Source organism: Stenella coeruleoalba, assembly GCF_951394435.1.
Source record: "Stenella coeruleoalba genome assembly, chromosome: 3".
Classification (NCBI taxonomy): domain Eukaryota; kingdom Metazoa; phylum Chordata; class Mammalia; order Artiodactyla; family Delphinidae; genus Stenella; species Stenella coeruleoalba.
In genome coordinates this window covers 147365926-147589463 of record NC_137148.1, presented here as the reverse complement: position 1 = coordinate 147589463, position 223538 = coordinate 147365926, and the positions used below count along the sequence as shown (strand labels likewise).

The 223538-nt window shown below is 45.5% G+C and overlaps 3 protein-coding genes and 1 long non-coding RNA gene across 9 annotated transcripts; 2 read left to right on the top strand and 2 right to left on the bottom strand.

Moving 5' to 3' along the window:
- The first annotated feature begins 3282 nt into the window (after positions 1-3282).
- UBTD2 (ubiquitin domain containing 2) lies at positions 3283-32173 on the top strand. Of its 5 annotated transcripts, none has more exons than XR_013827403.1 (6): positions 3283-4179; positions 6679-6915; positions 22015-23790; positions 25262-25326; positions 25467-25500; positions 30891-32173. XR_013827403.1 is itself a non-coding variant. In XM_079915353.1 (3 exons), the coding sequence occupies exons 1-3, from the start codon at positions 3969-3971 to the stop codon at positions 22410-22412; spliced, it is 846 nt and encodes a 281-aa protein (XP_079771479.1). In that variant the 5' UTR covers positions 3283-3968; the 3' UTR covers positions 22413-25432. The 5 variants fall into 5 exon arrangements, 1 of the variants encoding a protein (XP_079771479.1); XR_013827404.1 differs by having other exon boundaries at positions 22015-25326; positions 30891-31058; positions 31638-32173; XR_013827405.1 differs by having other exon boundaries at positions 22015-25326.
- Positions 26822-33523, bottom strand: EFCAB9 (EF-hand calcium binding domain 9). Its single transcript, XM_079915354.1, has 4 exons — positions 32585-33523; positions 29637-29785; positions 28675-28851; positions 26822-27940 (listed from the first exon to the last, which is right to left on the bottom strand). The coding sequence occupies exons 1-4, from the start codon at positions 32718-32720 to the stop codon at positions 27746-27748; spliced, it is 657 nt and encodes a 218-aa protein (XP_079771480.1). The 5' UTR covers positions 32721-33523; the 3' UTR covers positions 26822-27745.
- A 7079-nt stretch (positions 33524-40602) lies between these two features.
- Positions 40603-161824, top strand: STK10 (serine/threonine kinase 10). 2 transcript variants are annotated; one of them, XM_079917028.1, is made up of 19 exons: positions 40603-41435; positions 65161-65325; positions 92051-92099; positions 97278-97427; positions 109929-110001; positions 110970-111164; positions 111749-111830; positions 119806-119940; positions 120800-121345; positions 123811-123941; positions 128499-128622; positions 129073-129252; positions 144529-144621; positions 147468-147597; positions 149518-149642; positions 151387-151575; positions 152179-152304; positions 154969-155082; positions 158342-161824. In XM_079917028.1, the coding sequence occupies exons 1-19, from the start codon at positions 41280-41282 to the stop codon at positions 158480-158482; spliced, it is 2904 nt and encodes a 967-aa protein (XP_079773154.1). In that variant the 5' UTR covers positions 40603-41279; the 3' UTR covers positions 158483-161824. The 2 variants fall into 2 exon arrangements, with proteins under 2 accessions (XP_079773154.1, XP_079773155.1); XM_079917029.1 differs by lacking the exons at positions 154969-155082; positions 158342-161824 and adding an exon at positions 152530-152900.
- LOC307183881 lies at positions 153798-182575 on the bottom strand. Its single transcript, XR_013827631.1, has 5 exons — positions 177736-182575; positions 158173-158356; positions 156019-156278; positions 154944-155147; positions 153798-154078 (listed from the first exon to the last, which is right to left on the bottom strand). It is a non-coding gene; the product is annotated as an uncharacterized lncRNA (long non-coding RNA).
- Between the last annotated feature and the right edge of the window lie 40963 nt (positions 182576-223538).

The window sequence follows — 223538 nt, the reverse complement described above, 5'->3', positions numbered from 1 at the left end:
CTTTCTTCTTATTTTTCCCTTTTATTTAATTTTTAAAATTTTTATTCATTTAATTTTATTTATTTTTGGCTGTATTGGGTCTTTGTTGCTGTGTGCAGGCTTTCTCTAGTTGTGGTGAGAGGGGGCTACTCTTCGTTGCGGTGCACAGGCTTCTCATTGCTGTGACTTCTCTTTGTTGTGGAGCATGGGCTCTAGGCGCATGGGCTTCAGTAGTTGTGGCACGTAGGCTCAGTAGTTGTGGCTCGCAGGCTCTAGAGCACAAGCTCAGTAGTTGTGGCACACAGGCTTAGTTGCTCCACGGCATGTGGGATCTTCCTGGACCAGTGATCACACACGTGTCCCTTGCATTGGCAGGCGGATTCTTAACCATTGCACCACCAGGGAAGTCCCCAGTATGTATTTTAGTATCAACTCATCTAGCATGAGAAAAAGTTTTGAAAAAATTATTTTCACTGGAATCATGTTAAATGTAGGTGTTAACTTTAGAAGGATTGACATTTTTATAATGTTGAAGTTCAAGTACAAGAGATGTCTTCATTTTGTTCAAGTCTACTTTTGCATCTTTCATGGGTTTTAAAAAAGTTTTCCTGAGTTGTTGCATTCCGAGTATTATATCTTTTATGTTTCTATTATAAACAGCACCTTTTCATCCATTGCATCTTCTAGCTGGGTATTTTATGTATATAAGAAGGCCTACATTTTATATCCTGTTACTATGTTAATTTCTTTTATCATTTCATTTTAGCACTGATTTTCTTGTATTTTCCAGTCATACCCATCATATCATTTGCAGTTAGAGATGGTTTTCTTCCTTTCTGGTTCTTATACTTCTAATTGTTTTGTTCTGTCTGCTTGTGCTGGCTAGTACTTTCAACACAGTGTTAGATAGTAGTGGAAATTGTGGGCATCCTTGACTTGTGTGTGCTTCCCTCCCCCAAACTGCCCGTAAATTGAGAGAAGAAAAGGTCCCTGCATTCCAAAGAATGTAATGCTGGATAAAGCCATTCCCCACCTCCCTACCCCTCAGTAGAATGAACCATCTGAAAGTTTAATGTATTACTTAAAAGGTACAGTGTGCTGGTGTTAGGTGACCATATTCTTAGTCCCAATTTTATGTAATGTTGCCCTTTTTAATAACGTTGTTTTGTGTGTGTGATTTAATTGTATGTTTTTCTAACATTTCTAATAAGACTCATCCATTACAAAAGTCTTTGAAACATTATGTTGCAGTTAGGCTCTCCTTTTGCCTGTTTGTATGCTCAGACCATTGGTAAGTAGACTTACACTCTGAGAAACAGGGCCAGGAAGTCGATATGAGGTCATTATGTTGATTTTTTTTCCCCCTCAATAAAGGTAGCTCAAACAACATTAGAAATTATTATATGCCTTTAAAATTATGCTCTAGTTGCTTAATTTTTATAAGCTTTAGGGTAGAAGTACAATCAAAGTTCTCATTTCTATTTAGTATTAAATTGTAGCATAAAAAAATGATGTATCTAAGTTACTTAAGTAAGTATGCATACATGTGATCTTTAGTGCCTAATGTGGTATAGATGCTGAGTACTTTGTAAGTTGAAGCTGACAGGCCAGAAAACTGCATTACCTCTTTCCTTATATGATTCTTCTTCGGTGAGTATATCTCCAAAGAAATGAATTAGGTGGTAAATTGGATGGAGTTGGGGAGCTGGTGCTGCTTGGTTAGCTTTTCCTTTGTCGTACCAGAGACATTCCATTGGTCATAATGAAGCCCGTGAAAGATGGATGAGTGATACTAGAAAAACAGCTCAACACATGCTTTATTTTGAGTGAACCTTCATAATTGATTTGGTTTGTAAAAGAAAACATACTTCTCAGCTCTGGTAAGACATGGAGTGCTATAATGCAAAGAGAGCTTTGGCCTTTGAATCTAGTCATCTGGGTTCTAGTCTTGGCTCTTTTTGACCTTGAGCAAGTCATTTATCCTCGTTAGGTCTTCTGTCAAATAGTAAGGTTGCTCAAACCATCTAAGGTCTCTTCCACCTCTAAATTCTCAGACAGTAGAGCAGATATGGGTTTGGTATTGACTGTTGGCATGTTGATGCTCATATTTTAGGCATTTTAAGCCCCATATCCCTATTTTTATTTTGGCAGTTAGTTGCCTTAGGGAATATATGTATGCGTATGTGTATATATAGTGTATTCTAAATTTACGTGAGAATAAAATATTTTACAACTATCCTTTTAAGCTAGCACAATCTGTTACAGAAGGGTTCTGTAGGATCTATTCTTAACTCTTGAAGTGACAGAAAAATTTCCCTTTCATTTTCACGAGTTTAAGACTCTATAATCAATCTAAAATAGGTGCGTTATCCGAGTTCTATTCCGTGTTGCTTTAAAGTCTTCAGAATTCTTCTGAACAACATTTTTCCCTTTGATTGTGATCTTTTTAAATATTCAGGTTTTTTTTACCTGAATGTTGTGTTAGGAAAACTCTTTGAGTTTTCAGTCTGTTAAAGCTATTATTTCTTGAGTCATATTGTGATATCTACAGTACCTGTGCATTAATGGCCTCTCCTTACTTCATTTGAAGAGTCCCGATATTAAATCAGTTTTCAAAAGAGGAACCAAAGGCAGGAAAACAATTACAAACATACTTCACTTCAGAGATCATTGTTTTTTACCAATAAAATGTCAAAATGAGTTGCAAAAAGCATTCAGTTGTGGAGTAAAAATATTTAAGATTGTGTTTCTTATCGATATTTAGCTCTGAGAAGCAAATCTTTCTTGGGGTTTTTACATGTTAGATCTATTTGTTTGTCACATCTTTGGGAAGAAATGTTGAAAGGTTACAAGGAAAGAGAAGATAAGGCGTAGATGAATGTTATCAAGAGGCTTCTGAGAAGGGTGAGTTTTTGGCAAAGTTTTGAAAGTAAATGTGTATTGATAGGGAAAAAAGGGTGTTTTCTGAAATAACTTAGTTTTTTTTAAAAAAAATTAATTTCTTTATTAATCTTTTGTTTCTTTTTTTCGGTAAGGAAAAATTAAGGAAGGTACTTTGTTTTATGGTCTCAGAATGTCAGGTTCTGTTCAGAAATCATGAAAAGAAAAAAGACTTAGCCTGTATATTTTTGCAAAAATGTTTGAAGATTTAAAAATTCATATATACTTCCAAAGTTATTTTTATTTAACAAGCACTTACTGTAGTTTTATTATATATCTATCATTATTGTAAGTGCTATACAGTGTTAATTTATTAAATCCTCATAACAACCCTAAATGTTTTCATGAAGATAAATATTTCAGGATGATAGTTTAAATGCTTTTGCTAAATTTTCATGTTTTTCCCCAGTTTATTTAACAAAAGTAATAACTTAGACGATAAACCACATTTAGTTTAACACGAAACTTTTCTTTTTTTTTTTTTGCGGCACGCGGGCCTCTCATTGTTGTGGCCTCTCCTGTTGCGGAGCACAGGCTCCGGACGCACGGGCTCAGCAGCCATGGCTCACGGGCCTAGCCGCTCCGCGGCATGTGGGATCTTCCCGGACCGGGGCACGAACCCGCGTCCCCTGCATTGGCAGGCGGACTCTCAACCACTGCGCCACCAGGGAAGCCCTAACATGAAGCTTTTAACCTCATATTTTGTAGTGAAAATTCTGTACTGCTTAGTGGTTTCATTAAAATATTTTATGTTGCAAAGATTTAAGTATTTTTTTTAATATTTATTTATTTGGTTGTGCTGGGTTTTAGCTGTGGCACGTGGGCTCCTTAGTTGCGGCATGCATGTGGGATCTAGTTCCCTGACCAGGGCTCGAACCTGGGCTCCCTGCACTGGAAGCACAGAGTCCTAACCAATGTGCCACCAGGGAAATCCCAAGACTTAAGTATTTTTATAGTGGACATTTGATAGGCAGATATTCTCCATTACAGATGTTTGTGATATAGGGAAAGCAGAGACCTAGGCGGAAGTAAAAGTAAGCTTTACTTACATGTCACAAGCATTCATTTTGTCTTATTTACTTTTACACAAAGTAATTACTTTGGAACTGTTGACAGCATACAGATTTGAAAATGCATTTAGAGTAATGATTATCCCTAAGCAGCATAATGTATCATTTATACTTTTTTTAAAAAAATTTATTTATTTAGTTTTGGCTGCGTTGGATCTTCGTTGCTGCACGCGGGCTTTCTCTAGTTGCGGTGAGTGGGGGCTGCTCTTCGTTGTGGTGCACGGGCTTCTCATTGCGGTGGCTTTTCTTGTTGCTGAGCATGGGCTCTAGGTGCACGGGTTTCAGTAGTTGTGGCACGTGGGCTCAGTAGTTGTGACTCGCGGGCTCTAGAGCGCCGGCTCAGCAGTTGTGGCGCATGGGCTTAGTTGTTCCGCGGCACTTGGAATCTTCCCGGACCAGGGCTCGGACCCGTGTCCCCTGCATTGGCAGGCGGATTCTTAAGCACTGTGCCACCAGGGAAGTCCCATTTATACTTTTTATTTGACTTTATTCTTATGCCTTCTACAGGTGAGGGGAGATAAAATAAAGCTGTCATATTTGTAAGGAAGGTGCTTTTACTTTTTCCAAAGTATCTTCTACCTTTACTGTGAGCTAGTTTTTCTGTTGGGTTCTTCTCTTTGAGGACCTTTCAGTTTCCTTTGCTTAAGTACCGAGATCGTGGAGGTTTTGTTGTTGTCTTTGCCTTTGCGTTGCGATTCTCCCACAATTACAGTTATATCAACTTTCTCTCTGGTACACTTAATACATATGACAGACAATTAGACAATAGACAATTGTCTAATAGACATTAGACAATTCTCTGGAACTCTTCAAGTAGACATGAAATTTTATTCAAATAGGTATTTATTTGAGTATTGAATTAGCTACCTATTCAAATAGGTATCTACTTGTGATGTCTTATCTTCCACTCCCTGCTCAGTAAACTAATAGTGAATGTTGTCTCTAAACTGTTTCTGACTCATCTAAAGGTTAATATAGCAGAAAATAAAATTTACCTTTAATTTTACCTTGGTGGTGGAATCAGTAGGGGGTGGAATGTGATTATCTGACATATTCTGAACAACTTTGGGTGTTCTGAAGGTGAGGGGATGAGGCCTGATGTGCTGCCTTGAAATGAGGTGGCCAGATTGGGTGAAGAGAGCATGGTTTACTCCAAGTGTCAGACCAGATACACTTTGCAGCATGAATTGGTCCCGTCATCTTGAAATATAGCCTGGTATAGGATGTAGAGATTGCCTAGGGGCTAGAGTTATTTTGTTTTATTTCTGTTATGAATAACTCAAATTTCATCTGACCCTGGGCCAGTGAGGGAATGGTTGATATCAGGGATTCTTTAGAACCATTTTGAGAGTAATTTCTTTTAAATTAGTATTCTTCCTGCAATTAAATATAGAACATTGAATTTTGATATACACCCTCTCCCTCCTACCCACTCTGTCATTTATTTCACACCCACTCTTACCCAACACTCCATGGAGCTTCAGTTTTCTTTTTACCTGTTCTTCTGTTTAACCATTTCTCATCTGTGGCTCTGTGTAAAATAAGAATGTCTCTGTATGTCAGTATGAGATCAGTGGTCATATGCCAGGTAAGTATCTGGGTGCAAAGAAGCTGCATCAGACTCGTTATAGCACTACTACTACATTCTCTAAGGAGCCACGCTGCCACTTAGAGCAAAAAAGGAGTGGACTCTTACCCTCTTTTTTCTTCTCCTCTTGGATTAAAACTAGAGTAGGGTGTTGTAGTTCTTCTCCTTGTGGTTGGGCACTTCTCCTTTGGCCTAGTATCAAGGATCGCCTGTTCCAATCCTGGTCCCTCTAAAGAGTAAAGCACTACCTCTCGCCCTCATCCCTTTCTAAATTAGCTTCTATATTTGAGTTTCAGGGAAAGATACTTACAGTTCCTTAGACTCATGTCCAGAACAGGGTGCTAGAGGAAGCTTTTCTATGATCAGGTTTCCTTGTGGATCTGGTGGTTTGGCTGTTCTTCCTTTGGATACCACAAAGTAGTCTTTTCCCTCTTTGAGATTTCTCAGTTCCTGCTTTCCGGCTTCATATGTTCAAGGGTCCTGAGATTCAAGGACCCTTGGACATATGCCATTTGGTTTCTCCTAGTATCTCACCTCTCTTTTATGCTATCCTTTGACTCTTTTTAAATTCTGCCACTGCTGTCTGATGGAACACTTACTACGATTTTTCTAGATAATTTAAAAAATTCTCAGGCTTCCCTGGTGGTGCAGTGGTTGAGAGTCCGCCTGCCGATGCAGGGGACACGGGTTCGTGCCCCGGTCCGGGAGGATCCCACATGCCGCGGAGCGGCTGGGCCCATGAGCCATGGCCGCTGAGCCTGCGCGCCTGGAGCCTGTGCTCCGCAACGGGAGAGGCCACAACAGTGAGAGACCCGTGTACCGCAAAAAACAAACAAAAATTCTCCTTTGGAGAAGGCACTGAATGGAAAAGAGCTACTAACTTGTCACTGGAAGATTTGAGTAGAGCTACCTAATATCTCCATTTGCTCTTGTGGATCTAAAATAAAATAGGTTAAGGGAATTCAGAATGCAAGAGTTAGCTAGTGGGCCAACTTTCCAGCTATAATTTTGATGAAAGAACCAAAGAAGATGGCCAGATAGCTATTAAAACATCTTTTATAAATTTTGGTTTTGATGTCAGCCTTTTATTTTTCTTCTCAGTCGCTTTAGGTCGTAACCAGCCTTTGAAAAAGGAGAAACCCAAATGGAAAAGTGATTATCCCATGACAGATGGACAACTACGCAGCAAGAGAGATGAATTTTGGGATACTGCACCAGCTTTTGAAGGCCGTAAAGAGATTTGGGATGCCTTGAAGGCTGCAGCACATGCTTTTGAAAACAATGATCATGAACTGGCACAGGCAATCATTGATGGTGCGAACATAACGTTACCACATGGTAGGTTTGGTTGTTGTCAAGGACAAAGTGGAACATCATCAGCTCCTTTCTAATGGCAAGAAACCAAATGGGAAGTGTTCATTTTCCTGCTATGCATTATTCTAAATTTTTTTTTTTTTAATGTAGCAAAGAGGAACATTCCTCTTTGCTTCTTGTATATCTTTTAGCTGGAGATGGGTTTACTCTGTGTGTGTGTGTATGTGTATTTTTTAATATCAAGAAAGAGAACACTTGATAAACCTGTATTTTCTAACTTCCGTCTAATCTAGTTCTCCATCAAGGCCTGCCCCCGGCCCCAATCTTCTAGAGCTTCTAGTTCACTGGTTTCCTGCTAGCACTAGAGAGGTAGTCTCAAGTTTAGATCTCAGAAGCCATGGAGACCCAGTGGACACACCTTTAGTCATTATCCTTTCTCATTAAGTCTGTTTTTAACATAATGAGCAAACCTAAACTTAGAAGTGAGTCTCACATATTCTTAAGGACAGTTTTCTATGACTGTATCCCTGAGCTTTATTAGAAACCTCTCTCCTTTGCTTAGGAATGTGACTCTAACGACCACCATAAGCTTTGAATGTTTCCAGGGACACATGTATGCTGGATGCATGCATATCCTCATGTTTAGTCTCCTTGATTAGAAACAAAAAAGTTTCATGCTATACTAAGATTTAGATGTTAATTTTACAGTATATTATATTCTTGTTCTGTTGATTACTATATTTATAAATTGACTTTTCAGTTTTTAAAGTTAATATTTTTCTAAGTTGTCTGTTTAGGTCCGATATAATCCTATATTTCGTTGAATAGTTTTCTATTTATTATTATACTCTCATTGTTTAGTTTGCAGTATCTTCCTTTTTTTTCTTTTCTTCTTTCCTTTCTTTTTCTCCCCCCATGGGAATTTTTAGTAAAAGGTGAAAGATTCATACGATCTGAAGAGAAACACAAGTATCGTTCAGTATCTTACTTTGTCTACATTTTCAGAGGAACAGTGCTTTTCACTGTTTAATCATCGGCTTTGACTCTTTGTCAAATAAAAGGTATTTAACTTAGTATCCTTTCCAGTGTTCCAAATCTCCATTAATTTTCCGAATTAATTGTGCTTCCAAGAAACTTTTAAAAATATATATTCCATAGCTGTTCTGTTCTTTAGTAGTAAAACCTTATTAGGATGGGCTTGGGTTAATAACATTGAGCACCCTATATATATAGATCACTATATATAGATCACTTTTTCTACGCAGGTGTAAAAATAATCCGTCCTACATTTGAAAAATTTATAATAGAATGCAGTTTTAGTATGACTCTTTAGTCCCTATTTTCATGGATAGTCTCTGAATTCTTTACTTCTTACATGACTGGAGTGGACATCACCTTGTTCCATTACCTTTCTTAGTTCTATAATTTGTCTTCAAATACTACCTTTATATAATATAAAGGGAAGGGCCTTCCTTTACAGTTAGTTTTATCATCCATCTCTTTTTACTGCTTACATCCTATATTTTAAAAGCAGAATATATTGGTATCTGTACAGGCCCGCGAGTGGGGTGGGGAAGGTGTTTATCTGTGATTTAGGAGCCCAAGGCCCAGAACCTTGGAACTTTGACTTCCTTACTTTGTACCTGTCATAGTTACCTATGGGAAAATCTAATTTTGTTCTGTTAATTATGGCCTTGTTTACAAGTTCATGGAGGCATAACAGCTCTGTTACATTTAAGGTAGGGACCTATGCATATCCTATTAGAAACGGGCTCAGATCTCTAAAAACTCAAGTCCCTCATTTCTGTTTATCTGTGTGAACCGCAAAGTAATGATCCTGGCAGCCCCACCAACCGACTGGGGAGAATTCTTAGATATTTGAGAATATTGGATGAGCCTCAACTCGTCCCCTCTATGTTTAAGGAATATTTTCTGCTTTAGCATGAAAGAATCAAATTGACTTTCCTCAAGCTTTCCTCTTTGAAAGCTGTGTAATAACTTTATGTGTATTAATATTATTGTCATTGGTACCCTTGATTGATTTCCCTTGTTCGTATCTGAAACTTACCAATAATGTTTCTTGGGTGGACTTTTGAATTATATTTCGTCAGGTACTCTAACTCACCATTAGTTTATAACTTAGCTATTTAGTTACATGTTTTTACCTACACCTCACTGGTATTGGTGAAATCCCTTCCATCTTTTAGGTGTAATTACGTAATTGAAATTTTACTTTGGATACATTTTGTTGTATTAAACCCTAACCATCCCAAAGTACTTCATATTTTGAGTTTAAAATATTGCATAGGCTTTAGCTCTTGTTTAGCTGGCTTTGGTATCAGACCTAGCCTTACTTCCTGCCTCTACTGTATTACTTATAGCTATGTGCCTTTGGGCAAATTGCTTCTTTTCTGTAAGCTTCATTTCTCTCATCTGTAAAATATGGATTGTAAGTACCTACATTGTAGGGTGGTCGTATTGATTAAATGTGATTATAAAACATGTAAATTGCTTATCATAGTCCAAAAAACACTTAATGAATAGTAGTGCTGATGATTGTATCTTTTTTTTTGAATTTTATTTATTTTTTTATACAGCAGGTTCTCATTAGTTATCCATTTTATACATATTAGTGTATACATGTCAATCCCAATCTCCCAGTTCATCCCACCACCACCGCCCACCCACCACTTTCCCCCCTTGGTGTCCATATGTCTGTTCTCTACATCTGTGCCTGAATTTCTGCCCTGCAAACCGGTTCATCTGTACCATTTTTCTAGGTTCCACATATATGCGTTAATATACGATATTTGTTTTTCTCTTTCTGACTTAACTTCACTCTGTATGACAGTCTCTAGATCCATCCATGTCTCTACAAATGACCCAGTTTCGTTCCTTTTTATGGCTGAGTAATATTCCATTGTATACATGTACCGCATCTTCTTTATCCATTCGTCTGTTGATGGGCATTTAGGTTGCTTCCATGTCCTGGCTATTGTAAATAGTGCTGCAGTGAACATTGGGGTGCATGTGTCTTTTTGAATTATGGTTTTCTCTGGGTATATGCCCAGTAGTGGGATTCCTGGGTCATATGGTAATTCTATTTTTAGTTTTTTAAGGACCCTCCATACTGTTTTCCATAGTGGCTGTATCAATTTACCTTCCTACCAACAGTGCAAGAGGATTCCCTTTTCTCCACACCCTCTCCAGCATTTGTTGTTTGTAGATTTTCTGATGATGCCCATTCTGACCGGTGTGAGGGGCGTTTCTTTCTCTCTTCTCCTTCTGGGACCCACATAATGCGAATGTTGTTATGTTTAATGTTGTCCCAGAGGTCTCTTAGGCTGTCTTCATTTCTTTTCATTCTTTTTTCTTTATTCTGTTCCGCAGCAGTGAATTCCACCATTCTGTCTTCCAGGTCATTTATCCGTTTTTCTGCCTCAGTTATTCTGCTATTGATTCCTTCTAGTATATTTTTCATTTCAGTTATTGTATTGTACATCTCTGTTTGTTTGTTCTTTAATTCTTCTAGGTCTTTGTTAAACATTCCTTGCATATTCTCGATCTTTGCCTCCATTCTTTTTCCGAGGTCCTGGATCATCTTCACTATCATTATTCTGAATTCTTTTTCTGGAAGGTTGCCTATCTCCACTTCATTTAGTTGTTTTTCTGGGGTTTTATCTTGTTCCTTCATCTGGTACATAGCCCTTTGTCTTTTCATCTCGTCTATCTTTCTGTGAATGTGGTTTTAGTTCCACAGGCTGCAGGATTGTAGTTCTTCTTGTCTCTGCTGTCTGCCCTCTCAAGGATTGTATTTCTTGAACTCTGACATTAACAAGTAAATTCCTTGCACCTAAATTATAGATTTCAGTCATTTTCTGGATGTACTGTCTACTGGTAACATCTTTCTTTGGCTTTTGGAATACCCTTCTTTTGGGCATATGCCTAATGGAATTTTGAGGTTATGTTCATTCAATAGCGACAATAGTGGCAGATTTATTTATTTATTTATTTAAAATTTTTATTTTATTTATTTAGTTTTGGCTGTGTTTGGTCTTTGTTGCCGTGTGCGGGCTTTCTCTAGTTGTGGTGAGCGGGCTTCTCATTGCGGTGGCTTCTCTTGTTGCAGAGCATGGGCTCTAGGCACCCAGGCTTCAGCAGTTGTGGCTTGTGGGCTCTACAGCGCAAGTTCAGTAGTTGTGGCGCATGGGCTTAGCTGCTCCGCGGCATGTGGGATCTTCCCAGACCAGGGCTCGAACCCGTGTCCCCTGCCTTGGCAGGCAGATCCTTAACCACTGTGCCACCAGGGAAGCGCAGTAGTAGATTTATTAATTAGACACCTAGCAGTGAGGACATTGTTAGTTTAGCATCATCTCACACCTGATCCATGCCCATCCCCTTCATCTCCGTCTGTCAGTATTACCCATAAGATTACTGAACTAATCATAGATTGACAGCCTGAAGAGATCCTAGGATATACACTGCTTTCTAAGTTTTCTTCCAAAGATCTCCTTTTTTGTTTTCATCTCATCCTCTCTTCTCTTCCCATAATCTTTTTGTTATCTCAACCTTATTCATATTATCTTCCTAGTATAAATATTATATATAAAGTTCTTTAAAGCTTGAAAACCATATGAAAATGTCTTTGTAAATGTTGTTTGTATCTGTGTTGTCTGTTATTTTAGATTGTATACTCAAAGTAAGCAAGGATTATGCCCTTTTTGATTTAAATTGTATTTAGTGTCTGTTTTATGCATAAAAATTATGTATTTGTCAATGGCCTTTTTTCTTGTGATGATAGTTACCTTTTCTGTTGTTTCAAGGAAACAACAAAAAACCCTTTTCCCCATATTTTCTCTTTCTTTTCTTTCTCTTATAGTGGTTCCCTTGATAATTAATGTGTTTTATCTTAATTCCAGTCAGCAGGTCATATTTATTGTATTCCTGCCTGTCCAAGCACAAAATAATTCTGTGCTCTTTAATTATCTTCCTCTATTAATATCTGTGAGAAGTCTTTAGTTTGTTATTCTCAAATGGCAGTAGGGATTTTTAAGAGGGAAGTTGGTGTCATAACTACCTGGGGATTTTACATATGAATGTATATTTTCACTTTGGAAATTATGACTCAGGTAGAGGATAATATGGACATGTGTAATAGTGTACTATTGTGGAAAAAGCTCCCTCCGTGATTCTAATGTCTGCTACTTCTTTTCCACAGCCTCCCCATCCTAGAAGAGCTTTAGTTTTCATTATTTACACAGCATTTTTTACTCATGGTCTTAAATTTCTTAAAGAGCTTATTTCCTTTTTCTAATTGAGTGCTATTTTGTCACTACCTAAAATTACTAAAAACATTCCTAAATACAGTGTTTTGCCTGTGAAACCAGCTTATAGATTAAATGGCATGCCCAAATTAGCATAAACATGGTGAAAAGAAGGTGGTTTTTATTTTCATATTTCACAGAGTCTGGTTCATAGTGGCTATTCAGATATTTTCGGTGAGAGCTCGTTCAGAAACAGTATCTGTTTATCTGGTAAAGAGGAGGATTTAATGCTTTTTTAAAATTATTATTCAGAAGATTTAAAAAGATTTTTAAAATTGCCTACTCCTTTCCCTACCTTCCAATTTTCTAGAAAGGTTGTTGTTTATTTCTTTAGCATCTACAATTAATGTGTTTTCCATCTCTTTGCAATTCACGTGTAAAAGCTCCCTTCTTAATCTTCCCTGTATAGGAGGAGTAGCTGCTCACTATTACCCATTCAGTTGGACTTTTTTTTTTTTTTTTTTGCGGTACGCGGGCCTCTCACTGCTGTGGCCTCTCCCGTTGTGGAGCACAGGCTCCGGACGCGCAGGCTCAGCGGCCATGGCTCACGGGCCCAGCCGCTCTGCGGCATGTGGGATCTTCCCGGAGCGCGGCACGAACCCGTGTCCCCTGCATCAGCAGGCGGACTCTGAACCACTGCGCCACCAGGGAAGCCCTCAGTTGGACTTTTGAAGGCCATTTTCTTTTGTCCTTTCTCATTCTTCAGGATATGCGAGGTAGAAAATAGTAATTCTTGAAAAACCTTTATTTTTTAGTCACCTTCAAAATACAGGTGGGAAAGGAGTTGCCCAGAATTTTTTTTTCTTTTTCCTGGTCTTTCTTATCTCAGAATATATCAAATGTGAATAAATTAAATTATGTATAATGCAGTTTAAGTTGTTTAAAACTAAGGCACTTATAAATAGCATAAATAGAGCATTTCTGTGTATAGGAAGCCAACATGATGATAAGAACTCCTGGTCTGAGAATCAGAAATAATAAAATACTATCAGTTCATGTTTTGAATTGATGTTATTTAATTCTCATGCCTGTGATAATCACCTACAACAGTCCCCATTTTAAACAGATGAGAAAACTGAAGCACAGGGAAGTTACATTATTTTTCCGAGGTAGAAGTCATGAAATTGGGTTTTGAACTCAAGTCCTAGATCTAACGGTAACTAAAGCAACTAAGTTACAGGGTCAAGACATTTCATCTGTGTTTTCTGTAAAGTTACTACATGAGTAATTTTCAATGTTAATTCCATGTGTACCAGTTTAGGTCTCTCCCACACTATATAGAATACTTTATTTTTTTATAAATTTATTTATTTTATTTGTTTATCTTTGGCTACATTGGATCTTCGCTGCTACTTGCAGGCTATCTCTAGTTGCAGTGAGCCGGTGCTACTCTTCGTTGCGGTGTGCGTGCTTCTCATTGCGGTGGCTTCTCTTGTTGCGGAGCCCAGGCTCTAGGCGCACAGGCTTCAGCAGTTGTGGCTTGCAGGCTCTAGAGCGCAGGCTCAGTAGTTGTGGTGCATGTGCTTAGTTGCTCCATGGCATGTGGGATCTTCCCGGACCAGGGCTTGAACCCGTGTCCCCTGCATTGGCAGGCGGATTCTTAACCACTGCGCCGCCAGGGAAGTCCCTAGAATACTTTAAAATGATATACTTCTATTAATACTAAAGAGAAACAAGTGAATTCTCTCAGACATGGACAGATAGGAAATGCATATGTGTAGGCCTTGTTTCTCTTTCCTTTAAGTGTGTTAGACGCCCATTCAGAAGCAAGCCATGGGGCTTCCCCGGTGGTGCAGTGGTTAAGAATCCGCCTGCCAATGCAGGGGACACGGCTTCGAGCCCTGGTCTGGGAAGATCCCACATGCTGCGGAGCAGCTAAGTCCGTGCGCCACAACTACTGAGCCTACGCTCTAGAGCCTGCGAGCCACAACTCCTGAAGCCCGGGCGCTTAGAGCCTGTGCTCTGCAACAAGAGAAGCCACCGCAAGAAGCCCGTACACCGAGACGAAGAGTAGCCCCCGCTCACCACAACTAGAGAAAGCCCGCACACAGCAACGAAGACCCAACGCAGCCAAAAATAAATAAATAAAATAAATTAATTAAAAAAAGAAAAAGCAAGCCATGAATTCTGATTCCTTTAAAGGTCCCTATAAGAATTTGTCATTTAATAAACTTAATTCATGAACATAAAGCTTAAGAACGAAAGCATGAAAATTGTACATACATGAGAGACAGAGGATTTTTACCAGACTTGTGTTTAGAAATGAAATGGGGCCTTAATAAAGGATCTGATGACTGACTAATCATAAATTAAATGTTATATCCTTTTCCTCTCTCTATCCTCAACGAAACAAAAATGATTTGGAGTTACACAGTGTAGCTTTATCCACTCCTCGGCTGCTGTCACCCTTTTTCTTCAGGTAGAGCAGCAAAGGGCCTAAAATAGCTGAGGTGGGAGTTTGTCCCTGAGTCAGTAGGCTTGTCTCTGAAGAAGACCTCCTTTCTTTGCCATTCTGGGTGGTGGGGGTGGACGGAAAGCAGGGTTTCTGATGTGGTCCCAGGAAGTGTACTGCACCGACTTCCACTTCTGTAAAGCCAGGTCAGCTAAATAAACCAGTGCCTGAGTGCTGCTGGTCTGTTCCTCTGTTCCTTTTAAAGAGTTGGAATTAAAGATCAGTGTCCCATTAGAAATGTGGCCAAATGTTACACAAGCTCTTAATCATGGTCTAACCATCGTAAGACTTTGGTAATACATCCAAACTAAGCCACTTTTCACCTGTGCTTGCTAGAAGAGATGATAGACTTGGTACTTCTGAATCCCAGTCTTAATAGCTAATTTGGTGGAATGAGACAACTGAACCTGCTTCTCCTAAAGCCTATCAGACATAAGCTTAATATAATTCCCAGCAAAGTGTTTGCATGAGAGAGCCTGTAATTTGTTAGTCCTGAAAGACGGCTCATAACACCTGGATGAAGGGTAATTTCGATGGCCCTTTTGACATTATTGTGAGGTTTGTAAAGGACCCCATGAAGCATAAAGCAGTGGGCTCAAACATTATGAAACTTTGATCCTTTGTGATATTGCTATTGGTGAGCTCTCCTCCGTAAGTCTGGTTCTGAGATTTAAAACTTGTATGAGAAGGGAACTGACATTATATGTACTAGTCAATTTTGCATGTGTTTTATTATTTAATCCTTACAACTACTTTGTGAGGTAGATAGTAGGGTCCTTGAGGAAACAGACTGAATATGTCCAAGATTAGGATTCAAATTAAAATTTGGGTGTGATGGCTCCAAAACCACTGTTCCTTCTATCACATTTACTGCTTCTCCAGTCTTCTATTCCTCTGTCAGGCTCAACAGTGGGCTGCCTGAATCATAGGTCTAACCCACTCTTTCTTTCCTTCCCATTCTTTCTGTTACTTCAGTGTTCTTTTCCTTTTTAGCTGTGTCCAACTCACTTATGTGTTTAGGTCTTCTGTTGTCTTAGGAAGTCATGTTTTATGAAGAGTTCATGCGTTCTGGATCAGTTAGAAAAGTGAAGTCGAGAATAAAGATGTCTTTTCTCATCCTTGGAAGAAACCCCCAATGTGACAAAAGCCTTGCAGTTCTAGGATATTGCTTTCCTAATTTCTTAATTAATTTTGGGAGGACCGTTTTCTACATCAGATTGCTAGTATGTTTTAAATATTAAATGTTTTCAACTCTTTTGAGGTATATTGAAGAACACTAAACAGCACATATTTAAAGTGTATAGTTTGGTTAGCTTTGACATGTAAACACCCATGAAACCATCACTACAATCAAGGTAACATTTTAATATCCTCAAAAGTTTCCTTACATAAAAATTTATTTTTAACTTTTGCAGATTCGTTCATGTAGCTCTGCAAGTCTCACGTGGTAAAAATTTTAAGACTGAGCTGCAGTCTTGCAGGAGTGAACATAGAGGGAAAACCAGTGAGGCCTTCGAATGCTTAAAAAGACGTCTTTCTTTTTAACCTGAAAGCTACTTGAGAAAGAGTAAAGTGTTAGACGTTCTGGCATTTAGTAAAGCTATTTTTATTATTTGGTATATAATTTAGTCTTTATAAGTTTCTTGTGAAGTATTTTGAAGCCTAATTAAAAACAGCCATAGAAAAGTGTTGACCAAGGAAAATGGAACATCTGAGCCAGTCATCTAGATAGAAGATAAATAAAAACAACTTCAAAAAATTATGTATGGGGCTTCCCTGGGGGCGCAGTGGTTGAGAGTCCGCCTGCCGATGCAGGAGCACGGGTTCGTGCCCCGGTCCGGGAAGATCCCACATGCCGCGGAGCGGCTGGGCCCGTGAGCCATGGCCACTGAGCCTGCACGTCCGGAGCCTGTGCTCCGCAACGGGAGAGGCCACAGCAGTGAGAGGCCCGCGTACCGCAAAAAAAAAAAAAAAAAAAAAAAAAAATTATGTATGAAATCAGAACAGAAGGTAGTCTTGGCAGCGTTCTTCCTACCCTGGGGAGCTTTCAGGGGTTCCTGGTCTGCGGAAGCAGTGGCCTGGCAGTCATTTATCCCGGTGGCCATCTGTCTCTGCTAGGACTTGAGTGAGGCCTATAATGGGTTTTTGAGGAGACGGGGGAAAAAAAAGTGTACTTAGGTGAGCAATCTAAGCAAGCCTGGCTAGAATGTCTTTAGAACTAGTGAAGAATTATTAGATGAACTGCACCGTCAGTGGCCAGTGGGTGATGATTAAAAGCCTTTTGTAAATTGCATAATTAAACATAGCTAGGAGTGATTTTTGGAAACGTAAAAAAATCCTTATGTTATCAACTTTTAGAGTGGTTCCTTCCCTTCTTTGTTTAAATACAGTGTTTCTTTAAGCAAAACTCTCTTCTAACCATGCCCTGTTTTTTACACATTGCTCTCAAATATCATAGATGAGACAGTGATAGTAATAGGTCCATTTTGTCACTACATGTGGTGGCTTCGCAGCACTGAAACTTCTTAGTCAACACTTTCTTTTGCCTCATCTTCCAGATGCTTCTTTGACCTGTCACTGACATCACTGGCAAACGTATTGTTGGGCTGCATTTGGAGTGTTGGTTTCTTGCTCCTTGTGATTCACATTTGGTTCTTCATCCCTCTGGTATTTATCCTCTGCCTTTTTCCAAGCACATTTCTTCCTCTCCTTAACCATATCATTAACCTGGGAGTCTCGTAGAGCTGTCACAAGCCCTATAGCCTTATCCCTGTGTTACACATTGACTTCTTCAGGAATCAGATTATTTTACTGTGTTACTTAACTATCTCTGACCCTGGGCAAGCTACCTCTCTCTTCTTCAATTTTCCCATTTGTAAAATGAGTATGATAGACTTACCTTAGAGGGCTGTTGTGAGGATTAAGTGTTAATGTATGTAAAGTGCTTAGACAGAGCTAGTAAGCCCTCTTAAGTGTTTGCTTTTATGTTTAAACTTACACATTCGAGATTATTACTCTACAAACTGCTTTTACCCTTTTCCCAATATGCTTCTTCAGTTACCTTCAGTAACTCAATTGAAGTATCTCCCTGAACCTGAAGCAGTTAAGAATCCAAGCAGAGGGCTTCCCTGGTGGCGCAGTGGTTGAGAATCTGCCTGCCAGTGCAGGGGACATGGGTTCGATCCCTGGTCCAGGAAGACCCCACATGCCGCAGACAGCTAAGCCCGTGTGTCACAACTACTGAGCCAGCGCTCTAGAGCCTGCAAGCCACAACTACTGAGACTGTGTGCCACAACTACTGAAGCCTGCACGCCTAGAGCCTGTGCTCCGCAACAAGAGAAGCCACCGCAATGAGAAGCCTGCGCACCGCAACGAAGAGTAGCCTCCGCTTGCCACAACTAGACAAAGCCCGCGCGCAGCAACGAAGACCCAACGCAGCCAAAAATAAATACATAAATAAATAAATTAAAAACAAAAAAAGAATCCAAGCAGAGAATCTTGTAACCCTAAATTCTCTGTCACTCTTATTTCCTGGTTAGGTGATTCCTTTCCTAACCTATCATTAGGTCTTGCCCCTTACCACCAGTTCTCTCAGATCCATTTCTTTGCATTGTCAGTCAGCCAGTCATTTTAGCAGGGCCCCCTGATTCCAGTCAGTCACTCTCCCTTCATGCAAATAATAAAATAATCTTTAGGCTTTGTCTTCTCCACTAGCATAACCCTAGCACCTGAAACATTGCTTGGCGTATAGTAGGCACTCAATATTTGTTGGATGAATGACTCATGGACCTATATTAGCCACATGTACCTATACTAGCCTCCTCTAGAAATTTCCTAGGGTATTAAGTCTAAACTCCTGAACCCTCCTATCAGGATTTCACTATTGCTCTCTGTTTAGTAATTTCACACCATTGATTGTGTATTCCACCTCAGCAGAGCCACTTGTTATCCCCTACTTATCTTGTACTAATTCTTCTTTTAAAAAAATATTTATTTATTTGGTTGCACTGGGTCTTAGTTGCAGCAAGCGGGTTCCTTAGTTGTGGCTCGAGGGCTCCTCAGTTGTGGCATGCAAACTCTTAGTTGCAGCATGTGGGATCTAGTTCCCTGGCCAGGGATTGAACCGGGCCCCCTGCATTGGGAGCGTGGAGTCTTAACCACTGCACCACCAGGGAAGTCCCTCTTGTACTAATTCTTGTTTCCATATCATTCGTATTTCTTGGGATGCCCTACATTTGTATTCTGTGTCATGCCCAGAACACACTATTTCTACAGAATTTTTCCTTCTTGGCTCTACCAACTCTAGTCACATTTCTATTGTGTGATATCTCAGCTCCTATGTTTGATTTTCAGTGTCAATTTGTATTTAAATCTTTGGTGGGTATGCTGTGTCTGCTCACCTTGATTATAAGCTCCTGGGGGTCAAGGACAGTCTTGGCTCTCTTGTAACCTTCTCTACTTAGTGCCAGTGACACATCCTACACACTTCTAGGTGTTTAGTAACTGTTCATGCAGCAACTCTGGAACGCGAGAATTGTTTTCTAGTGATCTTTACGAAGTCCTAAAGAGATTGTGTGATTAGAGACCCTATTAGCAGAGCAGTTTTTTCTTTAATAAAGAGATATGGGGCCATAGAGTGGTGGAAGATTTAGGAGTATATTATTCAAAAGAGTTTGAGCCTGCAGAGGAGTCATTTTGCTCTGAATAGGTAATTTTGGGGTAATATTCAGCTCTGGGCTATATTGATTATTTTTATTGATACTTTATGATCCCAGATATTTAATTTGGGGATAGGGTAACCCATAAAACTGCAGCCTAAAAATGTAATTAAATGATGTTTGACTTCATGGCCTGAGTTCTTCCCCTATTTAGTTTTTTGTTTAATCTAAAACTAGAGCATATTTATGACTCAGATTACAGTATAGTTTGACTGGTAGGAGTGAGGAAAGGAATAAACCAGGAAACTTCATGTTAAATAAATTGCAAGTTACCCTTCCCCAAAATATTGGAATATGGGAGCTTCTAAGCAATAGAGTCTGGATAGCTGATTTCCAGCCTCGTAGATGGGAGGCTGCCTGAGCTAGAATAAGAAGATATGCCATCTTCAGCTGTACCTCTTCAATGGAGTTTTTATTCTCACCCATTTGAGTCTGAAAACTGAACCCCTGACTTGCTGGGCTGAAGGGCAGAAGGGGCAAGACTCAGCTTTCTATTGTCATGAAAGAGTGAGTATTCAGCTCTAGGAAGAGCCAGAGTGCCTGTTAAGACTGTACATTTGTTTTAAGCTTGGCATGCACTACTGTTTCAGCACTGCGCTAGAGGCTGCCATGGCACCTCTCGTCCTGGTTTCTAGGGAGGCTAAAAATATAGGCTGTCTTTCGGTCAAGACATTGTTCTGCCTGTAGTTTGACAGCTTTAGTTTGCACTTTTATTTTCTATCTCTTGTGGTGCATGAAGATGAAGCAGCATGTGCAAACCTGGAAATCACGTTAGAGGTCATTTTTATCCTGCCTCATTTTGCTAATTGAGAGAAGTATTACAGGTTAAAGAACATTGCTCAAGGTTGTACACCTAGTTAATAACAAGGCTGGGAATATCATCTTGGTCTCCTGATTCCAAAGGTAATGATTTAGAATGGTGCCTCTCTTAGAGAATGTTTTTCTAGCAGAACAGTTATGTAAATATATATGTTCTTGTTTCTATCAGGCTGACATTACTGATGCCCCAGTATCAATGGGATATATATCTGAAGGTATTTTCCTGAGAGATGATGAGTCTGTAGTGAACTCTCCACCTTCTCTTTGCTAGTTTTCCTAATGGTCAGCCCACCTGAAAGGCACTGAGGTTTCTTTGCCTTAGGACAAGGCTATATCAAGTATATAAACAGTGAAGTTTGCACAACTGACTATTTATAAATAATATTTATACTGCAGTGTGATGGTTACTAGTGTAGGGAATTGCTGGTGATCACAACTGGGCTTGAAGCATATCTATTTCTACAGTCATAGCAGTGTTCAGATTAGTGAATAACAGAGGCTGAACATTATTTTTAAATACAGAGGAAGGGGGAGATTCGCGTGTATTAATGCTTGGTGCCTGAGTTCTCACCCCAGCCCATCTTATGTAACTTAGAAAGCAGGCCCAGTTCAACCCTTGGTGGATTGGTGACTGTTCCAGTCTCATTTGGGATGCTTTGGATTTTCAGCCTATTGATGGAGATCAGTTTATTAAGTCATTTGTTCATTGGTAACCGTTTCTCAGTGTCCACGCCTCATATTCATTAGCCTGTGTATGAGTGTTCTGAATATGGTAGATATTTTTGGTTTTTATCCAAATTGATAATCAGCTGACATTAATGTTCCAGTTTGAGCAAAAGACACATTATGAATAACCTTAAAATAAAACATTCATTAAGTATGCTTTCAAGTTCCCCAAGGGAAGCTCTGGTAATTACAATGGTTTATACTTTATAAAGAAATTAACCATGAATACCTTCTTTTAAACCATAAACACTTTTTTCCCCCTCCCCTGAGCTAGCCAGTTATAAACTTCATGCCTCTTTTGTTCTTCCTTTTTAACTCAAAGCTTCTCTGTAACAGATTGACTAATTTGGGTTAAATAAAACACCTCAGTCATTTCTGTGGTAGTTGTGCTAATGAGATCCATACATAAGCCATGAGACAATGGCAGCTGGTAAGCTTGTCATCTCTAGTTTGTGATCTCTTTGGACTGAGGACTTCCGGCCAAGTACTTCAATTTAGGAAGTCTAGGCACTAAGAGAACCACTCTGGAACACTGTGTTGTGGAGAATTGAGCTTAGGGATCTGGGGTTTTTGCCTTTTTTTTTTTCAAGGTTAGCTGATTCATTTCCTAAAAAGATATCCCAATGTAATTGGCATCTCCCATTAATTTGGTCTAAGCATTGATAATATTAGTAAATTGGAATTTTGTGTGCTTTCTTTTACTTTTTTTTTTTTTTTTTTTTCGGTACGTGGGCCTCTCACTGTTGTGGCCTCTCCCGTTGTGGAGCACAGGCTCCGGACACGCAGGCTCAGCGGCCATGGCTCACAGGCCCAGCCGCTCCGCGGCATGTGGGATCCTCCCGGACCGGGGCACGAACCCGTGTCCCCTGCATCGGCAGGCGGACTCTCAACCACTGCGCCACCAGGGAAGCCCTGGTCATGGGTCTTGATAATGATTATTGATGATCACTGACAGAGATTGGCCTTATTTTACATTTTTTTCTCTACAGTGGCACGCCAATGAGATGTTTGAGCATTTTGCAAGATGTAAAGAAAAATGCATTCATTTAGATTAAACTCTTTTTCATATCTTCTCTTTCTTAAGGTGCACTTACAGAGTGCTATGATGAACTGGGGAATAGGTATCAGCTTCCAGTCTACTGCTTGGCACCACCAATCAACATGATAGAGGAAAAGAGTGACATAGAGACTCTGGATATTCCTGAGCCACCGCCCAATTCGGGGTATGAATCTCAGCTCCGTTTGCGCCTTTCCACCGGCAAGGACCTCAAACTTGTGGTCCGCAGCACAGACACAGTGTACCACATGAAGAGGCGGCTACATGCAGCAGAAGGAGTGGAACCGGCTAGTCAGCGGTGGTTCTTTTCTGGCAGACCTCTCACCGACAAAATGAAGTTGGAAGAGCTGAAGATCCCAAAGGACTATGTTGTACAGGTTATAATGAGCCAACCTTTGCAAAACCCAACACCAGTTGAGAACTGAACTGGTCCTGCTGGCTGTCCCTAGATCCCTCCTGCTCCTTTTTATTGTTGTTGTTATCATTTCCTACTCTATGGCGTGAAATTTATTTTCACTGCTCTGAATTCCTTATGAATGGATTTAGTTCTGAGGAATTACCAGTGAAAACTTCCATCTGTGATGGAGACCAACGAAAATAATTAATAAAACACAAAGAGCCAGCCTTTGAGACTCATGTAATTACAGTTTCTAATTCAAGAGGCAGTTAAGAAATAGATAACCATTTATTTTAAAATACCCAACAACTATATAATGGCTGTATTTAAATGATTTGGACTGTAAATAGAACATTGCATCCATGCAGAACAGCACCAAGCACCTGTGAATATAGAATTCTTAAAAAATAAATCAAATACAATTTCCAGAAATCATCAATAACAGGTATAAAACTTGAGCTTTTTAAAATGGAAACTGAAAAGAGCAGTACTTGAGGTTCTCTTCTTTTCTGGTCTTAATTCCTTGCTCAATTGATATTTAGCCATAAAGGAGTAGAGACTGGCAAATTGTGTTTCAATATTGCTTTCCCCATCCCCATATGTTGAGCTCCTTGTTTACATTCACACTAAATTTTGGTGCCTTTCAGCACGTTGGTGGCAGGCACCTTTCTGGAACACTAGGCAATAATTTAGTCAGTGCATTCAGATCTCTGACTTTCAACTGATAACTTAGTTGAAAAGTCTATTGTCCTCTTGCTGCATAGGTATTTTGAAATGTCTATATAATGAAGCTGTTTCATATCCAGGCTTAGAAGGACACTACTATGTAAAACCTTCATTGATCTACCTACTCTGCTTAGAACTTTTCAGAGCTAACTGTGCCCCCAAATGCATGGATATGCATGGAATCAAGTACAGCTGGGAATGTACTTGAATCATTCCAGGGATTCAGGGGAATCCCAGGGAATGCATGGAATCAAGTACAGCTGTTCCTACTGTAGGATAATAAAGTAATTATCTCTTCTCCCCCAATTTGCAGGAAGGGTGTAAGGAAAACCCATTCTGTCTGTGCCTGGGAGAATTGTGCCTGTCTTCAATCTTTTAGAAAAAATTTCAACTCATAATTTGCTAGAGTGAAATATTTACTGACATCACCTAAACATCGACAGTGAGACCAAATGTTGATACGTTGCTTTATACTTTAGTGCTTTCCATAGTTCACTGTTACCTGTAGTTGTGGTGGATGAGAATTTTCCTCTCTCATCTTTCCTAGCAAAGAGGCAAATTAAGAAGCATCTGCAGATTATACTAGAGGACTGAAAATTTTGGTGAGATAACCTGACTCTTCTGTACTAGGACTGGAACAAAGCTGCCAAGGATTATATTTAATTTGGAGCCTTTTCAAGGTTGGTCCCATAAGTGAGAAGGGGGCTACCAAGTGATTTCTGAACCCCTGAGAATCCATGAGATGGAAAAGTAGAGGCAAGAAGGCACTTACCTTGTTCTCAAATGAGAAATAATCAAACCTTCACATGTTATTTTGGATGTGAAGCACCATTATTAATTTTAATGGCAAAATGAAACTAGTTTAAATGTAATGTTTAAAATACTATTAAATTTCCTATAGCCTGATTGCACATAATATCTATAATTGTAACATATCATGTTTCTGAGAGCTTTAACTGCTTCTCTTTTTCATGCAATCATTTTAAAGATTGTGGCTACATTTAATTTAGGTTTACTGATAATTGAATCTAAATTCAAGAGGCAACAGCAGCATTAATTCCAAAGGAGTATTTTTATATATGGAGGTGGAGATATGCGAGGGTATTTCAATATAATGCCCCTGTCATCAAAATGTTTCCTTATTAATTTGTGTGTCACATTGAACAGCAACATCTCTCAAAGTTTGTTAACTGGAGGACAAAAAAAGTGTTCAAATCTATTTTTCTTAAGTAAATTTGGTGATATAATAATCTATAGTTGGTAGATTTTTTTTGTTGAGGATTGGAGCTCTCCTAATAGTTTATTTTATTTTAAAGGAACGTGTACTTTGAATAACAATTTTCTGGGCATTTAACTAACCTAGGTGAGAAAACCATGGTGCTGTTTAATTGTAAATAGATTGATATAAGATTGGACCAATACTTGATGTGTACAATTTTAGTATGTAGGGTTTTTGTGCTTTTTTTAAAAAAAAAGTTCAATTTTTCTCTTTGTCTTTGCCTTTATTCTGGGTTTTTAATTATTATTACTCTCCACAATAAGGGTAATCTGCTTCATTCTGATTAAAAAAAAAACAAAAAAAAAAACCTCTAAAAAGGTTTTTCCCCTTTTTAAAACCTCCCAGCTCAGTAACTAACAAGTTCATTACTACCAAACTTAGGCTCTACTATGTCAAACCATACATGGTCATTTATAGATATACTTTATTTGCTGCATTGAAATCTTGGTCTCAAATAGGTTGTTGTTTTTTTCTTTTAAGAATCATGCTGTAAACCAAAACCCATAATTCAGTTTTTCAGAAGCACTGAGCTCATTTCTTTATCCATTTTGGATCAAAGTGGTAGGCTTTGATTGTTAATTTTTATTTAAAATAAGTGATACATACACATGGGAAAAAAAATCCAAACATACCGAAGTGAAGAGTCTCTCTGAAGATGCCTGTTCTTCATATCCCATTTCTTCTCCCCAGAGTAACAGCTGTTCCCAGTTTTCTGGATATCTTTAAAGATGCTCTACCACACTGGTTCTCAAACTTCAGCATGCATCAGAATTACCTGGAAGGCTTATTAAAACACAGATTGCTGTGCTCTTCCCCCAGAGGTTCAGAGCTAGTAGGTCTGAGTGGGGTCTAATGATTTGCATTTCTAAAAGTTCTCAGGTGATGCTGCTGCTACTAGTCCGGGGATCCCAATGTGAGAACCACTATTTTAGTGTATGTGAGTATATTTACCCGCCCTACCCTGTTTTTTCCATAAATAACATATGCTATTCTATACATTTGATTTTTCTCTAAAATGGTTAGTCTTAGAGATTGTTCCATATATGTTGAGCTAGATCTGCTTCATTCCTCTTACAGGTGCAGTAGTATTCCATTGTCTGGAGTACCACAGGTCAGTCTGGCTGTTTCTAGTCTTTTGGTACTATAAACCATGCTACTGTGAAATGTCCTTTTCTATAGCTACATCTTTACATCTATGTACATTGCTATATCAAACAGTATATACATTTAGGGAGTAGATGCTGAATTGCCCTCCAAATAGATTTTAACCAATTTAATACTATAGCAATATGACTGCTCTTACTTTCCTATATTCTGACCAACTTTTTTTTTTCCCATAAATTTATTTATTTATTTATTTTTGGCTGCATTGGCTCTTCGTGGCTGCGCACCGGCTTTCTCTAGTTGTGGTGAGCAGGGGCTACTCTTAGTGGCGGTGTGCAGGCTTCTCATTGCGGTGGCTTCTCTTGTTGTGGAGCACCAGCTCTAGGCCTGTAGGCCCAGCTGTTGTGGCACTCAGGCTCAGTAGTTGTGGCTCGCGGGCTCCAGAGCGCAGGCTCAGTAGTTCTGGCACGTGGGCTTAGTTGCTCTGCGGCATGTGGGATCCTCCTCGACCAGGGCTCAAACCCGTGCCCCCTGCATTGGCAGGCGGACTCTTAACCACTGCGTCACCAGGGAAGTCCCTGACCAACTTACTGATCTTTGACAGTCTAGGTGGAAACCTGTGTCATGTGGTTTTACTTTGTGTTATGGGATCTTAGTTCCCCGACCAGGGATTGAACCCATGGCCTCAGCAGCAAAAGCATGGAGTCCTAACTGCTGGACTGCCAGGGGATTCCCGCTAGCTCCATTTAGTTTTTGTAGTACCGTTGTGGGGAAGACAAAAGTTTTGGCTGCTAGGCATTACTCATAAGTGTGTTATCGAAATCTCATGACTATTAGAGTAAATATAGAGAATGTTCATAGTAATTAACATGATTTCAGTTATTACGTGTGACTTATGAATGACAGTCTTAGGCAGTATTCTTGTCTGTTGCACATTGACAAAGTGATTTTTGATTATTAAGTACTCTGGAACTCACTGAATGCCTTACGGTCAGTTATATTGCATATATTATTTCCTTAAGAAATTCTTGGTTTATAGTAAATGAGCTGTATTTCTTTAATCACCAAACATGTCCCTCAGAAATCTATGGTAGAAGGAGATGTGGTAATTAGCATTAGGTAGACGGGGTTTCTGAGCCAGTGAAATGCCAGCTTAAAACTTAAACAGAATCTGCTAAGACTGAAGTGAGTTACTCAGATCACTTGTTCTCAGTACAAGCGTCTGATTGACCTTGAATTTGAACTTTGGTCCTGCCACTAGTGAGTCATTAAGAACCTTGGGTAAGGTTCTTAATTTTTTTTTTTTTTTTTTTTGCGGTACACGGGCCTCTCACTGTTGTGGCCTTTCCCGTTGCAGAGCACAGGCTCCGGACACGCAGGCCCAGCGGCCATGGCTCACGGGCCCAGCCGCTCAGCAGCATGTGGGATCTTCCCGAACCGGGGCACGAACCCGTGTCCCCTGCATCGGCAGGCAGACTCTCAACCACTGTGCCACCAGGGAAGCCCGAGGTTCTTAATCTTGACATCTCAATTTCCTCATCTGTAAATTGAGGATAACACTTAATTCGCAGGGTTAGGGGATAAATTCATGCGTCTAAAGCCCCTGCGTGACCCATTGCAAGCACTTACTCAGTGGTCGTTATCATCATTAACATCACAGTAGTCAAGGAGGATTCACAAATCCCATGCTAAAGACACTTAAAAATTATTCAAAGCATTAATTATACAAAAAAATAGAATTATACAAGGGCATGTAATAATTATTTTACCCTAGTAGATTTGGTATAGTTGCTTAAGCACTTAACTCATCAAAGAGTAACTTAAATTCTAGGAAGAACACAGTCCCCATATCCTTAAAAGTCAGTTTCCCTTACGGTTGGAGGCACTTCGCCATTTGCCAATTTGAAGTTTGTTTTAGCCTAAGGAGTGGGAGAATTAGAATTCTGAAAGTATTGGACCACTAGTGACAAATGTTAGGAAAGCACCACCTTCCGACTGCTTGGCTCCAGTAAGAGTTGGTAATTATTTGGATACACAGGGCCCTAATGGACAGAGTTGATCTGAAAAGCAGCAGCAGAGTTGGGACATGTCAACAAAGAGAAAGTTTTTACTTCACTTACGTAACTGTGAGTCATTTGTGAGGTCTAAAGGTCATTGAAGTTAAGAATATGCTGATTGAGGAGTGCTTATCTGAACCCCGCATGTGTAAAAATCAATTTAAAGATATCTACTTTGATGTTCTAAATTTATTTTTAGAGATGTTCACAATTGTAATTACTTACACTTTCAAAATGATTTATTCCAAGAAGACTCTCTCTTTGACTCACATTAACTTGTGACACTTTCTTTTCGGGCAGAGCTTTCTCTTCTTCCACTGCTTTCTGACTCTCCTGGTATTTGTTCATGGAGAAGATAGTAAACAGCTTAAATTCCTTGTAATTAAGACGCTTGTGTTGGGGGGCAAAAAGAAAAGTTATTTCAGGAAGGCTTTGATACTTTGTTTCAGATGACGGCAGGATTGTAATCATTTCTCATTTAAAACCTTGGAAACTTTATTAAAGAGGCCCAGTAATTAGGACATAATTATAGTCTAATTGTAGTCTAGGAGCCAGAAACAGAGAGTCTATTGTAGACTCTAAAGGCACCAAGGGTCACTTTCTTACTTCTGCTACATCAAGTCCAGACTCTGTCAGGCTGCCATCTGATCCATCTTTTTAAACCGTAAACCTTAGCTCTCACTTGTTAGTCAACATGGACTTCCTCTTTAAATAGGCAGGATCCACTGTCTTCTCCACAGTTGTTTTCTCTTGGGATTTAGCTCATGTGTTCCCATCTAAGAATTTCTTCCTTTCTCCTTATTAAAATCTATAAACCCTTCCCCTAAGACCAACTTCTGCCATATTGATGTATTTCCTTCTTTCAACTGAACTTCTAAACAAAATTTCCTTCTCCAAACTTCTATAATTTTATATCCACATTCTGTGACATAGCACTTAGTTATTCAGTCCTCTCTCACAGGCCTATATATCTCTTTAGCTTTTTATGATCCCAGAGCCATGACACGCTCCAGTAGGTTTTTCCCACCCTCTTCCTCCCCTGTCTCCAGTGTAGGTAGCAGGACATGGTCCTCTACCTTTGTACAGAGGGGCTGCCGGGCCCCACTTTAGGGATCTGCACTTACACAGTCACCTGTGATGTCAAAGTCATGGTACAGGTCTCTGAGTTGCTGTTTTTTAATTTTGAAGAGAAAGTTGTACATGTGGAAGTTGGATGGGCCAATTTTCAGCTCCCCATCCAGGTCAAGCAGCTCAAAAACAGGCCGGGAATGGCGGAAGATAAATTGCTCTTCCAAATGGTTCTGCTTTGAGAGAAATACGGAAACATGTTGTTGGTGCTGCTTTCTAAACTTGCGACATCGAGACTCATATATTCACTAATCCATTTCCTAGAGAGCTAAAAGCAAAAGGCAGAATCATAGCAGCTCAGGGCTGAAAGGGTTCTATGGTCGATGTACCAGATCCTGCTTCATCATCTGCATTCGGGGGGGACTTATGCCACCTGTAGTGATTGGTTCTGCTACACAGAACTCTAGTCACTAGAATGTATTTCCTTATGTTCAGTGAAAATCTACTTATGAAAATTGTGGCACTGGCAGTAAAACGCTGACACAAGGTGCCTTTCCTCAAGGAGTGGGAAAGAGGTAAATACACACTAGGAGTGTGTACCAGGTAAGGTGGGAACCCAAAGAAGAGTGTGTCTTGTCTTTATCATTCATCCCCTTCAGAAAGTTCTCTGAGAAAAGGGATCACTGAGGAGGAGAGGCAGTTAGGATTACTGGTGATGATTTTAAGACCCACCAGCTAGAAGGGGCAAGGAAGGGCATGCCAAGGAGGGATGTGACAGGATGAGATTCGTTCTTTATAAAGGCAATGTGGAAGGGAGGCTGGATAACCTTTGGAAACTCCTAGGTTATAGATGGGCCATTTAGGAACCGAAAGTAGTTCTCCCACCATTTTTTTTCTTCCTGGTTCAAGTGAAAAGAAAAATTCTGATGCACTCTTAATTCGGTGCTACCTTTAGCAAAATGGTGGCAGCAGCCAAGCTGTGCCCCCTCTGCTCCACAGAGCCTGACTCGTTACTTGCCTCCTGTGCCAGCAGTATGCAAACCAGCATGTAGAACTGGTCAAAACCAATCTCGCCCACAGCATTCCAGTCCAGCATGTTAAACACAATTGTGATCTGGTTCCGTTTCAGGTCAGTCACGTGATGAAGGAAGTGGTAGAATAGCACATCTGTTGGTAAGGAGATGAGATGGATTATTCTGAAACGGTTCCAAAATGTTAAACATCTGGGAACCACATAAATGGTTGTCATGTTGGAAGCTTGTTGACCTGGCCATAGTAATGATAATATTTTGTTTCCGGCTTTGCCACTATACCTCCCACAATTTCTCAAACCTCAGTTGCCCTTGAGCTGTGTGGAAAAGCACTGTACCTGGACTTGTGGAGAAGGAGATAGTGGATAGGGCTTGATTCCTGAGCCCAGCTTACACGCTCGACGGAGCAGACAGATGTGTATACGTAACCAATAAAAGTCTCAAAGTGCTCCTGGTACATAGAAGGAAGAGTTTAATTCTCACTGGGGGCCTATGACACATTCTTGGAAAAGCTGACATTTCACCTGGGCCTTTCACTTGAGAGAATTAAAACGAGAAATTTTTAAAATCATTCCTCTTCTGTAAAAGTATCACTTTTCCTCATGCTTACATAAAGCAAATGCATTCGGTGATGGGGGAAAAGAGCTATCACTGAGCATCTTAGATGCTGGGCACTTTAAGTGCCACATGTCACTGAACCCTGACAACCCTACACAGCCTTTTACAATAAGTCTCAGGTAGTAACTAATCTCAGGGCTTCTTGAGATTATATAATAGGCATACCAATCACTTGAGGATCTTGTAAAAACACCAATTCTGATTAGGAACTCTGGCATGGGACTGAGTCTGCATTCTTAACAAGCTCCCAAGTGATGCGGCAGCTGCTGGTCAGTGGACCACACTTTGAGTGGCAGAGCTGGGATTCAGATGTGGTCCGTCTGACTCCACAGCCTTGCTCTTTCCACAGTGAAGCCATATCTTTTGCACATTAGTTAATGCATATACAGTCATATACAATCAGAGAAAAAAATACTGTAAAGGACAGGGAAAGTATTTGCCTGAAATTCCACTCACTAATCATCTGTCTCAGGGAGTGTCAGATGGAAGAAACAAACATGGTGATACGTTTACACAGTGATATGTGGCTGTACAGGTTGTATGTACAAATCACCCAGGGGATTTCAGGGATTTGCAAGTGTAACTTTGTCTACATGTGATTTCTCCTTGCCCATTGATTACAGAGACTACCTCCTGCACAAGACATGGCTCCACTAAATCCGTAAAGCACATCTGTGTGGTTTGGAGTCCTGGCTGAAGCTGGCTAAGTGCACAGTGAAACCAGTCGTCACAATGTCATGATCTGGGGGTTTCTGATGGCCTCTTGATGTTCCTTCCCCACGTCCCACCAGGTATGAGTCCAACCAGGTACGAGCACTTGGGAACAACACACCAAGTGTAAACACCATGATGTTTGCTCCTTGAGAAATGTTTTATTGTGAGACTTAGTAGTTACTAAACAAATACTGTTTTTCAATCAGCTGGCTCTGGCCCACTCAAGTCTCCAAGGCTTTAAGTCACTATCTTCCTGGAAGGCAAAACTCAAGGCTATGCCTTCTCCCTTTCAGGTCACCATCCAGTCCCTTGGTTGACCAGAAGACACAAGTATGACTTTATCTCTTGGGTATTGCATCACCAGGGAGTGATTTAGTTACCAGGGAGATCAGACTCTGCTCAGCAAACGCTGGTGAGACTAAGAGTGTGGGCTTTGGGTTTTGGTCCCAGATCTTCTGTTTACATCTAGGCGTCCTACAGTTGCTTTATCTAGGACTGGGTTATTGTGAAGATTTGGTGACATACTGTGTGTAAACTGGAGGCAAGAAAGTATGAGAAAATTAAAGTATCTTTTTATTATTTTATAAAGATTGAATGAACTCTTTAAAATATCTTTATGGAAGAAACTCCTTATTGATAAATGACATCTCTCTCAGGTCACAATGAGTCGGACACCTTATTTATATCCAGTCCTGAAAACAAAACAGACAAACGAAAAAAACCTAGGGGACTTCCCTGGTGGTCCAGTGGTTAAGAATCCGCCTTCCAGTGCAGGGGACGTGGGTTCGATCCCTGGTCTGGGAACTAAGATCCCACATGCTGTGGGGCAACTAAGCCTGTGCGCCACAACTACTGAGCCTGCACGCCACAACTAGAGAGAAGCCCACATGCGGCAATGAAGAGCCTGCGCACCGCAATGAAAGTGCCCGCCTGCCACAACTAAGACCCGATGCAGCCAAAAATATATATAAATAAATAAATATTTTTTAAAGAAAACCTAAAGTGTTTTAATTGGTCTTCTATTAGTTTGTGCACTCAAAGGCAGGGTCGAGATCATCAGCATTTTCTGGTCACTCACAATTACCAAGAATTAGAAGCGATCTTGCAGATCATCTGATTCAAACCTCCCATTTGATAGACGAGAAGTCTTGCTAAGGGAGTCTTGAGGGTTAATGCCTGAGTGGGGCTCAGTCCCCAGGAATAGTTGTAATAATAAGGAACATTTATTAAATCCTTACAGTGTGCCAGGCACCATGCTAAGCATTTTCCATGCATTATCTCATTTATCTTTTTTTTTCCAACTGTGAGATGGACTCCATTATTGGAAGCCTCACTTACAGATGAGGAAAATGAGACTTAAAAGAGGATGATGTTGTTCTCCAAATCACCAAGGAATAATGGGTGGAGGACCTAACCCCAGAGCCTGCAATTTTATCCTCCTCACAGAACAGCCTTCAAGTCTCAGTTGGCAATTTTTCTCTGTGCTTCATTTAGAAGATATAATATATACATTAATGAAATAGTTTCTGGTTCTATAAATTTTCCTGCACATTCGTTAAAAACCAGGTAATGACCCAGAGGAAGCATTTCTGAAAGTACTAACCATTCAAGGTTTTCTTGCGGTGCACATCAAGAAGGTGAAAATACTCCACCAAAGCCTTCACATTTCTCACGGATAATAAGCAATATAGTTTATCCAGATAGAGGTACCACAGAAACGATCCTTGCTTCAGTTTCATTATGGTGCCCTTTAAACCAAAGACTCTGGCAACCTGCAGTAGAAGAGAGAATTCTGCCTCAGAATTAGAATGTTGGATAGAGAGAAGCTCTGGTAATAAAGGTCTTCCTACGTCAAAGCCTCATAGGAAACGGTCAATAAAAAAATTAAAATTGTGGGAATTCCCTGGTGGTCCAGTGGTTAGGACTCAGTGCTTTCACTGCCGTGGCCCGGGTTCAAGCCCTGGTTGGGGAAATAAGATCCCACAAGCCACTCGGAGCAGCCAAAAAAAAAATGGTTGAGAATTTTCCAAAACCAATGAAAGACACCCACCCACAGACTGTGCTCATCATCATTATCAAGGTGAACAGTTACATAACTACATGTTACATAGTAACATGTTACACTGTTGTAAGTGTATTAATATATTAACTCATTTAGTCCAAAGATTAATCATACAATCCTATGAGGTAGAGATTATTATACCTATTTTACAGATTAAGAAACAGGCTCAAGTTACAATCTATTACGTATAAAATAGATAAACAACAAGGATATACTGTACAGCAAATATAGCCAATATATATGTTTTTTGGCCATACCCCATTGCACGAGGGATCTTAGTTCCTGGACCAGGAATTGAACCCGCACCGTTGGCAGTGAAAGCGCAAAGTCCTAACCATGGGACCGCCAGGGAATTCCCTAGCCAGTATTTTATAATGACTATAAATAGATTATAACCTTTAAAAATTGTGAACCACTATGTTGTACGCCTGTAACTTGTATAATATTGTACATGAATTGTATCAATAAAAAGTTTTTTAAAAAGGCTCAGAAAAGTTAAGTAATTTTCCTAAAGTCACTAAGCTAATTAATAGTGAAGTCAGCATGTGAACCTAGTCTGGCAATAATCACTGCTTTTTAATAGCTATGCTATATTCCTTCTCAAAAGACTGAAGTCCTAAGTAGTTGAGATAAGAAGAAATACATATATGTACACATCAGAGTGAAACTGCATTATACCAAAGACAAAGATTTTAAAGGCAATCAGAGAAGAAAGATTATCTTCAAAGGACTAATGATTAAACTTAACATCAACTTCTTCGCAACATGGAAACCAAAACATAATGTAGTACTATTTCAATGTGTAAAAACAATCATAGCCAAGCTAAAATTATACACTCAGTAAAATCATCTTTCAAGACTGAAGGGAAGTTAAACATGAGATTACCATATAACCTAGTATTTCCACTCCTAGATATATATCCAAAAGAAATGAAAACAAGTATTCAGATACTTGTACAAAATGTTTATAGCAGCACTATTCACAATAGGCAAAAGGTGGAAACAGCCCAAATGTCCATCAACTGATGAATGGACAAATGAAATGGTAGCACATCCATACAGTGAAATACTTAGCCATGAAAGAGAATGATACATGTTACAATGTAGATGAACCTTATAGTAAGTGAAAGAAGCCAGGCACAGAAAGTCACATATTGTATGAGTCCATTTATATTAAATATCCAGAAGAGGCAAAGCCATGGAGACTGAAAGCAGATCAGTCGTTGCCAGGGGCTGGGGGCCGGGGGAGTGGGTGATGGGAAGTGACTGCTTACTGGATCCAAAGATTCCCACTGGGGCGATGAAAATGTTTCAAACTGGACAGAGGTGATGGTTGAACAACACTGTCGATGTACTAAATGCCACTGAATTGTACACTTTAAAATAGGTAATTTTATATTATGCGAGTTCCACCTTCATTTAAAAGAATGAGGAGGAAAATCAAACCTGAATTTGATCAATTTATAGAAAATATAAATCGGGGAAACAGGACAGCAGAGGTCCATGTTAAATGACACTGCGGGGACACAATCAACAAAACCCAGACTGGACAGCTCTAAAAGAAAATGACTCCACTTCTTCAATAAACATTTACAAGAAAAGAAAAAGAGATGGAAGAGGGATCTATAAATTAATAGTTAAATTTCTTTCAAATCACATCAACCAATTACAGTGTATGGACTTATGAGGATCCTAATTCATAGAGATTATATATGTAAAAACCCACAAAAACAAACAACAAAAGCATGAGATGATGGAGAACTATGAACACTGATTGGATGTAATATTAGGAATGACAGTGGATGTGGTGGTGGTTTAAAAAGATAAAATGGTAAGATGCCTGGAATTTGCTTCAAAATAATCCAGGCCCGTGGGTGTTGGTATACATATAACAGGATTGTTCAAACATGAACTGACTGATGGGTGTACAGCAGTACTAGCTTATACTATTCTTTCTACTTTGAATATGTTGGAAATTTTCTATAGTGAAAAAAAAAATTAGGATGAGATAAAGCTGTATTCAGGCAAAAACAAACAACCAACCAAACTAAAAATGATCACCAACGGACCCTCCCAAAAGAAATTCTAAAGGATCAACTACGGTAGTCAGAGAATGATCACAGCGAGAAAATCCAAGATATCAGAAGGAATAGAGAGCAACAAAGTAGTAAAAATACGTGGGTCAGTGCAAGTAAACAACCATGGGGTAAAATAATAACAATGTCATAGGGAGTTTAAAATGATAAAATTTAAATGCAATACAATTATGACAGAAGGAGGGAGCTAACAAAATAAATCCCTGCACACAAAACCAGAAAATTAACAGCTATAAGTGAATTCTTCAGGCACAGAAAAATAATTCCGTATGGAAACACAGAAATTCAGGAAGGGATGAAGAGTATCAGAAATTGAAAATATGTGAGTAAATCTAAATGGATCTTGACTGTATAAAACACTAAAAATAATGTCACATGAAGAAGCCAGCTGTGGTGCCCTCAGAACTCACCAGGAGCTACGTAGGGAAAGATCTGTTGCTGCTAGGGGAAGGGAGAAAAAAATGGTGTAATATTTAACTGCATTTTCCCAGCGTATTAGGGTGAGTACTGCTACCTACTGTAACAAACAATTCCCAAAATGTCAGAACTCTCTTTTCCATTGCCATAGTAGCAGTAACATTCAAGATGATGGTGTTCTGAGGGTGCCACGGTGTACACAGAGTAGAAATACAGTGTTGTACACGTGAAACTTATTTAATGTTATAAACCAACGTCACACCAATAAAAAATAAATTTAAAAAATAGATGATGGTTCCCTATCAGTCTTGAGTTCCTCAGTGACTACACGAAAAGACAGAGGATCTTTCCATGTCCTGGGGGTGAGCACTGTGGATTTTATCTGGGCCTTGAGAGTGAGGGGTTCCTCTCTCCCAGCAGCAGAAGGCTGTTGCTTTGAAGAATTTTGCTTTTGCTACTTCTGAGGAAGTAGATGAGACCTTATACTCAGCCCCTGGCAGGCACCAACCACCTCCTTCACTCCTGCATCAGCAAGAACTGACAGTCTCCAGTCTGCTGCCCTGCCCCCAGTTTTTCTTACAGGCTCCCATTGGCGACCCATGGGAAGGAGTTTGCCAGTGTGTGTGATTGCCCCTTGTGTCTGGGAACTCCAGCTATTCCACACTGACGTGGTATCCCAAACTTTGCCTCTAATCATCTGCTCAAACTTTGGTTAAAGCTTTCTTCACCACTTGTACGGTGGCTGCCATTTTCAGCCATGTTCTGCCAAAGGTCCAATGGTTGGTGTGCCCTCTCTCTCCTTGCAGGGGCTTGTTCTTTGTGAGAATTCACTTTCCTTGGTTGCCTTGTGACCTCAGTTCTTTGATATGCTCAAGAAAAGTTATAGTTTTGTAGATCATCCATCTTTTTTTCTCACTAAGATAGATGCTACATTCTTTGTAGCTTTCTATACAGTAAGAAACCATCTTTGTTGTGTTAAGCTACCAAGACGTTGAGGGTTTTATTGCAGCATAACAGCCTGTTCAAATGGATACAGTGGTTTTTATCTGCATTTCCCCCGATGACTAATGAAGTTGAGCATGTTTACATGTGCATGTTTGCCATCTGTATTTTGTTTCAAGACAGAGGCACAGATGTTGATGTAAGGATAGACATTTCCTGTCTTACATCTAGAAAGACTTCTCCAAGGAGCCATAGTATCATTTTATGGAAAATTGTATTTGGAGACCACAATCTAGGCTCTGCTTAGCTCTTCTGGTCTGTGAGCCTATTGGCTTTCTGTTTGGTCTCGTGACCTCCTTCCCTAAGCTCTGCAGTTTAGGATTTGGCAGATGTCTTGAGGGCAAAAGCCTAGAGTAAGATACCACTAGTAGTCACTGGAATGGCTAGAGTTTTTAAAAACTGATGATATCAGTGTGATTGGAGCAACATCACTTGTGGGAACGTAAAGTGATAGAACCACTTTGTAAAATACTTGGACAGCCTCTTAAAAAGTTAACCATATACTTAGCGTATGATCCGGCAATTGCACTCCTAGGTGCATCTAGGAAAATGAAAATATATATCCATACAAAGCCTTGTAAACAAATGTTCATAGTAGCTTTATTCATGATAACAAGACTGGCAACTCAAATGTCCATCAGCAGCTAAATGGATAAACAAATTGTGGTATATCCATACACTACTCAGCAATTAGAAAGAACGAACCACAAATACATAAAACAACATGATGAATCTCAAAAATATGCTGAGTGAAAAGAAGCCAGGCTTAAAAGAGCACTACTGTATGATTCCATTTATATGGTTAACTAGGAAAGATATTTCCAATATACGGTGACAGAAAACAGATTAGTGGTTGCCTGGGGTGAGGCGTGTCAATGGGGACTGACTTATGAAGAAGCATACCTTGGAAACGTTACTTAGCCTCTCTAGAGGGAGATAAAATATTTGCTTTCCAGGAATGCAAGAATGTTTCAATAAATGAAATTTACCATGTCTATAGGCTAGATGAGAAAACTCATATGATTAATCATATGATAAATGCAGAAGAAACATTTGATAAAGTTCTACAGCTATGAGAAAAACTTATTAGCAAATTAGGTATAGCAGGGAACTTTGTGTGAAGGTCTTTTGCCACAATCTTTGGTAAACATCATACTTAAAGGAGAAACTTTAAACCCTTTTCCATCAAATATTGGACCAAGACAAGAATTCCTATTTTCACAGTTACTGTTTAACATAAAGCTAAAGATTCTAGCAAATGCTATAGGAAAGTAGAAGAAATAAGAAGTGTAAAGGGGCTTCCCTGGTAGCACAGTGGTTGAGAGTCCGCCTGCCGATGCAGGGGACATGGGTTCGTGCCCCGGTCCGGGATGATCCCACATGCCACGGAGCGGCTGGGCCCGTGAGCCATGGCCACTGAGCCTGCGCGTCCGGAGCCTATGCTCCACAATGGGAGAGGCCGAAACAGTGAGAGGCCCGCGTACCACAAAAAAAAAAAAAAAAAAAAGTGTAAGGATTGTTACAGCAGAAGCTGTACAAAGACCCGTGACATCTCTCAACTTAGCGGTGTCCTCTTGGCCCTCTAGCAGGGCAGGCTAGAAGTGCTGCCCTAGGGAGCAGCCCTTGGCCAAGGACAGATGAGGTTTAGAGGAAAATTCCCCAGGGTCCTTGACTGTCAGATAGGCTGAGTCTGAAGTGTGTTGCATCATCCTGATCCCCAGAATCCCCCAGTGGGATTAAGCCCCAGTTGGCCACAGCAGTAATCATCTACAAAGTACACCCTTTACTGGCTTCAAGTGTCTCCTGTCTTAGCTTCCCACTCCCTACTGGTGCCTCCTGGCATCACCTCCCAAATAAACTATTTGCATTCAGATTCTTATCTTTGGGGAAATCTAGCCTAAGAATACAGTCAAATGCTTTTTCTGTGACTATCAAGAGTATGCGATTTTCTTCTTTACTTTCTCAATCCAGTGTCTTACTTTAATGGTTTTTATTCCTAGATAGAACCATTCTTTTATTTCTGGATAAACCTTTCTTAGTCATGATGTTTTTATTAGCCTCTGGTTTCATCTTGCTCGTATTCCCCCCCCCCCACATCTATTTCCTAAGTGAAATTAGTCTACAATTTTCTTTTACTATTCCTACCTAATTGTAGTAAAGCTCATCTCATAAAAATGAGTATATTTCCTTTTTTTCTATCTTCTTAAAGTATTTATATGAAGAGAGAGATTATTTGTAAAACCACATAACTTGATGTCTTTCAGTGGAGGCAGACTAGATTTTTGATTCATTTCTTTATTGGTTATTAGCTTATTTAGGCTTTTTATTTCTTATTGAAATTATGTGTCTTTTATATATCATATCTCATATATTTATATATCATTTGTTCATATCATTTATATTTTCTTCTACATGATTACCCATTTCACATAAATTAAAACGTATTCACATAAAATTGTTTAAAATACTGATATCAAAATCTCTACTGTACCTAATATTCTGTCACTTTTTTCATTTTCATTGTCTTGGGGAGTATTTTTCTTTCTGCAACTCTTTTTATCTTCTTGACCAGCCTTGTCTGTTAGTTATCTCAGAGATATAGCTTTGGTTTTGTTGAACCTCTCTGATTTCTTACAACTGTACTTAAGTATAATTTACATATCATAAGATTCAGCCATTTCAAGTATACAATTTAGTGATTTTTAGTAAACTTGCCAAGTTATTATATCATCACCATAATCCAGTTTTAGAACATTTTCATCACTCCAATAAGACTCCTCATGTCCATTTCAGCCTAGTCCTTGGCAACCATTAATCTGCTTTCTGTCCCTATGAATTTGCCTTTTCTAGACATTGCATACAAATGGAATCATATAACGTGTGCTGTTGTGTGTCTGGCTTCTTACAACATTTTTGAGTGAAGCTCTCCATTTTTGTTTCTCATTTCATTTTTTCTGGAGCTATCGCAGAGCCAGTCTCACAGAGTCGTGTGTGGCTTGGCCCGGCTTGGGGATGAACTGGGACTGGGACTCCCAGTCCCAGCCCCTCTAGACTGACCTGTGGTCAGAGCCCCCACCTCCCAGTGGGAAAGCCTCCCCCATTGTCCCCTCACCCCCTTCACAATGTTGGTCAAATGGACTGAAACTAATGAAAGACTGGCCTTCCAGCTTGTTCTGGGAGGTTTAAACTTGGGCTTACTTGGTGAGAGCCCAGTCTTGTGCTGCATTTCCTCCTTTTAGCGATAAAGACCCTCTACGACTGCAACCACTCATTAGGTTGTGGGGACATTTCAAAGTGCTTGGCAACCTTTACTCAGGGCATCCTTTGTGCAGACCACCACCAGTACCCTAGGCTTCTGCATTTGGCTTTCCAAATTTAGAACTATACTTGGTGTTTGCATGCGACTCAGGAAGGGGTGAAAACACCTCAACATGGACCTTCTCCGCAGGGACGTGGTCTATTGGAGTGTGACATTCCCCGAGACTCAATTTGCTTATGTGGGAGAGTTACCATAATAAGCTTTACAGGTTGCCCACCTGCCCACCCCTCAGCACTCGCTGCTTGGAACCTACTTAGATTTAGATACGTGTTAACTGTCCTAGAGACAGTTAACAGTAGCAGGTGGAAAACGGACAGGATCGAGGATGATGGTGGTCAAAGAAAACTTCAATTCTATGTATAATGAGCTTATTTTAAAATTTGTAAAATTAAGAATAAGGAAGTTTTTTACCTAATATGCAGATATATCTGAAGATCCATCAGGAAGCATGTGATAAGTAAGTCCTCACGGAGCGCTCTCTCTTAGCCCTGTAACCCTGGCCGGTTGGTGGATCTCGGTGGGGCAGAGCCCCTGGGAAGCTGGAAGCGAGCCGGGGAGCCTGGGTTTTCAGGGACTGACCGCTGCCGCAAGGGCGCAGCATTTCCCGCGCTAGGAGGCAGCACCACGCCGAGCAATCCGCACCGGATCCGCCCGCAGGATGTGCAGCCCGGGGCTAGTGCCCTCGCCCGCCGGGCGCCCCCACCTGAAAAGTGGGCGCGAGCAGAGCAGCCGCGCGGGGCCGTTACGGGGCGGATTCAATGATTAATGCCGGTTCGCCTTTTTGGTCTTTGGACAGCAATCAGTGGGCGCTCCCGAATAACCAGTCTGCTTCCCCTTTCGCTCCCGCAGAAATTTTGGGAGCCACGAGACACGGTGGGCCTCCCAGACCCGGTATGGTCCCGCCGAAGGGTCCACTAAGCTCGCCAAAGCCTAGTCCGTGGCTCGCGGGCGTGCGGCGCGCGGGGGACTACAGTTTCCAGAGTGCCCTGCGGCGACGGGCGGAGCCGGGGAGCGCCCGCAGCCAATTAGGGGGTCTCCGGGCGCTGCCGGGGAGCGGCAGGTGGAGTCGGGCCGATGGGCGGGAGCGGGGCCGGGTCCCCGGAACGCGTCCCGGGGCTTGCGGGCTGGGCGGGGGCGCGGCGCGAATTGGGTCTACATCGGGAAGCGGCCCGGAGATTGGACCGAGCGGGGGCGGGGACCGCGGCCGCCTGCGCGGTTCCGGGTGCTCCCGCCGCGCGCAGCCCAGGGCGCACTTGACCGGGGTCTGGCTGCGGGGAAGGGCGGGTCTGGGGAGAACCCCAGAGCGCCGCGGCGTCCTCCAGCCCCTCCCTCGCGGCCGCCGGAGCTACAGCCCGAGCCGGAGCCGGCTCCACCTCGCCCGCCGGCTCGCGTGCCCTCAGCCATGGCTTTCGCCAATTTCCGCCGCATCCTGCGCCGGTCTACCTTCGAGAAGAGAAAGTCCCGCGAATATGAGCACGTTCGCCGGGACCTGGACCCCAACGAGGTGTGGGAGATCGTGGGCGAGCTGGGCGATGGTGCCTTCGGCAAGGTTTACAAGGTGAGGGCGCTGTGTTGGTGGTGCGTGGCTCGGGGCGCGTGGAGCGGCTCCGGAAGGAAGGGGCGCTGGCCCTGGTCAGTCTCGGCCACGGCTCGGGAGAACGCAGAGGGCTGCCCGGCCCTGAACTCGGAGTCCCGGGGTCCTGTCCTGGTGATCCTTGTTCTTCGTTGGGGTCGGGGGTGGGGTATCCTCACACAGCCCGGCTGAGTCCCTGCGTGCCGGACGCCCCCTCCGGGCACGGCTGCTGCCCCGAGCTAAGTTTCTGAGCACTTCCTGTGCGCCCTGCACGGCTCTCGGCGCCGCAGGGGGAGACAAAGGGGGCGCTTAAAGGACTTGAGCATCCGAGACGAGGCATCCGCGGTAAAACTGATACTAGGCATACTTTTTAAGGGAGGCCACTCAGGTTCCGTGAGAGTGCCGAGGCGCTGGGGGCAGAGAAACTCGGCTGCGTCTGGAAGGGTTGAGTCCGGTGAAGTTGGGGACACACCTGAAGACGAGCCAGAAACGGGAGAGACAGGAGGTGGAGGGGGGTGTTGTCTAGAGTGAGAGGTTAGGCATGGAAATGTGGGCTGGGGCTGGGCAGAGGGGAAAAGTCTAGGGCCTCGTGAATCCTGCGCTTCGGGTCAGATTTGAGTATGTGGATGAGTCACAGCTGGGGAGTCTTCCAGTCTGCAGTCACCTTTCCCTAGAAGAATGAAAGGCCAGAGAGCTTTTGTGGAGGGGTGGGTGGGGCAGAGCTGATTATTTGTAGACACGTTTGCAGCAGGTCATTGTCTGGTTTCTGGTCCTGAGAACACATTCTGAGTTGCTCAGTCGTATTGGGGACCCAAACACTTAGAGCTTGACTCCACGCTTTCCCTGATCTCCTTTCCCCCAGGAAACTCTTTACTGAGAGAAACCCACATGTTAAGCTGGTGGTTTCTACAGGAGGGCACCTCCTTCCTAAGCCACCATCACCTTCTTTGGGGCTCCTATAGCTTGTAGATCACTCTGACCCCAGGGTTTCCCTTTTAGGAGCCTGGACCACAGAGAGAGCTTCTCTAGGCCACCCCTGGTCAAGACTTGCTCTCTTTGCCTTGAAAGTGGTGGAGAGCCTAATCACCAAAGTGTAGTCCCTGGAGGAGTACCACCAGCATCACCTGGGAGCTCGTTAGAAATGCGGAATCTCAGGCCCCACCCTAGACCTAATAAATAATAAAGTAGGGTCTGCATTTCAACAGATGCCCAGATCCCCCTGATTAGAATCCCCCATGTTACGTGCGCTTTAAGTTTGAGAACATTGCTCTAGGGGCAATTTTGAAGTCACCCAGGCCCCTCAGGGTGCCTGTTTTCTTCCCTTACCACCTCCCCACGGAGCCAGCACTTCCTTTTACAGGGTGAAAGCCCCACTGGAGCAAAGGTTCTGTGGTTGGAAGGCTGGCCTCTGTGACACTCATACCTGTGGCTCTCAGCTGCTTTGATTTGCTGCCTTTCTCTGCCTGAGGGTTCTGCACGTATTCCAGGGCCCTCAGCACATACTTCACTCGCACATCTTTTCTTTCCCTTTCTCAGAGCTGCCTCTCCCTCCTAGCGGCACCAGGAAACTGTCCTCAGTCTTGCGGCCCCGCCAGACACCCCACCGGTGTACTTGCCTTCCCCTGATGGAGCCTGCTCTGCCAGGTGTGCTCTGAGCACCGTAAGAACAGCTGGACCCTTGGTCAGCTCACCACATCCCCCGCTTTCTCCAGAAGGTTAAGTTGGTGTTTTTAGTGCATGATGTTGTTCTGTTAGAGGCTGACTTTCCATTGCAGTCTTGTCCCTGTCCCCTAATGAATCCTGGCTTCATAAGGTTCATTTTCTTTCAAACCTAAATGCAGAACTTTGCTTCTAGGCTGTAAGATTTCCCCTTGTCAGTTTCGACTGTCATTTCCTCCTGCTTTAGCCCCACAAAACTCCCTTACAGCTCTGAAAGTTTCATACAAAGGAGCCCATCTGATTCACAGGTTATTTTGTCTCCTCCTGGTTCTCCAGAGCACGTGAACCCTGTTAAAAGTGAGTCTAGTGCTCAAAGCTGTGAGCCGGCTGCACCACAAGCCCCTCCCCCACCACCTCCGAACCCATGATTTTCTCATAATTAAGACAAGGGGAAGGTAGATCAGGAGAGCTGTGTGATGGCTGACACACCTGGACATTTATTAGCTTCCCTGCCTGGCCTTGGTGTGTGACCCTCTGATCTAACCCAACCCCATGTTACACGCAGGAATACGGGGGCTCAGGGAAAGGAAGGGACTAGAACCCAAGGCTCTGGGCTTAGTTACCAGCTAAGGGAGACCCGTCTTGGATCAGAGATCCCTGTGACCTCGTCTCCTACCCTGAAGAAGTGCTGCTTAGTCAGGCCCTTAGAGTTGAAGTTGAAGCAGGTGTTGCTTTACTAAAGATTCTAATCAGGGACCATAACTCCTTCCCACTTCTTTGTTCCCTGGCATGGCCATTTCAGCAGCACAGGCCAGAGGTTCCATCTAGGTTTTATGTCTGGGACCAGAACTTCCATTTTGACGTGGCACCTTGGTAACCCGTTGGCTGCGAGCTGGTGAAGTGCTGGCCAGCAGCACCTCCTCTCCCTGTCCTAGAACTAGCAGATTGTTCTCCTGGCAGCCTAGGTGGTGAAGGCCTTTCTGAGGATTTCGCTGGTGTAGGAAGCCATAGGAATCCCAGTTTGTCAAAGGCTTGTCAGAAGAGGACTCCAATTACAGATGTCCTGAGGAGTGTCTTGCAGAGGCTCAAAGCCTCATGTCTTGAGACATTAGTGTCTCACGATGTGGAGCCTCTTTTTCCGTCTTCTCCCTGATAAATCATCAGTTGATCTCGGGAGAAAAAGAGGCGCGTAGGATTGATTTTTTGCACAGTCAAGTTCATGCTCACCTACTCCTTGAGCGATTTCAAAAGAAAATCATTTCTCGTTCATTACTAGATACAAAGTAAAAGTCACAAGCTATATAGTTTCAAAATTCTTGCCCTTAATAATAATCTTTACTCTAAAGACAAGATGGAGGGTTGAATGGAAGAAACTGCTTTCAGCAGGGTGTGCCCGCTGTCCTAGCTGTGGGTGAAACAGGTACTTATGTGCTGAACAGAGACAGGGAGCATGGGGGCATGAAGAGTTGGGTTAACAGGCTGAGATGATTTTTCTGCTTCTTGAGAATTGCTTTAGTTGTTGTCTTATGTTGTCTTTAAGCTTTTAAAATGTTTATGATTTTGCAAAATTAGGTGTATAGTACAAATTTGTTTTTAATTAAAAAGAAAAACATTACCTTAAGTCCCATCAGTTGCTGTTGACATTTTGATATATTTCCTTCCAGACTTAATCGATTTTTATGGAGAAAAAAATTTTTTTAATGCAGGGTTGTAATAATACACACCCACAGTGTTTTATGTTATCTTTCATTCCTAAAGCCTCTTCCTGTGTTATTCTAAATGTTTCACACATACCTTCTGGGATGGCTCAGTGCCCCCATGATTTCAATCTTATTGGATATTTAATTCCTACCCCCCCATTTTCTTTTTACTATTAACAAGTTAAAAATTTTTTTAAAATAAATTTATTTATTTTTGGCTGCACTGCGTCTTCGTTGCTGCACGCAGGCTTTTCTCTAGTTGTGGCGAGTGGGGGCTACTCTTCGTTGTGGTGCGTGGGTTTATCGCTGTGGCTTCTCTTGTTGCAAAGCACGGGCTCTAGGCACACAGGCTTCAGTAGTTGTGGCATGCGGGCTCACTAGTTGTGGCTCACGGGCTCTAGAGCGCAGGCTCTGCAGTTGTGGCACACGGGCTTAGTTGCTCCGCAGCATGTGGGATCTTCCTAGGCCAGGGCTCGAACCAGTGTCCCCTGCATTGGCAGGCGGATTCTTAACCACTGCGCCACCAGGGAAGCCCAACAAGTTAAAATTGATTAAATGCTTATCATGTGCCAGGCGCTGTGCTAAGCCCTTTACACAATACAGTCAGGTCTGCTGTAGTGTAAACACGCCTTCCTAAAAATCCCTGAATTGTGCAAAACATGCAACAAAAATCAGAGGCCTTGTGAGAAAAATGGGGCTAAGGGCACAACACTCAAAAACTTCATCAGCACATTAGAAAAAAATAAAGATAGGAACCTAAAAAACAAGTAGCACCGTTTTACACAAGTTTTGCAGATAAGAAAGACAAAATTATCACAATAAATACAACACTGAACTGGGAAAGAGGTCTGCAAGGATGCTTGTGGCTGTGGGTGGGAAGCATTGCAGTATGTGGAGCTGTGGAAGGAGGGTTATCTGAAAAGAGGGTTATCTGAAATCAGGGGGCACGTTGGACCCCCAGATGGGGTGGGTGTGGCTTAAAGGTTGCTGGGAGATGTTTGAGGTGCCTGTGCCATTTGTGCATTCCTTTGCTGCTTGGCTCATCTGGGTGAAGTTTTCTGTGTTCACCTAGCGTTTCTGGCAGACAGAACAGAACATAAGCAAATGTGAATTTAGCGTTTTGATAAAATTGTTCCCTAATACATCAGTGGCGTTGAAACAAAACTGGCATTTTTTAAAGTAAACTTTATAGCAAAGTTGACTGTATATTTTTATTTATTTATTTTTGGCTGCACTGGGTCTTTGTTGCTGCGCGCAGGCTTTCTCTAGTTGCGGCGAGCGGGGGCTACTCTTCGTTGCGGTGCGTGGGCTTCCCATTGCGGTGGCTTCTCTTGTTGTGGAGCACAGGCTCTAGGCACCCAGGCTTCAGTAGTTGCGGCACGCGGGCTTCCGTAGTTGTGGTTCACGGGCTCTAGAGCACAGGCTCAGTCGTTGTGGTGCACGGGCTTAGTTGCTCCGCGGCATATGGGGTCTTCCCGGACCAGAGCTCGAACCCATGTCCCCTGCATTGGCAGGCGAATTCTTAACTACTGCACCACCAGGGAAGCCCTAGGCTGACTCTATATTGATGAACAGCTTTGCTTGTAAAGTTTTTATATTTTAAATCATTTTTTTATGCTAGACTCCTAGAAGGGAGTTACTCGGTTGAGGGAGTGATGCATGGCTCTTTGAGGGTGGTTTTTAAAAGAAAATGAGATAAGTTAATAGCGGCCCCCTCTGCCCCTTGCCTTCGCTTAAGAGCCAGTCCCCGAGTCCCCTGGGACCCTGCAGGAACCCGGGATCTTGGCAGCGTCTGCCCCATGGGTGGGGACCTCAGGTGCCCCCGGGCTCAGAGAGCCATTGTTAACCCCCATCCTTCGGGTGCCATATCCTGCCCTGCCACCCAGTTCAGACAAAGCTGAGGTTCTGGGCCCTCCCCGGCCAGGCCGGCTCCTTTCCCCTCATTTCTGCCCAAGAGTTTTAAAGCCTCGGTTTCCGCTTCCTCCTTCCTCCGGGGTCTGCCGAGGTCTCCCGTGCGCCTCCCCTCCTCCTCCGGAAAGAGCTCTGCCCCCAGGCAGTAACCTTATTTCCGCTCAGTCTAGTGTTTTTAAACACAAGTCCATGCTATTGTGAGTGGGTTCCTGGCTGGGTCCTAAAACCAAGGTGGCCGGAGCTTCCTGGGGATGTTGCCTGCGCAGGGGGTCTGCCTGGGTCTGGAGGGGCAGGTTTAGCACTGGCCGCCCTGAGACTTGTTCTGGCTGGGTCTAGAGCAGGCCAGGGTGAAGTGAGCTAAACAACTAACGGTGCCCCCAGCCTTCACCTCCATCCAGGGTTCCCTGGCCTCCCGAGGTTACCCGGACTAGGGGGAAATCCCCAGGGGCTGCCGCCCCACAGGCCCCGAGAAAACAGCCCGGGATGGTCACTCCCAGGCCCAGCTCCTGCTGAGGGCAGTGGAGCAGGGTGGTTAAGGGAAGCAACTGGGGCTCAGGAGGATCTGGGTTGTAACCCCAGACAAGTGATTTCCCCGCCTTCTGAGCCTCAGACCCTTGTCTGTAAAATGGAGGTGATAATTTGGAGGACGATGGAGGACGAGATGAGCTAGGGAGGGGCAATACATTCAGCACCTGATCTCCACCCAGGAAGTGGGCAGGAAAGGATGATAGTTCATTATGGTTGATGCTCTTGCTATCAAACGGAGAAGGTCCTGGCCAGCTACTGCAGCTAAACTGGGGACAAGCAGAAGGCCTTCAGTGTTTGTAGCTTGTCCATGATACCAGGCTCCCCACCTTACTGACATTTGGGGCAGCTCATTCTTTGCTGTGGGGGCTGCCTGTGTATTATAGGATGTTAGCGGCATCTCTGGCTTCTACCCACAAAAGTACCACCACTGCCGGCACCTCCTCCTCCACCCGCAGTTGCCAGAAATGTCTCTGGACAAGGCCACATGTCCCCTGGGGGACAAGATCACTCCCGTGGCACACTGCTGCCTCATACAAATGAATGTGCCTCGATTCAGTTCAGCAAACAGGCCGCGTTCACCTGTGTGTATCACATCCCTGGGGGTGTGTGATGAAAGACTCGGGCCTCACAGCCAGGCAGACCAGGCTTTCAACCCTGGCTGCCCCACTTCGCCGCTGTGTGACGTCAGGCGAGTGGCTTGTCTCTGAGCCTCAGTTTCCCCATGTGTCCAGTGGGGCCGAGACCAGTACTCACCCCACAGATCAGCTGTGAGAATCAGACCGGTAGCTCATAGGTGCTCAGGATGGGCCAGGCGCCTGCCACCCCTGCTGTTTTCAGGGCCACACGGGGGAGGAAAAGAAAGCTCTGCCAGGGTGAGCGAGCTGTAGCGGGACCAAGATGGGGCTAGAGTGAGAAGGGACGGCTTCCACCAGGCAGGGCGGGTGGGGCGGGATAGAAGGCTGGAGGGAAGGAAGTCTGGGCCAGGAGAGAGGCCAGACAGTGAGGCCTGAGGTTGTCCCCTGGTGGCCCTTGAGCCAGCAAGGGCCTGCAGGTGGGTTTGTGTGGCTCCCACGGTGGCTGAACCAAGTTTGAAGTGATTGCAGGCGTTTTGAGATCAGGAGAGTTCCCATAAGAACCCTGATCCCTGTCTTGTGTGGAAATATCAGATGTGCTGGTACCGCCCACATGTACTCCTGCGGGGCCACGTCTGCTGGAAGCGAGGGGCAGCCCCTGGGCCAGCGCTGTCCAAGGGGTATGTAACAGGAGATGCGTGTGCAACTTACAATGTTCTAGTAGCCTCATTCAAACAAGGAAAAACACCAGGAGAAATGAATTTCAATAGTATATTTTAATTATCCCAGTATTTCCAAAGTATGATCATTTCAGCATATAATCAATACAAAGAAAGAGTTATTTAAAGTTCTCGTTCCATACTAAGTCTTTGAAATTGGTGTGCGTTTGGCATTTACAGTGTGTCTCGGTGTGGACCAGCCACGGTTCAGGGGCTCGGTAGTGACCTTGGCTGCTATACTGGGCAGCGCAGATCTGGCCTCTCTGTCCGCCAGCACCTGGTGCCCTCCCCCTGGTCCACTGTACACATTTCAAATGCCTCCTCAAGCCCAGCGGTCAGTGGGTTTGGGAGCTGGGCTTGGCCTGGAGAGCTGGCCAGGGCGGGCCAGGTCTAGAACAGTGTGTGGGAGTCAAGTCAAGAGAGCCTTGAATGCCAAGTTGAGGGATTTGAATATGACGGTTACCGTCCTGCCTGCCCCAAGCCTCCGGGGTCTGACCAGGTCATGAGGTCAGCCTTGTGTGGTGTTAGAGAAGAGTGATCTTTGAATGGTCACCAGATGGGGAGTGGCTTGCCCACACAATTGGGGGATGCCAGAGCCAGGTATCCTGGCTGCCCAAGGTCAGGGTAGCCACTGATGAGTGAAGGCTGGGACAGAGTGGCCACGTCTTGGTGGCTGGAGCTGGTGGGGGTGGGAGGAGGACCAGAGCTGTGGTTGGAGCCCAAGTTAGAGTCCAGGGAGGGGAAGTGACTAATGGAAGGGGACTAGCCCGAGAGGGAGATGTTGTACGTGGGTGAGAGGCATGGAGGATTCTAGAGAACTAGGCCTGGTAGTCAGTAAGGAAAGAGAGCAGAGTCGGTGAGATGGGAAGGGAGGCTCACGTTTGCCAGGGACTAGAGATGGTCCGGGAACTTGGATGCGATCCTGGTTCCTGGAGTTAAAGCCTGGCCCTCCCTCTTGCAGGTTATGTGATCCTGAGAAAAGTACTTACCTGTGCCTCGGTTTCTTTAGTTGCAGAAAGGTACTACTTCATTGGGTTGTTGGAGTATGAAATAGCCCATGTAAACCCCTTAGTCCAGGACTCTGGAAAAGCTCACATGGGTGTTAGTCATTAGCATGATCAGCTGAACACCTCCTACGTGTCAGGCACCGTGGGTTCCCAGGTGAACAAGATAAAGGAGTGGGGAGTTGACTTTTGCTCCATTCATTTTTTTTTGGCCTCACCGTGCGGCATGCAGGATCCTAGTTCCCCAACCAGGGATTGAACCCATGCCTGCTGCAGTGGAAGCACGGAGTCTTAACCACTGGACCACCAGGGAACTCCCACTCCGTTCATATCTGTCCATCATTCCATCATGTATTCTTCTACCAGCCCCATGAAAAGCAGGAGTTAGTATCCCCACCTGATGATGCAGAAGCCCAGAGAGGTACAGTGACTTGCTCAGCATCACACAGCTCTTCCGTGGCAAAGTTGGGACTTAAACCCAGATATCTCTGGCCAGGAGCCTCTGCCTTTTCTGCTGTACAATACAGAGGGGAAGACAAATGGGCTTATTGGGAGGAGAGGGTCCAGGGTCCCTTCAGTGTGGTATCTCCTGTGGCCTTGACATTTGTGAGCCCAGGAATGTGCCTCTTCTTCGGGCCTGCCTCAGCCTCCACTGAATCTGAGCCCTGGGATGGCGATGGTGGCCTCTAATGCGGAGGAAGTGGTGATGGTCTTGGGCAGGGTTAGCAGAGGAAGTGGCAGGGGAAGGGGGCGGTGTCAGGGTGGGGAAGCTGGGTGCTCCTGAGGCCCTTGTGGGCCCTAAGGTGCTGTGCACTCCTGTAGGCTGCCGGCAGGGAGGGAGGGATAGGCAGGGAGGAAGGGACTTGCAAAAGAGCTTCCTCCTTCCACCCCCTCCTCCCGCTCTCCATGTGCTCACTCCTCTTTCTCTTCCCCTTTCTCTCTGCTTTCCCCTTTGCTACAATTTTTTTTCTTCCTTCTCCTATAGCTTATTTTTTTCCTCCTAAGAACAGGCTGTACCAGAACCAGAATTCAAGCCCTAAGGGTGGCAGGTGGAGGGTTAACCACTATGCTGGTGACTAAAGAGTTAACATTAGCCAGCCTCCAAGTCTAAGGAGGATGGGGGCCACTGAGAGCAGTTGAAGGAAGCACAGCCTTTTCTGCCTCAGGACCTTTGCACTTGCTGGTCCCTCTGCCTGCCACTCTCTTCCGATGACTGCACAGCTGGCTCCTTCTCATCCTCTGGGTCTCAACTCCCATGTTCCCTCCTGACCACAGTGACAGCTCCCTGCTGATTTCCTTCAAGCCTCCTGTCACAAACTGGGATTCTCTTGTGTGTCTCCTTGTTTATTTTCTTTCCTCTCTGGAGAATGTCAGGTCCTGGAGAGCAGGGAATTATCCATCTTTTGTGGATAACAGGTATGTGGTAGATACTGAGTTAATAACTGCTGAATGAATAAACGAATTGTAGTAAATGCCAGACCCAGGCTCCCCCCTCTCTTTAGGCAGGCCAGCACTGTGGTGATGAGTGCAGGCACTGAAATCAGTTCTGAGCTTTCTCCTAGCTTTGCTGCCTGCTTGCTGTGTGACCTTGGGAAAGTCACCTCACCTCTCTGAGGCTCAGTATCTTGAGCTGTAAAATGGGGATCAAAATAGTGCTTCCCTCAGGGAATTTGTGAAGATGGAGACGTGTGGCCAACCCTAACACCGTGCCCAGCATGGAGGAAGGAGAAGTGCATGGGGCTGTTGTCATTGTGATGATGATGTTCTCTGCGGGTTGACTAGATTGCCTGGCCTGGCTTTCTGACGATTGACAGGCAGATTCCCTTGAGGCTCGTGGTCCACCTTCCCTTGCTTGTTACACTGGAGGCTGCTCCTGGGTAGACGCTGGTGTGTCGCGTCCCGGGGATCAGCCTAAAGCTTACGGCTGTGTAATGAGGATGAACAAAGAAGGCTCCGTCCAGCCTTTGAGAAGTTCCCTGCCCGGGGAGGGCAGTCTCAGCTCCATGCCCGCCCTGTGACCAGTTGGTCCAGGATAGCCAAGGCCATCCTGGATGGCCAGAAGAGCAGCATTCATGGCCTGGAGGGAGAAGAGCTGATGCCGGTGCCTCACTTCCCTTCGCCCTCCTTCCTGGAAAGCTCCAGCCTGTCTTGTCTGGCAGCCCAGACCCAACTCTTGGCCCTCTCAGGTGGTTGTCACAAAGCTGGCTTTGTCGCCCTGAGGAATGACCCCATCAGAGCTGGCATGCCTCTCTGTTGGGCTTTGAGATTCTTTCTACCTTTTTTTTTTTTTTTTTTTTTTTTTTTGCGGTACGCGGGCCTTGCACTGCTGTGGCCTCTCCCGTTGCGGAGCACAGGCTCCGGACGCACAGGCTCAGCGGCCATGGCTCACGGGCCCAGCCGCTCCGCGGCATGTGGGATCTTCCCGGACCGGGGCACGAACCCATGTCCCCTGCATCGGCAGGCGGACTCTCAACCACTGTGCCACCAGGGAAGCCCTCTTTCTACCTTTGGTTTGCATCTTGGTGGGCTCTAGTGCCAGACTGGGTAGGCCTAGTTCTTTCTCAAGCCTCCTTTTCCTCCGAGTGCCTACAACACCCCCGCACCCACTTCGAGGTGACAGCTGGGGCTGAGGAGAGGTGACTGGTGTGCCTCCGTTCATGAGGAATCTGGAACCCCAAGCACCAGTGCCAGCCTCTGTCCCCCATCCCGAGCTTCTGATCTGTCTGCAGGACCGCCTGCGGGGACCAGCAGGGTGCACCTCAGAAGACCCCTGAATCACCCCACACCTCCCACAAGAGTCCTCCTCAGAGGCTCTGGACTGGGTGATGCCCTTCATCCCATGAGTCCCAGCAAGGCCATTGTCTTTGCTGAGTGACCTTGGGCAAGTGATGTCACCCCTCTGAGCCTCAGTTTCCTTTTCTGAAAAAGGGGGATAATACAGTCCCTTTCATAGGTGGGACCAAAGTGTCTTTACACCTGCAAACTTACAAGGCCAGTGCCTAAGGGCACACAGCAAAACTGACCCAGGCTTGGCCTCACATCTCAGTGCTATCTGGGGTACCCACCTGTGTGACCCGTGAGGCCTGGAGTGACCCTGCCACTTGGAGACCTGTCTGGCAACCTGTAAATCAAGTCTCAGGCTTTCGGACGCAGCGCCCTGTGACCAGGGTAGAGAGCCCAACGACAGGGGATTGGCTAGACCTACGGTGGGCCCACCATTCAGTCTGCAGTAGTTGGAGGGGATGCTGTGGAAGGTGTTTTGTGATCGGAAGGGCTGTTCGTGGCATATTGCTAAGTAAAAAGGAGAATGACAAATCAGTGTATACAGTTGAATCCCATTTTTATGAAGTATGCAAGGACACATTTGTGGAGAGAGAGAGACAAGCATGAGTGGACAGTTGTGGGGCGTGCACTACGGCCCAGCCCTGCTCTAAGCGTCTTTGACGTATTAACCCACTGAATGCTCACAACAGCCCATGAGGTGGGAACTGCTAACATCTTTATTGTACCAAGCAGGAAAGTGAGGGACAGAGAGGTCACGTAAGTCCCCTGGGGTCACACAGCTGGGAGGTGTTAGGGTGGGGTTCCAGACAAGTCCAGGTGCCTCTGTACTGTGGAATCTGGGAGGAGGTGCTCCAAGATGCTTAAGGCGGTTATCTCTGGGACGATGCCTGGTTTGATTTTCTTGTTTGTACCAGTATGCTTTGAAGATGCTCTTTAACGAGTGTGTAATGCTTTTGGAATAATAAAAAACAGCACAAAAAGTACTGTTGATTGAAAGCACAGGGCAACCTTAAGTTCTCTGAGATTTGGGACTGACTAGAAAACAGGGTTGATAAAAGTACATGACCCCCAGGTTGTGGTGAAGATTGAGTGAGGTGAGGCTTAAAGGTGCCTGCATGTGCAGGGAGCGGGTCCAGGGCGGCGGCCTGGATAAAGGTGCTTCCTTCCTCTGTGCCGTCGACCCCAGGCCACCCGCCCCCCCGTGACTCAGCACCCAGTCCTCTCCCAGTCCTCTGGGTAGAGGGAGCCTGGGAAAGGTGGGAGCAGGAGCCTCAAGGAGGCAGAGCCCACGTCACCTGTCCCACCTGCTTTACCAGTGATAACGCGGGGTTGGATTCCCCAGAACTTTTGAAGAGCTGAGATCTGAAACCTCTCCTATCCCCAGCCAAGTTGGACAGGTTGCCCGGGTTTTTAGCCAAGGCTATGACATGGTATCTTTGGGGCCAATCCTGTTCGGGTTTTACTTTTTTATTTGCTGGCCCAGAAGGATTTGGCGCCTCAGCGTTTCCCTGCTGTGCCAGGATTGCGCGCCAGCCTTCTCCTCCCCAAGGGAGAGAGTATTAAATGCCCGTCTTTGGAAGCCACGTTACTCCTCTGCTTTTGTGCTTCATAATCTTTGCCGTCCTTAAGTGTTACTTGTTCTGAAACTCAGCCGTTTCATTTGTCACTGAACTGAAACTTGGCCCGGCGATTATTGATCAGGAAGTGGTTTCCTCTCATTAACTGTGTATGTCCTGGCCCAGTCAAAGGCTTTGGCTTTCCCAAGGTAAAGACGGCCCATCTTCCCAAACCAGAGAACAGATTAGATTCAGGAATCTAACTGTGTTGAGGAGACAATGGACTTCATGCCACTTTCCTTTCTTTTATGTGGAGGCCTCATTTCTCTCTGTTTACAGGGAGATACACACACCAATTCATTCATCCATCCATCCATCCATCCATCCATCCACCCACCCACCCACCCATCCATCCATCCATCCATCTGTTATTTTAAAATACTTATTGGCCAGATAGAATAATAGATACCTTGGTGAACGAGATAAACATGGTTTTAGGCTTTTGAAAACCAAAAATACACAGTCCCAGTGAAGGTAGTAACAACCAGTAGTCAACTGACGAACCCGTGGTGGCTCATAAACTTTTTCATGTCACTGGAATTACCTCCATCTCCATCAGGAAACTAAAGTCTAGTTTCCTGTCTTCACCAAGGGCACGTAGCTGGTAAGTAGTAGAGTTGGAATTTGAACCTAGGTCCTGTGCTGTTTCCATTCCAGAAATCACTTGATAGGAATTTAGCCCATTTCTGGGACTTCCCTGGTTGTTCAGTGGTTAAGACTTGAGCCTCCAGTGCCGGGGGTGCAGGTTCAATCCCTGCTCAGGGAAGTAGGATCCTGTATGCCGTGTATTGAGGCCAAAAAAAAAAAAAAAAAAGAAATTTGCCCATTTTTCAGTTTACTAAGTTGGGGATATTGGATGGAGTAGCATCAGTACTTGTAAAAAGAACTTTGTTGGCTGTAGTATAGAGGGAAGAAGAGAGGCTGGTTGTTCACAGAAGCCAGCAACAAGGTAGGCTCTGGTACCTTTTGGGAAGAAAGGAAGACTTGATGATTGTCTGCTCCCTAGACATACCTTTCATTCCTTTTTATCCCTCTCCCCCGTCCATCTATTCATCCTCCTAGTCACTCACTCTCCTAACCATCTGCCAATCCATCCATCCATCCATCCATCTGCCCACTTACCCATCTTCCCATCCACCCACCCATCTATCCATTCATCCTCCCACACACCCATCCTTCCATATGCCTTCCCTCCCACCCATCCTCCCATTCATCTAGCCACTTACCCATCTGCCTGTCTGGCTAGCCATCCTCCCATCTTCCCACACACCCACCCTCCCATGCTCCCACCCATCCACTGGCTGTTCTGTTCTAGGCTCTCTGGGGCAGAACAAGATGAATCTGACACGGGCTTAGCCTTTCAGAGCTCACAGCCAGGTCAGAGAGAATTTGTGAACACAAATGACTATGGCTCCAGGCAGTCTGTGATGAAAGCCCTAATAAGGTGTGAAGAAGTTCTAGCAGGGGAGGGGGGCTGGGGTTCTGGGAACATTTCCTGGAGCAGGCTGTGGTTGAGTTAGACTTTGTGGGATGGTTAAACCACAGGTATGGCGGAGGCATTCCAGGTGGAGGAAAGAGCATAAAGAAAAGCATGGAAGTAGGAAGCAGTCAGGCACTGGCTGTGGCAGGAGGTGAACGCAGGGGAGCAGTGGGATCCTGGACAAGTGAAGGGGGCAGGTCACCAAGGCTCTGGGCCAGGGAACTTGGGCTTGATCGTGTCAGCAGCAGGGAGCCCTTGAGGGTTTGCCCTAAGAGGGTCTCTGGTTAAAGGCAACGGAGGGAGCCGTGGGAAAGGGGGATTGGCACACACAGCAGTTGGGTGGGGGCCCCTGGAGATTTCCCTCTGGAGGGCTTCTGAGGGGAAGGAGCACTGGGCAGAGAGCTGGACCTGAGTCGAACCCTGGCAGCCACTTCCTAGCTGTGTGACCTGGGACAAGTCACCTTCTCTACCTGGGCCTTCGTTTTCTACAGGAGGAGGTGGCAGTACTTTGCATCCCTCGTGGACCCGTGCTGGCTAAGGTGGGGCGCTCCTTATCCTGCCTCAAGAGACCATAGGAGGCCTCAGCAGGCCTTTTTCTTCTTGGCATGTGGTGCCTGTGGCTCCACTCTGCCCGCCCACTCATGCCCAACAGCCCGGGGGCGGTGGCAGCATCTGAGCCCAAGGCCATATCTGCCACCCATCCTGTCCGCAGCCCTCAGACCACCCTGTTTGAGTTGATGTTGGGCCCTTCTCCTGCACGTAGCCGGTTCTGCTGTGACCCTGTTTCTTCCGGGGCCCGATTTCCTCCTTCCTTAATAGAGTTGAAGCCTTTCCCGCCATTGGTAACCGTCGTCACCAGGCAAAGATTAAGTGTGTTCAGGCAGGGATACCACAGTTGTATATTGTGGGGCACACACCAAGCCTCTTCTCGGTTCCAGTGGCCTGAACCTCATTTGACACATGCCTGGCCCAGCGTCCAGAATCAATCAAGGGGATTGATTCGCCTTGACCGCACCATCCTTCAGCTTTGACCCACCCGCCTGGGCTGCTCCTCTGACAGGTCAGCTGAGAGCCTTTCCTCACGCCTGCTGCCCAGCCAGGTTGCTAGGCGACCTCACGAGCATATGATCACCACCCAATGTTCTTCTACCCACTTTCTGCGCTCAAGCCCTTTGTTTCTTCCTAGAGAAAGCAATGCATGTTTCTGAGGCTGGATCTGGGAGTGTTTTAGATGCTCCCTCACCTCTGTGAGAATGCCTTTTCTGCCAGGTGCAGCCTTGAGTGCAAAGCTGCCCACTTACCAGAACTTTCTGCAGTGATGAGACTGTTCTGTATCTGCTCTATTCAGTCTGGTAGCCACTAGCCACATGTGGTTATTAAGCACTTGAAGTGTGGTTAATGTAACCGGGGAACTCCATTTTAAATTTCATTTAATTTCAGGTCATTGAAATAGCCACATGGGGCTAGTAGCTACCATATTGGACAGCACAGCTCAAGTGGGTTTCCGAGAGGACAGAGTGCCCATCTCTGGAAACATTTAAGGCAAGATCTGGATGAACTGGTCAATTTCTGTGCCCCAACCCCAGTCTGTCCTCACCGGGCCCCCTGTGGGTAATTGCCGGATGTCATTGGGTGAAAATTACCTTTAGAAACCACTTGCGTCCCTCATGCTGTGTCTCAGCACCTCCCTGTCTGGAGGCACACACAGTTTTCCCGGAGTTATAGCTTGGCTACAACTTTATCATCCGGCTTTGTTTACTTGTTGTGGCTTAATTATTTTTTCTCATTACTATATTATTTTCCTAGTTGTCATTTTAAAGGGTTGCTTAATATCCCACTAAGTTAAAACATCATCCTATAGTTGAACGTTCAGGTTATTTCCATGTTTTTCGCCATAATTGTGGGCTAATGTGAATGTGATCCTAGTACATGTCTTCTGTTGTCTTTTTTGGAATTATTTCCTGGCCTTACATTCTCAGGAATGAGGGCTAATAGGCTTAAAAGTTATTTTCAAGGCTCTGGAAACCTATTGCCAGTTTTCATCTTTACGAGATTGAATCTGTTTATTTTCTTGTCAGTAATCAGTTTATGCATTTTACCACCCGTTTGGTTACCAGCAGTAGAGGTGGTCATTTTTCCTTGCCTTTTTTTTTTTTTTTTTTTTTTTGGCTATACCTTGTGGCATGTGGGATTTTAGTTCCCCGACCGAGGATCAAACCCGTGCCCCCTGCATTGGAAGCACAGAGTCTTAACCACTGGACCACCAGGGAAGTCCCTTGCTTTGTTAATTTAATAAGTGTAAAGTGATCTTCTCCGCTTTTTGGGAGGAAGAGTCTTTTGGCAGAAGAATCCCATGGTTTCTGTCTGCCTGTGGCCCGTTAGTAACCACGTTTCCCATCTGGGTCCCTGATCCTAGATTATCAGTCAGGTCCTCCGAGAGGCCTCAGTGAAGGTCACTTTGTAGGTCATGGTGCCCTTGGGAGTGAAGAGCACCTCGTTACCAGATGTTGCATGGTGAAGTATAGATGTCTGCTCTCTGCTGGAATAACCTCAGCGTTGGGGAGCTCATTTCCTTTTTGGTGCAAATGACAGTCATTCAAAAGGGAGTTTGTTGGTTCCCTGAGGAAAGTCTAAGGGCAGATCCTTCCTTCAAGATCAGCTGGTGCGTGGTGTTCGCAGACCCTCGGCATCTGCCCTCCTCCATTTGTGGCTGGTCTCGTCTTCCCTGGTCTTGGCCTCTCCCTCAAGCAGGCTCTTCAGAGGGGTGGCAAGGTGGGCTACGAGACCCTCCAGCCTTCTGTTCTGCCAGTTTAACAACCCCAGAGAAAGAAAAAACTTATTTGCTGATAATTTTACAAAAAAAAAAAAAACACCCAAAAGCAAACCAAAAGACCACTCAGGTACGACCCTGTTGGCCTGCCACTGGCTGTGACTGAGTGGGTCAGGACTGAGTGGCTGGGCTGGGCTGGGCTGTGTGCCAGGACCAGGTGGGCTCAGCAGCGCCTCATGAATCTCTCGCACTGAGACTGAAAGAGAGACGGCTCCCAAAGGGAACTGGAGTTGTGAATCCTCAAGGGGAAAACGGATGCCGGCCAGTTCCCCTGCTGCCCCGCTTTAGGATTCATTTCCAGGCAGCTCCACTGCCTCCCAGGCCTGAAGTGAGCCATGCCACAGCAACACGCCCTCCCAGGCCCTTCTGCTCTTGTGTTCTCATTTACTCTGTTTTGGTTCTGCAGATAAGGCAGCTGTCACAGATCAGACTCTGGGCACTGCATGACCTTCACAGACTCAGTTTCCCCATCTGCAGACTGGGAGTTGGGAGTTGGGGTTTAGGAGGGGCGGCTAACATTCCTCCTGGTCCCTGAGTTCTGTGACATCAGCCCTTTCCCTGGAGGAGGAGGGAGGGACAGAGTGATCAGCCTGCAGCCAGGAGGGAAGAGGAGGGCCTGGGGGCTGTGCCCAGCTGGCCGTCTCTGTGTGGTTGACTTTCAGGAAGCTCCCAGTCCCTGACTGGGCTGGCTGGGCACTTTGGGTGGGACAGGGCTTCTTCTGGGAGGGTTGTTCCCACCTCCTTCGGGCTGGGCCCCGCGCCGCACAAGGGGGAGGATTGTTCGCACAGAGGTGCCTGGGCAGAAAGCACAAGTGGCCACTGTGTGTGTGCTCTCAAGGGTGTGGGATGAGGCGTTAGTCATTGCCGGCCAGCAGTGGAGGGCTAGGTGGGCGCTCCCCCCATCTTTTGCTGGACCCCAGTCTTGCCTCGGCCGGTGGGAGAGACGGACGTCAGAGGCCACAGACAGCCACTTGTTCTTTATATGACTTCTTGCCTATCAACTCCCGTGGGTGCCCCGTCCACGTGGATGCCCTTAGCTTTCCAGTACCCACCCACTCCCCAAGATGCCCTCACATCAGACCCTGGAGAGAGCTTGGTTATCATTTCCCCTCTCTCCTACGGCACAGAGGGGGATGCAGAGACCCAGAAAGGACCTTGGCAGAATTTACAGGCACGTCTGGCAAAGCGGTCATGGACTTTGAAGTCACACAGGCCCCAATTCAACTCCCAGCCCTGCTGTTTTACCTGCTGTGTGACTTTGAGCAAGTGACTTCACCTCTCTGAGCATCAGTTCTCTTACATATATAAAATGAGGCTCTTAATAATAACACCACCCTATTGTAAAAATTAATTGAGGGGATCTAGCAGTGTCCCCTCGGGCCCTCTCTAGGCTCTGCTACTTCGGAGCTAGTTTCATTTTCAGTCTCCCCTTGGGAGCACGATGACCTAGAAGCTCCAGGACTGTGGTAGGCAGTGCTGGAGGCTAGCAGTAAAGGAGGGCTTGGGGCAGCAACTGTTCTGAGGTTGCATTTCATTAGCTGACTTGATTACGTGTCTATCCGTGAACCAATCACTGTGGTTAGAGGGAATGCAGTGTTCTGATTGGCCGGCATAAGTCACCCACCTGCTTTTCTAGATACGGTGGTGGAATCAGCCCGGTTACAGCTTAGGGACTGGGAATGAGAGTGGGTTGGCTCCTCTGAAGACAAATCAGGGAAGGGTGAATTATGCTATGGGAGGGCAGTGATTCCAACCTGCTGATTCTCCCTCTAGGCAGAAACTCTTCACTAGAAAAGTGCCTCACACATAAGATGGACTCAGTAAATAATGGTTGAATGAATGAATGAATAGAATTAAGCTGATTCCTGCCAGCCTAGTGTAGTAAAGGGAACACTGGACTGGGAGTCAGGAGACCACCACAGCTCACAATCCTGGGTGGGTCCTCATAGCTCTCTGAGCCTCAGTCTCCTCATCTGGGAAATGGACGTGATGGCTGGCACCTGCCTTAATGACTCGTGGGTAGATTAAATCCTGGCAGTTTCAGTCCTCCGCAGCTGCCAAGCGCTCTGACGCTGAGAGGTTGCTATTGGCTTTAGCAAAGGGAGATGGAGCAGGGAACGCTGGGCACTCGCCAAGAAGTGCGTGCCGGGAAGTGATTTGGAGCTCAGGCTCTTTGAGCCAGGCAGGCTTGAGTTTGTATTCAGCCTTCACCTTCCCACTTGCTGTGTGACCTGAGACACTCACCGTGCCTCTCTGAATCTCAGTTTCCTCATCTGTAAATCGGGAATGGTGATATTTGTCTCTAAGGGCTGCCTTGAGGATGAAATGAGAGATTCCACTCGGGGCCTGTCGCAGCACACAGTGACTGCTTAGACAGTATTAGCTGTTTTTATCATCAGCCATCATTACGTTCTCTGTGGCCTCAAGGTGATAGATTGCTGCTGTCACCTACAAATTGGCACTTGTCATCTACCTCTACAAGGATCAAATCATGAGCTGCTGCTGCGGCTGCTGACTTTCAACACTCCCTGAAAGGAATTCAGGGTGGAGAGCAGAGAGGAGGCGCTCTGTGCACTGGAAGAAACTGGCAGAACAGGTCTTCAGATCGTTAGATATTTTCAGGAGACAATTTTATGAGCCCAATTCTCGTATCTCCTCATATCTAGAAAAGCAGTAAGATCCTTCGTGGTGACGTCTGCTCCTTGTGACTAGCAGTAGCCTTCAGGAGACTAGCAGAAACCTGCAAAAAAAATGCACTTGATTGCATGTACTCCCCCTTCACCCAAATCACATGTATACTGACCTTCCTCCCTACCTCTTTGGAGCAGTTTCTCAGAGTTATCTGAAATGCTGTCTCCTGGGCTGTAGTCCTCGTTTTGCCCCAAATAAAACTTAGCCCACAACTCTCATGTGCTTTTTTTTTCCAGTTGATACTGCCTTAACCAGGCTTTTAGAGAACTTAATTTGGCCAAGTCACTTTATGTACCACGATTGCTACCAACCCCCTTCTGGCAGGCCCTGGCTCTCTGTGAAATCTGAGTGAGGTGCTGGGCAGCGGGTGATCCTCCGTCTTGATATTGGCACCCCGCCAGAGGCTGGGACCTCTGGTCAGTGCTGCCTTTCAGGATGGAGGGCAAAACAGGTTTTGTGCACTCCTGGAAAACGGTCCCCGCCTGGGCCTCGCCTACCTTCAGGAGAAAACAGACCTTTTAAGGAAACCCAGGAAAAGGTGGCTGCAGCCTCCTTCACCAGCTCTCAGGAGTGAAAGGTGAGCTCAGCTCTCCCTGTGCTGCTGTGGCTGGGGGCTGGGAGGGCATGTTCAGGGTGGGTGCCTTGGTCACCTGGCCCTAGCTCTGGCCACCCACTAAGCCCGCTCCTGGCTTCTCTGTAAAGGAGCAGAGTGGGCCCTTAACTTCTCTCTGGATTTGGAGAGGAGGAAGAGCATGAGTACTGTACAATGTGAAAGGATACTTGGATGGTCCCCTAGTGGGACAGGAGAAAATCAGCTTTACAACAAATGAAAAGGCAGGCACATCATCAGTTAAGTGTGTGTGTGTGTCTGAGCGTGTGAGCGTGTGAGCATGTGAGAGAGAGAGCCCAAATGCTAAATCAGTGAGGTTCTAAGGCATTCTGAACAAGCTTTCTAAACTGAGTTCACGGGGGAGGACCCCACCCAGGTAGGGCCGAGTGAGCAGCGTGAATTCTAGGACAGGGACTGATCTCGGGGGAATGGCCCCGCATGAAATTCCCTTCCCCAAACGGAGCTCCTGGGCCAGATGTGGAAGGTGCCATACACTCCAAGAGTGCAGACCCGGGAGCAGGGCTGCCAGCGTTGCAGATCAGCTCTGTCACCCAAGTCGCTGGGACCCTGCCTCAATCTCCTCATCTGTACATGAGATAATAATTGCACCTACATGGTGATAAATGAGGAGATAAATGAGTTAGCACAGGTTGAAGTGTGGACCAGGGTCCCTTGCAGAGTGGGTCCTTGACAAACGTGAAACCGTGATTGTCACTGCTTGGGACCTGGGGACTTTGCAGCTCAGTTAGCAGAAACATTTACCTAAACTGGGAGTAAATTTACAAATGAGCATATAAATTGCCTATTGGCATCACTCCCTTCCGGAAGGTTCCTAGCGGGGCTTGGCGCCCCCTCCCAGTTTCCACCCCCCACCCCCCATAAGCTCACCATCTTGCCACAGGCAGTAGAGGGGTGGGTCTCTCCAGCTGGCCCTTGAGCTCCTTGAGGCCAGGAGGAGGATCATTGTCTCAGCATTGCGAGTGCCCTGTGCAGGGCTGGCCTGGGGGTGCTCTTGCGTGTTGGCATCTGGTCTCAGAGGCTTCTGAGTTCTGGAGATGACAGGGGGACCTTGTGTGATAGTGGAAAGTGCTCAGAATCCTGGAAGTTAGAGGACCCAGATTCACATTTTCGTGCTGCCTCCCTAGTTCCAGTCTCGTCCCCTCTCTAAGTCTGTAGAATGGGGTGTCACGTGAGCTGATGGGAATGCCGGTTGTCATCCCCAGGGGTACTTGGGCATGCAGGAGCGACTCAGCCATTGGCATTTCCAGCGGATCAGGTGGCAGAGTTGTCCTGTTAGGCAAGTGGCGTGTGGTGCTGTCCACAGGAAGGCACCACGGTGGAGTCCAGGGTGGCTCATTTTTTCCGTGCTTTCCACAGCAGACTGCTGTTCAAAGGCTGCAGACGAGCAGCTGGCTTTTAGGCCCGTGTTGTAGGAAAGCGTGCTCTCTTTGAACACCGGGACATCTCCCACCACCAACAGCAGCATGGTGGGTGGGTGCTCCCAGCAGCGGCCCCCGAGGCTCACGGGACCACCTGGGAAACAGTGGGCCCTGCACCCTTTTCCTGGGCACCAGCTCATCGTGGGTGAAATTGCTTTTGCACTATTACACGGTTACTTCTTGCTCGCTCTCAGTTTTTAAAATTGTGGTGAAATATACGTAACATAAAATTGACTGTTTTAGCAAATTCTAACTGTACAATTCAGTGACATTATGAATGTTCACAGTGTTTGTGCAGCCTTCCCTACTATCCATTTCCAGAACTTTCTCATCATCCCAAACAGAAACTCTGTACCCATTAAACACTAACTCCCCATTCCTGCTGGTAGCCAGCCCCTGGTAGCCTCTATTCTACTTTCTGTCTCTATGAATTTGACTACTCTAGGGACCCTCATTTAAGTGGAATAATGCAATATTTGTCCTTTTGTGACTGGCTTATTTCACTTAGCATAATGTCCTCCAGATTCATCCATGTTGTAGCTTGTGTCAGAATTTCCTTCCTTTTTAAGACTGAATAATAGTCCATTGGATGTATATATAGTCCTCCCTCGGTATCCCACGAGGATTGATTCCAGGACCCCCCGCAGATACCAAAATTCATGGATACACAAGTCCCTTATATAAAATGGCATAGTATTTGCGTATAAGCTATGCATATCCTCCTGTATACTTTAAGTCCTCTGTAGATTACTTATGATACCTAAGTCTATGTCAGTGCTATATAAATAGTTGCCAGGTACGTGGCAAATTCAAGCTTTGCTTTTTGGAACTTTCTGTTTTTTTTTTTTTTTTCTGAATATTTTTGATCTGCAGTTGGTTGAATCTGAGGATGTGGAACCCAAGGATGCGGGAGGGCTGACTGTACCCCGTTTTGTTTATTCATTCATCTGCTGATGGACACTTGGGTTGTTTCCACCTTTTGGCTCTTGTGAATAGCGCTGCTGTGAACGTTAGTGTACAGATACTGCTCAAATCCCTGCTTTCAGTTCTTTTGCAAATATACCTGAGTGGAACTGCTGGGAATTCTTTTCCACAGTGGCTGCACCATGTTACATGCCCACTAGCAATGCACAAAGGTACCAATTCTTCCACATCCTCACCAACACTTATTTTCCGTTTTTAAAAATTTATAGCTATCCTCATACGTGTGAAATTCTCTCTTTTTCATCACATAAGAAACTGTTGTTACGACCAGGTGAAATGCATCTAGGAGCTACTTCCGCTGTAACTGGTGGGCACTAAAAACCCTTTTCATTTTACTTTATTTATTTATTTTTGGCTGCCTTGGGTCTTCGTTGCTGCAGCCACGAAGAGAAACTAGGCTTTCTCTAGTTGCGGCGAGCGGGGGCTACTCTTCGTTGCGGAGCACGGGCTCTAGGCGCGCGGGTTTCAGTAGTTGTGGTGCTTGGACTTAGTTGCTCCGCGGCATGTGGGATCTTCCCTGGCCAGGGCTCAAACTCATCCCCCTACATTGGCCGGCAGATTATTAACCACTGCGTCACCAGGGAAGTCCCTCATTTTACTTTTAATGTATGTGAAATGATGCAAATAAATGCACGAAACATTCTATTAAAGTTTTAAAACAGTACAGAGAGAGTGAACGTGTCCTTTGAATCTGTCCCCATTTCAGGCTCCTCCCCAGCCTGCTGTCAGGCAGTATCTCTCCAGAGTTTTCCATGCATTTATGTTCATGTGTGAGCATTTATAAAAGAGTAGTTTTCCATTTTTTATATAAAAAGCATCATACCACTTTTATTGTTCGGTGACTTGCATCTTTTACCGAACAATAAACAATCTTTCCATGTTGTTGTTTCTAGATCTATGCTGCTCTTGTATTTTTATTTATCCTATAGTATGGGTGTACTGTACTTAAAATAATTTATTATTAACCACAGAACATTGTTTCTGACGCATGCCCTCCTGAGCTGACATAATGAGCGAGCACTGGCCATTGTTGAGAATAGCGTACCTCCTACTTCAGCCTCTTATCCGCATCTGGACATCTGGCCTCTGTTTCCCACTCAACGTGGACCTCTCTGAGCTGGCCTCCAGGGGTCAGCTTCCTGCCAACCATGGCTGCTGACCTTCTGTGTCTTCAACTTCGCAGGCCAAGAACAAGGAGACAGGTGCCTTGGCTGCCGCCAAAGTAATTGAGACCAAGAGTGAGGAGGAGCTGGAGGACTACATCGTGGAGATTGAGATCCTCGCCACCTGTGACCACCCCTACATCGTGAAGCTCCTGGGAGCCTACTACTATGACTGGAAGCTGTGGGTAAGGTGCCACCGCCCGTCCCCCTTGGCTCCCATGGCCTGATGCCACCGGACCCTGCTTGGTTCTAAGGGCCTCAACACTTTCTCAGCTTCTGCTTTAAGGGCAAGGGCTGGGGCGAGGACAAGGTGAAGTTGGGGGGGCTCTGGGTCCCCTGCCCCCTCTTTCTGCAGAGCCTCCCCACTTTGGGGGGCCAGGGGTAGTGGTTTGGAGCGGGAAGGAACTCTGAAACTCTGCTGCCTGGCCTCGAATCGCAGCTCTGCTTGGATAACCCTAGGCAAGTTCTTAACCTCTCCTTGCCTCAGTTTCCCCATCTGTAAAATGGGGATGATAACAGTACCTAGCTCATTGAGTTGTTCCTGGGATTAAATGAGCTAATTTATGACGGGTGCTTGGAAGAGTAGCTGGCACATGTCAGAGTTCGCTGAGTGTGAGCTGTTGTATTATTTGTTGTGGTGGCATCGTTATTACTACTGCTGCGGCTACTCCAAGGGGATGCCTTTCAATGGCAGCACTAAAGGGAACCCTTTAATAGCCCCCACTCTCCGTCAGCAACCTCATATTTTGAGGTGCACAGTGCAGATACAGCTTCAATCCCCACCTTCCCCACTCAGCATCACCCTTGGAGGAATTCCAGGGTGCCCTGGTTTTCATAGAGCCTGCCCTGCAGAATGGCTCCCACATTGATGTTCTCCTAGTATTAATGCCTCTCAGTTTATAAAAGAAGGTACATGTTTCCAAACTTCCTTTTCAGCCAGTGTTGAGCCCGTAAAACACCATATTTACGTTCCTAAAACTCAGCATAACATTTGTAACGAGATGATGGGCAGGAAGTCTCGTGAATTCTAGATGTAATTGGAAGACTGTCTGACTCACATGTAGACGGTTTGCAAAGGGAGCGAGGGTCAGTGGGGGCTGGGCATCTCGGAATGTGCCGGATCCGGGAGAGCGGCCCAGGCTCATGCTACCGCAGTTACTGGTTGTTAATAATGACTTGGTGGTCAGGAGGGGTTTTTTTTTTTTTTTTGGCGTGGCATGCAGGATCTTACTTCCCCGACCAGGGATCAAACCTGGGCCCATGGCAGTGAAAGTGCCCAGTCTTAACCACTGGACCACCAGGGGATTCCCAAGAGGGTATGTTTTAAGCATTGGACCTCCTGTTACGATAGTTTGCCATGTACAGGGAGAGTGTTACTATGTGTTAGTTACGTTTTAGGAAATTAATGGGGAGTCTTGAGTGGACACGTCATGCTTTATAATTTTTCCCATTTGAAATAATGCGAAATGGACTCCAAGTTGATTCGTTTTGCACAGAATGCCTGATTTTGAGGAACAGAGCTACTGATGCTTAATGGAGAAATCTGTGTTTCATTTGAGAAAAGGATCCTGTTATTTAAGAAAACCAAAGGAGTGGTTTAGAAACCACTGTCAAAGTTCATCCCTCTCATTTCACAGAAATGAAGGAAGCCAGTGTCCGAGGGGGGTGAGAACTTGGCACCCCAGCTCCGCCCAGAACTCTGTCCACTAAAACTGGTTGCCCCGCAATGGAGGCCAGCTTTCTTTTGCTTCTCTGAGCATCTCCTTGGGGAGTCTTCTAGATGTCCCTGGGGGAATAAAACCACCATCACCTGACTGCCAGCTGTGGATATCAAAGCCTTTCCTCATCCACTGTCTCTGGGCACCTTGGAAGGTGAGCCGGGCAGGGGACTGGTCACCCTTTTCCAAAGGGGAGGGGACAGACGCACAGAGAGGGCAGGCTCCTTGCTCATGGTCACATAGCTGAGGCCCAGGAAGCTGACCCTATGCATTTCTTCTGTCTTGATTCATGGAGCTGCCTTTTAAAAAATTTTTCTTTTTTTAAGAAATTAAACAAATTTAAAAATATATGGCTATCAGAGGAAAATGAGAGTATACAGAAAAGCAAAAACAAAAATGATTAATACCATCCAAATCTTTACACCAAAGATAACCACTGATAACATTTGGAATATATTTTTCTGGACTTTTTCTATATATACACACACTCATAGTTATTAAAAAAAGATAAACTTACAGCAGACTAGTTACTTCACTTTTTACCCTTTGTATTTAAGATATATTGAGAACAACTTTTCACGTCTTAGGGAAACAGCTGCATCTTCACTTTTTCTTTTTCTGTAGAATTCCATCTTCTGACTATTGAGCATTTAGGCCGTTGCTTTTTTAAAAAATTTTAATTGCTGTTATAAGCAACTCTGTGATGGACATCTTTGAATTTTTGTGTTCTTGCCTGAGAATCTCTTTAGGAGAATTTTTAAGATTTTTAAGTGTCTATTGCCAAGCCGGTCTCACAGAGCCACTTTTTTTTTTTTTAATTAATTAATTTATTTTTGGCTGCATTGGGTCTTCGTTGCTGCGTGTGGGCTTTCTCTAGTTGTGGTGAGGGTGGCTACTACTCTTCATGGTGCGCGGGCTTCTCATTGCCATGGCTTCTCTTGTTGTGGAGCACGGGCTTCAGTAGTTGTGGCATGTGGGCTCAGTAGTTGTGGCTCGTGGGCTCTAGAGTGCACGTTGAGTTGTTGTGGCACAGGGGCTTAGTTGCTCCGCGGCATGTGGGATCTTCCCAGACCAGGGCTCCAACCCGTGTCCTTTGCATTGGCAGGTGGATTCTTTTTTTTAAAAATGAATTTATTTATTTATTTATTTTTGGCTGCATTGAGTCTTCATTGTTTGGTCTTAGTTGCTGCACGCAGGCTTTCTCTAGTTGCGGCAAGCGGGAGGTACTCTTCGTTGCGGTGCACAGGCTTCTCTGCGGTGGCTTCTCTTGTTGCAGGGCTTGGGCTCTAGGTGTGTGGGCTTCAGGAGTTGTGGCATGCGGGCTCCGTAGTTGTGGCTCGTGGGCTCTAGAGCGCAGGCTCCAATAGTTGTGGCGCACGGGCTTAGTTGCTCCGCGGCCTGTGGGATATTCCCGGACCAGAGATCGAACCTGTGTCCCATGCATTGGCAGGTGGATTCTCAACCACTGGGCCACCAGGGAAGTCCTGGCAGGCGAATTCTTAACCACTACGCCACCAGGGAAGTCCCCAGAGCCACTTTTGATATTATACAAATGAGTTTTTCCATCAAAGCACCTACCTACAACACACATGCACACCCACCCACCCATCCATCCATCCATCTATCCTGCTATCCATCAACACAATCTTCATTGAATTGCTGATTACGTACCCATTAAGAAAAACATGTTTTATGTGTCTGTTCCCATTATTGTTTGTGACTGGATACCAAGTTCATTACGTTCCCAAGTCCAAAGATAATAACAACAGCTAACATTTATTGAAGGCTTACTGTGTGCTGGGCCTTTTGCTGTGCATTTTACTTGCATTATGTCATTTAATCTTCATTCTTTGAGGTTGTTGCTTTATCCTCATCTTATAGATGAAAGTGAGAAACAAAGATACTGAGTAAGTTCCCCCCTGCCAGGCCACATAGCTAGAAAGTGGCAGAGCTGGAAAACCCGATGGAGAAAAAGGACAATTTGTAACTGGACAGTGACTGTGATGAGGTTGTTTAAACAGATACACCAGAATTTTCTGTCCCAAAGTTGTCGCTTTAGGCTGGTACTTTCTTATCCAGGGCTGCTGTTTTGGTCAAAATCATTTCTCACCCTCCTCTTTTGTACTTGCCCCTATAGCCTGTATTTGTTACTTTGTAGACCCTTAAAGGTGCCATCTCGTCATTTTTGAAGATTTGGGTTTTAGACATTGTGAAATCAAGGACGGTGGCCCTGGAACTGGGTGGATCAAGACAGACAGAATGTTTCAAGCAGGAGAATCAGCATGGGCCGTGGTGTGCAGGCGGGAAAGGTGTGGCATGTTGGGATCACGGTGGACTAGGTTTGGGGCAGCACGTGGTGAAAGATGAGGGCAGTCATAGGAGGCGATGTTGTGGAGAGCCTTGAATGCCCAGGTGAAGAGTTTGCACTTGATCTTTTAATAGATCAGTGGTTCTCAAAGTACAACCTCTCAGACCAGTAGTAGCAGCAGTAGCACTGGGGACCTTGTTTGAAGTGCAAGATATTAGGGCCCAACCCAGACCTGCTGAATCAGAATCTCTAGAATAGGGCCCAGCCATCTGTGTTTTTTTGTTGTTGTTGTTTTGTTTTGTTTTTTTTTAAGTTTTATTGGAGTATAGTTGATTTACAGTGCTGTGTAGCCATCTGTTCTAGGTGACTGATGCTTGTTGAAGTTTGAGAACTATTGCTTTAGGTAATAGGGACCCAGTGGCAGTCTCACAGGGAGAGACACAAATTTTGCGTTTTAGGAAGAAACCAGGTTTGAGGGGGCAAGAGTGAAAGCACCGAGACTGACCAGGAAGTGGTAAGAATAGACTAGGCCAGAAGTCCAAGGATGTGAGATGGGAACATCATTTGGTCAGGAAAGGGTTCAGAGAAAGGAACATTTGAACGGGATCTTGAAGGATGCATAGTTCTTCAAGGGATGAGAGAAGGAGAGGCAGTCTGAGGGACGGCATGTACAGAAGTGTGGAAGGGAGGAGTCTCATTCTGAGATATAATGTTGAAGGTGCACCAACTTTTTGGTTCTTTCCTTCTGTGTGATGATTCTTGGCCCCATCTTGTGGCCAGGCCAGGCCTTCTGTGCGGCTCCAGGAGCTAGTTTTTCTGCGTGGGTGTCTTTGACAAAATCAGCCCTGGCCTGGGGTCCACTCTCAGGGGCTGGGCTTTGGGATGAGAAATTAACTGTTGCCCAAGTGTCCTGGGCCTCTTCCCCAGCCATGGCAGCCAGGGATGGACTTTCCCCAGCTGGGGTGGAGGTCACTCACCAAACCACCCTACCTGCCATCTGACAAGATTAGCTCATTTTCTTCTAGAATTTGTAATCTTCACAAGATCCTTCTAGTGGTTTCTTATGACCACTTCTGCTTTTGAATATCAAGTGGTGCAAGTGGGGGAAAAACAACCCCAAATATTCTAAACCAGCACCATCCAATAGAAATATAATGATAGCCATATATGTAATTTAAAAAAGTTTTTTTTTTTTTTTTTTTTGGCCGCACTGCTCGGCTTGCGGAATCTTAGTTCCCCGACCAGGGATTGAACCCAGGCCCTTGGCAGTGAAAATGTGGAGTCCTAACCACCACTGGACCGCCAGGGAGTTCCCTAAAAATTTTCTAATTGCCACATTCAAGCAAAAAGAAACTGATGAAATTAATTTAAATAATATAATTTATGTAACCTAGTATATAAAACATATTATCATTCTGACATGTCATCAGTGTAAAAATTATTAATAAGCTACTTTACCTCTTTTTCCTTCTAAGCCTTCAAATCCAGTACGTGTCGCACACTTCTAGCACATCTCAATTCAGGAGCTAAATTTTCGTTAGAAATGCTTGATCTGTATTTAGATGTCATAAAATTTACAGGTGAACAAGTAGATTCACATCCCTAGGTTGTTCCGGCGTTCTGAAATGTATCCCAATAACAGCATCGAGTACCAGTTTTTAAACTTAAATTAATTAAAAGTGAATAAAATGATACATGCTGTTCTACAGTAGCCGCAAGTGTTCAATAGCCACATGTGTTTAGTGGCTCCCGCATTAGACCGTGTGGACAATGCAGCTCTGGATGTACACCAGGCCCCCCAAGTAAGTGAATGTGGGAAACCCTGGGCTGAGCTCATGAATCTCCTTGGGTTTATAACTGCCCCTCCCCCTAACAGTCCCATCCCCCCACCCCCACCCCTAGCCCTGAGCCAGATTTTGGCCTCTGGGAAAGTCTTTCAAGGGTTAGGTCTCTTTTCCTACACGTCTTATGGGAGTGAGACAGAGACAGAGTAACATGATGGTAAATGTTTAACAATAAACTCTCTGGGAACAACAGCCCTGGTTTATAGCATCTGCCAGTTTCTGTGGTGTATTCCCACCATGGTCAATTTCAAGCTAAAACAAAATGTCACTAACACAGAGTTGGCAAGAGATGCAGTAGCGCTCCGTGATGAAGTTATTCCTGCCATACAGATACGATAGATTGTAGATAACTTTAACAGTAGAGATAACACTAGAATGTGCTAAGATAATTAGGGAAGCGATGAGTTTTGAGTGTTTAATCCTCTTTGTTGTTTTTAATTCAATTTTTTAAATAATAAGGTTACATAATAATTGTAAACAATGGTTATGTTACCAGCTTACAAAAATTGCTGAAAATTTAACAATCAGTCCTCATAAGCCAGTGAAAGCTGGCTCTGGCACACCTCTGGAGCCACACCAGAGGCGTGTTGACTAAACTGCAGAATGCTACAGCTGGATGTCATGCAGCCAACATCTCATTTGAAAGATGAATCAACTGCAGACCAGAGAGGGTCTGGAATTTACCCAAAGTCACACAGTGAATTAGTCACAAGCCCAGACATACAGATGTCAGAGACTGTGGATGAGAGGCCCTACGCATGTCACGCTGCCCTATGAAAAGCTCTTCCACAGCTCTCCAGGATACATTCCAAACCCATTACCTGGTACACAGGCTAATTATAGTCCACCTGTCGGTATCTTCCCAGGCCTCTCTTCTCCAGCTGTTCTAAGCTACTTGCAGGTGGTACCTCCAGGCCTTTGTTCATCTAGTGCCTTCTTGCAGGCAGGCCCTTCGCATTGTCATCTGCAGAGTCAGCAGGAGCATCGCTTCTTCCATGAGACCTTTTAAATTCTTCCCTGGTACCTCTAGGTGGAATTTACCTTCTCTTCCTCCTCTCTCTGCTCCTTCGTTTTCTCTTCTCCTACCAGTCACATTTTAGTACCTCTATGTCTTGGTGTCTCCCTCCTCCGGTAGACAGGACCCTGACTTTGCTCCCCCAGGGCTGGTCCAGAGCAGGGGAAGGAGTGGAGGTCCAGGCAGACCCCCTCCCCGCCTTTTTGTTTTGTTTTGTTTTTTTTGCGGTACACGGGCCTCTCACTGTTGTGGCCTCTCCCGTTGCGGAGCACAGGCTCCAGACACGCAGGCTCAGCGGCCATGGCTCATGGGCCCAGCCGCTCCACAGCATGTGGGATCTTCCCGGACCGGGGCACCAACCCGTGTCCCCTGCATCGGCAGGCGGACTCTCAACCACTGCGCCACCAGGGAAGCCCCCCCTTCCCCTTTTGAGGCCAGCCCTGCCCTGGGGAGAATGAAGGTAGTGGGGTACCTGCAGCCCACAGGCTGACGTTGCCCTTGCGTTCTCTTTTTTTTTTAAAAACATCTTTATTGGAGTATAATTGCTTTACAGTGTTGTGTTAGTTTCTGCTGTATAAGAAAGTGAATCAGCTATATGTATACATATATCCCCATATCCCCTCCCTCTTGCACCTCCCTTCCACCCTCCCTATCTCACCCCTCTAGTTGGTCACAAAGCACAAAGCTGACCTCCCTGTGCTATGCGGCTAAAACACAGGCAGAACACTCTATGACATAAATCACAGCAAGATCCTTTCTGACCCACCTCCTACAGAAATGGAAATAAAAACAAAAATAAACAGATGGGACCTAATGAAACTTAAAACCTTTTGCACAACAAAGGAAACCATAAACAAGACAAAAAGACAACCCTCAGAATGGGAGAAAATATTTGCAAATGAAGCAACTGACAAAGGATTAATCTCCAAAATATACAAGCAGCTCAATATCAAAAAAACAAACAACCCAATCCAAAAATGGGCGGAAGACCTAAATAGACATTTCTCCAAAGAAGACATACAGATGGCCAAGAAGCACATGAAAGGATGCGCTTGCCTTTGACCGAAACAATTCTCCAGCTATTGGTAGCTTGCAGGGAGGAGAGGAGGAATCTTCCTGCCTCTGAAGCTCTTCCTTTCTGCTGAATCTGGCTGAGAAGTGAAGGTGGCTGTAGAGTCCTGCTTTGAAGGCTGTGAGGATTTTGAAAGCTCCTTCTGATTGGTTCCTGACCCCTCGTTGCCCTCAGCCTTTTTGACAGGACAGCAAACCCTATGTTTTGATCTGTTACCTATTCACCCTGGGACTCTGGCTGCTATCTCTAGAAGCTTGGGTCATCGTGGGGGAATTAAGCCTGCAGCCCTGTCAGACCACAGGGTTCTCCATTTATTCATGTAAACAAGTGTCTGTTGAATTCCTTCTTTGTGCCCAGCCCAGTTCCAGCCCTGAGGATACAGATCGGCCAGGTCCCTGGCCTCACTGGGCTCAGAGTCTTGTGGTAGAAGCAGGTGATACGGAAGCAAATGAAGAAGTAAATGAGAGGACTTCAGCAAGTGTTAAGTGTGTGAAAGAAAAGTAAACTGGGAAATGGGATAGAGGTTCCCAGGGTAGGGTCAGGAACAGGTGCTTTAAATAGGATGGATAGGGAAGGCCTTTCTCGTGAGGTGACCTTTTAGCTGAGGCCCCAAAGGAAGGATGCAGGGCAGACCTGCAGAAAATTCAGAGGTGGAAAGTTCTAGGTAAAGGGAATAGGAAGTGCAAAGGCCCTGAGGCAGGAGCCAGTGATGCCTCTAAAGGACCAGACAAAAGTTGTTGTGGCTGGAGGATGGCAAAGGAAGAGAGGCAGAGAACCATATGAAAGGAGACCAGATTGTCATGGCCTGCTGTGTGCTAGGCCCTGTTCTAGGGACTGGGGATTCAGTAGTGAACAAGAGTTACAATCCTCTTGCTCATGGAGCTTACAGTCTGGTGGGGAAGATGGCCAATAAGCACAGAAACACATAATTCGGGTAACGATAAGGACCATGATGGATATGAAATCAGAGGTGTGGCTAGGGACAGGGCAAGCCACCTTCTGTGCATGGTCAGCAGGAGGCCTCTCTGAGGAGGTGACGTTTGAGAAGGACCCAGTCAAGGGAGGATCAAGGGGACAGTAAGTGCAAGGGCCCTGAGGTGAGAGCATGCTTACTGCATTCAAAGGCAATGAGGGGCCGGTGTGCCTGGGATGGGGTGGGGGTGGTAGGAGATGGGGTCAGGGAGGTAGGGGTTGTGGTCTTAGTGTAGGTGTTGAGAAACCTCAAGGAGGTTTCAAGCAGTCCAGCGTCTGCCCTCTTCCTCGGCCATTAATCTGATTAATTTCTGAGTCCCTTTGATTCTTCTCCATGTCTGTCTCATGCATTGTCTTCCCTACCCTGCAGTGGAGGAACTGGGACAAGTCCTGGCTCGTAGCACCAGTTGAGATCTTAGCTAACCTCTGAGTCTCTAGCTCTTTATCCCTAAAATGGGGATGATGGTAGCAAAACCTATCCCATTGTAAGGATCAAGTGAGGTGGGGCATGGGCAGCAGTGTCTGGCACAAAGTGGGTGCTTAGTTAATGCCATTGCTTCTCTCTCCCCTCCTCTCACAGTCCTTTCATTCCATTCCCACTACACCCTCACCCCCTGGTTTGTGGCAGCCTCTTCTCTTCTGGCTTTTCTGCCTTTCATCTGATGAACCTACCCGAGGCTTTGCTGTGATCCGTGTCACCCCCAGACAGTAAGAAAGGTGATGTCAGGGTGGATGAAGGAATCAGCACAGGGTGAGGAAAGCCCTTTCATGTGCACACAGCCAGGCCTGGCCACCACCCCTGGAGCCCCGGCACAGGAGAAGTTCAGAAGTCCCTCTGCCCCAAGTTTTGTCTGGGCAGAAAGGTTTGCACAAGTTTATCTGCCCAGGAATCTCCTTGCTGACTACCAAACAAAGCATTGACTCCTTTGCTTGCATGGAAGGCCTCCACAGTTGGATAGCCTCCCTGGATTTCCCCCCCAGGTATGAACTTGTCATTCTCGAAGCTAAAGAGCTGTAATATTTATGTAACACTCTCCGTAGGGCTGCCTCTCCCAAACCTCATTCATTCTCCTACCTGTGGAATAGTTCATATTTTTTTAAGGTGACTCACTTTTTAGAAATTAACTACATTCACTGAAAAAGAAACTTCCGTCTCATTACCAGAAATGGAAAATTAGGACCCACTTGCCATAAATAGAAATAAAAGAAAATAAACCACTTCTCTTCCATTCTGGCCCAATCCCTTTGCCTGCCAAAGCCCTCAGCCCAGGCCCTGTGCTCCCTGTTAGGAGGAAGTTTGTCACCGTGGGTCTCTTTAGCGCTCGCAAGTGACGGGGCTTGGCTGGAAGGACAAGCACGGTGGAGGAACTCCTCTCCCCCAGTGCCGTGCAGTGCCCCAATCTCAGGACCTCCGCCTGGGGATGCGCCCAGGCCAGGGGTGTTTGGGTCTGGCCAAGCCTGGAAGGCCAGAGGTTGGGGACGGTCCTCTTAGGACTGAGGCGGGCAGGCTCAGCAGCTTGTCCAGGGACACTCGGGCCAGAGGCTGGGTTTGGACCCACCTCTCCTGACCCGAAGGCCAGTGGTCTTGCTCCCCCAGCTCACGTCTCAACCCTCATTGTCTACACCTCGGCTTTCCCAGCATTCTTAGCTGTGGATTCCTCCTCTGTTGAAATCTTCACGGAAGTCCTGTGGCCACAGAGAAAATAGCAGGCCTCCTGTCACCCTCAGCCCCCCACTCCCATGGTGGTCCCCAGAGTAGCTTCCAAGTCTTTTGGACTCTGTTTGGTCTGCCTCAGGGTTTGGATCGTTTTCTATGTGGCGGGGAGCTGTCCTGTACGTTGTAGGATGTTTAGCAATGTCTCTGCCTCTACCCACTAGATGCCAGCAGAACCCCCATCTCCCCACTCAGTGTGACAACCATAAACGTCTCCAGATGTTGCCGCTTGTCCCCTGGGGGACAAAACTGCCCTCGGTTGAGAACTACGTGTCTCTGCCACTCACAGCCTCTTGTTGTTGGGAGGAGGAGGGTGTCTGCTGGAACGGGCCTACGGACACATTTTGTTTGGCACGCGAGATGGTTTTAGAAATTTGCTGCTAGCATTTTGTCAGAAGATGGCACATAAAGTTCTGGCCTTTGGACTTTTCTTGAACAACCTGGAGATGTGGCGGCAGTTGCCTGGGGCTGAGCAGCAACAGCCCCTTAGGAGGAGATTTGCTCTCTAATTAGCCTCAGACCTCACTACTCCCTACTGTCCCCAATACTCAGCCTAAGGGCTGTATGTCATTGGTGTGTGCCACTGTTGTTCATTCGTTTTAAAAAATTTTTTTTGAAATATAGTTGATTTACAATGTTGTGTTAATTTCTGCTGTACAGCAAAATGATTTACGTTCTTTTTCATACTCTTTTCCTTTCTGGTTTATCACAGGATATTGAATATACTTCCCCGTGCTATACAGTAGGACCTTGTTGTTTATCCATACTATACATACTAGTTTGCATCTGCTAATCCCAATCTTCCAATTCTTCCTTCCCTCTTAGCAGCCACAAGTCTGTTCTCTACATCTGCCACTGTTTTACTTCAAGTAGAATTGAGAGGATATATTTCTCATTCCCATGTCTCTATTGAAACTGAGGAAAGTGCAGATAACCAAGAGGACTGTGTTCTTAGAAAAGTGTGCAAGATGACATTTTTTCATACAGGCAGAGCTGCTTTGCCCCATAAGTTAGCTCCTCAGACCTGGTGGCATTTAAGCCAGGACTCCTGGCCTAGGGAATGCAAAAATAGGTTTGTAAGGCGGCTGTGAATTTCCTGTACGTATATACCAAGTTTGTTTGTTTGTGTGTGAGTGTGTGTGTGTGTGTATGTGTGTGTGTGTGAGAGAGAGAGAGGAACTGAAGGAGTGACTGTAGGCTTTTCAGAGTGTGACTTCTTGTCAGAAAGTGAACATTCTACAAAGAGGAAGTGCAGGGCCCACGGTCACAGAGCAGGGCGTGGGTGGGAGGGGCCCGCTGTCCACACATGTTCATATGACTACATGTCACTGGCCAGGGTTTCTGTGGCTTGTCGCCTTGGGCTCAGAGGCTAGCTCTTGGTCACTGACAGAGGTTGCATATCTGGCCTTAAAAAATACTAGAACTGTAAAGAGAATGTGACATTAGAAAGTCACCAACTGCACTGTGTGCATTTAGAAAGTCACTTAGCGCGGCAGAAGGAGCGCTGGGCTGGATGGAGTCAGGGGACCTGAGATCTTCCCAGATCTGGGATCAACCCTCTGTGACCGTAGGAAGCACTGTCCCTTCCCTGCACCTCTGCTTCCTGGCCCGTAATGCCAGGGCCTTGGAAGGGATGATCTCAAGGAGGCCTTTTGGCCTGAGTCGGCTCAGTTTGTCCTAGCCCAGGTATCTCTGAAATCCTGAACTCTGGGTTCGTGGTCAGCTGTGTGGCCTGTGGTGGCCCTTCTCCGCAGTATTGTGGGCCAGGACCTCTCCCCATGGGCTCGGGGGTCCTGGGGTCCCTGGGCTTCCCTGGCATTCACTGACTCCTGCCGTCCTTCTGGATTAGGGGCGTCCACTCTGGGGACACACACGCAGATCCACAATAGCACTTTGTGAAGCACTTGAAATGCAGCCCTCTCAGTCCTCTGGGGTAAGCGTATTGTTACTTCTTACCACTTCTGTTGTACAGATAGAGTGCCTTGAGGCTCAGGGAGGGGAAGCAGGCACAGAAGCTTGTGACTTCTTGGCTCAGAGGGTAAATCAGGAGGCAGGGGGTGAAGGTGAGAGGGAAGAGTCAGCAAAAGAACACACATAGCTGGCCTTTGCTGGGAACTTTCTCTGTGCCGGGCGCTTTCGTGATTATCTTGCCGAATCCTCACAATTCTATGGGATTGAGATGTTGTCACCCCCATTTTATGGATGTGAAGACTGAGGGTCAGAGACAGAGAGTGACTGTCTCCGGGCTCACATCCAGGTTCCAACTCAGATCAGCCTGGCTCCCACCTCTGCAGGGCACCCCACGCCCCCCAGGTGCCAGCCCACACAGTCTGTGCCCCCCTCCTCCACCTGAGGAGCCCGTTGTCCTGCAGACCATTTTTTGGCAGCGTCTGGTGGGGAGGGGCCTGTGGCTCGAGGATCCATCCAGCTTCTACCTTGGGTGCGGTGGACTGTCAGCTACTAGCAGGTAGAATGGCAGTAGAATGGTGTAGCTGTGGACGGACAGGCCGGGGTAATGTGGGGTTTTGCCTGGAATCCTGCTGTTGGAATGGCCGGGCCGGTGTCTCTGTGTCACATTCACAGGAGCGAGGGTGACTCTGTGGTCCGGGGATTTGCCTGCCATGTTCCCAGGCATTTAGTTCACCACCTGAGCCCATCAGCCAGCTCTCATCCCCTCTGTGGCAAGCCTGTGTGCTCCTTCCATCCCCACTCACCGCCCCCCACCCCCTGCCCCAGCTTCACTCACACCCTCGTTCCTTCGGTCCATCAAGCAGCGGCTTTGGAGTCAGCTAGACCTGGGCTGGAATCTTGCTGCCTCTGTGCTGCTATGTGACCCCAGACACATCTCTGAGCCTCAGTTTCCCCATCTGGACATGAAGGGTGATGACACTGATCTCGCAGCTGTTGGCCCAGGATTAGAAACCCAGCTCGTCCCAGCTGGCAAGACAGTAGGAGCCTCGTACCAGGCACCCAGCTGAAAAGGTCATGTGTGTTGTTCAAAGTCTAGATTGGCAGATAAACGTGTAAACCCAGTCCACAGGCTGTACCTAAGGCAGACTTTTTCTAGTGTTTTGCAATAGTGTGACCCTTTGTAAGTTGGTGTTTTTCATATAGGAATCCAAGTGTTTGGCTTGGCCTGAAGCAGCTCTCGCCACAGGGGCCCATGTTCCCTTGCGGCATCTATGAGCTGGGCTGAGGGCTGCTACCCCATGGACGGCCACCTGCTCGCCCATCTGCCCTCACCCCCACCCTGGCCGCTTCCCTGCATTTATACCCTGTCTGGCCCTGATGGGAACAGATAATCCCAGTCCTGGGCGGGGGAAGTGGGGAAACAGAGGGATGAGCCGGGGGCTGAGGGACTGTCTTCTGTCTTCCTTGGAGAGTGAGGGCCCTTCTTCCTTCCTGGCTGTGTCCCTACCGGTCTCTGTCTCAGGAGCCCTCAGACTTGTGTCATCACTGATGCAACCTTCAGTACTTGCCACTGTGGCAGTCTCTGCATCCCCATCGTGATCACGCCTCCCCTGTGTCTGGTGTTCCACATCCGCGATCTCATGTGACTGGACACCCCTCCCCGGAGCACGTGGGGCAGCCATTATTCATTCATTCATGCGTTCACTCACTGACTCACTCATGCATTCATTCGTTCACCAACAAATGTTTCCAGAGCACCAACTGTGTGCCAGGCACTGTTTTAGTTGCTGAAGGCACAGACACAAAGCCCTGCCCTCTGGGAATTTACATTCTGTGGGGCAGCAGGGGTGGGGAGGCAGAGGATGGACATAATAAGACTGTAGGGTGTATGGGCAAATAGATGCTTAGACTTGCCCAAGGCGCCCAGTGTTTTCGCCCTGCTCTCTGCTGCTCTCAGATTGTTCCTTCAACCTTTCATGGGCAGCCACTGGCGCTGGGGGCTTGTCTCTGAGTGTGGGCTGGTCATTTCAGTTTCCCACGTGGATACAGCCTCTGGTGTTACTAACGGTTGGAGCACACTTGCCGAATGCCGGGTCCTGGGCCGTGGGCTTTCCCCAAGTCATCCCACTGCTCACTACCCAGGTGGCAGATCCTATAGTTCCCCACACCTTACACACGAGCAAACCGAGGCTCACATCTCTGCGCTTGTTCCGAGGTCTTCCCTTGTCCAAGGTTAGTCAGTGTCGGCTGGAGTTGGAACCCAGGTGTATCTGACTCCAGAGTCAAAACCCGGGGCTCACCTTATTTACTCAGGTGTTTTGGTTCCTTGGAGACGTTGTCTCTCGGGTAATAAGTCAAGGAAGACTGGGGGTTCCCCTTGGGGATGTAACAGGACACGAACACCCACCCTGCACCGTCTTCCCTGCTCTGTGAGCAGCTCAGCGCTGGCTCTGCCTGCCATGCCCACCTCTCCACATCGTCACCCCTCTCCCCTTGGTTTCAAATCCTACTTGTCCCTTGAGGACCATCTCACATGCCACAAACCTTTAACAATTTTAGTGGAAAATGCCGTTTCCTACCAGTCAGGCAGGCCTTCCAGCTGTGTGTCTGTATTTCCTGTGACCCTGATCACTCCTAGGCTTGTGGATTGGTGAGTCCTTCTAATGAGGGGCGTGGCCCTGGACCATTCCTCTCTATGGCAGCATGAACCTTGCCACCCCTGACTTTAGGTAATGGTGGCCGGACAGACAGATGGTCAAATAGATGAAAAATGTCTGTGCAGACAGAGAACTGCTTGTGTCTCCCCTAGGGGCTGAAAATCCAGTTTGCATCTGCCTGGAGTCTGGTTCCAGCCCTGATTTCCTGGTGTGATGAGGAGAGTGGCGATGGTGATAATCATCATAGTGATGACAGTGACTGTCGTCTGTCACCCTCCGGCGAGTTGCCAGGCACTGTGCTTGTTGTTTTCACATGTGCTATCTCATTTACTCCCCTCAGGACCCCGTCACGGTTAGAATGTGTTGTCCCCATTTTACAGATGAGCAAATAGAGGCTCAGAGAGGTGAAGCATGTTGCCTAAAGACACACAGTGACAGCATTTGGACTCAAGCTCAGAGGACTTGGACCCTGAAGCCCAGTGCTTCTGATCTCTGGGCCAGACAGTATCAGAAGGGTTTAGGCACCCCGAATTGCAGTCACCTCAGTCCCATCCCAGAGATGCCTCGGGACTTGGGCCTGCACACTTGGATGTGGCGCCATCTCGGTCTCCTCATCTAGTAATCCTCCCCGCAGGGGTTGTGGCAGAGGTGCCACAGAATGTGCCAGACAGGCTTAGAGGCTCCCTGTTGCCTTGGCAGGACCCCCTCCCCTCCCCTCAGGAACCCCAAGGTTATCCCTTGTGCCCTTCCTTCCTGCCAAGGGGCACTCAGTTCCCACAGTCTCGAGGGGAGGCCCAGATTCCTTCCTCAGACTCTTCGTGACGTGGTGGGTGGAGCTGGAGGCGGAGGAGAAGGCCCGGCGTTCCTGGGAGGCCTTGTGGGTGAGGGCTGCCCCGCTCAATGGCCGCACTGTTTGGCCTGGAACTCAGACGTTTGGAGGTTCCGGGACTCCACCTACAGGGACTGGCTGCTGAGAAGCTGGAGACATTTTTGTGTTCACTGTTATGTTTTTTGAGGGGGGTCTTCTTTCTACAGGTCTCTGTTGAGTGACCAGAAGCCTCTGTCTTCTGCTCGGATGGGGTGTCCCCGTGCCCAGGAGACATTGCCTCTCAGGGTAGGGAGACCTGGGAAGGAAGGGGTGACTGCAGCGCCTACCCGTCCCACCCCGGGAAGAAACAAGCCTAGACAGGGAAAGGAGCTTGCCTGTGGCTGCACATTTCAGCAATCTTTGCATCTTAGAGTCAGACAGACCTGGGTTTATACCCTCGTTCCCTCACCTAGGAACTGAGTGGCTTTGGGGAAGCCCTTTCCCCATCAAACCTGTTTCCCCATCTGTAAAATAGACGTAAGTATACCTGCTCACAGGAGTATGTAAAGGAACGCCTGTAGAATGCTTAGCACTCTGAGGCATGCGTTAGGCGCTCAGTAATGGCAGCCGTCATCTCTGTTCTCTCGGGTGGCAGAAGAGGGAGGGGACTGGCTTGCTTTAGTCCAGCTTTCTTTGCAGAAACAGCTGTGTTAGTCTGTGTTGGCTGTTTTGCCCTGATTTCTGGGCATCTCAAAGCCACTGAAATGTTTCATTCGTATTTCTTCATTCTTCATAAATTCATTCAGTGAACCCTTACTATTCACATACCAGGTCCAGGCTCTGATAATGGCTGATATGAATGGACTTTTATAAATATTAACTGCTTATTCAGTGATAAAGGGATGTCCTTCACCTTGTACCCTCAAATGTCCATGTTGAAAATGACCTTACAGATGTTAAAAGCTTCATTTTCCAGGTAGGAAAACTGAGGCTCAAAGCAGGAAAGTGGTTCTGATGGCACTGTCACAGAAGGACAGGGGCAGATCTGGGGCTATGTCCAGACCTATAGAAGAGGTTTAATTTTATTTAATTTTACTTCCAGGACTGTTGCCAGCATTTATTTATTGAGCCCCTTCTGTGAACCCAGTACTCCTGCCGGCCTCAGGAAGGGCCAGGGAAAGGACGGGACCCAGGCCCCGAGCACCGTGTGGTCTCCAGGGTATGGCTTGAGCATGCCTCAGTTGTCCCCTGTGGACGGTCGGGCTGTGGCAGTGCTGACCCATCCTGCTACTTGGCCCTGCTGCCTGTGGGCTGTACACGTTAATGTCTAAAACCCTGTGGGTGGTCCAGGCCCTCTCTTATCTGGGCTGTGACATCCTGGCTCCCTTATCTCTGGGTGAGCGAGCTCACTTGGTGTGTGTGAGCTGACCAGTGGGGCCCAGTGAGGGCTGGAGCAGGGAGACAGAGGGGCCTTTTCTTCCACCACCTGGGGGCTGTGTCTCGAGCTTGTGGCTTCCTTCTTGAGGCACAAGGAAGAGAGGATGGGGTCACTAGGTCTCTTCCATCGGGGAGACAAGCAGAGCTGACTTGGCACCCAAATACGTCCCAGTTCAGGTCCTGGCTCTGATACTTACTATTTCTGTGACCTTAATCTCTTTGAACCTCAGTTTCCTCGTATGTAAAATGGGAATAAAGTATCACCAAATTCTGATAATAATTGGTAACATTTATCAAGCATTTACTTACTGTGTTCCAGGTAATGTTCTAAGTGCCAGGCATCCATTGTCCTGTTTAATCCTCCCAAAAACCCCATGAGGTAGAGGCATTTTTTAGGATACCCGCTTCAGATGGTGAGTGTAAGATAGTCCATGCAAAGGGGCCTGGCACAGAATAAACTCTTGATTCCTGTTAAATGTCATGGGTGGGGAAACTGAGACCGACCTGGGTTAACTGACCGGGCAACTGCTTACGTCCTGAGGAGGTGGAGGGTGTAGAGTGAGACTATATGGGGGAAGCAGTGCATAGGTGGTGTTTTCCGTGTGTGTTACTCAGAAGGTGGAAATCAGCTTGGCATGGCACTGTGGGGTCAGGGTTTAGTCCTGAAGGGTCGATCAGGTAGAGGAGAGATTTTAAATTCTGACTCTCTCAGTCCTAAGGAGTACTGAGCTGATTCTTCATTTGCAACAGCTCCAAAGAAGTTTTTTTTTTTTTGCGATATGCGGGCCTCTCACTGTTGCGGCCTCTCCCGTTGCGGAGCACAGGCTCCAGACGCCCAGGCTCAGCGGCCATGGCTCACGGGCCCAGCCGCTCCGCGGCATGTGGGATCCTCCTGGACCGGGGCACGAACCCGTGTCCCCTGCATCAGCAGGCGGACTCTCAACCACTGCGCCACCACGGAAGCCCCAAAGAAGTTTTTTATTGTAACCAGTCCCAGCGCAACTCTGAGAGGACACTGGCCTGAGAGGGAAGAGAGTACTTCTTGATCTGAGCTGTGCAGGTGCAGTGCTAAATTCCCATGGCTAAAATAGTGCAGGAACAGGGTAGGTGCCTAATAAATGCACGAATGAATGAATGGATGAATGATAGGAGGGGTGATGTGGGCTGCCAGGATCATGTAGCAAGACCGTGACCCTTATGCTACACCATGACAGCTGCTTAATCTAAACTGATAGGGGATCGAGGTAAACACAGGTTTCCAGTTTCCTTTGGCCTCCAGCCAGAGTGGAAAGCCAGCAGGACTGCAGGCTGTCCCCTGTCGGGCACCCTCTGAACATGTTTATGGGCTGAGGTCTCCAGGGAAACAGAGAGCTCATGAGTACAAAGGCAAAAATATTTACTATCTGGTTCCTTACAGAAAAACTTTGGTGACCCTTGATCTAGAAAAGGGAGATGATTATTGTCTTCATCTTATAGAACTGTGTGAGGATTAAATGAGAGACTGTGAATAAAGGGCCTGGGACAGGGCTTGGCACATGGTGTCAGCAGTTTTCTGAGCTGAAAAGCACTTGGGTCATATTTTCAGAGCCCACGGTCTCTTGCCCTGGGAGCCCTCCCCCAGGTACTGGCAACCACTAATCTCCTTTCTGTCTCTATGGATTTGCTTATTCTGGGCATTTCATACAAATGGAATCACATGATATGTGGCCTTTTGTGTCTGACTTTTTTCACTTAGCATAATGTTTTCAAGGTTCATTCATATGTATCAGTGCTTCATTCCTTTTTTATGACTGAATAATATTCCATTGTATGGATATGCCATATTTTATTTTTCCATTCATCTCTTGATGTATACTCGGGTTGTTTCCATCTTTTAGCTATTGTGAGTAATGCTGCTCTGAACATTGGTATACAAACATCTGTTTGATACTCTGCTTTTAGTTCTTTTGGGTATATACCCAGAAGTGGAATGCCAGTTCATAAGGCAATTCCATGTTTAATTTTTTTAATTCTAGTTTTAATTTTTGGGGAACTGCCGTACTCGCTTCCCCAGTGGCCACACCATTTTACATACACAGGGTTCCCATTTCTGTACATCCTTGCCAACACTTGTTATTTTCTATTTTTTTTTTAAATAGCCAGCCTAATGGGTGTAAAGTGATATCTAACTGTGGTTTTGACTTGCATTTCCCTAATTAGTAATGCTGAGCATCTCTTCATGCATTTATTGCCTATTTGTATATCTGTAAATGTCTCTTCAAGTATTTTGCCCAATTTTTTTGTTTGTTATTGAGTTGTAAGAGTTCTTTATATATTCTTGATATTAGTCCCTTATCAGATATATGATTTGCAAGTAGTTTCTCCCATTCTGTGGGTTGCTTTTTCACTCTGTTGATAGTGTCCTTTGATGTCCAAAAGTTATCAAATTTGATGAAGTCCAGTTTATTTATTTTTTGTTGTTGTTGCCTGTGCTTTTGGTGTCATAACCAGGAAATCATGGCTAAATTCAATGTCATGAAGCTTTTCCCTATTTTTTTCTTCTAAGAGTTTTGTAGTTTTACCTCTTACATTTATGTCTTTGATCCAGTTTTAGTAAATTTTTGTATATGGTGTAGGGTAAGGGACCATCTTCATTCTCTTGCATATGGGTAGTTCAGTTTTCTCAACAAAATGGGTTGAAAAGACTGTCCTTTTCCCATTGAATGGTCTTGACACCTTTGTTGAAAATCATTTGACCGCATATGCAAGGGTTTATTTCTGGGATCTCTTTCCATTGTCTATATGTTTTTATGCTAGTACCTCACTGTTTTGATTATTGTAGTTTTGTAGTAAGTTTTGAAATCAAGAAATGTGAGACTTCCAACTTTCTTTGAACAGTTTCTTAACAACTGTTCTTTTTAAGATTGCTTTGGTTATTTGGGGTCCCTTGATATTCCATATGCCGCATCTTTTTTTATCCATTCATCCATTGATGGACACTTGGGTTGTTTCCATATCTTGGCAATTGTAAATAATGCTACAGTGAATGTAGGGCTGCATATATCTTTACGAACTAGTGTTTCATTTCCTTTGAATAAATACCCAGAAGTGGAATTGCTGGATCACATGGTAGTTCTATTTTTCATTTTTTGAGGAACCTCCATACTGTTTTCCACAGTGGCTGCACCAGTTTACATTCCCATCAACAGTGCATGAATGAGGGTTCCCTTTACTTCACATCCTCACCAACTTTGTTATTTCTTGTTCTTTTGATAATAGCCATTCTGAGAGGTGGGAAGTGATATCTCATTGTGGTTTTGATTTGCATTTCCCTGATGATTAGTGATGCTGCACATCTTTTCATGTGCTTGTTGGCCATCCATATGTCTTCTTTGGAAAAATGTTTATTCAGATCCTCTGCCCGTTTTTTAATCAGGTTGTTTGTTTTTTTTGTCATTGAGTTGTATGAATTCTTTATATATTTTGAATATTAACCCCTTATTGGATATATGGTTTGCAAATATCTTCTCCCATTCAGTAGATTGCCTTTTTATTTTGTTGATGGTTTCCTTTGCTGTGCAGATGCTTTTTAGTTTGATGTCGTCCCATTTGTTTATTTTTGCTTTTGTTACCATTACCTTTGGAGTCAGATCAAAAAAATATATTGCTAAGACCAGTGTCAAGACCGATGTCCACCTGTGTTTTCTCCTATGAGGTTTCTGGTTTCTGGTCTAACATTCAAGTCTTTAATCTATTTTGAGTTGATTTTTGTGTACGGTGTAAGATAGTGGGTTCAGTTTCATTCTTTTGCATGTAGCTATCTAGTTCTCCCAACACCATCTATTGAAGACACCATCCTTTCCCCATTGTATATTCTTGCCTCCTTTGTTGTAGATTAATTGGCCATAATATTCATGGGTTTATTTCTGGGCTCTCTATTCTGTTCCACTGATTTGTATGTCTGTTTTTATGCTGATACCAAACTGTTTTGATTACTATAGCTTTTGTAATATAGTTTGAAATCAGGAAGTATAATGCCTCCAGCTTTGTTCTTTTTCAAGATTGTTTTGGCTATTTGGAATCTTTTGTGGAATGGGTATGTTGTTAATTGTCTTGGATATATATCTAGGAGGGGAATTGTATGGATCATATTGTAATGCCATGTTTAACGTTTTAAACTGTTAACATTTAGACTGTTTTCCAAAGTGCCTGCATCATTTTACATTCCTACTGTCGGTGTATGAGGGTTCCTATTTGTCCATATTCTTGTCAACACTTATCACTGTCCATCTTTTTGATTCTAGGCATCCTAGCAGGCATGAAGTGGTATCTCATTGTGGCTTTGATTAACCTTTCCCTAATGGTCAGTGATAGCATCTTTTCATGTGCTTATTGGCCATTTCTATATCTTTTTTGGAGAAACATCTCTTCAAATCCTTTACCTATTTTTAAATAGTGTTATTTGTCCTTTTATTGTTTTACTTTAAGAATTCTTTATATATTCTGGATACTAGCCTGTTGTCAAATATATGACGTGCAGACATTTTTCCCGTTCTGTGGGTTGTCTTTTCACTCTTTTGATAGTGTCCATTGATGCACAAAAGCTTTTAATGTTGATGAAGTCCAGTGTATCTGTTTTTTCTTTTATTGCTTGTGCTTCTGGTGTCACTTCTACCCACCTGATCTTCATCATGCCCCTTGATACACACACACTCAAAGGCCCACAAATCTTTTTTTTAAAAGATGGGAGGGTATTTAAATAATTATATTTATACTTATTTTTAAAAAATACTCATTGAAATACTCTTCTGTTTCAATCTGACCATCTCTAATAAGGCAAATCCCTAAAGCCTCTTTGCCAATACCCAGGGCTTCTCAAACCATCATTTGGTAAAGGCTCACCAGGATGGTCTTACATCCTCCCCAAGCCCCTAGCTCCTTGGTTAGAGGCAAGAAGTAAAGGAAACACTGATGATGAAGTTCAGGTTAATTAAGGAACATAAACGAAACGGTAATTCCACCAGTTTGTCCCCAAGATTTCTGTACCACCATCTTACATTATGTTTTTGGTAGGCGGAGGAGAGATGTGACTCTAGGGTCCAGACCTCTCGCTCTTTTGCGAATTCCTATAGAGCAGTGGTTCTTAAAGTATAGTTGCGGGGCGGGGGGGAGAAGCAGCAGCATCCCTGGGGCATTTGTTCAAAATACAGATTCTTGGACCCTCCCCCAGACCTACTGAACCAGAAACTCTGGGGTGGGGCCCGATTATCTGTGTTTTATCAAGCTCCCCAGCTCCAGGCTGGGTTAACCACTGTGGCCACAGGTTCTGGGTAATTATAGCCACGATGTGCCTGCACCACTCACCTCTGTCTGCGTCTGCCTCTGCCTGTGGCCTTAGGGCAGAGACCTGTCTGAATCGTCCTGGGTCCCCAGGCTTGTCATAGACTAGGAGCTCAGGTAGTGTTTGTTGATCAAATACTTCTTTCGTGGCCCCCACTTTGCCTAGCGATGTGAGCCCTTGGGTAGACTCTCAGCTGTTGATGAGTTAAGCTGATCAAAGACCTCCCTTCACCAGATCCTGGGAAAACCCTCGGTCACAAGCTGCTTGCTGCCCTCTCGAGGAAGAGTGATAGATGAGCCTCTGATGGGTTCTAGGAGTCGGTCCTTGGTACTGGGAGCTGTTGGATTTGGGGCTTGGCGAGGGCTTAGAGGCCGTCAGCTTTGTGCCCAGGAACCCTGGATCCCGAGGAGCCTCCTTTCATCACAGGATGCTCTGGGCATGGTCCTGCCGGGGCCTTCATCGTGGATGGGCACAGCCCCATCCCCCTTCAGATGAATAGATGCGTCTGTAGCCATGGGTGATTTTAGGCCAGTACTTTCCATTAAAAAAAAGAGTACTCCTAATATAAAATCTTATTTTACATATTAGTTGAATAAAATATGGAAAATACATGAAAGTACAGAACACCGGTAATCCTTCTGTGGGTACTGATGTATGTTTCTGTTCTCTCTTCTAAGCAGGCATATTTAGTAATTTCCTAAGACATCAAGATGATTATTTTATTTATTGTTTTTATTGCCTTTATTGAGATTATTATTTTATTAATTAAACCTCATGCATTTCTGTAAAAGCCCTGAGAAGTTTATAATATAAGCCCCCTGTGACCCTACCACTGGCAAGCTGAAAGGTAAAGTGTTAAGATACATGTAATGGAACCTAGTGAGAGAACCATGTCATGAAAGGGACATTTTTTTTTTTTTTTGGCATCACATAAAAGGCACCAAGACATGAAGCTTTTTAAACCAAAAGGACAAAAAAAAAAAGCAACTTTAAAAAAAAAAGAAGAAAAATCAAACTTTATTTTGCCACAAGTGAGAGTACAGTTGGGCAGAATTACAAAAAGTTAATTAATGGAACATCACTCTGATTAACTCTGAACAAGGACTGCTGTTTCAAAAAAAAGCTTCGGGCTTCCCTGGTGGCGCAGTGGTTGAGAGTCCGCCTGCCGATGTAGGGGACGCGGGTTCGTGCCCCGGTCTGGGAGGATCCTACTTGCCGCGGAGCGGCTGGGCCCGTGAGCCATGGCCGCTGGGCCTGCGCGTCCGGAGGCTGTGCTCCGCAACGGGAGAGGCCGCAGCGGGGAGAAGCCCGCATACCACACACACAAAAAAAGCTTCAGAGTTTGAAGTGCGGGTTACAGCAGTGATCCCCAACCTTTTTGGCACCAGGGACCAGTTTCGTGGAAAACGATTTTTCCATGGACCGGGGTGGGGGGGTGGGTGGGAAGGTTTTGGGATAATTCAAGCGCATTACATTTTTTGTGCGTTTATTTCTATTATTATATCAGCTCTACCTCACATCATCAGGCATTAGATCCCAGGGGTTGGGGATGCCTGTGTTACAGGGCAGTAATCTCCTAAAGATACTTCCTCGGGGTCCATATGCAAATTGTGACGTATTATAGGTTTAATCCTGGCATAGAATGAAAAGTCAGTACATTTATTCATGGAAATAAAACCAAAGCTAAGCTCAGAGCTTCCCAGCAGCCAAGGCAAAATAATAATAAGTAAAAAAATACGGGAAGGGCAAGGGGGCATGGAGCTCTTGAATTGCAGAAGAGGAAACAAACCAGAATGGCACAGTGCTCAAGCTTTCCTAGTGCTGACCTGGGAGAGGAGGGGTCATGGGGGACCTTGAGTAAGGATGTTGTGTAAGGGACAGTTTAACTGAAAGATGCAGGAACTGCCTGGGTTTGACCACTTCTCATTACTGACTTTTGATACGGCAATGGGTGTGTTGATGAACTGTAGTTCTGGGAAGGCATATTTTTGTAGGAGGCCTAAATAACATGGTCTAAGTGTGACACATTCTAGTGATTTCCTTTGCTAGATTCGACAAGTGCCTATTAGTTGGTGTGGCTTTTGTGTTGGGCATGTCGTTGACTGTCTTGATGATGTTGGAGGAAGAGAAGCTTAGTACCATTTTACAGACGAAGAAATTGAGGCTCAGGGACACTAAGTGGCTTACCCAGGGTCACATAGCTAATTAAGAGGCACTACCACCTTTTCCTCTTCAGCTGCCCCCTGTTAGAGAAGGGAATGTCTGAGCCTGTCCTGTGTCTGCTATGTGTGAGGCTCAGGCTTGTTGCTTTATAAATACCACCTCATCCAACCATTACAGTAGTTCTGGGGGCATCCACAGTATTATCCCATTTTGCAGAGAGGTAGGTCATTGCCAAGGCCGCAAAGATAGTAGCGGGTGAAGAGCAGGGGTTCCCAGCCTGGGTTTGGTGGTGGGACTTAAGGGCGTGCAAGAAGTCAGTGGAATTGCACACAAACATTTGTTTGCATTTTTCTGTGTGAGAGGAGAGAGGGTGGCTTTCGTGGGGTCTCAAAAGACAACACGAAAACCAAAAAAGCCTGAACCTCTGAGCTCAAGGAAGGAATCATAGGAACAGCTCATACTGACTGAGCCTCACCCGTCGCCCGGCAAGGCCCGGATGACTTTGTCACTCCTGTGGGGTTCGGGCGTGTATCCCACCATCTCACAGGCCACTTAACTAGTAAGTGGCCTTGCTTGGTGACTAAATTTGGCTTCTTTTCCGCCACTGCTTCTCGTAGCTGGGTTTTTTTCTAGCAATTAACAGGATTTGGGGTTCTCTTTTGTGGAGCTGAGGATTATTAAAAGGCAGAATGAGACACTGAGCTTCGAGAGGTCAATGCCTGTGTCCAGGTCACCCTGACCCCTGGAAACAAGCCTGGTTCATTGGTGGTTGGTTAAATGAACAAATGAATGAGTGAGTAAGTGGGAGAAGGTAGTACCACTTCCTCGTGTTCTGGGTTGCAGGACATTAATCTCTGATGACTTTTATTTAGGACGACAGTCACCAAAATGGTAGAGAGGTAGTCTGGGGGAGCTGGGGTCAGGCCTGATGCTCCGATGGCCAGGCAGGACCAGAGTGACTGTAGGAACGTCAGAGGCCAGGTCTCTCCTCCTCGGCAGGTGGTGCTGTGTGAGTGGGTGGGTGCCCCCTTGCATCGCTCCCTCCCATGGTGAGTAGCACAGCGTGTGGCAGGCCTGTCTGTTGTCCTGGGTTGGGAGGGCGGTGCAGTCTTGCTACACCTGGTCCCAGTATCTCTGGGTGTCAGTCCCTGGCCCAGCTTAAAGCCCCCTGCTTGACCTCCTTTTGTTTCTTGCCCCCAGGGGTGTCCTTCCCCCTAAATATACTTAGAGCTGGGGCCCAGCTAAGAGTAATAGCATCAGCAGCCCCATCTTACAGCTGAGAAAACGGGCTCACACGATGGAAGTGACTTGCCCAAGGTCACAACTAGTGAGCCGTGGGCTTGGGACTGGGTCCAGACATGCATCACCACATCCTCCTGTTTACATTGCCAGGAAGCCTCTGGAAGGCGGCCACAAGCTCAGAGGCCTCATCGGAACCTTAAGGCTAGTTCTCCGTCCTCTGGCTGGAGAGCTGGCTCTGGCCCAGCTGGGTCATGGCTGAGGTTTTTCCTTTTCTATTTAGGGCGACGAGCCTTCTTGACCACGCTGCAGGCACTGTGTCTGCCTCTGCTGAGCTTGGTTGGAGGGACTTTACAACAAGCAGGGGCCGGGAGCCCGGAGCTGGAGGAGATGCTGGGAGTGCCTTAAATTCTGTGTCACTTTCTGCCTTCCCCACCCGCCTCTATCAGCACTTTAAAAAACAGAGAAAGCATCTTCTCATATAGGAGAAGGCACGAGCCTTCTCCTATATGAGCCTAGAGTGGGGCAGGAAGGATTGGAGCCTAGAGTGGGGCAGGAAGTGTGAAGATGGGAGTGGACCAGAGAGGGAGGGCCTGTGTCAATACCCACGGCACTTTTTACTCTAATTGCCCTTTTCCATCTGCCGTGCTGGGCTGGGAGCCCTTGAAGGCTTGGATCTGGTGGCTCTCCCAGGCGCCTGCTCATTGTTACTTTGCCTTGTATTTTCTGCAGATCATGATCGAGTTCTGTCCTGGGGGAGCTGTGGATGCCATCATGCTGGGTGAGTTTTTTGCTTTTTGTTTTTTTTTCTTGGCGCGGCATGCGGGATTTTAGCTCCCCAACCAGGGATCAAACCTCTGCCCCCTGCAGTAGAAGTGTGAAGTCCTAACCACTGGCCCACCAGGGAAGCCCCCTGGGTGAGTCTTCCTTCATGCAATGCAGTGGTGCTGGTGTTGGCGCTGCTTAGGACTGGTGTCCATCACTCCTCTGCCCCAGTAATGCCCGTGGCCTGTTTGAGTACCTCCCCACTCTGTCCCATTTTGGGAGCAGGGGCTGGGTTACTGGAGAGGATGCAGGACACTTGGAAGACCAACACTTCCCGTTCAAAAAGCCACATGACCTTGAGCGGGTCATTCTCTCCCTCAAGCCCTCGGCATAAGACAGGTGTGGTGCTCCCTTGCTGGACCCCACAGTACGCTTAGGAGGTGAAAATGAGACACCTGAGGGAGGTTCTTTGTAAGGTGGGGATCCCCACCCATTCTATAAGAGCTCAGTGGGGAAACTGTTGTTCCAGGCAAGCTTGAGCAGTAACAAAAAATATATATTAGTAATCACCTCTATTTTTTGAACGGCCACTATATGCCAGAGATTGTGGTAGCTGCTTTCATGTATATTATCCTCATGTATAAAATCAGAAAGAGCATCTCTGTTTTATTGACCAGACTGATGCTTAGAGAGGTTAAGGAGCTCGCCCAGAGTCACACAGCAGAGCTGAGATGTGAACCCAGGTCTGGGGGACGCTGTTCCTAATTGCTGCCCACCCTGCATTATCCTTTGCTTTTGCCAGCCTGGTGAGCAGTGAGTGAGGAGAGGTTGAGAGTCTTGGGCCCAGAAGGTTGAATAACATGTCCGGGATTCTGGGGCAGTTCGAGAGAGGAGAGGCCCTCAGTATAACATAGCACCATTCAGCCACGTTTTTATTGTGAAGAGGGTGTTTTCTCCCTCAGTTTATCTCAGGAATGTCTCAAATTTATGGCAGCCCTTTCCCATCCTGAGCTATAGAATGCTGGCTTTCCTTGCAGAGCCTCTTGCCACTCCCAGAGTTCCCAGGTGGGTAAATGACAGTAGGGAACAGGATACGGGCACTTGTGGTATGGCCCTTGGGTGTACCTTCTCCCAGCAGAGATTGGCTTTGAAGATTTTCATTGTTCTGGGTAGAATCTGACAACGTAAAAATGATGGTCTTGTATGAGTTGAGATGCTCTAGGTTATAAGGGCTATTCAAACTGGTTTAGGAAAAAAAAAAAGTTAGGGGATGTGGGAAGGGGAATTTATTTGCACTAATAACTGAAAAGTTTAAGGGTGTCAGGCTTCAGGCACAGCTTGAGCTAAGGGTTTTAAAAACATTGTTGTAAGAACTTGGTTTCCTTCTCCAACTCTTGACCCTACTTTCCTCTGTGTTGGCCCCATTCTCGTGCTGATTTTCTGTTCTTGGTGACAAGATGGCTGTGGGAGCTCCAGCCATCACATCAGAATTCCAAATAGCAGGATAGAAGAAGGAAGGGTAGGACAGGTCCACAAAAACACATCCCACTGCCACTCTTTTAAGACACCACAGAAGCCCCACATGACACCTCCATTTTCATCTCACTGGCTAGAAGATAGTAACACATAGCTGTAAGGGAGGCTGAGAAATGTGGTCTTCTGGCTGGTTGGCTGTATGTTTGGATATTTTAAAAAGGGGAGAATGAGAACCAACGAGCAGCCTGCCTCTCCCGGTTTGCCGCTTAGCTGAATGAGACCTGGGGGAGGATATCAGAGAGGGAAGAGGCACTGATGAGTCCCAGGTCCTTGAGCTCATTCACAGCTGGGGCGTCACCCCGGGCTATTGCTCAGCCAGCAGGCAAACTCACCCTGGGCTCAGTGTCTTACGTCTCCCGGTGGAACCGACGGCTCCGGCCCCAAGTGGTTCTCGCTCCTTTTTGGTGGCAGCAGTTAAAGTGCTATCATCATGTTAGAAATCCAGGTGGGAGAAGAGAAGCTGGGACAAGGAGAGCCAGGCTGCAGCTCTGTGGTCAGGGGTGGACTGTCCCGCAGATGCCCGCCCTGCTCAGAGGGGCTTTCTGCCCTAGGTTGCCTCCCGTCGCCTTGCAGACTTGTGCAAAGTGATGAGCCTGGGCTTGGGGTCCAGGCTTCCTGAGGTCCATCCCAGGTTCCTTGGCTTGGTAGCTGTGGGGTCCTGGGCTGGCTCCTTTACGGCACGGGCAGAACATGCACGCGGCACATCACCACGTGGCCATCTTAGTTTGTTCTGATCCTGTGGGCCACGCCTTGCTAGCTGCTAAACATTTTGGCTCTCAGCCCTCCTGAGAACGGTAGGGTGAGGGGTGGGTCTGGATGTGGTTTCGAAGGGGACTTAGACTCATCGGCAATAGACTCATCTGCAATGTTGCAGCTTCTTTTATTAAGGAGAAAGTATTCATGTATTGCTGTGTAATCAAGAATTCATCTTAAAAATTTATCGTACTGTGTGATTCCAATTATATGCCTTTCTAGAAAAAGATGAAACTATAGGGACAGGAATCAAATTAGTGATTGATTTGGGGCTGGAATGGGGGTGAAAGGGGCACAGGGGAATTTGGGGGAGTGATGGAAATATGTATTCTATTAATAAATTGTGGTGCTGTTTTTGTGGCTACCTACATTTGCCAAAGTTCATAGAAGTCTATACCCAAAAAAAGGTGAATATTACTGTATGTAAATTATATCTCAATAAACTAGACTTTAAAAATATGTCTTATCTATTTACCTCACTGGATTATTGTAAAGATTAAATGAAATAATGTACCCAAATCCTTATCCCTGTGCCTAGTGCATTGTAAAGGCTCCAAAAATGGTGGCGTTGAGATCATGGTCATCACACCATCACTTTGATTTTTCCTGTTTCATTTATGTAAGTAAATCAGACATGAGCCAGACTCATTTTTGACATTTAAAAATTTGCTGCAGGGCTTCCCTGGTGGCGCAGTGGTTGAGATTCCGCCTGCCGATGCAGGGGACGGCGGGCCGCCGTCCGGGAGGATCCCACATGCCACGGAGCGGCTGGGCCTGTGAGCCATGGCCGCTGAGCCTGCGTGTCCGGAGCCTGTGCTCCGCAACGGGAGAGGCCACAGCAGTGAGAGGCCCACACGCCGCAAAAAAAAAAAAAAATTGCTGCAGATAATCTGACATAATCTCAGGACCAGCAATCACCTTTTATTGACTGTACTCCATGCTGAGAAGTTAACATGCTTTATCGCTGGAGCCCTGCCTACATCCATCATCATACTCCCATTTTACAGACCAGTAAATGAAGATGCGGTGGGATACAGCAACTTGCCAGAAACCACACAGCCAGTAAGAGGCAGCGCTGGGTTCAGGCACAGTCTGTGTGGCCCTGAGGTCCCCTCAGGCTCTGAGCCTAGACCCCTGCTGGCGGAAGCGCAGGGGTTAAGGATGAGCAGTTGGGAAGGGGAGCAGTTGTGGACCCAGAGAGAGGGACCTCTGGTCCAGGAGCCCTGCTTTGGGGCCGGGCTTCCCAGGACAGTGCAGTTGGCACCTCCACCCTGGCCCTGGCCCTGGCCCTGGCCCTGGGAAGTCAGAAGGGAGAGTGCTTCTCCAGCCAGAGGGAGGCCTCAGTGCAGTGCTCTGGCCCACCAGCCTGGGAGCCTGCAGCCTGAAGGCTGTGAGGCTCACCTCAGCACAGGGAGCTTGGGCGGCAGCAAAAACTCAATAATCACGGTGACCAGTGGGGCAGAGAGTGGGGCATGTCGTCCTTGACTCTTCTCGCACCCTGTCTCGCCACTGCACCCACCTGGTCCCACACTCTGTCATTCCCCCCTCCCCAACCCAGGTCAGGAATCCTTCCTCTTCAAAGCGTTGGCCACCTTCTAGCCCTCCTGGACCACGGTGTGGCCCCCAGCCAAGCCCCCTGCCCACTCTTGTTCCCTGCAAGCTCTTCACTCGCTGCACCAGGAGGAATTTTTTAAACGCAAAACTCAGGTTGTATCTCTGTCCCACTCAGAGCCTCTCCCAGACTGCCCCTTGCATTTCAAAGAAAATGCAGCCTCCATAGCTCCTGCCAACCTCCGACCTCCACTTAACTTTCCCCGCCAGCCAAGTGGGGTCCTTTGCACATGCTGTGGAACTCTTCTTTGCGTTCCTCACCTGCTCAGAAAAGAAGTCCCTGCCGTCTCTAAGTGGACGCTGGGTTGTGAATAGTGTGTGTGTCTGTGTGTGTGCGCGCACGCACGGCCCCAACCAGCACACGAGAGGCTTTTGATGACGGCCCCTCACCTTCCCCATCTCTGGTACCACCACCACCGGCCAGTTAACATTTTTCAACACCAGCTCATGTCACCTCCAGGCCTTCGCTTTGGCTGGTTCTTTGACCTGGAATGCCCTGCCCCACTTTTCTCCTCTCAAACACCTGTTCTTCCTTCAAGACACAGCTCGAATGCCCTTTCCTCTGGGGAGCTTCCAGATTCCCCAGGCAAAAGGGGTTGCTGCCTGTCCTGCCCTCCCATGCCCCCCAACCCCCCTGTGTTCCAAAAGTTGCTTGTCATTTCCATGCCCTTCTCTGTGTCCCCACACCCAGCACGGAGCCTGACACTCAGTGCCGGCCCACAGAATGGGTCTCTGCCCCTCAGAAAGGTTGTGTTTGCAAACCTGAGCTCTGAAGACAGGCTGGCTGGTTTTTTTCTTTTTTTGCATACGAAGGCCTCTCACTGTTGTGACCTCTCCCGTTGCGGAGCACAGGCTCCGGACGCGCAGGCCCAGCGGCCATGGCCCACGGGCCCAGCCGCTCCACGGCATGTGGGATCTTCCCGGACCGGGGCACGATCCCGCGTCCCCTGCATCGGCAGGCGGACTCTCAACCACCGCGCCACCAGGGAAGCCCCAGGCTGGCTGTTTTTAATCTCAGATCTGTGACTCCCTACTGTGTGACCTTGAGCAAGTGACTTGACCTCTCTGAGCCTCAGTTTCCTAACCTGTGACATGGCGGAACAATTGGGCCTGCTCCATAGTGTTACTGTGAGGACGAAGCAGGTACCCTGTGAAGTGCTTAGAAGTGAACCTGGTATACGGTAAGTGCGCAACCACATTGGCGGCTTATGTATTTCTTGTACCTGGCAGGGGCCTGACATGGAGTTGCCTGCATTGAGCACTTGCTGAGTTGACAAGTTCTCTCTGTTTCCAGAGCTGGACCGAGGCCTCACTGAGCCCCAGATTCAGGTGGTTTGCCGCCAGATGCTGGAAGCCCTCACCTTCCTGCACGGCAAGAAGGTCATCCACCGGGATCTGAAAGCTGGCAACGTGCTGATGACGCTTGAGGGAGACATCAGGCTGGGTAAGGGGTGTCTGTGGGCGAGGCGCGAAGGCAGAGCCCCGCGCCACCTGCCGGGGGTGTCGGCCTGGCCTCTGCGGGCAGGAGGGAGCGAGTGTGGATCCGCACTCAACCGAGGGTTCTCAACCGAGGGTGATTTTGTCCCCCGGGGACAGTGGCAATGTCTGGAGACATCTTTGGTTGTCACAACTAAAGGTTGGGGGAGACCACTGACATCTGGTGGGTAGAGAGAGGGATGCCCAGCAGCCTACAGTGCACAGGACAGCCCCTTGCTACCAAGAGTGATCCTGCCTACAGGCCAACAGCGCTGCAAGGAGGCACTGGCCCAACCCCTTTTGCTCTTGCTTCTGATTGGTAGAATCTGAGAGAGAGTGATGGCCGGAAAGACAGCCCTCATCCATTCCCAGACAGAAAATAGAGCCTCGGGGGCAGATAGTGAAACCTTATTAATTTTTTTTTTATGTCTCCTCTCCGTTTTTTTCTTTTCAACTGTGGTAAAATATACATAACAAAATGTATCATCTTAACTGTTTGTAAGTGTACAGTTCAGTGACATCAAGCACATTCAAATTGCTATGCAACCATCACCACCATCCGTCTCCGGAACTTTTTCATCTTCCCAAACTGAAGCTCTGTACCCATTAAACAGCATCTCCCCATCCCCTCTGCCCCCAGCTCCTGGCAACCACCATTCTCTCTCTCTCTCTTTTTTTAAATTTATTTTTATTTCATTTTTGGCTGCATCAGGTCTCAGTTGCGGTGCGCGGGCTCTTTGTTGCAGCACGCCGCGGGCTCCTCTCTAGTTGTGGCATGCGGGTTCCGGAGCACACGGGCTCTGTAGTTTGTGGCATACAGGCTCTCTAGTTGAGGCGCACGAGCTCAGCAGTTGTAAGCGTGTGGGCTTAGTTGCCCCTCGGCATGTGGGATCTAAGTCCCCTCCCCAGGGGATCTAACCTGCGTCCCCTGCATTGGAAGGCGGATTCTTTACCGCTGGACCACCAGGGAAGTCCCCAACCACCATTCTCTTGAATGTCTCTATGAATTTGACTACTCTAGGAATCTCGTATAAATGCAATCATTTGTGTTTTCGTGCCTATTTCACTTAGCACAATGTCCTCAAGGTTCGTCCATGTTGTAGCATGTGTCAGAATTTCTTTATATTTTTAATACGTTTTTTTAATCAAAATAACACATACATGTGTCGTCTACTCCTACCATCTCCCTTCCCTGTCCCCCCGCTCAAGACAATCACTTTTAACTCTTCTCATATTTACTCCTGCGTAAATGCAGGAGTAAATATGAGAAGAGTTAAAAGTGATAATAAAAATAAAAATAAAATATAAAAAAAGTGGTAATAAAAATAACGCATATGTATCGGTTTAGGAAGCACCCTCTAGATGCCAGCCCTCAGACAAGGCACTTTCCAGACGTCATCTCATTTAGTCAGCACTCCTGAGGACACTTGGGGGAGGGGAGGCGACTATACCCATCACAGGTGAGGACGCTGAGGCCCACAATGGAATGAAATGCCCAGGATCAGTCCACGAGGGGGGAGAAGCAGCAGGGTTTGGACTTGGGTCTCCCTGACTCTAGCTGCCAGTGGACTGGCTCTGTCACAGGTGGAGGGAGGTGGCCAGGGAAGAGCCAGGTCAGGGAGAATCTGGGAACAGAAGAGTCTTATGTGCTCTGGGGAATTCAAGGCAAACCTTCGCTCAGCCTTCAAGAACATATCAAATGTATATCTATATCCCCTCCGTCTTGGACCTCCCTCCCACCCCCCCATCCCACCCATCTAGGTCGTCACAGAGCACGGAGCTGAGCTTCCCATGCTTTATGCCATGTTCCCGCTAGCTATCTGTTTTACGCTTGGTAGTGTATATACGTCAGTCCTAATCTCCCAACTCGTCCCACCCTCCTCTTCCCCGCCGTGTCCACATGCCCGTTCTCTACGTCTGTGTCTCTATTCCTGCCCTGCAAATGGGTTCACCTGTACCATTTTTCTAGATTCCACAGATACGTGTTAAATGTACAGCAGAAACTAACACAACATGGTAAAGCATTTATACTCCAATAAAAATTTTTTTTAATTGAAAAAAATATGCAAGATACTAAAAAAAGTAAAATAAATAAAATAAAGTAAATACATACGGTAATACCTAAAAAAAAAAAAAAAAGAACATATCAAATGGAGGAGACAGGACACAGACAGCCTGGGTCAGGAGCAACCTGAGGGGCTGTCAGCAGAGGGAAGCCCGGGAAGCCCTGGGTAGAGACAGGGATGGAGGGAGGGCCCCAGCAGCCTGGGGCTAAGATGTGCCCAGTGAGGGTCTCCTTTCCCTTGCTGACTTCCTCCACACACCCCTTCAGTCGGGAGGGCGCTGACGGGCCGAGCTGACTCCAGAACCGCACTCGAAACCCAGCAGGAGCAGATGGGGGCATCAGCTTTCCAAATGACTTGACAGATGCAGGTGAGGAAACTAGGAAACCAATTAAGGAGGAAGAAAAGTTCAGGGAGAGTTGAATGTGCGAGTATTTACACAATTACAGCTGGGCCCTGGGAACCTGGTGTGGACGCCTGCTGAGTCCTGATATTCTGTTTTAGAAAATCCTCCTTCCCCCTGGAGCTTGGAATCTGCCGCCTGGTGAAGCAGTGGAGGAGGCCTGAGAGACGAGGTAGCAGTCTGTCTGCCTCTTCCTAGGTCCCTGGGACCGTCTGGGGCCCCTGGAGGGGCATTATGCAACTCAGGGCTGCATAAGAGAATTGCTCAGCAGATCTTTCTCCCAAGCAGAGATGTCACCTTATCAGAGACAGTTTGTGTTTCTCGATGGAGTGGGAATAAATGGGAAGCAGCAGGGTGAGCTGAGCAAAGCGTCGGCCCTAGACACAGACAAGCCTGGTTCAGATCCTGACTCTGCCACTTCCGAGCTGGACAGACACATTTAACCATTCAGGCCTCAGTCTTTTCATCTGTGCAGTGGGTGTAACAACAGAACCTCCTCACAGGGTTGTGACCAGTGGGCTGAAATACAAAGTACTGTCACTGGGAGCCTCAGGGTTCTGTCCCTCTCTGCTACTAGGCATTTTGCTTCTTCCTTGTGTTAAATGTTTACTTCTGTCTAGGATTTCAGACTTCCTCTGAGATTCATTTGATAGTTGCCAAGCAGAGCACACATTCCAGCTCCGGGTGGCTGTGAAGCAGTTCTTCATGGCCAGTGGGAATCCATTTGTGCAGAGAGGGAAAGGAAGAGTGTCTGCCACCAGAGACAGTTCAGATGTAAAGTGGGGTGAGGACTCTGAGGTCCAAAGATCTGTGCTCTTGTCTTGGACCTGCCTTTGGCCTTGGATGAGTCACCTAACCCTTTTGAATCTTACTTTCCTCAAACAGTGGGGTAGTAGTTCTTACCTCATGGAATTGGTATGATGATTTAATGAGGCAATATGTGCAAAGCATCTATAGGTGCCCAGCCTATCAGAGAGAGGCCTGGCAAAGGTTGAGTTTCTTTCCTGGGCTGAGGGATGTCTCACAGTAGCTGTCATGAGGAGGAATGTTCTTCATTCTCCAAAGAACCTGAGTTCCTCTCCCCAGAGGTGCTTCTCTGAAGATGGGAGGTGAAATTCACAACTTTTGGGGTCTTTCAAGTTCCGAGAAGAGGTCTGAACTGGCCTAAAAATCAAAGTGCCTAACACAGAGCCTGGCACATAGTAGGTGCTCAGTAAATAGTAGTGTCCAGCATTGCCATTACTTTATCAGTTCAAGTTACTACAGGATCTCTACTTCCCAAAGGCCCCCTGATATTCAGGAGGCCTGGCAGGAGCCAGTCACCTGCCTCTCACCCCCACCTGGACCCTAACCCAGAATTCCTGTGTGCTGCTGCCAGCAGGCTGGGGTCTTGGTTCTTTCATTGTGGCTACCAGGCACTGAGCCAGTGTTTGGTATGTAACTCACTGAATCCTCACAGACTACTGATAACATTTTACACAGGAAGGATTTGGCACCTAGAGAGGTTAATTAACTTACCCAAAGTCACACAGCTAGTAAGAGGAACAGCTGGGGTTTAGACCAGTGCATCTGGTTTCAGAGCCCATGTGCTTAACCACTACCCTCCTTAGACTCTTGGTGGCAGGTGATTAAAACTGGTCACGCGACTTAAGGCAGACAGGAGAATGTGTGTATATGGTGTATGGAACCGTGCTGGGGAAGATATGCAGCTGGACATGGAGTTAGTTGGACCCTGGAAAACAATGCTGCTAGGACTGTCTCTGGTTTCTGCCTTTCTGTGTATGTTGGTTAGGCTCTCAGTGCAACCCCTCACACACAGCTTCTGGCTGGGTTTAATTTTACTTTCCCCAGCATTGCCTCCTGCAGGATGAACTGAACCTCATCATTTCAAGTCTCAGAGTCAATAATCCCAGTGAAGAGCTCTGATTGGCCCAGCGTGGCTCAGGTGCAGATCCCTGGACCAATCAAGGAGGCCCAGTAAGGAGGGCTTCTCTTATTGGCCCAGCTTGTAGTCAATCTCTGAGAATGGAGGCGGGATCATGTAGCAGTATGGAAGTTCCCCTCACCCTCCTGAAACAGTGGGGTTGTGGGTGGGCAAGATGGTTTTCTAGAAGGAGGAAAGATTTGGACTTGCCAGAAAAGCAAATTGCTGTCCACCATAGACTGGCACAGCCTGCTGGAGTAATAGAGACCCAGAAGAGGGAGTGAGTGAGGCAGATGTGGATGGAAAGCAAGAACAAAGGACTGAGTTTGCAATTGAGGTTGAGAGAGACAGAAAATACCAGAAAAATGCAGGGTTATGTGGGAGAAGAGAGAGTTGATGAAGGCAGTGAGGTAGGAGGCTGAAGATGGAGGGGAATGAATGGGAAAGCAAAGCGCTCATTAGTGGTCATGTGTACCTGGTTGCCTAAAAGACAAAAGAAAATAAAAATAGAAACAGAAAAATAGAGCAGTTCTTTCAGTCTCACAGTTGGTTGCGTAATATGACCCCCATTTAATAGATGAGGAAACTGAGGCTCAGAAACAGGAAGTAGTTTATCTCAGATCACAGTAGACTCTTCTCACTTCCCTGCCTGGTACTGTTCCCATGATGCTCCTGGGAAGGCAGAAGTCCTGATAATTAAGAGAGGTCACTTGGGTGACTGGTGGAAGCCTCTCTCTTTTGAGCCCAGGCATGCCCCCGGCTGCTCTAAGGAAGGAAACCCCTGGGATTCCAGGGCTGGGGATGGGAGCCTTTGATTCTCCTGTCACCACCCCAGTTTCAGCAGGTCCCAAACCCTCTAGAGAGGGTTCACTTTTCTGTCTGCACCATGAGGGCTGTGGCTAGTTCTTGCCCACAGGGCCACTGCTGGCTGGATGGGACACTTTTGCCGTGTAAGGAGATGCAGTGTCCCTGGCTCTTTCTCACTAAATGGCAGCAGCACTGTCTTTTGTTGTGGTAACCTGACTGCCCCCATTCATTTCCAAATACTTCCTGGGGCACATGGCACGACCCCTGATTGAGGCCCACCTGGAAGCTTCTCAGACACCTAGAATTCGAGTGTAAGCCCTGACCAAGCTAGATTGTGGACTCCGCTGGTGTGGGGTGGAGGGTCCAGGAGAGGAGGACAATTGGGCAGTGGTTTGCCTTTAATTGGCATTGTCTGGGGAAAGACTCCTCTTATCTTGGATTCTTTCGGTCGCCTGCGGTTAAGGGGACAGATGAAAGATTCTCTTATATATCTTCATACATTCTAAGTTCACTGCCTGCGTGCGCGCGCGCGCGTGTGTGCGTGTGTGTGCGCGTGTGTGTGTGTATAATATGTAATGCATTTTACACTGTTATGTAATTTTCTGATTATAAAAGTAATATGTGCTATTTATACATGTATAGAAAGATATGTACAATGGTATTCATTGCAACAGTATAAGTAACAGCAAGAAATCAGAAATGATCCAACTTATTCCAGTAGAATATTACTTAAATAAGTTATGGTACTATCATACAATGGAATGTTCTTCAGCTATTGAAAATTAAGTTGTAGAAAATGTGTAATCTCTTGTAAAGATGTATATACATCCTGTGAAGGGGGAAAAAACAAGTTGCAGAATAGTATGTTGAATGTGATTTCATTGTTAAAAGTAGCAAACACCTGAACATGATCTATACATATAATTTTAATATATTTTTATTTACATATATGATTTTTATTTTTATAAATAAATCTGGAGCTCTATGCAGCAAACTCATAAGTGTTTATCTCTGCCAGGATTATGGAGACTTTTTATTTTGTAAAGGTTTGAATTTTTGATAAGCAGTATTACCTTGGTAATAAGAAAATAAATATATGAATGAGTATATAGGTAGATAGAGTCGTATAGACAGTTAGGAATAAGACCCACAAAGAAGGAAATTAAAGTCTCTTCTAATCTTGCCAAGATGCACTGCTTCCTTCCAGTCTTTTTTCTGAGCTCAGAAAGACCAGAGAGTGGTAGAGCACACACTTAGCGTCACATTTGTCCTTAGATCTGGGTGACCACCTGCAAGTTACTTAATCTCTCTAAACTTCCTTGTCCTCATCTGTAAGATGGGACCCTGCCCCAAAGGGTCATAGATATAAATGACATACGTAGGAATATAGATGCTGATGAGATGCAAAATGACATACAGAGGAAGGTAAATGATACGCATAAGCCTCTTTGTGTAGCGCTGCACACCTTAGAAGTTCTCAGTAAATATTAGTTTTTATTAGATTAACATGTATTTTTTTAAAAAATTTGGATCATAGTATATATATATATATATTTTTCCAGTCAGCTTTTTAAAAAAATAGAATAATATCCGATAATTCCCCACATCCTTAAATATTCCTCGGAAACATGGTTATTTAATGTTCTTCTTTCATTCCATCGTGTGCACAAACGATAATTGACCTATGAAACCCCCAAAGTTGGATATTTAGGCATCTCGTGAGGTTTCTCACGTTATCCTCTCACAAGCGCAGTGATGGGCATGCTTGTTCATGGGTCTGCAAGTCTCTGTCTGTAATCACACCTTTGAGGGGGAGTCTTGGAATTAGGATTGTTGGGTGTGTGCAGCGTGTCGGGTGGTGTTGATACCTGTGGCCAATGTGCCGTTCACGCTGGGTGCACCAGTTCACACCCCCCAGTGGAGTGTGAAGTTCTTTCACCACATCCTGGCTCCCACTGAGTTTTACTTGAAAAAACAAAAACAAAACCCCACAACCCTCACCCCAAACTTTGTCACATGCATCTCAGCTTTTCAAGCCTGCTTTTCATAAAAGCGATGCGTACTCTCTATCATAAACGTTTTAAAGAATAAAAGGTGTAGTCAGTAAAACATGTAAGGCCCCCTCAGCACACTGCCCCCAGCAAAATCCCACTTCCGGGGAGGTAGTCACAATGAGTTTGATGTGCAGCCTTTCAGACTCTTTTCGATGCTTGTGGACGTCTTTGTGTGCACGCGGTATGCGTGGGTCACTCTTTTAAGATGCAACTGGAATTCATACTGTTCATACCACACAGTGCATCGGTCTGTCAGCACCCTGGTGGGGACAGTGTGTTACGGACGAACTTCCAAGTTAGTGTGGACGAAGGCAAATCCGTTCTTTTTAAGGGCTGCGTGTTATCTCATGGTCCGGGTGAGCCCAGATTTACTGAACTATCTACCAACCAGGCTCCAGCAGCAGCTTAGGTTTTTTCCAGTTTTTCACTCTTTTGCATAATGCTTTCAGAAACTTCCATGTATATTTGAAATCTGTTTGGGGGGGGATTTATTTCCAGAAATAGAATTGTTGTCCAACATATTTCTTAAAACCCAGTTTTGTCATTTTTTTCCGTCCGTTCATTTATTCTGTTGTTCATTTGAGAGCCCTGTTGAGTGTTTCATGTGGCAGATGTGGTGCTGGGATACTGCTGGGGACAAAGCAGAAATGGCCTCTTTCCATATGGAAATGATAATTTATGGAGTCCCCACCTGCCTGCTGCTTTGTCTCTGATTCTTGTTTCAAAATAGGGAAAGGGAAGGGAGGAATGTTTTCAACGGAAGAGACTGCCTGCTGAAAATCTCAGACTGCCTTTGAATTGTCCGAGGGCAGCCATCTACCCGTCGGAGGACATGGCTTATAAACTCCATTCAGGGAGCAAACGGCTGTGGCCACCGCTGCCCAGGGACAGTGTGAGGGTTCTGGGCTGCAGGGAGGGGCCGCCCCACCCTCCTGGCTGGTCCCCAGAAGGGGAAGTAGCAGCCACCCAAAAAGCTGGCAGGCTCTTGCTTCAGGGAGGGCCCTGGGGACCAACTGTGTGTCATTTTGAAAGTTGGTGGTTTCTGCTTTTCCTCTCCCTTCTCCGGAAGGGACCAGTGGGCGCTGCGGTATGGGAGTGGCCAGCTCTAGCCTCCCTCCTGGAAGCCTCACCCTGGGTCTGAGAGGCAGTCGCTCTCCTGCAAAGACGTCGTGGAATGGCGTGCCAGCCATTGTTGGTGTTTACAGGATAGCCAGGCCCGCGTGGGGCCCAGGCGGACCCAGCAGGAAGGAGGTGGGCCTGGCTCCCCATTCTTACCCAGGAGCCCGGTGATGGGGTGATGACTTGCCCAGGCCACAGGGTGGTCAGCAGCAGAGCTGGCTTCTCACCTGGGTTTGCTGGGTTTTGCATCTCACCCTGCAGCAGTAGCTGCTCCCACCCTGGAAGGCGACAGCCCCCCAACCCCAGTAGCCAGACTGTCCCGTGAGCACTGTCATCAGCTGATGGAATAGCTGTTGTCCAGTTAGCACTGACTGAGGTTCGGAGGCCAGCTTTCCTGCCCCTCCCCAGGAAGGGGTCTCAGTACAGCCTCGTCCTTTTCTCGACGTAAGGATCTCAAGGGTGCCAGCTCAGGTACCCATGGAATATTCACCATCGTGACAGAGCATTTACCAAGAGCCGGGCTTGGAGCTGTTTGCTTTATGTGTCATTTAATTCTCACCGCAACCCTACAAAGTAGTTCTGCAGTCTCACCATCCCCATGTCACCGGCGGGGAAACGGAGGGTCAGAGATTTGGTAACTATCCTGGCCCCTGCCTATTTCCCCCACTTATCCAAGTCCACGCCCTTCCAGCCATGCTGCCCTGCCCCTCCTGGGCCCTCCAGCCAGCTTGCTTCCTCTGCCTGGAAATAGTTTCCCCTAGACCTTGACCTCCTGTCTAAAATAGCCGCCCATCCATCCAGCACTCTCTGTCCCTTTGCCCTGCCTTATCCCTGCATGGCCCTCCTCATTACCAGGAATCACGTGGTGTGGAGAACCTGTTTCCACCACCAGAATAACAAGGCAATGAGGGTGAGGGTTTTGGTTCATCTCTGTGCCTAGAACAGTGCCTGGCCCACGAGGGATGTTTAGTTAGTGCTTGTTGAATGAATGAATAGCCTGGTGGTACTTCCTCCAGGTCCTCCCTTCCCTGCTCTCTTGAGGTCACATCCCCCCACTGTAGACCCTCCCAGCCCCGAAGCCCTATCTTTCCGTGGTTGTGTTTATCTGATTGCTGTCTGCTTCCACAAGTAAGCTTTGAGCTGCCTGAGGGCAAGGACTTCATTTGCTTTTTCCCCACTGTATTCTCTGCCCTGGGCCTGTGTGTGGTTCCAGATGGTACCTGAATGAATAGATGAATGAACCTGGTGCAGTAGAAGGGGCAAGACTGGAACCCACCTCTCTAGTGTTCAGGCCCATCTCTCAGCATTATGCTTCCTCCTGGTTTGAAATTGTGAGTCTGATTAAAGCACCCGATGGTGGCTTCCAGACCCAGGCGGAGGCTCCCGGGGTGGCCAGCAGTTACATAGCAACTTTGCAGTTTCTCGAAGCCAGGCTTCAAACTGAACATCGACAGTTCTCTCAAGATGTTGCTTCCTCCTGAGTTTAGTTTTTAATGAAGATGAAACTTGGCCCCTGAAGGCCAGAGCACTGGAGAAAATTCCTCTTCGTGGCTCTGGGCTCTTCCCTTAGCAGCGGGTGTGTGAAGCAAGACTGGTGGTGGTGGATGTGTGTGTAAAGAGAAATTATATTTATTTATTTTCTGTTGGTCCTGAAAGTCATACGCGTTTCTCACAGCAAACTTCGGGAATTCAGAAAATTGAAGAAACCTCGTCTAGTCTTACCACCCACAGACGACCATTTAAGCAGGCTGGTACATTTCCTCCAATAATTCAAAATATATTTTTGCCCTTTTGTGGGGGAGGGAGTGGGGCACAATTCTGACCATACAATATACATCCTCTCCCTTTCCCATTTATCCTATATAAATATACCAATAAAATATTCTATTAAATATTGAAATATTGAAATATATGTTATTTAAAAACTTTAATTTATTTTTATTCCCAGTTTTATTCAGATATAATTGACATTCAGCACTGTATCAGTTTAAGGTCACAGCATAATGATCGGACTTACATATATCATGAAATGATTATCACAATAAGTTTAGCGAACATCCATTTGTATAGTTACAAAATGAAAGAAAAAATGTTTTTCCTTGTGATGAGAACTCTTAGGAATTACTGTGTTACGAACTTTCATATATAACACCCAGCAGTGTTAATTCTATTTGTCACGTTGTACATTACCTCCCTAGGACTTATTTATCTTATAACTGCAAGTTTGTACCTTTGACCATCTTCATCCAATTCCCCCTGCCCCGAACCCCTACACATCTGATCTATTTTTCTAGGAGTTTGTTTGTTTTGAAGTCTAATTGACAACACTGTGCTGGTTTCTGGTGCACAGCATAGGGAGTCGATATTTCTACACTTTACAAAATGATCACCATGTTAAGTCTAGTTACCATCTATCACCACACAAAGATATTACATGATTATTGGCTATAGTACCCACACTGTACATTGCATCCCGGTGACTCATTTGTTTTGTAATGGGAAGTTTCTACCTCTTAACCTTCCTCATCTATTATCATTATGAAAGATATGTTAAAATTTAATATTAATATGTATAATTTAATATTAAAATATTGAATAAAGTACTTCAGAACTTTAATGACTACAAAATATTCCACTGTGTTTGTGTATCACATTTTTCTTAATCTGTTCAGTTGTTTACCCTTTACCTTCTTTCTTACCTCTCCTAATTTCCTAGTTCATCTTGTTCTGTGTGTGTGTGTGTGTGTGTGTGTGTATTTGATACACCATCTTAAATTCTTTTAAAAAAATATTTATTTACTGATATAAAATATTTACTGATATTTATTTACTGATATTTATTTGGCTGTGCCAGGTCTTAGTTGCAGCGTGTGGGACCTTTAGTTGTGCCATGCGAACTCTTAGTTGCGGCATGCATGCGGGTCTAGTTCCCCGACCAGGGATCGAACCTGGGCCCCCTGCCTTGGGACCGTGGAGTCTTAACCATTGGACCACCAGGAGAGTCCCTTAAATTCTTTTTGGAAAAGAGAATATATTATATATTGCATACAAGAAGTTTTAAAATCACTCCCTGAAAGCTAAGCGATTGTGATTGTTTTTAACTCATCTCTATTATGATGGCACTTCGGTGAATATCGTTACGCATAATTTTTTTTTAATATTTAAGATTATTTCGGGCTTCTCTAGTGGCGCAGTGGTTAAGAATCCGCCTGCCGATGCAGGGGACACGGGTTCGAGCCCTGGGCCAGGTAGATCCCACACGCCGTGGAGCAACTAAGCCCGTGCGCCACAACAACTGAGCCTGCGCTCTGGAGCCCGCGAGCCACAGCTACTGAGCCTGTGAGCCACAACTACTGAAACCCTCACGCCTAGAGCCCGTGCTTCGCAACAAGAGAAGCCACTGCAGTAAGAAGGCTGTGTGTACTGCAATGAAGAGTAGCCCCCACTGGCCACAGCTAGAGAAAGCCCACGCGCAGCAACGAAGACCCAATGCAGCCAAAAATAATAAAAGATAAATAAATAATAAAAATTTTAAAAACCCGATTACTCCATTAAGGTAGGTTCCTAGATTTGGAATTACTGCACCAGAAGAGTATGGATAATTTGAAAGGTTCTTGCTCTTTATTGCCAAACTGCTTTCCTAAAAGCCTCTCCAATTTATATTCTTTTTAAAAAAAAAAAAAATTATTTATTTATTTATTGGCTGTGTTGGGTCTTAGCTGCGGCACCTGGGATCCATCATTGCGGCGCGTGGGCTTCTCTCTAGTGTCGTGCAGGCTTGGTTGCCCCGCGGCATGTAGGATCTTAGTTCCTCGGCCAGGGATCGAACCCGCACCCCCTGCGTTGGAAGGTGGATTCTTAACCACTGGACCACCAGGGAAGTCCCCTTCAGCTTCTATTCTTATTAACAAGTAGGAAAGTGCATGTCTCAATACATCTTACAGCAGTAGGTATTATTGTTTTTTAATGATCACTAGTTTGCTAGATAGAAAATGGCATCTGTTAGTTGATTTGGAACATGTGTCTCTGAGTCCATGCCCCAGGGCTGTGGGTGGAGGAATGTCCATCCAGTCCTCTATCTGAGATTCTTGCCTTGCAGCTGACTTTGGTGTGTCTGCCAAGAATCTGAAGACTCTGCAGAAACGAGATTCCTTCATAGGAACGCCTTACTGGTAAGTCGTGTAGCTTCTGGAAATGGGATGGTGGACTGAACGCTACACCTCCAACTCTCCACGGTTCCTCTGGCTGGTCTAGAGGAGAGAGGACAGAGGCAGGGGCTCCTGATTCAGCCTGCTGGGTCCGAGCCCAGATCCCCTCACTTACTAGCGCTGAGACCTTGGCCATGTTGCTCAGCTTCGTGTGCCTCAGTTTACTCACCTGTAAAATCAGCGGTATAATAGCACCTACATAATGGGCTATTGTGGGGATTGAATGGGATGGTGCATATAGAAAATGCTCCATTAATAAGAACTGACACCCCTGAAAAACGGTTCTTGATTGAGTGCCAGGCGTAGGGCTAGGGCCATGAAGATGAACAATACAAGTTCAGTTCCTGTGCTTATATGAAATCTCCCCAGACTTATCCAGTCCACTGTGTTTCCTTCTTTTCCAAAACTATTACTTTAAAAACAAGCAAACAAACAAAAAACCCTCTGTTTCACACCTAACTACTTTCTGTTTTACTTCCCATCATGGAGTGAGGTTCCTTTCTTGCTTATTACTCACTCTTTCTTTCTCTCTCTGCCCTTTTATTCCTCTTTCTCCTTTTCTCTCCCATCCCTTCTCTCTGTGCTGTTGTGTTCTCTTCACCCCCCCTTCCCACCCCCAGTTTTTCCTGGGTACCTTTCCCACTGCTCCCACCCACCCCTTCCCCAGGACCCTGTGTTCTGGATTGTTGCTGCCATCTCGTGGTAGGAATCAGAACTGCAGCAGGACTTGGGCATCGGAGCCGCTTGGAAGGCGTCCTTGTGTGAGAAAACGGTCCTAAGAAAGACAGTGGGATGGAAAGGAATGAAAATCATGACTCGGGAGTGCTGCCAACCCCCTGATGTTGGCTTGTGCTGGTCCTTGACCCTGAGTCTCTGAGAAGCGCCTGTGGAGGCCAGGATCTGAGCCCTCTGTTGTCCCTTGGTTGGTTCAGGATGGCCCCCGAGGTGGTGATGTGTGAGACCATGAAGGACACCCCATATGACTACAAAGCCGACATCTGGTCCCTGGGCATCACTCTGATTGAGATGGCCCAGATCGAGCCCCCGCATCACGAGCTCAACCCCATGCGGGTCCTGCTCAAGATTGCCAAGTCAGACCCTCCCACGCTACTCACGCCTTCTAAGTGGTAAGTGGCCAGGAGGCCTGCCTGAGGGTGTTTGCTGGACGGCCAGCGGGCCTGGGACGCGGGGTGGGGGGATGCGGGGTGCCAGGGCTCTGCCGTTGCTGCTGGGCTCTGCAGTTGGGGAGCGGTTGGGCCTGGGGGTCTGCAGGCCTCTCTGAGCTCCCTGGACCCTCCTGGCTCTTTCCTCCCTCTGTGCTGTGGACATCGGCTCTCCATCAGAGAGAATGGGTAACCCAGATAAGCCGGATCCCACTGCAGGAGTAAGAGCCCACGTGAGCCCCAGCAGCCCCGTGGCACAGCCCTGGGCTGGGAATTGGGGCTCGAACCCCAGCACTGCTGTGTTTCACTGTGTGCCCTCGGGCAAGTCCCTGCTCCTCTGATTTCCACATCCTCTCTGTTGGTGCTGTCTGCGACAAGAAGGGCATCTTGAAGGCGCCGTCGCCTCTGCCATGTAGCTTATAAAGGCGCCCTTTGTCCTTTGAAGGGCGTGTTTGGGAAGCACACGCCTCCCGGGAGAGTGGAGTCAGTGATGGTGGGGAGTTTTCTCGGCTCTCGCCCGCTCCCAGCTTACCTGTCTGTCCTCCCAGGTCTGCGGAGTTCCGAGACTTCCTGAAGACGGCCCTGGATAAGAACCCGGAGACCCGGCCCAGCGCTGCACAGCTCCTGGAGGTGAGTGGTCCCCTCTCCCGGGTGGCTGCCTGTCCCTCTGCCCAGCCCTTCCTGTGGACAGATCACCCGTGACCTGGAAGCTGGGTTCGTCCTCCCCTGGCCCAGGTGATGGTGTGCACAACTGTTCACTCGTCGGCCGACGTTCCCTGAGCACCTGCCACATGCCGGCCCTCGTGCGGGGGGTGCTGCCTGTGGTAAGGGAGCCCCCAGACTCCTGTCCTTAATGAGTTTACCTTCCAGTGGGGCAGACAGGCAGCTGATGAGCAGATAGTGTACGTGGCAGGTGGAGAGCAGGGCTGTGGAGGAAAAGAGAACAGCACGGCGGGGGGGGGGGCCTGGGAGGGGTTGCTCTCCTATAAAAGGAGGACACAAGGGGCTCTGTGCACAGACACCCAAAGGAGGCCAGGGGGGCAGGCACATGGTGCTCAGGAGCAGAGGTGAAGGCCTAGGATGGGGGCACGATTGGTGCAGCCGGGAGAGCTGGGGGGCCAGGGTGCAGGAGCCGGGGTGAGGAGGGGGGCAGGGCTGGAGATGAGATCGGAGGGGTACGGGGGCGTGCCCACCCCCAGGTTCAGTGCTTCCCTAGGAGGACACTTGGGACGCAGCATCTAGTCGTACTCTCCACTCTGACTTACTACAGCAAAAAGATACAGAGGAAAAGGCACCTGAGGGAAGCCAGGCAGGAGCTTCCAGAGTCCCCTTCCAGTGGAGTCACACGGTCTGTGCTTAGTTCCCCCAGCTGTGCGTTGTGGTGACACGTGTGAGGTGTTGTTTACCTGGGAAGCGTGTTGGAGAGCTCGGGGCCCAGGGTTTCACTGGGGGCTGGCCACGTGGGCAGCCTCTGCCTGGCACGGGCAGCGTTCCAGACTGCAGACGTCTGGCAGGCGTTCAGCGTGGGCCACGTCGCTTGCAGTTCAGGCAGAGCTGGCCCCTCTTATCAGTTAATGGGGGGAACCCTCCCCAAATCCAAGTTCCTGGCGAAAGACCAACGGTGGAAGCAGGCCTTTCAAAGAGGAGGGGGACCGGCTCATGGCAGGTCATGCAGGACCTCGGGAGGATGCAGGCTTCACCCTGTGTGTGACGGCGCACCCATGAGGGTTTGGAGGAGGGAGACACCATCTCACTTACACTTAGGAGGCTCCCTCTGGCTATTGGGTGTGGAATCTCCAGGACCAGCCAGGATGACAACTGACTCAGGGAGCATCCCCTTAGCTGGCTGAACGGCCTCCAGGTGGGGAAGTGGATGACTGTTTCTTTGTTGAGCCTCTTTGAAATATTGGAGGTGGCTGCGAGCTGCCCTTGCCCAGGGCTGGTGCCTCGTGTCCTGGCGGGGTGAGGGTTGGACTGTTTGCAGCTAGGTTTGGAAACACCCGGTGTCTCTAGCGTGGCTGATTCCACTCCCCGGGCCACCAATGCTGTTGGGAGAGGGAGAGGAAGTGGGCCTGGGTGATGTGGCCTGTCCACTCTGGTCCTTCCCCCTTCGTGTTGTGGGAGCAAAGGGGGCCGACGCTCCACCGTGCCCTCGAGTCTTTCTTCACATTCAGCCGCTTCTCCCAAGCACCGACCTACTGTGCGCCAGGTGCTGGGGCTGTGGTTGGCACTCTGGGCCACAGTGCATCTCTCTGGGGTGTGCAGCACAGTGATCCAGTGTGTGGACTGGGGTTGGAAAGTCCTGGGTTCAAATCCCAGCTCTGCCACTTACTGGCTGTGAGACCCTGCTCAGGGGGCTTAACCTCTCTGTGACCCTGTTCTCACTCTGAAGTGAGGATGATAGCCAGGGCCCCCTTACAGGGTTGAGTGAGAAGACACTGTAAAGCGCTTAGCTTCGTTGTTAAGTGCTGTGTGCGGTGAATAGCTGATGCGTTGAACTGAATTATAAAAAAATGGAAAGAAGCGGAGATGCAGAATGGGGTCTGTCTGCTGGGGCTCATCATTGTTCCTTGTAGGTTTCTGCACTGCATTTGAAAGCACACGGCTGGAGTTACCAGAGGCCTTCTTTTCTGGGTATCGCGGCGTTTGGTGGGTGGCGTTGGCAAGGGACTGGACCAGGCCAACCAGGGGTGGGGGTGCGTGGGCCTGCTGTCACTGTCAGATACAAAAGGTCCAAGCTCCTGGGGCCAGTTGTTTCCCGTGAGCAGGCACCTCCCGGCGTGATACATCCGGCCTCCAGGATATGCTGCCAGGAAGAGACCGGCTGTCCCTCATCCCCTCGTGGCAGCCCAGGAGCCTCAGCCAGAGACAGGAATTTCCGTTCCATAGTGGAGAAAAAAACGTCCTGTCGGAGGACTCTTCGCTGAGACAGAAAGCTTGCAGAAGAAAGTAGAGATCCCTCCAGACAAAGAAAGCTCCTTTCAGAGCTTAGGCTGCCGTCCGTTTTTTCCACGTGCCTGTTCGTCTCTGAGTTAGGGAGGGTGGGGCATCGTTACCGCCTTAGGTGAGGACCCTGAGGCTCAGGGCAGGGAAGTGGCCTGCAGAGGTCACCTGACTTGGAGTGGCCACGGGTAAGCCCAGACCTTGACTTGCCAGCACACCCTCCAGAGCCTCCCATCTGCCGGCGGCCCCCACGTTCCTCCCGGCCCCTCCTCTTGCCCTGCATCCCGCCTTCAGCTGACTGACTTATGCCCCTGCTGGTTTAGGATCCCTTCATTCGCTTGCATGGATATGTTGTTGGGACCGTGTCACTTGGTGGTAACCCAGGCTCTGAAATCAGGCTCGCCCTCCTGAAACCCGAGCGGTCCTCACTCTGAGCCTCAGTTTCCTCCTCTGTAGGAGGGTCGTGCTTGCATCACGGGAGTGTGTGAGCAGATGCGATTCTGTGCCCGCCCGCTGTCTTCAGCATCGTGGCTGTCACACATCCGGTGCGCAGCACGCACTTGTTGAATTTGCTCTTAAACCCACCCCGTTCTAGCACAGCATTCTTGTCAAGGTCGTTAGTACCTTCTGGACTCCGTGGTCAGCTCAGGCCTCGGTGCTGGTCTTGCTGGACTCAGCAGAGCCACAGGCGACCCTCTTCCCCTTGGCTGTCAACGCCTGATGTCAGGTCTCCACGCTCTCTTGGTTTCCTTCCTTCTCACTGGCCACTCGTCTGTCTCCTTCGCCTGCTCCTGTTTCTCCAGCTCGTTAATATGAAGTGCGCCAGGGCCTTTTCCTCCGTCTCCATCACCTTGATGGGCTCTTCTGTTTGCCATGACTCCCTCATTTCTGCCTGCAGCCCAGACTGCCCTCCTCGCCCACAGGCCCTTGTATCTGGCTGTTTACCCTCCACCCCTTTAGGTGTCCGTAGATATCTCAAACTTAACACGTCCGCAACTGAGCGCCCCCATCTTTCCCCAAATATGCTCTAGCGATGGCTTTCCTGTCTCATTCGATGGCAGCCCCACCTTGCCAGCAGTCTGGCCCCAAACCTCGCAAGCATCCTTAACCCCTCTCTTTCTCACACACTCTGTATCCATTCTACCGGGGAATCCTATTGTTCCTGGCTTCAGGACATGCCCAGGATCCAGCCACTTCTCACCACCTCCATTGCAGCCAGAGGGAAAAACATAAGTCAGCTCCTATACCTCCTGAGTCCAGAGCCCCTTAATGGCTCCCATCTTACTCAGGGTAAAATCCACAGTCTCAGTGATCTGCAAGGTCCTGCAAGGTCTGCCCACCCCACCTTGACTCCTCAGACTTCTCTTCCTCTTGTCCCCTCAATCTTCCCCAGCCAACCAGCCTCCTTGCTCCTCTTCAGACACTCCAGCCTCAGGGCCTTTGCACTGCCTGTCCACTATGCCAGGGGTGCTCTTCCCCTAGACACCTCCACGGCTGACTCTTTCTCTTCAAGTCATTGCTCTAATGGCAGCTTCTCAGGGAGGCCTCCCCCAAGTACGCTGTTTAAAACCTACTGCACCCTCACATTCCTAATTCTCCCTCCCCTGCCCTACTTTTGATTTTTCCGTGGCACATAGCACTTATAGCATATAACTTACATGTTGATTAAGTTTATCATTGATCTCCCTGACTAGCATGTCAGCTCCCTGGGGACGGCAGTCTTTGTTTTTGTTTTCGTTTTTGCTTTCACTGATGTGCCCCAGTCATCCAGAATAGTGCCTGGTATGGAGAGGCCCTTCGTTAAATACGTTTACTTATTTTTACTTAACTAAATGTTATGTAACCTCTTCTCCATGCCAGGTTCTATTCTAAATGCTTAGCAAATGTTAGCTAATTTAATCCTCATGACAACCCTATGAAATAGGTACTGTTTGGATCTCTGTCAAACAGATGATAAAACTGAAGCACAGAGAGGTTAAGTAGCCTGCACAAAGTCACACAGCGTGTAAGTGACAGAGCTGATTTCTGATCCTGGTCCTCTGGTTCCAAAGCCTGTTCTTTTGACCACTCTAGTAAGTTGCCTCTCTGAATGAATGAAGGAAAGAAAGAGAGATGGAATAAAGTTAGGAGGGAGGGAAGGAGGACTGAAGGAAAGATGCTGACACCTGAAAACTTGGAAGTGTTATTAGGCATTTTCTAAAGCCAGTCTTGGAGTGTGGGACACCCCGGCTGATGGTTTCTAAGCACACAGAGGAAAACTAGGCTCAAGTTCTCGGGAAGGATGACTGGGTAGGTGGCAGGAGAGGTCCTGGCCAGAGGGTGGGTGCCAGCTGGCGAGCTCTGTGGCACCTTGGGGCTCCCTGCAGAGATAGTACGGAACAGCTTTTCCTCTTCCTGAAGGAGCAGACGGCTGAGTTTCCCTCTGATCTGGGTCTTCCACGGGGATGACCGAGCACCTTTCTAGGGACCCATGTGCCCAGACCAGCCTGTCCCTGTGCAGGTACACAGTGCGCTGGCACCGGGGAAGGTCCCGTACCCTTCTGTGCTGGGCTTTGTCTCTAATGGGCCTTGGCAGCGTGGCGGTTGAAACGTCTTTTCTAAACACAACCCTGGAAGTAACAGAGCTGATGCAATGGAGGAGGTGGTCTGTGCTTTGTGTCCCAGAGCAGTTTACAGAACAGTGTTCCGGGCCTAATCAGACACAGGAGGGCCTGCCCCATCTGCCAGCCCCTCTTGCCTGGGGATTCCAGGAGCTTGGCGTACAGGGGAATGGCCCTGCTCACCTGCCCCTCTGTCAGAGGCTTTCTTCCCCGTGCCTCCCCCTCCGCTTCCTAAAGACCCCGGGGTGCTCAAAGGAGGCCCTGCAGATGTTCAGCCTCAAGAAAGCAAGGCTCCTGGCCAAGCTGAAGAGTCACTAATTTGGTCAATATGTGATATGGCCTGATGAAAACCTGGTATTTCCAGAAGCCTGTGTTTGCATTATTTGTTTCTGCCGCACCTGCTTCAGCAACTGCAGTGAAGTGTCCCGTGGCTTCTTGCTCAAGGTCATGTGTGTGAGGTTGTGCAGTGGAAGCTTTGGGATCTGATTCTTACCTTCAGTTCCAAAAAGCTGCCCTCTGGGGACGCAGGAGGGAATGGGGACGGCTGGGAGTGCAAACTGGTGCTTAAAGGCTTCTCTGATTGTGGTTCTGCTGCTGGTGATGGTGGTGATGATCGTGGTGGCAGTGGTAGTAATGGTGGGCATGGTGATGGCAGAGGCAGTAGTGATGGTGGTGATGATGGTGGCTATAGTAATGACGGTGGTGGTGATGATGGTGGTGGTGATGATGACACTGATGATGGTGGTGATGATGACACTGATGACGGCTGCTGTATTTTGAGCTCTTACTACAATGCTTAGAACAGCCATACTATTATTCCCAGTATACAGATGAGCAAACTGAGGCTCAGAGAGGTTGAGTGACTTGCCCGAGTTGGTGGAAGTGGGATTTTATTCCAGGCAGCCTGGCTCTCGAGTCTAGAGCCAGCAGTCTTCACTGCTGTACTCTCCTGCCTCTCACAGTTAGTACCTCCTTATTAATATCCATTTCAAGACCTTTTGGAGCCACACAGCAGCCAGAGTGATACCTTCAAAGGGTTACTCTTTATATCACTGCAGCCCTTGTCCTTGCTGCTCCCCCTGCGTGGAATTCTCTGTGCCCAGATCTTTCTCTGGCCAGCCCCTTCACATCCCTCAGGGCTCAGCTTGAATGTCACCTCCCAAGGAGGGCCCTCTGCCCAAAGACCTAGGCAGACTCTCCGGCCACCCATCCACTGCACCAATCCAGGCCCATGTTCCTCCAGCCTCTTCTATTACCTGATCTGAAAAATGATCTTGTCGTTTGGTTACGTGCCCATTGTCTTTCCCGCTCAGCTGCGAGCCCCCAAGGCCAGGGAGCTTGCCTGTCTCCTTGTTTGGCCTTATTTCAGCACCTGGTACATCACTGGCCTCCACATGGGGCTGAGGCATGAATCAACGAATGAACAGGGGTGGGTGTGGGAGAGAAAGATAAGAAATAAAATTCTTCACGTCTTTACTAGTTTGGACTAACTAGAGAAAGTCAGGCTGGCTTAGGAAGATCTGAATGGCAGGGCTCTGTAAAAGGAGTGAGGGGTATTGCTTTCCCGTGTGCAGAGTGGGGTACCCAGGTTGAATAGGGTGTTGCCTCTGGCCTTCCACAAATGTACTAAACAGATAAGAATGAACAAGCAGATAGGAATGATTTGTAGTGGACCTATCCGTTGTGAATGTGTTTTCAAGGTGTTAGAAAATTTATTCTCTGTAGTCATTTAAATACTTCCCTGCAATCTTGTTGACACTGTTCCTCCTCTGATAACTGACAGTAAAAACAGTGAATTTCATCAGAGCCTTCCTGCGCATTTCAAATGAGCAAATTCCAACCTAACAACTGTCCCACCCTGCCCCTGCCAAAGCCTTTCTAAGTGAGTGTGGGGAATTGAGGAATCCCTTGTCCACAACCTGGTGCTGGGGACAAGATGCTCAGAGACAGACTTGTACCAGGGAGATCTTCGGGCTAATTTACCATCTGCGGAGGTCTTAAAAGCTTTGGTGTTTTCCAAGGTCCGTGAAAGAGCCTTCACTTTTTAAAGATGTGGCATTTCTGTAAACACCTAAGAATAGAACATACACTACTTGGCCTCGAGATTTTGCAAACACACACGTCCACCCTGAGACCTGTACGAGCATGTCCATAGCAGCTTTATTAATAGTTGCCCCAAATGGGAAACAACACGAATGGCCAGCAACAGCAGGAAGAAGAAACAAACCGTGACAGAGTCACGTGGTAGAATACCGCACGGGAATCAAGGGAAGCGTTTACCGACATATGCAACAGGGTAGGTGAACCTCCTAGTCTCAGCTCAACTTGTGTTGAGTGAAGAAAGCCAACCACAAAAGAATACGAACTCTGTGATTCTGTTCAGATGAAGTTAAAGAGAAGGTAAACCTAGTCTCTGGAGCTGGGTGGCTGTGGGGTGTGAGGTTGACTGCACGGGGAATTGGGACCTTCTCGAGGTGATGGAAATGGTCTGTGTCTTAAGCTGGGTGGTGGTTACACCGGGTGTGTACGTATGGAAAAAGTCCCTGAGCTTCATGATTTGTGAACTTTACTGTGTGTAAGTAATTCTTCAATAAAGTATATGTGTGTATACGGATGTATATACTGTATATGTTATATTTTTTAAACCATATATGAAAACCTTTTAAAAAAGTAAATTAACAAACAAACCTCCTGAAACATTACTTCTGCTCCCGCTCTGGGCTAAGCTCTTCCCTGCGCGTGATCTCATTCCATCCTCATGCCTTCCCTGTGGGTCTGGCATTATTGCCTCCACTTCAAAGGTGAGAAGCCTGTAGCTCAGAGAGGGAAGGGGACTTGCTCGGTGTCACACAGCTGGTGAGTGGCAGAGCTGGCTCACTTCCCACCACACACAGGACTTGCTGAGCTGCCTCTGGGTCTGCCTGACCAAGTTCACGTTCACGTTTCGCTCAGGGATACCCCTGGCCTTCTCCGCCTGGGGGATCGCCTCCCCCAGCCTTGGCTGCCCCATCTCACCCCCCAGCCCACAGTGGTTCTAATCCAGCTGTCTTGCCCCCGCTCAGCATCCCTTCGTCAGCAGCATCACCAGCAACAAGGCTCTGCGGGAACTGGTGGCCGAGGCCAAGGCTGAAGTGATGGAGGAGATTGAAGACGGCCGGGATGAGGGGGAAGAGGAGGACTCGGTGGATGCCACCTCTGTAAGGCCTGGAGGAAGCGGGGGTGGGGGGGCGTGCGGGAGGGATGGGATCCCTGCAGGCCTTGACTGGTGTGGGAGGGGCCTGGCGGTGCAGGAAGGGTTCCCTTCTGTTTATCCCCAGCTCAGAGGTCACAGGCCCCCACGCCACCAGTTACGTAAGACCGCACGTGGGCTGGGATGAGGCAGCAGGGCGTGTTGACCAAATCCTGTACGTTTTCAGGGAAGACCCGGAATCAGATTTTTTTTTTTTTTTGCTGTACGGGGGCCTCTCACTGCGTTTCACAATAGCAACTATTCACAGTATTTCACAATAGCAACATTTTCAGTACTTTCTACCCCTGAAAAGCTCTAAAAAACAAAAACAAAACAAAAAAAGTGGCTAGTAGCCTGAATCTAGCCCCTGGATAGGTTTGGCTTGGCCTTTCTGTGATTTTTTTTAAAAATTTGAGTTAGTTACCATCTAAAAATTGGGAGATGTCATGTACAAGTCCAGATTCGAGCTTGCCTTGAAAAATTGGAAGGTCTGGGCACAGGGGACCCATTTTCCCATGTTGTCACAACTGGCCGGAGCAGAGTAGCCACTGCCCCCTTTCGACAGGGCATGAGCTATCTAGCTGGCCACGGTTGCCTCCACTCCTAGGAGGAATACCTATTCCTCAAAGCAAGTAGTACAATAATTTTATTGTTAGTTAGGCAATAAGGAGTGGGGAGGACTGTGGCCTACGAGAGAGGGATACCTATCGTACTTCCCTGGCCCACTTCACCTTGTGGGTGTCTGACTTTCTGACCTCACTGCATCTCTGACTCTTGCCTCGGACACACAGTAGCATGGCCTTGACTATGTTTTTTTTTTCTCCCAGCCTCTGGGGAACCACACTCGGGAATCCTCTGAGGTCAGTCAGCTGAGCCTCGATGCTGACAAGCTTCTCAAAGAATCATCTTTCGCCCCACTGCCACCTAGCCAGCCTCAGGACATTGTGAATGGGCCCAACCAACCCTCTGGGGACACATCCCTCCAAGCCACCAGCCCCCCAGATGTGGCCCCTGGAAATGAGAACGGCCTAGCGGTGCCCGTGCCCCTCCGGAAGTCCCGACCGGTGTCCATGGATGCCAGGATTCAGGTATCCGAGGAGAAGCAAGCCACTGACCAGGGTGGGGACCTCAGTCCAGCAGCCAGCAGGTCCCAGAAAGCAAGCCAGAGCCGTCCCAACAGCAGCGCCCTGGAGACCTTGGGTGACGAGAAGCTGGCCAACGGCAGCCTGGAGCTCCCTGCCCAGGCGGCTCTAGGCCCTTCCAAGAGGGACTCAGACTGTGCCAGCGTCTCCACCTCCGAGAGCACGGACTATGGTGCCTCCCTCTCAGCCGACCTGTCCCTGAACAGAGAGACGGGCTCTCTGTCTATCAAGGTAACGCTGGCCCTTGTGCCTCAGGCTTGGAGCAGGAAGCACTGCAGAATGTGTTGCTGCCCAGTTTTGGTGTTTGAAGGCATATGATGGCTGCCTTCCATTATAAGTAGTTCATGAGACTGCTCTTTCTTTAAAGAGCTCTCCGTCTGATTCATAGTTAAACCCCCAAATATCTGAGTTCGGTCTGGGATTTAGTCATGTCAGGCAATTAATTGGTTTGGGTTTTAATTTCAGTTTGGGTTTCCATTTAAATTGGGTTTGGTTAAAGGCCCTGCTAAAATGGGGGAGAGACAATTCTAGAAGCGAAAGTTCTCTGACTTGGAGGTCAGCCGTGTGGTCCAGCTGCCGACTGATTCAGTTAAAGGGAGTGGGCTCGAGGCTTCCTCCTGGCTCGTGGCTGTTCTGCAGGAGGTAGCATTGTGAATGACAGTAGCCACTGCACTTGAGAGCTCAGCACGGGGCCCGTACTGCAAAATGCTTAAAAGCAACCACAGATGAGGCGCCTTCAATCACCCCAAAGTACAGCCCAGCAAACAGAGGCTCAGGTGGGAGGTGGGGAGCTGGTCAGACTCCAGACTCTGAGCTCTGAATCCCACATGCCATTCTGCCCTCGCGGTGGGAGCTTTGGCCTGCTTGTCCTCAGGAAGGGCAGACCGCATCCCCTGCCCATCTCACAAATCGTGAGATATTTGTGAACTCGCCGTTGGTCACCTGGTTGGCCACACTGAGGACCTCATCCCCAACCAAGGCTGAATTTACAGAAGGTTCTGCATCTTTTTTGTTTTTTCCTTCTGTCACTTACTTGGTGAAAATGACACAGCAGAGACTCAGAAATATTGGCCAAATGAAAGAGAGCCAAAGGAGAGGCAGTCAGCCAGCACGATTAGCTTTGGGAACAGAAAGAAAGCACAGTTTTAACAGGTCGCCAGGACAAGCGGAGATGGCAGCAGCTTTGATGTATAATCATCTTCCTTAGGATAGGGGGTCTGTCCCTTCTCTTAAAAAGACACTAAGGGTTAAAAAGAAAACAGTAATTTTTTTTTTTTTCTTTTAAATAAAGGTTGACCCACCCACAGCCGGGTCCCCACCTCTTCTCAAGGGTATTGAGAACATCCTTTGCTGGCGGGCTGGCAGTGAGTCAGGGAACGAGGCTGTTCTGATAAGAGTCCACAGCTGCGTCAGCACCCTTGGCTTGACGGGGAGCCTGTTACCCCCAGGCGGAGACCCTGTGACCAGGAGCAGCTCTAGTGTGAGGGCTGCACCCAGGCCTCCTTCCTCCCCCGCCATCTCCAGCCAGCCTGCATTTCTGGTTGCTAGCCTGACTCATCTTGAACTGAGTCCTGGGACACGTGAGCTGGATGCTGTAGGGCGATGAGCTGCAGGGTGACCTTTCAGGGCCCGTAGCATCCAGAGCTCCTGGGTGAGGGGCTATTGGAAGAGGTGGGAGCCTGCAGGGGAGGGGAACCCAGACCTCAGGGCCAAGGGCAGTCTGCTGGGCTCAACCGAGCGGGCACGGGGGTCAGCGCGGGCTTTGAGGGCAGAGGCCTCCTGCTGGGCGCCACCCTGGCTCTCCCTTCACTCTCAGGCTGGCAGGCCCTCGGAAAGGCCGGCCTGGACTGCACCAGGAAGGGCCTCGGAAACCAGTGGAGAGGTCGGAGGGGAGAGGCCGTGATGACTTCCGTGCAGGCCCACGGGCCTCATCCGAATCAGGATGGAGAACTTTCAAAGGGTATTTAAATACCCTTAACTCCTCCTGGAGGAGTTCTGGCAGCACTGTGTAAGCAACCACACGTGAAAGGCATGATTATTCATAGGGAAAAGTAAAGATAAAGATTATGAGTAATCTCGTGGTGGCTCCAGATGGGCGTGGCCTCCTGTGGAATTCAGGTCAGGTCAGATTTGGCTGCCAAAGCAGTTATGAACTCTGGTTTTCCGGGCTCTTTGGATTTTGGCATTGAGGATAAGAGATCGTGGTCTGCAATAATAAGTATCAAAAATAAATACCAAGCGTTGAACCCTTGCCACGAGCCGGGTGGTGTTGTATGCCCCACCACCATCGCACCTTTGGAACCTCCTCTGACAGGTCGGGGAAGCTGAGACTCGGAGAGGCCAAGGGACTTGCCCAGGGTCACAGAGCCAGTAGGTGGTAGAGGGAAGATTGGAACCCAGCTCGCTCTTTCTGACGCCGCGTCTTGTGTGTGAGAGAGTGCTTGGCAGCCAGCGAGCAGGGGATGGGCTGTGTCTGAAGGGCGAGATCAGGGAGAGGAAAGGGCCCAGCGTCAGACACTCAGGGCCCGCTCCCCCCATTGAAAAGCTTGAGGCAAGAGGGGGACAATGGACAGTCGCCTCCTACCTGGACGGGGCTGAGGCTCTGGGGCCAGGAGGGCTGTGGGCTGCACCCTCTGTGTCGCCCGTGGATTCGTAGCTGTGATGCTGAGCTTTGCCTGATGATCTGCCCCGGCCAGAACTCGAGGCTGCACAATAAGACCCTCAAGAGGACACGCAAGTTTGTGGTGGACGGCGTGGAGGTGAGCATCACCACCTCCAAGATCATCAGTGACGATGAGAAGAAGGACGAGGAGATGAGATTTCTCAGGTAAGCCCGGGAAGGGCCGCTGATGGTGGTGATAGGGTGGGGATGCGGTGAGAGGGATGGGCGTGGGTCCTCCTGGTGCAAGAGCTGTTTGTCTGTCTACAGCATCAAGTGTGGGATCAGGGACACAGAAGGAAGCTGGCTTTGCCTGAGATCCTGCATTCTCTAACCCACCCAACCCCCCATCCACCAATCCATCCACCCACCCATCCATCACCTACCCACCTACCCAGCCCTCCACCCTCCCTTCCAGCCAGCCAGCCATTCACCCATGTATCCATACCCCCCAGCAGGTTGGGGGACATGGTGGTGACCCAGGTAGTTGAGGCTGTTGCCTTTGTAAAACTTACACCTCATGGGCCAACAAACAGCACACAAGATAATTCCCAACTGTGGTACATGCTGTGAAGGGAATAATATGGGTGAAAGGATAGTGAGCCCCTGGGCCGGGGTCGGGGACGCCGCTCTGTGGGAAATCCCCTGAGCAGAGCCAGGAGGTTGAGAGGAGCTGGCCACGAGCAGAGCCGGGGGATCACGGAGGGAACTGCAAGGCCAAGGCCTGACGTTTGACTGCGTGGCTTGTTTAGGGACCTGAGAGGGCAGGGCTGGAGTGTGGAGTGTAAGGTGGGAGGGAAAGGATAAGGAGCCGTCCCGGAACCTGCAGGGCCAAGGTCATGTTGGCCCGTGGGCAGGGGTGGAAGAGTGTGGATTTCATCCCCAGTGTAGCTGGAGTGAAGCAGGTGGAGAGTGACCAGCGGTAACATCCCTTTTGAAAGCCAGCTCCACTGCCGTATGAGTCTGGGCGTAGAGGGGGCAGGACTGAGGCAGGGATCCAGGGGGACCCCGGCCAGGATGGTGGCCAGACAGAGGGAAGAAGTGGTTGGATGCAGCATGCATTTTGGAGGCAAAACCCATGAAACTGGAAGGGATTGGTGTGGGGAGGAGGGTGTGAGGCAAAGCTGTTTGCTAAGAACCATCTTTGCACTTTTAAGGCGCTCAGGTGCCCTGACAGCCCTCCTCAGGGAGACCCTATCTCGGCCGTTCTGTAAATTAGGAAACTGTTTCTTTTTTTTTTAAACCTTTTTTTTTAAGGTAGAGTTTATTAATTAATTAATTTATTTTTGCTGTGTTGTGTTTTTGTTTCTGTGCGAGGGCTTTCTCTAGTTGCGGCGAGCGGGGGCCATTCTTCATCGCGGTGCATGGGCAGCTCACTATCGCGGCCTCTCTTGTTGCGGGGCACAGGCTCCAGACGCGCAGGCTCAGTAGTTGTGGCTCACGGGCCCAGCTGCTCTGCGGCATGTGGGATCCTCCCAGACCAGGGCTCGAACCCGTGTCCCCTGCATTAGCAGGCAGATTCTCAACCACTGCGCCACCAGGGAAGCCCTAGGAAACTGTTTCTTGGTGGGAACTTACCTGCCTCAGGTCATCCAGGTGAGAAGCTCTGTCTGTGTGAGGATTCTACCCGGCTTCCACTGGACCAGGAAGCTTGCTGGGGGCCTGCAAGGGGTGGGGGTGAGGGGCTTCACAGTTAGGGAGGGAGGCCTTGGACCCACGAATCTCCCTTGAGGCCAGGCCTTTGAAGGCTAAATTCATGATTGATTTGTAGGACATCTCTAACATATCAAACACATTCATATCTTTAAAAAGCACAGGGACTTCCCTGGTGGTCCAGTGTTTAAGACTCCACGCTCCCAATGCAGGGGGCCCGGGTTCAATCCCTGGTCGGGGAACTAGATCCCACATGCGTGCCGCAGCTAAGACCCAGTGCAGCCGAAAATAAATAAATAAATAAATAAAAAAGAAAAAAAAAAGAAACAAGGCCTGATTTTCCTAGAGGGGTGAGATAGGGAGGGCGGGAGAGAGACGCAAGAGGGAGGGGATATGGGGATACATGTATATGTATAGCTGATTCACTTTGTTATACAGCAGAAAGTAACACACCATTGTAAAGCAATTATTCTCCAATAAAGATGTAAAAATAAATAAATAAATAAAATAAAAAGGAGAAAAAAAAACACAGACATCTCAAAGCCAAACATAAGCAGTTTTGGATGGCTGGGGGCATTTCTGCCCTCTAGGAGCCAGGGGGATGAGAGGCAGACTTTTCATTGGTGGAGTTTCCGCGTGGACGCATATGCGTGTACACACGCACACGCACGCACGCACTGGTGTCCTCATCTGTGTGCGCTGGAGAGGCGTGAGGCTGGGGGAGGGGTGGGTGTGGTTGCTCTTGGACAATGACACCACCTTCTGTTTTAATGGTCACCTGGGAGGTGACCTGTACTCCTCACTCTTCAGACCCCAAGGGCTCCGTTTCCTTTCCATCACCTCCCCTCTGGGCAGTTCAGGTTCCTGGGGTTGAAATTCCAGACCCAGCACACCCCGTCTAGAAGCGATGCCTCTGGCCCTGGCACTGAGCCTCCACCTTCCTCCCAAGCAGAGGAGTGGGTACCACTTAGGTTTGAAAGGTGAGATTTAGCCGCGGTGGAGAAGAGGTGCCCACGGTGAAAGAACAAGGCTTTGCTTGTTTGCCTGCTGTGGTCTGAAGGTCCGCACGTCCTGTCAATGTGGCCAGGCCGCCAGGCTGTGAGCTCTGGCGGGCTCTGGCCCACGTCCCTGGTCGTACCTGGATCCTAGCGTTTCCGGAGAATCGGGTGACACGTAGGCTTTTGAATGGTGTCACCGAATGGTTGCTCTCACAGATTGAGGCTGCTAGGTCAGAGTTCCTTCTGGTTTTGCCTAAGATTGCTGGTTCTTTCCTTCTTAAGCCTGTGTCTGCCTGCCTTTCCCTTGTGAGAACTCAGGTTGGTCAAGGAGGAGATGTCAGAACCTGGCTGCTTACCTCCTTCTCTGTTCGTTTTTTGGTCAATTGTTCTCTGAGCCTTAGTCTCTCTTGTGTCAGGGTCTCCCTCTCTTCGTCAGCTCTCAGCAATCACCTCCTGTCTCCTCTCTTCCCAAACGCAGAGGCTCCCAAGGAAGCTTTCTTCTGTGCCTCTAGAAAGCATTTCTGGCTTTTCCCAGAGACTGGGCAGCCTTTACCTCTTCTTCTCGTTATCATTCGAGAAGTTACCACTTGGGGAGTGATTGCCATGTGCCAGACAGACACTACAGGTATCATCTCATGTAACCTTAAAGAACCTGAGAGGTAAAGATTATCTCCCCATTTTACAGATGCAGGAACAGAGCCTGCAAAGACTGAGCGACTGCCTAAGGGAAAGTGAGCTGAGCTAAGATTCAAATAAGGCCCCCCGACCCCTGAGAGCCTGCAGGCCTCTCCTCCTGCAGCTGTTCCACTCAGAGCTGTGAGGAAAGCCCCACAGCGGGGGTGGCCATGGTACAGGCTGCAGACACTGGACTGGAATAGGACACGGGCTGCCAGGGAACCGCCCCCCTTTCACAGTCAAGAGGCCCAAGTTCTTTCTGCATCATTTTAATTTCTTTTCTGATTCCATAAATGATACATATCAAGTTTTAATGGACTTGCCCAGAAAGAAACACAGTTGGTGGGGTTTATCCCACCAGTATTTTTTCTGTGTACACACATATACACAGTGACAATAGGTATGTTACCAAATGAAGGTATACTGTGTGGTTGGGGTCAAATTTTTATTGTATTTACATTCTGAATAGGTAATATCGTGGTTCAAAACTCGACAAGAAAAAGAGGGTAAACAGCGAAAAATTTCCCTCTCTCACTTTTCTGCCAGCCATCCAGCTCCCCTCCTTGTGTTAATATTTTACAGTGTAATCCTTCCAGAAACACTCAGTGTTTAAATAGGAAAGTAAACACACACATGCACATGTGCACACACATATAGGGTCCTTTTTGTTTTTCACCCAGTTGGTAGGTAGCATAAGAGACCCACACTCTTCAACACCTTGCTTTTTTCATTCAGGGATCCATCCCTATCTGTTCATAAAGAATTGCTGCATTTTTCGTAGATTTTTTTTTCCATGTAATTCAATATCTCCGAGAACTTGATTTTTTTAATGGTTGTATAAAATTACATCAGATGGACATATTTAATTAGACTATATTGATGGACATTTGTTTCTAATTTTGTACTATTATAAATAGCGTTGTTACGGATATCCTTATTCAATTTTGTTGTGCATCTATGAATATCTCTTTAGAATCAGTGTCCAGAACTGGAAGCTACTATGTCAAAAGGCAGAGACTTATTGCATTGTCCTCCCCCTATATTCTTGCTTATTTAATGAAGATGTTATTTCTTTTTAATTTGTATTTCATATCCACCTAGCTAATTTAAAGATTTTGTCTTTTGTTTCATGTCTGTCCATGTTCTGTGCCGCTTTTTAAAATTAGAATATTCCTGTTTTTCTTATGGATTTGGAAGCACCCTTTATATATTAAAATTATTAATGTTCTGTCTGTCAATAAATGTCCAATAAAGTCTGAGTTCTAAGTTCGCGTCATGCCTCTACCCCAGTCTTGTGTGACGCCTCTCCACGCCCCAGCCTTCAGTGTCCCTAGCTATGAGTTACATGATCACTGAGGGCAGTTTCTGACTGAAATGTCCACATCCTTCCACCCTTCAGGCGCCAGGAACTCCGAGAACTTCGGCTGCTCCAGAAAGAAGAGCATCGGAACCAGACCCAGCTGAGCAGCAAGCATGAGCTGCAGCTGGAGCAGATGCACAAACGTTTTGAACAAGAAATCAATGTGAGCGTGAGAAAAGATGGGTCCCTATAGGGCTTCTTGCTTCCATGTTTTCTTTAAGCGGAAGTTGCAGAGTGAGGATGATTGGGCATGGAGAATAATTCACGACAATTGCCCAATTCCTCTGTTTCCTGATCTCATTAGGCGTTGACTTATAAACACAGCATTGCATGAAGGTCACGATGCTCCTCTGAGTCACGCAGGAGGATCTCTAGAGGGGCCATAACCTTTACTGATCCCCATGCAACAACCCTGTGAGGTAGATGGTCTGGTCTTCCTTTTGCACATGAGCAAAAAGACTCAGAGAGGTTCAGTGACTTGTCCCAGGTCACACAGCAAAGAGGTGGTAGACCTGGGATTCAAACCCAGGTCTGAGCACGGGCCCTGGGCTTTCCCCATCTCCCTCCCAGGTATAAGGTGACTTTCCTGAATTTCCCTTTCTGCTCCTTCCAGGCCAAGAAGAAGTTCTTTGACACAGAGCTGGAGAACCTGGAGCGTCAGCAAAAGCAACAAGTGGAGAAGATGGAGCAAGACCATGCTGTGCGCCGCCGGGAGGAGGCCAAGCGGATCCGCCTGGAGCAGGAGAGGGACTACGCCAAGTTCCAGGAGCAGCTCAAGCTGATGAAGAAGGAGGTGAATACGTGTTGGGTGGAAGCAGGGGTGTCTAGGAGGATTAGGACCCTCCCAGTTGCAAGTAATCAAAACCCAACTCAACCTGGCCTCAGAAACAGAGGGAATTGGGGGGAGCTTGTATGCATGAAAAGCTCACATCCAGCTATGTCTGGGTCTACACCCTCCCGCTGTGGCAGTAGGAGCCCCTTCCCCGTCATTTGGGCTCTGCTTTCCTCTGTGTGGATTTGGTTTCAGGCAGGCCCTCGCCATGCGGCCTCAGGCAGCTTCCTGTACATCCCCCCAGCTTAGCAGCCCTCGCTGAAAGAGCAGGAGGAAGGAAGGGATAGCAGTTCAGGGAAACTTGAGATGCTGTCTCCAGAGGGGCCGTGGGTGCCGGATGGGTGCACACACGTCCTCCATGCCCTACTCTCCCTCCCCCCAGAACAGCAGCCCCCTAGTTTGGACCTATGTGCCTGTTCTCCCTCTTTTCCCATCCAGCTGGAAGGGGAAGTGGGAGGTGGCAAAGAGGTAGATGGTCCTGAGACAAGGGAAGGGTGGCGTATTTCTCAGCCTGCCCAGGGAAGGGCATCTGGGTCCCAGAGAGCAGCTCACACCTCCCCCTGTGGAGCCAGACACTGGGAAGCTGGGACAGACTTTCTTTCCTAAACTCTCAGGAGGAAGGAGGGGGACGAGGAGGGTAGAAGCCCTGGGGCAGGTATACCGATCAAGGCTGCTTCCCAATCTCCAGATGGGAGCAGCAGGTGAACAGCTTCCATGGTGCTCGGGGACCTCAGAACCCAGCTCCTAGACTTGACTGTGACGGACATGACACTTGGTGTATCCAAGGGCCTTCCGGTGGCTGCCTGTGGGAACCGGGGCCACGGGCTGGCTGAGCAGGGCCAGGGCTGGGATGAGACAACTTGTCTAGGGCACAGAATTTAAGGAGGTGCCAAAAAACTCCATAATCAACATAAATAATATTCTGATGCAGTGTTTTAAAATAAAAATTCATGTAAAATATTCATGATGAACAGAATATCAGCTATTTAAAACAGAGGCAGGGGACTTCCCTGGCGGTCCAGAGGTTAAGACTCCGTGCTTCCACTGCAGGGGGCGCGGGTTTGATCCCTGGTCGGGGAACTAAGATCGCACGTGCCGCGTGGCGTGGCCAAAAATAAATGAAATAGAATAAAATAAAATAGGCAGGATCCGACAGGGCTGGGGTTAGTGTGAGGCGATGAGGCTGAGCCCTGCAAGTATAGGACTTGACCCTGTCTGTATTTGAATTTTGTTCATAATTTTTTTTTGCATGAATTTTGAGTTTTTAAAATTGTATTTATCTTGATCACTGAGTTTTTTGGCATTCCCTTTTGTGCCTGAGGTGAGTGCCTTGGCTTACCCTGGTCCTGAACCTCCTGCTGAGAGATGGGCCAGTGGGCTGAGATGTGTGGAGGGGAGGAGGGAGAAGCTGATACTAAGCACATCCCCAGCTCCAATGCTGGGAGCACAGACTTGGTTCCAGGTCTTGGCTGTGTGGCTCAAAGCGAACTGCTGGGCTTTGGACAAGCTACAGGCAGACCTTGTTTTAACGCACTTCGCAGATACTGTGTTTTCTTATCTTTACAAATTGAAGGTTGGTGGCAACCCTGCGTTGAGCAAGTCTTTCTGCACCATTTTTCCAACAGCATTTGCTCCCTTCCTGTCTCTGTGCCACATTTTGGTAATGCTTGCATATTTCAAACTTTATCATTATGATTATATTTGTCATGGTGATATGTAATCAGTGGTCTTTGATGTTACTTTTGCAAAAAGATTACAACTCGCTCAGATGATGATGAGCATTTTTTTAGCAATAAAATATTTTTTAAGTTATATACAGTTGTTTTTTTTTTAGACATAATGCTGATGCACACTTAACAGACTACAGTATAGTGCAAAGATAATTTTTTCTATGCACTGGGAAACCAAGATATTCACGTGACTTGCTTTATTGAGATGTTTGCCTTATTGTGGTGGTCGGGAACCGAGCCAGCAATATTTTTTGAGTTCTTGCCTGAGTTCTGGCTGCCTTCTGTCACAGTGAGAGTTATTCAGCTACTGTTCTGTTGAATATCTACATGTGTGGCACTGTAGGAGGTGCCAGGGATACTGTAATGAACAAAATAGATAGGGTCCCTACACTCAAGGAGTTGTTAATTGCCAGGGAAACCAGAAAAAAAAAAAGCACAACATCAAATAAAAAAACACTTGCCCATTGCATAGATGCTGTGAGAGCAAATAGGTTGGTTAACTAGAGAAGTTACGGAGAGATCAGTATGTGACATTTAGGCTGAGACCAGAAGGATGTTTCTAGGAGGGTGGAACAGCATGTGCAAAGGCCCTGAGGTGTGGGAAAGAGCTTGGAAAGAACTGAAAAAATGATCAGTGTGGCAGGAGCTTAGGAAGCGATTGGGAGATTTGGACGAGATGAAATCAGACAGGTAGAGAGGGGCCAAATCACGGAGGGAGGTGAGTCAGAGGCAGGAGTTTGCTGTTTGATTCGGTGCTGTTTACCGTGCATTCCTCTCAGATATTTTGAGCATTAAATGAGAAGCACCCAGTGTCTGCCCCAGAACAAGTACCCCGTGGATTCCAGTTTCCTCTTGGCGCCTCACCCCATCACATGCGCGCACCCTTTGTACGTGCGGGTGGGGGAAGGAGTTGTGGGGACTTTAAAAGTGGGAAAAAGAGGAGGTGCCTGGGACGGGGAGGTGTGAGGGGTCGCCACGGAGTTCCTCGCCCTTGGCCAGCACCGACCTTTAACAAAGGTGGACGTTCTTGTTGTTGGCAGCATTCTAGGAGGGTTTTCAAGCCTGTCAGTGAATTCTGAGGCAGTGCGTAGGATCTGGTACTTGGGCTTCTACTCAGATTCAGTTTTTAGGTTTTCTTTTTCCCTGGGTGTTTTTCTTCAAAACGTTTTCATGGAAAGAAAAAGCTTGACCTCTTTGCCCTTTTGGCTTCTGCCGTTTGCTAAGACTGTGACCCTGTCACTGTCCTCCCATGAGGCATTCTTGCCGCCAGGACTCCGGCTCGCTGACTGAACAGAGCCGCTGGCTTTAACCTGCTTCACGGTGGAGCCAGGCGAAGTGTAGGCGGCTTGTGCTTGCTTCCGGTTCCCAGAGCTAGCTGCAGGGGTTTTGTTACTTAATTAATCAGTATATATTTTTAGAGCTCCTACTGTTTGTCACCCCTGTATTAGGCAGTGATGAGCAAATCACACACAGCCCCTGTCCTCAGATTTGCCATTGTTGTAAGAGGCTGTCAATAGGGAAAGAGTTGCATGTTACATGGTTATAAGAAGTTTGAGAACATACTACATTTTTATCAGAGGGAGTAAAGGGGGAAGGTGGCCTTTTCCACTTGTAAAGAGAGAAGCAAGTTCTTTTAGGATGGCATCATAGGGAAGTGGTTGTGTGGGCCTGGAGTCAGAGAAACCCGAGTTTGAATCCCGACTCTGAACTCGGGCAAGCTGCTGCAACTCACGGAGCCTCTGTCTCCTCTGTGAAAGCAGGTAATGACAGGATCACTCATGACGCTGTTCTGGATAGAGACTAAATGACAGAGCCAGGCGCCTGGCACCTGGTAAGCACTTACTGCATGCTGGCCCTTTCGGTTATTCTTACCATTATCATTATTATCAGTGTCCAAAGTAAGGTCTAGAGATTCTTGCTGGTGGGGGCCAGTGAAGGGCTTTGCTTCATGGTACCCCCCCCCAGGTGTCCCACGATTCCATGTCCTGCCATTGCCTACTCCACAGTCTGAAGACCTTCGATCACAAAGGTCACCTGTGTGAGGGCTGCTGGCAAAGCCCAGCAGGGAGTCTTGGGTACGCCCTTGGATTGGTGGTTAGGATGTACCAGCAGGGGTGAAGGACAAAAGTGGGAATGAGTAGGACCCCCAGTTGAGCGGGCTCTGAACTATCCACAGATGCATTAGCCAGCCCAGTGCTGCATCAGAGAAATCCACACGTGGATGCTGGAGAAGAAGACCATACACAGACCCACGTGGACTTGACTTTAATTAGTTCAGAGCAAGGAAGGGTTCACCCTGTCCATCTCCCTATGATCCACTGAATGTGAGAAAGCCAGTCATGGTGTGATCTCAGGCATAGAAAACATACAAAAATAACAGAGGGTAAAACTTGAGATGCCTCATGGGACCTCTTTCATGGTTACAGCAATTGTTATGAAATATCATGCTAATGACCTTCCAGCATTTAGGAGGTATGCATATAGGAAATATCATTATTCGTAAGCTAGTTGAATGGGGACGTGTTTATTCTTCGTTGTTGTTTCAAGTAATTAACTAAATCTAGTACTGTGTGTGTCTACATATAGAAATAGAATAAATGTATAATTGTGTTCTATGAGAATGGAATTGATGGTCTGGTCCTCAGTCCCCATACACACAGTACACTTAACATCCACGAGAAACTCAGTGGACAATTGTAACTTACTTCTTAGATCATCTAAATTTGAAAACAAATTCAATCAGTCTTGAAGGAAATCTTTCCAGAACTCTTTGTTTTCCTGCCTTCCTAGGCAAAACTCATTAAACATAATTTAGCTATTTCTTAAATAGTTTGGATCTCTGTAACATCAGAGAGTTATATTCCTGGAAGGACCCTAGAAGTTTTAGTTAAAAGCCAGATCATTTTTTTCTGATGAGAAAATGGGAAACAAGTCCAGGGACTGTTCCAAAGATGTGCAGTTGGACCAGAAAGCAGGATTTCTGACATGTAGCAGAAAGCCTCTCTTTATAGACCTCAGCCAGAGTGGCGCTGGTCCATCCCTGTCCTCAGGGGTTACTTATGAGCAGGTCCAGGTGTCCCTTTGCTAAGTAGCTCCATGGGACTCTACTCTGAATGTTCTTTTGTTTTCTCCCTCCGTTGTCAGTGGTATAAGACTGTTCAGTGCCGTTAGCAGAAACCTCCAAACCCTTTTCTAAACTGCTGTTTCTCATCTTCTGTCCTGGAAAACCACATCATCAAGCTTGAAAAGCACACTTCTAAGCTAGTGCATCCTTTCAGTTGTATGATGCCTTGAATGGGGCTGTCAGAGGCGTTTTGATGAACACCTGACTGGTGCTGAATTATGGTTATGTACCCTATTATCCAAGCGAGCCCTTGGACATGGAAGGTGATGTGGCACAAATGAGATTTTTGAGATATTTTGTGAGGACTTCCAACACAGTGATTCTCAACCAGGGACTCTTTTGCTCACCAGGGGACATTTGGCAGTGTCTAGAAACATTTTTGTTGTCACAACGGGGGAGAGGGTGCTACGGCATCTAGTGGGTAGGGGCAGCGATGCTATTAACATCCTGCACGGTGCGTAGGACATCCCTCGCAACAAAGAATTATCTGCTTCCAAAGTCAGTAGGGCCAAGGTTGAGAAACCCTAATCCAAGGCCATTAAAGCTAAAGAACAAAGGGGCAGAATTCAGATTACAAACCTAAAACCATGAAAGAAAACACCCAAGAACTGGAGGAAGAGACAATAAAGAATAGTTGGTAGGATTTGGGGGTCAGATGATAGTGTATGTTTAACTTTAGGGGAGGCCGCCAAACTTTCCCAAAAGAGTCTGTATTATTTTACATCTCCAAGACAACGTGTGAGAATTCCAGTTGCTTCCCATCCTCACCAGTACTTGGTATTATCAGTTTTATTTTTTGTTTTAGCCATTCTGATAGGAAGTGGTAGCTCATTGTGGCTTTATTTGCATTTCATTAATGACTAAAGTTGAGTATCTTTTCCTGTGCTTTTTTGCTATCTATCTATCTTTTTTGGTGAGGTACCTGTTTAAACCTATTACCCATTTATTTAACTGGGTGATTTGTTTTTTTATTACTGAATTGTGACAGTTATTTTTACATTCTGAATACAAGTACTTTGTCAGTTATATATTTTGCAAATGTTTGCTCCCCGTCCGTGGCTTGTCTTTTGATTCTCCTAACAGTGTCTTGCATAGAGCGGAAGCAGTTAATTTTGGTGAAGTCCAACTTATCATTTTTTCTTAGGGATCGTGCTTTTAGTGGCTTATCTAAGAAATCTTTGCATAACACAAGGTCATATGTTTTAGATGTTTTATAATTTTAGGTTTTATATTAAATGCATAATGTATGATGAGTTTCACCATTATTATCATTATTGTTTTGCCTGTGGATGTCCTAGCATCTAGTTTTCTAGCACCATTGGTTGAAAAGACTGTGCTTTCTCCACTGACTTGCCTTTGCATCTTTGTGCAAAATCAATTGACCACACATTTATGTATCTATACCTGGACTCTCTGTGCTGTTCTGTTGATCTATCTTTTACCAGTTCTACAATGTCTTGATAAATATATTTTTACAGTAAGTCTTGAAATCAGGTAGTGTGAGTCCTCCAACTTTGTTCCTTTTTTCAAAATTGTTTTGGCTATTCTAGTTCCTTTGCCTCTCCATATACACCATAGAATCAGCTTGTTGATTTCTATAAAAATGTCTGCTGGGATTTTTGATTGAGATTGAGTTGAATCCATGGAGCAAGTTAGGGAGAAGGGAATCTGAACAATATTGAGCCTTCCTTTCCATGAACACAGTACATCTCTCCATTCATTTAGGTCTTCTTTGACATCTTTCCTTAGTGTTCTTTTTTAGTTTTCAGCATACAGATTCAGCATATATTTTGTTAGAATTATTCTTATTTCATATGTTTTTGGTGCTGTTGTACAAGGTGCTATTTTTTAATGTCAGTTTCTTTTTTTCTTCATTTGTGAGTATACCAGCATTTATTTTTAATTAATTAATTAATTAATTTTTAAAACATCTTTATTAGAGTATAATTGCTTTACAATGTTGTTTTACTTTCTGCTGTACAACAAAGTGATTCAGCTGTATGTATACATATATCCCCATATCCCTTCCCTCTTGCGCCTGCCTCCCACCGTCTGTATCCCACCCCTCTAGGTGGTCACAAAGCACCAAGCTGATGTCCCTGTGTGAGGCAGCTGCTTCCCACTAATCTATTTTACATTTGGTTGTGTATATACATCAGTGCTACTCTCTCACTTCATCCCAGCTTACCCTTCACCCTCCCTGTGTCCTCAAGTCTGTTCTCTACATCTGCATCTTTATTCCTGTCCTGCCCCTAGGTTCATCAGAACCATTTTTTTTTTTAGATTCCATATATATGTGTTAGCATATGGTATTTGTTTTTCTCTTTCTGACTTACCTCACTCTGTATGACAGACTCTAGGTCCATCCACCTCACTACAAATAACTCAGTTTCGTTTCTTTTTATGGCTGAGTAATATTCCATTGTATATATGTGACACATCTTCTTTATCCATTCATCTGTTGATGGACACTTAGGTTGCTTCCATATCCTGGCTATTGTAACTAGAGCTGCAATGAACATTTTGGTACATGACTCTTTTTGAATTATGGTTTTCTCAGGGTATATGCCCAGTAGTGGGATTGCTGGGTCGTATGGTAGTTCTAGTTTTAGTTTTTTAAGGAACCTCCATACTGTTCTCCATAGTGGCTGTATCAGTTTACATTCCCACCAACAGTGCAAGAGGGTTCCCTTTTCTCCACACCCTCTCCAGCATTTATTGTTAGTAGATTTTTTTTTTGCGGTACGCGGGCCTCTCACTGTTGTGGCCTCTCCCGTTGCGGAGCACAGGCTCCGGACGCGCAGGCTCAGCGGCCATAGCTCACGGGCCCAGCCGCTCTGCGGCATGTGGGATCCTCCTGGACTCCCCTGCATCGGCAGGCGGACTGTCAACCACTGCGCCACCAGGGAAGCCCTGTTTTAGGTATATTTTGATTTCCTCTTTGATTTCTTCAGTGATCTCTTGGTTATTTAGTAGCGTATTGTTTAGCCTCCATGTGTTTGTATTTCCTACAGTTTTTTCCTGTAATTGATATCTAGTCTCATAGTGTTGTGGTCAGAAAAGATACTTGATATGAGTTCAATTTTCTTAAATTTACCAAGGCTTGATTTGTGACCCAAGATATGATCTGGCCTGGTGAATGTTCCATGAGCACTTGAGAAGAAAGTGTATTCTGTTGTTTTTGGATAGAATGTCCTATAAATATCAGTTAAGTCCATCTTGTTTAATGTGTTATTTGAAGCTTGTGTTTCCTTAATTATTTTCATTTTGGATGATCTGTCCATTGGTTTAAGTGGGGTGTTAAAGTCCCCTACTATGAATGTGTTACTGTCGATTTCCCCTTTTTGGCTGTTAGCATTTGCCTTATGTATTGAGGTGCTCCTATGTTGGGTGCATAAATATTTACAATTGTTATATCTTCTTCTTGGACTGATCCCTTGAACAGTATGTAGTGTCCTTCTTTGTCTCTTATAATAGTCTTTATTTTAAAGTCTATTTTGTCTGTTACGAGAATTGTTACTCCAGCTTTTTTTTTTAAATTTATTTATTTTTGGCTGTGTTGGATCTTCGTTTCTGTGCGAGGGCTTTAGTTGCAGCAAGTGGGGGCCACTCTTCGTTGTGGTGAGCGGGCGTCTCACTATCGCGGCCTCTCTTGTTGTGGAGCACAGGCTCCAGACGCACAGGCTCAGTAGTTGTGGCTCACGGGCCCAGTTGCTCTGCGGCATGTGGGATCTTCCCAGACCAGGGCTCGAACCTGTGTCCCCTGCATTGGCAGGCAGATTCTCAACCACTGCGCCACCAGGGAAGCCCCTCCAACTTTCTTTTGATGTTCATTTGCATGGAATATCTTTTTCCATCCTCTCACTTTCAGTCTGTATGTGTCCCAAGGTCTGAAGTGGGTCTCTTGTAGACAGTGTATATATGTGTCTTGTTTTTGTATCCATTCAGCCAGTCTCTGTCTTTTGGTTGAAGCATTTAATCCATTTACATTTAAGGTAGTTATCGATATGCATGTTCCTACTACCATTTTCTTAATTGTTTTGGATTTGTTTATGTAGGTCTCTTCCTTCTCTTGTGTTTCCTGCCTAGAGAAGTTCCTTGAGCATTTGTTGTAAAGCTGGTTTGGTGGTGCTGAATTCTCTTAACTTTTGCTTGTCTGTAAAGGTTTTAATTTCTCCATCGAATCTGAATGAGATCCTTGCCAGGTAGAGTAATCTTGGTTGTAGGTTTTCCCCTTTCATCACTTTAAATATGTCCTGCCACTCCCTTTTGGCTTGCAGAGTTTCTGCTGAAAGATCAGCTGTTAACCTTATGGGGATTCCCTTGTATGTTATTTGTTGCTTTTCCCTTGCTGCTTTTAATATGCTTTCTTTGTATTTAATTTTTGATAGTTTGATTAATATGTGTCTTGGTGTGATTCTTGTTGGATTTATCCTGTATGGGACTCTCTGTGCTCCCTGGACTTGATTGACTATTTCCTTTCCCATGTTAGGGAAGTTTTCAACTATAATCTCTTCAAATATTTTCTCGGACACTTTCTTTTCCTCTTCTTCTTCTAGGACCCCACTAATTCGAATGTTGGTGCATTTAATGTTGTCCCAGAGGTCTCTGAGATTGTCCTCAATTCTTTTCATTCTTTTTTCTTTCTTATGCTCTGCGGTAGTTATTTCCACTATTTTATTTTCCAGGTCACTTATCCTTTCTTCTGCCTCAGTTATTCTGCTATTGATTCCTTCTAGAGAATTTTAAATTTCATTTATTGTGTTGTTCATCATTGTTTGATTGCTCTTTAGTTCTTCTAGGTCCTTGTCAAATGTTTCTTACATTTTGTCTATTCTGTTTCCAAGATTTTGGATCATCTTTACTATCATTATTCTGAATTTGTTTTCAGGTAGACTGCCTATTTCTTCTTCATTTGGTCTGGTGGGTTTTTATCTTGCTCCTTCATCTGCTGCATATTTTTCTGTCTTCTCATTTTGCTTAACTTACTGTGTTTGGGGTCTCCTTTTCGCAGGCTGCAGTTTCATAGTTCCCATTGTTTTTGGTGTCTGCCCCCAGTGGGTAAGGTTGCTTCAGTGGCTTGTGTAGGCTTCCTGGTGGAGGGGACTGGTGCCTGTGTTCTGGTGGGTGGGGCTGGATCTTGTCTTTCTGGTGGGCAGAGCTGCATTTGGTGGTGTGTTTTGGGGTGTCTGTGACCTTAGTATGATTTTAGGCAGCCTCTCTGCTAATGGGTGGGCTTGTGTTCCTGTCTTGCTAGTTGTTTGGCATGGGCCGTCCAGCACTGGAGCTTGCTGGCCGTTGGGTGGAGCTGGGTCTTAGCATTGAGATGGAAATCTCTGGGAGAGCTCTTGTCAATTGATATTACATGGGGCCAGGAGGTCTCTGATGTTCCAATGTCCTGAACTTGTCTCTCCCACCTCAGAGGCTCAGGCCTGACACCAGGCCAGTGCACCAAGACCCTGACAGCCACACGGCTCAGAAGAAAGGGGACAAAAAAAGAAAGAAAAAATAATTTTTTAAATAAAAAAGTAAAAATAAATAAAATAATTAAAATTAAAAAATAAAATAATCAAAATTTAAAAATTTAAAAGTACTAGAAGGGCTTCCCTGGTGGTGTAGTGGTTGAGAATCTGCCTGCCAATGCAGGGGACACGGGTTCGAGCCCTGGTCTGGGAAGATCCCACATGCTGCGGAGCAACTAGGCCCGTGAGCCACAACTACCGAGCCTGCGCATCTGGAGCCTGTGCTCCGCAGCAAGAGAGGCCGCGACAGTGAGAGGCCTGCGCACTGCAATGAAGAGTGGCCCCCGCTCGCCGCAACTAGAGAAAGCCCACGCACAAAAACGAAGACCCAACACAGCCAAAAATGAATAAATAAAAATTTTTTAAAAAGTACTAGAGAAAAGAAAAGAAAGAGAGCAACCAAACCAATAAACAAATCCAGCAATGATAACAAGCGCTAAAATGTATACTAAGATAAACATAAAAATCCGAAACAAGTCAGTTGCAGACAGGAAACCCCAAGTCTACAGTTGCTCCCAAAGTCCACTGCCTCAATTTTGGGATGATTCGTTGTCTATTCAGGTATTCCAGAGATGCAGAGTACCTCAAGTTGATTGTGGGGATTTAATCCGCTGCTCCTGAGGCTGCTGGGAGAGATTTCCCTTTCTCTTCTTTGTTTGCACAGCTCCTGGGGTTCAGCTTTGGGTTTGGCCCCACCTCTGCGTGTGGGTTGCCCTCAGGCTTCTGTTCCCGCCCAGACAGGATGGGGTTAAAGCAACGGCTGATTAGGGTACTCTGGCTCACTCATGCCGGTGGGGTGGGGGAGGAGGAAGGGGTACAGTAGTTATAATTGGAATGCGGGGCGAGCCTTTGGCGGCAGAGGCTGGCGTGGTGTTGCAACAGCCTGAGGCGTGCCGTTCCCCGGATCACAGGACCCTGGCAGTGGCGGGCTGCACAAGCTTGCGGGGGGTGGGGGTTGGGCATGTGGCTAGTGACCTGTGCTTGCACACAGGATTCTTGGTGGCTGCAGCAGCAGCCTTAGCATTTCACACCTGTCTCTGGTGTCCAAGCTGATAGTTGCGCACCCGTCTCTGGAGCTCGTTTAGGCATTGCTCTGCCTTCTGTGGGCAGACGGGGAAGGAATCCCCTCTCGTGTACCCCGAAACAATGGTCTTTTGCCTCTTAGGCAGGTCCAGAGTTTTTCCTGGACTCCGTCCCGGCTAGCTGTGGTGCACTATACCCCTTTCAGGCTGTGTTCATGCAGCCAACCCCAGTCCTCTTCCTGGGACCAGACCACCGAAGCCTGAGCCTCAGTTCCCAGCCCCGACCTGCCCCAGCGGGTGAGCAGACAAGCCTCTCGAGCTGGTGAGTGCTGGTCGGCACTGATCCTCTGTACGGGAATCTCTCCACTTCGCCCTCTGCACCCGTTGCTGTGCTCTCCTCCGTGGCTCCAAAGCTTACCCCCCCACCCCCACCCCACCCTGTCTCCGCCTGTGAAGGGGCTTCCTAGTGTGTGGAAACTTTTCCTCCTTCACAGCTCCCTCCCAGAGGTGCAGGTCCTATCCCTATTCTTTTGTCTCTATTTTTTCTTTTGCCCCACCCAGGTGTGTAGGGATTTTCTTGCCTTTTGGGAAGTCTGAGGTCTTCTGCCAGCCTTTAGTAGGTGTTCTGTAGGGGTTGTTCCACACGTAGATGTATTTTTGATGTGTTTGTGGAGAGGAAGGTGATCTCCATGTCTTACTCCTCTGCCATCTTGAAGGTCCCCCTTAATGTCAATTTCTAATGTCAGTGCTAGAGTATAGAAAATAGTGGTATATTGATCTTGTATACTGACCTCACTAAACTCACTTACCAGTTCTAGTACTTTTTAAAATATAGATTTCTTGGGATTTTCTACATAGACAATGATGTCTGCAAACAGAGTTTTATTTCTTCCTATATGCTTTTTGTTTCTTTTTCTTGCTTTATGATGCTGGCAAGGACCTCTAGTGGGATGTTGAATAGGAATAGTAGAGTGGACATCCTTGCCTTGTTTCCAGTCTTAAGGGGAAAACATTTAGTATTTCATAGTTAAGTATGATGTTAGCATTAGGGTTTTTTGTAGATGCCCTTTCAGATTAAGGAAGTTCCCTTCTATTCCTAGTTTGCTAATAGATTTTGTCATGAATGGATGTTGCATTTTGTCAGATGTTTTTCCTATATCAATTGATGTGATCATATAGTTTTTCTTCTTTAGTCTATTGATATTGTGAATTACATGGCTTTGTTTTCAAATATTGAATGAGCTTTACATTCCTGGGATAAAGCCCACTTGGTCATTATGTAGTTTACTTTTTATATATTACTAGATTGAATTTGCTAATATATATTTTTTTGAGTATAATTGCTTTACAGTGGTGTGTTAGTTTCTGCTCTATAACAAAGTGAATCAGTTATACATATACATATGTTCCCATACCTCTTCCCTCTTGTGTCTCCCTCCCTCCCACCCTCCTTATTCCACCCTTCCAGGTGGTCACAAAGCACCAAGCTGATCTCTCTGTGCTATGCGGCTGTTTCCCACTAGCTATCTACCTTACGTTTGGTAGTGTATATATGTCCATGCCTCTCTCTCACTTTGTCACAGCTTACCCTTCTCCCTCCCCATGTCCTCAAGTCCATTCTCTAGTAGGTCTGTGTCTTTATTCCTGTCTTACCACTAGGTTCTTCATGACATTTTTTCCCCTTAAATTCCATATATATGTGTTAGCATACAGTATTTGTCTTTCTCTTTCTGACTTACTTCACTCTGTATGACAGACTCTAGGTCTATCCACCTCATTACATATAGCTCAATTTCATTTCTTTTTGTGGCTGAGTAATATTCCATTGTACATATGTGCCACATCTTCTTTATCCATTCATCCGATGATGGACACTTAGGTTGTTTCCATCTCCGGGCTATTGTAAATAGAGCAGCAATGAACATTTTGGTACATGACTCTTTTTGAATTATGGTTTTCTCAGGGTATATGCCCAGTAGTGGGATTGCTGCGTCATATGGTAGTTTTATTTGTAGTTTTTTAAGGAACCTCCATACTGTTCTTCATAGTGGCTGAACCAATTCACATTCCCACCAGCAGGAATTTGCTAATATTTTGATGAGGACTTTTGAGTCTATTTATGAAAAGGATTTGGTCAGTGGTTTTAATGTCACTCTGGTTTTAGTTATCTATTTCTTCTTGAATGAGCTGTGGTAGTTTCTTTCAAGGAATTTGTCTATTTCACCTAAGTGGCTGAATTTACTGACATAAAGCTGTTCATAGGATTCCTTTAGTATCCTTTCTAATGACTGTAGGATCTGTAGTGATGTCTCTTTCACCCTTCATACTGGTAATTTGTGTTGTAGTATCCTCTTCCTCTCCCTCCTCCTTTTTCTTCTCCACTTCCTCCATCTTCTCTGTCAATCTGACTAAAGGTTTATTAATTTTATTGACTTCTGCCTGATTCTTTAGCCAGAAACACAATGTTTCTTACAGTTTTAGCCACTGCATCACTGTCTAGGACAGGGGCAAAGCCAGGAGAGCAAAAGGAAAAAAAAAAATTCCCAGGAAACTCACCCCTGGTACCAGCCCCTTCTATAAGTTTTGACTCCCTTTCATAGCCACCTGATTTTGTTTACTTTTCAGAGTCCTCAGTTAGTTGCTTTTTGTATTTTATCCAGAGTTTTTCACTGTAATCAGCAGGAATGAGAGGCTGCATTGGCGTACCTCACCATGCCAGAAGTAGAACTCTCCTGGAATGCTCCTTTTTGATCATGGACAGTATGGAAAAATCCTTCACTACCTGCTCCTAAGAGCCCTGTCAGTGAGTGCATGTTTTGGGGTGTCAGGTAACTGTGAAGATATGGGTTACTCAGAGAAAACTGAGGAACTGTAGCTTCCTTATAGTGAAGTGTCATGAATCTCTTCTTCTTCTGTTATATAAAACAGAAAGCCAGTTCCAGCTGGCCTGAGAATACTATTAGTTCACCATCTGCCCACCTGGCATCTTTTGGAGTCTCAAAGACATCAAACCAAGAACTCCCATCTCTGACCAGGAGGGCAGAAGTGTCACCAGGCATCCTTCATCTCTTAACATTGCTTCCATGCATTGATTCTGTCTCAGGCAGACCCCCTCCAGGGTGGTCCACCATGGCCTACATCCTCCCAGCTCAGCAACCCCAAAGGACAGAGAGCGGCTTCCCCCAATAATTCTAGCACCCATCCTGAAGCTCTCACTAGCCCAGTGAAGATCACATGCTCATCTCTGAACCAATCCCAGATGCCAAGGCATGGAATATGCTGATTGACAGCTTGGATCATATGCCCAGCCTAGAGTCAGATGGGGCTGGGGGCATCAGCCATACCTGAACCTCAGAGACTGAGCAGGGGCTACCTAATGCATGCATTCTCACCCCCAAGGAGTTAAAAACGTCTTAGATATTATAATGGTCTAACAGATTGACAGTATATCTGTGGGATTAAAATTTCATGGTGTTGGTTCATTAGGGAAAAAAATGTCTAAAAAAGGGCTTCTGAGGGGGCAACAATTTAAAAAGAGGTTGAGAAACGTTGTCCTAAAAGAAACTGAGGTGCTGTCATCAGAAGAAGGGGGATGGATACCAAACAGCGAAAACGGCATCTGTCTGCTCTGAAGGAGTCTGGAAACTGGAGCCAGCAGCAGACGGGTGGCCAGTAGGTGTCATCTGTCAGCGGAGTGGAGAGCAGAGTCGGGGCAGGTGCCTAGAAAGCTGAGCCTCCTCTTCAGTCTCCCTGGCCCAGGAGTTCTGGGATTGAAGGCTTATTCAATATGAAGTGTGGAGGTACGCTGACCTAGCCATTCTCTGCTGTCTCTGGTGCAGGTGAAGAATGAGGTGGAGAAGCTCCCCAGGCAGCAGCGGAAGGAGAGCATGAAGCAGAAGATGGAGGAGCATGCGCAGAAGAAGCAGCTTCTCGTGAGTCCTTGCCCCTCAGTTGGGGAGTAGAGGGGTTGGGGAGTCACAGGTTTGAGTCCCTGAATGGTGACCAGAGCTCTTCTCTGTCTGTGCCCATGCCCTGCCCTTTGAATACTCACCTATCTCTCATTCTGAATAAATCAGACCATCCGGATTATCCTCATTCTGAATAAATCAGACCATCTGGATTAATCCTCCCTGTTATCATCTCCCCCATGCAGCCTTCCTTGATTGCCCTTGCTCCAGCTGGAAGTGAGCTCTCCCATCTCTAGGAGATACCACAGACCTTTACATCCACCTCTCCCAGAGCCTTTAGCGCTTCCTGCCTTGTTTTAGAGCTGTTTGTACATCACATCTTGACCAACCCAGTACATCCGTCTGCCCACTTGGCATCTTTGGGAGTCTCAAAGACACCAAACCCAGATTTCCCAGACCTGGTCCTGTTCTCGTGTTCTGAGGGGACACCGTCCTCCACTGTGATGTCAGGCCAGAAGCCTTGTCATTCCTGACACCCCTTTTCCCTGCAATCCTTCATCACCTCTTGAAGCCTGGGTTTTGTTTTTCTTTTAATCTCCAAACTCCCTCTGGATCCATCAACTTGTCAACATCTCTGTGACTCCCTAGCCATTCTTGTCTTTTGCCTGGACTACTGCAGTAGCCTCCCAGCTAGTTTCCCTCCAGTTCTTGCAGTTCTTTCTCTCATACCAGTTGTTGTGATCAATACGGATTCCAGATCTGATCATGGCACCCTTCCCCAACAGCCCTGGGCCTTTAAAACCTTCAGTGGCTCCCACTTTGTCCATAAGATCAGATCAGCCTTCTCACATGCTTTCAAGGCCCTATAGGTCTCGTTCTTGTCAGCCTCTCCCAGCTACACTCAGTACCCTCTACCCCAGCCTCGGTAGCCTTTTCACTTCATGTTCTCATTTTGTCCCACTTCCTCTGCCCCCAAATGCAAAGAAAATTAGAGTCTACAATTACAATTGTTTTGTATGTTCTCTGGTTTAGCATTCACGGCTTACCAGGATAGGTGCTGTTTGGTTTCCCCTTTACAGAGGAAGAAGCTAAGGCTCAGAGAGGTGACACTGCACAGTTAACAGTGGGGTCCGAGGCCTCAAGCTGAGTCTGACTCCAGGACACCATCATACTTTCCTCCAACCTGTCCCTTGACAGGTTGATTAGAAAAAGAATGCAGGGCTAGGGAGGGTGGGGAGACAGGCCCTAGTCCCCACAGAGGGAGAGAAGACTGGCCCTTTTAGGAGGCCACTCTGGAAGTTGCATCAAGAGCTTCAAAAACATACACATCCTTTGGCCTAGATTTTCTGCTTCTAGGACTAATCTTGAAGATGAATCATCACAGAGGTTCAAGGACATTTAGCTACCAGAATGTGAAGAGCAGCAGTATCTAAAATAAAGAAAACCTATAAACAACCTATTATATATTGGGTAGATAAGTTGGGTATAGCTAGCTATACCATGAAGTATTTTCAGCCATTACAACTTATTTTTGATAGGAGATTACATCATGACATGGAAAGGTCTTTTTAATAATTTTTAAAAGTTGTGGTAAAATAGACATAACATAAAATTTGGTATCTTACCCATTTTTAAGTGTGCAGTTCAGTGATATTAAGTACATTCACATCATGGTGAGTACCATCACCAAGATCCATCTCCAGAACCCTTCATCTTGCAAAACAGAAACTCTGGACCCATTAAGCAGTAATTCCCCATGACACCCTGCCTCCAGTCCCTGGCAACCGCCATTCTACTTTCTGTCTCTACAAATTTGACCTCATATAAGTGGAATCATACAGTATTTGTCCTTTTGTGTCTGGTTTATTTCACTTACCTTGTCCTCAAGATTCATTCGTGTTGTAGCATATATAAGAATTTCCTTCCTTTTAAAGGCTGAATAATATTTCATTGTATGTATATACCACATTGTGTTTATGCATTCATCTGTTTATGGACACTTGAGTTGTTTCCAATCCCTTGGCTGTTGTGAATAATGCTGCCATGAATATGGGTGTACAAATATTTCTTCAAGTCTTTTAAAATAATCTTTGTGAAACAACAGATGTAAATACATTTATATAGATACACCAAAACCAGTTGCTAGCATTAAGTGATAAGATTAGTGCAAATTTTTAGTTTCTTAACATGTTTCCTAAAATTTTTATTAAAAATTTTTTTTTAAATTTATTATTTTTTTATTGAAGCATAGTTGATTTGCAGTGTGTTAGTTTCAGGTGTACAGTGCAGTGATTTAGTGATATCTATCTATAGATAGATAGATAGATAGATATTCTTTTTCAGATTCTTTTCCCTTATAGGTTTTTTTGTTTGTTTGGTTTTGGGTTTTTTTTGGCTGTGCCCCATGCGCAGCTTGCGGGATCTTAGTTCCCTGACCACGGATCGAACCTGGGCCCTCAGCAGTGAAAGCTCCAAGTCCTAACCGCTGGACCACCAGGGAATTCCCCCTTATAGGTTATTACAAAATATTGAGTATAGTTCCCTGTGCTATACAGTAGGTCCTTGTTGGTTATCTACTTCACATATAGTAGCTAAAATTTTTTAATTTAAATTTCAGTTCTTTACTCTTTATTAACGAAAGTTTAAAACATAGGCAGAAAGGGGTATAACAGTATAATGAATCCCCATATACCCATCACCTGACCTCAGTAATTATTAATTCCTGCCCACTCACTGCCCCACTCTACTGTATTATTTTGAATCAAATCCCAGACATCGTATTATGTCACCTGTTAATATCTCATTATGTATCTCTAAAAAAAAATAACCACAATATCATGAACACGTCTAAAATTTTAAATACTTAATAGGACCGGGACTTCCTCGCCAAGCAGAAGGAGGACCTGGAGTTGGCGATGAAGAAGATCACGGCCGACAACAGGCGGGAGATCTGCGGCAAGGAGCGCGAGTGCCTCACTAGGAAGCAGGAGCTCCTTCGAGGTGGGTGCCCGAGAGCGGGGCGCGCATGTGGGCCCAGACTCTCCATGAATGTACATGCCAGCCCCGGGCAAGGAAGAACTGCTAGGTCTTCTCCACCCTAAGACCAAACATCAGCCTTTATGGTGAAACATGAGGAAAATCCCCACTGAAGTCAGGACTGAGGCAGAGATACCAGTTAGCAACAACACTATCTGACACTATTGTGGATGTCGAGGAAAGGAAAAAAAAAAAAGGAAGCAATGTAGAGTGGGTGGAAATTGCACGTGAGTGAGCTGGGTTAACGGGGTCGGGGGGGGGGGCAGTACTGAGAGCTGCTCCTAGCAGGCAGCACGTAGTGAGCGACTCCTCTGCCTAGCCACGTGCCTTAATCTTACACCTTAGTCACCCTGCATCCTACCCGTAACCCTGCACGGCAGGCCCTACTGTCCTCCCCATTTTTATAGATGAGGAGGTTGATGTTTGGAGAGTGACTCTTCTGTGGCCTGGGTTGCACAGTTAATGAGTGGTAGAGTGGGCCCTGGATGCAGACCTTATCTTGAAGCCAAGCTCTTAACTACCCCTGTGTGGTGGTGCTTTGGCAGGTTTGCATGCTGTTGAGTCCCTCCCAGCATTAGACTGTCCGGGGACAACAGTGTGAGCCACCACCCAGACGGAGGAGAGCAGGGGAGACCCTGGGGAAGAAGGGGATCAGAAAGGGGGCTTATGTATCTGATGATGTCACTCAGCTGAGGAAGCTCTGGGGTAGAGAGCTCTGGAGGGTGCAGGGCTTGGGGTCTGTATATAGCCCCCAGGCTATCTAATTTATGGCTAGCAGATGTTGGGTACAATTTTATGGGGTATGCAAAGCAAGCAGGCTCCAAATGGCTGGAAGTCTGTTGTTTGAACTGCATTTAAAACAACTGGATGGGTGAAAATTAGAGTTTGGTGCCTGTGGGCTTGGGAGCTAATGGTCCCTGTCCGTTGTAAAGATGTAAACATAGGACTAATATACGAGTGCTGTCTCTGGCTCATTATTATAACAGGGGCCACAGCCAGGACTCTGATGGCCAGGGCAGTTAAAACAGTATAAACCACTCAGTGCTTGATGTGGGCCAAGAAAAATGGGGTCCTTGGTATTCCGACATTCTGAATAGAGCCACGGATGTTTCAGAAAAGCCCTTGTTTCCTTTTCTTATCATGTGATGGCCTGTAAGAACCATCCTACCTGTGGGACTGGGGTTCTGATTTTGGTTTAGAAGCCAGATCACTGTTTTGATGTTCTGTGGATAGATGCTGGCTTTCATGGAACAGGACTGCAGTGAAATAGACAACTTCGCAGTAGGCTGAGCATGACCAGCTGTATCTTGCAGGGCGTGAGGTTCTCCATCTGACACCAGCTCCCTGCCCTGTCCTGAGACTTCCAGTGATAAAATGCCAGATAACTGTTTCAATAATGCATATATGGGACATGAAGGGTCTCACCTATTTTTCGAAGGAGGAAATAGTGACAAGAGGCTGTCTTCTTCATGGGGTTTCCACGTGAGCCCTTCCTATTTGCCCATTAGGAAAGCAGAGGTGCAGTGTAGATTGAACATAAAAGTATCTTCCAAGGACATTTTCCCTCCGTGGTGTGGTTGTGCCCATTTGGCAGAGATGGAAGGTGAGGCCTGGAGAGGATTTTGCGTTCATCTCAAATCCCAGTGATGCAGCTGGGTTTTAGCCTCTGGTTTCTCTGGCTCCTGACTCCAAACACTTCCTGCTCTACCATGCTGCTGGGTGCTGTCATCCCTGGAAGTTTCTAGGAGTTGGCTCAGCCCACATAGTCTAAGGACGTGGCACAGTTATCAGCCAGTGTGAGGAGACCTGGCTCGGGGCAGTGGAGGGGAGGGCCTAGTGGGGCTCTGGCCATCTGCACCTCACCGGGTGACATGTCCTCCACAGACCGGGAGGCGGCGCTGTGGGAGATGGAGGAGCATCACCTGCAGGAGAGGCACCAGCTGGTGAAGCAGCAGCTCAAAGACCAGTACTTCCTCCAGCGGCACGAGCTGGTGCGCAAGCATGAGAAGGTGAGGCTCCTAGTCAGCTTGGGTTCGGGGGCTGCCACTGGGAGACCTGGGAGAGCCGCGAGGCTGCCCCTCAGTGGGGCATCACTTGCTCCTGAGAGCAGCCAAGTCGGCCACAGTGAGGCTTGAGAGCTTCTTGGGCGATGTCCTGCCTCAGATCCAGGGGCTAGGAATTGGGGAAACTGGCAGGGAAGCAGATGGCCCAAGCAGCTCCCTCGCTGACCCTGACACCTGATGTACGTGTCTCTCACTTTTTCCCTTTTTTTGTCCTGCCTTTCTTTCCATTTTCATTTTATATCTCTTTCCCATGCATTCCCTCAGAATACTTTTTTAATTGAAGTATAGTTGCTTTACAATGTTGTGCTAATTTCTGCAGTACAGCAAAGTGACTGTTATGTGCGTACATACATTCTTTTTAAAATATTCTTTTCCATTATGGTTTATCCCAGGAGATTGGACACAGTTCCCTGTGCTGTACAGTAGGACCTTGATGTTTATCCATTCTAAACGTAATAGTTTGTATCTACTAATCCCAAACCCCCAGTTCATCCCTCTCCCTCCCCACCTGGCCTTGGCAACCACAAGTCTATCCTCTATGTCTGTGAGCCTGTTTCTGTTTTGTAGATAGGTTCATTTGTGCCATATTTTAGATTCCACATATAAGTGATATCATTTGGTATTTGTCTTTCTGACTTACTTTACTTCGTATGACCATCTGTAGTTGCATCCATGTTGCTGCAAATGGCATTATTTTCTTTTTTATGGCTGAGTAGTATTCCATTGTGTATGTGTACCACATCATCTTTATCCATTCATCCATTTATAGACATTTAGGTTGTGTCCATGTCTTGGCTATTGTGAATAGTGCTGCTATGATCACAGGGGTGCATGTATCTTTTTGAATTATAGTTTTGTCCGGGTATATGCCCAGGAGTGGGATTGCTGGATCATATGGTAACTCTATTTTTAGTTTTCTGAGGAACCTCCCATACTGTTTTCCGTAGTGGCCGCACCAACTTACATTCCCACCAACAGTGTAGGAGGGCTCCCTTTTCTCCACACCCTCACCAGCATTTGTTATGCATAGACTTTCTAATGGTGGCCATTCTGACCAATGTGAGGTGGTACCTCATTGTAGTTTTGATTTGTATTTCTCTAATAATTAGTGATGTTGAGCATCTTTTCACATGCCTACTGGCCATCTATATGTCTTCTCTGGATAAATGGCTTTTTTTTTTTTTTTTGCGGTACGTGGGCCTCTCACTGTTGTGGCGTCTCCCGTTGCGGAGCACAGGCTCCGGACACGCAGGCTCTGCGGCCGTGGCTCCCGGGCCCAGCCGCTCCACGGCACGTGGGATCCTCCCAGACCGGGGCACGAACCCGTGTCCCCTGCATCGGCAGGCGGACTCCCAACCACTGCGCCACCAGGGAGCCCCTTCTGCCCATTTTTCGATTGGGTTGCTTGGGTTTTTTTTTTGTTAAGTCGTATGAGCTGTTTGTATATTTTGGAGATTAAGAAGGCATTCAGAAGGTAAGAAGGTAAGGTTATTCACAGTAATCTTTAAAGTGAGAACAGAAGATGATATTTAAGGGTAGTATAGTAAAATGACACGAGCCTTGCTCTGCTGAGCATTCTGGACCACGCAGGTCCTGGGCTCCTGAGTTGCGTGTGGCAGCCTTGGCATCTGACCACGCCCGCGTGCATGGAACGCATCTGACCTTGGCCTGGGCTGGGTGTCCCCCTCAGGAGTGCGAGCAGATGCAGCGCTACAACCAGCGCATGATGGAGCAGCTGAAGGTGCGGCAGCAGCAGGAAAAGGCGCGGCTGCCCAAGATTCAGAGGAGCGAGGGCAAGACACGCATGGCCATGTACAAGAAGAGCCTCCACATCAACGGGGCGGGCAGTGCCGCTGAGCAGCGCGAGAAGATCAAGCAGGTGGGGGGCCGGGGGTGTCCTGGAGTGGGGCCAGATCCAGGTTTGGTGCGGCCTGAATCTTACATGGTTGGGGGGGTATAGAATCTAAGACGCAGCACGGGGTCTTGGAAGGAGGAATGGAATGGAAGCCAGAAGTAACAGCCCGGAAGCCTAAAAGCCTCACGTGACTCCTCCTCTGGCGGACAGGGGAGGAGGCTTGGCGTTGCATCTCATGCGCGTTCCCTGTCACACTCAGGGTGTCTATCCTGCAGCTGCTTCTGCTGGTAAACTCCTTCCTCTCCTCTACTGAGACCCCGCTCACAAGTCACCCATGTGGCTCCGGGACAGAGTCGGTGGCCGTGGGCTCCTGTGATTCCTGCTTACTACCTGCGCTGTCCTAGCATGTCTCAGTGTCCTCGCCCATCTGGGGGCTCCTTGAGGGCAGGGGCTGGGTCTCAGCTCAGCGGGGAGGACTTCAGACAGGGGGCACAGCCTGAGTGGTGCAGGGCAGTGTGGCTGTGTACAAACCAGCCCCTCAGATGGGGTCTCCCCGGGACAGGGCTGAGCTGGGCCCCCAGCCAGGCCCGTGGCCCGCTGAGGCGCCTCACCTGTTCTCTGTTGCAGTTCTCCCAGCAGGAGGAGAAGAGGCAGAAGTCAGAGCGGCTGCAGCAGCAGCAAAAACATGAGAGCCAGACGCGGGACATGGCGGCACAGTGCGAGAGCAACATGGGCGAGCTGCAGCAGCTGCAGGTACTGCCCCGCCCCTGCTCGCCTCACCGCCCCCCGAGGCAGTCGGTCAGCTCCCTGGGGGCCCAAAGACCCTACAAACGGGGGAAGGAGTCTGAAGCTCAGGGTGGAATGGTTTCCATCCTACCGCTCTGTGTGATGTTGGCCAAATCACATCACCCTCCCAGGCCATAGTTTCCACATTCGTAAAATAGGCAGAGGGTAAGGATGATAATTCCTATTTTGCAGAACTGGAGTGAGGCTTTGTAAATGAGATGACAGCTGAGCTGAACGTGCCAGGCCCGGGGCCTGGCAGTGGGCATGCTGCTGGATTTCTCGGTCACCACTGTGTCTTGGGAAAAGGTGTCCCAATTACCCTAATACCAAAACCAGACGTTACAAGGAGGAAAACTACAGGCCTGTATCTCTCATGAACACAGATGCACAAATCCCCAACGAAACGTTGGCAAATAGAATTTAAAAATGTATAAAAAGTAGTATACACCGTGACCAGGTGGGATTTATCCCAGGGCTAGTGCAATAGATGAAAATGAGTTAATGTAATCCATGACATCAGCAGGCTGAAGAAACGTCACATGATCATATCATCAACAGATACAGAAAAAGTACTTGACAGAAGCTGACCTCTGCTCATGATACATTCTCAGTAAACTAGGAATAGAGGGGAACTTCCTCAACTTGATAAAGGGTATCTGTAAAAACCTACAGCGACTTACCATCATCCTTAATGGTGAGAAGCTCAGAGCTTTCCCACTGACGTCAGGAAAAGGTATCCTGATACTGACAGGCCCCTTTGTGACCTCCTTCCCTGGGGAGATCCTTGACCTCTTGTTTGCCTCACAAAAGGTTTGCCTCACCCTAAGGGTCCCTGCGCGGGAGCTGGTACTTGGAGCCCCCTTGTGGTGGAGCGAGGCATTGCCATACCTGACAGATGGGCTGCCACGAACCTCTGTGACCTCAGGAAATTCTTTAGGCTATTGGATCCATCTGGCAATTTCTGGACAGGCAGGGAGGTGTGGGGGAAACATTGCAGGTATTGAAGCCTGTCAGGTAGGGGCTCTGCTGCTTGTTTCGGTGTGAATTTTAGCCAGGCCACTCACCTTCTGTGTCTATGTTCCCAACCCTGCCTCATGGGTTTACTGTGAGGATGAACTGAGAAAACCCATAGAGTGCTGGGACCCCGGCTCTGGGCAGGCCAGAGGTACTCAGGGCTGCCATAAGGATTATTCCCAACCAAGGCAATTTTTAAATTCCCAGAACCCTTGAGCTTGAAACCCCAAATAAAAATTCCCCAAGGGGTTGTACTCTTCCCGTCCAGCAGGGTTGAGGTATCTGGATGAAGGCACTTTCCCCCTGCTTCTAAACTCCTTAGAAACCACAAGATTGATTCCCTGTGAGGAATCAACAGGGAACTGTCACTTTTGCCTTTGAGAGATTCCAGGCTAAGTTTTGTGAGGCAGGTAACTTACCTCAGCGAGAGAACAGTGAGGCTGGCAGGCCTCAGCCAGGTCCATGGCCCTTACCCCGTCACAAGTCTCTCCTGAAGAAATGGTATGTGATGCAGATAATTATATAACTTATATAAATACAAATTATTTATACACACAGATTATCTTAGCTCACACTGCCATAACAAAATACCACAGACTGGGTGGCTTAAACAACAGAAGTTTATTTTCTTACAGTTTTGGAGCCTGGAAATCCACGATCAGCTTTGCCAGCATGGCTGGGTTCTGGTGAAGTCTCTCTCTCTGGCTTGTGGATGGATGCCTTCTTGCTGTGTCCTCACATGGCAGAGAGAGAGAGGAGAGGAGAGGGGGAGAGAGGGAGATGGGGAGAGGGAGAAAAGGAGGGAAGGAGACAGGGAGGGAGCAGTTTAGCATGTGAGCTCTCTGGTCTCTTCTTATAAGGGCACTAATCCCGCCATGAGGGCCCTACCCTCTTGACCTCATCTAAACCTATTTATCTCCTAAAGGCCCCATATCTCCAAATACCATCACATTGGGCATTAGGGCTTCAACATATGAATTTTGGGGAGACACGATTCAGTACATAGCACAGATGTTTAATACAATGCTATTTATAGTAGTGAAGATTAAGAGCAACCTAAGTGGCCAAAAATAGGGAAATGTTTAAATAAATTAGATAAACCATACTGTGGGATATTTTGTAGGAATTAAAATGATGATTGTAAAAGATGTTAGTTCTTTGTATACATGTAGAAATGTTTACATTATAATGTTAAGAGGAGAGGGAGGCAGGTTTCAGAATTGTGTATACAGGGTGAGCTAAAGAATGCACAGGACAGAGCCTGACGGGAAATATATCTAAGATTCTGTGGTGGTTGCCTCTGTGTGGTGGGATTAGGGCAGAGATTATTGTTATTAGTTTTATACGTTCATGTTGAAAAATTCAAACAATGCAGAAAGCCCGAAGTAGAAAGTTGCAAAATTGCTGCAGATTCCACTACTCAGTGAGAATTATTAATGTTAATATTCTGGAATAGTCTTCCAGGCACCTTTTGGTGCATGTGTCCTTACAGGTAGAGCGTTTTGTATACATGGAGTTTATAATCAAGGAGAAGTAATAAATGAATGATGCTGGTACCTTCATGGTATATCTCAGCCCTCTGTGCTTCTTACCTGTACTTCCTGGAATATGTTGCAGAATGAAAAGTGTCACCTCCTGGTAGAGCATGAAACCCAGAAGCTGAAGGCCCTGGACGAAAGCCATAACCAGAACCTAAAGGAATGGCGGGACAAGCTTCGGCCACGCAAAAAGGTAACCCTGGCTGGGCTGGTGGGCTCAGTGGTGGGCTCTGCTTCGTGTTGTGGCATCGGTTCTGCCTGGGGTATGGATATAGATACAGATATGGATAAGGTACAGATTTATGGGTTTATTTGAAGGAACTGTTTCACCCACTTGTTGGGACTGTTAAGCCTGAAATCTGCAGGGCAGACTGCAGGCTGGAGAGCCAGGGAAGAGTTGATGTTGCAGCGCTGAGCCCCAGGGCAGTGTGGAGGCCCAATCCCTCTTTCTTTAGCGGGACCTCAGTCTTTTCTCTTAAGGCCTGCAACTGATTGAGTGAGGCCCAACCACATTTTGGAGGGTAAGCTGCTTTATTCAGTCTACTGAGTTACATGTTAATCACATATAAAAAAATTCCTTCACAGTGACATCTAGACTAGTGTTTGACCAAACAACTGGTTACCATGGCTTTGCCAGGTTGACAAATAAATTGACCATCACAGGGCCTCAGTGTGGTCATTTGTAAAGTGAAGATAATGAATATTGTATAGTGTTATGCAGAAAGCCACCAGCCCACAGTATAGGCCAAGGACGTACTCATGTCCTCCCACTCTCCTAAACTCTCTGAGGAGAGAGCTGCCCTAATTACCCTTGATCATGTGTCCTGAGCCCTGAGGTTTGTTCTGCCGTCGTACTTGAGCTCTACTTGCTGTAACTGTGATCTGCCCAGGAGGCAGTTGCCCACCTCAGCCATATAACGGCCTTGGGAGTCCTTGAATAGAGGCTTCCCTCCCTGTGCTAATGGAGCTTTCTAACTGGAAGCTGGCCAGGGTCCCAGACCTTCCTGTTAATAGGCCCATGCTTATCTGTAACCACGCATGGTCCGCTAGGACTTTTGATACTTGACACTCGAATCAATGATACTCCTGCTGACACAGGCGGATTTGGCATCAGGAAATAGATGCTCACCTGGTTCTCTTACCTAGGGCTTCTATACCCTTGGCACATCCTGAGAGTCTGAAAATGAATCATCATCTTGCCTCTAGCAACTGCCCAGATTGCTTCTTGGGGGTGCCTGGGCTTAGGGGAGGTGCCGCAGGGTGTATCTGGAGAGCCGTTGGATTTTGCTGGTGCGGGCTGCCTCCTTCCAGAATTCTTTGTAGAATCATCCCATCCTTAGTCACCTGGGTTGCTGCTGGAACACTGGGCCGGAGGTGGTGATCTGCATCCTGGAATACACGTTCTTTTACACTCTTGCATTTCAGTCGGCAGCTTTGAGCTGCTGCCCATGTATGGGGGGGCAGGCGAGATGACTGTACATTGTGGAATATTTTTAGAAAAATTCAGATTTCTTTCAGTAAGTATAGAATATCTTGTAAGGTCAATAAGGTGTTGCTTGGGTCATAGCTGACACAGAGTGTGGCCTCAGACAAGTCTTCCCTCCTGAACCTTGCTTTTTGGGGCCATAAGATGAAGATAACATTCCTTCCCTTAAAACAGGTGTTAGTACACTATTGCCCGTGGGCCAAATCTGACCCACCACCTGTATTTGTAAATAAAGTTTTAATGGAACACAGCCATGCTCGTTCATTTACATATCGTCTCTGGCTGATTTTACACCAAACAGCAGTTGAGTAGTTGCAACAGAGACCTTAAGGTTTGCAAAGGCAAAAAAATTTACCATCTGGCCCTTTACAGAAAAAAGACCGCTGACTCCTGCCGTAGGTTATATAGAGGAATATATAGGTTATATAGAGGTAAAATAGAGTAGTGCTTAAGAGCATAGGCTTTAAGGAAGACAGACGTGGGAGAAAGTCCTAGCTCCCCCATTACTCGCTGTGAGACCCTGGGCAAGTTACTAAACCTCTCTGTGCTCAAAAAAGTGGTAGCTAGGCGCTTCCCTGGTGGCGCAGTGGTTGAGAGTCCGCCTGCCGATGCAGGGGACACGGGTTCGTGCCCTGGTCCGGGAAGATCCCACATGCCGCGGAGCGGCTGGGCCCGTGAGCCATGGCCACTGAGCCTGCGCGTCCGGAGCCTGTGCTCCGGAAGGGGAGAGGCCACAACAGTGAGAGGCCCACGTACAAAAAAAAAATAATAATAATAATAATAATAGTTTTAAAGAGAGAGACATAATAGAATGCTGGTCAAATCCTGTGAAAGTGGTTCTTCTATAGTGAAAGTAATAAAGAAGCCACATTTACTGAGTAACCCATGTGTGCCTGGCTTTGCAGATGGTGGCACAGTGTTTCAGAGCTTGAACTCTGGAGTTAGACCCATCTTGGCTCTGCTCCCAGCCAGCTGAATGACCTTGGGCAAGTGACCTAAGCTCTCTGAGCCTCAGTTTCTCCATCGTTAATGGGGATAGTGGTATCTGTCTCATAGGGTGAAGATTAAATAAGATGTAATGCACTTAGCATAGTGTCTGACATGTAGGAAGTACTAAGTAATTATAGCCCATTCGTTTTTAATTTAATCTTTGCAGTAGCCCGGCCAGGCAGGTAGTGATACTGCCACTTTACACGAGAGGAAACAGGCTTGGAGAGGAAAGGTGGCATGCAGAGGCCCACCCAGCTGGTAATGGAGCTGAATTCTGTTTGACTGTAAAGCCCCTGCTCTTTCCTCTGCACTCTGCTTCCTTTCTTAATCGAATAATTATTTATTTTTGGAGAACCCTCAAGAAATTTTTCTGGTGGGACACAATTTAGCTAGATAAACTTGCGTGTGCCCAAGGGAAGCTCCTGCAGCGCTTGTCGTCTAGATGCTCCCCTTGCAGTTATCTGATGGGCTTTTACAACGTAGAGAACCCCTGTCCTACCACAGATGTTCAGAATTAGAATCTCAGGGGGGTGGCATGACTGCACGTGTATTTTGAAAAGAAGTCCCCTGATTTTGCAGGAGGGTGCCCTGGTTAGGAACACCATGTAACTCGGACATCTCTGTTTCCCCTGCTGTTAAGCCTCTTGCTTCATTTGCTGCCTCAGGTTTTTCTCCATTCTTTTGGTTGTTTTCCTGCCAGCTGATTTGCACACCCCATCTAGACTGGCATTTCCCCAAAGCAGAGCCCTTGGTCCATAGGAAACTCCTGCGTGGCTGTGGCACGAGGAAGGAGGAGGTGGTACCTACCTTCTGGGTGACGGGCGCTGGGACAGGAGCGAGGGAAGACCAAGTTACCCCAAGCACTGAGGCCTGGGAGGGGAAGTTCCAGAGAAGGCCACTTTGGTGGGGGTCCTGTGGTTGGGGAAGACTTGTGTCCTAAGGGATCCAAACGAGCTCCGTCTGCCCTCTGTCCTAGGCTCTGGAAGAAGAGCTGAACCAGAAGAAACGAGAGCAGGAGATGTTCTTCAAAATGAACGAGGAGGCAGAGTGCCTGAGCCCCAGCACCCCAAACAAGGCCACCAAGTTCTTCCCCTACAGCTCTGCGGATGCTTCGTAACAGCCGCCCAGGGCTGTGGCTGGCAGGCTGGTGGGCCTCGGGGCCCTCCCATTCTCTGTGAACAAGTAACTCAGGAGCCCCTTCCCTCTTGCTTCCATGCCGGCTCGAATCCAGCCCCTTGCCTTGTGCCACCCCAGCTGTGCCTGACAGACCCACCCGGCGTTTCTGACTTCTCGCTGGTCGTGGAGGGCGAGGTTTTATGATGTGCTGCCTGATACTAACGTGCATTCCATTTGAGCCCCAGGTTCCTTTGAGCTGTCAGCGACTTGGGCTGTTGGGGGGGCCAGGGACCAGGAGGAATAGGTGTTCTTTGGCCTCGAGGCCCCTCCTGTTTGCCAAAACACCAGCTTTGCTGTCTGTGGGCACAAAGTGCTACTGCTGAAGTCACCGTGGGCGTGTCCTATTGTAATTGCCGGTGGCTTTTCAGCCATTCCCTGCAGTGTCAGACCAAGAACCACGCCTTCTAACAGCCATTCTGGTTCCCAGTGGAGCCTAGTCTGCAGCCAGCTGCTCAGGGGGTGCCCTCCTTCCTCCAGTTCCCCCAATCTGCCTTCTTCTTGAGACAGCAGCTACAGTGGTGGGATGGGGAGAGGCTGAACGCTTCACCCTGATCTCAAGTGTTTCGTGCCATCTTGTACTCTCCCTTCCTGCACATACATGCACGCACGCACGTGCGCGCACACACACACCCTTGGCCCCCCGGGCCTCTTGTGCCAGGTGGATTGGAACATGTTCGCTGCCTGGGCCTGCGCCACTGAACACGTGAGGGGAGCCGTTGGTGTGGGCGTGCTGGGGGTTGGCACCAGAGGCACAGGCTGAACCACCAGCCTGCACGGGATCCTATGTTCAGGGATAAATTCCTTGCCGCACAAGACTTTCCCACCCCAGTCATTCTGTCTCACACTTGCCCACCCTGTCTGCAGGTGATACGGGAAGGCTGCTTCCCTCTGCTCTGTGTCCCTCCTAGTTCAGAGTCCGGCCTCACACTTCAGACAGAGGCTGGCAGTCAATGGAACTTCTGTTCAGGGAGAAAAAGCATCAGGGAGAAATGCAGTGCTTCCCGCCCCCAGGAACCTGGCAAAAGCAAAGCTTCTGTATCTCAGATGGAATGCTGGGCCTTTGGATGACTCAGCTGGCCTCCCACAGATTCTGAGCCCCACAGGCTGCAGAGCGTAGATAACCCAATAAAAGCAAATGCTCAACCCAGCGTTCCGTTTATTTACAAAGAAAACTTTTTTTCACCTTTATGTCTAACTTGAAAAAAATATAAATAAATGGCTTCCTTAGGAAAATGCCTGCTTTAAAAAAAGCGGAAAACTGAAGGTGATTCTGAGGAATCAAATGGGTGTACCGAGTCTGGGTACTATTTTGGTGGTGATGGGGTGGTTGACACACCCTGGGAGGACTTCCTCTTTCTTCACTCCTATAGGTAAGGGTTCAGTGCTTTGTCTTTCTGAAGCAATTCCCTGGAGTTTTCTGGGGACTGGTTGTAAATGGATCTTGGGAAAGTAGGGTAACCATTCAATAGAAAAAGGGACTTGGGGTTCCAAAGACTTACATATGCAGTAAAGATGCATGGGGGCCGTGGGAAGGCACTGGTCCTCTTCGGTTAGTGAGCACTCAGCTTGCCTGCTTCACTATTTGACCCAGAAGGGACAATTTTCAGGTCTCACACAAATGAGACAAGTGAAACAATTATGCCCTTTGATTCTCTTTGGTGCACAGGTGCTGGGAAAACGTGAACTAACAGTGTAACTACAGAACACAGACCCAGTTCCACCAGGCGAGGCCAGCATTGGCGAATGGTCAGGTGATGGCCAGTGGCAGGGCTGACTTGTGCTTTAGTTACAATACTGCCTTTTGTAGCCTGGGGCGTGAGAATGAGTATTAGGTGAAATGCCGGTTTCATGGTGTAGGTGAAAGTCTTTGATCATTTCCTTCTTTGGTTTGTCGTTCACATTGGAATCTCATTCAAGGAGCTGCTGCTTCCTGCTCAGTGCTGCCTTAGCCTTAACACCTCCCCTGTCCTTCCCGGATGGGGTCTGGTTGGGTCTCCCAGTCTCACAGTTGAGCCAGCGTGCAATGCCCAGCATTGAGAAGGCCCGTGCAGTATTCTCTGTGTTCTGTGCTAATGTTTTCTCTGGAAGGGACAGACGGAACTGTTTCACATTTACAGTCAATTTTTAGCAGAGTAAATAGAACTAACTTATATTTTCCTCTTTATGAAGTTATTTTTATGTAGTTTCCAAACTTTATATAAAAAACTTTTGTAAAATGTTCTCTTCAGAGTTAACTGCGAGAATGTAAATATGCTTCTAATAAAATAACAAGGTTGGAAACTCTTTGCATTTGGGTTTGTTCTCTTGGATTCGGGTGGGAAAAGCAGGGCAGACTTAAACAAGAAAGGGTTTCCTATCTTCTGAGTACACTGGTGCCTCCCAGGTTGTACAGCAGGTCAGACATTGGAGTTTCTGTTCTGAAAGAAGTTATGCTTGGCTGTGTGTGTGTTTTCTCTACAGACATTTATATCATTCTCATTTAACAGTGAACATTTGACCCCAGGAGTTTTTACATGTTAACTTATTGAATCCTTTCAACAACCCACGAGGAAGACATTGTCATTCTCGTTTTATAGACAAGGAAACATGCTGGGTAAGGGGAGAGTCAGGCGAAAGCTCAGAGCACTGGTAAGTGCTGATAAAGTGCCTATGGCTTCAAAGTTTGAACTTCACTGTCTCCTCCACAGCTCCTCTCCTGCCAAGTGCACCCATTACATTTAGCAAGAGTCACACACACTTAACCACCAGCATCTCTGCCATGTTCAAAAGTGTCAGCCATGGGCTTCCCTGGTGGCACAGTGGTTAAGAATCTGCCTGCCAGTGCAGGGGACACGGGTTCGAGTCCTGGTCCGGGAAGATCCCACATGCCGCGGAGCAACTAAGCCCGTGTGCCACAACTTCTGAGCCTGCACTCTAGAGCCCACGAGCCACAACTGCTGAGCCCACGTGCCACAACAACTGAAGCCCGCATGCCTAGGGCCTGTGCTCCGCAACAAGAGTAGCCACCGCAATGAGAATCCCGCGCACCGCAACGAAGAGCAGCCCCCGCTCACCGCAACTGGAGAAAGCCTGCGCACAGCAAAGACCCAATGCAGCCCCCAAAAAAGTGTCAGCCATGCCTCTAAAACCTCATTCAGGGGTTCTTAACCTGGAGTCCATGGACACCCCCTCAAACACACACAAGGGATCCATGGGTAGAATTCAGGGTATCTTTGTACCTGGATGGGAAATATTTGGTCTTTAGTTTCACTAACCTCTAACTGAAACACAGCATTTCCTTTGCTTATGGGTATAGGCAACAAACTCTAATATTATTAGCAGTACTTGTGACTATGTCAGCAGTAGAAATCACAGAGACTGCATCTCACGTTACAGCTGTTGCAGACATCTTCAATTATCATTTTCGTTCATCATTTAATTATAGTAGTTATTGGACCTACTACTAGATCTTGTTATTTAATGAGATACAAATATAATACATATGACATATATCACACATAGTATATATTTTTTCTGATATTTTGACACCTCTATTTCATTATGACTGGTTTCACTTGTAATCTATGTGCTTTATACTGTGCATTTGAAAATACTATTCTGAGAAGGGGTTTATATTGTTTGTGGAATGCCTTAAGAACCCCTCCTCTGTCTGTAGCCCTGAGTTGTCACTGGCCTAGAAACTTTCCTGTCACTGTCCAAGAAACCTTCTCACCAGCAGGTGGCAGTCCACTGTCACAGTGTCCCAAAGGTCTGTGAACTCGATGTGTCTGAGAGGATGCAGGCGGATAAGCAGCTGGCATGCCTCCCATTAAGGAGTAGAAATTGACTGAGGTTCCCAGGGAAAAAGGTTCATTCGACTGGTGGAAAAGACAGTGCATTAGGGGATGCGTGGCACTTTTCCCAAGTTCCCATGAGATTTCCCATGAGATCCTTCCACATTAATTGACACCTCTTAAATGCCAAGTGTTAGAGACGCTGAAATGAATAAGACATTGACACTGGCTTCAAAATGCTTGTCCTCCTGGGGAAACAGACCTGGTGAAGCAGAGTGTTAGTTCAGGCTGATGTAGCCTGGGAGAATCAGGGAAGGCTTCCCAGTGGAGGTGATGCCGAGTCTAGGAGGACAAACTCGTATGTGCCAAAACACATGCATTCAGAGACTGGGCTATAGTTGAGAGTGAATGGTTTATGGGCCATGAGGCTGAGAAAAGGACAGGGCCAGACCGGCATTCCAGGCTCAGGCTGACCTTTACTGCCCCGCGAGCAGTACGAAGGCTGGGAAAGAGTTTACTCAGAGGAAGGACAGTTGAAATCATGAGTGTAGCAATCCAAGAGATGGGCCGAGGAGAACAGAGACAAAATCAAATGGGAATATTGGCTCACAAAGGTTGGAGACTTTAGGAAGGAAAGGGCAGACTGCAGGCTTCATGAGGGCAGGGAGTAAGACCTTAGCTGACCCCTAAACACCCAGAATCCAGCACGCTGCAACACCAAGATACGCAGTCTGGGCTTCTCATGCCATAAAGGGAGCAGTAGGGATCTGGGGGCTATAGAATGGATGTATATTAACGCACTGTGCTACCATGGGTGTTCACTAGGTCTGATTAACAAGTATGTCTTTAGTTAAAAATGAAACAGAGAACTTTCAATTCCAGTGATGGCAGACTAGGTCATCCTGATCACTCCTGACACTGAGGACGATTAGAAAATCTGGACAAAAATACTGAACATGAGACAGGCTGGGACCTGGGACCCTTTGCTGCAGTGCTTGCACCTGGGCAAATGTCTCTTCGAGCAACAGAACACAAAGAAACTACAAGGGACTAAAAACAACTGCATGCATGCACAGATGGGGCAAGTTATGCGCAACGGGATACAAAGAGGCCAGAAGAACCCAACTCTCATTTCTGAAGAGCTGGGAGCAAAAGCAGGGTACTATGCATGCCCCCTCCACACAGCACCACCAAAGGGCTGGGCACACCACCTAAGCCACCCCTCCAGGCTGGTCCTTGGACACACCCCTACCCTCACCCCATATAAGGAACCAGCTCATGCCCACGCCCCCTTCCCTGGGAAGGGAAAAGCCTTGCCTGAATTTCCTGTCTAGCCTCTTATCAATATCTATTGACTAAGGAGGCCAAGAACCCTGGTTGGTAACAGATTTATGGCACCCAATGTGGGGCAGCTGTCCCCTTCCCGGGAGGGGACCTGGGCACCTCTGGGACCACCGAATGCAGCTTCCCCATGGGTGACAAGTGGCCACCTGAACGTCTTGTTTCAGCATCACCATGTTTGGTAAGTCTGCCTTCCTGGCCCCTGGGGGCCTCAGCACCCTCATTCAGGCAATGCTTTCCCCCTCTCCCTTGTCCCTTTCCCTCTCCTGATAGCTCTCTACCTCTCCTCTCTCTGTCCACTCCTACTTCTGGCCTATCCTTCCGCGTGGACGTCAGGCAGCTACAGCATCACTCCTCTCAGCTTGTGAGACCATGCTCCCTCTGGCCGGCAATGGCTCACCTTGACAGGTGACAAGCAGAGGCTGGAGAGGCTCGTCTCACACCGTGCAAATCCTGGTCCAGCGGGCTCTCTCTGCAGGGAGATTTATGAGTGATAGAGGCTCAAACCTCATACTGTGTAGTGGCTGGAAGTCCTATTGTCCTGATATTCTCACCTTTATTTTCCTGCTGTCTCTTTTTCAGTCTTTTCTGTCCCTCCTCCTTTTATCTCTCCCTTGATCCTTATACCTGCACTCAGGTCCCCTTTATCCTGAAAACTTCTTGTTCGTGTCTTTAAGTTTTTGTCATTGGTATCTTTGTTTTATGTAGTTTTGTCTGTCCAATAGCTCCTGCAAGTCTCCCCCGACATTGTGGGCACAGTGGAGCACTTAAGCCTTGAAATACAAACACAGCCCACATCACCCAAGACTCCAGCCTTGGGCTACTTACTGGGATTTTAAAGAAAAACAGGCAGTGGGGGTGGGGCGGGGAGAGGAGCTTGCATCTTTCTCCTCTGCCTTTGCAATGTAACTATTCTATCTGAACTCAAGGAGTTTGCATTTCTCTCCTCTGCTTCTGCAATGTAACTATTCTGCCTGGGCTCTCAGGAACTACCTGATCTATCTGTAGCCCCCCAAATTGAGAAGAGAAAAAAAAAAGAGGTCTTTTAAATTCAAGTGGGGTGGGAATGTAAATTGGTACAACCATTATGGAGAACAGTATGGAGGTTCCTTAAAAAACTAAATATAGAACTACCATATGATCCAGCAAGCCCACTCATGGGCATATATCCAGAGAAAACTGTAATTCAAAAAGATACATGCACCCCAATGCACCACTATTTACAACAGCCAAGACATGGAAGCAACCTAAATGTCCATCGACAGAGGAATGGATGAAGAAGATGTGGTACATATATACACAACAGAATATTACTCAGCCATAAAAAAGAATGAAATAATGCCATTTGCAGCAACATGGATGGACCTAGAGATTATCATACTGAGTGAAGTAAGTCAGAGAAAGACAAATATCACATGATACCACTTATATGTGGAATCCACAAAAAAAAATGATACAAATGAACTTACTTACAAAACAGAAACAGACTCACAGATCTAGAAATCAAATTTATGGTTACCAAAGGGGAAACCTGAAGTGAAGTGATAAATTAGGAGATTGGGAGTAACATATACACAATACTATATATAAAATAGATAAACAACAGGATCTACTGTATAGCACAGGGAACTCTACTCAATATGCTGTAATAACCTATATGGGAAAAGAATCTGAAAAAGAATGGATACATTTATATTGGGTTGGCCAAAATGTTGGGTTTTCCCGTAATATATGTATACTTTTCCCAATATATGTATAACTGATTCACTTTGTTGTACACCTGAAACTAACACAGCATTGTGAATCAACTATACTCCAATACAAATTTTTAAAAAATTTAAAAAATGGGACGAGGGGAAGATGGTGGAAGAGTAAGACACGGAGATCACCCTCCTCCCCACAGATACATCAGAAATACATCTACATGTGGAACAACTCCTACAGAACACCTACTGAATGCTGGCAGAAGACCTCAGACCTCCCAAAAGGCAAGAAACTCCCCACGTACCTGGGTAGGGAAAAAGAAAAAACAGAGACAAAAGAATAGGGACGGGACCTGCACCAGTGGGAGGAAGCTGTGAAGGAGGAAAGGTTTCCACACACTAGGAAGCCACTTCGCGGGCAGAGACTGCGGGTGGCGGAGGGGGGGAGCTTCGGAGCCGCGGAGGAGAGTGCAGCAACAGGCGTGCGGAGGGCAAAGTGGGGAGATTCCCGCACAGAGGATCGGTGCCGACCGCTACTCACCAGGCCGAGAGGCTTGTCTGCTCACCTGCTGGGGTGGGCGGGGCTGGGAGCTGAGGCTCGGGCTTTGGTCGAGCGCAGGGAGAGGACTGGGGTTGGCGGCCTGAACACAGCCTGAAGGGGTTAGTGCACCGCGGATATAGCCGGAGGGAGCACGGGGAAAAGTCTGGACCTGCCGAAGAGGCAAGAGACTTTTCCGTCCCTCTTTGTTTCCTGGTGCTCGAGGAGAGGGAATTAAGAGCGCTGCTTAAAGGAGCTCCAGAGACAGGCGCGAGCCGCGGCTAACAGCGCGGACCCCAGAGACGGGCGGGAGACGCTAAGGCTGCTGCTGCCGCCACCAAGAAGCCTGTGTGCCAGCACAGGTCACTATCCACACCTTCCTTCCGGGGAGCCTGTGCAGCCCGCCACTGCCAGGTTCCTGGGATCCAGGGACAACTCCCCCGGGAGGGCGCACGGCGCGCCTCAGGCTGGTGCAACGTCACGCTGGCCTTTGCCGCCGCAGGTCCGCCCCGCACTCTGTGCCCCTCCGGCCCCCCGGCCTGAGTGAGCCAGAGCCCCCGAATCAGCGGCTCCTTTAACCCCGTCCTGTCCGAGCGAAAAACAGACGCCCTCCAGCGACCTACACGCAGAGGCGGGGCCAAATCCAAAGCTGAACCCTGGGAGCTGTGAGAACAAAGAAGAGAAAGGGAAATCTCTCCCAGCAGCCTCAGGAGCAGCGGATTAAAGCTCCACAATCAACTTGATGTACCCTGCATCGGTGGAATACCTGAATAGACAACGAATCATCCCAAATTGAGGAGGTGGACTTTGGGAGCAAGATTTATGATTTTTTTCCCCTTTTCCTCTTTTTGTGAGTGTGTATGTGTATGCTTCTGTGTGAGATTTTGTCTGTATAGCTTTGCTTCCACCATTTGTCCTAGGGTTCTATCCATCCGTTTATTTTTTGTAGTTTTCTTAATAATTAATTTTAATAACTTTATTTTATTTTACCCTTCCTTCCTTCCTTCCTTCCTTCCCTCCCTCCCTCCCTCCTTTAGACAACGAATCATCCCAAATTGAGGAGGTGGACTTTGAGAGCAAGATTTATGATTTTTTCCCCTTTTTCTCTTTTTGTGAGTGTGTATGTGTATGCTTCTGTGCGAGATTTTGTCTGTATAGCTTTGCTTCCACCATTTGTCCTAAGGTTCTGTCGGTCTGTTTTTTTGTTTTTTTTTAAATTTTTGTTTCTTAATAATTATTTTTTAATTTAATAACTTTATTATATTTTACTTTATCTTCTTTCTTTCTTTCTTTTTTCCTTCCTTCCTTCCTCCCACTGTCCCTCCCTCCCTCCTTTCTTTCCTTCTTTCCTTGTTTCCTCTTTTCTTTTCTTTCTTCCTTCCTTCCTTTCTTTCTTTCTTCTTCCTTCCTTCCTTTCTTCCTTCCTTCCTTCCTTCCTACTTCTACTAATTCTTTCTCTCTACTACTTCTCTCTTTTATTCTAAGCCCTGTGTATGAAAGGCTCTTAGTGCTGCAGCCAGGAGTCAGTGCTGTGCATCTGAGGTGGGAGAGCCAACTTCAGGACACTGGTCCACAAGAGACCTCCCAGCTCCACATAATATCAAATGGCGAAAAACTCCCAGAGATCTCCATCTGAACACCAACACTGAGCTTCACTCAAGGACCAGCAAGCTACAGTGCTGGACACCCTATGCCAAACAACTAGCAAAAAAGGAACACAACCCCACCCATTAGCAGAGAGGCTGCCTTTAAAATCATAATAAGTCCACAGACACCCCAAAACACACCACCAGACGTGGACCTGCCTACCAGAGAGACAAGATCCAGCCTCATCCACCAGAACACAGGCGCTAGTCCCCTCCACCAGGAAGCCTACACAACCCACTGAACCAACCTTAGCCACTGGGGACAGACACCAAAAACAACGGGAACTACGAACCTGCAGCCTGCAAAAAGGAGATCGCAAACACAGTAAGATAAGCAAAATGAGAAGACAGAAAAACACACAGCGGATGAAGGAGCAAGATAAAAACCCACCAGACCTAACAAATGAAGAGGAAATAGGCAGTCTACCTGAAAACAAATTCAGAATAATGATAGTAAAGATGATCCAAAATCTTGGAAATAGAATAGACAAAATGCAAGAAACATTTAACAAGGACCTAGAAGAACTAAAGATGAAACAAACAACGATGAACAACACAATAAATGAAATGAAAAATACTCTAGATGGGATCAATAGCAGAATAACTGAGGCAGAAAAAGGGATAAGTGACCTGGAAGATAAAATAGTGGAAATAACTACTGCAGAGCAGAATAAAGCAAAAAGAATGAAAAGAACTGAGGACAGTCTCAGAGACCTCTGGGACAACATTAAATGCACCAACATTCGAATTATAGGGGTTCCAGAAGAAGAAGGGAAAAAGAAAGGGACTGAGAAAATATTTGAAGAGATTATAGTTGAAAAATTCCCTAATATGGGAAAGGAAATAGTTAATCAAGTCCAGGAAGCACAGAAAGTCCCATACAGGATAAATCCAAGGAGAAATACGCCAAGACACATGTTAATCAAACTGTCAAAAATTAAATACAAAGAAAGCATATTAAAAGCAGCAAGGGAAAAATAACACACAAGGGAATCCCCATAAGGTTAACAGCTGATCTTTCATCAGAAACTCTGCAAGCCAGAAGAGTGTGGCAGGACATATTAAAAGTGATGAAGGAGAAAAACCTGCAACCAAGATTACTCTACCCAGCAAGGATCTCATTCAGATTTGATGGAGAAATTAAAAGCTTTACAGACAAGCAAAAGCTGAGAGTGTTCAGCACCACCAAACCAGCTTTACAACAAATGCTAAAGGAACTTCTCTAGGCAAGAAACACAAGAGAAGGAAAAGACCTACAATAACGAACCCAAAACAATTTAGAAAATGGGAATAGGAACATACATATCGATAATTACCTTAAATGTAAATGGACTAAATGCTCCCACCAAAAGACACAGATTGGCTGAATGGATACAAAAACAAGACCCATATATATGCTGTCTACAAGAGACCCACTTCAGACCTAGAGACACATACAGACTGAAAGTAAGGGGATGGAAAAAGATATTCCATGCAAATGGAAACCAAAAGAAAGCTGGAGTAGCAATTCTCATCAGACAAAATAGACTTTAAAATAAAGACTATTACAAGAGACAAAGAAGGACACTACATAATGATCAACGGATCGATCCAAGAAGAAGATATAACAACTGTAAATATTTATGCACCCAACATGGGAGCACCTCAATACATAATGCAAATACTAACAGCCATAAAAGGGGAAATCGACAGTAACACATTCATAGTAGGGGACTTTAACACCCCACTTTCACCAATGGACAGATCATCCAAAATGAAAATAAATAAGGAAACACAAGCTTTAAATGATACATTAAACAAGACGGACTTAACTGATATTTATAGGACGCTCCATCCAAAAACAACAGAATACACATTTTTCTCAAGTGGTCATGGAACATTCTCCAGGATAGATCATATCTTGGGTCACAAATCAAGCCTTGATAAATTTAAGAAAATGGAAATTGTATCAAGTATCTTTTCCGACCACAACACTATGAGACTAGGATCAATTACAGGAAAAGATCTGTAAAAAATACAAACACATGGAGGCTAAACAATACACTACTTAATAACGAAGTGATCACTGAAGAAATCAAAGAGGAAATCAAAAAATACCTAGAAACAAATGACAATGGAGACACGACGACCCAAAACCTATGGGATGCAGCAAAAGCAGTTCTAAGGGGGAACTTTATAGCAATACAAGCCCACCTTAAGAAACAGGAAACATCTCGAATAAACAACCTAACCTTGCACCTAAAGCAATTAGAGAAAGAAGAACAAAGAAACCCCAAAGTTAGCAGAAGGAAAGAAATCATAAAAATCATATCAGAAATAAATGAAAAAGAAATGAAGGAAACGATAGCAAAGATCAATAAAACTAAAAGCTGGTTCTTTGAGAAGATAAACAAAATTGATAAACCATTAGCCAGACTCATCAAGAAAAAAAGGGAGAAGACTCAAATCAACAGAATTAGAAATGAAAAAGGAGAAGTAACAACTGACACTGCAGAAATAAAAAAGCTCATGAGAGATTACTACAAGCAACTCCATGCCAATAAAATGGACAACCTGGAAGAAATGGACAAATTCTTAGAAATGCACAACCTGCCAAGACTGAATCAGGAAGAAATAGAAAATATGAACGGACCAATCACAAGCACTGAAATTGAACTGTGATTAAAAATCTTCCAACAAACAAAAGCCCAGGACCAGATGGCTTCACAGGCGAATTCTATCAAACATTTAGAGAAGAGCTAACACCTATCCTTCTCAAACTCTTCCAAAATATAGCAGAGGGAGGAACACTCCCAAACTCATTCTACGAGGCCACCATCACCCTGATACCAAAACCAGACAAGGATGTCACAAAGAAAGAAAACTACAGGCCAGTATCACTGATGAACATAGATGCAAAAATCCTCAACAAAATACTAGCAAACAGAATCCAACAGCACATTAAAAGGATCATACACCATGATCAAGTGGGGTTTATCCCAGGAAGGCAAGGATTCTTCAATACACCCAAATCAATCAATGTGATAAACCATATTAACAAATTGAAGGGGACAAACCATATGATTATCTCAATATATGCAGAGAAAGCTTTCGACAAAATTCAACACCCATTTATGATAAAAACCCTGCAGAAAGTAGGCATAGAGGGAACTTTCCTCAACATAATAAAGGCCATATATGACAAACCCACAGCCAACATCATCCTCAATGGTGAAAAACTGAAAGCATTTCCACTAAGATCAGGAACAAGACAAGGTTGCCCACTCTCACCACTCTTATTCAACATAGTTTTGGAAGTTTTAGCCACAGCAATCAGAGAAGAGAAGGAAATAAAAGGAATCCAAATCGGAAAAGAAGAAGTAAAGCTGTCACTGTTTGCAGATGACATGATACTATACATAGAGAATCCTAAAGATGCTACCAGAAAACTACTAGAGCTAATCAATGAATCTGGTAAAGTTGCAGGATACAAAATTAATGCACAGAAATCTCTGGCTTTCCTATACACTAATGATGAAAAATCTGAAAGTGAAATCAAGAAAACACTCCCATTTACCACTGCAACAAAAAGAATAAAATATCTAGGAATAAACCTACCTAAGGAGACAAAAGACCTGTATGCAGAAAATTATAAGACACTGATGAAAGAAATTAAAGATGATACAAATAGATGGAGAGATATACCATGTTCTTGGATTGGAAGAATCAACATTGTGAAAATGACTCTACTACCCAAAGCAATCTACAGATTCAATGCAATCCCTATCAAACTACCACTGGCATTTTTCACAGAACAAAACATTTCACAATTTGTATGGAAACACAAAAGACCCCGAATAGCCAAAGCAATCTTGAGAGCAAAAAACGGAGTTGGAGGAATCAGGCTCCCTGACTTCAGACTATACTACAAAGCTACAGTAATCAAGACAGTATGGTACTGGCACAAAAACAGAACGACAGATCAATGGAACAGGATAGAAAGCCCAGAGATAAACCCACGCACATACGGACACCTTATCTTTGATAAAGGAGGCAGGAATGTACCGTGGAGAAAGGACAGCCTCTTCAATAAGTGGTGCTGGGAAAACTGGACAGGTACATGTAAAAGTATGAGAGTAGATCACTCCCTAACACCATACACAAAAATAAGCTCAAAATGGAGTAAAGACCTAAATGTAAGGTCAGAAACTATCAAAGTCTTAGAGGAAAGCATAGGCAGAACGCTCTATGACATAAATCACAGCAAGATCCTTTTTGACCCACCTCCTAGAGAAATGGAAATAAAAACAAAAATAAACAAATGGGACCTAATGAAACTTCAAAGCTCTTGCACAGCAAAGGAAACCATAAACAAGACCAAAAGACAACCCTCAGAATGGGAGAAAATATTTGCAAATGAAGCAACTGACAAAGGATTAATTTCCAAAATTTACAAGCAGCTCATGCAGCTCAATAACAAAAAAACAACCCAATCCAAAAATGGGCAAAAGACCTAAATAGACATTTCTTCAAAGAAGATATACAGACTGCCAGCAAACAAATGAAAGAATGCTCAACATCATTAATCATTAGAGAAATGCAAATCAAAACTACAATGAGATATCATCTCACACCTGTCAGAATGGCCATCATCAAAAAAATCTAGAAACAATAAATGCTGGAGAGTGTGTGGAGAAAAGGGAACACTCCTGCACTGCTCGTGGGAATGTGAATTGGTACAGACACTATGGAGAACAGTATGGAGGTTCTTTAAAAAACTACAAATAGAACTACCATGTGACCCAGCAATCCCACTACTGTGCATATAACCTGAGAAAACCATAATTCAAAAAGAGTCATGTACCAAAATGTTCATTGCAGCGCTATTTACAATAGCCCGGAGATGGAAACAACCTAAGTGCCCATCGTCGGATGAATGGATAAGGAAGATGTGGCACATATATACAATGGAATATTACTCAGCCATAAAGAGAAATGAAATCGAGCTGTTTGCAATGAGGTGGATAGACCTAGAGTCTGTCATACAGAGTGAAGTAAGTCAGAAAGAGAAAGACAAATGCCGTATGTAACACATGTATATGGAATTTAAGAAAAAAAATGTCATGAAGAACCTAGGGGTAAGACAGGAATAAAGACACAGACCTACTGGAGAACGGACCTGAGGATATGGGGAGGGGGAAGGGTGAGCTGTGACAAAGTGAGAGAGAGGCATGGACATATATACACTACCAAACGTAAGGTAGATAGCTAGTGGGAAGCAGCCGCATAGCGCAGGGATATCAGCTCAGTGCTTTGTGACCGCCTGGAGGGGTGGGATAGGGAGGGTGGGAGGGAGGAAGACGCAAGAGGGAAGAGATATGGGAGCATATGTATATGTATAACTGATTCACTTTGTTATAAAGCAGAAACTAACACACCATTGTAAAGCAATTATACCCCAATAAAGATGTTAAAAAAAATTTAAAAAATACATTCAAATGGGAAAACTATGAGATCTCTGGTTCTGTCTTTATGTAAAAATTAACTTGTCTAGCTTAAGTCTGTGGGTTTAATTAATACAGACCTATCTTTAGAGCCATTAACATTAAGTATAATATCAATACTTCTATTGTAGCTAAGGTTACTGGAAGTCAATAAGTGCATATTGTTTCTGTTATAAAATCTGTCAACAAGTAGAATAACCTGATATAGTTAAACTTTTAAGTAAATATAACTGGGATAAGAGCTTTTTGGTAAACTCTATAGGAATAATTATGTTTTGGAAATGTCCATCTAAATAGTCCCTCCAAATTTTGGTAACTTGAAACTAAACTAAGTTGAATGATAGGAATCCACTGAGTATCCAGGCCATTTCAAATAAGATGAAATATTGGAACATTAATTGCTAAACAGGTCTAAATTTACCTAGTGCTGTCTTCTTGTGAGAGGGAAAGTAAAAATGTTTGGGTTTATTAGACACATGTCTTGCACCACATTAAGGAAAGCAATTGTGCTTTGGGAAGATACAAGTTTCTAGAGGTTATGGGATATTCCAATCAAGGAATGCTACTGTAAAAGACAGTTCATGGTTGTTTAAGGAGAGTAGGATGTGTGTTTTCAGAAAAGAAGGTATGAGGAACGAAAATATATTGTTAAAAGGAAAAAGGTGATTTTGTCCTAGATCTGGTTATTTCTGAATGGGAAAAGAATAAGGGACAAAATATGGCTACAGAAATTTGCAGTAGATTTGTGGAAAAGGAACAATTGAAAAAGAATCTTGTGTGTGGTCAGGACTTTCTAAGGTTGGATTAAATTTAATTAGGTAAATGGATTTTATTAAGCGTAGGCTGATGCAAGTCTGGATTTGGTGTCTCTCTCTCATAAGAGAACAAAGTTTTCCTGGAATGCTGCTTTTGATAACAGATTGTGTGAGTTTCTGTGCCTTTACGTGATCTGTATTTATTTTTTAAATCATTTTCCACCTTAGCTCAAGAAATAAGTACTGTTTCACAGCAACCTATGATCCTGTCTGACCAGGTGTTTTAAAACTTTTTAAAATTTTTGACAGGCTTCCCAAATATCAAATTCTAATTGAAATTCTTTTCACCTCCAGCTAACTTTGGGGTGCTTCAAGGGACCCCTGGAGCATCCCAAAGAGAAATCCTAAACTAATTGGGTTCATTTGATATGTTAAATTACATGGGAAACACTGTCCAAACTCACTGTTGCCTGTGTCAGATGGAATCATCAGGCTCTCCCCAATTTTACTGTAGCCACCAAACAGACAGAGGAAAGGGTTTTGGGTTCTCCTGCTGCCTAGACTCTCACCTTACTCTCTGTCCAAAAAAAAAAAAAAAAGGAAAAAAAGTCCCCGGGGGGTATACTCCCACCTACTCCCACCTCTAGGCCCTCAGGTCCTGACTCCTGTGGCATTTTCCATTGTGCCCAACTCCAATTCCTCCCGGAGTTCCTTTTTGCACCTCTAGGACCCCCATCACTCCAGGCCTTGGCAGCCCAGACACCGTTACGGATTACATATTGGCCACTTCAAGTAGCCCACATCGTAGGCTTTACAGATGCTCCATCTCAAGGAATACATGCCAGCATAGGGAAACTTATAGGAACATCCTCTCTTACTTGTCAGCACATCATGGTTATTCTGGCCCACTGTTGCACCCTGGATGAAAAGAAGGGCATACTAAAAAAGGCCAGGGAACATGCAGATGGCCTACTGGCCACCAATCTACCCCACCACATTTATCAGGTGGGTGGGGATGCAGTCCCAGAACATGACCCACACTATGAAGATCGTGTAGGCCAGGCTAGGATGAGACATTAAATTACTTGTCAGTCAGAAGGAATGAAAAGGTGTATGGTGAAGGCTGTAAATTTTGATAAGGTCTGAGAGGTCACACGAGAGAAAGATGAAAACCCAGCCGTCTTCCTGAGCCGGGTGACAGAGGCATTCAGGAAGTACACCGATACAGACCCTGAGCCCACAAAAGGAAGGACACTGCTGGCCATGCATTTTATCACCCAGGCTACTCTTGATATCAGGAGAAAATTACAAAAGCTTGAGGCTGGGCCCCAAACCCCATTGTCAAACTTGGTGGAGGCGGCCTTCAAGGTCTAAGATAACCGAGACTTAACGGAGGAAGCCAAGAAGGATAAGAGGCTAATAAAGAAAACGCAGCTTTCGGCTGCTCTGATTCACCCACCACCTCCAGGGGATCCCGGAGGGCCGAGAAGGCTAGACAGACTGCCAAGAAGCCCAAACCATTTTTTTTTTTCCTTAAATTCCATATACATGGACATATACACTACCAAATGTAAAATCGACAGCTAGTGGGAAGCCGCAGCATAGCACAGGGAGATCAGCTCTGTGCTTTGTGACCACCTAGAGGGGTGGGATAGGGAGGGTGGGAGGGAGGGAGACGCAAGAGGGAGGAGATATGGGAACATACGTATAACTGATTCACTTAGTTATAAAGCAGAAACTAACACACCATTGTAAAGCAATTATACTCCAATAAAGAATTAAAAAAAAAAAAATGAAGCCCAAACCAGTGTGCCTTTTGTTGGAAGGAGGGGCACTGGAAGGGGGAATGTCCTGAGCGCCCTCCTGTGGGACACTGGAGGGGCAACCCCGACCGGCCCCCGTTCCCCAGGAATGTCTCGGATGAGAGATTCCCACACATGGACTGACGGGGTCCAAGCGCCTGCCCGGCTCCAGATCCCACTCAGTCCATCCTCGTCACTCCAGTGAAGCCTTGGGTCACCCTCGATGTGGCAGGTAGGGGAACTGAATTTCCCGCTCTTTTCTGACTTGGCCGGCTGGCCTCTCCAACCATGACTACGGTGACAAGAGTTGATGGACAGCCAAAGGTAAGGCGATTTACGTCTCCCCTTGTCTGCAGAGTTGGGTCCATTATTATTACTCACTCCTTTCTGTATATGCCAGAATGCCCTGTCCCCCTCCTCAGGAGAGATCTGCTAAATAAGTTAGGGGCTAGTAGGACAGCTTAGGAGAGGGTGAAGTCCAAGGAGGTAGAGAATTCAAACAGAGAATGCATCTATTAGTAGCCCCAGATGACCCACTTGCTGGTCATCAAAATATCCCCCCAAGACATCCCCCAAGAAATTAGAGAACAAATAGATCCTGCAGTCTGGGATACCTCGGTGCCAGGAAGAGCAAAATGTGTTCCCCCAATAAAAATAAGGTTAAGGCCTGGGGAAAAATACTCCTGGAAAAGACAATATCCTTTAAAGCCTGAGGCCCTGAGGGGAATCCAACCACTGCTCACCAAATTCCTAAAACACGGACCCATTAGGTCCTGCCAATCCCCTTGCAATACCCCCGATCCTCCCCGTGCAGAAGCCTAACGGGGGAGTATCGGTCTGTGCGAGACTTAACGAGCAGTGAATGAGGCAGTCATCCCTATTCACCCACTGGTGGCAAACAAACTCTGACACCCTCCTCACCCAAGTGTCAGGGAGCACTCAGTATTTCTCTTTTCGGACCTCAAAAATGCATTTTTCTGTATTCCCCTACATCCAAACGCAATACCTTTCTGCCTTTGGAGGGACCCTGACCCCCTGGAGGCTACCCAATACACCTGGACAGTGCTTCCGCGGGGTTTTCGGGACGGCCCCATCTTTTTGGAAATGTGTTAGCTTCGGAACTGAGGGAACTGAGCCTTGAGAAGGGAACTCTGCTACAATATGTTGATGATCTATTGATAAGTAGTGAGACCAAATAAGATTGAGATCAAAATACCGTTAGGGTCGTAAATTTTCTGGCAAAAAGGGGATATAAAGTCTCTCCAACCAAGGCTCAGATCTCACAACAAGGGTTCAATATTTAGGATTTGTTTTGACCCCAGGGGCACGACCCCTGGCCATAGATCGAAAAACAGCAATTAGTATATAAGCATCCCCAACCACAAAGAGGCAACTCCAAGGCTTTCTCGGGATGGCTGGGTTCTGTGGTATCTGGATTCCAAATTATGGCCTTACAGCAAAACCCCTATATGAGGTTCTAAAGGGAGAAGAAAGGGAAAACCTTCAATGAAATAGGGACCACCAGTGGGGCTTTGAGACTCTAAAGACTGAGTTGAGGGACTTCCCTGGTGGTCCAGTGGGTAAGACTCTGCTCTCCCAATGCAGGAGGCCCGAGTTTGAGCCCTGGTCGGTGAACTAGATCCCACAAGCTGCAACAAAGAGCTGGTGCAGCCAACATTAAAAAAAAAAAAAAGACTGAGTTGAGCAGAGCACCAGTACTGGGACTTCCAAGTTTGGACAAGCCCTTTACCCTATACATTCACAAGAGGTCAGGGATAGCACTAGGACTCGTGACCCAAAAGCTGGGACCAGATCAGAGAGAGACCAGTGGTTTACTTTTCAGAACAACTGGACTCAGTGGCCCTGGGATGGCCAAGCTGCCTGCAGGCAGTAGCAGCCACAACCTTGTTGGTTAATGAGGCTTCCAAGCTCACCCTGGGACAACACTTAGATGTATTAACCCCTCATCAGGTACCATCTGTGCTGGAAGTCAAAGGACATCATTGGTTTACTGGAGGAAGGTTAACAAGATGTCAGGCCCTCCTAACGGACACCCCAGACATTGCCAAACCCTGAACCCAGCAACTGTGCGTTCAGAGGTCGGGAGTGGAGACCTACTGCATCAGTGTATAGAGACCAGAGAACAAACTTACTCCAGCAGGCCTGATCTTCTCGATGAACCTCCTGACAGCTCTGAGGTCGAACGGTTTACTGATAGGAGCAGTTTTCTAGAAATGGGAACCTGGAAGGTGGGGTATGCCATAGTTAGTCTAGATGAAGTCAGAGAAGCCAAGGCACTGCCACCCCAGACATCAGCCCAGAAAGCTGAACTAACTGCATTAATGAGAGCTTTGCAATTAGGGAAGGATAAGAAATCAAATATTTTTACTGACTCTAAATATGGGTTCCACATGCTACATGCTCATGCTGCCATTTGGAAAGCAAGAGGAATGTTAATCGCTAGAAATTCCCCCATAAAACATAAAGATTTGATCTTGGATCTTTTAGAAGCAGTAAAGCTCCCGACCCAGGTAGCAGTAACCCACTGTAGGGGCCATCAGAGGGATGGATCCTTTGTGAGCCAAGGGAACAGCAAAGCTGATCAAACTGCAAAACAGGCAGCTCGACTGTAGGAACCTGAACAAGTCATGGCCCTAGTGATTGGCCCCCGTGAACTCCCTAGCCTCCCCCAGTATTCCCCATAGGAACAAGAAAATGCTGAGAAATGGGGCTATGAGAAAGGAAGCACAGGTTGGTATAAAAAGGAGGATAAGGTTCTAATCCCTGAGGCCCAACCATGGAAACTCACTAAGAGTTTACATGATGCCACCTACTATGGGAGGGATGCACTGTGGAACTTGATGCAAAAGACTTTTTCAGGGACGGGGCTTAAAGGAACAGTAAAACAAGTAACGCTTGCCTGTGGTTTATGTGCCTGGAATAACCCACAGGCCCATCCAATTCCCCCTTCGTTACTCAGGCCAATTCAACATGGAGGGAAGACTGGCAGATTTCACCCAAATGCCCCCGCGATCAGGATATAAATATCTTTTGCTGTTTGTTGATACTTTCACAGGATGGGCTGAAGCCTTCCCCACGCAATCTGAAAAGGCTATGGAAGTGTGTAAGTCCCAATTAAAAGGAATTCCTTGGTTTGGACTTCCAAAGTCCCTCTAACACGAAAATGGGTCCTCTTTTATAGCCAAAATCACACAGGGGCTCACAACTGCCCCAGGGATAGACTACAAGCTACACAGCTCTTAGCACCCACAGTCTTCAGGGAAGGTAGAGAAAATGAACCATCCTTTAAAGAAAACCTTAGCAAAGCTCTACCAAGAAACTCATGAACCCTGGACCAACTTCTTCCTATTGTACTCCTCGGGGTCCGTGTAGCCCCCAGGAGTGGTCTGAGTCTTAGCCCATCTGAAGTGACCTATGGGAGGCCTTTTCTAACTACTGACATTCTACTGGATGAGGAAGTGAACCAGGCCCTGAGAGTCATTATTAATCTAGGACAAGTTCAGAAGGCAATCCAGGACTATGCCTACAGGGCACTGCCAGCTCCCGCTAAAAATATAGAGGAAGGAGCAATTCCTTCACAAATAAACCCCGGGGACCAAGTTCTTCTTAAAGCCTGGAAAGAGGGGTCCCCCAAAGGCCAACTATTGCCAAAATGGAAGGGCCCCTATAAAGTAACTTTAACCACCCCCACTGCTGTCAACCTGCAAGGGACAGCTGGTTGGGTACATTTGTCCAGACCAAAGCTTTTACATCCAGAAACCCCGCAGGTCGCAAAAGAACAATACACCTGTGAGCCAGTGGAAAATCTGAGATACTCATTCAAAAGACAGGCACCATCGACAGATACTTTTTGTGATAACTAATACTTCCTACCACACCTGGGAATACACGACCAGGCAGAGTGGCTTCATAATTTTGGTAGGGGTGATATCTCCTCCACTGTCTGGTCAGCAGTTAAAGAAGTCCTCCGGAAGTTAAGCTAGTTCCTTCCCTTTCTAGGCCCTTTAATGGCTACTTTTGTCCTTCCCCTTTTTGGCCCTTGTTTATTTAACTTTTTGGTTAAGTTTGTGTCTTCTAGGCTCCAATAGTTTCAAGTAAGACTCACAATGGCTCAAGGAATTCAGCCCATTCCAGCGGAGGATGGCCCAGTTCCCTACAGGTCCTTGGAACAGTCAGCAACTGTACCTCTAGGGTAGGCTAGGGCCTACAGCCCCTGTCCAGCAAGAAGAAGTTTCAGAAGAACAGACCTTTGGCCCCTTACCCCTTAAGAATAAGGGGTGTAGAATCCCTTAGCAGGGAAGAGACAGGGGATGAGACAAGGGACCTGGGACCCTTTGCTACAGTGCTGCAATGCTTGCACCTGGACAAACGACTCCTCAAGCAACAAAATACAAAGAAACTATAAGGAACTAAAAATAACTGCATGCATGCCCACGCAGTTGGGGCAAATTATGGACAACAAGATACAAAGAGACCAAAAAAACCCAACTGCCACTTCTGAAGAGCCGGGAGCAAAAGCAGGGAGACAGGAGCAAAAGAAGGGTACTGTGCACACCCCCTCCACACAGTACCACCTAAGGGGTGGGCAAACCACAGTTTGGGCCCGACCCTTGGACACACCCCTACCCCCACCCCATATAAGGAACCAGCTCGGCCCCGCTCAGCAAGCCAGCGAGAGAGCAAGGGAACTTGTTATTTGTTTTCGCTTTCCCCCTGCTGCAGCAGGGGCCCCAATAAAGCCTGGCCTAAATTTCTTGTCTGGTCTCTTACCAATTTCTATTGATTAAGGAAGGCCAAGGACCCTGGTCAGTAACAAACACATCTACTTGAAGGCATATGAGAACTCCAAGATAGTGAAGAATTACCAGGCTAGGATTCAAGCAAGGATGGAGAGCCAGAGGGACGATGCTGGTATTTTACCCTGGGAGCATTTGCTGATCCCAGAGTGGATAACAGAAATGTGGAAGTGAGCTTTTGACAACCTCCCAGGGCCAAGAGCACAAGGATTAGAAGCCTGCTAAGGGCAGGACAGAGGGGACCCAAGTGAAACCATTGCCTCTGTAGGGCCCTCAAAGGCTACACCCATGAATAACAGTAAACCCGATGTTAAGAGGCCTCATAGGGCTTCCCTGGTGGTGCAGTGGTTGAGAGTCCGCCTGCCGATGCAGGGGACACAGGTTCGTGCCCCGGTCCGGGAAGATCCCATGTGCCGTGGAGCAGCTGGGCCCGTGAGCCATGGCCGCTGAGCCTGCGCGTCCGGAGCCTGTGCTCCGCAACGGGAGAGGCCACAACAGTGAGAGGCCCACATACCGTAAAAAAAAAAAAAAAAAAAAAAAGAGGCCTCATAGGTACTGTAGTTCTCCTTCAAATAATCAAAACCCCTAAAATTGGCCTCGGGTGATGCAGTATTGCTAGTGCTCACAAGCTCCAGGCAGAAGCAAAGGTGAATCCTCTCTGAAGGGGAACAACATCTTAGGTCTCAACGATTTCTGCAAACAATTTTACAAATAAAATGTCTAGCACACAATTAAAAAATAAATGAGGCGGGGGGCTTCCCTGGTGGCGCAGTGGTTGAGAATCTGCCTGCCAATGCAGGGGACATGGGTTCGAGCCCTGGTCTGAGAAGATCCCACATGCCGCGGAGCAACTAGGCCTGTGAGCCACAACTACTGAGCCTGTGCGTCTGGAGCCTGTGCTCCGCAACGAGAGGCCGCGATAGTGAGAGGCCCGTGCACCGCGATGAAGAGTGGCCCCCGCTCGCCGCAACTAGAGAAAGCCCTCGCACAGAAACAAAGACCCAACACAGCCAAAAAAAAACAAAAACAAAAACAACTAGGCACATAGGAAAATATTAAAGCTAAAGTTGGCAGAAAAAACATTAGAAGTTGACCAACAGGGGTGCCAGATACTGGAGTAATCTGAGGATAAAATCACCGTGCTTACTATCTTTGAGGAGACAGGACGTGATTCGAAATGTTCAGCAGAGAGCTAAAAACAAAAGTTTAAAAAGGAACCAAGTGTTCTAAAATCAGGTAGCGGTAATGGTTGTGTAACTCTGAATACACTAAAAAACAAACAAAAAACCAAATCCACTGGTTGTATAGGCATACCTTATTTTATTGTGCTTCGCTTTATTGCACTTTGCAGATACTGTGTTTTTTTACAACTTGAAGGTTTGTGGCAACCCTGGATTGAGCAAGTCTAGAGGCACCACTTTTCCAAGAGCATTTGCTCATTTCGTGTCTCTGCTTCACATGTGGGTAATTCTCACACTACTTCAAATTTTTTCCTTATTATTGTATTTGTTATGGTGAGCTGTGATAAGTGATCTCGGATGTTACTATTGTAATTGTTTTCTCATTTTCAGCGAGAAAGTATTTTTAATTAAGGTTTAATTAAGCATTTTTAGACATAATGCTGCTGCACATTTAACAGATGACAGTATAGTGTAAACATAACTTTTATATGCACTGAGAAGCCACAAAATTCATGTGACTCACTTTATTGTGATAGTCACTTTATTGCAGTCTGGAACTGAACCCACAATATCTCTGAGATTTGCCTGTATAATTTTAAAGGGTGAATTTTATGGTATGTGAATTATATCTCAAGAAAAGTTTTATTAAGAAAAAAAGAAACAAGTAAAAAGTCTAGACATGAAACAAGAGTAACTGAAATGAAATATTCAGTGTATAGGCACAATAGCGGATGTTGTCATAAGCCTCCAACAATCATGAAATTAGTTTGGAGCTCCATCCTTCCTACCTCTACTTGTCCATGTCTTCTCACTTTGGATGAGACTTAGAAAAATTTGCAAAACCTTTTTCTTACCAATTCCGAGAGAGAGGAAACATGCTAAAAAATTGATGAAATGGTAGAACCAGTAAGATGGGTTGACTCTTCCTTCAGGACATCAAAAACCTAGTAGGGACAAAACTGAATCAACTGGAATCTCTCTCTTAGTGATTTGAACTGGGGTATACTCAGAGAACAACCAGTTAGAAATGGAAGTTGAGAGGCTGAAATACCATGACATAGTGAGGGATCAGAGAGACCATGAGGGTCCAAGTGCACGCTGAAGTTAGAAAGGAGCTGAGACTCAAGGGTGATTCCTGAATTTCTGGCTTTGGTGACCGGGTAGATAGAGGCAGCATTTACAGAGTTAGAAAAGATGGGCACAGGACACTGGTGTACTGAAGAGAGGGAATCAGAAGTTCAATTTTAAAGTGAGACCTCCCAGAAAACCAAGTTTAATTTTGCACATGTTAAATTTGAGATGCCTGTGACACAACCAAAGAGGGATGTTGCTTGTCTACACACATCTGGGGCTCGGAGGAAATGTCTGGGCTGGGGGTATAAATTTGAGAATAGGGTATGAAATGGGTAGTTGAGAAAAATGAAGTAGGAGAGACAGACCAGAGAGATATATGTAAACTATGAAAAGAAACAGAGATTTTATCCTGAAGGTCATTGGCTTTATGCTGGAGACAGGTGACTGCTGCAACGTAAAGAACATACTGGAGCGGCAGAAGGGTGGTAAGTAGGGCCTTTACAGTAATCCAGGTAAGAGATGGGAACTCTCATATGCAGTTTTATATCCTAACTTTTTCCCCTTACATCATAAGCATTTTAACAACACCACTAAAAGTTCTCGGGAAACACATAGTTTGAAATGGCTAAGTAACCTACCCACCTGTCAATGTACATAATCTACCTAACCACTATTATAGAGTTAGGCATTTTGGCTATTTTCAGTTTTTTGTTAGGAACCTTAATTCTTTCACATCCTCTGTTAGGTAAACCATTTTCCCCTGCCTTGGTGACAAAATCTCTGGCAAATACCATTGTTTTTCTAAAATTATTTCGGCAAGTCTCGTTACCAAGTTTTACTTTCACATTTGATTTAAACTTTTTCTCATCCAGCTCAAGCTTAAACTAGACTTAGAAGCTTGCAGTGAAAAAGACAGGAATGGTCGGGATGATACTCACCAACTGCACCATTTGATTCCCTATATTTCAAATATTTTCAAGTGATATGACCAATCAGGGGTTACTATTCAACATAAATAAACAGCTAATACAACATCAAAAAAACAAACAACCTGATTAAAAAATGGGCAGAAGAACTGAATAGACATTTTTCCAAAGAGGAAATGCAGATGGCCAACAGGCACATGAAAAGATGTTCAACATCACTAATCATCAGGGAAATGCAAATCAAAAGCACAATGAGATATCACCTCACACCAGTCAGAATGGCTAAAGAACACAAATAACAAACGTTGGTGAAGCTGTGGAGAACGAGAACCCTTGTACACTGCTGGGGGGAATGGAAATTTGTGCAGCCACTGTGGAAAACAGTATGGAAGTTTCTCAAAAAACTAAAAATAGAACTACCATATGACCCAGCAATTCTACTCCTTGGGTACGTATCCAGAAAATACAAAAACACTAATTTGAAAAGATACATATACCCCAATTTTCATAGCAGCATTATGTACAACAGCCAAGATATGGAAGCAATCTAAGTGTCCGTCAACAGATGAATGGATAAAGAAGATGTGGTGTGTATGTATATGTGTGTGTGTATATATACGTATACACACACACACACACGGAAAAGAATTATTCTGCCATTTGCAACAACATGGAAGGACTTGGAGGGCATTATGCTAAATGAAAGAAGGCAGAGAAATACAAATACTGTATGATATCACATATACGGAATCTAAAAAATACAACAAACTAGTGAATATAACAAAAACGGAGCAGACTCACAGACATAGAGAACAAACTAGTAGTTACCAGTGGGGAGAGGGACGGAGGGAGAGGCAATACAGGGTTAGGGGATTAAGAGGTACAAGCTATTAGGTATAAAATAAACCACAAGGATATACTGTACATGGGGAATACAGCAAGTATTTTATAATAACTATAAGTGGAGTATAACCTTTAAAAATTGTGAACCACTGTATTATATACCTGTAACATAATATTATACATCAACTATACTTCAATTAAAAGAAAAAAAAATCACCCAGGAAGCTGTGTGTTCAAGATATTGCAGAACAAGACGGTGGATCCTCTAACAACTTTAGCCCCCAGTGACCATGCGGAGCACAGCCCGCTGTCAATCCACACAGGACATGAGGCATAAGAAAGCATAAACGTTATTGTGATAAGCTGCTGAGATTTTAGGGTTGTTTGTTAGTACAGTATAACCTAGCCTATCCCAACTAATCTGCCTCTTCATCGTTTCTGCCACTTCGCTCTTCTCTTCTTCCCCCACTCACTCTGTTGTGTCTGGCTCCCCCAGGACTGGAGGAGTAAAAGAGGAGTTATGGAGGGAAGGAAAGGTAAGTACTTATAGTGGATACTCCTGGGGCTCCACCCAGATCCCCTTAAAGGTTTCTCTTTGCCCCTCCCCCAGCTTGTGTCTTTTGCTTCTAACAGTCCACACCTGAGACTCTTCAAAGGCCTACTCAAGGGCTGCCGGAGCCACTGTGCCCATAGGCAGAGTCAGAAGTGCTCGGGGAATTTACATCCACCCACCCTGAGATGGGCCTTAGCCAGTGACTGACTGGTGTGGGAGTGTGAAAGCCCAGCTTCCTGGCAACAAGTCAGGACAAAAACTCTGAGGCCCAATTTATATTCCGAAGTTCCCCTGTGGCATCAAGCTGAAGTTACCTTCCATGGGACTTTGTTTGAGATCACACACTTGCTTTGCTTTGCTTTTCCCCTCCTGTATCCTGCTTCTCCTATTCATTTTCCAGTTTTTCCTGGGAGCATTTCCTAAATAGATTACTTGCACATGAAGTCCCATTTCATAGTCTGCTTCTGAAGAACCCTACCTAAGACATTTGGAACTCGTAGTGGTCACAGGAAACAGACTCTAAGGATGAGATTTTGGAATCTGATCACTTGCTGGTCAGATGGCAATAAAGATGCCATCAATGATGGTAAGTGCAGTGTTATTATCACCTGCTATGCCATAACACTGACATTACTAAAACATGTACCTGTGGTAAACTGGAATCAGATACAACTGAAAAGAGTTGTATGGGCTTGTGCGATACAGAGGAAACAATAACTTAAAGGACTATGGAATTAGTTCGTTATTGCTGGATGCTACTGATGCATGGAAGAGAGAAAACGACAAGCTCAGGGCAGACAATTACCACTTTAAGGCAAGATGTGAAAATCAGAAGGTCTCACTAGCAGCTTTCAAAAAAGACTGTCATCTACTGTAGCTGGAAGGTAAATTGTGCTAAAGACCAGGCACAAGGCTATACTGTAAGAATAGTAGAATTTCAGCAGTGGCTAACTTTACAGCCTCAATAAGTCTCCTACAACAAAGTTAGGCCCCTGATAGGGATGAAGTGGGACGCTGAGACTTGGGATAGGGATATCCAGAAAGAGGCACTTGAGAACACTGAACCTGAGATCCGTTTGAACATTCTGGGCATGCAAAAGCGAATTACTTCCCCTCGCTAGAAAACAACAGCAGCACGCCTCCTTGCAGAAACTATGCAGAGGTCTTACCTGAGGCAGATGTCCTGCAAAACAGTATCTGCATTCCTCAAGGTCTTCCTACACATCCCCTTCTGGACCCTAGGCCAATAACTAGGGTTAAGTCTCAGCACGACCCACCTGGGGAAGTGCTGGCCTGTTAAGGGTGGAAAAGAATTATTCACCAAAGGAGCTACAGAACCAGGCTAATATGTAGCAGCAAAAGCCAGGAGTGCTTGCCTGCAAATGTGCTGAGGATGCTGAACCAGGGTCAGGGGTGGTGGACTATTAGTCTGATTAAAGGAGTGTTTGTTGACATGGAGATACTTTTCCAGGACTCAATATTTAATATGCTGACAAGAGGCCTTGGAACTGATCCTAATAGTAAGATAGTGTTTAGATACTTGGAAAGCTGATGCCCACGTTAAGTGAGGTACTATGATGGAACTACCATGACAGTGCTGAGAAGGAGAGTAAAAGTTCCAAAACTAAAGCACATCAAAGACTCATCATTAAAGCAGGGATTCTGGAGGTCAGGTGATACATGTAAGTCCTGGCTCTGGACTTTGTGACAGTGGGTCCGAAGTCTTCACAGATGTATCTGGTAATCATTTCCTTGGTACCTAAATGTATAATCAGGTTGTATATACTTAGCATCTGGAAGAATCCTCACATTAGCTCCTTGACCTATGTAATAAGGACTATTACAGTAGAAAAGGCCAAATGAAAGCCCCTGAACTGCTATCTTCCTCCCCATCACTCTGAATCTGGCTAAGAGAATAAATCACTAACAATACTGCCTCTTGGGTCAAATGCTGTGCTAACCTAAAAAACTTAAAGGATGCAAGGATGGTAGTCCCCATTATATCTTATTTTAATTTACCAGTCTGGTCCCTGTAAAAACCAGACAGATATGGCAGATGACAGTGGTCTACTGCAAACTTAGCTAAGGGGCAGCCACACGGCAACTGCTATGCTGGATTGGTATCTATACTGGAAGGAAGCAACATAGCCTCTCTCACAGAGTATGTGGCTATTGACCTAATATTCCAATATCGATCAGAAAGGAAGATCAGAAACAATTTGCATTTACAGATGGACAACAGTATACATTGACAATCTTACCTCAGGGCTCTCCTGTGAACTCTCCTGTTCTCTGTCAAAACACAGTCCAAACGGACCTTGATTTTTTGGACCTTCCATGTATCATCACAGTGGTCCATTATATGGATACGTAATATTAATTGGACCTGATGAGCAAGAAGTGGCCATGACTCTATATGTCCCAGTAAGACCATGTGCTCCAAGAGGTTGGGAGATAAAAATCTTACTATGCAAGTATAGTTTTGAAGTGCTCAATGATCCAGGGCATGTTATGCCAGGACATCCCCTTTAGAGTACAGGAATTACTATTGCACCTTGCAACTCCTAATGCTAAGAGAGAAGCACCATGCTTGCCAGGCCTCTTCCAGTTTCAGAGATGGCACATTCTGCCCTTGAGAATATTGCTCCAACCCATCCATTGAGTTACTTAATAGGCTACCAGTTTTGAGCCCCATTAATGCCTCTCCTTCAGCTGATACCTATGGCTTCACTGGGAGAGGAAGGTTCTCTCCACCAGCTGATGGAGAAGGAAAAAACCTAGGTATACTCTGAGTGATGAGTAAATCTGACCTTCCCACAGATAACAACTACAAACTCTGGACCAATATGGAAAATAAAAACAAAAACACAACAACAAATGACCTAAAGACACGAGAGTAAATAAAAGCAGGTGTATACTGGAGGGGAGTTGGAACTTGAAAGAAGAGAATAGTATGAGATGAGTTTCCAATTTTTGTGGCTTTTAGCCTGAGGGTAGGGTGCAGTTGGTGCTATGCAAGGCAGCTCAAACCCTGAAAGAAAATTCTCAGTCTTTTTGGCCTTAAAAACCAGAGAACACACTTCAGGACAATTATGTGGCAGCAAAGTGAGGAGGGATATCCCAGAAAGGAGAGGATGAGAGAGAAGCCCCAGATTGTGTGTATAAGCTTTGTCCAAACTCTAGTTGACCCCTAACCTATGCATGCACAGGGCTGACTGCAAGCAGCCCAGCCAAGAATAAAAGAACTGAACTGAGATGTGAGCTGATGTCCAGGAGACAGAGTTTACAGTTTGAATTCAACCAAGCCAACTGCCTGCTTAAAATCACAACCACCATCACCAGCACCCTTCAGAAGAATATAACAGAATCCAGTCTCCACAATATGACTTTCAGAACATCCAGGGTACTGCCCCAAATTACTTAACATACAAACAGGGAAATGTGACCCACTCTGTGGAGAAAAGACAGTCCATAGAGACCAATTTTAAGATGACCAGATGTTGAAATTTGCAGACAAAGATCTTAAAGTGTTTATTATAACAATACTCGATGGCATGAAGGAAAACAGATTTGCAACGAATGAAAGTTATGAGAACGCATATTTAAAAAAAAATAAATTCTAGAATTGAATAAAACACAGTATCTGAAGTAAAAAATTCACTGGGTGGAGTTAACAGCACAATGGAGGTGACAGAGGAAAGACTCAGTAAAAGAAATTATCCAATCAGAAGAGAGAGAGAAGAAAGATGAGGAAAAAAGTGAACAGAGACTCAGGGACCTGTAGGACAATCTCCAGAAAGAGGAGACAGAGAAAGGGCAGAAAAATATTTGCAGAAATGATTGATATTGCCCCAAGTCTGGCGAAGGATATAAATTTAAAGATTCAAGGTCAGCAGATCTTAAGCAGAATAAGTATGAAGAAAACCATGCCCAGGCACATCACAGTCAAATTGCTGAAACCGAAGATTAAAAAAAAGTCTCGAAAACGGCCAGAGAAAAATGTGACAAATTACATACAGGCGAACAACAACCTGAATGAGTACTGACTTCTCATCAGAAAAGATGGAGGCCAGAAGACAAATGGAGTGGGTTGAAGTGTGGTCCCAAAAAAGATCTGTCTGGGATTTGGTTCAAGACAGCAATGTAGGAGGATCCTGTACTCACCTCTTCCCACAGACACCAATTCTACAGCTACACATGGAAAAATTTCCTCTGTAAGAGACCAATACTAGCTGAGCAATGGCTACACATCAGGTGAACAAGAAAAAACCCACATCAAAAAGCAGGTAGGAGAGGCTGAGACACGATTTTTCCATAAACCCCACCCTTGGCTTACAAATCCACAATTAGGAGGTATCTCAAAACCCCAAGCTTCTCCCTGAGGAGCAAAGGCTTTGAACTCCACATCTGGCACCCCAATATTTAAGACCTGCACCTGAGAGATGAGCCCTTCAAAAACCTGGCTTTGAAAGCCAACAGGGCTTGCCTTCATGAGACCCACAAGTCTTCAGCACACTGAGAAATCATTCTTGAAGGGTTCAGACTGGCAGACTCACCCACCCCAGGGCCCAGCACGGAGGCAGCTCATTGAAAAGCACACAGACTTTCTGTGAAAGAGGCTTATTTGCTTATTTTCCAAAGATAGAGGCTGGTGGTTACCATCTCTGCACCCTCCCTCTGCCCTGTTCCAGCTTGCCTGTGACTCCCAGAAAGAAGCTTACACCCTCATTTGGCACCATGATTTTTGCTGCTGCCGCCCTGGGGACACCTCTAGGTTGCCTGGCTCTGGTGGCCAGGGGGATTTATGCTCATGGGTCCCACAGGACTGTAACAACAAATAAAGAGTTCTTAACCAGCTATACCCCAGGGCACAGCAGAGAGGCAACAGACTGAGGCGCCTAGTCTTTCTGTGAAATAGGTCTATTAGTTTATCTTCACAGCTGTAGCCTGAAGAACAGGCTTCTTCTTAAACACACATCTAAGGGCTGGCTGTAATTTTCTTCAGAGACCTTGGAGGGTGGGTGTATCTTCCTGCTCTCCCTCTACGGTGCTCCAGAGGGCCAGTATTCCCCAGAGGGGAGCTTGTACATGCATCTGGTATCCCAGACTTTACATTGGGTGCCCCGTTTTTGTGGCTGCTGCCCAGGGTATGGCCTGTGATCACCTGGCTGTCAAGGCCAGTGGAGTGGCACTTGTGTTTCTTGGTCCCAAGGGGCTATAACAATCAGAGATAGTTCTTGAGCAACTACCATTGCCAGCGTACAGTGCGGACAACAGACTGAAACAGACCTCCAGTTTTTCTGTGAGAGAGGCCTCTTTGCTTCTCCTGGAGCTTTGGTCTGAGGGGCAGGCTTCTGGTTTGGCATGCATCTAAGAGACTACTGAGGTGCTCTCTTGCAATGAACGCTGGTGGACAGTATCTCTGTGTTCTCCCTCTGCCTCACTTTAGGTCGTCAGTATCTCCCAGAAAGGGGCTTATACACTTGTCTGGCACCCTAATTTTTACAGCTTCTGCCCAGGGACACTTCTCGATCACCTGGTCCTGGTGGTCAGTGAGGTTTACACTCACAGTCCCAAAGGATAGCATATACCTGCATACTTTAAAAGCTGCTGCCTGAGGGTCTGACTTCCAATCAGCCTGAACCTAGGTGCTGACTGAGATCCTTCCCTTTGGGACACTGACAGGTCTTAGCGGGTCCCTCGACTACAGGGAGCCACTAGAAATAATGTAGGTTGCTTGGATGATCACAAAGGTTTGGGGAGACAACCAAGAGCTAGCGCAAAGTTGAACAATAAACTTCATCACCACATAAGGCCACTCCTTCAAGACTGGTAGAGGTAGCTGTTTTATCTAATGCACAGAAACCAACACTGAGAGTGTAGAAAAATGAAGATACAGAGAAATATGTTCCAAACAAAAGAACAAGATAAAAACCTCAGAAAAAGGGGACTTCCCTGGTGGCACAGTGGTTAAGAATCTGCCTGCCAATGCAGGGGACATGGGTTCGAGCCCTGGTCCGGGAAGATCCCACATGCCGCAGAGCAACTAAGCCCATGCACCACAACTAGTGAGCCTGCGCTCTAGAGCCCACAAGCCACAACTACTGAAGCCTGCGAGCCTAGAGCACGTGCTCTGCAACAAGAGAAGCCACTGCAATGAGAAGCCCGCGCACCATAATGAAGAGTAGCCCCCGCTCACCGCAACTAGAAAAAGCCCGCATGCAGCAATGAAGACCCAACACGGCAATAAATTAAAAAATTTATATAAAAAAAAAAACTTCAAGGAAGTGGAGATAAGCTATTTCCCTGATAAAGAGTTCAAAGTAATGGTCATAAAGATTCTTACTGATTTCAGGAGAGGAATGGATGAACAAAGAATTTCAACAAAGTGGCAGAAAATATAAGAAAGTACCAAATAGAAGTCACAGAACTGAAGAATACCACAACCGAATGGAAAAATATAATAGATGAGTTCAAAAACAGACTAGATGAAGCAGAAGAAACGATCAGTGAACTTGAAGACAGGGCAGTGGAACTCACATAATCAGAGCAGAGAGAAAGAAAAAAAAAAGAACAGGGGGAGGGATAGTTACGGAGATTGGGATTGACATGTACACAACTGCTTTATTTACAATGGATAACCAGGGGAGATGGGGAAGATGGCGGAAGAGTAAGATGCGGAGATCACCTTCCTCCCCATAGATACATCAGAAATACATCTACACGTGGAACAACTCCTACAGAACACCTACTGAATGCTGGAAGAAGACCTTGGACCTCCCAAAAGGCAAGAAACTCCCCACGTACCTGGGTAGGGCAAAAGAAAAAAGAATAAACAGAGACAAAAGAATAGGGACGGGACCTGCACCAGTGGGAGGGAGCTGTGAAGGAGGAAAGGTTTCCACACACTAGGAAGCCCCTCTGCGGGCGGAGACTGCGGGTAGCTGTGGGGGGAAGCTTCGGAGCCGCAGAAGAGAGCACAGCAACAGGGGTGCGGAGAGCAAAGCGGGGAGATTCCCGCACAGAGGATCGGTGCCAACGGGCACTCACCAGCCTGAGAGGCTTGTCTGCTCACCCACTGGGGCGGGCGGGGGCTGGGAGCTGAGGCTCCGGCTTCGGTTGGATCGCAGGGAGAGGACAGGCGGCATAAACAGAGCCTGAAGGGGTTAGTGCACCACGGCTAGCCGGGAGGGAGTCTGGACCTGCCGAAGAGGCAAAAGACTTTTTCTTCCCTCTTTGTTTCCTGGTGCACGAGGTGAGGGGATTAAGAGCGCTGCTTAAAGGAGCTCCAGAGACAGGCGCGAGCCGCGGTTAAAAGCGCGGACCCCAGAGACGGGAATGAGACGCTAAGGCCACTGCTGCCGTCACCAAGAAGCCTGTGTGCGAGCACAAGTCACTATCCCCACCTCCCGTCCCGGGAGCCTGTGAGCCCGCCACTGCCAGGATCCCATGATCCAGCGACAACTTCCCCGGGAGAACGCACGGCGTGCCTCAGGCTGGTGCAACGTCACGCCGGCCTCTGCCACCGCAGGATCGCCCCGCATTCCGTGCCCCTCCCTCCCCCCCGACCAGAGTGAGCCAGAGCCCCCGAATCAGCGGCTCCTTTAACCTCGTCCTGTCTGAGCGAAGAACAGACGCCCTCCGGAGACCTACACGCAGAGGCGGGTCCAAATCCAAAGTTGAACCCCGGGAGCTGGGCGAACAAAGAAGAGAAAGGGAAATCTCTCCCAGCAGCCTCAGGAGCAGCAGATTAAATCTCCACAATCAACCTGATGAACCCTGCATCGGTGGAATACATGAATAGACAACGAATCATCCCAAATTGAAGACGTGGGCTCTGAGAGCAAGATATATTATGTGAGTGTGTATGTGTATGCTTCTCTGTGAGATTTTGTCTGTACAGCTTTGCTTTCACCATTTGTCCTAGGGTTCTGACCGTCCATTTTTTTGTTTTGTTTTGTTTAAAAAATTATTTTTCCTAATAATTATTTTTTATTTTAATAACTTTATTTTATTTTATACTCTTTCTCTCTTTCTTTCTACTTTTTCTCCCTTTTACTCTGAGCCATGTGGATGAAAGGCTCTTGGTGCTGCAGCCAGGAGTCAGTGCTGTGCCTCTGACGTGGGACAGCCAACTTCAGGACACTGGTACACAAGAGACCTCCCAGCTCCACATAATATCAAATGGCGAAAATCTCCCAGAGATCTCCATCTGAACACCAACACTGAGCTTCACTCAAGGACCAGCAAGCTAAACTGCTGGACACCCTATGCCAAACAACTAGCAAGACAGGAACACAACCCCACCCATTAGCAGAGAGGCTGCCTAAAATCATAATAAATCCACAGGCACCCCAAAATACACCACCAGACGTGGACCTGCCCAGCAGAAAGACAAGATCCAGCCTCATCAACTAGAACACAGGCACTAGTCCCCTCCACCAGGAAGCCTACACAACCCACTGAACCAACATTACCCACTGGGGACAGACACCAAAAACAATGGGAATTCCAAACCTGCAGCCTGCAAAAAGAAGACCCCAAACACAGTAAGATAAGCAAAATGAGAAGACACAAAAACACACAGCAGATGAAGGAGCAAGATAAAAACACACCAGACGTAACAAATGAAGACGAAATAGTCTACCTGAAAAAGAATTCAGAATAATGATAGCAAAGATGATCCAGAATCTTGGAAATAGAACAGACAAAATGCAAGAAACATTTAACAAGGACCTAGAAGAACTAAAGAGGAAACAAACAACGATGAACAACACAATAAATGAAATGAAAAATACTCTAAAAGGGATCAATAGCAGAATAACTGGGGCAGAAGAACAGATAAGTGACCTGGAAGATAAAATAGTGGAAATAACGACTAAAGAGCAGAATAAATAAAAAAGAATGAAAAGAACTGAGGACAGTCTCAGAGACGTTTGGGACAACATTAAATGCACCAACATTCCAATTACAGGGGTCCCAGAAGAAGAAGAGAAAAAGAAAGTGTATGAGAAAATATTTGAAGAGATTATAGTTGAAAACTTCCCTAATATGGGAAAGGAAATAGTTAATCAAGTCCAGGAAGCATAGAGAGTCCCATACAGGATAAATCCAAGGAGAAAAACGCCAAGACACATATTAATCAAACTATCAAAAATTAAATACAGAGGTTTCCCTGGTGGCGCAGTGGTTGAGAGTCCGCCTGCCGATGCAGGGGACACGGGTTCATGCTGCGGTCCAGGAAGATCCCACATGCTCTTCCCACATGCCGCGGATCGGCTAGGCCCGTGACCCATGGCCACTGAGCCTGCGCGTCCGGAGCCTGTGCTCTGCGACGGCAGAGGCCACAACAGTGAGAGGCTCGCTTACCGCAAAAAAAAAAACAAAAATAAAAAAACAAAGAAAACATATTAAAAGCAGCAAGGGAAAATCCACATAAGGTTAACAGCTGATCTTTCAGCAGAAATTCTGCAAGCCAGAAGGGAGTGCAAGGACATATTTAAAGTGATGAAGGAGAAAACCCTACAACCAAGATTACTCTACCCAGCAAGGATCTCATTCAGATTTTTTTTTTTTGCAGTACACGAGCCTCTCAATATCGTGGTCTCTCGCGTTGCGCAGCACAGGCTCCGGATGCACAAGCCCAGTGGCCATGGCTCACAGGCCCAGCCACTCAGCGGCATGTGAGATCTTCCCGGACCGGGACATGAACCCGTGTCCCCTGCATCAGCAGGCAGACTCTCAACCACTGCACCACCAGGGAAGTCCTACCTTAAATGTAAATGGATTAAATGCTCCCACCAAAAGACACAGACTGGCTGAATGGATACAAAAACAAGACCCATATATATGCTGTCTACAAGAGACCCACTTCAGACCTAGGGACACATACAGACTGAAAGTGAGGGGATGGAAAAAGATACTCCATGCAAATGGAAATCAAAAGAAAGCTGGAGTAGCAATTCTCATATCAGGCAAAATAGACTTTAAAATAAAGACTATTATAAGAGACAAAGAAGGACACTACATAATGATTAAGGAATCGATCCAAGAAGAAGATTTAACAATTCTAAATATTTATGCACCCAACATAGGTGCACCTCAATACATAAGGCAAATGCTAACAGCCATAAAAGGGGAAATCGACAGTAACACATTCATAGTAGAGGACTTTAAACCCCACTTTCACCAATGGCCCGATCACCCAAAATGAAAATAAATAAGGAAACACAAGCTTTAAATGATACATTAAACAAGATGGACTTAATTGATATTTATAGGACATTCCATCCAAAAATAACAGAATACACATTTTTCTCAAGTGCTTATGGAACATTCTCCAGGACAGATCATATCTGGGGTCACAAATCAAGCCTTGGTAAATTTAAGAAAATGGAAATTGTATCCGACCACAACACTATAAGACCACAAAGCTATAAGACTTTTTTTCCGACCACAACGCTATAAGACTAGATATCAATTACAGGAAAAGATCTGTAAAAAATACAAACACATGGAGGCTAAACAATACACTACTTAATAAACAAGTGATCACTGAAGAAATCAAAGAGGAAATCAAAAAATACCTAGAAACAGGTCTTCCCTGGTGGTGCAGCGGTTGAGGGTCCGCCTGCTGATGCAGGGGACACGGGTTTGTGCCCTGGCCTGGGAGGATCCCGCATGCCGCGGAGCGGCTCGGCCCGTGAGCCATGGCCGCTGACCCTGCGCGTCCCGAGCCTGTTCTCCGCAATGGAAGAGGCCACAGCAGCGAGACGCCCGTGTACCGTTAAAACAAAACAAAAAAAACAAAAACCTAGAAACAAATGACAATGGAGACACGACAACCCAAAACCTATGGGATGCAGCAAAAGCAGTTCTAAGAGGGAAGTTTATAGCAATAGAATCCTACCTTAAGAAACAGGAAACATCTCGAATAAACAACCTAACCTTGCACCTAAAGCAATTAGAGAAAGAAGAACAAAGAAACCCCAAAGTTAGCAGAAGGAAAGAAATCATAATGATCAGATCAGAAACAAATGAAAAAGAAATGAAGGAAACGATAGCAAAGATCAATAAAACTAAAAGCTGGTTCTTTGAGATGATAAACAAAACTGATAAACCACTAGCCAGACTCTTCAAGAAAAAAAGGGAGAAGACTCAAATCAATAGAATTAGAAATGAAAAAGGAGAAGTAACAAATAACACTGCAGAAATACAAAAGATCATGAGAGATTACTATAAGCAATTCTATGCCAATAAAATGGACAACCTGGAAGAACTGGACAAATTCTTAGAAATGCACAACCTGCCAAGACTGAATCAGGAAGAAACAGAAAATATGAACAGACCGATCACAAGCACTGAAATTGAAACTGTGATTAAAAATCTTCCAACAAACAAAAGCCCAGGACCAGATGGCTTCACAGGCGAATTCTTTCAAACATTTAGAGAAGAGCTAACACCTATCCTTCTCAAACTCTTCCAAAATATAGCAGAGGGAGGAACACTCCCAAACTCATTCTACAAGGCCACCATCACCCTGATACCAAAACCAGACAAGGATGTCACAAAGAAAGAAAACTACAGGCCAATATCACGGATGAAAATAAATGCAAAAATCCTCAACAAAATACTAGCAAACAGAATCCAACAGCACATTAAAAGAATCCTACACCATGATCAAGTGGGGTTTATTCCAGGAAGGCGAGGATTCTTCAATAGATGCAAATCAATCAACGTGATACACCATATTAACAAATTGAAGGGGACAAACCGTATGATCATCTCAATAGATGCAGAGAAAGCATTCGACAAAATCCAACACCCATTTCTGATAAAAACCCTGCAGAAAGTAGGCATAGAGGAAACTTTCCTCAACCTAATAAAGGCCATATATGACAAACCCACAGCCAACATCGTCCTCAATGGTGAAAAACTGAAGGCATTTCCACTAAGATCAGGAACAAGACAAGGTTGCCCACTCTCACCACTCTTATTCAACATAGTTTTGGAAGTTTTAGCCACAGCAATCAGAGAAGAGAAGGAAATAAAAGGAATCCAAATCGGAAAAGAAGAAGTAAAGCTGTCACTGTTTGCAGATGACATGATACTATACATAGAGAATCCTAAATTGCTACCAGAAAACTGCTAGAGCTAATCAATGAATTTGGTAAAGTTGCAGGATACAAAATTAATGCACAGAAAGCTCTGGGATTCCTATACACTAATGATGAAAAATCTGAAAGTGAAATCAAGAAAACACTCCCATTTACCATTGAAACAAAAAGAATAAAATATCTAGGAATAAACCTACCTAAGGAGACAAAAGACCTGTATGCAGAAAATTATAAGACACTGATGAAAGAAATTAAAGATGATACAAATAGATGGAGAGACATACCATGTTCTTGGATTGGAAGAATCAACATTGTGAAAATGACTCTACTACCCAAAGCAATCTACAGATTCAATGCAATCCCTATCAAACTACCACTGGCATTTTTCACAGAACTAGAACAAAACATTTCACAATTTGTATGGAAACACAAAAGACCCCGAATAGCCAAAGCAATGTGAGAACGAAAAACGGAGCTGGAGGAATCAGGCTCCCCGACTTCAGACTATACTACAAAGCTACAGTAATCAAGACAGTTTGGTACTGGCACGAAAACAGAAAGATAGATCAATGGAACAGGATAGAAAGCTCAGAGATAAACCCATGCACATATGGTCACCTTACCTTTGATAAAGGAGCCAGGAACGTACAGTGGAAAAAGGACAGCCTCTTCAATAAGTGGTGCTGGGAAAACTGGACAGGTACATGTAAAAGTATGAGAATAGATCACTCCCTAACACCATACACAAAAATAAGCTCAAAATGGATTAAAGACCTAAATGTAAGGCCAGAAACTATCAAACTCTTACAGGAAAACATAGGCAGATCACTCTATGACATAAATCACAGCAAGATTCTTTTTGACCCACCTCCTAGAGAAATGGAAATAAAAACAAAAATAAACAAATGGGACCTAAGGAAACTTCAAAGCTTTTGCACAGCAAAGGAAACCATAAACAAGACCAAAAGACAACCCTCAGAATGGGAGAAAATATTTGCAAATGAAGCAACTGACAAAGGATTAATCTCCAGAATTTATAAGCAGCTCATGCAGCTCAATAACAAAAAAAAAAAACAACCCAATCCAAAAATGAGAAGACCTAAATAGACATTTCTCCAAAGAAGATAAACAGACTGCAAACAAACACATGAAAGAATGCTCAACATCATTAATCATTAGAGAAATGCAAATCAAAACTACAATGAGAAATCATCTCACACCAGTCAGAATGGCCATCATCAAAAAATCTAGAAACAATAAATGCTGGAGAGGGTGTGGAGAAAAGGGAACCCTCTTGCACTGCTGGTGGGCATGTGAATTGGTACAGCCACTATGGAGAACAGTATGGAGATTCCTTAAAAAACTACAAATAGAACTACCATATGACCCAGCAATCCCACTACTGGGCATATGCCCTGAGAAAACCATAATTCAAAAAGAGTCATGTACGAAAATGTTCATTGCAGCTCTATTTACAATAGCCCTGAGATGGAAACAACCTAAGTGTCCATCATTGGATGAATGGATAAAGAAGATGTGGCCCATATATACAATGGAATATTATTCAGCCATAAAAAGAAATGAAATTGAGCTATTTGTAATGAGGTGGATAGACCTAGAGTCTGTCATACAGAGTGAAGTCAGAAAGAGAAAGAAAAATACCGTATGCTAACACATATATATGGAATTTAAGAAAAAAAAATGTCATGAAGAACCAAAGAGTAAGACAGGAATAAAGACACAGACCTACTAGAGAATGGACTTGAGGATATGGGGAGGGTGAAGGGTAAGCTGTGACAAAGCAAGAGAGAATTATGGACACATATACACTACCAAACATAAAATAGATAGCTAGTGGGAAGCAGCCCCATAGCACAGGGAGATCAGCTCGGTGCTTTGTGACCACCTGGAGGGGTGAGAGGGAGGGAGATGGAAGAGGGAAGAGATATGGGAATATATGTATATGTATAACTGATTCACTTTGTTATAAAGCAGAAACTAACACATCATTGTAAAGCAATTATACTCCAATAAAGATGTTAAAAAAATAAAAGTAAATGAAGCCATACTCTATTTTGCATCCCCTTTGCACTTTTAAAAATGAAAGAGGCAAAATGGAAAAAAAAAAGGATAACCAACAAGGACCTACTGTATAGCATGGGGAACTGCTTAAGGGACAACATCAAGCAGACTAGCATTTGCATTATGAGGATGTCAGAAGGAGAAGAGAGAGAGAAAGGAGTAGAAAACTTATTTGAAGAAATAATGGCCAAGAACTTTTCTAACCTGGGGAAGGAAACAGACATCCAGTTCCAGGAAGACCAGAAAGTTCCTAAGAAGACAAACCCAAAGAGACCCACACCAAGACACATAATTAGTGTCAAAAGTTAAAGACAAGGAAAGAATCTTAAAAGTAAGAGAAAAACAACTTGTTACATACAAGAGAACCCCCATAACCCTATGAGTAGATTTTTCAGCAGAAACCTTGTAGGCCTGAAGGAAGTGGCATGGTATATTCAAAGGGCCAAAAGAAAAATAAAGCCAACCAAGAATACTGTACTTGGCAAAGATTTCATTTAGAATTGAAGAAGAGATAAAGAGTTTTCCAAATATGCAAAAGCTAAAGGAGTTCATCACCACTAAACTGGCCTTACAAGAAATATTAAAGGGACTTCTTTAAGTTGAAATGAAAGGGTGTAATTAGTAACAAGAAAATATACAAAAGTATAAAACTCACTGGCAAAGGTAAATATAGAGTAAAATTCAGAATAATCTAATCTTGTGAAGGTGGTGGGTTAATCACTTATAAAGCTAGTATAAAGGTTAAAAGACAAAAGTAGTAAAAATAACTATAACTACGATAACTTGTTAAGGGATACACAAGATAAAAAGGTGTAAATTGTGACATCAAAAGCATGAAAAGTGGTGGGGGAGGGTAAAACTGCAGAGCTTTAGAATGCATTCAAACTTAAGTTGCTATCAACTTGAAACAGACTGTCGTAAATACAGTTAGTTATTTTGTGTAAGATTCGTGATAACCAGAAAGCAAAAACCTAAAGTAGATCCACAAAAGATAAAGGAATTTAAGCATACCACTACAGAAAACTATCAAATCACAAAAGAAGAGAGCAAGAGAAGAAGAAAAAAACAGAAGAATTACAAAAAAGACAGAAAGCAATTAACAAAATGGCAATAAGTACATATCTGTCAAAAATTAGTTTAAATGGAAAGGGACAAAATTTTCCAACTAAAAGTCACAGAATGGCTGGATGGATAAAAAAGCAAGGCCCATCTATATGCAGCCTACAAAAGACTCACTTCAGATGTAAGGACACACACAAACTGAAAGTGAAGGGATGGAAAAAGATATTCCATGTAAATGGAAACCAAAAGAAAGCAGAGGGTAGCTATACTTATATCTGACAAGATAGACTTTTAAGACAAAGATTAAAAGACAAAGAAGGATAAAGGGGTCAATCCAAAAAGAGGATATAACATTTGTAAATATTTATGCACCCAACACTGGAGTACCTAAAAATATAAAGCAAATATTAACAGACCTAAAAGGAGAAATAGAAAGCAATACAATAAGAGTAAGGGACTTTAACACTCCACTTGCATCACTGGATAGATCATCAATATCATACACCATATTAACAAACTGAATAATAAAAACCATACGATCATCTCAATAGATGCAGAAAAAGCTTTTGACAAAATTCAACACCCATTTATGATAAAAACTCTCCAGAAGGTAGGCATAGAGGGAAACTACCTCAACACAATAAAGGCCATATATGACAAACCCACAACAAACATTACCCTCAATGGTGAAAAACTAAAAGTATTTCCTCTAAAACCAGGAAAAAGGGACTTCCCTGGTGGTCCAGTGGTAAAGAATCCACCTCATGATGTAGGGGACACGGGTTCAATCTCTAGTCAGGGAACTAAGATCCCACATGTCATGGGGCAAATAAGCCTACGTGTCACAACTACTGAGCTCGCTCACCTCAACTAGAGAGCCTGTGTGCCACAAACAACAGAACCCATGCGTCTGGAGCCAGCATGCCACAACTACAGAGCCCATGTGCACTGGAGCCCACACACCACACTAGAGAAGAGAAAACCTGCGTGCCACAACTAGAGAGAAGCCCGCGTGCCTCAATGAAAATTCCGCGTGCTGCAACTGAGACCTGACACAGCCAAAAGTAAAAATAAAATAAATAGAAAATAAATCTTAAAAAAAAAAATAAAATCAGGAACAAGACAAGGGCGCCCACCTTCACCACTATTATTCAACACAGTTTTGGGGGTCCTAGCCATGGCAATCAGAGAAGAAAAAGAAATAAAAGGAATCCAAATTGGCAAAGAAGAAGTAAAACTGTCACTGCAGATGACATGATACTATACACAGAAAATCCTAAAGATGCCACCAGAAAACTACTAGAGCTAATCAATGAATTTAGTAAAGTCACAGGATGCAAAAATTAATACACAGAAATTTCTTGCATTCTTATACACTAACAACGAAAGATCAGAAAGAGAAATTAAGCAAACAATCCCATTTACCATTGCAACAAAAAGAATAAAATACCTAGGAATAAACCTACTTAAGGAGACAAAAGACCTGTATGCAGAAAACTATAAGATACTGATGAAAGAAATCAAAGATGACACAAACAGATGGAGAGATATACCATGTTCCTGGATTGGAAGAATCAATATTGTGAAAATGACTGTACTACCCAAAGCAATCTACAGATTCAATGCAATCCCTATCAAATTACCAATGGCATTTTCCACAGAACTAAAAAATATTTTTTACAATTTTGTGTATGGAAACACAAAAGACCTCGAATAGCAAAAGCAATCTTGAGGAAAAAAAAAAAAAAAAGGATCTGGAGGACTCAGGCTCCCCGACTTCAGACTACACTACAAAGCTACAGTAATCAAGACAGTATGGTACTGGCACAAAAACAGAAATATAGATCAATGGAACAGAATAGAAAGCCAGAGATAAACTCACACATCTATGGTCACCTAATCTATGACAGAGGAGGCCAGAGTATACAATGGAGCAAAAACAGCCTTTCCAATAAGTGGTACTGGAAAACTGGACAGCTACATGTAAAAGAATGAAATTAGAACACTCCCTAACACCATACACAAAAAATAAGCTCAAAATGGATTAAAGACGTAAATGTAAGGCCAGACACTATCAAACTCTTAGAGGAAAACATAGGCAGAACACTCTTTGACATAAATCACAGCAAGAACTTTTTTGACCCACCTCCTAGAGTAATGAGAATAAAAACAAAAATAAACAAATGGGACCTAATTAAACTTCAAAGCTTTTGCACAGCAAAGGAAACCATAAACAAGACAAAAAGACAACCCTCAGAATGGAAGAAAATATCTGCAAATGAAGCAACTGACAAAGGATTAATCTCCAAAATATACAAGCAGCTTATGCAGCTCAATATCAAAGAAACAAACAACCCAATCAACAAATGGATGGAAGACCTACATAGACATTTCTCCAAAGAAGACATACAGATGGCCAACAAACACATGAAAAGATGCTCAACATCACTAATTATTAGAGAAATGTAAATCAAAACTACAATGAAGTATCACGTCACACTGGTCAGAATGGCCATCATCAAAAAATCTACAAACAACAGATGCTGGAGATGGTGTGGAGAAAAGGGAACCCTCATACACTGTTGGTGGGAATGTGAATTGATACAGCCACTATGGAGAACAGTATGGAGGCTCCTTAAAAAACTAAAAATATAACTACCATATGACCCAGCAATCCCATTACTGGGCATATACCCAGAGAAAACCATAACTCAAAAAGACACTTGTACCCCAATGTTCATTGAAGCACTATTTACAATAGCCAGGTCATGGAAGCAACCTAAATGTCCATCAACAGAGAAATGGATAAAGAAGATGTAGTACATATATACAATGGAGTATTACTCAGCCATAAAATGGAACAAAATTGCATAACTTGTAGAGACGTGGATGGACCTAGAGACTGTCATACACAGTGAAGTAGGTCAGAAAAAGAAAGACAAATATCGTATATTAACGCATATATGTGGAATCTGAAAAAACTGGTATAGACAATCTTATTTACAAAGCAGAAATAGAGACACAGATATAGAAAACAAATGTATGAATACCAAGCAGGGGGTGGGATGAATTGCAAGATTGGGATTGACATATATACACTATTGATACTATGTATAAAATAGATAACTAATGAGAACCTACTGTATAGCTCAGGGAACTCTACTCAGTGCTCTGTGGAGACCTAAATGGGAAGGAAATCCAAAAAAGAGGGGATATAGGTATACATATAGCTGAGTCACTATGCTGTACAGCAGAAACTAACACAGTATTATAAAGCAACTATACTGCAATAAAAATTAATAATAAAACAAACTCTACTTCCATCACTGGATAGATCATCCAGACAGAAAATCAATACGGAAACAGTAGATTTGAACACTATCAAATGGACCAGACAGATATACATAGAACATTCTGACAACAGTAGAATACAAATACAAATACAACAGCAGAATACACAGAACATTTTCTAGGATAGACCATATGTTAGGCCAAAAAACAAGTCTTATCATATTCAAGAAGACTGAAATCATACCAAGTATCTTCTCTGACCACAATGGCATGAAAGTAGAAAACAATAACAAGTGAAAAACTGGAAAATTCATGAATACATGGAAATTAACACTTTCCTGAACAAGCAATGGATCAAAGAAGAAATTAAAGAGGAAACTAAAAAGTATCTTGAGACAAACAAAAATGGAAACACAACATACCAAACCTTATGGGATGCAGCAGAAGCAGTTCTAAGAGGGAAGTTCTTAGAAGCAATAAATGCCTACATTAAGAGCAAGAAAGATCCCAAATAAACAACCTAACTCTATGCCTTAAGGAACTAGAAAAAGAACAAACTGAGCCCAAATTTAGCAGAAGAAAGGAAATAAAGACTAGAGCAGAAATAAATGAAATAGACTAAAAAGACAATAGAAAAGGTTAATGAAACTAAGAGCTGTTTTTTTTAGAAAACATCAACAAAATTGACAAACCTTTAGTTAGACTCACCAAGAAGAGAGAACTCAAATCAATAAAATCAGAAATAAAAGAGGAGACATTACAACTGACACCACAGAAATACAAAGGATCATTAGAGACTACTATGAACAATTATACAGCAAAAAATTGTACAACCTAGAAGAAATGGATAAATTCCTAGAAACATGCAACCTAACAAGAATGAATCATGAAGAAACACAAAATCTCAACAGACACGGAATCACTAATTAAAAACCTCCCAAGAACCAAGTCCACAACCAGATAACTTCACTTGAGTTCTACCAAACATTCAAAGAATTAATGCCAATCCTTCTCAAACTCTTACAAAAAATCAAAAAAGAGGGAACACTCCCAAACTTTGGCCAGCATCACCTTGGCCAAAACCAGAAAAGGACACTATCAGAGAAAGAAACTACAAACCAATATCCCTGATGAATACGGATGCAAAAATTCTCAATAAAATACCAGCAGAGGTAAGAGGGAAGATGGCGGAAGAGTAAGACGCAGAGATCATCTTCCTCCCCACACATACACCAGAAATACATCTACACGTGGAACACCTCCTACAGAACACCTCCTACACAACAACTCGTTCAGAACACCTTCTGAACGCTGGCAGAAGACCTCAGACCTCCCAGAAGACAAGAAACTCCCCCACGTACCTGGGTAGAGCAAAAGAAAAAAGAATAAACAGAGACAAAAGAATAGGGACGGGACCTGCACCAGTGGGAGGGAGCTGTGAAGGAGGAAAGGTTTCCACACACTAGGAAGCCCCTTCGTGGGGGGGAGACTGCGGGTGGCGGAGGGGGTAAGCTTCGGAGCCTCGGAGGAGAGCACAGCAACAGGGGTGCAGAGGGCAAAGCGGGGAGATTCCCGCACAGAGGATCGGTGCCGACTGGCACTCACCAGCCCGAGAGGCTTGTCTGCTCACCCACCGGGGCGGGCGGGGCTGCGAGCTGAGGCTCGGGCTTCGGTTGGAGCGCAGGGAGAGGACTGGGGTTGGCGGCATGAACACAGCCTGAAGGGGTTAGTGCACCACGGATAGCCTAGCCGGGAGGGAGTCCAGGAAAAGGTCTGGAGCTGCCGAAGAGGCAAGAAACTTTTTCTTCCCTCTTTGTTTCCTGGTGCGCGAGGAAAGGGGATTAAGAGCGCTGCTTAAAGGAGCTCCAGAGACGGGCGCGAGCCGCGGCTAAAAGCGCAGACCCCCCAGAGACCGGCATGAGGCGCTAAGGCTGCTGCTGCCGCCACCAAGAAGCCTCTGTGCCAGCACAGGTCACTGTCCCCACCGCCCCTCCCGGGAGCCTGTGCAGCCCGGCACTGCCGGGTTCCCGGGATCCAGGGACAACTTCCCCGGGAGAGCGCACGGTGCGCCTCAGGCTGGTGCAACGTCCTGCCGGCATCTGCCACCGCAGGCCTGCCCCGCACTCCGTGCCCCTCCCTCCCCCCGGCCTGAGTGAGCCAGAGCCCCCGGATCAGCGGCTCCTTTAACCCCGTCCTGTCGGAGCAAAAAACAGACGCCCTCCGACAACCTACACGCAGAGGCGGGGGCAAATCCAAAACTGAGCCCCTGGGAGCTGTGAGAACAAAGAAGAGAAAGGGAAATCTCTCCCAGCAGCCTCAGGAGCAGTGGATTAAAGCTCCACAATCAACTTCATGTCTGTGGAATACATGAATAGACAACGAATCATCCCAAACTGAGGAGGTGGACTTTGAGAGCAACATTTATGATTTTTTCCCCTTTTCCTCTTTTTGTGAATGTTTATGTGTATGCTTCTATGTGAGATTTTGTCTGTATAGCTTTGCTTCCACCATTTGTACTAGGGTACTATTTGTCCGTTTATTTTAAATTTTTTTTCTTTCTTAATAATTAATTTTAATAATCTATTCTATTTTACTTTATCTTCTTTCTTTCTTTCTTTCTTTCCTTCCTTCCCTCCTTTAGACAACGAATCATCCCAAATTGAGGAGGTGGACTTTGAGAGGAAGATTTATGATTTTTTTCCCCTTTTCCTCTTTTTGTGAGTGTGTATGTGTATGCTTCTGTATGAGATTTTGTCTGTATAGCTTTGCTTCCACCATTTGTCCTAAGGTTCTATCCGTCCATTTTTTTATCTTAATAATTATTTTTTAGTTTAATAACTTTATTATATTTTACTCTATTTTATTTTATCTTTTCTCCTTCCTTCCCTCCTTCCTCCCACCGTCCCTCCCTCACTCCCTCTTTCCTTTCTTTCCTTCTTTCTTCTTTCTCTCTTTCTTCCTTCCTTCCTTTCTCTCTTCCTACTTCTACTAATTTTTTCTCTCTACTTTTTCTCCCTTTTATTCTAAGCCCTGTGGATGAAAGGCTCCTAGTGCTGCAGCCAGGAGTCAGTGCTGTGCCTCTGAGGTGGGAGAGCCAACTTCAGGACACTGGTCCACAAGAGACCTCCCAGCTCCACATAATATCAAACGAGGAAAATCTCCCAGAGATTTCCATCTCAACGCCAGCACCCAACTTCACTCAACAACCAGCAAGCTACAGTGCTGTACACCCTATGCCAAACAACTAGCAAAACAAGAACAAAACACCACCCATTATCAGAGAGGCTGTCTAAAACCATAGTAAGTCCACAGACACCTCAAAACACACCACCAGACGTGGACCTGTCCACCAGAGAGACAAGATCCAGCCTCATCCACCAGAACACAGCACTAGTCCCCTGCACCAGGAAGCCTACACAACCCACTAAACCAACCTTAGCCACTGGGGACAGACACCAAAAACAACGGGAACTACGAACCTGCAGCCTGCAAAAAGGAGACCCCAAACACAGTAAGATAAGCAAAATGAGAAGACAGAAAAACACACAGCAGATGAAGGAGCAAGATAAAAACACACCAGACCTAACAAATGAAGAGGAAATACGCAGTCTACATGAAAAAGAACTCAGAATAATGATAGTAAAGATGATCCAAAATCTTGGAAATAGAATAGACAAAATGCAAGAAACATTTAACAAGGACCTAGAAGAACTAAAGGTGAAACAAACAATGATGAACAATACAATAAATGAAATGAAAAATACTCTAGATGGGATCAATAGCAGAATAACTGAGACAGAAGAATGGATAAGTGACCTGGAAGATAAAATAGTGGAAATAACTACTGCAGAGCAGAATAAAGCAAAAAGAATGAAAAGAACTGAGGACAGTCTCAGAGACCTCCGGGACAACATTAAACGCACCAACATTCGAATTATAGGGGTTCCAGAAGAAGAAGAGAAAAAGAAAGGGACTGAGAGAATATTTGAAGAGATTATAGTTGAAAAATTCCCTAATATGGGGAAGGAAATAGTTAATCTAGTCCAGGAAGCACAGAGAGTCCCATACAGGATAAATCCAAGGAGAAATACGCCAAGACACATGGTAATCAAACTGTCAAAAATTAAACACAAAGAAACCATATTAAAAGCACTAAGGGAAAAACAACAAAAAACACACAAGGGATTCCCCATAAGGTGAACAGCTGATCTTTCATCAGAAACTCTGCAAGCCACAAGGGAGTGGCAGGACATATTGAAAGTGATGAAGGAGAAAAACAGCAACCAAGATTACTCTACCCAGCAAGGATCTCATTCAGATTTGATGGAGAAATTAAAACCTTTACAGACAAGCAAAAGCTGAGAGAGTTCAGCACCACCAAACCAGCTTTACAACAAATGCTAAAGGAACTTCTCTAGGCAAGAAACACAAGAGAAGGAAAAGACCTACAATAACAAACCCAAAACAATTAAGAAAATGGGAATAGCAACATACATATCGATAATTAACTTAAATGTAAATGGACTAAATGCTTCCACCAAAAGACACAGATTGGCTAAATGGATACAAAAACAAGACCCATATATTTGCTATCTACAAGAGACGCACTTCAGACCTAGAGACACATACAGACTGAAAGTAAGGGGATGGAAAAAGATATTCCATGCAAATGGAAACCAAGAGAAAGCTGGAGTAGCAATTCTCATCAGACAAAATAAACTTTAAAATAAAGACTGTTACAAGAGACAAAGAGGGACACTACATAATGATCAACGGATCGATCCAAGAAGAAGATATAACAATTGTAAATATTTATGCACCCAACAAAGGAGCACCTCAATACATAAGGCAAATACTAACAGCCATAAAAGGGGAAATCGACAGTAACACATTCATAGTAGGGGAATTTAACACCCCACTTTCACCAATGGACAGATCATCCAAAAGGAAAATAAATAAGGAAACACCAGCTTTAAATGATACATTAAACAAGATGGACTTAATTGATATTTACAGGACACTCCAATCAAAAACAACAGAATACATATTTTTCTCAAGTGCTCATGGAACACTCTCCAGGATAGACCATACCTTGGGTCACAAATCAAGTCTTGGTAAATTTAAGAAAATGGAAATTGTATCAAGTATCTTTTCTGACCACAACGCCATGAGACTAGATATCACTTACAGGAAAAGAACTGTAAAAAATACAAACACATGGAGGCTAAACAATACACTACTTAATAACGAACTGATCACTGAAGACATCAAAGAGGAAATTAAAAAATACCTAGAAACAAATGACAATGGAGACACGACGACCCAAAACCTATAGGATGCAGCAAAAGCAGTTCTAAGGGGGAAGTTTATAGCAATACAAGCCCACCTTAAAAAGCAGGAAACATCTCGAAAAAACAACCTAACCTTGCACCTAAAGCAATTAGAGAAAGAAGAACCAAAAAAACCCCAAAGCTAGCAAAAGAAAAGAAATCATAAAAATCAGATAAATAAAAATAAACAAATGGGACCTAAGGAAACTTCAAAGCTTTTGCACAGCAAAGGAAACCATAAACAAGACCAACAGACAACCCTCAGAATGGGAGAAAATATTTGCAAATGAAGCAACTGACAAATGATTAATCTCCAGAATTTACAAGCAGCTCATGCAGCTCAATAACAAAAAAAAAAACAACCCAAACCAAAAATGAGGAGAAGACCTAAATAGACATTTCTCCAAAGAAGATATACAGACTGCCAGCAAACACATGAAAGAATGCTCAACATCATTAATCATTAGAGAAATGCAAATCAAAACTACAATGAGAAATCATCTCACACCGGTCAGAATGGCCATCACCAAAAAATCCAGAAACAATAAACGCTGGAGGGAGTGTGGAGAAAAGCGAACACTCTTGCACTGCTGGTGGGAATGTGAATTGGTTCAGCCACTATGGAGAACAGTATGGAGGTTCCTTAAAAAACTACAAATAGAACTACCATATGACCCAGCAATCCCACTACTGGGCATATACCCTGAGAAAACCATAATTCAAAAAGAGTCATATACCAAAATGTTCATTGCAGCTCTATTTACAATAGCCCAGAGATGGAAACAACCTAAATGCCCATCATTGGATGACTGGATAAAGAAGATGTGGCCCATATATACAATGGAATATTACTCAGCCATAAAGAGAAACGAAATTGAGCTATTTGTAATGAGGTGGATAGACCTAGAGTCTGTCATACAGAGTGAAGTCAGAAAGAAAAGGACAAATACCGTACGCTAACACATATATATGGAATTTAAGAAAAATAAAATGTCATGAAGAACCTAGGGGTAAGACAGGAATAAAGACACAGACCTACTGGAGAACGGACTTGAGGACATGGGGAGGGGGAAGGGTGAGCTGTGACAGGGCGAGAGAGACGCATGGACATATATACACTAACAAACGTAAGGTAAATAGCTGGTGGGAAGCAGCCGCATGGCACAGGGATATTAGCTCGGTGCTTTGTGACCGCCTGGAGGCGTGGGATAGGGAGGGTGGGAGGGAGGGAGACGCAAGAGGGAAGAGATATGGGAACATATGTATATGTATAACTGATTCCCTTTGCTATAAAGCAGAAACTAACACACCACTGTAAAGCAATTATACCCCAATAAAGATGTTAAAAAAAAAACAAAACTAAAAGCTGATTCTTTGAGAAGATAAACAAAATTGATAAACCATTAGCCAGACTAATCAAGTAAAAAAGGGAGAAGACTCAAATCAACAGAATTAGAAATGAAAAAGAAGAAGTAACAACTGACATTACAGAAATACAAAAGATCATGAGAGATTACTACAAGGAACTCTATATGACAATAAAATGGACAACCTGGAAGAGATGGACAAATTCTTAGAAATGCACAACCTGCCAAGACTGAAACAGGAAGAAACAGAAACTATGAACAGATCAATCATAATCACTGAAATTGAAACTGTGATTAAAAATCTTCCAACAAACAAAAGCCCAGGACCAGATGGCTTCACAGGCGAATTCTATCAAACATTTAGAGAAGAGCTAACACCTATCCTTCTCAAACTCTTCCAAAATATAGCAGAGGGAGGAACACTCCCAAACTCATTCTACGAGGCCACCATCACCCTGATACCAAAACCAGACAAGGATGTCACAAAGAAAGAAAACTACAGGCCAATATCACTGATGAACATAGATGCAAAAATCCTCAACAAAATACTAGCAAACAGAATCCAACGGCACATTAAAAGGATCATACACCATGATCAAGTGAGGTTTATTCCAGGAAGGCAAGGATTCTTCAATATACGCAAATCAATCAACGTGATACACCATATTAACAAATTGAAGGAGAAAAACCATATGATCATCTCAGTAGATGCAGAGAAAGCTTTCGACAAAATTCAACACCCATTTATGATAAAAACCCTGCAGAGAGTAGGCATAGAGGAAACTTTCCTCAACATAATAAAGGCCATATATGACAAACCCACAGCCAACATCGTCCTCAATGGTGAAAAACTGAAGGCATTTCCACTAAGATCAGGAACAAGACAAGGTTGCCTGCTCTCACCACTCTTATTCAACATAGTTTTGGAAGTTTTAGCCACAGCAATCAGAGAAGAGAAGGAAATAAAAGGAATCCAAATCGGAAAAGAAGAAGTAAAGCTGTCACTGTTTGCAGATGACATGATACTACACATAGAGAATCCCAAAGATGCTACCAGAAAACTACTAGAGCTAATCAATGATTTTGGTAAAGTTGCAGGATACAAAATTAATGCACAGAAAGCTCTGGCATTCCTATACACTAATGATGAAAAATCTGAAAGTGAAATCAAGAAAACACTCCCATTTACCACTGCAACAAAAAGAATAAAATATCTAGGAATAAACCTACCTAAGGAGACAAAAGACCTGTATGCAGAAAATTATAAGACACTGATGAAAGAAATTAAAGATGATACAAATAGATGGAGAGACATACCATGTTCTTAGATTGGAAGAATCAACATTGTGAAAATGACTCTACTACCCAAAGCAATCTACAGATTCAATGCAATCCCTATCAAACTACCACTGGCATTTTTCACAGAACTAGAACAAAACATTTCACAATTTGTATGGAAACACAAAAGACCCCGAATAGCCAAAGCAATGTTGAGAACGAAACACGGAGCTGGAGGAATCAGGCTCCCCGACTTCAGACTATACTACAAAGCTACAGTAATCAAGACAGTATGGTACTGGCACAAAAACAGAAAGACAGATCAATGGAACAGGATAGAAAGCCCAGAGATAAACCCAAGCACATATGGACACCTTATCTTGTATAAAGGTGGCAGGAATGTACAGTGGAGAAAGGACAGTCTCTTCAATAAGTGGTGCTGGGAAAACTGGACAGGTACATGTAAAAGTATGAGAGTAGATCACTCCCTAACACCATACACAAAAATAAGCTCAAAATGGATTAAAGACCTAAATGTAAGGCCAGAAACTATCAAAAGCTTAGAGGAAAAGACAGGCAGAACACTCTATGACATAAATCACAGCAAGATCCTTTTTAACCCACCTCCTAGAGAAATGGAAATAAAAACAAAAATAAACAAAAGGGACCTAATGAAACTTCAAAGCTTTTGCACAGCAAAGGAAACCATAAACAAGACCAACAGACAACCCTCAGAATGGGAGAAAATAGTTTCAAATGAAGCAACTGACAAAGGATTAATCTCCAGAATTTACAAGCAGCTCATGCAGCTCAATAACAAAAAAAAAAACAACCCAATCCAAAAATGAGGAGAAGACCTAAATAGACATTTCTCCAAAGAAGATATACAGACTGCCAGCAAACACATGAAAGAATGCTCAAAATCATTAATCATTAGAGAAATGCAAATCAAAACTACAATGAGAAATCATCTCACACCAGTCAGAATGGCCATCATCAAAAAATCTAGAAACAATAAATGCTGGAGAGGGTGTGGAGAAAAGGGAACACTCTTGCACTGCTGGTGGGAATGTGAATTGGTACAGCCACTATGGAGAACAGTATGATGGACGTTCCTTAAAAAACTACAAATAGAACTACCATATGACCCAGCAATCCCACTACTGGGCATATACCCTGAGAAAACCATAATTCAAAAAGAGTCATGTACGGAAATGTTCATTGCAGCTCTATTTACAATAGCCCTGAGATGGAAACAACCTAAATGCCCATCATCGGATGAATGCATAAAGAAGATGTGGCCCATATATACAATGGAATATTATTCAGCCATAAAGAGAAACGAAATTGAGCTATTTGTAATGAGGTGGATAGACCTAGAGTCTGTCATACAGAGTGAAGTAAGTCAGAAAGAAAAAGACAAATACCGTATGCTAACACATATATATGGAATTAAAAAAAAAATGTCATGAAGAACCTAGTGGTAAGACAGGAATAAAGACACAGACCTACTAGAGAATGGACTTGAGAATATGGGGAGGGGTAGGGTAAGCTATGACAAAGCGAGAGAGACGCATGGACATATATACACTACCAAACGTAAGGTAGATAGCTAGTGGGAAACAGCCGCATAGCACAGAGAGATCAGCTTGGTGCTTTGTGACTGCCTGGATGGGTGGGATAGGGAGGGGGAAAGGGAGGGAGACGCAAGAGGGAAGAGATATGGGAACATATGTATATGTATAACTGATTCACTTAGTTGTAAAGCAGAAACTAACACACCATTGTAAAGCAATTATACTCCAATAAAGATGTAAAAAAAAAAAAGAAAAAGAAATAAAATGATCAGAAACGGAAAGGAAGTGAAATTATCTCTCTGTAGATGACATTTTATATATAGAAAATCCTAAAGACTCCACCAAAACACTGTTAAATCCAATCAATGAATTCAGTAAAGATGCAGGATACAAAATTCATGTGCCAAAAGTAGTGGTGTTTTTACATAGTAAGTAGGAGTTATCTGAAAAATAAAGAAAACAATCCCATTTACAGAGGCATCAATAACAATAAAATAGTTAGGAATAAACTTAACCAAGGAGATGAAAGGGCTCTAATCTGAAAACTACAAGACGCTGATGTAAGAAATTGAAGACAACACAAATAAATAGAACAGTATCCTGTGTTCACTCATTGGAAGATTAATATTGTTAAAATGTTCATACTACCAAAAGTCATCTATAGATTCAATGCAATCCCTATCAAGATTCCAATGGCTTTTTGTGTGTGTGTGTGTGGTACGCGGGCCTCTCACTGTTGTGGCCTCTCCCATTGGGGAGGACAGGCTCTGGACGCACAGGCCCAGTGGCCATGGCTCACGGGCCCAGCTGTCCCGCAGCATGTGGGATCCTCCTGGACCGGGGCTCGAACCCGCGTCCCCTGCATTGGCAGGTGGACTCCCAACCACTGCCCCACCAGGGAAGCCCTCCAATGGCATTTGTTACAGAAGTAGAAAAGAAAAATTGTAAGGAACCACAAAAGACCCCAACTAGCCAAGCAGTCCTGAGAAAGAACAAAATGAAAGGCATCACACGGTCTGATTTCAAACTATAGTATAAAGCTATAGTAATCAAAACAGTATGATATTGCCATAAGAACAGACACATAGATCAATGGCACAGAATTGAGAGATTAGAAATAAACCAACCATACACAGTCAGCTAATATTTGATAAAGGAGCCAGGAATAGTCAATGGAGGAAAGAGATTCTTTTTAATTAACGGTGCTGGGAAAATTCACATGTAAAAGAATGAATCTAGGTCCCTGTGTTATACTACTCACAACAATTAACTTAAAATGGATTAAATACTTAACGTATGACCTGAAGCCACAAAACTCTTAGAAGAAAACACAGGGAAAAAGCTCCCTGACATGGGTCTTGGCAATGATTTTTTTGGATACGACACCTAAAGCACAATCAACAAAATAAAAACCAAACAAGTGGGACTTCATCAAACTAAAAAAGCTTCTGCGTGGCAAAAGAAACAATCAACAAAATGAAAAGATAACGTACAGAATGGGAAAAAAATTTGTAAACCATTTATCTGATAAGGGATAAATATCCAAAATAAAGAACTCATATAACTCGATAGCAAAAAAACAATCCAATTAAAAAATGGGTGAGGGAATTCCCTGGAGGTCCAGTGGTTAGGACTCTGCACTTTCACTGCCGAGGTCCCAGGTTCAATACCTGATCGGGGAACTAAGATCCCGCAAGCCGCGTGGCGTGTCCAAAAAAATAATTAAAAATGGGCAAAAAACGACAATGAGATATCACCTGTTAGAACTGTTATCATCAAAAAGATAAGAGATAAATGCTGGTGAGGATGTAAAGAAATGGGAACCTTTGTGTACTGCTGGCAAGACTGTAAACTGGTATAGCCACTATGGAAAACAGTATGGAGGATCCCCCCTCCCCAAATAAAAACTGAACTACCAATGATCCAGCAATTCCACTTCTGGGAATATATCCAAAGGAAATGAAAACACTAACTCAAAAAGACATCTGCACCCCAATGTTCATAGCAGCATTATTAAAAATAGCCAAGACATGGAGAAACCTAAATTTCAATTAATGAATGAATGAAGAAGTTTTGATACACACATACACACACGTACACACACACATTGAAATATTATTCAGCCATAAAAAATGAGAAAATCCTTCCATTTGTGACAACATGGATGGACCCTGAAGGCATTATGCTAACTGATATAAGTCAGACAAAGACAAATATCATATAATCATGTGGAATCTAAAAAATTACAAAGAACTGAATGCAAGATACAGAGAACAGACTGGCAGTTGCTAGAGGCAGGGGTTGAAGGACAGGCAAAATGGGGTGAAGATGGGCAAGAGGTAGAAACTTCCAGCTATAAAATAAATCATGAGCTATAACATACAGCATGGTGACTATAATTGTATTGTATATCTGAAAGTTGCTAAGAGATTAGATCTTAAAAGTTCTCATCACAAGAAAAAAATTGTAATTATGTGTGGCTTAACTAGTCTTACTGTGGTGATCATTCTGCAATAAATACAAACATTGAATTATTATGTTGTAAACCTGAAACTAATATATTTTATATGTTATCATATCTCAGTTAAAAAACAATGTGTCTAAGTCCTAACCCCTGGGTACTTGTGAATGTGAACTTATTTGGAAAAGGGTCTTTACAGATACAATTAAGGATCTTGAGATGAGATCACTGTGGATTAACCAAGTGGGACCTAAATCCAATGACAAGTATCCTCATAAGAAGAGCAGAAACACAGAAGGCCATGTAAAGAGGGAGGCAGAGATTGGAGTTATGAAACTACAAGCCAAACAATGCCTGGAACAGCTAGAAGAGGCACAGAAGGATGCTTCTCTAGAGCCTTTGGAGGGAGTGTGGCCCTGCCCACACGTTGATTTTGAACTTCTGGCCTTCAAAACTGTGAAAGAATAAATTTCTGTTGCTCTGTCATGAAGTTTGTGGTAATTTGTTATAGGAGCCCCAGGAACCTAATATAATAGAAGACCAACATCTTTAAGGGTGGAAAGAAGAACTTCTTAACCTAGAATTCTAAATCTAGCTAAAATATCCTTCAAGAAATGACGAATAAAGGCATTTTCAGATAAAAGAAAAACCAAAAGAATTCATTGTCAGCAGGGAGGTACTGCAAAAAATGGTAAAGGAAGTCTTCAGACTGAAAGGAAATGATACCAGATGGAAAACTGGATATGCAGGAAAGAATAAAGAGAATCACAAATGGTAAATAACTGGGTAACACATAAAAGACTATGTTCTTCCCTCTGACTTTTAAAAGAAATACATAATACTGCTTAAAGCAAAATGTATAGCTTTGCCTTGTGAGGTTTCTAATGTATGTAGACATAATACCTATGACATCTATGGCATAAAAGATGGGAAGGGATAAATGGATCCGTACAGTTGCCAGGTTTCTGTATTTTAGGTGAAGTGTTAAAATATTAATTCTAAGTAAATGAAAAGTTAAGGAGGTATATTGCAATCCCTGGAACAACCACTAAGAAAATACTGAACAGATATAGCTAAAAAGCCAATAGATCAGGACTTGGTGCTCACTGGGTTGAGTGGAGCGCTTTAAGTGGGATGTGGCAGAGGATGCTAAAGATTGTTCTAAGGAAAAGGAACAAAAGGATTGGTAATAAAATTGCTTATAGCAAAGGAGATTAGAATGGACATTATAGTGGGTTGAAGAGTGGCCTCCCCAAAATATTCCTACCCAGAGTCTCAGAATGTGATCTTATTTGGAATTGTGTCTTTGTAAATGCAATTAAAGATCTCAAGCTAAGATCACCTTGGATTAGGGTGGGCCAATGATGGGTTTCTTACAAGACACAGACACAGAGGAGAAACACAGAGACAAAGAGAAGAAGGCCATGTGAAGACAGAGATAGAAACTGGAATTACACTGCCACAAGAAAAGGAACCAGGAACAACCAGAAACTGGAAGAGGTAAAAAAGGCAAAAGAATGAGGTTGGACCCTTACCTTACACCATACACAAAAATGAACTCAAAACAGATCAAAGACCTAAATTTAAGAGCTAAAACTATACAACTCTTAGAAGGAAACAGGGAAAAAGCTTCATGAGATTGGATTTGGCAGTAATGCCTTGGCTATGACACCCAAAGTACAGGCAACAAAAGAAAAATATTTACATAAAAATTTATAACTTTTTTGCATCAAAGGATACTATCAACAGAGTGAAAATATTGGAGAAAATATTTTAAAATTATATATTTGATAAGAAATTAATATCTAAAATATATAAAGAACTCTTACTCTGAGGGAATATGGTCCTGCCCACGCCTTGATTTCAGACTTCTGGTCTCCAGAAAGGTGAGAGGATAAATTTCTGTTGTTTTAAGCCACAAGTTTATGGTCATTTGTTGTGATAGCCACAGGAAACTAATATGGTTACACTGAGACTGCAGAAGTGAAATAAGACAGAAATGGTAACAGAAGACTCAGAGAGAGAAGACCAGGTAGATGCGATACATCATTACAAAGAAGAGCTAGAGCAGGACTTTGTCCAGTTCTCCTGTGGGAACTGTGGGCTGTGTATGGTCCCTTAGAGGTACTAGCTCAGTGAGATCTTGTACTCCCAGGCCAGGTGTAATGGTGAATGGCCAATCACAGCAATCCCAGCTTCATAAAGGCATGGGTATCCAGGGCCTCAGACCTCTCAGGGACGAAGGTCTGGGACACCCTTCAATGCAAGCCACCTACAACAGCAGAAGCATTACAATCAAGGGTAAAGGAGGAAATCTAGAACACAGAGAAAGGAAGATGACAAATTTACAGCCTTGGCAACAACTGCAGCAGAGGGGGCTGTCGCTCATCCCTCTAACATTCTTCTTCTAAATTTTCACCTAGACATTGCGACCAATCCCAATCTTGAAGCAGTTGGGACGAGGTGAACTTAATGTAAAATATTACAAGTAGATCTGAGCGGTCTGCAGGATGATCTGTAGCAGATGGTGCGTGTTCAAACCTAGATTCCTTTAACCTCCTCTCCTGGCTTCCGTGTGCTTTCCTTTCTAAAGGCCCACACCAACTACTCTTTGGAGGACGGTCCTCCTGCTGGTGATGCTTTGCACAGTCAGAAGTGCCTGGGGGCAGACTGACTGATCTAGGACCAGGAAAGCCAAGCTCTCACCCCTCAAGTCAGGACAAACTCTGAGGAGTAATTTACATTCTGGAGCACCACACAGGATCAGCCTGCAGCTCAAACTCCTCTCTGTGGAACTCTGCCTGAGAGCACAACTTCCCTTTTTTGCTTTCCTCACTCTCTAACAGGTTTCTCCTGGGAGCACTTCTTAATAAAGCCCTTTACAGTATCCTCGACTCAGGGTCTGCTTCTGGGGAACCCAAGCTGAGGCAGGGGAAGAGATGTCTTGACTTGCCCAGTTATAATGTGGTACATGTATGTCCTAGGTATTTCATGTCAAAGTGCTCTCCTGGGGCATTTTTTGGGGTTGCTATTCTCAGATGAGAGATACCACCTCCTCTGGCTAGCTACCTGAAATCCCCCTCCTCTTAATCTAGCGCTTCCTGTGGTATACTCTCAACAAGGCATGCCTGTTGAGACCATCCTGACCCTCCAGATGGTCCTCTTGGTCAACAACTATTTCAAAACAATCTTTTTGTGGTATCTACAGCTGGTCCCCACAAACCATGCATCTTTGCCCCTCAGAACTTGGGAAGTATGAGCCCTTCCCAAGACAGGTATGTCCCCTCTGTGGCCACAGGCTGTCCCCACTCAGCCTTTGGCCCCCGCACTTACTTTTTCAGACATGAATGAGGAACCAGTGCCCATGGTCAGTACTAAGAAGACTTGTTCATATAAGAATGAACATTTCTCATAGCAATGGTATGCAACTTTGAAGATTATTTCCAAGTTATTATGGCAAATATTACATAGTGGTCTGTTAGCAAAATTATTTTAAATTATCATTAAAATTCAATTCAATCTTCCTTCAGTTTTTTTGAAAGCAAAGTTTTGGAAACCACCTGACTAGTAAAATGATTTTTTTGTATATTCACTGGAGAAATTCACTTTCTCAATTTCTGGGAAATATACCAAAAAGTCTTTACCAAGATTTATTAAATGAATATGAATTTTACTGGTATAGCACACATCATCTACCAAAATTCCTTTGTGTTCACCAAATTCAGCCTCCCTTGCAGTTTCTTAGGGCCTCGTGATTAGGCACTGACCAATGAATAGTGAGCAGGAGTAATGTGCTTCTGAGTATGCTGGTGAGCTTCCCCTCTGCCCCAGCAATACTGGAGACCATGAAAACTATAAGATGGAGGGCTAGCTGACTCCATTAGACCTTGTATGAACAAGACATGTATATAAAGTCACTACGTTTCCAGGGTGTGGACACTTAGTAATATGTCAACTTGACTAAGCTAAACTACATTTCCCAGAATTCTGTTCACCTACGTTTCTGATCAGGGTGGGCCACCAGACCGTCTGGTGTAGGGATTTGGAAGGTGGAAGTGAAACTGTAGTCATTTTGCAGCCCATATACATTGTCACTGATCTGCTTGCTCACTCACCTCCTTGGCATGAGGAAAGGCCCTGCCTGCAATCACTCCACCTTCCCCTAAAGCCTCTTTCAGCTTCTCTAATTCCTGGGCAGGCCTGTGTGTGTTCAGTTCTCTGGCAAAGGGCTCCAGCCTCTTCAGGACGTCCATACCACCAAGGTCAGGGGCAATAACAACTGACACAGGTTTCATCTGTCCTCATGGACTCCAGTTTGGCTTATGCCTGCTCTCCCCACCTTACATCCATCTTCTCGTCCTGACTGCCTTCCCCGTGGACTTGAAGATCCAGCATCGACTGCAAAGACTGCAACCTTACAGAGATTGCTTGGACAATTACATGAGGTCAACTTCTTGTAAAAAAAAAAAAAAAAAGCCCCTTAGTAACACCCTTAGTGGTTCTGCTTCTCTGACTGAATTCTGAATATACAGAGAGTTAATTTGTCATGGTGGCACGGTGTATTCTATTCTAATACAATCTTTTTTTACTCTTTCACTTGGTGGTCTTAAGTGACCTGATAAGTTAAAGAAACAAAAAAGCATTGGGAAGATACAAATATTAATTTTAATACATGTTTGCCAATACATTAATTGATGAAATGTTTTTCCTCATGTGCTTTAAATGTATTTTCCTAAAAATCATAGAACTAAAGATTCACCTCATCTAACATCTATTATTGTTATGCCACCTATCAAACCAGTCAGCCAAGTTAGACTCTCAGAAAAAGTCTGGCTTTTGTTTTTCAGTTCAAATAAACGTGTTCATATGTATTTCATGATAACTATCTTCTTTTCTAGATTCTATACATAGATGGATAAGGCATGGAACCTTACCATGTGGATAAAACAGAGAGCTGCTACCTTCAATACTTCTTCCCAACATTCTCTTTCCTTTGGTTTCACATGATTCTCCTTCAAGAGAATTTTGTTCTTTACGTTAGTTGGGAATGAGTTAAGTCAAAATTTCACTGCACTACCCTTCTCTACAATGTATTTGAATTCAGAAAACCCAGCACAGGTCAAAATAAACCCTTTTCAAATGCCACCCTTGGGACTTCCCTGGTGGTCCAGTGGTAAAGAATCTGCCTTCCAGTGCAGGGAACAGGGGTTTGATCCCTGGTTGGGGAACTAAGATCCCACATGCCACGCCCATGTGCTGCAAACTACAGAGCCTATGCGCTCTGAAGCCTACGCGCCACAACTAGAGAGAAACCCACACGCTGCAACGAAGAGCCTGCATGCTGCAACTAAGACCGACACAGCCAAAAAAAAAAATGTCACCCTTTACCTGAAAAAGTATTTGTAAGAAAGGGAAAGACAAAAAGCCCTACCAAGTGTTTAGGTGACTTGATTAAAAGTGCCTTGATTAAAAGAGAACTGAGGGACCTCCCTGGTGGTGCAGTGGTTAAGAATCCGCCTGCCAATGCAGAGGACACGGGTTCGAGCCCTGGTCCAGGAAGATCCCACACGCTGCGGAGCAACTAAGCCTGTATGCCGTAACTACTGAGCCTGCGCTCTAGAGCTCACAAGCCAAAACTACTGAGCCCGTGTGCCACAACTATTGAAGCCCGTGCACCTAGAGCCTGTGCTCTGCAACGAGAAGCCACCACAATGAGGAGCCCGTGCACCACAACAAGGAGTAGCCCCCTTTCACTAAAACTAGAGAAAGCCCATGTGTAGCAACGAAGACCCAACGCAGCCAAAAATAAATAAATAAAATTAAAAAAAAAAAAGAGAACTGAGTTCATGACTTCCCTAGTGGTCCACTGGATACGGCTCTGTGCTTCCAAGGGGGCACAATTTCGATCCCTGGTTGGGGAACTAGGATCCCCGCCCCCGCCAAAGAAAGAGAGAACTGAGTTCAGTATTTTGAACGAGCTCTTTTTTGGGGGGTACCTCTGTTAGTTATCTGTTGCTGCGTAATAAATTATCTCAAAATTTAGCACCTTAAAAGTAATGAACATTTATTATCTCCCACAGCCTCTGTGGGGCAGGGGTCCAAGAATGGCTTGGATGGGTAGTCCTGGCTTAGGGTCTCTCATGAGGTCAAGATTTGAATGGGGCTAGTCATCCGAAGGATTAACTGGGGCAGGAGGAGATGGCTTCCAAGATGGCTCACTCACAGGTCTGGAAAGTTAGTGCTGGTTGTTGGCAGGTGGCCTCAGTTCCTTACCACATGGACATCCCATAGGGCTGCTTAAGTGTCATCATGACACGGCAGCTTGCTTCCTCCAGAGTGAGTAACCCAAGAGAGAAAGAGCAAGGAGGAACGCACAACTCTTACGATCTAGTCTTGGATGTCACACACCCTCACATCTGCCACACTCTCTTTTGTGAAAATTTAATACAAAAAATTATTAACTAGTAACAGGGTATTAAGTACTAAGGGGGTAAAGACAACTCTAAAGAATACAGAAATAGCAGTTATAGGGAGACGCTACTACCTTTAGGGCTGAGGCAGAGAACTCAAGGAAGGAACAAACTTGGAAGAATCCTCCCACCCCCACTGCTAGGATGAGATTCAGATCTCACTAGAGAGAGGATAGTTATGGCCCATTGGATGATGTTGCTGAGGGGCTACAGGCTGGGGCTGGAAAGCAGGAAACTGCCCGCTAAGGTGCCACTGAACTCACTGGGAAGCACTCTCTAGATGTTCTAGCCACACGTGTGTGTGTGTGTGTGTGTGTGTGAGTGTGTGTATGTAGAGAGAGGGATACGGTTCTGCAAACCATCTGCTACTGTGTGCCACAAAGGCAAGAAGGAAAAGAAAGTATTCTGGAACAAGGAAGAGAAGACCCTTTGGCTGGTCTCCTCTAGGGCTCTCTATTGACAAAGTTAAGCACTGTGCCAGCTGCCAGGGGAGAAATATTTACAGGGTCCCACTCCAGTATTTCAAAGCATGGAAAAGAAGGCTGGATTTGGAACTGAGAGGCTATAAATTGATAACAGGCACCCATATGCTCTGCTGCAGAAAAATAAATGTATTTCATTATGAAATGCTGTCTTAGACCCCAGTGGCAGTGTTACATTATATACACAGTATGTACATCATACTACCTTTGTACAATCTGAACAATTCTGAATTCTGAAGCATATCCGGACCTCGGGGTTTTGGTTAAGGGATTGTGGACCTGTACCAGTTTGCTGTTAGCATGTCATATAAACCCCAGTGCAGATCTATCTGAAAAACTGGGGGGAAAATATGCCTCAAGGTCTTCTGCCTTTATCTATGACCAAATCTAATCGCCAGTCAGCATCAAGCCTAAAGCAATAAAAATACCCGAGGGTCTGAGTTCCTGTTTGAGAAGAGGAGAGAGCAAAGTGATAAGCCTAGGCTCGGTTTGCCTCTTAAACAGCTTGGGAATGACTTCTATCGTATACATAACTTTTTCATCTTACTGAGCTCCTGGAATTTGACCCAATGAAATCAGTATTTTTTTTACCTCTTAAGGTGGGATATGGTTTTAATAAAAGGAGAGAAACCTTGAGTTATCTCCATTACAGTTCCAATGCCAAGGGTTGCAAACTCAAATATCTATATGGGTTAAGCATACAACTTAAATGAGTAAAGCTTGCAGATATAAGGCAACAGGGAGCAGTGGTAACAGTGGCAATCTATAGAGTAAATGCCTCATATAAAGAAGGTAATTGCTACTTAACCCCTGCATACTGTTGCCATGCAGATCCAGAAGAGCAAGATAGTCTAACTTTTCAAGAGAAATTAGAAATTTGGATTTTCAATTGTGAGACTGTTGAATTTTGAAACAATAAAAAAGACAGTGCAGGATAAACAGACATACTGGGGGTTCATACTCAGCTTGTGACTCCTACCCTAGCCCTATGTGCTAGGTCCGTGGCAAGTGCTGACACTTTAGAGGTCTTGATAGGCTGTTACGTT

What these genes read in the sequence shown, in the direction of transcription:
- EFCAB9 (XM_079915354.1), bottom strand. Translation starts at nt 32,720, where the DNA reads ATGAAACTGAAGCAAGGATCGTTTCTGTGGTACCTCTATCTGGATAAA. An exon ending in GCATACTGCTGGCACAGGAG is followed by an intron (nt 28,852 to 29,636) that starts GCAAGTAACGAG and finishes CTCTCAAAGCAG; the next exon opens with AACCATTTGGAAGAGCAATT. An exon ending in TTGACATCACAGGTGACTGT is followed by an intron (nt 27,941 to 28,674) that starts GTAAGTGCAGAT and finishes CCCCAACACAAG; the next exon opens with CGTCTTAATTACAAGGAATT.
- UBTD2 (XM_079915353.1), top strand. Translation starts at nt 3,969, where the DNA reads ATGTCACAAGCATTCATTTTGTCTTATTTACTTTTACACAAAGTAATT. An exon ending in GCGGGCTTTCTCTAGTTGCG is followed by an intron (nt 4,180 to 6,678) that starts GTGAGTGGGGGC and finishes TTTTCTTCTCAG; the next exon opens with TCGCTTTAGGTCGTAACCAG. An exon ending in GAACATAACGTTACCACATG is followed by an intron (nt 6,916 to 22,014) that starts GTAGGTTTGGTT and finishes CTCTTTCTTAAG; the next exon opens with GTGCACTTACAGAGTGCTAT.
- STK10 (XM_079917028.1), top strand. Translation starts at nt 41,280, where the DNA reads ATGGCTTTCGCCAATTTCCGCCGCATCCTGCGCCGGTCTACCTTCGAG. An exon ending in TGTGGATGCCATCATGCTGG is followed by an intron (nt 92,100 to 97,277) that starts GTGAGTTTTTTG and finishes CTCTGTTTCCAG; the next exon opens with AGCTGGACCGAGGCCTCACT. An exon ending in GAAGCAGGAGCTCCTTCGAG is followed by an intron (nt 147,598 to 149,517) that starts GTGGGTGCCCGA and finishes TGTCCTCCACAG; the next exon opens with ACCGGGAGGCGGCGCTGTGG.